General features: G+C 27.5%; 44 protein-coding genes across 45 annotated transcripts; 23 read left to right on the top strand and 21 right to left on the bottom strand.

The window, feature by feature from the left end:
- Positions 1-2,837: 2,837 nt before the first annotated feature.
- Positions 2,838-3,433, bottom strand: OCT59_003519 (uncharacterized protein; the record flags this gene model as incomplete). The annotated part of the gene is made up of 5 exons (XM_066145664.1): positions 2,838-2,911; positions 2,976-3,050; positions 3,127-3,195; positions 3,259-3,312; positions 3,382-3,433. 5 exons carry the CDS (start codon positions 3,431-3,433, stop codon positions 2,838-2,840), a joined length of 324 nt encoding a protein of 107 aa, XP_065996362.1.
- Positions 3,434-23,210: 19,777 nt separating this feature from the next.
- OCT59_003518 (uncharacterized protein) lies at positions 23,211-23,672 on the bottom strand (the record flags this gene model as incomplete). Its single annotated transcript, XM_025327361.2, has 1 exon — positions 23,211-23,672. One exon carries the CDS (start codon positions 23,670-23,672, stop codon positions 23,211-23,213), a length of 462 nt encoding a protein of 153 aa, XP_025171697.2.
- Positions 23,673-30,781: 7,109 nt separating this feature from the next.
- OCT59_003517 (uncharacterized protein) lies at positions 30,782-31,584 on the top strand (the record flags this gene model as incomplete). The annotated part of the gene is made up of 4 exons (XM_025332457.2): positions 30,782-30,844; positions 30,941-31,071; positions 31,165-31,190; positions 31,262-31,584. 4 exons carry the CDS (start codon positions 30,782-30,784, stop codon positions 31,582-31,584), a joined length of 543 nt encoding a protein of 180 aa, XP_025171696.1.
- A 1,329-nt stretch (positions 31,585-32,913) lies between these two features.
- OCT59_003516 (uncharacterized protein) lies at positions 32,914-33,709 on the bottom strand (the record flags this gene model as incomplete). Its single annotated transcript, XM_025320306.2, has 4 exons — positions 32,914-33,308; positions 33,390-33,415; positions 33,498-33,607; positions 33,677-33,709. The coding sequence occupies 4 exons, from the start codon at positions 33,707-33,709 to the stop codon at positions 32,914-32,916; spliced, it is 564 nt and encodes a 187-aa protein (XP_025171695.1).
- A 491-nt stretch (positions 33,710-34,200) lies between these two features.
- OCT59_003515 (uncharacterized protein) lies at positions 34,201-35,083 on the bottom strand (the record flags this gene model as incomplete). Its single annotated transcript, XM_066145663.1, has 4 exons — positions 34,201-34,568; positions 34,658-34,683; positions 34,807-34,931; positions 35,003-35,083. The coding sequence occupies 4 exons, from the start codon at positions 35,081-35,083 to the stop codon at positions 34,201-34,203; spliced, it is 600 nt and encodes a 199-aa protein (XP_065996361.1).
- A 3,249-nt stretch (positions 35,084-38,332) lies between these two features.
- OCT59_003514 (uncharacterized protein) lies at positions 38,333-39,893 on the top strand (the record flags this gene model as incomplete). Its single annotated transcript, XM_025320305.2, has 1 exon — positions 38,333-39,893. One exon carries the CDS (start codon positions 38,333-38,335, stop codon positions 39,812-39,814), a length of 1,482 nt encoding a protein of 493 aa, XP_025171694.1. The 3' UTR covers positions 39,815-39,893.
- A 1,190-nt stretch (positions 39,894-41,083) lies between these two features.
- On the bottom strand, positions 41,084-41,496 carry OCT59_003513 (uncharacterized protein; the record flags this gene model as incomplete). Its single annotated transcript, XM_025311426.1, has 2 exons — positions 41,084-41,355; positions 41,430-41,496. The coding sequence occupies 2 exons, from the start codon at positions 41,494-41,496 to the stop codon at positions 41,084-41,086; spliced, it is 339 nt and encodes a 112-aa protein (XP_025171693.1).
- Positions 41,497-44,240: 2,744 nt separating this feature from the next.
- OCT59_003512 (uncharacterized protein) lies at positions 44,241-45,808 on the top strand (the record flags this gene model as incomplete). Its single annotated transcript, XM_025320304.2, has 5 exons — positions 44,241-44,858; positions 44,935-44,985; positions 45,079-45,130; positions 45,208-45,405; positions 45,492-45,808. 5 exons carry the CDS (start codon positions 44,241-44,243, stop codon positions 45,806-45,808), a joined length of 1,236 nt encoding a protein of 411 aa, XP_025171692.1.
- A 954-nt stretch (positions 45,809-46,762) lies between these two features.
- OCT59_003511 (uncharacterized protein) lies at positions 46,763-48,922 on the top strand (the record flags this gene model as incomplete). Its single annotated transcript, XM_025320303.2, has 6 exons — positions 46,763-46,858; positions 46,948-47,057; positions 47,192-47,381; positions 47,515-48,282; positions 48,364-48,629; positions 48,733-48,922. 6 exons carry the CDS (start codon positions 46,763-46,765, stop codon positions 48,836-48,838), a joined length of 1,536 nt encoding a protein of 511 aa, XP_025171691.1. The 3' UTR covers positions 48,839-48,922.
- Positions 48,923-49,365: 443 nt separating this feature from the next.
- OCT59_003510 (uncharacterized protein) lies at positions 49,366-50,764 on the bottom strand (the record flags this gene model as incomplete). The annotated part of the gene is made up of 7 exons (XM_025330650.2): positions 49,366-49,673; positions 49,765-49,790; positions 49,860-49,969; positions 50,066-50,346; positions 50,417-50,442; positions 50,542-50,651; positions 50,729-50,764. The coding sequence occupies 7 exons, from the start codon at positions 50,762-50,764 to the stop codon at positions 49,366-49,368; spliced, it is 897 nt and encodes a 298-aa protein (XP_025171690.1).
- Positions 50,765-53,353: 2,589 nt separating this feature from the next.
- Positions 53,354-54,143, bottom strand: OCT59_003509 (uncharacterized protein; the record flags this gene model as incomplete). The annotated part of the gene is made up of 4 exons (XM_025327360.1): positions 53,354-53,712; positions 53,795-53,820; positions 53,914-54,014; positions 54,102-54,143. 4 exons carry the CDS (start codon positions 54,141-54,143, stop codon positions 53,354-53,356), a joined length of 528 nt encoding a protein of 175 aa, XP_025171689.1.
- A 1,567-nt stretch (positions 54,144-55,710) lies between these two features.
- Positions 55,711-56,605, bottom strand: OCT59_003508 (uncharacterized protein; the record flags this gene model as incomplete). Its single annotated transcript, XM_066145662.1, has 3 exons — positions 55,711-56,327; positions 56,396-56,421; positions 56,517-56,605. The coding sequence occupies 3 exons, from the start codon at positions 56,603-56,605 to the stop codon at positions 55,711-55,713; spliced, it is 732 nt and encodes a 243-aa protein (XP_065996360.1).
- Positions 56,606-73,911: 17,306 nt separating this feature from the next.
- OCT59_003507 (uncharacterized protein) lies at positions 73,912-75,458 on the top strand (the record flags this gene model as incomplete). Its single annotated transcript, XM_066145661.1, has 5 exons — positions 73,912-74,535; positions 74,617-74,667; positions 74,760-74,811; positions 74,889-75,080; positions 75,163-75,458. 5 exons carry the CDS (start codon positions 73,912-73,914, stop codon positions 75,456-75,458), a joined length of 1,215 nt encoding a protein of 404 aa, XP_065996359.1.
- Positions 75,459-78,277: 2,819 nt separating this feature from the next.
- On the top strand, positions 78,278-79,181 carry OCT59_003506 (uncharacterized protein; the record flags this gene model as incomplete). Its single annotated transcript, XM_066145660.1, has 6 exons — positions 78,278-78,425; positions 78,499-78,539; positions 78,849-78,855; positions 78,922-78,958; positions 79,033-79,066; positions 79,155-79,181. The coding sequence occupies 6 exons, from the start codon at positions 78,278-78,280 to the stop codon at positions 79,179-79,181; spliced, it is 294 nt and encodes a 97-aa protein (XP_065996358.1).
- A 1,623-nt stretch (positions 79,182-80,804) lies between these two features.
- Positions 80,805-82,193, top strand: OCT59_003505 (uncharacterized protein; the record flags this gene model as incomplete). Its single annotated transcript, XM_066145659.1, has 5 exons — positions 80,805-81,284; positions 81,367-81,417; positions 81,512-81,563; positions 81,642-81,833; positions 81,919-82,193. The coding sequence occupies 5 exons, from the start codon at positions 80,805-80,807 to the stop codon at positions 82,191-82,193; spliced, it is 1,050 nt and encodes a 349-aa protein (XP_065996357.1).
- A 2,870-nt stretch (positions 82,194-85,063) lies between these two features.
- OCT59_003504 (uncharacterized protein) lies at positions 85,064-85,750 on the bottom strand (the record flags this gene model as incomplete). Its single annotated transcript, XM_025311425.1, has 4 exons — positions 85,064-85,323; positions 85,402-85,427; positions 85,516-85,634; positions 85,706-85,750. The coding sequence occupies 4 exons, from the start codon at positions 85,748-85,750 to the stop codon at positions 85,064-85,066; spliced, it is 450 nt and encodes a 149-aa protein (XP_025171686.1).
- A 2,840-nt stretch (positions 85,751-88,590) lies between these two features.
- On the bottom strand, positions 88,591-89,948 carry OCT59_003503 (uncharacterized protein; the record flags this gene model as incomplete). The annotated part of the gene is made up of 5 exons (XM_066145658.1): positions 88,591-88,803; positions 88,901-88,918; positions 89,176-89,284; positions 89,829-89,843; positions 89,923-89,948. 5 exons carry the CDS (start codon positions 89,946-89,948, stop codon positions 88,591-88,593), a joined length of 381 nt encoding a protein of 126 aa, XP_065996356.1.
- A 2,937-nt stretch (positions 89,949-92,885) lies between these two features.
- Positions 92,886-94,358, bottom strand: OCT59_003502 (uncharacterized protein; the record flags this gene model as incomplete). Its single annotated transcript, XM_066145657.1, has 5 exons — positions 92,886-93,250; positions 93,333-93,524; positions 93,606-93,657; positions 93,732-93,782; positions 93,867-94,358. The coding sequence occupies 5 exons, from the start codon at positions 94,356-94,358 to the stop codon at positions 92,886-92,888; spliced, it is 1,152 nt and encodes a 383-aa protein (XP_065996355.1).
- Positions 94,359-98,899: 4,541 nt separating this feature from the next.
- On the top strand, positions 98,900-100,448 carry OCT59_003501 (uncharacterized protein; the record flags this gene model as incomplete). Its single annotated transcript, XM_066145655.1, has 3 exons — positions 98,900-99,038; positions 99,124-99,537; positions 99,622-100,448. 3 exons carry the CDS (start codon positions 98,900-98,902, stop codon positions 100,446-100,448), a joined length of 1,380 nt encoding a protein of 459 aa, XP_065996354.1.
- A 2,424-nt stretch (positions 100,449-102,872) lies between these two features.
- Positions 102,873-103,581, bottom strand: OCT59_003500 (uncharacterized protein; the record flags this gene model as incomplete). Its single annotated transcript, XM_025327358.1, has 4 exons — positions 102,873-103,138; positions 103,210-103,235; positions 103,327-103,448; positions 103,543-103,581. The coding sequence occupies 4 exons, from the start codon at positions 103,579-103,581 to the stop codon at positions 102,873-102,875; spliced, it is 453 nt and encodes a 150-aa protein (XP_025171683.1).
- Positions 103,582-106,235: 2,654 nt separating this feature from the next.
- On the bottom strand, positions 106,236-107,281 carry OCT59_003499 (uncharacterized protein; the record flags this gene model as incomplete). Its single annotated transcript, XM_066145654.1, has 4 exons — positions 106,236-106,807; positions 106,915-106,940; positions 107,069-107,175; positions 107,258-107,281. 4 exons carry the CDS (start codon positions 107,279-107,281, stop codon positions 106,236-106,238), a joined length of 729 nt encoding a protein of 242 aa, XP_065996353.1.
- A 3,379-nt stretch (positions 107,282-110,660) lies between these two features.
- On the top strand, positions 110,661-111,283 carry OCT59_003498 (uncharacterized protein; the record flags this gene model as incomplete). Its single annotated transcript, XM_066145653.1, has 3 exons — positions 110,661-110,929; positions 111,067-111,083; positions 111,276-111,283. 3 exons carry the CDS (start codon positions 110,661-110,663, stop codon positions 111,281-111,283), a joined length of 294 nt encoding a protein of 97 aa, XP_065996352.1.
- A 149-nt stretch (positions 111,284-111,432) lies between these two features.
- On the bottom strand, positions 111,433-113,340 carry OCT59_003497 (uncharacterized protein). The gene is made up of 4 exons (XM_066145652.1): positions 112,994-113,340; positions 112,734-112,919; positions 112,633-112,658; positions 111,433-112,518 (listed from the first exon to the last, which is right to left on the bottom strand). The coding sequence occupies exons 1-4, from the start codon at positions 113,140-113,142 to the stop codon at positions 111,638-111,640; spliced, it is 1,242 nt and encodes a 413-aa protein (XP_065996351.1). The 5' UTR covers positions 113,143-113,340; the 3' UTR covers positions 111,433-111,637.
- A 6,442-nt stretch (positions 113,341-119,782) lies between these two features.
- On the top strand, positions 119,783-120,472 carry OCT59_003496 (uncharacterized protein; the record flags this gene model as incomplete). Its single annotated transcript, XM_025311424.1, has 3 exons — positions 119,783-119,791; positions 119,885-119,964; positions 120,067-120,472. The coding sequence occupies 3 exons, from the start codon at positions 119,783-119,785 to the stop codon at positions 120,470-120,472; spliced, it is 495 nt and encodes a 164-aa protein (XP_025171680.1).
- Positions 120,473-123,845: 3,373 nt separating this feature from the next.
- On the top strand, positions 123,846-124,621 carry OCT59_003495 (uncharacterized protein; the record flags this gene model as incomplete). Of its 2 annotated transcripts, XM_025329361.2 has the most annotated exons (3): positions 123,846-123,854; positions 123,935-124,083; positions 124,270-124,621. In XM_025329361.2, the coding sequence occupies 3 exons, from the start codon at positions 123,846-123,848 to the stop codon at positions 124,619-124,621; spliced, it is 510 nt and encodes a 169-aa protein (XP_025171679.2). The 2 variants fall into 2 exon arrangements, with proteins under 2 accessions (XP_025171679.2, XP_065996350.1); XM_066145651.1 differs by lacking the exons at positions 123,846-123,854; positions 123,935-124,083 and having other exon boundaries at positions 124,241-124,621.
- A 6,300-nt stretch (positions 124,622-130,921) lies between these two features.
- On the bottom strand, positions 130,922-132,246 carry OCT59_003494 (uncharacterized protein; the record flags this gene model as incomplete). Its single annotated transcript, XM_066145650.1, has 2 exons — positions 130,922-132,165; positions 132,231-132,246. The coding sequence occupies 2 exons, from the start codon at positions 132,244-132,246 to the stop codon at positions 130,922-130,924; spliced, it is 1,260 nt and encodes a 419-aa protein (XP_065996349.1).
- Positions 132,247-132,334: 88 nt separating this feature from the next.
- On the bottom strand, positions 132,335-133,875 carry OCT59_003493 (uncharacterized protein). The gene has a single exon (XM_025320299.2). The coding sequence runs from the start codon at positions 133,839-133,841 to the stop codon at positions 132,507-132,509; it is 1,335 nt and encodes a 444-aa protein (XP_025171676.1). The 5' UTR covers positions 133,842-133,875; the 3' UTR covers positions 132,335-132,506.
- A 1,811-nt stretch (positions 133,876-135,686) lies between these two features.
- On the top strand, positions 135,687-136,525 carry OCT59_003492 (uncharacterized protein; the record flags this gene model as incomplete). Its single annotated transcript, XM_066145649.1, has 3 exons — positions 135,687-135,710; positions 135,826-135,977; positions 136,057-136,525. The coding sequence occupies 3 exons, from the start codon at positions 135,687-135,689 to the stop codon at positions 136,523-136,525; spliced, it is 645 nt and encodes a 214-aa protein (XP_065996348.1).
- Positions 136,526-141,329: 4,804 nt separating this feature from the next.
- Positions 141,330-141,922, bottom strand: OCT59_003491 (uncharacterized protein; the record flags this gene model as incomplete). Its single annotated transcript, XM_025333522.2, has 2 exons — positions 141,330-141,672; positions 141,771-141,922. 2 exons carry the CDS (start codon positions 141,920-141,922, stop codon positions 141,330-141,332), a joined length of 495 nt encoding a protein of 164 aa, XP_025171674.1.
- A 452-nt stretch (positions 141,923-142,374) lies between these two features.
- On the top strand, positions 142,375-143,074 carry OCT59_003490 (uncharacterized protein; the record flags this gene model as incomplete). Its single annotated transcript, XM_066145647.1, has 4 exons — positions 142,375-142,395; positions 142,457-142,566; positions 142,661-142,686; positions 142,758-143,074. 4 exons carry the CDS (start codon positions 142,375-142,377, stop codon positions 143,072-143,074), a joined length of 474 nt encoding a protein of 157 aa, XP_065996347.1.
- A 14,443-nt stretch (positions 143,075-157,517) lies between these two features.
- On the top strand, positions 157,518-158,140 carry OCT59_003489 (uncharacterized protein; the record flags this gene model as incomplete). Its single annotated transcript, XM_025327357.2, has 4 exons — positions 157,518-157,538; positions 157,611-157,720; positions 157,794-157,819; positions 157,902-158,140. The coding sequence occupies 4 exons, from the start codon at positions 157,518-157,520 to the stop codon at positions 158,138-158,140; spliced, it is 396 nt and encodes a 131-aa protein (XP_025171672.2).
- A 608-nt stretch (positions 158,141-158,748) lies between these two features.
- On the top strand, positions 158,749-160,239 carry OCT59_003488 (uncharacterized protein; the record flags this gene model as incomplete). Its single annotated transcript, XM_066145646.1, has 4 exons — positions 158,749-159,171; positions 159,246-159,300; positions 159,700-160,131; positions 160,202-160,239. 4 exons carry the CDS (start codon positions 158,749-158,751, stop codon positions 160,237-160,239), a joined length of 948 nt encoding a protein of 315 aa, XP_065996346.1.
- Positions 160,240-168,189: 7,950 nt separating this feature from the next.
- On the top strand, positions 168,190-168,822 carry OCT59_003487 (uncharacterized protein; the record flags this gene model as incomplete). Its single annotated transcript, XM_025311422.1, has 3 exons — positions 168,190-168,277; positions 168,345-168,386; positions 168,485-168,822. The coding sequence occupies 3 exons, from the start codon at positions 168,190-168,192 to the stop codon at positions 168,820-168,822; spliced, it is 468 nt and encodes a 155-aa protein (XP_025171671.1).
- Positions 168,823-181,170: 12,348 nt separating this feature from the next.
- OCT59_003486 (uncharacterized protein) lies at positions 181,171-182,083 on the top strand (the record flags this gene model as incomplete). The annotated part of the gene is made up of 4 exons (XM_066145645.1): positions 181,171-181,191; positions 181,257-181,366; positions 181,449-181,483; positions 181,566-182,083. The coding sequence occupies 4 exons, from the start codon at positions 181,171-181,173 to the stop codon at positions 182,081-182,083; spliced, it is 684 nt and encodes a 227-aa protein (XP_065996345.1).
- A 29-nt stretch (positions 182,084-182,112) lies between these two features.
- On the top strand, positions 182,113-182,808 carry OCT59_003485 (uncharacterized protein; the record flags this gene model as incomplete). The annotated part of the gene is made up of 1 exon (XM_066145644.1): positions 182,113-182,808. One exon carries the CDS (start codon positions 182,113-182,115, stop codon positions 182,806-182,808), a length of 696 nt encoding a protein of 231 aa, XP_065996344.1.
- A 4,111-nt stretch (positions 182,809-186,919) lies between these two features.
- On the bottom strand, positions 186,920-188,560 carry OCT59_003484 (uncharacterized protein; the record flags this gene model as incomplete). The annotated part of the gene is made up of 3 exons (XM_066145643.1): positions 186,920-187,002; positions 187,082-188,021; positions 188,117-188,560. 3 exons carry the CDS (start codon positions 188,558-188,560, stop codon positions 186,920-186,922), a joined length of 1,467 nt encoding a protein of 488 aa, XP_065996343.1.
- A 26,018-nt stretch (positions 188,561-214,578) lies between these two features.
- Positions 214,579-215,995, top strand: OCT59_003483 (uncharacterized protein; the record flags this gene model as incomplete). The annotated part of the gene is made up of 2 exons (XM_025308652.2): positions 214,579-215,007; positions 215,090-215,995. 2 exons carry the CDS (start codon positions 214,579-214,581, stop codon positions 215,993-215,995), a joined length of 1,335 nt encoding a protein of 444 aa, XP_025164356.2.
- A 3,034-nt stretch (positions 215,996-219,029) lies between these two features.
- Positions 219,030-219,653, top strand: OCT59_003482 (uncharacterized protein; the record flags this gene model as incomplete). Its single annotated transcript, XM_025332990.2, has 4 exons — positions 219,030-219,050; positions 219,124-219,233; positions 219,306-219,331; positions 219,415-219,653. 4 exons carry the CDS (start codon positions 219,030-219,032, stop codon positions 219,651-219,653), a joined length of 396 nt encoding a protein of 131 aa, XP_025164355.1.
- A 5,518-nt stretch (positions 219,654-225,171) lies between these two features.
- Positions 225,172-225,525, top strand: OCT59_003481 (uncharacterized protein; the record flags this gene model as incomplete). The annotated part of the gene is made up of 3 exons (XM_066145642.1): positions 225,172-225,192; positions 225,266-225,323; positions 225,404-225,525. 3 exons carry the CDS (start codon positions 225,172-225,174, stop codon positions 225,523-225,525), a joined length of 201 nt encoding a protein of 66 aa, XP_065996342.1.
- Positions 225,526-234,558: 9,033 nt separating this feature from the next.
- Positions 234,559-236,682, bottom strand: OCT59_003480 (uncharacterized protein; the record flags this gene model as incomplete). Its single annotated transcript, XM_025330515.2, has 1 exon — positions 234,559-236,682. One exon carries the CDS (start codon positions 236,680-236,682, stop codon positions 234,559-234,561), a length of 2,124 nt encoding a protein of 707 aa, XP_025174845.2.
- A 544-nt stretch (positions 236,683-237,226) lies between these two features.
- On the bottom strand, positions 237,227-238,099 carry OCT59_003479 (uncharacterized protein; the record flags this gene model as incomplete). The annotated part of the gene is made up of 7 exons (XM_066145641.1): positions 237,227-237,271; positions 237,336-237,361; positions 237,435-237,469; positions 237,665-237,696; positions 237,783-237,798; positions 237,878-237,915; positions 237,992-238,099. 7 exons carry the CDS (start codon positions 238,097-238,099, stop codon positions 237,227-237,229), a joined length of 300 nt encoding a protein of 99 aa, XP_065996341.1.
- A 4,990-nt stretch (positions 238,100-243,089) lies between these two features.
- On the top strand, positions 243,090-243,544 carry OCT59_003478 (uncharacterized protein; the record flags this gene model as incomplete). The annotated part of the gene is made up of 4 exons (XM_066145640.1): positions 243,090-243,110; positions 243,182-243,279; positions 243,349-243,374; positions 243,465-243,544. The coding sequence occupies 4 exons, from the start codon at positions 243,090-243,092 to the stop codon at positions 243,542-243,544; spliced, it is 225 nt and encodes a 74-aa protein (XP_065996340.1).
- Positions 243,545-244,725: 1,181 nt separating this feature from the next.
- OCT59_003477 (uncharacterized protein) lies at positions 244,726-247,687 on the bottom strand (the record flags this gene model as incomplete). The annotated part of the gene is made up of 9 exons (XM_066145639.1): positions 244,726-244,868; positions 244,944-245,121; positions 245,204-245,298; positions 245,368-245,478; positions 245,553-246,335; positions 246,413-246,965; positions 247,120-247,193; positions 247,290-247,316; positions 247,393-247,687. 9 exons carry the CDS (start codon positions 247,685-247,687, stop codon positions 244,726-244,728), a joined length of 2,259 nt encoding a protein of 752 aa, XP_065996339.1.
- A 3,236-nt stretch (positions 247,688-250,923) lies between these two features.
- Positions 250,924-252,496, top strand: OCT59_003476 (uncharacterized protein; the record flags this gene model as incomplete). Its single annotated transcript, XM_066145638.1, has 4 exons — positions 250,924-251,367; positions 251,447-251,501; positions 251,898-252,329; positions 252,414-252,496. The coding sequence occupies 4 exons, from the start codon at positions 250,924-250,926 to the stop codon at positions 252,494-252,496; spliced, it is 1,014 nt and encodes a 337-aa protein (XP_065996338.1).
- Between the last annotated feature and the right edge of the window lie 7,474 nt (positions 252,497-259,970).

Here is a 259,970-nt window from a genome sequence, read left to right as displayed (position 1 = left end):
CATCGACTCTATGTATATTAGATAGTAGTATATCATTATGTTAATTGATGCTTATGTTATCCGCATAAACTGTTGTCTTTTGATCATAAATTATTATTATTTTCTGTTATTAATATTTATTTAGCGTAATAGGTAGTAACACTATCAATAAAAAAGTATTTAAATTGTATAAGAAAAGGAGTAATTATTATATATTAATTATTAATGGTTCTTTGAAGTTTATATATCATTAATTTGTTTATATCATAGCAATTATAATTATAATTATTTTACCATGTGTTTTATACGATCAAATTTAAAATTTTTATTTATATTGATCGACAAATCACCTGACAAAAAAAATATATAATTCTTGTTCTCATTACAGAATTATGTCCCTCACTCCTAATAAATTTCTTTTCGTTCTTCCTTTATTTTTATACCACAAAAACTATCTATAGTATGAGAAATCAAAAAGGATAGAATTTTTTGAAAATTATAGCGTGATTCTTTATGTTAAACCTGGCAATAGAACTACTTAACCATCATTCAATCTGGATTCTGCATCATTGGATCTAGATAACTGAAATTGAGCTAGTTCTACCTTAAGATCAAAGATGTGGCGCAATTCTAACATATTTTTCCATTCACTTTAAATGGTTTCAATTAGCTAGTCACTCTTTCGTAAGTAACTTACTGCGCCCTTTTCATCTCGACGGACTCTATTAAAAGGATTTTATCTCAATAGATTCTTAAAAAAATCTCCTAACGGCTGCTGATGTTTTTTTGCTAACAATTAATTCTTACTGGAGTCGAATCGTAAATTCATTATGGGAGTTTCATGAACTAAAGTAACAGTACATAACATGTTGGGGTGCGCTGTCAACTAATTAAATCAAAGCTATGTATGATCTTATATGAAATTTTATTAATAAAGATTTTTATTGATCATCAATTAATATGATATCAAATTCGGGAATTTTCTTTGTCTTTTACTAGAAAAATCCCCAAGTTTTTAAAATTAGATAACTTTTGCATTTAATTAGGATTCAATAAATATTAAAAATTTAAAGAATACTCAAAGAATAACATAACATCTCGCTTTTACGAAAAAATACTAAAGAAAAAAAATTTTATCTTATGGAAATGTATTCAAGAGTAAATACTTATTATTGTCGAAACTTAAATAATTCTTTATTGGAAAAGCTTTCTATTACATGAAAGATGTAATTGTTTGGGATACTTTTGCTAAAAAAAATAGTGAAAAGGATTCAGTGTTATGAAGGTGGGGAATTACATCAATTTTAATAGGAAACTTCTTAGAAAAATTCATTTAATAGCCAATATGACGATCACGAGAAAAAACTATGCTGACCAATAACATGTCACAAAAATGACAAAATTGTCTATTTATATCAATCTACAGTAGGTGTGAAAAAGAAAATTCTGGAAGAAATTGATAGTACTGTATTCCATGATGGTAAAAAATGCGATCAATTACTAAAGATGATTTTTATAGCTCTAAGTTACTGTGATGCAATTGTAAAAGTAGCTTACGTTCTCCTATCAGTACGCTCATTTGCAATATATTGATAAACTTGATGAAATATCAGGATATCAATAGTCAGCTGACAAATCGTTTTTTGAAACGATTTGAGAAATTATTAAACTGGTATATATTTTTATAACTAATTTTAATGTTAAAAGTATTTATCTTTATTACATGTTAAATATTTTGATTTTTATTCAACATATAACTATATTATAATGCTTAATGTATTTATATTAAATAAAAAAAAAATAGTACTAGTAATTCATTCAAAGTAACTCCTAATTTTTCTTTGAAAGGCTCGCATCTGATATGTTCTCTATTAGGTTTCATGTGCAATTTGATATTGTATGTCACAATTCATTTCATACATTGTTAATTACTTTAACAACAAAGATTTATGTTATTTCATAAATATCTCACGTACAGTAACTTTATAATTTGCATTCGATACTTTCAAAATCGATAAATTTTGTAATTTAGTTAAAGATATAATATATATACTTCTTTCTTTGTTTATGATAGTTGTATTATTTATTTTATCTCCGTAAGGTAAAAGCGTAATTATGATTAAATTAATGTCCATTATTATAAATAATAACAGTTTCTTAAACAATTGTTGACTATCATGAAATATAAAAAAAAAATTATTTTGTCTGGTAAAATATTAAATAATTCCATTTCCAAGATTGATCTCATGCTTAATGCTTTATTGCTTTTTTTTTTAAAAAAAAAATTTTTGATGTTGAGTGTAACATTATTAAAATGCATTACTCGTTTAAATTTTTAGAAAAAATATAATAACGCATGTCAAATAGACTGAATGATAATCATAAAATATAAAAGAAACGCCATTTTCCAGGCGTTTGTAAAGAGCAATTAATATTCTATGTTTTAAGTTTGCAATATGGAAAGGCTTTATATAATAAATTTAAGGGCCCATTGTATAAATTTATATTAGTACATATCGTTGTGAATCATAAATTTTAGACATTGAAACTGTTCATCAAACAATTTATATTTATGTTAAAAGAACATATTATAGACTACTGAATTGACTTTGATTTTGAATTTTATAAGTACTGCATAAAGAAATAAATTTATTTAAAGTTAATAATTTATATGATAACTAAATTGAATGAATAATTTGAATTACAAACTAAGAAACATTGCAGAACATTTTATCTTGCTACTCTAATCTTAGTGTTTAAACTATTTTAAAAAAAAATATAAAAATATAAAATAAATTCAAAGAAACCAAACCTATAAAAATTTAGTAATTTAACATCATGTAAAAATTTAAATACTATCAGGATTCAGGAATTTCAGATTCATCTTGTTCTTCTGAATGAAGATTTGGATTATTATGTATTTCATTTTCGTCTGTAAGATAAATAAATTAGAAATTATGATATTATTGAATTGATATGATTTAATATGTAAATACCTTCGAGATTGATATTCTTAATCTGTTGTTGCATTGTTTCAATTTCATAATCATTTTGAGCATCTTTACTATTAGCTAAAAAAATTTAAGATATAATTTAATACTTATTTGTAATTTAAAAGATCTAATATTCAGTTAGTGAAATTAGTACCTTTAAAAATACTACTCATCTTTGATGTACTATTATTTTTCCAATTACTCGATTTATTAAAATCATCAACTATAAAGCAAAAATTCAATTAGTAAAATGATTAATGAATATCATATCATAATAGACACTTACTATTATCAGGAATTTGAAAGTCATCATATGATTTACTATATTTACTATAAAATGCTACAAAGAACTAAAATCATTAGGTATTATATAAGTAAATAACTTTCAAATAAAATGGTTCGTTCATACCTTCTTGTTCCTCTATTATTATAATTGAGAATTTTGAAAAAATATAATACATATCGGCTGATCAGAAAAGCCTCCCATAATTTTATATGCTAAATGACAATAAGCAACCCATCAGTTATATAATGAACCCATCAACTGAGCTTAAATATTAATTGGCTTGATTTTTCCAATCAGCCGATATGATATTTTAAATTTCATAAATAATGATAAGTATATGATAATTAATACCTTCTGTTGCATTTTTTAGTTCAGAAAAAAGTTCAAATTGATGAAGGTTACTTGCAAATAATCTGCTACTTGCGTAGTTTGTTTTAAAACTACTTGTTTTATTTATTTCAAAATTTTTATTTATTTCCAATTGAGTTGGTTCATTTGATTTTTTTTTGATAATATAAATTAATTTCATCCATTTTTTATACAGTGTATATAAGCATAGGTCTTTTTAATGGATCAGCATCCCAACATTGTTTCATTAAACTTTCATATTCTAAAGGAGTTCCTGATACTATTCTTGGTCTTATACCATTAATAATATTCAATATAAGATCATAATCATGTTTGCAATTAAGAAATGGTGGTTGACCAGATGAAATTTCCCACATAAGCATAGCAAAACTATAAATATCAGATGATTTTGTAGCCTGTTTTCCAGCGATAACCTCAGGTGCTATGTAAGGAAGATTTCCATATATACTTTTTAATGATTTATCTGCAGGGCCACAAAATCCAAAATCACTAATATACCAATTCTGTTCTCTTTTTTCATATAATATATTTCCAGAATGCAAATCTCTATGAATTGCACCCTCCACATGAATATCATCAAGTGCATAAATTATATTAAATGTAATTTGAATTCTTTCTTTCCATGTAAGTCGATTATGATTTTGCTGCAAATATTCTCTTAAATTTAAATCCATTTTTTTCAATACAAGCATGAAATTTCCATTTGATGGATCTTGTGTTAAACCATAACAGTTGACAATACGTGGCCATTTATTGCTTATAGTTAAGTGTGATTTAGCCTATAAAAAAAAAATTTATTAAAAAATTTTTATATCAAGGACTTCTACTTATACACTCTTAAAATACAAACCTCTTCAAACCAACTATTACTTGCATTTTCAACATTTTCTAATTTTTTAAGTATTACTTCTTGTTCTCCAAATCTTTTTAATTGTTGTTTTTTAGAATCCCATTCAATATAATATCCATCAATCCAAATTGCTGTATAAATTTTAGAGAATCCACCTTCTGTTAGGTATTCAATATTTTGTAAATTATTATATGGTATCCATTCAATTATTTTACTCGGAAGGAGTGTTTCTGATTGACATTTTTGTATTAAGTTATCAATATTATCATTTCCAGACATCCAATTTGAAAATTTTGCTTTTAAATAATTTCGAACACAATATTCACAAAATAATGTAGCCAAACATTCTTGATTACAATTCTCACAAATTCTTTTTGTTCCTGAATTATAATGAATTTTTCCTCTGTCATAAGTTTCAGTTATTGATTTTATTGCCTCAGTTTTTTCATCTTCTGTAAGAGATTTATCTGCAAGAAGTGTTTGTTTTTTAAATTCAAAATGTTTATGTATATTAGGCCGTTCCAAATTAATAATTAGTTTAACGTCCTTTCCGGCCAAAAATTTTGAGGGGGGGGAGGGGATAATTTAAACAAACATGAAAATTAAACATATTAAAAATTTCGGAAATTTTCGGTAAAATCGGAAATTCTCGGTACTATTAAATTTTAGTAAAGGAGGGGGTGTTTTTAAGCATATTTAAACATATCAAACATATATGTTTAAATCACCCTTGAATTTTTCAAAAATAGAGGGGGGGGGGGGGAGGACGTTAAACTAAAGATTAAATTGGAACGGCCTTATTATGAATAGTAGTATCTATTAATGCAAATGCTCTATTAAGTGCTGCATTAACTACTTCTTTTCGAATATTGGACATTATGCAATCTTATATTATCTTTTTATAAACTAAGAAATTTGTAGAAAAAGAAGGTTCAGTTTCGTGATCGACATTTGATTAACTTTTATTAAATTAACAGTTAGGTGTAACAAAATATTACGCCATAGCAGATCAACCACTATATCGAGATTTATTAAAAATGATTGTAAATTTATTAAGTTTTTTCAGTAGTTATATATTTTTCTCGATATTTTTCTTGAACATTACAAAAATTACACTCTTTCATTATAAATTTACGTTTTGTTCTTTAAAACATCATCATATAGGAAAGAAATATTGTCGATTAAAAATTTTTTTATATCAGTCACCAAAAATGTCATGCAGATCATTTTCATATTAACCAATTTTGTGCAACATTAATCGGAACATTTTGTTAAAAAATTTTTTTTTATATACTGTATACTGATTACTGAAAAATCGCTTTAAAAACTAGCTTTTTTTTCAAGATCTAAGTTGAGAAAGGAAGTAATATACAGTTTTAACAGTAGTAACATATGTAAAATTACGAGAAGAAAAGTTTTTCTAAAGCTTATAATAATGGTTATTCAGTCAGATTTTGCGCAAAATGCAAAAAAACTGTATTTACTATCGTAAGTGGCCTTGTTTTTTTTTTAAAAAAAAAATTAGTTTTAACAAAACTTATTTATTTTATTATATTTACTAATTTTTAACATATTCTTATTTTTATAGTTATTTTCTATAGTAATTTGGTGATTTCTTCATTTAATTTTTGGCTAAAGGTCAGCTACTACATGTACGCGGTAGTTTAAAATTTCTTATTTTTTATTTTGATTTTTATTTTATCTTGTTTTGTTTTATTTTTTTTAATTTATTAACTATTAAATAACTTTTTTCGTTTTATTCGTTTTATTATGGAATTTACCTCTAAATCTGTGTTGTTTTTCGAGATCTTTGGAAAAAATACCAATTTTTATAATGAAGCCGAAGAAAAACAGGATCTCCTTTAAAACTATCAAGAAGAAAATGTTTAATATGTAATAGTTAGAACTGTGGATATCAATGATTTCTCGGCTACGCCGTGAAGATCATGATATTCCAGTGACTCCGTGAAATAACTGACGGTATCCGTCCTTTAATATATTTATTTTGACTAATAATGATAGACTTTTTGTTCCAATATTGATAGGATTTTTACCCATCTTTTTAAATAGACACAACTCGTGAGAATGTCATCACAAATTTTAACTAGGATCCGTGGGATAAATTAACATATTTTGTACTTAGGGTTTATTATATTATAAAATCATATTGAGTAATTAATATTAACAAAAAATACAAAAAATAACCAATGATTCTTTTAATATAAAAAGGAATAAGCCTGTCAATGAAAATGATTATCTGTAAAATGACTGTCGGTAAGTTGATTGTCGATGAAACGATTTTCGGGAAATAATGCGTGTCGCCATCCATAGGGGTAATCATTAATAAAAAAAAAGCAGTTTTTTTTATATTAAAAATGAAATTTGAGTTTTCATCCGTCATTTCTAACTTTTGATTTGCAATTATATAAAAACATATTTTTTTTATTATCAATTATTACAGAAACTCCCATTAATTAAAAAAAAAAATCTGCAAAAAAGTAATAAAAGATCATTGACGATCACACATCTTGAATCAAATTCATGAAGATAATGACATATGTTCACATTATTATTACAAATATTTTACCGTGTCAATCCTTTTACCTGGCCCATTTCCATTCCTACACATCGACCATTTGCCTTAAATTTATTGGTGGTTTAATGAAGATGTCAAGATGTTTTGCAATTATTGTATAGTGACATATACGAGATTTATGGATTTATGGTAGTATACGATCTATAGTTTTATGTCGAAGAGAATATCTTAATGATTTTTTATCAAAAAATACGTATGGGATGAGATTTCGCAATTGCAAAGGAGCAGAAGAATTGGGATAACATTAAATAATGATTATAAGTCGTGGATGTTAAATACCGAAATTCATGTTAATATACTTGATGGAATTCATACTGGAACTTATAAAGTAAAATTTTTAGAGAAATTTTATGTTTAGATTTATATACAATTTTAACATTGAAATTTAATATAAATGTAATGTACTTTAACTTAAACATTATTCCAAATATAGACTGCGAATATGCTTTCACTTATTGTCTATTACATTGCACATAATCCAGATGTAAAGAGGAAAATGCTAAAAGAAATCGATAGTATATTCCAAGGTGATAAAATGCGACCAATTACTAAAGATAATTTTTATCGTTTAAGTTACTATGAAACAAGTAGCACGCATTCATCCAGTAATACACGCATTAACAAGATGTATTGATAAACCTAATGAAATAGCGGAATATCATTGGCCAGCTGACACATTATTCCTAGTAAGCTATTCTTATTGAGAAGAACCTAATCAATTTAACCCTGATAAGTGGATGGATGAAAATTTTGAGTCAAAGAAGAATTCTTTTTTATGTTTGGTGGGGGATTAAGATTATGTCCAGGAAGAAGGTTGACAACGATTGGATTAGTTTTGTTTGATGGCTTTATTGTTTAGAATATGAAATCGATTTAGAAGATATGAGTCCTATTAAAACTATGAAAGGAGGTATTGTGGTTAATGATTTTTTGTATAGATTTATTAGTTGAAATTAGACCAAGAAATCGATTTTTTATATTTAAAGGATGTAATATATATATATAGCGGACCGGCCACTCACCGGCCTATAGGACTGCGATCATATAAAAATTTTTTTTGTTTTACAGCAAAATTCGAAATATGATGGACACTTGAAAATTTTTAATGTCGGGATTGTCGAGTACTCAGGTTACTCGGCTAGTCGGGTTATTAGGAAAAGAAAATAACACGGGTATACTTTACAGCTGATTTCATAATGTACGGGACACTTAGCAAAATTTAAAGAATTCGGAAATATTCGGTAAAGCTCAAAATAAGATAAAATTATAACCATCATTCTCGGTTTTATATCAATATTTACTGAATATTTCCGAGTTCTTTACTGTAAAACTTGTTAAGTGTCCTGTACATTATGAAATCAGCTGTAATTAAATTTTAATATAACATAATTACATTATATAGTATATACAATTATACTTTATTATACTTTATACGCCATCATATGTATATATGTCACGTGTTATATCTTCTCTAATAACCCGAGTTACCCGACTAGCCGAGTAACCTGAATACCCGACAATCCCGACATTAAAGTGTCCACTTTATTTCTAATTTTGCTGTAATAAAAATTCTTTTAAGAACGTTCAATATTTTGTTTACTTTAAACAAAAGAAATTGTTTCTTGTTTATTTTCCTGCAAATAAAAATTTTTTTTTTTATCATAGATTTCGTTCTTAAGGTAAACAAAAAAAAAAATTATTTATTTACACAACCATTTTTATACAAATCAGTTAATAATCACGGTATATTATATTATGGTAACTTATCGCAGCAATTTGAAAAAATGTCACGGAAAATCACGTGGCTTTTTCATCACTGGTGTCAAGGACTTTAATAGCAAAATTTCTATTCGCCACATATTATCTGTCACAAATTTTAATTTAAGCCAAAATTTTGTAAAGCTGGAACGAAATTTTTTGTGATTACTCTGGGGTAGTCCTTATTAATCTATTTTTTAGGTTTTAACTTGCTTTTATTTTAATAAATAAAAGTGTCATTTAAGCCACTTTTTCTCTTATTTACATGTTCACTCCATTTTTTGATTTCTCATGGACAATGCAATTCACCCCCTTTTTCGTTATTAATTTCGTGAACAAATTTTTTGAGTTAATTCTGGTCAGAATTATTTAAGAAATTATCTTTAATCTTGGCCAGAATTGTGTTAGCCTTCAAGTAGCACAAACGTCAGTGTCACGTGATTATAACTTTGGTGAATGTGACCTGTGACTCACGTGCAGTATCATAGTAATTTGGTTTTTTATCCATTATTTCTCCGTGGCTTTCATATACATTCACGGATATCCACATTTGAGAGATGAAATTTCCATAATTTAAGGCTATAAACTCCACGAAAATGATACATTCACGGAAAACATGGAAATATAAAACGCGGATCAACATTTTTTACAGGAGTAATTCGGTATGTCACTTAATATACCCGTCAATAAATTGTTGATCAGCTTACTAATTTACCAAAATGAGAATTTTTTTGACCGGTCCTAAGGATAAAATTGGTCCTATAGCCGATTTTTTTATCTTAAAACATTTTTTTTTTTGGATTTATTTAAAGGGATTGGCTTTTGACTCTTGGGTAAATGAGTATTGACCAGGGGTGTGAGTTCTTTTTATTTTTTTTTTCATTTTAAGAATGTAACTAACATTCTTTTCAAATCGATAAGATTTTTCATTGAATATTTAATTCATATTTTTTAAAGAAAACTTATACATTTGTTATTACTTAATTATTTATAAGATTTTTTTTTAGAAAATTTCTAAGTTTACACGGGGTGTTTGTACACGGGTCATATAAATATAATTTTTAATAGACTAATTTTTTGTTTTTTAATTTGAAATTGAATGCTACCGACATTATACTCTTTTACTTTTTATTCTTATTATATTACAGATAAATATATGTATTTTCACCTGCTCTGCAAGTTTACTTAAGGCATTAAAAGAGGTTTTGAATGCCGTTTTTAATCTACTAATATGACCTGTGTTTAAACACCCCGTGTACAAATAGAAATTGCCTTTTTTTTATTTATTTAATATAAAGTAAATAATCATATTTCATTTGTAATACAGGACAATAGCATCTAATACGTATTGTTTTGGATGATACCTTTAACACCAGTATTTTTTTGATTTTTGGAAAATATTTTTTTATGTTTATGATAAATGAGAAATTGAAAGTACTTTCATATGAAAAATATACGTGTTATCTATTTATAATTAACGTCACACATTAATTTCATAAAAATTGATCTGCAAATCATATCAAATAAGATTTGACGCAATAAAGTGATTTTTTTGCGCGGTTTCTCTATTCATGCACGATGCCGATCCTAATGTAAACTGTATAAATAAACGTCACGTGATCATATAAACCCGCGCTGGTGCATTTTTTTAACGAATAATAAACAATTTATTTTTATCATAAACATTTTTTTTTTAATGTACATTTTTTTAAAACAATAATAAAATAATATTTTTTATTATTTTATAATATTATTTTAATTTTTAATTTTTTCTTTTTTTATTATAGAATTTCTTAAGTAAAATTTTTTTAAAAAAAATTAGCATTAACAACATAATAAATTTTTTATTTGATACTTTTTTTTAAACAACAATTTTTTTAATTTTTTAAAAAAATAAAATTCACAATTGTTTTGTGCAGTAATATTTTCAATCATCAATTTTAATTAAATAACGCACGCCTTAAATTAACGCTGCAAGCCCCTTTAAATTTTCCAAATAAAGTTTTTTTTAATTAATAAATACATCCTGTATAAACATGGCGAAATGCGCCCCAAAGCATCCCTAGTTATTAAAAAAAAAAAAGATCTGCAAAAGTAATAAAAAAATTAATTACCACATGCAAAAGATCATTGACGATCACACATCTTGAATCAAATTAGTTCTAGTCGTTAATTACTAAAAAATATAAATTTACCTGTTAGTTGAATAATAATAAAAATACTCAAAAAAAGTATACATACGGTTGGCAATATCATAGTTTTAAAAAAAAGTTATAATATGATGATTGAGGATTTTGTTTTATTGTTAATTACAATGTTAATGACGTATGTGACATATTATTATTACAAATATTTTACCCGTGTCAATCCTTTACCTTGTCTATTTCCATTCCCACTAATCAACTATTTTCCTTACGTTTATTGGTGGTTTAATGGAGATATCAATTCGTTTTTCAATTACTGTTACGAGAAATATAGTGACATATATGAGATATATGGTAATATACGATCTATAGTTTTATGTCGGAGAGAATATCTTGATGATTTTTTATCAAAAAATACGCCTGGGAAAAGATTTCGCAATTGCCAAGGAACAGAAGAATTGGGATTGCAAGGAAAAGGATTATCATTAAATAATGATTATAAATCGTGGACGTTCAACCATCATTTTTTTAATCAAGCTATTTTGTCACCAAAATTTACTAATGAAGCTATTGATCAGACAAACAAACTTTTCAATGAATTAGAAATTTATTGGAGTAAGTTATTTCTTAAAGAAGAAATTATTAAAGAAAATAAAAATAAATTGGATTTTTCTGAATGGTTTTGTCATTACACGAATGATATTATTTTTAAACTGTTAACTGGTAAAAGATCTTATTCAATGGCAGCTTATTTTGACACTCTCAGTGATGAAAAAACTGAGTATGAACCAGAAAGAGTCAAAGCTTCTGTAAAATTAACTCAAGCACTTCGTAAGCTTCTTATGGAGTATACACTATTTTTCGTAATTCCTCCTTTCATACGACATTATGTTCCATGTTTTAAAAATAAAGCAGATGAAGTGCTTAAAAGCATGGAATTTATTAATCAAAGACTGGATGCAATTATTAAGAGTCGTAGGGAAGAAATTAAAAAAACACCATTGGATGAACCATTACCGCATGATATGTTGACATCGATGATTATTAAAAATACACTTCGTGATGATAATTATATTCATACTGGTGTAACCATGAGTGAAGCTATGAGATCTATGAGTGACACCGAAATTCGCGTTAATATACTTGATGGAATTCATACTGGAACTTACAAAGTAAGTAAATTTTTTAGAGAAATTTTATGTTTATGTTTATATACAATTTTTAATCATTGAAATTTAACATAAACGCAATGTGCTTTAACTTAAAATTAATTTAAACATTATTTCAAATATAGACTGCGAATATGCTTTCACTCATTGTCTATTATATTGCACATAATCCAGATGTAAAGAGGAAAATGCTAAAAGAAATTGATAGTATATTCCAAGGTGATAAAATGCGACCAATTACTAAAGATGATTTTTATAATTTAGGATATTGTGAAGCAATTGTAAAGGAAGTAGCGCGCATTCATCCAGTAGTACACTTATTATCAAGATGCTTTGATAAACCTAGTAAAATAGCGAAATATCACTGGCCAGCTGATACAGTGTTTCTAGTTAATCTTAAAGCTATTCACAATAATGATGATGATTGGGAAGAACCTAATAAATTTAACCCTGATAGATGGATGGATGAAAATTTTGAACCAAAGAAGAATTCTTTTTTAATGTTTGGTGGAGGATTAAGACTATGCCCAGGAAGAAAATTGGCAACGATTGGATTAGTTTGTTTGATGGCTTTATTGTTTAGAAAATATGAAATCGATTTAGCAGATATGAATACTCCTATTAAAACTACGAGTGGCCGTGTTATGATTCTTAGTGTCGATTTATTAGTTGAAATTAGATTAAGAAATTGATTTTCTTACATTTTTAAAGGAAGTAATATATTTATTATTTATTTAGATAGATATCAGTCAAAGACTGATGGATATCTCATTCAATAAATGAAATCATTAAGGAAAAATACTGCAATATCCAGTAGGATTCAACATTGAATATCTCATTCGGAATATTTTATTACCTAATAAGTATATACCAAGATACTAAATTATATAAATTTTGGTGATTACTTATTTGTTATTAAAAGTATATTATTCATAAGTCAGAAATTATAAAACCAATAGAATCATAATACATTAATAAATATATCAAGATTTGTCTGTTTTACAGAAATAAACATTGTTTAATGCTTACTTTCTAAGTTTTTTAATGAATTTTAACTCTCTTTTTTATATCAAATTTCTTATTAAAAAAAATGATGATGATAAATAAGAGATTTTCTCTTGGTACGTATTGGATGCTGTGTATTCATTTTTATTACTTTAAAAAATTTCTCTGAATCTTCAAATTCGTGTTTTTTTATAAAATTAAAAGGTTATGCATTTACGGTGTCCGGTCCGATGACCTTTCTGAGTCCGGTAATGTCAATTTTTTAGCACAGTCATGTGAATTGACCGAATTAAACTTTGATCGGACTTCGCTATAACTGTGCTGAGCCCTGTGATGTTGACCGAACTAAATTTTACGTGACTGATCTACATTTTATTTTACAATTAGTAAAAAAAAATTAGTTTTAGATTTAATTTTATACAATAAAATGTTTAGAAACTCATAACAAAAATTTTAAAAGTAGCTCATGCAAGTAGTATTTTAATGGAATGCTTGTATTTTAATTTTATTGTAACTTTAAAACAAGCGATGTTGGTATACTATATCTATGAATACATTTTGCATTGGCTTATTGCAAAATCTACTACAACCATTGTCTCAGTCAAAAATTTTTTAATAACTCTCATTATAAAGCGAATAACAAAAAGATAATTTATAATTAGCATTAAAATTTTTTAAAAATTTCAATATTACGGTTAAAAAAACTGTTTAATAACTGAAAATATTAAAATAATTTTTTTTTATGCGTGGCTAGCTCAAAAAGATTGTGTAGATGTGCTAAAAATTGATTCAGATAGAAAGATAGGACTCACAGGGTAGGGTACACAGATGATCTTAATGGAATGAAATTTTGATTTGCGTACAATTTAACATAGTTAGGTCATCAATTTTATTAAAATTTTTATTAGTTTGCGTATTTTTGGCTTAAATTTGGCTAATCCTATATATTTACTGTACGTACTTATTTAGTTAACCGCATTGTAATGTTTAGTATTAATTGAAGGAAATTTCTAAGGGTTGAAAAGTGAAATTTTGACTACTTTGAAAAATATTATTGAAAAAATGGTAAAATAGGATAAAATTCATACGAAACTACGAAAGCTTTTCCAAAATCAAACAGAGCGTAAAAATTTTGTTACAGACATTCCATGTGATTAACACATTGTAGAGTCACATAGCACTTTTCTCGGAAGAATTTTTTCTCAGAAATGTAACGTAGCTTTAGTTTCACTTAAATATAATATATCCATGTATCTACCAAATTGATGTAAAACGGAAAAGCCTTAGAATGACTTTAATTTGACCCACTTGCATTGGTTTTATTTTTTTTTTAAAAAGAAAAAAATTTTTTTATCCGATAATATAAAATAATATGGAGGTTCATACATATGTAAAAAACAAAATTTAGCTTAAAATAATAAACATAATTAAAATAAATATAATTGTCTAGATAGTGACCGGAATATAATATAATAAAGTTTCAGGATTTAGAACTCAGGATTATGATGGATTTCTATGGCCCGTACTTTCCTTTTTGGATAATGTCACGGGATATTTTTTTAAATATATATACGTTATTTTAGTTTTAGGTTAAATTTATAGTTTATTATATATATATATATATAGTTGATTTTTATAGTTTATTTATTTATTGGGTATATCATAGACGGAAATCGGAGGCTTAGAGATGGGTGGCTAAGATAGAAGTGGCTTAACTGTCTGATCGGCGAATTTGACCGGAGGCAAAATTGACCGGATGGTGAATTTGTTCGATAAGCGAATTTGTGCCGAATTTTGAACGATATATAAGGACCGATTTGTGAAGGGTTTGGGAAGGTGTGTATACGAATATTACAGAGCGCCGAAAGAGGTAGTAATATTGTATTTTATTTGTTAATGAATAACCCTGCCAATTTGTTTCCGATTTTCCATAATAAATCTGTTTTATTTAAAATTAAGTAATGTTTAAATGTTATTATGTTTAATTTAATATTTATTATAGGATTAAAGTTATAAGAGTAAGAGAAACTCTCGTATGTTATTTGTAAAATTATTTGTTTAAGAATTAAAATTATTGTTAAAATCTAAACCAAGCGTTATAATTTAATTTGTTTAGTATTGTCGCACTGTTTATTGTCATTTGTTGACCTGTCGCTATATTCCGTTTGCTTATTGTTATACACTTTATTACTAATTGTTCACTATTTACACACCTATATTCCGATTTGTCTCACCACTTGCTATTTAACGTCATATTACCTTACTGATTGGTAATCGATCCTTATTTATCTTTCTGTTACTACCTAACCAATCGTCAAAAACCTGTGCAACAATAATAATCTCATATGAATAAATATTTGATGAATTTTTCAATAAAAAATGAGTCCTCTCCTTGAAATAAATAGATAATCTCACTTAATAAAAATGACATATTTGCATTTATGATAAGTGTCATAATAAAATAAAATTTTTTAAGGATTGATTATACTGTAGAAGTTAGATAGATTACTGATTAATTATCAGCCACGCGTAATATCTTAGAAAAACATGAAGTAAAATTTCATTCTTTTAAAACATGTCATACTTTTAAAATATGAAAAATGTTCATTTAACATTATTTGTAATTTTGCTAATAAAGTTAACAAAACAAATAATTAAAAACATAAGTATTAAATAAAACAAAGTGAAAAAATTTATTTGATTTTAATGTATTGAGACTATGATAGAGATTACACAAAAAAATCGAAACCGATACAGCAATACAGCATTTTGTAATTAATTTCATTTGATTATTAAGCATATCCCCTATAAAAACGACGGAAATATGTTAAATTTGTTTTATATTTGTGCTCACGTGTAATAAATATCATTTTGTTTAATTTTTGTTTTTTTTGTAATAAGACATAAATCGGACAAAATGGTGCTTTTTAGATTTTTCACAAATATAAACGAATTTAACACATTTTGTTTGAGTTTACCACAAATTCCCGACACCATAATATTGACAGTCTACAACTCCGACGCCAAAATCCCGATAAACCAAATCCCGATTGAAACTAAATCCCGATAAACCCAAATCCCGATTGAAACAAAATCTAGATAGTCACAAATCTCGACAGTTAAAATTCTTGACGGCCAAAAACCCAAAGTTTTTTTTAAAAAAAAAATTATATAAATTTTACAAATAATTTAAAAATACGGCGGCGTGAATTATTTGATTAGTATTAGCGTAAAATATTTGTAAATTTTACCAATACCAATGCAAAATATTTGTAAATTTTATCAATACCAATGCAAATTGGTTGCAAATTTTATTAATATTAATGCAAATTAACTAACGTTACTATATTATTAATGAAAAAATTAAAAAGAAAATTTTTTTATTTTAATTAAAAGGACTATTTACAGTATATTACTAGATTACTAATCTTCTGAAATTAGAAACAATTGCATTAAAACTTAACTAATCTAAAACTAATCCCAGTGTCAGGATTTGGCTGTCAAGATTTCAGATCATCGGGATTCTGTGATTTTAATTCAATCGGGATCTGCATTTATCGGACTGCTGTCGATATTATGGTTGTCAGGAATTTTAGAAGATCCCTTTCATTTTCATAGGGATGAAATATTTCTTGAGCACGGACCCATCATAGATCCACGATTTTATAAAAAAGATGATGCAGTATTTTATTGCAAACTTTTTTCAAAAATTTTAAAGTACAATATTTATTGATCAAATCAAATGATTATATTGATTTTCGATATTTGTCTTTCTTTTTTAGATTAGTCAAATATTTTTTTTACTAGGTTAAAATAAGAAAATGATTTCCTTTTAAGATTAAATCACTTTTTTTAAGAATGACAAATCAATTGTAAATAATGATCTGCAAATTCTTTTTTTAAAAAAGCAAAGATAAAGAAATTATTGAGGAAGGTCAAAATTCATTTTGATTCTATTTTAATTAAAAAATTAAATTATTTATAAAGTCAAAAATAAAAATCATTCCTTTTTTAAATTTTATGAATTTTTTTGAAAAAAGTTTAAAAAGTTTGGATATAGAGATAAAATAAATAAATAAATAAATATAAACTTTTTAACGAAAAGAGAAAAACTGAGGGCGGATCAAAAATGGAAAAATGTTTTTTATTTACATAATAAAGAGAAAAAGGTAAATTAAAAAATGGAAGGCATTTCCTTCTTTATTTTATAAATTTTTTTCTTGATTTATTCAACGAAAAAAAAAAGTTTTTTACGAAAGCATAATTTATTTCACAATAAACATTTTTTTTTAATTATACATGGTTTAAACAATAATAAATTAATATTTTTTATTATTTTATAATGGAAAATTTCTTAATTTATACGGGGGTGTTCATACACGTATCAGTCGTATCACGTGACTTTATTAAAAAGTTATGTAAAAAAAATTTTTTAATAAATATATTAAAAGGAACATGCAGTATATGTATTTTAAAGCGTCAAAGTTGATTTTGAATGCCAATTTTGATTATTTAACAAATTCTTTTTTTTTTCCCTGTTTTCGTTAAATTTAATTCTGCCCAACATTAAATGATCAGCATATGAAATTTACTTTTTTGGAAACCCGTGTTTGAACACCCCGTGTACACGCCTTTTTTAAAAAAAAATTAGCATTAGTAACATAATAAATTTCTATTTGACACTTTTTAAATATAAAAGATAATTTTTAAAAAATAATTTTACAATAGTGGAAATTTATTTTGATCATACCACGCAATTATATTTATAAAAAAATACAATACAGTATATTAAAATACTAAACAATTGACAATTGTTTTTGTTCAATATATTTTCAATCATCAATTTTAATTAAATAACGCACGCCTTGAATTACTAATACTGCAAGCCTCTTACAATTTTCCAAATAAAGTTTTTTTTTGATCAATGATACATCCTGTATAAACGTGGCAAAGTGCGCCCCAATCCCTAGTTATTAAAAAAAAAGAGAGATCTACAAAAGCAATAAAAAAAATTTTAATTACCACATGCAAAAGATCATTGACGATCACACATCTTGAATCAAATTAGTTCAGATATTGTTAGAATTTGCAGATTGCTAAAAAATATAAATTACCTGAAGATACTTTATTGATACAATGTACAGTACTTACTTACGTTAACATTGGAATTAATTACGTTTGTAATTATTCCAATACTAATAAAGTTATAAAAAAATAAAAATAAAATAAAATTTTACCTGAAGTTAATAACAAAAAAAAATACTCAAAAAAAGTACACAACAGCGCCTACAAAAAACCAATTAAATTTAAACACGAGCTAAGCCTAGCCTAAGCAAAATATCATAGCTTTAAAAAAAAAGTTATAATATGATGATTGAGTATTTTGTTTTGTTGTTAATTACAATATTAATGACGTATGTGACATATTATTATTACAAATATTTTACTCGCGTCAATCCTTTACCTTGTCTATTTCCATTCCCACTCATCGACATTTTTCCTTACGTTTATTTGTGGTTTAATGGAGATATTATTTCGTTTGTCGATTACTGTTACGAGAAATATGGTGACATATATGAGGTTTACGGTAGTGTACGATCTATAATTTTATGTCGAGGAGAATATCTTGATGATTTTTCATCAAACAATACGCATGAGATGAAATTTCGCAATTGCCAAGGAGCGGAAGAATTGGGATTGCAAGGAAAAGGATTATCATTAAATAATGATTATAAATCGTGGATGTTCAACCATCATTTTTTTAATCAAGCTATTTTGTCACCAAGATTTACTACTGAAGCTATTGATCAGACAAACAAACTTTTCAATGAATTAGAAATTTATTGGAGTAAGTTATTTCTTAAAGAAGAAATTATTAAAGAAAATAAAAATAAATTGGATTTTTCTGAATGGTTTTGTCATTACACGAATGATATTATTTTTAAACTGTTAACTGGTAAAAGATCTTATTCAATGGCAGCTTATTTTGACACTCTCAATGATGAAAAATACGAGGGTCAATCAGCAAGATTCAAAGATTCTGTGAAATTAACTCAAGGACTTCGTAAGCTTTTTGTGGAGTATACAATATTTTTCGTAATTCCTCCTTTTATACGACATTATGTTCCATTTTTTAAAAATAAAGCAGATGAAGTGCTTAAAAGCATGGAATTTATTAATCAAAGACTGAATGCAATTATTAAGAGTCGTAGAGAAGAAATCGAAAAAACACCATTGGATGAGCCATTACCGCATGATATGTTGACATCGATGATTATTAAAAATACACTTCGTGATGATAATTATATTCAAACTGGTGTAGAAGCCATGAGAACTATGAGTGATACCGAAATTCGTATTAATATACTTGATGGAATTCATACTGGAACTTATAAAGTAAGTAAATTTTTTAGAAAAATTTCATGTTTAGATTTATATAAAATTTAATATTGAAATTTAATATAAATGTAATGTACTTTAATTTAAAATTAATTTAAACATTATTTCAAATATAGACTGCGAATATGTTTTCACTCATTGTCTATTATATTGCACATAATCCAGATGTAAAGAGAAAAATGCTAAATGAAATTGAAAATATATTCCAAGGTGATAAAATGCGACCAATTACTAAAGATGATTTTTATAATTTAAGATACTGTGAAGCAATTGTAAAGGAAGTAGCGCGCATTCATCCAGTAGTAAGCTTATTGACAAGATATATTGATAAACCTAATAAAATAGCGAAATATCACTGGCCAGCTGATACAATGTTTCTAATTAACATTAAAGCTATTCATAATAATGATGATGATTGGGAAGAACCTAATAAATTTAACCCTGATAGATGGATGGATGAAAATTTTGAACCAAAGAAGAATTCTTTTTTTATGTTTGGTGGAGGATCAAGATTATGTCCAGGAAGAAAGTTGGCAACGATTGAATTAGTTTGTTTGATGGCTTTATTGTTTAGAAAATATGAAATCGATTTAGCAGATATGAATACTCCTATTAAAACTAGTGGTAGTCTTATGATTCTTAGTGTCGATTTATTAGTTGAAATTAGATTAAAAAATTGATTTCTTACATTTTTGAAGGATGGTAATATATTTATTATTTATTTGATGGGGATATGAGATATCAGTCAAAGTCCGAAGGATATTCCAATAATCAATACCCAATAGGAATTAATTTTACTATTAATACTGATTTTAATATAGGATATCTCATTCAGAATATTTTATATTAAATATTTTATATATTGTTTTCGAATTAATTTCCCAGTAAATAGTTTTTGTATGAATTTGTACCAAATGGGCTCATCCATATATAATTGACTCTAGATTAGATTATTTTTTGCATAAATTTGAGCTAATTTTGAGCCAATGAGCCCGTTTGGTATAAATTTATACAAAAACTATTTACTGGGTTTCTATAATAATAATAATTGACTCCCTGACCGATTATATATAGATTCCAAAATTTCTTAATAACTCCAACCAAATAACAGATAATACTTTTTCATTTTATTTTTATAATTTCTAACTATTTTTTTTTCGTTTATATCTATTTTTTCATTAGTGTAAATAAGCTGCATTTCTTGTTTTGGTATTTTTCTGTATTTTCAGTACTTTTTTTTTTATAAATAATATATATCCTGATCACAGTAAAAATTTAAAGTGATAATAAACGCTATACACAGTGAAATTCGATAAACCGGATCTATCGGTTCCACTAAAAATATCCGTTTTTCGGGATATCCGGTATATCGAAAAAACTGAAATTTTATTATACTGAATTTTCAAAAAAATTTCGTGCTAATAAAACTAATATATGCTATAATTTAATTTTTTCATCTTAGTTTTAAGTCATAGAGTTCATGAAAATGAATATAAAACATTTTTAATTGAAGATATAAGTAATACATAACTTCAGCCGGCCGGAATTAAGATTCTTATAATTCTGGCCAAAATTAAGATTTACCACATCACGTTACTTAAATTTTATTGGTTAATGATCACGTGATCCGGTTTATCGAATCATTTTTACTATAGCTGCTGGTTAGAAAATTGATCCGTTATAGCGAATATCGAGCTTTTACTAGTAAACTCCGGTATATCGAAACTATTTTAATATACGTGATTTGGTTCCAGCAAAAAAGTCCGGTTTAGGCCCAAATCCGGTTTATCGAAGATCCGGTTTATCGAATTTCACTGTGTATTATTAAAAGTATATTCATAAGCCAGAAATTATATAACCAATAAAATTATGATATATTAATTACAGGTCGAAGAGATATGGTTTACATGAGGTTTATACTATTAAAATTTGGTGGAAACCTGCCCAATTTCCATGGTTTACTCCATATTTCAATGAAGTTTCCTGTTTTTGTGGAAATGTTATGGAAATATTATGCAAATTAGACAAGTTTCAATCACGTACACCAAGATTTCCATAGTGGAAACCATACCACTTCGACCAGTGAATAAATTTATCAAGATTTGTTTGCTTTGCAGAAAATAAAACATTGTTTTAATGTTATTTTCTAAGTTTTTTAAGTCAAATTTATCCTCTTGTTAAAAAAAAAAAAAAATTGATGAACGGTCTTAATACGAATTGGGTACTAGATATTGTACTAGTCGTTTTTATTGCTTTAAATTACAAAAAGGTGGTTTTGGTAATATTTATTCAGCAAAATGGCCTGAAGGAAATATTTTATTTTAGTATTTTTATGTTACTATGTAAATTACTACTAGTATTTTTGTTTGAAATAAATATAATGGTTCTTCATGTTTAAATCTACAAATGTACTTGTTATTATCAGCTTTTTTTTACTATTTTAATTTAGAATTATCAACACTAAAACTTAGAGTAGTAAATTTCTTAGTTTGTAATTTAAATAATTCACTTTCTTTTAAATTGTCCTAGAAGTTATCAATTAATATATGTAAAATTTACAATAATACAAATGAAATAATAAATACGATAATAAAATTCACATAAACATGAAAGTAACAATATATATCCATATCAATCTAATTAAAATAATATGAATCACCATTGTCTATAAAAAAAAAAATAATAGAATTGTTTGTATGTAAAATTTTGATAATTGTATCTCAGCCATACATGGGATATGTTCGTCGGATAACATCTTTATATAGTCTGTTGAAAATCACGTTTGTACATTACATCAGCAACTCAGTGTTCGGCAAATGACTTGAAATGAACAAATGACTCAAATGACAAGTCATTTGTCATTTGTCATTTGCAACTCAAATGACAAGTCATTTGTCATTTGTCATTTGCAACTCAAATGACCTGTCATTTAAGTCATTTGAAAAATATTAAATATTCTGCGAATTTTTATTAATTATTTTGTTTATTTTAATTAAGAAACAAAAATATTAAAACAAAATTGGTTTAATATATATAATCAAAAAAGTTCCAATAGACTGTAAAGATTTTTTAATCACGTGATTTGTTATTATTTTTACAGGTTATTATTTGTTAATAATATTATTATAGACAGGATTATTTCACTTATAATTATTTCACTAATGATCATTTTATCCACACAGATAAAAGTTAATTAATTTTGCAATAAAATATTTAATTGTGACACATGTAGTGGATCCCATTTTTCACCATTTTTATATATAATTGTTGTCTTTATTTAATCATAAGATGGCCATAACATTTATTTATGCATATAATTATATAATAAAATTATATATAATAAATAACATATCAGATATTATTATCACTTTAATGATTATGGTTGTGTTATTTATTATTTTCAGATTACAGTAAAAAAATAAATAATTTGGTGAAATTGTGATTATTTTGATTACGTCCTTCCTTTTTTGTACATCACGTGATTATAAATTGTCCAATAATCTTTAAATATTTTAATGACAAATGACCAAATGACAAAGGACGCAAATGACAATCAAATGATACCCAATCATTTGGCATTTGTCATTTCGCGAATAATTTAAATGCCAAATGCCAAATGATGGGGTGTCATTTGACCAAATGACTCCTAATCCGAAAAATGGTCAAATGACCAGGTCATTTCCGAACACTGCAGCAACTCGGCATAAGATTTCCATTGCGTTCGAAGGAGGTGTATTCTCGTCATTTTCAAATAAAGTTTCTATCGAACCTGAGTTCAAGGGATGTGATGGAATGTTTTCATATTTAAAAGTAATATTAAGTTCACGACAAACTTTTTTTTGTTGTTGTTCATCTTTCGCTGTCGATTTAGGACTTCTTTTTCTTTTTCTTGAGTCCTCATCCTCTATTTTTGATTTAGTACTATCTTGAATTCTTTTTCGTAGGTTCCAAAAGTTTTTTACCATACTTTCAGAGCGCAATTTCTTGAATTCACTTTCCATTAATGGAATTAATGATTTCCAAGGTATTGCATTTCCTCGTGGTTCACTTTCAACCCATTGGATAATAAATAATTTTTCATCTATATCAAGAGGTTCAAGACAAACTATAAAAACAATGTTCATTGGAGATAGAGAAGAAGAATATTTATTTGAAAAAGAATTTCGTATAAAAATATAGCATTAAAAAAAATGTAAGATACTTACGGTTTGTATTGAGTTTACTTGTCCAACTAAATCATAAACATATAAATGAATAATAAATAAGTTATATAATTATATAATGTCTAATTGTATATAATAGTTTATCTTACCGTTGACGAATTTGTTTTGAAGTATAATTCGTATTATGTAGTTTATTAATTTTTTGACTAATCTTCACATAAGGGTTGGAAGACTGTCCAAACTCTTTCATAAACCCTTTAATAGAATTGTCAACCTGTATAGTGAAGGGCCGAGCTCTAATTTGTGGTACTTTTATTTGCAATTTGTCTTTCAAACTAGTAATTTAATAAAGTAAATAAATATATAAAATAAGGGTTTTGTTTTTTATCGCACCCGCGATATGTCGCAAGGGCATGCGCCTCCTAATTTTATTGGCGAAAAATTTTTTTGTGGCGCGTCAAATTTCAATTGTAACACGATCTTAAAAAATTTTTTTTTAAAAAATTCTTCGATCTGTTTTGGTTTCTTTGTCCCTACCCTTTAATAAAAACAAACCTTTACATTTCTTTTCTAATTACGTTTTCATTAAAAACATTGTTTATCATGTTTATATTCGATGGTTGGTTTCTTTTTTCTTCTTTTTTGTCTTGTTTTGAAAACTACACTAAAGGTTTTTTTTTCTTTTTTCAGGTCCTTTGCGTTGTGGATTTTGACGTTAATATCATTTGAAAAGAGACTTTTCGTTCTTTAAAGACTCGGTAGGTGAAGTTTAATACACCGTGTTTAATAACCTTAAAAACACTATTAACGATTTTTTTTTTTACTTTAGATTCTTTCACTTTAGATTCTTTTCACAACGGAAGTTTAATGTCAATTTCGTTACTCTTCCTTCTTCTCATTTGGAAAAAATATTGGTAAGTGTCGGTTATATAGACTATGAACTAATTTAAACGGCCTCTTCAAAGTTTTTGTATATGTATTAACCTCTTGTAAACAATATTAACCAATTTTCTTCTTTTTTTTAGGTTCTTTAATTTGATTTCCTTTCTAAAGAAGACCTCTTACTTTCCACTTTGGCGAAGTCTCGGTAGGTGTTATTCAGGTTGTTGGTGTACGCGAAGCTTTTAGAAACAACACTAACAGGTGTTTTTTCTTTTTTTTTAGGTTTTTTTTCGTTGTAAAAGCTAAGATTTACCGCCAATTGTGTTTTTTTTCATTTCGGTAGGTGTTATATAGGTTAATGGTGCATGTAATAACCTGTTATAAATGATATTAATGAGTTTTTTTCTTTTTTTAGGTTCTTTCACGTTGTTAAAGCCAAACTTTAAAGCTGATCTCATTTTTAAGGTACCTTTGTTACCTTTCACTTCGGTAGGTGTTATATGGGCTAATGGTGTATGTAATAACCTATTATAAATGATAATATTAATGAGTTTTTTTTTCTTTTTTTAGGTTTTTTTCACGTTGTTAAAGCCAAACTTTAAAACTGATCCCATTTCTAAGGTACCTTTGTTACCTTTCACTTCGGTAGGTGTTATATGGGCTAATGGTGTATGTACTATATAGTAGTCTTTAAAATGAATTAATGGTTTTTTTTCTTTTTTAGATTCATACGGATGTAATTCACCCGACAATGATGATACAGCAAGTGTAACAAGTACGACTAGTGAACATGAAAAATGCACATGGAAACTCTGATGTCTTCTATTTCGGAGATAATAAATAGATTAGTGGTGTATGTATATCTTTGGGAAGTATTAGTGAAGATTTAATTAGGAGGCTTAATAAACTTTATTGTCAAATTTAAAGATACTTTAGCATTTGATAACTATTTTAAAATATTACAATTTCGCTTATTATGACCCATATCACCACAATTTCCACATTTATATTGTTTACTATTTACTGAAGTCGTAGCCTTTTCTTTTTCATGGCTTGCTTTAATTCGTTTTGTACCCTTCGGGCGTCCTTTAGACCTGGTTTGTTTATTAGGATTATTGAGAATAAAAGGAAAATTTTCCTTATCAGATTCATCATCTTTTGTATCTTCTAATTCGATATTTTCATTTTGTTCTTCATCTTGTTCTTCATCAACATCTTTTAAGTAATTCTCCAAAATATGTATTATACGTATATCCCTTTTACTAACAGCTTTCATAGTAGCTTTATGTGATAAGCCAGCAATTTTACCATATAATTGTATGTCTGTAAGTTGTTCATGCCGAGTAATAAATTCTTGTGATGTTTTGCAAATTGCAGTTAAAAATGGAACATTATGTTGAGGAATAAGAGGTGTAATCTCATTTTCAAATTTGCTAGCAACTAAAAATTGCTCTTTACTAGGATCTTTATCTCTATAATACCATCGTGAAGGAATAAGTCTTAAATGGAATCTTGCTGCAGGACTACGAAGCATTATTTGAAAATAATGCCTGCAAATAATTCCTCGATTAATAAGAGATAGACAAGAGCAATAATGAGATCCATTTATTAATAAGATAATAAAATGTTTCTCAACAAGTTTGTTTTCAACATTTACAGCCCACATAGATGAAATTTGATCTTTATTAATGTTGGAAATCATACATGCTGCAGTTATTTGACGAGCATCAGATACATCTTCCAAATATTGACCTAATAAGAGATCATACTGCAAACACATGTAATAGCAATGTTAAATCAAGTAAAATACAAACATAATAAGTATACAATTATTATTGTAATATATACTTTATCAAATTCATCAATTACTTCTTGGGTAACTTGTACAGCATTATAAAAAACACACTGACGAATTTCATCTCTTTGAAGTTCTAATATGGCAGGAGGCAAATATTCTTCAAGTTTTTGGTTAATAGAAGTAAACATGAACGCAGCAGTGGAAATCTGAGTAGGCATACAGGGAATAGCAGCTTTCCATAACACAAGTTGATATTTTTTGTTTTCTGCCATTTGTCTTCTCTCTATTACATCCCAAGTTCACATAAAGAAATATTAGAGTTAAAAATATAACTTTTAATCCATGCATTAATGCTTTCTACAGGAGAAGATGCATGGAGTCCTGCAGTAAATTGGTGACATGTCCAAGGATGAGCCCATGATTCTTTAGTATTATAAAGAGTATTTATCAAATATTGCTGTATTTCAGGATATTGAGTAATTAATTTTCTCCATTCTGATTCAAAGGAAAGTGTGTTTAGTGTATTACGTACAGCATGAAATTTTGTAAAAAACTCTTGAAATTTATTTCCAATTAGTTTTTGAACCTTTTTAATCAAATTTTGGCTAATATGAAAAGTGCAATGCATCGGGTATGTGGTAGGAAATGTAGACCTAATCGCAGCATGTACAGCTGGATCTGCATCTGTCATTATTACTTGTGGATACACATTATTTGTTGCTAAATTGAGTTGTTCAAATGACCATTCATGTGATTCTTTTGTTTCATCAATTAATAATGCTTGTGCAACAAGTCTTACATTCCGATTTTCATCAAGAATAATAAATAAACTTAAAGCCATCTCATACCTATTGGTTTTACAAGTTACATCTTGTACCACAATATCTGAATACCGATACCATAATTCTAACTGAGATGGCGTCATCCAGAATAAATGTGTAAGAGTATTATTATTATCAAATTTGATCGCAACCTTCCACATTGGATTATTTTGTGATAATTCAAGTAATTTCGTATACAATTTAGCTGCATCATTACTATCATCTTTATTTTGTGGACGAAAATGTTGAATTGCTTTATACAAATCATTATCATAAATTATTTGTCCTGGGAACTTTGCTTCAAGATATTGTCTTTGTGTAGCAGCTCCCATTCTGCATTTAATAGTAAGAAATTCAATCTCCTTCATAATTTCAGGAGGTATGTATTTGTTATCTCCAAATTGAATGATATTAGGATTAAGATTATGTGAATGGATATCATGAAGTGTTGTAATATAAACATATTTAAAAGGATTTTTAGAGGTAGGTTCTGATAAATTAATATGCCAAGCACAGCCTAGACGTTTTGTTGTTGTCTCTTTATTGGATTTTGTAACATAATTACCATGATGTTCACATTGTGCAGTACGTCTACGAAAAGTTCCATCAGATTTTTTCTCAACACGACTATATATGATATTAAACCCTTGCTGCTTTGCCCGACTTTCAATAGTTTCAAATGCTTGCTTCCAAGTGGTGAAAGCCTTTCCTTGATACAAAACTGGTTCAGAGTTTTCTTGTTGCATTGTAGTAAACAAAGGTATAAGGTGTGTAAAAAGCAAAAAAAAATAAAGGGACGTACAAAAAAATTAGGTAAACAAATAGTAACTTTTGTGTTACAATCACAATTCATATATTTACTAGCCAATAAAATTAAGCATTGTCCGCACACTAATATTTTCGTTTATTCAGAACTAAAACCAAGTTAATGACATTTATAAAAGCAATAACATATACTATTAGTCCTATCAACACTTTACCGAAAATGAAAAGTCTTTTTTTAACAAGATTTAAAATTAAAATTAAGCTTCTGCAATAAAAGAAGTCTTTTAATATAATATTTACCAACTCTCTATCAAAATAAAAAGACAATACCATCAAGAAAGTAAGAAAAGTAAGGATTAATCATTAATTATTAGACCTTTTCTATATAAGAATTTTATGTGTATGTAATTAATTACTTTATTAAAAAAATTGTTAAGCATCCTGGTTCCTAATTTATATACTTTAATCATTTCCAAAGGCTGTTTCATACACCATTAGCCCATATAACACCTACCGAAGTAAAAAATAACAAAGGTACCAAAAAAATGGAGAAAAAAGGATTTATACCATTTATCCTGGTAGAGCGTTAGAATTTTTCCGCCAAACAATTTCTACTAGTCCTTTATTACCTGGTATGTTTCGTCCGACGGTATCAGCTTTAAAGTTTGGCTTTAACAACGTGAAAACCCCTAAAAAAGAAAAAAACTCATTAATATTATCATTTATAATAGGTTATTACATACACCATTAGCCCATATAACACCTACCGAAGTGAAAGGTAACAAAGGTACCTTAGAAATGGGATCAGTTTTAAAGTTTGGCTTTAACAACGTGAAAAAAACCTAAAAAAAGAAAAAAAACTCATTAATATTATCATTTATAATAGGTTATTACATACACCATTAGCCCATATAACACCTACCGAAGTGAAAGGTAACAAAGGTACCTTAAAAATGAGATCAGCTTTAAAGTTTGGCTTTAACAACGTGAAAGAACCTAAAAAAAGAAAAAAACTCATTAATATCATTTATAACAGGTTATTACATGCACCATTAACCTATATAACACCTACCGAAATGAAAAAAAACACAATTGGCGGTAAATCTTAGCTTTTACAACGAAAAAAAACCTAAAAAAAGAAAAAACACCTGTTAGTGTTGTTTCTAAAAGCTTCGCGTACACCAACAACCTGAATAACACCTACCGAGACTTCACCAAAGTGGAAAGTAAGAGGTCTTCTTTAGAAAGGAAATCAAATTAAAGAACCTAAAAAAAGAAGAAAATTGGTTAATATTGTTTACAAGAGGTTAATACATATACAAAAACTTTGAAGAGGCCGTTTAAATTAGTTCATAGTCTATATAACCGACACTTACCAATATTTTTTCCAAATGAGAAGAAGGAAGAGTAACGAAATTGACATTAAACTTCCGTTGTGAAAAGAATCTAAAGTGAAAGAATCTAAAGTAAAAAAAAATCGTTAATAGTGTTTTTAAGGTTATTAAACACGGTGTATTAAACTTCACCTACCGAGTCTTTAAAGAACGAAAAGTCTCTTTTCAAATGATATTAACGTCAAAATCCACAACGCAAAGGACCTGAAAAAAGAAAAAAAACCTTTAGTGTAGTTTTCAAAACAAGACAAAAAAGAAGAAAAAAGAAACCAACCATCGAATATAAACATGATAAACAATGTTTTTAATGAAAACGTAATTAGAAAAGAAATGTAAAGGTTTGTTTTTATTAAAGGGTAGGGACAAAGAAACCAAAACAGATCGAAGAATTTTTTAAAAAAAAATTTTTTAAGATCGTGTTACAATTGAAATTTGACGCGCCACAAAAAAATTTTTCGCCAATAAAATTAGGAGGCGCATGCCCTTGCGACATATCGCGGGTGCGATAAAAAACAAAACCCATAAAATAATATATAAAATAATTGATTAATTGATTAATTAATTAATTGATAAATAATGATATATCTTACTATTGACGGATTTGTTTTAAAGTAAAATTTGTAGCATATTGTTTATTAATTTTTTCGCTAATATTCTCACAAAGGTTGGGATGATTATCTAAGTCTTTTACAAGCTCTTTAATAGTATTGTCAATCTGTGAAGTGATAAGTGGTCTTTGTGACATTTTTATGAATAATATATGAATAATTTATGAATCATATACGAATAATATACGTATAATATATGAATAATATATGAATAATAAGAATAATGAACAAATTATATGGATTAGAAAAAAGTATTGCGATGAAAACTTCAGTTAAAACCAAATTACAGTTATTGAAATATAATGAATTGCGGTTATTTAAAATTTATTTTTTTTCAAATGTCATTGTAACAATATTTTTATTGTGCTAACTGCCAAACAATGACCAAGAAAACTGCCCAATGATCTACATTGTGTAGCATATAACTTCCTTATTTGATTGTTCGGAGTGTTCGTCCCAGTTGAACAAACCATTCATCAATTGTAACGTTGCATATTGATATACCTTGGAATTGAAGAATTCTTTCAAGAATTTCTATTTTTATTTTACTTTTCTTTAATTTATTTATATTCTTTTGTTATTTTTTAAAAACAAAAGTTACAATAAGTTTAAGTTCTTTTTTAAAACCAAAATAGTAATATATTATTTATTATTAATTTAACAATTATTTTATTATAATGATTAATTAAGTATAAATAGATAAAATATGTCTTTTATTAATCCTTAAAAAAATAACATAAAAAAAAATAAATTTCTTAAATATTGTTCGAATAAAAATTAAAATTTTCTTTAATAGTACAACATGGGAAAAGTCATTAAGAAAACGAGGAAAATTAACAAAATTGATAAAACAATAGATATAGCTGTATGTATTAAACTTTATTCTTACAAATGTTTTTTATTATTGATATAAAATAAAACTTATATATTAGTATCTTTTATCAATCATTTTTTTTTTTAGGGTAAAAAAACGATAATAGAGCATATGAATGAATGGGAAAAACGTGGAAAAGTTTCCAAAACACCTTTTGCAGACTTATCTAAAAAATTGAAAGTTCGGTTTAATTTTGCACCGAAAGCAATCTGTGATTAGTAAGTCATCTTCGTTGAATATATATTATATATATTTATGCTTTTGTTTTAAAAAAAAAATTTATAACTTACTTTTTATATTATAAAATTTAGTTGGTGGAATATACTTGACCCACGTAGTAAGTTTTTAAAATTTTTGTCTGTATCCAAATTTAAACCAAATTGACCTTTTTTTATTCTATTTGTTTAGTTGACCATTCACCTTTTTCTCAGGAAGAAAAAAATTATATTTATGAATGGATTGGAAGGTATAAAGAAATGAACGATGGTATTATTCCATGGACGAACTTACAATCTGAAATATCAAACCTTGGGAAATTTCGTTCACGAAATGACCTCAAAAACATTTGGAACGCTAAGAAAAGACAACTTGAGGTTAAAAACAGTGCTCTGGAAAACTTTGATAATGGAGATGAACTTAAATATGGTACAATCAACGTTGAAAACGTAATTGAGGATAAAGGCATTCAATCAATTTTCAATTCCTTTAGTACCATTTATAACGATGGTTAAAATAAAAGGATTTATTTGACATACTTATTTAAATATTCATTTGCTTATTTTATTCATTATAATCATTATTGTAATTATTTGTTAGTAAATTATAAATTATTTAATAAAAATATATTCTTCGAATAAAAATAAAATAAACACACATATTTCAAAATATCCACATATTATTCTTTCAATAAAAAATGTATAACCGGTCTTTGATAACTATTCTGTCTTTACAGCTATTTGCGAAAATAACGGACCACCTAATTCATTTTTCGACTGCGTATGAAATTTTCATACGCAGTCATACGCATGGTAATATCTGCAAACTCATTTTTTGAATTTTTCATATGCAGTCATCCGCAGTTATATCACATAATTCTAGCAGTTTACTATGCGTGTATGACTGCGTATGGCTGCGTATGAAAATTCATACGCAGTCGAAAATCGTATTAGGTGGTTTTTTTTTTGCAAATAGCTGTAACACAAAAAATGGCGTGCTCGCATGCTCATTGTAATTATAGTCTATATTCATAATGGTAAAATCATATCATGTGATTTGTCAAACATTTGATTTTTAGGTTTTAGTACAGTATGTTCTACAGTATGATTCTGTTACATTGCATATCACCTTTAAAATACATGATCGACATCAATTTCAACCATTTTGAAAACGGTAAAAACGGCAATACATAATTTCTTATTTTATTGTTTTCCTTTTTCAATAAATTTATGCGTCATTGTGCCTTGCTTTTATTCATAGAAAAGTAAAAAACTCTGAAAAACATTATTTTAAAATTTCGATAAAGTGTATAAAATATATACAAATAAATGATTTTCGTCAATTATGATGTCACTGGAATTAACGATTTGGGAAATGGTAAGCGAAGCTGATCCATTATTACATTAAAAAAAAAAAATTTTTAAATTTAAATCAGAAATATAATCAGAAATATTTTTGAAAATTACCATTTTCGACGAAACTTCCGCATGGGATTCGGTAAAGGTTACGGCGGCAAAAGACATGTTCTCATGGAAACGGACTTTCAGAAAAATGTCCATTCAGTAATATCTCTTTGGTAAAATATCTTCGGCAAAATGGTTTCGACAAATACCACCCCTCGGCGGATACCGAGGTTACACTTCGCAGTATTTTACATTCATATTTCTTTTATCATTAGTATATGGCAAACGCCTTTTTATGTAATAATTTATTGTGCAAAATAAACAGTTAATAATATTGATATTGAATTTATTTAAAAAATGTAATTCTATAATATTTATAACATTTGTTTGTCTATCTATATATATATATATAACTATATAACATGAAACCTCTGGGGTTAACTACTTAAAATATTTACTATATGGGAAATCACGTTTATGTTGTTCACTAGCCACCCAACATAAGATTTCTATTCGACTTGCATCAGAAGGAAGTGGAGAAATATTTTCTTCGTCTTTATTTTTAAAAAGTGACAAATTGTCATCTTTTATTAAATTTTCGTATTCAAAAGTAATATTAGGTTCATCATAATTAACTTCCTTAAATTGTTTTGAAAGACTTCTTCTTCTTAAGTGCCAAAAATTTTTAAGAGTATTTTCAGAACGTAATTTTCCAAATTTACTTTCAACTTCTTTAATTAAGTCTTTCCAATGAATTATACCGTCTGAAGTTCGATTATTTTCAACCCATTGAACGATGAACAATTTTTCGTTATCTTCAAGAGGCATTGTACAAACTAGAAAAAAATTTTAAATTAAATTACAATAAATTTCAAATTATAATAAAGAAAAAGAGAATTTTAACATTTTTTACTTACGATATGGATTGAGTTTACTTATCCAACTAAAATTATAATAAAATTCAAATGAATCTCATTATCTTTTTAAGAAAAAGAAAAAAACAATTATTATAATAATTATCTTACCGATAACGAATTTGCTTTGAACTATATTTTGGAATCTTTTCATGAATTTTCATATAGGGATTTGGAAGATGGCCCAAATTTTTCATATGTTCGCTAATAATATTATCAATCTAAAAAGAAAAGAATTTATTTTTTAAGTAATAAGAATAATTAAAATAATTATTTTAATTACAACATACTTCTTTGGTGAATCGATGGCCTTTTATTTTCATTTTTTTTTTTTTAAGAAATATTAATCGAGAAATAAAAAATAATGGGTAGCTAAACTTCTACTAAAGTTATATATATATCTTTTTTTTTCAAACGAACACCTACCGTTTTTTGGAGCTGCGTGTTACATGAAAATTAAAAATAGGGCAAATTTCATTCATTATTGTCAAGATTACAGTGTTTTTTTGTTTCCCTATTTAACGCCTTGACGTTAAAAAATGCGTATCACAAAACGTGTGACGGAATTTAAAATCCGTAATTGTTTAGCTGATCTTCATTCACATTGAATGTTATACTATTATGATTAAAGCACAATATCGGATGAACATTTCCTTATACTAACTACAATTAGCTATGTTTATGTATGTTTATGTTATACAGTTATTTTTATTATTTTAGTATGTAATAAATAAATACAAACGTATAGAGTGACGGTTAAATAAAAATAAATAATGGATAATGAAGTTATTAAATTGAATAGATTTACAAATTTTCAAATCATATTATCATTTAATAGAAATTGAATTGAATGCTTGGTAAAAGGCTTGGCTTCATTTTTATCTTCACATTCATCAAATTCTATTTCGTCTTCATTTTCACTTTTACATATTTTATAATCATCCTTATTTTCTTTATCAACTTCTTCAGAAATATTGATTTGCGCTTTGTCTTTAATAACCTGTTTTTTTCTGGTATTCCAAATATTTTTGAGACTATTTCGAGACCAAAATTTTCCAAATTCCGCTTCCATTTTAGGCTGTAAAAATCTCCATTGAATATTACCATCATTAGTTTCTTGATATTTTTCGCCCCATTTGTAAATATATTCTTTCTCTTCCTGAGAGAAAGGTTCATGATTAACTAAAAGGACAAACAAGAGTGAATAAAAGATATCATTTTATTATTTGTAAAAAAAAGGAAGAGAAACAATGGAATTTTTTAATGCATACGTCGAGGATCAAGTATATTCCAATAACTATATATTTAATGTATATATTTAATGTATATTTAATAATAACGAAATGTATATTTTAATATATAAGTTACTTTGTTGTATAAAAAAAAGCATTGGTATTAATAAAATGGATCGTTAACTTACTAATCACAGATTGCTTTTGAATTATACCGGTTTTTTAATTTTTTAGACAATTCTACAAAGGGATTTTTAGGAATCTTTCCCCTTTTTTTCCATTCTTCCATATAATCTAATATAATTTTCTTATTCTAATAAATTAAATAATATTAAATAAATTATAAGTCATTTTTTTATATGGATTAATTAAAAATTTACGTACATTTTCGTCTATCGTTTTAAATATTTTATTACTTTTTCTCTTTATCTTTTCTTTCAACGCCTTTTTTTGCCATTTTTCCATTTTTTGTTATCCCCTTTAATTTATTTTTCTTTCTAAATAAATAGTTTGATATAAACAGAAAACGATGTTTCAAATTAATTAAATGAATTATAATTATATAATATAAAATACTAAGAATTTTATTTTAATAATTTTCTTTTTTATGAGAATAAGAAAGTAAGAGAGGATTTCAATTTATATTTAAATTTATATTATAATTACTTTATTTATTCTGTTTTTTAATCATAGGTTTTCTTTTTTTAATACAAAGGAATATTACTTCCGTGGATGACTTTAAAAAAAAATAATTTTTAACCTTTATTTGATTGTTAGAAAATTTTTTTAATATTTTTAGAATTTTAATAATAAAAAATGTTTTGAAAAAAAAAGAACCAATAATAATCGGCATATAATGATAACCGCTTATAAAATTAGAAACAATAATCTTATTTTATTAAAAAATCCTGCATTTGTTTTTTTTCAATTTCCAAACTTAAATTTTGCCTTTTTCTTTAAAAGAAGAATTCTCATTAAAGAATTCCCATTAAAGAATTTTCATCAAAGAATTTCGTAATCTCATTAAAGAATTTCTATTTTTATTTTATATTTATGATATACATATATATATGTATATCTAATATTAGTAATCATTATTTTAACCAAATTTGACCGTTTCTTTATTTCCTATTACAAAGCTTTTTGGTAAAGTCAATATAAATCCATTTTTTCCTATTCTAAAAAAGGACCCTTTATTCAAGTAAAAAAACAAGTTGTTCTTATTCAGGTTTAGGATTCGCTATATATAATTCGAAATTTCTCTTAATTTTTAAAATGTTCTAAAATGTTCTAGAAAATATATTTCCAGTTCCTCTGATATCCATTAGAATTATCATGCATATCTGTTTGTGCTAATGATTGGCTATATTGCATGTTTGTACTTGCACAGCCTCTTATTGGCATTTTTAACAAAGCCCACATAATAATTAGTAATGATCAACATTGCATGATCGGGAATCTTACTCCGGTTTACAAATCCGACATTTATAATATTACTTATTTGGGAAAAAAAAACAATAATAAAAAAAAAATTTTTAACTCTTATGCATTACTTATTTTAGAGTAAAATAATCATCAGGCGAAAAGAAAATAATAAATAGAAAAAACATAAATAAAGTTAATCCAATCCAACTAATATTGTAATGTAGCAACTATATTCTTCGAAGTACTACTTAGAATGAATGTTTGAAATTTGGTCAAATATCCAAGAAAAATTTAATTAAAATTCAGCCCAAATTCAATCAATCACATGCGCTTGCTTATTACAAAGAAAAAACAATGATATACTGTCGTGCATGGAAATATGACTTTTTCCACTTTATTTTATTTGTAACACAAAACTAACAATTAGTTAAATTAACAAGTAACAACAATGAATATTGTATTGTTACATTTTAAGATAGATAATTATTTATAACAAATAAATTATTCAATTGTTAAAATAACTACCTGCTGAGATAATTATCTATTGATTGTTTGGTGTCCTAATTTTTGTATAACAAAAAAAAAAGGAAAAAACTCAAAAGGTAAATAACAGTCGTAAACAATATTTCGTGCGCCATAATTATCCTACAATGAACTTTGGCTTTGGTTTCAAATACAAAGAATGCCGATACCCTAACCCACATTAAATTTTCTAGAAATCTTTTTTTTTAAAACTTAGATGTATTTATTGTAGTATTATTTCAAGAAACGTTAGAAATTTTAAATGTATTTGCGTTGATAATATCTAATTGAAAATAAAGTCGAATGAAAACTTTAGTCTCTTTCACTTGTAAATAAAAAAAATTATTTTGCAAATATTATTGCACGTATATATATATAGTTTATTAATTTATTTTGATTTTAACAGATTATTATTTATTTAATGAAAAGTGTTAACATTGAAATTCTTTGCATAGGCTGGCCCTAGAACAACATGAAGCACTGGATTAGCATTTGTGAACCCTATAAAAACGAAATGTGTTAAATTTGTTTTATATTTGTGCAAATGTTTAATTTTTGTTTTTTTTGTAATAAGACATAAATCAGGCAAAATGGTGCTTTTTTGGACGCTTTTTACACACGAACACAAATATAAAACGAATTTAGCATATTTCATTTTTGTAGGGGAACTGTTCTGTTCCATTTCTCGCTTTCAGTTGAAAAAAGAGTCGGTAATTATAATGAGCAACACAGTGATACAACTACTGCCGGTAGGTAAATATTTGAAGGATTTAGCCAGGAAGTAACTGAAATCGCCACGAAAGCTGCTCGTAAATCGGCATATCTTTGTTGCATGTGCGATACGAAACGTGACTTTTTGCGATATTTTGATTGGCTATGGATTCCAGTCACATGATTTAATACGCCATCTCCATCAAAAATAATAGAGAGAGATAGATGTACACAGTCCAACTTACTAAGAGAGCATACTGTATTGTTGATCGAAGACTTGGTTCTATGGAACTTATGTTCTTACTCCTTGGACATTAAATTTGCAATTCTTCTGCTACTGTAAAATTCCTTCCTATTGAACCACATGCTATAGAAAGTAACAAATTATTTTTTTCATTATATATTCCTTTATTTAAGGTGTCATTTTACAAATAACATTTAATTTTTCCATGAAAATAAATAAATTGGTTACCAACTCAATTTTTCGTTTAACATAAAAACTCACCAGTTTTCAGAATAATGGAAGAAAAAAATACATATAATTTAGGCCAGATTGTCAGAATTACAAATTTTGGCGAGGATTATACTGTTATAAATCACATGACTTGATTGACCATATATCACATGCTGTAGATTTTTACTGTACTCATGACTCATGTACCTCAGGAAAAAACATTAAACTATAAAAAGTATAATAAATTATATCGCGCATATTCCTAATCGACCGAACAATTACAACATTTATTAATTGTTACATTCCATGTGAATTTACAGCTTCAAAGAATGAAAAAAATTAGATACACGGAATTATTTACGAGATAACGGGAATATTCGGTTATATGGTATTGATGTGGACCAATCTTTATTAAACACATATTTTCACTATGCATTATTATGAGGACATATGACAAATTGATTAGCTAAATATAGTAGTATTATTAATAATACTTGTTATTCGTAAAAAATTTTTTCCCTCCCTATAAAAAATTTATATCATATTTACGGAGTTTTTTACAGGAATTCCGAGTAAAATTTTTGCAGGGTTTACTCTTGTCAATGTTGAAGCTTAACAAAGACGTACTTTTCTTAATAGCAGAAAATTTGCAAGATGACATGATATCGCTTTGTTCATGTCTTTTGGTTAACAAATTTTGGTGTGAGGTAACTGTGCCAATATTATGGAAAATTCCTGGACGAATGGTTTTAACTGAAAAAGCAGAGGATAAATTATTTAATGTAATACTTTTACATTTATCAAAAGACTCAAAAGATATTTTGAAAAATCAAGGGATCAATCTTTATACAGAAACTTATCGACCAACTTCATTTAATTATATTAATTTCTGGAGACATTTAGATTTACAATTTTTGGAAGAAACATTTTCCAGAAATTTAAAAATTTTAGAAGTATCAACCAGTTCTATGATAAAAAACGAATTATTAAATTTATTTATCAATAAATATACAAAGTTTATTTCACTTCTTATCCCAGAAAATATTAATTATGATATATATTGTATTTCATGGAATGAACAATGCTTTTCAGATCTTAAAAATTTATGTTGTCATGAATTTCATCAAAACAGTTTGGAAGGATTAGCTACAATAAGCAAATCAATTAAAAAACTCTTTTGTTGTATTTCAAGGGATAATAATGATATTTCTAGAATTGTTAAATTAATTGAAGCTCAGAAAAACTTAAATGAAATCCATATGTCTTGTGATAATGATGAAGCATTGAAAACTATTGAGGAATTACTTATTAAAAAAGCAGATACCATCCAACATTTACGTTTAGACTGGGAACCTGTTACAGAAGTTCTTTCACATTTAGTAAATTTAAAAATTCTAGATATGGATACACCTTTCTTGTTTCGACGATCTAAAAACTATGCAAACCCAAATTTGAATCAATTAGAGGAAATATCATTACCTGCTTTAAAAATCTTAAAAGCTAATTTATCGTCACATAAAATCTTGATAAGATTAATTGAAACCGCAAACGTACAACTTACTACAATTGGTATTAGTCATGATTCGTTAAAAGAAATTGATGAAATTAGAAGACTTACACAAACAATATATCAAAATTGTCCAAATCTTAGGTATATTAAGCTACCAATTAAAGATTATACTCTTACTGAATTTGAAAGATTGTTAGCTAATTCTCAATATTTAGATGGATTAGTTATTGATTATGAAAGAGGCTTTGATTATAAGGATGTATTTGAAATATTAACTAGATCATCACCATTAAATTTGTCTAAATTTAAATTTATTTTTACACAAAAATTTAGACTAAATTTTAAATTATTAGAATCATTTCTTAATAAATGGAATGATAGACAACCTATGCTATTACAAATCTCCCTAGTTAATTTTATAGATGAACATCAATGGTATATGAAACGATTGAAATCACTAATTAAAAAATATGAAATGAAAGGAATAATTAAAAAATTTGATCTTAATTGGTATGATAAATTTGAAGAATTTGAATGGGTTCAAGATGTATCACAATTTTATTCTTTACCTTAGTATCTCTGAAGATCCAAGGATTTATTCTTTTTATATGTAATTATGGTTAAAGTAATAAAAAATTTATTGAATATAAATAAAACAACTACAGTCTAACCTCAATATACCGATATTCGATATACCGATATACTATTAAAAACTTGATATACCGATAAAATTTTATTTTCCCACTATATGTGAGGACATATAAATATCGGTATAACTTTGATATTTCATATATGTCCCGACATATCGTTATATAAAGGTTTGACTGTACACTTTTATTTCGAAAAAAAGTTTTCTTATTGTTGAAATATTATATGATTATACAGTAATCATTTAGTATTATTTTGTGGCAATTATCGTTATTAAAACACTACAATTACTTTTTTCGTAACCTTTTTAATGTACTGTAGAAACAAACATAATTTTACGATCTAATAATACAACTCGTTGATCTTATAAAGATTCTTTTAAAACAACAAAAAAGTTGAACATCTAATATTACGAATAATACAAGTTTAAGATTTGCTTTATATAAATTAGGACATGATCATAGATTGTAAAAACGTTAACAGTTGGCGATTCTTTATAACGAAGGTTTCGCAATATTTAACACGTGATTAAAGTCATGTAATCACGTTACAGTCGTTACATTTTACACCATGGAAAGAGTATTACCGTGTCATGTTCGAATCTTAACTACAGAAAATTAAGAGACTTTCATAGATAAAGTGTGAAAAAATTAAATCCTGAGATACCAGACCTCAGAGGTTACGATCAGTTCCCTGTTTCTATCATTAGAGTTTTTTTAAAAAAAAGATTTCTTTTTAAAGTCTGACATTTTTTTTTATCATTTTTAAAAATTTTTTATTAATAATTATTATCATCATTATGAACCATGTTATGAAAATTTTGTTACTTCTTCTTGGATATCCTGAAGTGGGGTTACTACCAAAGCTGGTTCAGAAAGTATATAGATTTATAAAAAAAATATTACCAGTAAGTCATGGTGCGCCATCATATGAAATTGTAGAAGTCACAATATATTGCGAGCATGCTTTTGAATTTCAAAAGTTATCTTTTTATTTCAAAGTTTTCTTATTATTGAACGTAAAAATCAAAACATTTTGAAAGATACTTGTGAAAAATAATTTGACTAATAATAATATAATTATGACTAATAATATAATTAATAGAAATAATATAAATATGATAAATAAGAATAGAATAGATATAATGGATTCACGTCTTTCAACTATATCGATGGGATAATAACTTAATAAACAATTAACAGTCAAATCCCCAACTATCAACTTCGCCATATAAACTACAGGAATGATTGCTATCGAAAGGACCTCGGACTTTTTCTTCCTTCGTACTACCTTCAACTTTCACAACAATATAGTACTGTTGATCGTTAAAATCAATGTGGTTAAAATTAACTGAACCACAACCACGGTAATGTCCTTTTCCATCACCAGCTATGCGAAAATGATTGGAATCTTCTATCCAAACTCTGCAAAAAGCAGACAAATTCTCCGATATTGTGGCCGTATATGCTATACATAAAACAAAAAAGTCGAATTATTAGAAAAGAGAATGGAGAAAATACTGAATATTATAAGAACTATACCTTGGCTTTTAAGAACAAATAAACCCATGAAAAAGACAGTAAGAAGGTAAAAGCTTTGAAGTTTCATATTGGTTTTAGATTAATGATATTACGTTTTGTTATGGCGATTCCGTAAAAAAAAAAATTTTGGTGGGCATGGCAAGATTATATATACTGTAATTCGGATAATCAAAGAATCAAAGGGGGGATTATCGTGAATTTTTTTTTAAACCCCATAAAAGCCATCCCTATAAAAACGAAATGTGTTAAATTTATTTTAAATTCGTGCTCATGTGTAATAAATATCTAAAAAAGCACCATTTTGTTTAATTTTTGTTTTCTTGTAATAAGACATAAATCGGATAAAATGGTGCTTTTTTAGACATTTATTACACATGAGCACAAATATAAAACAAATTCAACACATTTCGTTTTTATAGGGCATAAAAATGACAATTCTTACCTACTGTATCTTCTTTTAAAAAAAATAATCTAAATATGCGAAATCTCATTTATTAGAAATTTATAAGGTAATAAACCTCACAAACCATTGTAACGTATTGTAATTTATTAGTATAATAGATAAGATGGTAGCCTATAATGGTTACGGTACATTTGTTGTAATTATTAAGGCAGAAAAAAAAAGGAAAAAACGATAAATTATCTGCAGAAGTTCAAAATCATGAAACTTCGTTATCATGATACTCATATGTTAATAAATGTGAGCGAGATGACTATTGTAGATACTATCCTCTGGAATTCAATAGATACTACCCACTGGAATTCACCGTTTGATTTGAATATACCGAATTAACTTGCTTCGGCGATCTTATTACTAGATGAAAGCATTGCTTATATTGGCGAAAGAATAAATGATTTTTTGGTTAATGTACGACTATTTTGATTTATTTTTATCATTATTAGATACGTAATTATTTTAATTGACTGTATGTTTATTATATTAACACAGTTTCGGAATATTCAAATACAGTATATGATACCAATGATGGAACATGGACATATATAGTAAATAATGTTGTAAAGGAGAAGGGTAGTATCTATGCCAATTTTTTATTTTCTGCTACTTAATGCACAAAATTTGTTACAACACAATTATTCATAGAGTACAAGTGGAAATTGAACCATCACCTAGAACTTCACACACAGCGGTCTTAAGTATGTATCAATTTTAAAAAATACATATATTAGATTAAATAAAGTATTTTTAATAAATGGGTTAAATAATTTTCTAGCACAAGATGGCTTTATTATTATTTATGGAGGAATAAACGATATCTATTTGAATCTTGTTCCCGATCAAATATCAGTTTTAGACACCAAAGTAAACCATTTTACATGGTTCACTCCTAATATCGATTCTGCACCTAGCACTGCACCATTAAATGGACATACGGCTACTCTTGTTGGAAATTATATGATTATTGCATTTGGTATGAATGTTACATTGAATCCTGCTTTTACTTGAATTAAGTTTATTTAATTTTTCTTCAAATTATTATCATATTATTTAGGATTTTACCGTACTTACTACTCGTGATTTAGTCTGTAATAATCAAATTCATATGATTGACGTGAGCGAAAAAAATAATTACAAGTGGGTTAAAACTATAAGACAAAGAGATGCACAAACTTCTGGATTCAGAGATTTCTTGTTGGATCTATTGTAACCTCTGCGGTATCCGAACTTTTCGCGGAAGTTCATTTCACCGAAACCCATTTCGCCAAATATACTGTACCCAATAAAGCAGAGTCAGCTTCAAGCAAACAGTTAGCTCACCCTATAAAAAAAATTCTGGAAAAATCTCCGATTAATGATCATTTTTCTAGTTTTTATTCTGAAGAAACTCAGATATGTGATCATTTGTCAGAATTTTTATAGGGTCACCAGATTTAGTGATCATCAGAAATTTACTTTTTGGAAATTCGTGTATCGTCATGTGACACAACAGAATTAATGGACCCGTTCGCAAATGTCGTTTGAAAGTCTGCTTCAAATCGGAGTTAGGAACCGGTCCTATCGGTTAAGCTCACTCCGACTTGGTTTGGATCGCAGAACTGAAGCTGAACCAACAGAGTCGTTTCCATCTCTATAGGGAAGATAAAGAAGAGAGCGAGAGTGGAAAGTTTTCGTTTCTGTATTAGATGTTTTACCTTATATTTAGTAATTTTAAATGGGCAAAATTATACTAAAATTATAGTGTATAAGTAAAGTAATAACTGGATTACCTCCATATAATATGACTTAAACCATGATAAAAGAACTTAGCAATGAAAATTTGTAAAGATCTTAAACTAAAATTTAAATGCAAATAACAACAACATATGAAATTTACAGTATATTATTTTAACAAGAATGAATAGGCAGCATTTTATATACAAAAATAGACTTGAAACATATCATTGGGCATTGATTCACCCTGATTGCAGCTCATATCCAAATATGACATTATTATCTCTACTAAGGAAGCTAAGTGTGTAACAAAACCTAACTTACACAGGCTAAATAATTTACTTACTGTTTCGTATTCGTAATACAACACGAAGGTTTTTATTACATTTAGTTTCGCCATTTTGTCCATTTCACCTATTTCTCTATTTTCTTTATATCGTATATTGTATTTTGATTTTTCCTTTATTGGTGACTTATTTTAAGGTTTCTCGAAATCTTTTAGTATTGTTTGCGTCATTAGTCTATACTTTATCGCTCGCAATAAATTTATCACTGTTGCGGACTTGTGGTGTATTACCAAATGAACGTGTTTAATTTGTTATTTTAAACATATTAAATGTATTTGTGACATTTTTAATCAAATGCCTCAATATTTTATATTCTTATTTGTTTTTTTTTCACAATTAATTATTACTAGTCCTTATACACTTGTTGGACGTTTTGCTCATACCGCAAGTTATATGGACAATAAAATTTATTTTTTGGGTGGAATAACAAAAGATAATATTCGTGGTGCCAATGATTTTTTTTATTTAGACGTTTCAATGCCTTTTAATTTGGATTCTACTTTACCAATAGTTGATTTAAGTAACGATGCTCATCAAGTTTATCCTCATTTTTATGGGGTATCAACTGTTTGTGGTTCTAACAAAGATACAATCTTTCTAATTTTTGGAGTTTCTAAAGAAAGTTTTTCTAGTTTTTCTTATAGATTTATTAATAATAAAGAGTGGGTTCAGAATACATTCGGTGGTATTGTTAAATGGTCATCAGCCGTCTGTAATAACAATGGATCATATATATATATTTATGGTAGTTATGATGTTAATAAATATACGATGACTATTATAGATACTACCCGCTGGGATTCAGCATCGTCTGATTTGAATATACCGAATTATCTTGGTCCGCCGATCTTATTACCAAATGGAAGAATTGCTTATATCGGAGAAAGAAACATTCATGATTTATTGGTTAATGTACGACTTTTTTGATTAATTTTTATCATTATTAGATACGTAATTAATTGACTATATGTTTATTATATTAACACAGCTTCGGAATATTCATATGTATGATACCAATAATGGAACATGGGGAAATATGGTAAATAATTTTGTAAAGGAGAAGGATATTTATGCCAATTTTTTATTCTCTGCTACTAATGCGCAAAATTTGTTACAACACAATTATTCATAGAGTACAAGTGGAATTGAACCATCACCTAGAAATTATCACACAACGGTCTTAAGTATATATCAATTTGAAAAAGTATATATATTAATTAAATAAAGTATTTTTAATAAAATGGGTTAAATAATTTTCTAGCACAAAATGGCCTTATTATCATTTATGGGGGAGCGAACAATAAGGGAGCCCCTGTTGTCGATCTAATATCAGTTTTAGACATCAAAGTAAGCCCTTTTACATGGTCCATTCTTAATGATATCGACCCTGTACCTAGATCCGCACCATACGGTGGACATACGGCTACTATTGTTGGAAATTATATGATTATTGCATTTGGTATGAATGTTGTTATATTGATGAAATATTGCTTTTACTTGAAATTAAGTTTAATTAATTTTTCTTCAAATTATTATATTATTTAGGATTTTACCTTAATGCTACTTCTCAACTTGCTGTTCTTAATGATCAAATTCATATGATTGATGTGAGCGAAGATAATAATTACAAGTTTGTTAAAAGTTTTACTCCAAATATTACAAAAACAGCCTACCCAACTGAAACACTTGCAACTATTCCAAATATTACAAAAGCAGCCTATCCAACTAAATCAGCAATAATAGGTGGAACAACTGGTGGTATTGCAACTATACTAATTATTGTACCTGTTAGTTACTTATTATATCGTAAAAAAAGGACTGTTATATATGCTCCCCAAGCTAAACATGCAATTAACTGTTAAGTTTTATAGAATGTTAGATGGGCGATAAAATACATAAAATACACATATAACATGATTACATGAACATACTATATATGATTAGACATCTTAACCTTTTTTAATTTGCTTCTAATCTGTAATAATAATTTTTTATTTAAAAAAATTTATTATTTAATTAAAAATATATATATCGGGAAGTTTTCAGATTAAAATAAAAAAAAAAGCAATTATTCAAAGTTATGTTTTACATAAAACTTAAGAATTTAACCGATATCGTTATATTAATCCTAATGATATCATTTTGATATTTATTATTATATTATAATTAATATAATATCGGTGAAGATATTAAATAATATCGTTAATAATATCATTTTTTAATATCGTAAAGATATGATATTGTAAATGATAATATTAAAAAATATTTAAACCGATGTTATTTTGATATTAAACGATATTTAAATTACGTAGGCGGTTAGGAGTGAGTTAAAAAAGCAAAATAATAATGATAAAAATAATAAATGATGCAGACTATTAATATAGTGAGCGAATTAGATTCAGGTGAAAAAACGTATCCGGTATAATACATGGACGATTACGCATCCGTATAAACGTCGGTTACCGTATTAGAAAGTAATGGCTATAAATGTAACCATTTTATTTATTATTTGCAATAAAAAAGGAAACACTAAGTTTATTCCTTAAAATGCAAGGTAGACATTTTTGCAGATTATTTACTATTTTAAGAATCGCTTTGATCCGGCGCCTATCATGTTTAAGTAATGCAAGTGGCGTAACTAAACATGGTACAACATAGTATTGCCCGGAACATTCGATTAAAAAAAGGCTTTAGGCTTTTGATTTAGGCACGTGATTAATAAATAATAATAAACAATTATTAATCATGATCATTAGCTGATCAGCATCTCGGTATCTTTTTTTTTTCTTTTTTTCAAGTTTTTCAAAATTTAGAGAATGTCTGTTATACTAAAAGATCTTAACGATTATATTGCACCTTCACAGGCTTGTATTAAGCCTGTTGAAGTTAATAAAACTTCAGACAACAAAAATGTATTAAATTTTTTAGATAATTATTTTCTTGTGAAGTTTATGAATTAATACACAACTAATTTATTATTATTTTTTTTTTGTTTAAATAGAATGTCATTAAAATTGATGACTCGGGTGGATATTATGAGGTTTCTCTTGATGGTATTGAAACTAAATTACAAACAGCACAGATCACTCTTGACGATTGTTTAGCATGCAGGTACGTTGAATATAAATAGAATTCGAATTTATTTATTTATTTATTTATTTTTTTTATTATTCACCTTTATAACGTGAAATGAATTCTAACATGAAACGAATTCTATTATATATATTTTTATATTTTTATCAAAGTGGATGTATTACTTCAGCAGAAAGTGTTCTTATAACAATGCAATCTCAGGAAGAATTATACAATGTATTAAAATTAAATAAAGAAGCGATTGATGGGAATAAACTTGATGAAAAGAAAACTGTTGTTATTTCAATAGCTCCTCAATCTATTGCTTCTATTGCAGCAAAATATGATTTAACTCCGTTACAGGTAAAAATAACAACGACGACGACAATAATAATTAATTAATAAATTAATTGATTAATTAATTAATTTAAAATTTTTAATTTCCTAAATTTTCCTAAACCTTTTCTAACTTTTTTAAATAAATTTTCGAAAATAGGTAGCGAAAAGGTTGACATACTTCTTCAAATCACTTGGAGTCCATTATGTATTTGATACTTCATTTTCACGGGATTTTTCATTACTAGAAAGTGCTCGTGAATTCGTAGAGAGATTTCGATTTTATCAAGAAAAACAACAAAAAAAAGATCCAGTAAATAATGACGTAAAATCAACAAGAATAAAACGTAATGGAACATCAGGAGGTGGTGATGAAGCAATGAGTGAAGCCAAATTACCAATGTTAGCATCAGCATGTCCTGGATGGATTTGTTATGCTGAAAAAACTCATGGATTTATTTTACCATATGTTAGTCAAACTAAATCACCACAACAAATTATGGGATCCGTTGTAAAGGATTATTTGGCAAATAAATTAGGAATTAAACCTAATAATATTTATCATGTTGGCGTTATGATGTGTTATGATAAAAAATTGGAAGCATCAAGACCAGATTTTTTTAGTGAAGAATATCAGACAAGAGATGTTGATTGTGTTATAACGACAGGAGAAGTCGTTAAAATGTTTGAAGAAAGTGATTATGACATTAAAACAAGTGAAGAATCTTCATTAGATAATTTTACTAAAACTTCACAAGAAGAGGAATTATTAAGATCTTCTGGTAGTGCATCAGGAGGTTATTTAGAATTTATTCTTGAATATACTGCTCGGGAAATATTTAATATTACTGGTGTTGATGTTGATAAAGAACAAGGAGTTATAGTTAAAGCCGGTCGTAACAAAGATTTCAAAGAAATTACTCTTGAGGTAAAGTTAGATATTTAATTTAGAAAATAGAAAAATAGAAACATGTTCTCACATTTTAATATATTCTTTGTATTTATTTAGATTGATGGAAAACCTGTATTAAAATTTGCATCAGCGTATGGATTTAGAAATATACAAAATCTTGTTCGTAAGATTAAGAGTAATAATTCACCATATCATTACGTTGAAGTTATGGCTTGCCCTTCTGGTTGTATAAATGGAGGTGGACAATTAAAACCAGATGAAAAGATTCCTATAAAAGATTGGATTTTACACGTGAATGATATTTATCGTAACGTTAATTCTCTTTCACCCGAAAAAAATGACGTCGTTTTAAATTTGTATAGGTAAGTCAAGTGACTAAAAGGTTTTGGAAATTTGAATAGCGAATTAGTTGAACTGGTGAACTAAATATATATATATATATTTTTTCTTTATTAATTTTTTTAGCGAGTGGCTTGACGGTATTGAAAGTGAGAAATCTAAAAAATTGTTACGTACTCAATATCATGCCGTTGAAACTACTCTTGTAAATCCCTTGGCGGTTAAATGGTAGATATTATTTATACTGTACGTGAAGAAAGAAGTACTAGTTTGGTGAGGAGACATATACCTATTCAACTATCAAAAGCAATTCATTTAAAATATAGAGGGTTTTTATTAAATAGAATATTTCTTATTAAATATATATATATATACATATTTTTTTTATGAGAAATCCATCTCTAAATGCTCTATTGATGATTTATATTAGTTGTACCATAATTTATGTTTAATTATATATTAAGATGTTAAATTTTAATAATTTTAATGTATTATTTATAAATTTTTTTAGTTAGAAAAACTATTTAATTTGGAATAAATATTTTTACAAATTTAAAAATCTTTTTCATGAGCATTAACCAGAAAAAAAAAAATTTTTTGTACAATATTTATATAATTTACCATATAAAATTTACATAAACGATTTACGTCGTAATAAATAACTAACTATATAAGATAATAAATAACTATATAATAAATAACTATAATATATATAACAATAGACCTATATAATTAATAAATGTTGGATCATATCGGATATTAAAAATTATATTTAAGCGCCTCATGGCATAAGATTTCCATACGACTTGCATTCGGAGGAATATCATCATCATCTTGAGAAAGTAACATATTACGATCTTCAGATGATACACAATTTTTAGAAAGAACTTGACCTTTTCTCGAGTACCAATAATTTTTTAATTTATTTTCAGATCGTAATTTACCGAATTGTTCTTTCAATGCAGCAATTAATTTCTTCCAGTAAATTTTATCATAAGCTGTTTGATTATCTTTAATCCATTGGACGACAAATATTTCTTCTGCTTTATCAAGAGGTTCGTGACAAACTAAAGAAAAAAAACAAAGAATTTAAAGAATTTAAAATTATCAAACAAATTATCGCTCATTGTTTTTTTAAAAAAAAGAGTAAATACTTACGACTTTGATCGAGTTTGCTTACCCATCTAAATCATAACAAATTAAAAATAAATTATTTCTTTTTAAGAAATCAAAAATAAAATAAGTAACCTTACCGTTGACGGATCTGTTTTGAAGTATATTCAGGAAACTTTTTATGAATCTTCATATAACAATTTGAAAGATGACCCCATTTATTCATAAATACTGTAATATTTTTATCAATCTATACAAGGAAAAAAAAAATGAAAAATTATACAAATAAATAATTTATATAATATTATATATATATACATATATATATAAATTATTATAAACATACATAATCACTAAAGAGTGGTTCTTTTTGTTTTCTTTTTTTAAATTTTAAAGAACGAAAAACTTTTTCTTTTGTTGATTTATTAATATTATTTGTAGATTTCCTTTTTTTTGAATACCAATAATTCTTAACTTGATTCTCCGAACGTAATTTTCCAAATACATATTTAATTTCTTTAATTAATACTTTCCAACGGATTTTACCATTTGATGATAATTGATTATTTTCAACCCATTTAATAATGAATGATTTTTCCGATTCATTGAGTGGATCATGAACAATGACTAATTGAAGAACAAATAAATAAATTTGTAGATTTACAAAGTAAACATATATATATAAGAGGCAACTTACGATGAGGATCAAGATTATTTATCCAACTAAATTAATAAATAATTTTAATTATTATCGAGATTCGAGAATATTTTAATTAATAACAAATTAAAAAAAAAAAGTAAAAAAAAAGCGCAAATATCTACCGTTGACGAATTTTTTTGGCACTATATGGTATTAATTTACTCAATTCTGCAAAAGGGTTAGAAGATGATGATCCATTTTCTAACATATATTTTAAAATGATTTTTTCGCTCTAAAATATAATAATAATAGGCGAATTATTAAATTAACAATTTTTAGCGAAACAATAAAAAATAAAATAAAGCATACAGCTGGATCGATCCTATTTAATTTACTCTTATGCATTTTTTTATTAACCAATAATTTTTCGTTAAAAAAATATAAAATTTTTTGATTATTAAAAGTTATGAAAAAAAAGTAAGAAATATACAAAATATACAATATTAATTAAACAAAAACTTTTTTTTTTTAATAAAAGAAGAAATAATAAATAGAAAAGAAAAAAAGAATACATATATTGGATTTTTTTTTTATATATAAGAAACCTTTTATAACGTATGCGCATATTTCTTTACATTACATTCCTATCTTTGAACTAGGCATATTACCAGTGAACCAGTTTAAAATTTCATTTTATCTTTGTCGATATCTTATTATAATTTTCATTTTACTAGTAAATGCATTATCTTTTTTTGTTAAAAACCGTTTTTTTTTTGGTAGAAGTTGTAAGTAAAAAAGGTTGTAACAAGGAAAAAAATAAAATAAAATAAATAAATAAATAAATAAAAATAAAATAAATAAAATAAATAATAAAATGAAATAAGTCTTTACTGTTCTTGATTGTTTTTCACTTTTTTGAATGTTAATATTCTTGTGCAATTAAGTCTTGTCCTTTTTTGAAATTTGATTTTTTGTATTAAGTTGATTAATTTGTCTATTCTATAATATTATTACATAAGATATGTAATAAATGAACGACAATTAGAAGTAAAGAATTTCGATTCTATGTAGATATTTGTGTATATCAATGTTGTACAGTGAATCAGATTTTACTTTTGAACTTGAACAAAAAAGTTTACTTTATTTAATATTTATAATTCTAACGTTAAAAATTACTTGTAATAAATTAATAATTGGTCAAATAAAATTTATTTAAAAATATCGTTGCTGCTATAAACTCTGTTATTTGTACAATATGATTGCTATATATTACTTCATAGAGTGTTTATAGAATTTTACAAATATGAATAAAGGAACGTATGAACAAGTGAAGTTTTACTATTAATAACTTTGCAAAAATAAGGTATTTATTAATTAAAGTTTCAATATATAATATATAATAGGAATCAGGGAAAGTAGTAAACTATAGGAAACTATGAGGTAATAGTCTTCATGACTTGTATGACTTTTAGTTTCTATGGCTTTTTATTCTTGCTCTAACGGTCCAATATATATAATTTTGGAAAAAATTTATGAAAAAGGTTTCGTATCTGAAGTATTGTTGTTATCTTTCAAAATAACAAAATTTTACATTATTTTATTAGTCTTCCTGAAAAATGTTGTATACAACATACACAATCTTTGCTCGAAAAGTTTGAAGAATTAGATAAGTCGATATTTTAATTATGTATACATAGTACAACTATTTATGCAAAATCGATAAATTTGCGTTTTCAAATTTTATTGACCGTGTTTTTATTTATTTTTAATTTATATATATACATAGAACTTCCATCGTCATTTTATCGTTATGGGATAGTCTTCTTCTTTACATATTGTTTTGTAATATCGTATGATTTAACTGTACCCCATTTCTTAAATATGATTGGCTCAAATACGAAAAAATGTTTCGTGAGACATACGAAAAGTAAATCGAAACAAAAGATTATTGAATTGATGATACTCGAAAATGAAATGATAATGTTAAGATAGTTTTTGCTCTTTGTTTTTTGCATAATTTTAAAATTTTATAAAAGACATCGGATTATTAATCGAAAGATTAAGAAAAAAGAAAGTGGTGGTTAAATTCAATAATAAAGCTCCCACAATTCTGCACGAAACTTTTATCAGAATCTAGCCGCATTACAAAAAATGTATGGCAGAAATCAAGTCAAGTTCGGAAAGCAACTTATAATACATATAGTACAGTCCACTCGCTTTACAACGAATTTTGATTTAACGAATTTTTTAATATAGCGAACCTCCGGTGTTGTACCAATTTTAACATATGGAAAAAATCTCGTTATACCGAAGATTTAGACTAATAAAATCTGTATACCGTTTAACGAAGTCGCTATAAAGCGAGTAGACTGCAACGGTGAATGTTCCAAAATCAGAAGGGAAAACATAAAGAATATATTCACAATTAATATTTAGTAATAAATAAATAAGACCCAACAAACACACGAAATCTCAAAATCCTGAAATAAAAAATATAAAAAAGAAACATTTATAAAAGTAATGACCAAAATAAACGCTGCAAAAAATTTATCATACGTTTTAAAAAATGAAAAGAATAGCTTTAAAGTTTTTTTTTAAAAAATAATAACAAAAAGTTTTCATTTTATTTAAGAATGTCACGACATTTGATATCACAATATATTAAGAACAAATTGCTCACGTGATGAGGCTGAGCTGAGGCTGATAAAGGTAACATGCATTGTTAAAATTTTTTATTAAGCCGGGCAAGCCGGGGTTAAACTTAAAAATTATTCAATGGTTTATTGTCATAATTTTAAAAGAAAATCATATGTAAAAAAAAAGCTTAACTATTAAATATTACCATAATCCATAAAATCCATAATATCCATAAAAAAGCTTAACTGTTAACTGTTAACTTAAATAACATAGTTCCATAAAATCATAAAATCTAAATAATTATACCCACATACATAGAATTAAAATAATATTATTATACAAATTAAGGTATATAACTTATTGTAGAAAATCATATTTAAGCGCTTCTTGACATAAGATATCCAACCGAGAAAGTACACCATTATCATCTCGAGATGGTAACACATTATCGTCATCTCGAGCACCACCAGAAGCATCACCATCTTGAGAGAGTAACACATCATCATCTTGAGGAAATATATAATTTTTAGAGAGAACCTGCCCTCGTCTTGAATACCAAAAATTTTTTAGTTTATTTTCACTGCGTTTTTTACCGGTTTTGGCTTCTACCTCAGGAATTAAAGTTGTCCAACAAATTGTACCATTTGGTTTTCGATTTTTTTTGACCAATTTTATTATTAAAATTTCGTCATATTCATCAAGAGGGTCATGACAAACTATCAAAAAAGAAAAATTCGAAATTATTATTTTTTTTTAAAAAAAAAACAAAAAACAAAAAAGAATGAATAGATTATTTACGTTTAGGGTCGAGCTGATTTGTCCAGCTATAAAAATTTTAAAATTTTAATAAAAAGATTTTTTTTAAAAAAAAAAAATAATTAATTAAAGTCAATTAAATTATTGATGCGATATCTTACCGTTGACGGATTTGCTTTGTTGTATATTCTGGAATCTCTTTTTTAATTTTCGCATAGAAAATTGGAGGTTCTTTCATATGATTTATTATAATACTATCCGCCTGAGAGGTTTTAATATTAAAAAAAGAACAATAAATGAATTATAATTTTATTTTTAAAAAAAAAAAAATTTAAAATACAGTACATACTTTTTTAGTGAAGCGAATACTTTTTGATCTAACTTTTCCCATTTTATTTCAAAGAAGAGGCTTAACGAAAAGGACTATTTGACAAAGTGAAGAAATTTCAAAAAGGACGATTTGTCATGACCTGTTCAAAGCGAAGAAATTTGTCGCTACTTTATACAATTCGGATTATATGTTATCTTTTTATGGTAAAGAAATTTCGTCAATAGTCATTTAGAAATGAATCATATGGATTATACGAAATTATTGAGGAATTACGGAAATACTCTATTCGCTTTTCGGACTCATCTCCCAGATTTTCCCCATTAGTTAAAAAAAGTAATTTAAAGTGATACCACAAACAAATTTGTTTTAAATTAATCATCATGAGACATGAATTGAATCCTTAATACTACATAAAATGAAAAAAAAGATCAAAAAAAAAAAAATTCAATCACCCAATCGAATCGAATCCAAGTTCAGTAGATTAATGACATCATGAAATGTCAATGTCACACATGTCACACAATGTTTAATAATTCATTGTAAATGCTCGACCCATTTAGAGCAAAATAATAAATTAATTTTTTTTTTTTTTGCTACCATTTTCAAAATGGTTGAAATGGTTGATATGTTACGGGAAAAAAAATGTACCGAAAATGTACTGAAAATCTATTGTGCAAGACATGAAAAAATTCCACGAGTAAAAAAAATGTACCAAAAATGTAGTGAAAATCTATGCAAGATGTGCATAAATTATTAAATTCAATCATTTTCAATTAGTGTTGGATTTATCATATGTCCAAATAATTTCCAATTTATATATAATCTGACAATAGAAATGCATCTAATCAGACAATTGTTCATACGTCCAAATCCAATTAGGTAGATAATATCCACTTTGGACATATGTTGTTCAATCATTAATATAATACTCCGGGTATGATATAACTTTCGGAGGGTTGACTGCGCGAGTTTTTATTATTAATGGAGGGAATTTAAAACTTGAAGTCTTATACGGATATGGCCCGCAAAATACGGATTTGTTGTGGACAATGTTCGAATATTCAATTGAACAGATAGTTCATTAATAACATAAATAAGTTCTTAATTTTCATAAATATTGTTGGCATCATGAGACTTTTTCGGGGTCCTAAAATAAATATAAAAAAAAATTTCGGAAATATTGGGAAAATCCGGAAAATTTCAGAAAATCGTAACTTAAATTTGTTTATCAAATTTAGATTTTTTAAAAAAAATAGAAGGGGTGGGTACGTTAAACAAACAATCAAGTTGGGTCGACCTTTATTTCAATAATATTTATATGCTTTTATATGTAGTGAGAAATAAAGTTTTATCATTTAATATCCCGAGAATATCGGTATATCGGGGTGTTAAATAAAAAGCTTGCATCACGGACGGAAAGATCATATCAGGAAAAATAACAACAAAAATAAATCTTTACCATATAATAAATTTACAAATCATAATTGTTTATTATATTTCTTTATTCATACTTAAAAGATGTATTACATAAAATAAAATTTTTTCATATTTTAAGCAATAATAATTTTAATAAGTATTTTTATACTATACGATAATACAAACGTGATTGTTTTTTATATATATTTTACTAATTTAACAAATTTCTAATTTTCAACATGTCAGAAACTTGCCTTTCTTGAACGTTATTATTATAAAGAATAAATGATACGCTTTTTAGAACGTTATTATCTTGAGGGGAAGGCGATACGGTTGTTGAAACGTTGTTATCTTGAGGAGAAGTCGGTACACTGTTTAGAACGTCATTAACTTGAGGATAAATTGGTGCGCTTTTTGAGGCGTTATCATATTGAGAATAAGATAACACGATTTTTGAGACGTTGTTATCTTGAGGGGAAGATGGTACGCTTTTTGGAACATTATTATCTTTAGATGAAGGCGATACGGTTGTTGAAACGTTGCTGACTTGAGGGGAAGATGGTACACTTTTTGGAGAATTACTATCTTGAGGGGAAGATGATGCATCATCATCTTTCGAAGGTAGTTGTCCTCGTCGTTTTTCTTGTCTTCCTTTTAAGTAATAATGATTTTTCACCATATTTTCTGATCGCATTTTACCGGATTTAATTTTCAAATCTTTAATTAATTGTTTCCATTTAATATCATTAAATGGATGTTCATTTCTATATTTTTCAACCCATTCGATAATGTATAATTCTTCATCCTCACAAAGTTTCTCGTGACAAACTAAAAAGAAAAATTTAGATAATATTAAAATCAAATTAAGAACTTTAAATTAGGTAAAATTTACTTACGAAGTGGATCGAGTTTACTAATCCAACTATAAATAACATTAAAAAAAAAATTTTATCGTTATGAAAAAAAAAAATAGATTTTGAAAAATTAAGTAAATTTATATAATAAATATATATTTACCGCTGACGAATTTGTTTTGGGCTAAATCCTTTATTGATTTCTTTGCTAGCCTTTATATATGGGTTACGTTCATTTTTATTTTCATTCATAAATTTTATAATCTCATTATCAATCTAACAAGAAAAATTTTTTTTTTTTTTAAAAAAAAAAAGAATTTAGCAAAAAAAGATTTTTTTTTTTAAAAAAAAAATTAATACGCACTATTTTTATCTTTTTTGTCGATTTCTTTTTTATCGATTTCGTTTTTATCTGGTTTGTTTGTGTCTTTTTTGTTTGCTTAGGTTTTGGTATGCCCATTTTTTTTTTTTCTTAAAAAAAAAAAGAACTCTCCGAGAAGTTAATGTGAGAAGGTAGAAAATCACTTCTATTTATAAAATTTTTTGGTGGTAATTTTTATTGTTAAATCGTTTACATTTGCAATTCGGAATTATTATTTTGTTATCTTTATTTAGTTAAAGATAAAATAATTTATCTTTTTATAGTTAAATAATTATTAAGAAAAATCATATGGAATGATTGAGAATATATTCTCTATTTTGAAGGATCATGTATGCTACTCAAAAGTTAATTCGAGAAACGATTAAATTTCACAAATAAATAAGGAAATTAGATTATTATTTAAAATATGTCATGCGCCAATTTTTAATATGTATGAAATTGGTTTAAAAAAAAAATCCAATCGTACTTATTCGGATCGGATAGGATAGGATAGGATTAGATGCATGTAGATCAAAAAATGCCATTAGTACTTCATTGTGAATTAAACTTTTCAGCAAATAACAAAATTAGCTCAGGAATAAGGCTCAATAATCCTATCCAAACATTTAAAACAATGTATTTTCATTATTTCTTCTTTTGGATTACAATCGGAATTTTTTTTTTTTAGAAAAAAAACAAATAAAAATTAAATAAAGTGAAAAGATAAAAATAAAATTTCACCGATAATGGAAAAAAAAATAAAATTTTTTTTTTTATTATTATTTATTAAAGAAATGAGTAAAATTTAAAAATCATTATATACAACTATTTTAAAAAAAAGAAATGAAAAAATATTTTTTTTTTTAACGCTTTAACACTAATAAAGTTAATAACATGCTTTAATAATTCAAAGAAAGTAAGTATTTCAAGAGAGCTCAATAATAATTAAGAGTTATAAAGTTTTAAGAACTCAAAATAATTCTATATGTCAAATAGTGTAAAAAATTCTACTAAACTTGATTGTAACACAGATTAAAGCCACACAAATCCCATGAACAAAAAGAAATGATAATCACGAAGCTTTTTCTTTTACAATGAACAATGGATATTTTCTGAAGATCGATTATACTTAAATTTAAATAGGAAATAATTTGATTGTTCGGTAAACTCCGATTCGAGTACAACAAAGGCATAGACGAAAATACGTGTTCATTTCGATTTAAAATGAAGAAGCCACAAAAAGTATTTGATTTTTTTAACTAAAATGTGTGCGCATCTGTGATACCGTGGCGATATTTAGAATATTGTGTCTTATCGCAATATCAATCATTTTGCTTTATTTCACTGATTGCTAATTTGATTGCTAGTTATTTTATTAACATATTTTGAGAAAAATACTAATAAAATCGATTATTAATAATAAGCATTTTTCGTACACGTGAGCGTTATATTTGTAATATTGGAGTAATATACACCATTAAGAAGAATTAGGATTTCAGTGCAAAAATATCCAATGTTTCATATCATCATTGCAGCTGGGATGTATTCGATCGATTTGTAACATATTTAATTCACCTTGTTTGTTTCCTTAAATAAATTCTTCAATTTTTGTTTTTAGTTCGTCGGTCAACAATTCTACCAAAAAATGAAATGAGAGGGAAGGAATAAAATAAGCGGAAATTATTGATTTCTTTTTTAAAATTTTAAAACTTGAAAAATCTTCTTCATAGTTCATATTTATATTTTCAAAAGTATCAATTCGTCTTTCAGTTAACATGTAATACGATACAATTTTAGTTAACGCTTAAAGAATTTTAAATTCTTTATCTCAAATAAATGTATCATTTTTAATGACACATGACAAAGCTTTCATCCTTTCATAATTTACTTTTAATCTTTAAAATTGTTTACAATAAAGAAAAATAATATTAATTTGTCACCATTTTAACAATATATTTGACACATTCGGCAAAAATTTTACTGAGAGTGATGAGTCAAACCATAGAATATTCCATTTTAGTAGTCTATGTTTTATCATCGTTTCAGGCTGGCATTGTGAATGAAATTTTTTTGTGAATGCATGTACACTGCATTAGTATAATTACATCATGCATAAAAGAATTTACACAAAGGAATCAATTACGCAATTTGCAATGTAATTAATGTATGTGTTACTGCATATCTGATTCATCATACATAAATCCATTGCATTCTTTATTGAGTCGTCTTAATTTGGAAAGCTGATTTCAATTATTAATTTCATTGTCATTTACCCATCCTTGATATCGGCACATTTACCCCTTTTTTACTTCCTTTATGTGTAAGTTGTGTAACTTTTATGCTTTTAAAAAATATTCTTACTCGCTCCTTCATTTACTTTTAATGTAACTATAAAAAAATAATTTTATTGGCCTAGCGACTTTATATATTTATTTTAAGATTTGATAAGATAAAATATTATCTTTAACGTTAAATAGACGAAAAAATTGGCAAAATCTGTTTAAAAAAAAAAATCCAACTTCATTATCTTATAAAAAGAAAATGTTGTTCTCTTTCGCAAACTATGTACAAAAATAAAATACTCAATATTAATTATATAATAAAAAAAATCTTTTTTATCAAGAAAATCGGTTTCTCTTGCATTTTATACGAAAAAAGTATCTTAATAATTTATAACTATTCCAGCAGTTGTCAAAACCTTTAGATTAGTCTCCTTAATCATTGTTAGTAGCCGGCTAATACGTTAAATTAAATAATAATAATGACCTGATTTCAAATTTATAACTTCATACTGTATATTCATTCTTATTAATTATTGACTGAATTTTATAAGTTTGAGTTTTCGTTTCTTTTAATTATTAACATTTATAATTATTTACATTTATAATTATTTTTCAGTCACGCTTCTTTAAAAAAGTATTTTTTTCGCCAGGAATCGTGTAGGTCTTGTGGAAGCTGCTGAGTAGAATAGTAAAAATAGTTGTCACTCTGTGTCACTTCCTTCCACTATTTATGTGAAATCATATTTGTCAACCCCTTATCTGTCACATGCGTAATTTCTTAATGCCGTAATGCCGGCAAATCACCGCCTTAGACGACTCCCCTTTTAGATAATTCCGGCAGGAAACAAGAAAGTGTTGAATTATAATTTTAAATATAACTTAATTTTAGAATAGTTGTAATAAAAAATTAATTATACCTAGAATAACTTATATCGAAGTATGGACATAGGGGAATTCAAGGAAAAAGGTCTTAATTCAGAGTCTTTGTTTATTAAGAGTGACTCAATTAGTCGTTTGAACTTTGATATTTTAAAAAAATTAAAATTAACTGAAAGAAGATTAATTCTAACCAAATCAAATTCTTACATAAAAAATAATATAATTAAAATAAAAAATAAAATATGAATGTAAGAATTATCATCAGATTGTAATGTGTTTGATATCATCATATTTATTTGTAATTATTGGTTCATTGGACTAAATTTGCAGGAACCCCAATTATATATCATCCATAAAATATAATATTCTTTTATATTAACGTTGATGAAACAAAGTTTATCAAAATACGGACATACGGTTGTGAATCAGTTTTTTCATGTCAACATCATGAACTTGTTAATTTTTGGTAGAAGATGATGTGATTAATACGCAATATTGACTACATATTGAAGAAGTTGTCACTTGTCAGTATAATTCTGGAAAAGATAGTGATTCTCATTAATCTTATTATCGCCACTTTGTTCAGTTGTGTAAAGCTATAATATAATACCGAATTAAAAGCAATACCGAGCGAATATTAAGATACTAATCTTTTTACGTTTTTATATTGATAAATTAAATAAAGTCTCCATAAAACATGACATCAGAATAAACGCAGATACAATATTCAAAATAAAATATACCAAGTTGTAGTGTAATATATATATATATACTATATAATCTTTCTAAAGATATAAATATTTTAACCGTTATGCTATTAATTAAATAATCGGTTCAGTTCCGATTTTAAGGAGGTTAATAAAACCGGTTAGCAAAATAAACCGGTTCTAAACCTTAGTTTTTAACGAATTTCTTTTCAAAAATAAAATGTATGAAGTTACAGCTATTTGCAAAATAACGGACCACCCAATTCATTTTTTCTCCGAAGATTCATACGCACAAGAGCATAGTTTGATCGGTCAAATTATAAATTTGACCGGATTACAATTTCCATTTTAGGAAATTAAATGCTACACAAATTCTAAAAAGGAAATTTTCATTTTTTGGAAAAAACCAAAATTTGTGGAACGGCTATCACCAAAAAGGATATGATCTACGGTGTACCGTTTGAACGAAAAGTGCCAAAATTTCGAAAAATTGATTTTTCGATTTTTGAATTTTCAAAATCTCCTTATAAGGAGATTCTCCTTATAAGGAAAATCTCCTTTTATGGCAATGTAACGTTACACAAATGTCCAAATAAGGAAGTTTGTATTACCAAATTTCCTTTTTTGGACGTTTTGTGCAACGTAGATCTATCCTATAAAAGGAAAATTTCCTTATAAGGCGATTTTAAAAGTTCAAAATTTCGAAATTTCGAAATTTCAAAAAAAATTACCATAAAAGGAAATTTTTTTTAAGATTTTTGAAATTTTGAAATTTCGAAATTTTGAATTTGAAAATCGCCTTTTAAGGAAATTTTCCTTTTATGTAAGGGATCTACGTTGCACAATATTTAATTTATAGTGCCAGCCAGAATTATAATCTCCTTATATGGAAATTTTGTTTAAAAATATTTTTTTAACAAATCTGGTGGCTAAACTATTTACCCGAATTCCGAAATCATGTGTTAATATTTATTTTTACCAAAAATTGGAGTAATCCTGGCCGGATTTAAGAAAAATATTAATGTAACGTTACACAAATTTCCAAAAAAGGAAATTTTGCTTCTCGCAAAAAATTGGAAATTTGGTTTCACAAATACTCCAAAAAAGGAAATTTACATGGCGATCACTTAATTCCGGCCAGCATTATAAATTTTTTATATTCTTTATTAATTAAAAAAATTTAATTTTTTTAATAAACTTTTAATTTTTTTTTTTAATGATCTATATATACTTTATTAATATTAAGTTCATATACCATATAAACAAATTATCATAAGCTATATCCATCCAATAGAATGCAATCATCAAAATAATAAACTTTTAATAAACTTTAACTTTTTAATTTTTTTTAATAATAATAATTATTATTATTATTATTAGCATTATATTAATTTTTTAATTATGCAAAATAATTATCAATTTTACCAATGGCTGGTATCTTCTAATATTTGTATTTGAATAATACATATTTTTAATGAAGAAAAAGCAATATATGATAAAATTTATATTAATAAAATTTTTAATAATTTTTATTTTTTTTTGTTTTTTTATCAAATTTTCAATTATACAAAATAAATATTTATATTTAAGTGATGTATTAAATATGTTTTTAATGAAAAGAAAACAATATATAATGAATTTATTTAATATTCTTTTTAATAAATTTTTTTATAATTTTTATATTTTTATTTTTTAATTTTTCTTAAAAAACTTTTTAACTTTTAACTTTTCTTAATAAACTTTTTAATTTTTTTGTTTTCTTTTATCAAGTTATTTTCAATTATACAAAATAATTATCAATTTTACTAATGGCTAGCATTTTCCAATATCTGTATTTAAGCGATATATTAATATTTTTAATGAAGAGAAAGCAATATATGATAATATAAAACTTATATAATATTCTTTTTAATAAATTTTTAATAATTTTTATATTTTTTTTAATAAACTTTTTTTATAAACTTTTTAATTTTTCTTAATAAACATTTTAATTTTTTTTAATAAGCTTTTTAATTTTTTTTAATTTTTTTTGTTGATTTTTTTATCAAATTTTCAATTATACAAAATAATTATTACTGATTTTATTAATAACTCAATATTTGTATTTAAGTGATATATTAAACATATTTTTAATGAAAAGAAAACAATATATAATAAACTTATTTAATATTCTTTTTAATAAAATTTTTTATAATTTTTATAGGAATATGTTTTTTTTTCACCTGCAATATGTCACATCTTCCTTTTTTTTTGGTAATTTTTTATATTAATTATGTTGATCATTTTGATCATATGACTTTGTTAAGATTTCCCTTTTTTTTAAAAAAATCCTGGTGTGAAACCTTATGCACTTATTATGTACTATAAGAAACCTTATACTATATGTATTTTTAACTGCTCTGCAAGTTTTCTTAATATATCAAAAGAGATTTAAATTGTCATTTTGACTTTTATATGTAATATGTTATAGGAATCCCTATAAGAAATATGTATACGGAAAGGATACATTTTGTATACATTTTATGTACGTTTTTATAGATTCTGTATACAAATTCTGTATATTTAATAAGCAATTCATTTTTGAACATTTTTTAAAAAAACTAATGTATACAGAAAAAATTAATCATGCGGAATGTATACGGAATTTTTAAACTTAAGATAATTTTACCCATCATAACACGAGATCACATGATTGTTTATTGTTTTGTTATGATACATTTTTTGTTTTTTATATAAACTCTTACTTTGATAAGTTTGATCTTCCGATCTTCCTTTCTGTCTTTCCTTTCCTTTCTCTTTCTCTTATCTTATTTTTGTTATTTTTTCTAAATTTTTCTTCTTTCTTTGTCACCCCCTTTTAAAAATAATTTTTTTTTTCGTACCTCACTTTAAAAAAAATTTTTTTTCGTCACTCTCCTTTGAAAAAAAATTTTTTTTTGTCACTTCCTTAAAAAAAATTTTTTTCTTTTATTCCCACTCTTCTTTTTTTTGAAAAAAAATTTCTTCTTTCTATTTCTATTTCCTCTTTATAAAAAAATTTTTATTTTTCTAACTTTGACGTCCTTCCTTTAAAAAAAAATTTTTTTTTAACTTTCCTAACTTCGTTATCCCTCTTTTTTAAAAAATATTTTTTTTGGTTTATTCTTTATTTCCCTTTCTTCTTTATTTATATTTAATTTCATAGGCCAGCAGATTTTTTTTGTGAGAATATTCAGTTTCTTTTTTTTTTTTTGTAGATCAGTTTGGAAGTCCTTTTCTTTTTGTAGGATGATTCAGGATTTTTTTTTCTTTTTTTAAGTCAGTTCAAATTTTTTTGTTTTTTTGTATGTTGGGTTCAAATTCTTTTCTTTTTGTAGGTTGTTTCAGTTTTGTTGCTTTAGAGTCTTCTTTTTTTGTAGGTCAGTTTTGGATTTATTTTGTTGTTTTGGTTTCTTTTTCATCAGATACTTCATAATTCTTTTCATTTATGTAGGTCAGACATTCTGGAGTTCTCTTTTTTTTTTTGTAGGAATGCTGACCTTTGGTAACTTAGACGATTGCAGATACTATATGAAGGGGGTTTTGTTTCCAATTAAGTTAGACGTTCTTATGTTTCTTTTTTTTGTTCTTTTAGGTTGTTTGATCCAAATGAACCTGGACTTATAGATAATTTAGGTTGCAATAGGTGGTTTTAATAAAGAGGGAATTTTCATAATGTATTTGTACTTTGTTTATTTTTTATTTTTTATTTAATTTAATAAAGTGAAATTAGATTTATGTAAATACAATTATAGTAAACTGTAATACAAATAGTAAATTCAGTGACCAAATCGTATAAATTTCGTGATAAAATCAGTGATCAAATCATGTAAATTCCATATAAATTCCGTGCAAATTCCGTATCCAAACCATATTTTTGGTGATACGGAATTGTGCATTTTTCCATATCCTATTATAATACGTTATTTCTAAGGAAAAAAAATCGTATAAAAACTTTATAAAAAACGTATCCAGTTTTTTTATAGGGAATGCGACATAACACAGGTGTGATAAAAAATAAAACCCATTTTTATATTTTTATTTTTTAATTTTTCTTAAAAAACTTTTTTTTCTTTTAACTTTTCTTAATAAATTTTTTTCAATTATACAAAATGATTATCAATTTTACTAATGGCTAGCATTTTCCAATATTTGTATTTAAACGATATATTAATGTTTTTAATAAAGAGAAAGCAATATATGATAAAACTTATATAATATTCTTTTAAATAATTTTTTTATTTTTTTTAATAAATTATAATAAACTTTTTTTATAAACTTTTTAATTTTTCTTAATGAACATTTTAATTTTTTTTTTTATCAAATTTTCAATTACAATCAACCCTTGTTATAACAAACCCTAGATTCTAGACCTCAACTTCACTATAAGGCTATAGTGAAGATTTTAAGAGATTTAATTGGTTAATTTATTATAACAAGGGAAATTTATTATAGTTGTCTGAAAAATTCACTATATCGAGGGTTGACTGTATACAAAATAATTATCAATTTTACTATTAGCTAGCATTTTCCAATATCTGTATTTAAACGATATATTAATGTTTTTAATGAAAAAGAAAGCAATATATAATAAAACTTATATAATATTCTTTTTAAATAATTATTATATTTTTTTAATAAATTATAATAAACTTTTTTTATAAACTTTTTAATTTTTCTTAATAAACATTTTAATTTTTTTTAATAAGCTTTTTAATTTTTTTTAATTTTTTTTGTTAATTTTTTTATTAAATTTTCAATTATACAAAATAATTATTACTGATTTTATTAATAACTCAATATTTGTATTTAAGTGATATATTAAACATATTTTTAATGAAAAGAAAACAATATATAATAAACTTATTTAATATTCTTTTTAATAAAATTTTTTAATAAATATTCTTTTTAATAAATATTCTTTTCTTTTTAATAAATTGTTTTAATAAATATTCTTTTTTTTATAAATTAAAATTAATATAAATTTGAAAATCATAAAATAAGCATATCTTAATCTGTTTTATAAGTTTATTTAAAGAAAAAAAATAGTTTTTAAATACTATTTTTAACTTTATATTTAAACAAAGATTTTGCTAATTATATCCAAAAATAGAAAAACAAAAAATAAAAATTTAAATAAATTGAAAATGGCATTTAAAACCTCATTTTGTATTTTAAGTAAACTTATAGAGCAGATTAAAATAGTACATTTAATATATATGTTTAAGAGATTGTATTATTTTATATATATGGTGAAAATTTTATTTAGAAAAAAATGTTTTTTTGAAATTATATAATTTACTTCTACTTTAGACATTCTTCAAAAAGGAAAGTGTAATGCATTATATATGTAATGAATAAATTTACTTATAATAAAATAATATAAAAAGGATATTAAAGGCAAATATTGGAAAGACTTATTGGAAAAAATATAAAAAATTTATTAAAAAAAAAATTTTATTAATTTGCATTTTAGGTAAAATTATCTAAAATAAAATTTAGCAGTTAAACAATTGTTAAAATTTAGCCTACAACATTACTACTAGCTAATAATAAATAATAACAGATTAATTATTGAAAATAAAAAATAGAAAGTATAATGTCTGTAATAAATAGCTTTTTTAGTATTATTACAAAATTTTTCTTATATAATTATAGCAAAAATTTATCTCCTTATACTTTAAATACTCTTCACATTTCCATTTTTATAAGTATTCTAAAAACAGAATTTTTTCAGTAATTAAAATCTATTTATTATGATCTTATTTATCATATGGTTCATAATGCTAGCCAAAAAATCATGAAAAAAAAATTTTGTAGTAATACTACTAATAAATTAAATAAAAATTAAAGAATATAAAAGAATATTAAAAAGAATATTAAAAAAATTATCACACTATAATTAAGCTATAATGCTGGCCGGAATTAAGTGATCTCCATATAAATTTCCTTTTTTGGAGTATTTGTGAAACCAAATTTCCAATTTTTTGCGAGAAGTAAATTTCCTTTTTTGGAAATTTGTGTAACGTTACATTAATAATTTTCTTAAATCCGCCCAGGATTACTCCAATTTTTGGTAGAAATTAAATATTTCCTTTTTTGAAAATTTGATCACAAGTAACTGTAAAATTAATAAAATCAATTATAATTCCGGCCAGAATTACAATCACATGATTTCGGAATTCGGGTAAATAGTTTAGCCACCAGATTTGTTAAAAAAATATTTTTAAACAAAATTTCCGTATAAGGAGATTATAATTCTGGCTGGCACTATAAATTAAATATTGTGCGACGTAGATCCCTTACATAAAAGGAAAATTTCCTTAAAAGGCGATTTTCAAATTCAAAATTTCGAAATTTCGAAATTTCAAAAATCTTAAAAAAATTTCCTTTTATGGTAATTTTTTTTTGAAATTTCGAAATTTTGAAATTTTGAACTTTTAAAATCGCCTTATAAGGAAATTTTCCTTTTATAGGATAGATCTACGTTACACAAAACGTCCAAAAAAGGAAATTTGGTAATACAAACTTCCTTATTTGGACATTTGTGTAACGTTACATTGCCATAAAAGGAGATTTTCCTTATAAGGAGAATCTCCTTATAAGGAGATTTTAAAATTCAAAAATTCGAAAAATCAATTTTTCGAAATTTTGGCACTTTTCATCCAAACGGTACACCGTAATGATCGGCATAGCGGCTGTTATAGTTCTGGCTAAAATTATAATTTGGCCAGAATTACTGCCGATCAATTATAATCTTTGCGTATTACGTATGAGTGTATGACTGCGTATGAATCTTCGAAGAAAAAATGAATTGGGTGGTCCGTTATTTTTGCAAATAGCTATAAAATCAATTATTGCGCGTTGTATATTTATTTAGTACTGCGTCCGTCTTTCAAAATTTTATAATCGGCTAAATTTTTGCATATGATATAAAGCTTTATTAATCTTTTTTTCAGATTGCTTAAAAACGCCAAAAATCTGAATATTCTGGATATTCCGATATTTTCCATGGAAAAAAATAATACTTTTTGAATTGACTCGTTCTGCCTTTGAGAATTACAATTAAATTTAATTATGAATTATTTTATATTTTTTGTCTAGTGCTCCCGACTCTTACAAATCATCAGGGTTTACCATTTATTTAATGACGGACACGTAGGTTTAATCCAACTTATAATATTAAAATGAATAAGGCTAAACTTTTTTGAAGAAAGGAACAATATAATAAATTTACATTGATATATATAATATTATAGATATTACATAGACTCTACAAAAATACAACCCCTGATGTAGTAGTTTAAGACTTTAAGCGCTTAAGCAAGATCTAACCAGAAGCTAAAACCTGGTTCGAAAACTGAGTTGAAAACTAGTAACTTTTTAATAAAACTTATATCTGAAACTCAATATGGAACGAGTAAACTTTGATATTTTAAATATGATACAAAATTTTCATCAAATATACTAATATTTATAAATATTAAAGCCAAATAACTGAAGCTAAGAGTAATTTTATTGTTATAAATAATACTGTAATTAATTCAATTTATTTCAATATTTAATGAATAAACTTTATTATTTATTACATGCATTTTTTATTTTTTATAAGATAACCAAGTTATTATAAGACAAAGAAATGCACGAACTCTTTCTTCATTTAGAGATTTCTTTTCAGATCTATTGTAAACTCTGCTATACTAAACATTTGTTCACTTGGAACCTTGTAGATCTTTTGATTTTGCCTTCAAATGTGCAAGTATATCAAACTTTTCAATAGGCGAACTGAGATATTCTTCAAGCGAATTATCATCTGTAAATACACCAAACTGGATAACTTACACGACTCTTTTTATCTGCCGTTCATTAATAACTATAGAAGTGTTAGTTAGTGTTTCATTTGTATTTGAAAAGATACTTTGCGAACTTTAATTGGTATTAGAATTATTAGGAAATAAATTAAAGTAATTTCTGAAAATCAGACAAAAAATAAATCATATTGTGCCATTATAAACTTGAATATATTATAGAGTTATGGTGAAAATTGGCATAGAAATAAATATTGTAAAATTTATAAATGATTAAATGAAGTTTCAATTAAACCTAACTAAAGAATAGATTGATCAAACTCGGTTTGAAAACTAGTATAACGAACAAAGATTGATGAAGTTGGTTCTAGTGAACTAGCTAGTTTTAGACTAAACTATATTAGTTAAGCTCAAACTCGGATAAAACCAGTTTGGATCAAACTTCATAACATTATTAATAAAGATGATAAAATAGTTAATAATGCTTGGAGGAATGATATAGATCAGTTTATTGAGAAGGCTTTTAAATCATTTAGACTGAGAGCAAAATGAAAACTTCTTTCAGACGGCCATTAGTAATATATTTGATTTTTATATTTATTTATATACTGTTGGTTCCAAATCCCAGACTTTCAAACGACATTTGCTAATTCTGTTATGTCACATGACATTACACAGATTTCCAAAAAAGTAAATTGAACTGACGATCACTATTGTATTACATTCCAGCATTTAACATTATCTTACATATTTTAAAGACCAAAAGTGAAGAATGAATAAGTTCTTAGGATTGATATATTTTTTAGTTTGTTTAATCAATAATAGTGTGATCATGTATAAGAAAAATTGTTATGCACCACGAATTACTACTATACATAAACTTAATTCTTTGTTTATATTAACTATTTATAACTTTTATTTAATGATTAAACAAATTTTAAGATTGGCTTTTCACATAAAATGACTCATTATTATATTGATTATATGATTATGCATAAAAGTTTTGTTACAATAATCTAATAATATGAAAAAATACTGTGCATCAATGCTTCGACTCAATGTATTAACACTGTATTGGCTAAGCCAACAAATGAATCTTTATTGGGTGTCCTATCGGTTAGGCTCACTCTGACTTGGTTTGGCTTGCAGAACTGGAAGCTGAACCAACAGAGTCGTTTCCATCCCTACAAGGAAGATAAAGAAGAGAGTGAGAGAGGAAAGTTTTCGTTTCTGTATTAGATGTTTTATACCAAAATTTTAAGAGGGAAAAATTATACTAAAATAAATTATAGTTTTGGTATAATTACTGTATAAGTGAAGTGGATTACCTCCATATAATCATGATTTAAACCATGATAAAAGAACTTAGCAATGAAAATTGCAAAGGTCTCTTAAATGCAAACAACAACATATGAAATTTAGAGTATATTAATTTACATAAATGGACAATCAGAAGATACCAAAATAGACGTGTAAAATATCATTGGGCCATTCCAATGATTGATTGCAGATCATATACAAATATGACACTTCTTATTATCTGGGAGCTAAGTGTTGCCGTGTGAGAAAAGCTGCCACCTTTTCCACGACAAGTGACATTGAGTTAAAATTAAATAAGATAAGAACTTTATTAAATAAAATGCGTTGCTTGGTTTATTATTACATAAAATTATAAGATACGAATTTTGGGTTATAAAATATAAGATTTATGGGTTAAAATTATTACATTATGAAATAAATTCTAATATAAATTTTATTTTTAATTAATTATATATCTTACAATTGAATTAATTATCATTGTCATAAAAAAACGGCAGCAAGTCATGTGCCTTACTTACTACGTACTACGTAGTAAACGCGAATTTATAGTATGAGATTATGTCGTAACTTTTTGGAACTAAAATTTTTTTCACGCAATGACACATTATATCTCATCGGAGTTTTTACCAAATATGTCAAATGTTTAAAATTTTAAAGATTAATTAATGTCTGAACTTTCAATTTCTCCCAAAAGTATTCAAGGGTACTTATTTTAGGGTTATTATAAACTTATAATGTTTTAATGTTACATCATAATTAACCCTCTCATCAAATAAATAATTCGATAGATTTTTTTGTACCGAAATGTTGATCATATCATGGAATGCATTAGATCATTGACAATCATTTGTTAAAATGAAAATTTGTGAAAATTTGTGCATTTTTATGGATTAGATTTTGCATTTAATCTAACCATAAGTCCAAATTTGGATGAAAAACTCTCAACTAATTTTATATAATGTTAGTATAGCGAAGCTAACGTTTTTTGGATTTTTTTTTTGATTGAAAAGGAAATAACTTCCCATTTTTTTTTATCTTTTTCTCTTTTTGTAAAAAAAAAGACACTTTTTTTTCAAAAAAAAAATTTTATAAAAATAAAATGGAAATGTCTTGTCTTTCCATTTTTGATTTACCTTTTTCTCTTTTTCGTAAAAACATTTTTTTAAATCAAAAAAATTTACAAAAATAAAAGGTAATGCCTTTTCTTTCGTAAAAATATATAATTAAAAATTTAATTTTTTTATTAATAATATATATAATTAATATAAATTAATTTGAATTGGCTGATTCGTATTTTTTATAGTTAAGACCCGCTTGATTGGCAAGTCATGTTGTAATCAGAATTTTTTTTTTCAAATATTTATTTTTTTTCAATTTCTTTGGTTTTTTCTTTTTTTCAAATTTTGTCATTTCTCTTTCGAAACACCTTTTTCTTTTTCCTTTTTTTTTCTTTTTTAAAAATTTTTCGTTTTTTTTCATCTTTTTTTTCCATTTAGATTTGGTTTTTTTTCCAAAACCGAAAAATTATTATTATTTTTTTTTTATTAAATAACTTATTTTTTTTTGATCTTTTTTTTTTAGACCGATTTCTTTCTTTATTTTTTCACAAATTTTTTTTTTCTTTTTCTTTTCAAGTTTTTTTTTATTTTTTCTTTCCTTTTCCTTTTCGGTTCCTCACAAATTTTTTTTTCAGTTTTTTTCGAATTCTTTAAACCTTTTTCTTTTTTCAGGTTGGCTTTGGCTTTTTTTCCAATCTGAAAATTTTTTTTCACTTTTTCTTTTTTCGGGTTGGCTTTTTTTTCAAACCGAATTTTTCACCATTAGGTTTGGATCGGGTGATCAGATCGGTGCTGCAGGCAATGGTGTTTCTTTTTTTCTTATTATAAATTTGGGATTTTTTTTTTACTAATACTTTTTACCCTTAATATTTTTTTTTTTAACGAAGACTTTATTAGTACTGAACCAATTACATTGTAATCAAACCCATATTCACCATATATATAATATTAATTTTCAATTTAACTAATTTTATTTTTACTAAATAAAAAAATATATTTATCCTAACTAAACAATCATGCAAAACATGTTTTTTCAAATTAAAAAATCATTTATTTGATTATATTACTTGAAAGAACAAAAAAAATTTTAGCAAAAAAATACGGTAATTAGGAAAAATAATTATTATTAAAAATAAGAATCAGTAAAAAAGGTGATGGCCGTAACAGCGTAAAGCCATAGTGTTAATCCGATCACTGACCTAGATTTAAGTCTAAAAACTAAATAAACAATAATATACTTATATGACAATAATTTTTAAAAAATATATGAAAAATTATATAAAAAGAATATAGTTAGATTATAAAGGAAAATTAAAAATATTTGAAAAATAATTTTGGTTTTAGAAAAAACAACCCCAAAAAGGAAAGGGTGAGCCAGAAAACCTGAAAAATTTTGTTTTTTAAAAGAAAAAATTAAAAAATTAAAAAAAAATCAGTTTAAAAAAAAACTGAAAAAAAATATCAAAAAAAAAAATGGTTTAAAAAACAAATAAAAAAAATGGATTGAAAAAAAAAACAAATAAAAAAAAAATGGGTTGAAAAAAATTTTTTTTAAAGATCGGAATAAGACTGGAAATGAAATTTATATAAAGTAATTTTAGTAATTACAAGTTTCATATTAGCTAGATCTTATTTAGTGTAGGCTTCAATATAAATTTAATAGAAAATAGATACTTTGTTGACATACTGTATATATAATATACCCTACGAAAAAAATGCGTCCGGAAAATATTCTGAAATTGTCCGGAATATAATTGTACAAATTCCGGACAAAATGAGTGTCCTGAAAACATACGAAAACGCGCAAGATTTGGAACATTTTCCGGACATTGATTTTTGTCCGAAGTTTGTCCGGATTTGGAATTTGTCTGGAAAAAAAATTTTCTCTGAAATGATCGGCAAGTCATATCAATGATATATTCCTTTATACAAATACCCAACTGCTGATAACTGTTTACAGCAGTTTAAATTAACATCATAGATAGTATTTTTGCTTGCTCTTTAAGGTTACTTAGTATACACACAAAGGTTTTAAATACCAGTTTTTTGCTTTTTACATTTTTTGATTTTTTATTGTCCAGAATTTGCCTGGAATTTTTTCTCATCTAATTACCAGAATTTGTCCGGTTTTTTTTGTCCAGAGATTGTCCATAATGTGTCCAGGATTTTTTGTGTCCAGAATTTGTCCAGTTTTGTCTATCCGAAATTTGTCCTGAATTTTTCATGTCTGGACAAATTCCGGACTTCAAAAAATTCCGGACACCATATTTTTTCATAATTTCGGACATTTTCCAGACATTTTATAGGTATACTGGACAATTTCCGAACAGTTTTGGTGACAAATTCCGGACATTCTTTTTTCGTAGGGATTCAGTTAAAATTTATTAATTATTTCCAGGAGTAAATTATAATATTTTTTTAATATTGTTTATTTCTTTTATTAATAACAAGTTATACTACAATAAAAGCATTCAAGAAAAAATAAAAATTATTTTTATCCAAAAAAACCTTAACCAATTAATAATCGATTAACCAAGTGCCCTAATAAATACCTAATCACGAAAATTTTACATGAATTTATTAGTAAATAAAGCTTACTATTTGGTTTCCTCTTTTAAATAGTTCTTACTACAACGAAATAAAATCGAATGGCAGCTCCCCTGCTAATAAGTCAATTTCTTGTTACTATTATATTATTATTAATGTTTATCACCATGTGGGTCTATATTCGTTTCATAATAAAATGATCTACATCACGATCATCAATTATTTCAATACTGAACCGCATATTAGTGGGTTATTATCATTACCTAATTTACTATGGTAAAATTATGACACTACAGTGTGTAACAAAACTAGGCTAAATACTTCGCCATTAATCAAGCAACATATAAGGTTTTTATTACATTTAGTTTCGTCATTTTACCATTTTACATCTCACCTAATTTCCCTATTTTCGCCATATCGTATATTGTATTGTGATTTTTCCTTTATATCTAGTAGTGTGGTGACTTATTTTAAGGTTTCGCGAAACCTTTTAGCATTGATTGCGTTATTAATTTATACTTCATCGCTCGTAATTTGTTATTTTAAACATATTAAATGTATTTTGACATTTTAATCAAATGTCTCGATATTTTATGTTCTTTTATATTTTTTTTTCACAATTAATTATTACTAGTCCTTATACACTTGTTGGACGTAGTGGTCATACCGCAAGTTATATGGACGATAAAATTTATTTTCTTGGTGGATATACAGAAAAATATTTTAGCGGTACCAATGATTTTTTTTATTTAGACGTTTCAAAACCTTTTAATTTGGATTCTACTTTACCAATATCCGATTTAAGTAACGATTCTCGTTATGTTAATGCTCATGGTAATGGGGTATCAACTATTTGTGATCCTAACAAAGACACGATCTTTCTAATTTGTGGAGTTTCCGAAAAACAATTTTATTATAGATTTATCAATAACAAAGAGTGGGATATGATTCCATCAACCAATGATGGTATTCAATGGACATCAACCGTCTGTAATAAAAATGGAACATATATATATTTATATGGTAGTGGTAGTGTTAATAATGGTAAATATATGATGAATATTATAAATACTACAAAAACCCACTGGTATTTAGAATCGTATGATTCGAATATAGTACCGAAATACCTTGCTTCGGCAATCTTATTACCAGATGGAAGAATTGCTTATATCGGCGAAAGAATAAATGATTTTTTGGTTAATGTACGACTATTTTGATTTATTTTTATCATTATTAGATATGTAATGATTTTAATTTACTGTATGTTTATTATATTAACACAGTTTCGGAATATTTATATATATGATACCAATGATGGAATATGGATAAATATGGTAAATAATTCTGTAAAGGCGAAGGGTATTTATGCCAATTTTTTTTTCTGCTACTTAATGCACAAAATTTGTTACAACACAATTATTCATAGAGTACAAGTGGAATTGAACCATCACCTAGATATTCACACACAGCGGTCTTAAGTATATATCAATTTTAAAAATACATATATTAGATTAAATAAAGTATTTTTAATAAAATGGGTTAAATAATTTTCTAGCACAAGATGACCTTATTATTATTTATGGAGGAATAAACAAGGGATCCCCTGTTCCCGATCAAATATCAGTTTTAGATACCAAAGTAAACCCTTTTAATTGGTTCATTCCTAATATTGATCCTGCACCTAGCTCTGCACCAATCAGTGGACATACGGCTACTCTTGTTGGAAATTATATGATTATTGCATTTGGTATGAATGTTATATTGATGAAATCTTGCTTTTACTTGAATTAAGTTTATTTAATTTTTCTTCAAATTATTATATTATTTAGGAGTTACTACTTATAATAATGATCCTAGTGATCAAATTCATATGATTGACGTGAGCGAAGAAAATAATTACAAGTGGGTTAAAAGTTTTACTCCAAATAATACCTATACAATTGAATCAGCAAGTAAATCAGCAAATGCAACCAAATCACCTGGAGCAGCCCATGCAGCAATAATAGGTGAAACAACTTGTGTTATTGCAACTGTAATAATTATTATATCTGTTAGTTACTTATTATATCGTAGAAAGAGAACTGTTATATATGCTCCCCAAGCTAAACATGCAATTAACTGTTAAGTTTTATAGAGTGATAGATGGGCGATAAAATACACATATAACATGATTACCTGAACACTATATAGTATGACTAGACATTTTAACCTTTTTTAATTTGCTTCTAGTAATCTGTAATAGTAAATTTTTTTTACAATATATCAGAAGTTTTTAGATTTGAAATAAAAAAAAAGCAATTATTCAGAGTGATGTTCTACATAAACCCTAAAAATTTAACCGATATCGTTAAAATATCATTTTGGATATTTATAAAGATATTAAATAAGAATTTTTCTAAGTATCACCGGGGGTGATGATCACCGGTGACTGAAATTATGACGATCGACCAGCATTAAAAAAATATAGTGCCGGTAAAAATTGATAATTCCGGCTAACGGTAATGACCACCCCCGGTGATTTGAAGTTAATAATACTGTATCATTTTTTAGGATATCATATTGTAATGATAAAACATTAAAACGAGGGATGTTAAATAGTTTAACAAGTTCAATTTTGGTCCAAACTAGTAGTAGTTTAAGTAAGTGCTTAAGCAAGATCTAACCAGAAGCTAAAACCTGGTTCGAAAACTGGGTTGAAATCTAACTTTATAATGAAACTTATAACTGAAACTCAATGTGGAACGAGTAAACTTTGATATTTTAAATATGATAACACGTGATGCTGACGAATAACAAAATTTTAATATTTATAAATAATATTAAAGCCAAATAATAGCTAAGAGTCCCTATAAGAAATATGTATACGGAAAGGATACATTTTGTATACATTTTATGTACGTTTTTATAGATTCCGTATACAAATTCCGTAGATAATTTTGGTTGCAATAGGTGGCCTTAATAAGGAGTGAATTTTCATAATGTATTTGTATTTTGTTTATTTTTTATTTTTTATTTAATTTAATGAAGTAAAATTAGATTTATGTAAATATAATTATAGTAAACTGTAATACAAATAGTAAATTCAGTGACCAAATCGTATAAATTTCGTGATAAAATCAGTGATCAAATCATGTAAATTCCATATGAATTCCGTGCAAATTCCGTATCCAAACCATATTTTTAGTGATACGGAATTGTGCATTTTTCCGTATCCTATTATGATACGTTATTTCTAAGGAAAAAAAATCGTATAAAAACTTTATAAAAAACGTATCCAATTTTTTTATAGGGAGTAATTTTATTGTTATAAATAATACTGTAATTAATTCAATTTATTTCAATGATACTAATGAAGATTTAATGAATAACTCACTCTCAAGTGTTCCAAAGATGTCGACTGTCGAGTCAGGTCAAGTTTTGAGGTATATTCAAACTTGACCCGAGCGTAAAAGTAATGACCCGGATTCGACTTAACCCAATTATAGTCTGACTCAGATAACCCGAGTTCAACCTGTCAAGTTGTATTTAGTATAAAAAAATTTTAATTTTTAGTTAAAAATATAATAAAAGATTCAGGTCGCCGGGTGTATAACCCGATTCGACAAGTTCAGGTCATCAAATCGTGTGACCAACCTGACCCCTAAATACGAGTCGGGTCAATAACCTGGGTTTGACCCAATCCTTTCAGAATACTAGAATAAACTTTATTATTTATTGCAGTATGCATTTTTTATTTTTTTATAAGATCTTCTTCAATTAACCCTGCTGCGAACCAAGTTATAAGACAAAGAAATGCACGAACTCTTTCTTGATTCAGAGATTTCTTGTTGGATCTATTGTAAACTCTGCTATACTAAACATTTGTTCACTTGGAACATTGTAGATCTTTTGATTTTGCCTTCCAATGTGCAAGTATATCAACCTTTTCAATAGGCGAACTGAGATATTCTTCAAGAGAATTATTATCATCTGTAAATACACCAAATTCGATGACTTACACGACTCTTTTGTTAGTTATTGTATCATTTGTATTTGAAAAGCTAGTACAAAAAATAATTCATATTGTGCCATTATAAACTTGAGTATAAATTAAGAAAAATTCTAGAGTTATGGTGTAAATTGGTGTATAAATAAATATTGTAAATTTTATAAATTGAAATGAAAATAAAAAAGTTTCAACTAAACATAACTAACTAAAGAACAGATTGATCAAACTCGGTTTGAAAACTAGCATAACGAATAAAGATTGATTTTTATTTTTATTTTTATTTTTATTTCTCAAAGTGAACAAAAGTTAGTACAAAGATTGATAAAGTTGAATTAAGTAAATCACGTGCATCACGTGATTTAGTATAACTAAAAAAAAGGTCTAAAGTTTAAAAAATTTATTTTTTCGGCGAACTTTCCTTTCTCATTTTCCCTTTCCCTCTCTTTTGTAATTCTCTTCTCCTCTTTTCGTTTTCCCTTATCTCTCTCTCTCATACTTCTTTTTCCCTCACTTTTTTCATTTTCTTTAGACGGACATAAATTTGAACATTTTGGACAAGGATTTTGGTAAGGAGGAATGGGTTTAACCTATTTCTTTAACTAAACAATTATTAACATTTCGTTTCTTTTCTCCTTTTAGGTAGCTTTTTGGTTCTTTATTGGTGGATTGTTTTTTTAAAATTTCATCTTTTAAAAACAATTACTAATTTTTTTTTCTTTTTTTAGATGGCCTGGACACGTAGGATCTCGGTAAGAAACCAGCTTTGAAGTTTTGAAAACAGAAATTTGAAACTTTAAATAAAAATTCCATTTTTGTAGGGAAATTGGCTCTAAATTAGAAACTGACCGTCTCGCTTACAAGTTCATTCTTATGTTGTTGAGCAGCTTCTGCATTCTTTTCTTTAACTTTCTCAATGCAAACGCTCTCAATCTTCAGTTCACTTAAATAATAAATAAATGTTTAAACTAAATTTTACTGCTCGTCTTTCAATAGAAATCCCAGATAGATTTCGAACGAAGAATCTGAAACTCAAAAGAAGTTTTTTAACTCTATTTTTGTTTGATTTTATAGGAATCAGTTCCGACTTGGAAACTGGAATCCTAGGTAATGGAAAAAGAAATTCGGAACATTAACTGTTAGAGAAAAAAATTTTTACTATTTTCTTCCTGTTTTGTAGGGAAATTGGTCCCGATGTGGAAAACCAAAATCCCAAATACTGTAAGTTTCAAAAATAGGAATTCAAAGAAAAAAAAATTTTTTTACCCTTTTTTTCCTTTATTATAGGGAAATCGGTCCTAACGTGAACACCAGATTCGCCAAGTGAGTATCGAAAAAAAATTTTTTTGAAAATTCATTAAAAAAATTTTTATTAACCTGTTTTATTTTTTTTTGTAGGACTCCCGTCTTCAGAACCCTTGTAAAAAGATGTTAATTACAGTAACGTTTTCTTTCATTTTGTAGGTTTCCTTTGACTTAATTATTAGGATTCTCGGTATTATATAAACTGAGTGATTTTTATGTTGTTAGGTTGAAGGTAAGTTTTTTTGGGAAAAAAATTTTAAATGATAAAAAATTTTGATTAACGTTTTTCTTTTTTTAGACGGAATGGATCCGATTCATGTACTATGGATTGGATGGTGAGTTTCAAAATTTTTGAAACTAAATTTTTTTAAGGGAAATATTAATGTTTACTTTTTCTCTCCTTTTATAGGAAATGGATTTCTGATTTTTGGGTGGATTGGATGGTAAGTTTTGATTTTAGAAACTTAATTTTTTAGCTATTTTTTTTATTAATGAAATGCTACTAACATTTATTTTATTTTTATCTTACAGAAGCCTGAAGAATTACGGTGGTTTTAAGTAATACAATACTGACCATGATGAAGAAAATCGATGTTATATTTTAAATGAATTTTATTATAATGCGGTATAGAATGAGAATAGATCTAAACTTAGAATTAGATAATATTATTAAAAATTATATAGTATTTTAAATTTTTTGATAGATGACAAAAATATCTGTGCTTAATTTATTATATTTCCACATATTTTTGACATATAATGAAAGCATCCCTATTACATTTTTCGACATATTTTTGATTGCTGTTATCGAGTTACAAAGAAATACGTATGCAATATGATGATCATATTTTAAAAATGATTCTACTATACTATATGTTTCAAAATCGATAGGTTTCATTTATGGCAAGCCGAGTTGGACTAAACTATCAGGCATTGGCCGGATGAAAATCAAGCATGGATTGACAAAATGTTCTGACATTTTACCTGTTCATGCTTGATATTCAGATTGATATTCTATCTGATACCACCTATAAAAACGAAATGAGTTAAATTTGTTTAATATTTGTGCTCATGTGTAATAAATGTCTAAAAAAGCACCATTTTGTTTAATTTTTGCTTTTTTGTAATAAGACATAAATCGGACAAAATGGTGCTTTTTTGGACGTTTTTTACACATGAACACAAATTTAACACATTTCATTTTTATAGGGATATATATATATATATACTCATCTGTCATATTCTTGATATTTTTATCTATCCATCATGCTACATGCTTGATGTTTTATCTGATGTTTTATCTGTCCGTGCTTGATATTTTAGCTGTTCGTGCTTGATGTTTTATCTGTTCATGCCTGATGTTTTTACAGACGAACCAAATATCAAGTACGAACAGTTAAAATATCAATCACATGACAGATAAACATCAAACACGGACAGATGAACATCAAGTATGAACAGGTAAAATGTCAGACATAATGTGACATTTTGTCTATCCATGCCTGATAGTTTAGTCCAACTCGGCTTGCCATATTCGTGCTGTCCGTCTGTAAAAACTCAAGCATGTGATAGATAAACATCAAGCATGATGGATAGATAAAAATATCAATCCATGCTTGATTTTTCACCCTGATAGTTTAGTCCAACTCGGCTTGCCATATTTCATTCATCCTCTGCAGATCATACTATACAAATGTATCTATTAATAAGGAAGCTAAATGTGTAACAAAACCTAACTTACACAGTATCACAGGCAACACGATAAGGTTTTTATTACATTTAGTTTCGCCATTTTGTCCATTTCACATCTCACCTATTTCCCTATTTTCGTATATTGTATTTTGATTTTTCCTTTATACCTAGTAGTGTGGTGACTTATTTTAAGGTTTCGCGAAACCTTTTAGTATTGTTTGCGTCATTATTTTATACTTTATCGCTCGTAATAAATAAAAATTTTTTTTTCACTGTTGTGGACTTGTACCATATTACCAAATGAATGTGTTTAATTTGTTATTTTAAACATCATATTAAATGTATTTGTGACATTTTTAATCAAATGCCTCGATATTCTATATTCTTTTTTTTTTTTCACAATTAATTATTACTAGTCCTTATACACTTGTTGGACGTGTTAGTCACACCGCAAGTTATATGGACAATAAAATTTATTTTCTTGGTGGAATGACAAAAAAATATAGTGGTACCAATGATTTTTTTTATTTAGACGTTTCAATACCTTTTAATTTGGATTCTACTTTACCAATAGTTGATTTAAGTATCGATGCTCGTCAAATTTATTCTCATTCTAATGGGATATCAACTATTTGTGGTCCTAACAAAGATACGATCTTTCTAATTTTTAGAATTTCTGAAGAAGGTTTTTCTTACTACAATTTTATTATTAATGACCAAGAGTGGATTCCGAGTACACTAGAAACCAATGTTCGATGGTCATCAGCAGTTTGTAATAAAAATGGATCATATATATATGTATATGGTCGTTATGATGTTAATAAACATATGATGGCTATTATAGATACTACCAGCTGGGGTTCAGTATCGTCTGGTTTGAATATAACGTATCTTGCTCCGGCGATCTTATTACCAGATGGAAGAATTGCTTATATCGGCAAAAGTAACATTGGTGATATATCGTTTAATGTATGACTATTTTGATTTATTTTTATCATTATTAGATACGCAATGATTTTAATTGACTGTATGTTTATTATATTAACACAAGTTTCGGAATATTTATATATATAATACTAATGATGGAACATGGAGAAATATGGTAAATAATTTTGTAAAGGAGAAGTGTATTTATGCCAATTTTTTATTCTCTGCTACTTAATGCACAAAATTTGTTACAACACAACTATTCATAGAGTACAAGTGGAATTGAACCATCACCTAGATATTTTCACACAACGGTCTTAAGTATATATCAATTTTAAAAAATACATATATTAGATTAAATAAAGTATTTTTGATAAATTGGGTTAAATAATTTTCTAGCACAAGATGGCCTTATTATTATTTATGGAGGAGTAAACAATATAGGACCTGTTCCCGATCAAATATCAGTTTTAGACACCAAAGTAGACCCTTTTACATGGTCCATTCCTAATATCGATTATGCACCTAGCTCTGCACCATTCAGTGGACATACGGCTACTCTTGTTGGAAATTATATGATTATTGCATTTGGTATGAATTAACTTATATTGATGAAATCTTGCTTTTACTTGAATTAAGTTTATTCAATTTTTCTTCAAATTATTATATTATTTAGGATATTACCGTACTGCTACTACTAAAAGTACTGTTTTAAGTGATCAAATCCATATGATTGACGTGAGAGAAAAAAATAATTACAAGTGGGTTAAAAATTTTACTCCACTAGCCTATCCAACTAAATCACCTGGAGCAGCTCATGCAGCAATAATAGGTGGAACAACTGGTGGTATTGCAACTGTAATAATTATTATATCTGTTAGTTACTTATTATATCGTAAAAAGAGAACTATTATATATGCTCCCCAAGCTAAACATGCAATTAACTGTTAAGTTTTATAGAATGTTAGATAGGCAATAAAATACACATATAACATGATTGAACATACTATATGACCAGATATTTTAACCTTTTTAAATTTGCTTCCTTCTAATCTGTAATAGTAATTTTTTATTTTAAAAAAAATTATTATTTAATTAAAAAAATATATCGGGAAGTTTTCAGATTTAAAATAAAAAAAAAGCAATTATTCAGAGTGATGTTTTACATAAACCCTAAAAATTTAACCGATATCGTTAAAATAATCCTAACGATATCATTTTGGATATTATAATTAATATAATAAAGATATTAAATAATATCGTTAATAATATCATTTTTTAAGATATTTTTTTTTTTTTTTTTTAAACTGTAATGCATCTTTATTAGGATATGTTAAATAAAATCCATAATTGACAAGACACTTAGAGCCATCCGTGCAAATCACGAGACAACCCTATTACAGAGTATTTTTAAGAACAAAAGACACATTACAAATAAAGAAATAAAATAAATACTTTATCCTTCCCAGACTCTATTCTAGACCTAATTAATGTTAAAACCTATTTGGACAGAAAACTATCTAAGACATAAAATGTAACGACATCAGATTTGACTACATTATATACCTTACAATCTAGTGACTAAAACCTAATCATCCCTACTAAAATCTTAGAATTTAATATCTATCCTAAAAAATAAAAAGTTAAAAAGACAAATTTATAAACATTAAAGATATAAAAGAAACAAGTTATAAAATATTTATCTAAAATTTGATATCGGAAAAATTTTATTTATATCGTAAAAATTTTTTAAGATATCATTTTGATATCATTTTAATATCGTAAAGATATGATATTGTAATGATAAAACATATTAAAACGAGGGATGTTAAATGGTTTAATTGCCGATCCGCCTAAAATCGGCACTGCGTTACTAATAAAATTCGGGGTTAAATTTGCCGATTTTGTGCTAGAACACAAACTTCAAAAAAGGATATCTCATAGATGACATATTGACTATAAAAAAAAAATCATATGATATACTGAAAAAATACTTGAAAAAAACGAATTTGCAAAAAAAAGTTATACATTCGTATGCAAAATAATGAGTTTACTATGCGCGCGCGTCAGATTTACACCTTAAAATATACGAAATTTCAATATTTCATTTTACTATATTGCATTATTTACAATAAAAACCTATAATTTTTAGCTTCTAAAGTTGGTTTTAAAAGCTTTTTTAAAATATTTTTATTATTAAAAACAAGTGAAAGTTGAAGAAAACCAGTTACAGAAATATAATTATAAAATTTTTTGGCAAATATGACTTGTCATAAAATGAAAGAAAATATTGTTTTTATGATATTTCTGTTTGTAAAATGGGTGAAACTTATTTCGCGCGCGAGATGCAAAAAATGCTTTTTTTTATTATCGCTATTATCCCCGAATTTTATTAGTAACGCAGTGCCGTTTTTAGGCGGATCGGCAATTAACTAGTTCGGTTTTGGTCCAAACTAGTAGTAGTTTAAGTGTTTATACAAGATCTAACCAGAAGCTAAAACCTGGGTTCAAAAACTGGGTTGTAAAACTTTTTAATGAAACTTATATCTAAATCTCAATATGGAATGAGTAAACTTTTAAATATGATAACGCACGATGCTAACGAATAACAATATTTTCATCAAAATTGGTTTATATCCGGGGTATCATTTTAGTCAGTGCTATATATACGGTAACTCGAATTTGATTTTTTTACATTCGGGTCGAATTCGAATATATTCTCAAACCTTATTCGATTTGACCTTTTCGGAGCATTATTTATATTCTCATTAAAAGAAAATAGATAAAGACGTAATTTCTCATCGCTTTTTTCTTTTATTCAATTGATTCAATTTACATTTTATATTTCCATTTTATTCATTTACAGTCAAAGAAAATTTTTTGAAAGTAAAAGTTTACTAATAAAATGTATAAAACTAAGTTCAAATGTCATAAAAACAATTTAAATTTAAATGATACATAACTAGGATTAATTTTTGAACTTTTCAGAATAAGAATTATAAAATATAATCATATGAAAGAAATAAAAATCCTAGAGTTGGCTAAATTTAGGCTAGTCATTTATTATGTTGTACTATATTATATAAATGATAGTTGTCAATTGGTACTTTAGAAGATTAATGCGCTAACTACAAAAGGCCGGTCCGAAATGTGTGACAGGTTACGCCGAATATATTACCCAAACACTATTTATCTGAGGGACTTGTTGTCTAAAACTTATTTGTCACCTGTTATTTGTCACCGATCCGCCCTGCGCACAAAATCTATTTAAATTTTGCCGGATTTTCCGAAAGCTTTTTGATAAATCCGTAAAAATTTTTTAAACCCGGAATTTCTTCGGACATGGCACAGCAAATTTCCGGTAAATTTTATGAATGCCGGAATTTTATTAATATATAATAAAAACGTTAAAATATTAATTCTCATTTTCTTGAGTCAAGCTATTATTAATTCTTTAATGCTTAAATCCATATTGTAATAAAGACATAATGAAAATATTTGAGACTTTAGAATTTATGCCGAATTGCCAATTAAATAAAAAAAGTTTTTTTTTATTGGTTCCAGTCACATGTTCCGATGCAAAAAATGGAATTTTTTGATTTTTTCGGAAAATTTCCGGTATTTTTTCAAAAACTTTTTGTGCGCTGAATCCGCCCATATGACATATCATTTATATCAATTTAATACGGCAAACGTGAATTTAGTAACATCGTTCCACAGTCATCATTTCACTCATTTGACTGCATGCGGAACATACTTTTTAACTTACTTAATAAAGTCTTAAATTTTTTATTATCATAATTACATTAAATTTTTTTTTTTTAATCTGTCTTAAAAAAATCATATCTTAACGCTTCTTCAACTAAGATATCCAACGAACTTGCTTCTGGATGAATATCCCTTCTAGAAAGAAGCGATTTTTTGGTAGAAGTCCAAAAATTTTTTATTTTATTTTCGGAACGTAATTTACTGAATTGACCATTCATCTTAAGAGTTAATTTTTTCCAACTAACATTATTATTTAGTCTTATTTCCTGGATGATATACATTCTTTCATCATAACCAAGCGGGTCGTGACAAACTAATGTAAAACATAAATTCAAATTATTTTTTTATTTTTTTTTCTTTCTGAAAAAAAAATCAAAAAGATTTAACTTACGAGCTGGGTCGAGTATATTCGTGTACCTAAAACCAAAAACATTTTTTTTTTTAAAAAAAAAAAAGGTAAAAAAGTAATTTAAATTAATTTAATACATGATAAACGATAACTTACCTTTGTCTTATTTGCTTTGAAGTAAACTTTAAATACAATCCGGGCAATTTACTAATCATCAAATAGCGGTCTTTATGATTTCCCAATTTTTTTATATTCTCCAAGATAATTTTATCATACTACAAAGAAAAAAAAATTAAAATTATTTTAAAATGATTAAAAATAAAAAATTTTTTCAAAAAGCACGTACATGACTGGAGAATGGATGTCCTTTTGTTTTCTTTGCTTTTCCCATACTTATGATCTGAGACCCTTTTAGATCAAGGTACAGAGACAGAATGTCAACCTTCCTATTTATGTATTTTTTTCTTTGGTCAAAGTCTCAGCCCCTTTCAGGAGATCAATCAATAGTAGTACATTAAATCGTTCATTTGAATCAGATTATTTATTGTCTTTATTTAGTTGTTCAATAAAATAGAAATCACGTATGTATGATACGTATGATGATATATATTCTCGCTTTTTTACCCTAAATCTGAAACAAAATGAAATTATCCCATAATTAAGGAAATTACATTATTAAAAATGAAACGTATCACGATTATTTAACTTGTATTAAATTAAAATTTTTTTTTTAATTAAATTTTTCACGATTAGGTCAATAATGCAAATGTCGACAATGGTTGATATGGTTGATGTGGCCAATAATGGAGATCACCCGCATCACATGCATCGTGTTTATGTTTATTTATTGAATATTAAATATAGTACAATGCATTTTTTTTTTATTGTCAAACAATTATTATTTTTTTAGGTTAAAATAAAAGCTTATTAATTAGTCATTTATTTATTACAGTATTACTATTATTTTATTTTATTTTTTTTTAAAAAAAAGGGAAAATCAATAATTTATTTGTTCTCGTATATTTTGACGACACGAAAATTTTTCTTTTTATTAATGAACTTTTCGAATATGATTTATACATAATATATTCAAAAAATCATAATTTATAAAATCCTGAGTTAATAAAAAAAAAAATTGCTTGTAATAAATTTTTTAAAAAAAATGAACTTATTCAGCCATAAAATCATAAAATTAGAACAATTGAATATTGAACACTTGGAATAATTCACTCCGATGTTTGTAACAATAATAATTATTATTCAAAAAAAGTAAGTGGCTGGACTGAGATATTTCTAATGACGAATTAGTGAATGTTGGATACACAAATCAAAATCCCTTACGCAAATCCCTTACCTCTAGGGTTCTCATCATACCTCGCTTATTTCTTGCATTTGTGTTTATCCAATCACTATAAAAGGCAAAATTGCATCACTACTTTGATCATTTGATCTTATCTTCACAGTTCATTTCGGGGGAACATTGGCTCTAGCTTCGGGAGCTTTCCGACAAATTTCGAAAATGTGCAATTTATATGATGTCAGTATATAGAAAATAATTTGTGCGCTTTTCCAAGTCCCGCCAATGATAGTTTAATTAAACAGAGGAATGAATTTACAATTGTGTGTGTGAATATTTCACTACCCTAATGTACAATATTTTTAACACCTGCCATAAAGAATATTATAAATTTATATTGAACGTCTCTTACTTCCTTTTTTACTATCAAAAAGAATCATGTTTTGTAATTATTGCAAGTTTTTTATAAAGTAAAAAGAATTTGCCTCCTATTTATAATAAATTGTTTTGTGTATATTTTATATTTACAAATATTGAAAAAGTAAATAAAACGCACAATCAAACTGCTTTTAACATATAATGTAACGTTCTAATTTGGTTAATATGCGCTATCAAAGATTCTTCGATATCACGAACCTTCTTTTTTTTCTTTTTTTGTTTTTGTTTTAATAATAATTCTAAAATCATGTCGGCTGAATTTCATTGTTAATGTAGACAATATTATATAATCAGCTTTTTTTTTAGTAACACTATATTTGGCAATTTCTTTTTCCGGGAGCCAATGAATCAGAAAATTATTTCCTTTTTTTTTTTTTTTTTTGAGAAAATGGGATTTTTCTTACACCATATTTCTTATGCACATTATTCACAATGAAAATGATTTAATACAACCATATTTGCTTTCATTTTTTATTTTGAATAATTATTTATTATAATTAAAATTGTTAATATTGTACTCACAAGATGAGATTGAAACAAGGGTGTGATTATTGTTACATGCGGTCATATATGGTATTAATTGTGAGACGAGAGGTAAAAAACCCCGATTCGGTAATGGTGTGATATCACTATTATTGATGCCATTAAATGCAAGCAAGTAGCAACAACATCATGTGTAATTTATTGTTTTTTTTCATATTTTTTTTTGTTTCACGTGCTTTCGATCTCCATCATTTATTTTATCTTATTTTATCGTAAGTTGAAAGAATCTCAAAGAGGTCCCACTTATTCGAAGAATTTCCTTGTTCTGATCAATAAAACATAAATAAATTGATTGATTTTTAAAATAATAATAATGATTCATTTTAATTGACTCACTTTCGAATGTAAAAACCAACCCATTTTTTCTTTCTCAAGAAATTCATCATTCCCTCTTAAAATTTATTTTGGAGGAAATACAAGGAATTAAGGTATAGTCCAACTTTGGAAGTTCTTTGAATGGCATTATTTATCAGAATAAATGTTAATTGGAATGTTTATCTATAGTGATTGATTTTTCCACGTAAAAATCAGCCTTTTCATACAGTAGTGTATGAAAGTTCATTATTACCTTTATAAATGAGTAAAATGACGGGATAATAATGAAAGGAAAAATATGGACGAAGATCAAAAAATTCCCTGTTATCAAACATACATTATTAGATTTTTCGGTTCTTGTACGCAATGAAAAAAAAATTTTCATTCAGTTTTATACATCAATAAACTTAAATATGGAAATACCTTTTAAACCCTCCATGTAATTCTTATTTTATTGTGAATCAACTTCGAAATAATCAAGAATCTCATTTAAATTTAACGTATTTATCTTTCGTAAATTCGTCCCCTACACTTTTGCAAAAAAATTATGTCCTCATTAGTTTGGATCCTAAGTACAATAATTCAACAGAAAGAATTTCAAAATGCTTCACAACCTAAAGTAAATAAACATCGTACCTTTACTTTGTTCCACAATACTTGGTACTTCTATCTTGTTCTGTTATAACCGACTCGTTTTTTCGAAGCGGTAAATATCCAAAACTTATATAAATTCCAACAAAGGCCGCTACTTTCACTGCTTGATCGCAGTTGTTTGCAATAATTCCAAATGCTTCAGTTGTAAATATTAAGCCGAACAATATAAAACTAATTCTAAAACGGCGTAAACCATCCTATAATAGAACAATTGATTTTTACAGAATTAAACAAGAAACAGTACATTTTTCTTTTAGTTAGTAATGTTAAATGAACAATCCCTTTAGAACTTACATAGTTTAAGTTTTGTCTCTACAGTAGATAGGCCCATTTCTCATAAAAAGGAAAAAATAGTTAATTTATGTTTTCTCAAAAAAACACTTGATTCTCAAAATCTATCGATAAATAAAATATTACCTTTTAGTGCCATTTGAGAAACCAAAGTTAACCCCACAAAAAAAATGATAAAATGATAAAATGTTATTATTGTTCCTAAAGTTCAAATTCACATAGCAGAATACTTGCAAGTTCAGAATCAAAGATCAGTCACAGCTAATGTCTCTCCCCACAGATATCGTTCGAAACGTGGCTTGCCAATTGATATTTTCATATGTGGTGGCAGTTACAAAAGGGTCGTACTCATTCGAGAAGCTAAGTGTCGGCGTGCCAGCTAACGAACTATTGGATCATATAGAAGTTAAATGAACTTCTGAGCCAATTATAGGTAGTGCCAAAAATGAACTGGCAATGTTTAAATGAATTGCGGATTCGTCAACCATGAGATTCGTACGCAGTACGCTCGATGTCTAAACCATAAGTCTAACAAGTCACAAGTTCAATTTACAAGAGCCGAGAATTCCTAAAAAAAAAAAACTTTACGTATTAGATCAACTGAATCACAATTTGGTCTATATCAATGGTTAGTATAAGTGTGATCTTACTTCTTTTTCCATATTCATCTCCCTCATCCATCAATTACATCATTATCTACTCACCTTAACTCTTCTTTGATTCTAACAAATCTGCTCGTCTTAGTCGTCCAGTCGTTCAACTAATTTCCAAATAGATCTAGAGATTAAAACTTCGATCATTTATATACTAATAAACAAATACAAAAAGATGGAACAAAATAAACTGAAAATATCGCTTCACCTTTATCTCCTTGGCCAAAACCCACTTTGTTTCATCAATAATAATATTACTCTTACTCTACAATACCTACCGTAAACCTATTTCTCTAAACCATATTGAAACTTAAAGATTCATTAAACAGCCAATTCTCTCGAAAACATTAAAATATTTTAATTCACTATCACCTTTTGTAAATTGAAAGTTTCAACATTTCAAAGGTCAGAATTTTTGTTCATTGGATTGCAGATTGTGCCTTCGAACCATGGCTCATATGATTGTGATTGCCCTCTATTCATCTTCCGTAACAAAGTTAGACACAGTACAGCAAGCATTCTAGATATAATTTGATGTACGACACAGTTGATGCTTGTAAAAAGATTCGTACAAGAAATGCATATTGGTATGCCCTAAACTATTTCACCATTCAAAACTGTTCTACAAGCAATTATTATGGTTAAATTACCAATTGGATAAATAGGTTATCTTATTGAAAAAAATAAGAATTTTAAATCATACCCATAAATCGCACTTCCACATTAGATAAGTTGAACACATTTCTTATGAAAAATTAATTTGCCGCAATGGATAGCGTAATTAATATTGTTTGCAAATGTGTGAGGGTTTCCTTCGGTTTGATTCGAACCTGCGCTTTTAACTTGTCGATAATTTGACGTAATAGTATTTTCGGATTCAATCCATGGTTTTTCTGTTAAAAGTGAAATAGGAAAGTCTTGAGGAATTTTTTTTTTAAAATGAAAAATAGGATTTTAACTCATTAAATGGGCGTCAAATCACTAAATCACTTAACAAGATAGCTTAGCTTTTACCATTGACGAATTCTGGAATTTTGAAGACGATAATTCTTTTGATATATTTTGTACTTTCTCGTTCCAAAGAATAATTCCTCTTTTGTTTTCATTATAATAAAAATAAATTTTTTTCAATTAAATATATTTATTTTATTATGCATTTTGTATAACAATTTTTTTTTCATTTCTTTTTTTTTAAAAAAAAAGAAATAATGTTACTAAAAAAATCCGTAATGAGAGGAAATAGAATTTATATCATAATTTTTAATTTATTAATTAATAATTAACGTTAAAATCAAATTTAAAAAAAGGAAATTTTTATTAAGATTCTATAATCAAAAATGGTAAAGAAAAATATTTTTTCTTGTCACACTTTCCTTGTAAATCAAAAAAAGACGGGGTATTTTTTAATCGAAAATAAAATTTTTGTTTACACATTATGTATTGCTTTAAAACGATAAATAAAACGTGAATGCTAACCAGTTATATATTAATTTAAAGGAAGCGTACCAGAATTCAATTCAGAATTCAAGAATTAACTACGCCATTATGCGATATGCAATGTTTATATTACAGTAATTTTTCTTGTTTTCTGATAACGCGAAAAAATTGTAATTACAACAATTACAAATTAAATGTTATTGATGTGACATTATTATCAATTACGATACGATTGATGATTATCAAAGTTTCAGAAAATATTTATAAATTTAGATAGCAATTTTATAAAGTAAATTAATTTAAACCGGTCCATTAAAGACCAATAAAAAAATTTTTAATTTTATTATGTAATATATAATTGAAGGTCCGTTTATGAAATTATTATTTTAATCTAAGTCCAAAATAAATATATACGTGTGTTACATTTCTAATTCTTTCTAATTCTTTTGAATCGAAAAAATTGCCAATTGTCTCTTATAAGATAGTCAAATTTTTAGAGAGTTTTTACAATTTAAAATTTTAATAAATTAGTTTAAATAATCATAATAAATCTTACTCGAATTTTCGTTGTATTTACTAACTTCTTGTATACAAACTGCTTATTTAGTTTTAATTGGGCATCTTCTTTTTCTTTAATTATCAGCTGGACGCAGTTTGTTAATAGTTAGGTTTGTGTTATTTAAGTACGATCTTTATACGTTTGGTTCCGTATTATACCTGTAACACACGTTTGAAATAACTTTTTCAATAGATGGCGCCGACTGTTCTACGTGTTAAAATTATATTTTAACGAACAGAATTTCTCTTGAGGGTGACAAATATTAATTTTTTTTTAAAAAAAATATTCGTATCAATTGAACAATTTTGATTTCAAGTTGTTTTTGACTCGTCGCTTTCGCATAAAATGAATTATGCATAATAGTAGTTTTGTTACAATAATCTAATAATATGAAAAAATACTATGCATCAGCTAAATCAATTATTGGGTACAGTATATAAATATAAAATCAAATATATTACTAACGCTAATGGCCGTCTGAAAGAAGTTCTCTCAGTCTAAATGATTTTTAAAAGCCTTCTAATAAACTGGCACGTTATTCCTCCAAGCATTATTAACCATTTTATCATCTTTATTAATAATAACTACTAGAGCTTAACTGATATAGTTTAGTCTAAAACTAGCTAGTTTACTAGTTTGAACCAACTTAATCAATCTTTGTTCATTATACTAGTTTTAAAACCGAGTCGATATACATGAATGGGAATTTGTAAATTTTGCCTGTATTAGTTCTGTATCATTACTAATAAAATTGCATACGGTTTACCATAAAAAAAAAAGAAAGAAAATTGTTATTCGTCAGCATCACGTGTTATCATATTTAAAATATCAAAGTTTACTTGTTCCATAGATCTTGCTTAAGCACTTAAACAGTTAAACTATTACTAGTTTGAATCAAAACCGAACTAGTTGAACCATTTAACATCCCTAATTAAGATAGCATCGTTTTAATATTTTTTATCATTACAATATCATATATTTACGATATTAAAATGATATCAAATTGATATCCTAAAAAATGATATTATTATTTAATATCTTTACCGACATTATATTAATTATAATATCATAATAAATATCAAAATGATATCATTAGGATTATTTTAACGATATCGGTTAAATTTTTAGGGTTTATGTAAAATATTACTCTAAAATAATTGCTTTTTTTATTTCAAATCTGAAAACTTCTCGATAATAAATTTTTTTAAATAAAGAATTACTATTACAGATTAGAAGATTAGAAGCAAATTAAAAAAGGTTAAAATGTCTGGTCATATATAGTATGTTCATGTAATCATGTTATATGTGTATTTTATCGCCCATTAACACTCTATAAAACTTAACAGTTAATTGCATGTTTAGCTTGGGGAGCATATATAACAGTTCTCTTTCTACGATATAATAAGTAACTAACAGATATAATAATTATTACAGTTGCAATAACACAAGTTGTTCCACCTATTATTGCTGCATGAGCTGCTCCAGGTGATTTGGTTGCATTTGCTGATTTAGTTGCACTTGCTGATTCAGTTGTACTTGCTGATTCAGTTGTACTTTCTGATTCAGTTGTACTTGCTGATTCAATTGTATAGGTATTATTTGGAGTAAAACTTTTAACCCACTTGTAATTATTTTTTTCGCTCACGTCAATCATATGAATTTGATCACTATAAACTATATTTTGAGGAGTATGATTGTAATTTCCTAAATAATATAATAATTTGAAGAAAAATTAAATAAACTTAATTCAAGTAAAAGCAAGATTTCATCAATATAACATTCATACCAAATGCAATAATCATATAATTTCCAACAAGAGTAGCCGTATGTCCACTGGTTGGTGCAGAGCTAGGTGCAGGATCGATATTAGGAATGGACCATGTAAAAGGGTTTACTTTGGTATCTAAAACTAAGATTTGATCAGGAACAGGTCTCATTTCTTTTATTCCTCCATATATAATAATAAGACCATCTTGTGCTAGAAAATTATTTAACCCATTTTATTAAAAATACTTTATTTAATCTAATATATGTTTTTTTTAAAATTGATAGTACATACTTAAGACCGCTGTATGTAAATTTCTAGGTGATGGTATAGTTCCATTTGTACCCTATGAATAATTGTGTTGTAACAAATTTTGTGCAGAGAATAAAAAATTGGCATCTCCTTTATAAAATTATTTACCATATTTATCCATGTTCCATCATTGGTATCATATATATGAATATTCCGAAACTGTGTTAATATAATAAACATACAGTAAATTAAATCATTACGTATCTAATAACAATAAAAATTAATTAATCAAAATAGTCGTACATTAACCAATTCATTATCAATGTATCTATTGCCGATATAAACAATTCTTCCTTTTGGTAATAAGATCGCCAGAGAAAGATAATTCATTATATTATTATTATTCTTATCAAGAAATACTGAAATCCAGGAGGTAGTATATAAAATAGTCATAAAATATTCATTATCATCATATCCACTACCATATATATATATACGTGATCCATTTTCATTACAGACGGCTGATAACCATTGAATATCAGTAGCACCTGTACCCGGAACCCACTCTTCGCTATTAATAAATCTATAAGAAAAACTATCTTTAAAAGCTCTACACATTATAAAGATCATATCTTTGTTAGGACCACAAATAGATGATACCCCATAACTATGAGGATGAATATAACGAGCATCGTTACTTAAATCAAAGATTGGTAAAGTAGAATCCAAATTAAAAGGTTTTGAAACGTCTAAATAAAAAAAATCATTGGTATCATCAGAATATTTTTCTATCATTCCACCAAGAAAATAAATTTTATTGTCCATATAACTTGCGGTGTGACCAACACGTCCAACAAGTGTATAAGGACTAGTAATAATTAATTGTGAAAAAAAAAAAGAATATAGAATATCGAGACATTTGATTAAAAATGTCACAAATACATTTAATATGTTTGAAATAACAAATTAAACACATTTATTTAGTAATACGCCACAAGTTACGAGCGATAAAGTATAAATTAATGACGCAAACAATGCTAAAAGGTTTCGCGAAACCTTAAAATAAGTCACCACACTACTAGATATAAAGGAAAAATCAAAATACGATATACGGTATGGCGAAAATAGGGAAATAGGTGAGATGTAAAATGGAAAAATAGCAATAAAAACCTTATATGTTGTTTTATTAAATGGCGAATTATTTAGCCTGGTTTTGTTACACACTGTAGTGTCATAATTTTACCATAATTAAAAGTAGTAGATAGGTCAGTATATTAGGTAATGATAATAGCTCACTTCGTAATATGTGGTTCAGTATTGGTATTGAAATAATTAATGATTAATGATCGTGATGTAGATCATTTTATGAAAATCATAGACCTGCATAGTGATAAACATTAATAATAATAATAGTAATTATGATGTAACATTAAAGGATAGTGAAACATTATAAGTTAATAACGTACCTTTAAATACTTTTGGGAGAAATTGAAAGAGTTCTTACGTTCAGACATCAATTAATCTTTATATTAGAATTTATTTTCACAATGTCAGTAATCAATGTAATATTTTTAACCCATAAATCTTATATTTTATAACCCAAAATTCGTATCTTATAATTTTATGTAATAATAAACCAAGCAACGCATTTTATTTAATAAAGTTCTTATCTTATTTAATTTTAACTCAATGTCACTTGTCGTGGAAAAGGTGGCAGCTTTTCTCGCACGGCAACACTTAGCTCCCTTAGTACTATAAGTAATAAGAAGTGTCATATTTGTATATGATCTGCAATCAGGTGAATCAAATGCCCAATGATATGTTACAGTTGTTACAGTGTTACACGTCTATTTTGTGTCCATTTATGTTAAATGCAAATAACAAAAACATATGAAATTTACGATATATTATTTTAAGACCTTTGCAAATTTTCATTGCTAAGTTCTTTTATCATGGTTTAAATCATGATGATATGGAGGTAATCCAGCTATTATTTCACTTATACAGTAATTATACCAAAACTATCATAATTTTAGTATAATTTTGCCCTCTTAAAATTTTGGTAGTAAAACGTCTAATACAGAAACGAAAACTTTCCTCTCACTCTCTTTTATATCTTCCCTACAGGGATGGAAACGACTCTGTTGGTTCAGCTTCAGTTCTGCGAGCCAAACCAAGTCAGAGTGAGCCTAACCGGTTCCAAACCCCGGTTTGAAACAGCGAACGAGCAGTAGCATTAGGCTAGGACCCCTGAATACAGAGATATCACATTAGGTTTTGTACTAATTAACATATGTGATATGATCTTTCTATTATCACTGCGGAGGTTCCAAGGTTCTAATCAGTGTATTATTAGGCTATGGTAGATGGACATTTAGAAAAAAATTTAACTTTCGTTAATACTTACTGTAATAGCAAAATTAACGTTGTACATCAAGGAGGAACTAGTTACCTTTCTCGAAGATTATCAAGCACTTCTCTGAACACATTTATATCAACCTCTTGAAAGTTTCAATAGAGTAGTATAATTCGTAAATAAATAAACTTGAAATCTCAGCTTTGCACATGACAAACACGTCTCATAAATATGGTGATGGAAAGGACTCAATTGATTGAAGAGCTAGCATGTACATCTTCATGGATACAAATCATCGTCGTAGATACACGTATTGTAAATATTTTATTTAAATAGATTCATTCTAACGGGCTCACCTCCATGCAACGGCCATTTTCTCGTGGACTTTTCTTAATATAAAGGCCTTAACAGCTGGTAATTATATTGATCTTCCAAAACTTGGAAGAGAGTCTACTGATGTCGTCGAATACAAAAGATAGTATATCAGAGCGCGTTTTGAAATATATTGTAGTAACTAACGAGAAAGACAATACTAATGCAAATGAAGCAATTCAACGCGAATTTATTTTTCATTTGTTATGATGGAAACTTCAGGAATATGAACTTACTAGAAGTTGTAGGAAAGCCAGTGGATTCATCTTATTGCCTTATCAAGATCGGAGGTACGGCCATTGTTACTACTACGGGACAAGATATTGATCTATCTAGTTCGATCGAGGACTATGTTTATACCCTAGACAATATTCCGGTTAGATGATTTCCTGTTCGTTGGACTATTCCAGAAAGAAAAGAAAGAGAGAAATTCATGGCTGTTCTCGGATAGTATACGCATTTTTCAGCTATGGTCCCCTGATTCATTATCAAAATTCTGCATTCGTTTTAAGAGCAGAAAAAACCTAGTGCTTTTATTTCCTGCTTGTTTAATAATAGGTTGCAATCTTTTTAAATCTTGCGAATATTGCACTTTTTACTGTTTGAACGTCCCCCTTTCTATGTTTTTTCTTATACTGTATTAATAAAAAGTAACCTCTATAAAGATAACCAAAATATAATATCAAATTTTATACTTCTATATTTAATATTCACATTAAGGTGTCTGAAAAAATTGGTGTTGAAATAAAGACAGGTATTGATGTGGTAGAAGTTGAAGACTTGAAATTGGAGGTGTTAAAGCAAACGTTAGACTTAATATTGATACAAGTGCATCTATTAGCAGCGATGGTGTAGAAGCTAAGATTGTAGGTTTAGGTTTTAAAGTCGGAAAATTAACAGGATTCAGTACACCTTTAGGAGAGTTTGAAATTAATTTTGGAAAAATGTTTGGTTAATTGTCTATATTTTAAACTGATCAATGTACGATGAATTATTTCGACATATCTACATATTTTTTTTCCGTTATTATACATTGTGAAATTTTCAGTTATTTGATAACAACGTTAAATCTTTTTATAGTGTAAACTGAAAGTCTTAATTACGTCTTAGATCTATGTAAATTGTTTTAATTTTTCTTACGTATTTGGATTTTGTTTATGAATAAAGTTACTATTATATTATAAAATAAACATTTATGATTTATAAAAAGTCAGCAAATACTGCATGTTCTGCTGTTTTAATTAAGAATAATACAGATTTCTACTTCCACATAATTATAGGATAATAGTAATCATAATTTACTCTCACAATCTACAAAATATTGACCTGAACTTTTGAAATTTTGACAATGGAGAAGTTCATTTAATAATTGTTTATGAAGTAAAATCATTGTACAAGTATAACAAACCAATTCGTCCAAGCAATAGAGCGCCTTTTTTTCTTTTAGTCCGATTATCCCGTTATCGATATTGATCAAGACCTAATGCCACAATAGTAAAAACTTTATAGTTGTTTCTATTACATTTATCTTTTGGAATTATTTCCATATTTTTTTTTTTCTGAATATTTTGGACTTTACTTACATAATGATTCGTGATAAACACCCAAATTTGGTTATAACAATACATATATTTACAGTATATTTTTTTAGGCAGTTGAGCATATTAAATAAATGCAACTTGAATGGAACGAGCTCCTTCGAAAATTTCATGCGATGACTTAAACATTTCTTGCGATTTTTCAGATACAACATCTTACACAATTAACAATTCATCGTCCTACACATTTTTTTTTAAAAAAAAAGTAAATAAATAAACAAAATAATTACCGAAATACTGTATATACAATCATTTAATGTCAAGTTTCATCAACCGTTTTCAAAATGATGAATCCTATTAATAATCAATTTGTGCGACCGTACCTATCAAATATGAATTAACGATATCTGTAAACCAACATGATCCAATTGACTCATGGAATTATCATTCTAATAGATAAAAATTACCGAATGTTCCACCAATCAATAAAGGGCGCTATGACTTTATTGGTATCCAACCGGCGGTAAACAATAAATAAGAGGTTTAAACCAAATATTTTTATACGTCATATGACTTATTATAATGTATTTCCTTTTTTATATATTTGGGAATTTTATTCAATTTATGATGATGATAAATAAGGCTAATTACTCGAATAAATGACACAATGGTGAATAAAAAAAAAATGATCATCACACAAAAGTACATATGCAGTAATTAAAATTTTTGAATTGTGAAATTCTAACTTTAATTAAGTTAATCGATTGTTTTTTTGATAATCTTAATAATGAGAACTTTAACTTAAAATATGTTCATTACGATTTTGGGTAAAATTTAATTTCGGATAAATTTCGGATAAATTTTGATTTAAGTTTCGGTTAAATTTCGGATAAATTTTTGGTATATCAATTTCGTAGAGATCATTTTATTATAAATATTCCTAAAATTTCATGTTGGAATTCATCAAGTAAACATTAAATTTTTTTTTTTAAAAAAAAAATACATTCAAATAATTCTTACCAATAATTTACAAAAAAATTAAAAATTAAAATTATAATACTATTACAAAAATGCAACAAGAAAAAGTTCCAACTGTAATTATCATCGGTGCAGGTCCGGGAGGACTTTCTCTTTATCATTCTTTGATAAAAAACAAAGATAAAAAAGAATTCAATGTAAAAATCTTTGAACGAGAATCTGGTCCTAAAGGTAAATAATTTTATATGAATTTTGTAAATGCCTTTTATTAATACCACGTAACTAACTCAACTTCTGTTAAAACTTATAACATTAGATCGATGGCAAGGTTATCATGTAGGTTTTACATCTCAAGGATTTCGATCACTTATGAATTGTATTCCATCCTCAGTCGCTTTAAACCTACCAAAAGCAATTCCAAACCCAGTTCCTGATGTAGAATATCATGGAGTTTCAGCCAATGATCATGAGGGAAATCTTTTACTAAGACCTCCATTTAAACAATTTAAAGACATTTATGAAATCGCAGAAATTCCCGATCATTTTCTGTCAATGACTGTTGCTTATCGTGATAGGCTTAGAGAAGTTTTATTAGAAAATGTTCCAGTTCAATGGGGTAAAAAGCTTGTCAAATATGAAGAAACTGACGAAGGTGTTTGGGTAAATTTCGAGGACGGATCACAAGAATTTTGTGACATTTTAGTTGATGCAAGCGGAGTTAATTCTCCAGGTAAAAATTCAAGATTTAATAAATTAAAAAATAAAACATTATTTATTTTATTCTTTGACTAATAATTTTTTTTTCTTTCTTTAGTTCGAAAACAAAAAATACCAGAATTACAAATTAACGATATGGGAGCAAATTTTGTTGTTGCAAATATCATTGTACCTAAGCATCTAATGGACAGGCTAATTAAAGTTAATGGAAATAGTTTAGTTCAAAAAACACTTGGATTAAATGGGGATGCAACACTTATTGCATTACGTTTAATTCCAATTGAACAAGAACAAAATTACAATAATAAAAACAATTTCGATGAGCTTCATTATAGAACAACAATAGCATATTTTTATTCTAGCGAATTAGATAATGATGAAACAGAAAAATTTAAAGTTGATGATAATAATCCTGAATCAGTTGTTGAACATGTTAAAAATATGATTCGAAAATTAAGGCCAGAGTGTGAAATGACTGATATTTTATTAGAATTATGGGATTTAGCTCCTAAAGCAATTCCAAAAAAGTCAGAAGATTATCTATTTAAAACTTATAATCCAATACAACTAAGAAAAGTACGAGATATTAATCCATTAACTATTAATTCGTGGACGAGTAGCCGAGTTACATTAATTGGAGATGCAGTACATGCTATGAGTCCTTTATTAGGATTAGGAACAACACATGCTATTCAAGATGCTGAAGCTCTTTCTCAAGCACTACTTGAATATTCTCCAGAAAATTATATTTCTTGTATTAAAGAATATGAAAATAAAATGTTAAAACGAGCACCTGTTGATGTGTTAAAATCTAGAGACGCTACGATAAATCACGTTACACCTGTTGGATATTTTGGTCTTATCATTAGAAATAATATACTAAAGACTACAAACTTTTTAATGAAAGTTCATGATTTGTTATAAATTTTATTTAAACAATTTAGATATAGTTAGAATTTTTTATTGTGATAGAAAACTTTTATATATTATTTTTGATATAATTAAAATTTGTCATTATTGTACTAGAGGACTTTTATATATAAATATATAAATAAAGTTTACATATTATTTATTATACCTATTTATAAATTCAGGCTTAAAATTATTGTTTTTGATCACTTATTACGCGATGGTTGAACTTGTACTTTTTCTACTTGATTTTTAATTTTGTTCTTGCATACTTTATAATATTCTTTGAATTATCTTCGTTATCATTTATCCAATTGGTTAACATCAAATTTAAATAAATGTCTTTATCGTAAGAATCCATCTTTTCTTGCTTTTAGAGTAGATTTTAAATTTGTTTACAAGTGAGATCCCACTTTCCATCAATGAACTTTGCTTTAAGTATTGTACAAGATGATGAAAAATGATTAGATGAAGCGCCGAACTGTACAACGTAATTCCTTCAACAGTTGCGTAATATGTTTTAAAAAGTTCTAAGTAATCATTATTAAAGTTATCAAAAGAATGTTTTAGGATATTTTATTTTTTAAGTTACGAAATACTTTACTGCTGTATATACCTTTTAATTTTTCTTCCAGATTTTAAATCGAGTACATATGAAGGTCCTGTTATCATTATTTAAGTAGAAACATTCAAAATTGAGTGATAAAAAGTTCATAATTTTCTAAAAAAAAACATATGACATTATACGACATACGAATCTTTTACTAACATGTTCGCTACATTCTTTTATTAATGGCTTGTTATTTACTAATATCTTTAGAGAAAATCCTGAATATATCATTTTTTTTTTTATTAGTAATAATGGGTAAAATAGATCTATACTTTTTATATATGACGCATGTCAAAAAAGATTTTTGAAGGACAGTTGCCGTAGCCGCAGATTGTTATGAGAATTTATATTTTTTTTTTGAAAAAAAGCTCAAACTTTTTAGAACAAATAATATCGTGATGATATATTAAAATAAATTTAACACGTAATGAACAATATAAAACGCGTTTAAATCTTTATAAATCTGCATGGTAAACATACAGATTGTTAGATTTTTGATGAAAATTTAAAAAATTTAAATGAAATTTAAATATCGAAAACCTGTGATTTAACATCATGATAATCATGTATGATCACGCGTGTTAAATTAAAGAAAAAATTTTATACGGTTCGTGATTTATGTATAAAGATTTTTAATACAAACTCTTACCAATTACCATAACCCATATTTAAAGTATAAACAAAGTTTAAAATTTTCTATTTCTGATCATGTTAAGATAAAGCAGAGAAAGAAATTTCAAACCATCGACATCGAAATTGCAAAGAAATCAAACTTATGATAATAAATTAATAATAAATTTAGAACAATTAAATCAAAGACAATTAAAATGTTATATCTTTAATTGCCGATTCGTCTAAAATCGGCACTGCGTTACTAATAAAATTCGGAGATAATAGCGACAATAAAAAAAAGCGTTTTTCATATCTTACGCGCGGAATAGATTTCCACCCATTTCACAAACAAAAGTACCATGAACTTTCACCTGGTTCTAATAATAAAAATATTTCAAAAAAGTCTTTAAAAACAACTTTGAAGCTAATAATTATGTAAATAACGCAATATAGCAAAATAAATATTGAAATTTCCTATATTTAAGGTGTAAATCTGACGCGCGCACATAGTAAACTCATTATTTTGCATAATTTTTTTTTTGCAAATTCTTTTTTTTTTCAAGTATTTTTTCAGTATATCATATGATTTTTATTTATAATTAATATGTCGTCTATGAAAATGTTCTAGCACAAAATCGGCAAATTTAACCCGAATTTTATTAGTAACGCAGTGCCGTTCTTAGACGAATCGGCAATTAATGAAAGAAAAATGCAACTACTCATACGAATTTTATAATATCAAATGCCGCCGGGTTTAAGCACGGCAATATTTTTCTTTCCTTTGTACACTTTTTTTTGGCGTCGGGGACAAATAATTATGCGACGAATAGGTTTCACACCATACAAAAAAAAAAATGGTTACGCAAAAAGTACATTTTTTCACGGTAATGCAGAGGAAAATTTGAAGATATTGTTATTTTTATAATTTCCAATTCAATCCAAACGTTTTAAAGTTAAAAAGCTTATGCTTAAAATCTTTATTTTTTGTCTAACATATTTTACTTATATTCTTACAACATAATTTTGTATAACGTTATAACATTAATTCTAAAAATAATTGATATTAAAATACTATAGAAAATTAAGACAGAATTTTTTTTTTGTATATTTTGTATTTTTGTTTTTTTTTTGATTTTTAAATAATATTAATAATAAGATAATGATAATAATAGATAATAAAAATAAAAATATTTATCCAAAATTTGGATTATTTATGATTAACCAGTTAACTGGGGATTTGGAGATAACAAGCTTAAAATTTGCAAAGGGGTTAACTCTTCATTATGAGAGATCTTGGATAGAAGATTTCTTTTTAGCGCATACCAATAGTTTTTTGGTATATTATCAGGACGCAATGTATGGAATTCTTCTTCCATATCGGAGATTAAGACTTTCCATTTGATTTCGTCATTCGAGCCTAGGTTCTTTTTAATCCATTGAACGACAAATTCTTTTTCTTTCTTGTTAAGAGGGTCGCGATTAACTGAAGGGTTAAAATTATTATTATTATTATTATTATTTATTATTTAAAAGAAAATTTAAAATATTACTTACGTCCGGGCTTGAGTTTATCTACCCAGCTAAATAATAACAAAAAATCAATTAATTTTTTTTCAAAAAAATAATAAATAAATTAAAGTAAATTAAATTATTAAAAGTACAATAACTAACCGCTGCCTAATTCTTTTAGCTTTATATTTAGGAATTACTTTTTTAATCTCCGCGAAAGGGTTATTTGGATATAGGGTTTCATATTCTTGATCTATCATGCAATCTGTGATAATCTTATCGATCTACAGAAAGGATTTTTTTTTTGAGGTTAAATAAATAATAATTGAATAATAAAAAATATATATTTACAAATATTTTTGAAAAAAAAATACATACCTCTTCAGTAAAAAGAGGCTCTTTTGTTACTTTTGACATATTTGCTGCTGTGTTGATATATTTTATTTGTTGATATAAAAAAAAAAAATATTTTTTTATTGGTATAAAAAATATATTTTTTGTTGTTATATATATTTTTGTTGGTATAAATAATATATTTCAATATTTTCTAAAAAAATGATGATCCGAAATTATTCTTTATTTATAACAATTTTTTTTTCTGTTTTTTTTTTTTTTTGTTTATTAAATCATTTTATTGATCATTTTTTAATGTAAATATTATCAATTGTTTTCCTTTTTAATAATGAAATGGTATATTAATGATGCACCCAATCTCGAAGAAGCCATGCAAGATCTCGATCGATCTCATTCGCTTCCATAAATAATAATATTATTTTTAATGATGATCATGTACTTATATACACACAGTCACACAGTGTATTACATAATATTAGGATTGCCATTATATTTATTTAAACAATGGAGGAGTACAGTAATTCAAATGAACCTTATTTTTTTTTTTTGGATTGTAATAAGAGACCATTCAATATTTAAAATATGTAATATGTACTTAATTATGTCATAAAAAAATTTCTTTTTAAATGAAATTATATAAAAAAAAAATTTATTTAATTAGATATATATTACTGTAACAAGCATTTTATAAATAAATTCAGGCAAAAATACTGTAAATCAAATTCACAATAGCTCAAAATTATCATTTGTTCTCGCTCAAATAATTGCGAATGATGATGATCTTTACGAGTCAAATAAGATATATGATATATGTTCTCTAATAATGACGAATTGACGATTGATGCATAAGAGCTTGTGCCATCTTTATTTCGGGCGAACATTTTGAAACACAATATCTTTTATACTTGTATTACATTATTATAATATCGATAAATAATAAATATGGTAAGAATAATTCAATAATATTTAATTTTATTTTTAGATTTCTTTTTGAATGCCATCTTACACAATTTTTTTTAGGCATGTGATTAAATCATGCGTATTTATGCGCATGCGCATTACGCAATTGAAAATCATGAATTCTGCGTGAAATTTCCATTTCACGTGATTCGACGTATAATTTTTTTTTTTTTAAAAAAAATAATCTTTTATTAACATGTTTAATATGTTATTAAAAAAATTATATTAAATCTAATGTTAAAAAATTCATTATGAAGTTTCTATGAAAAATAAATAAAAAAAAAAGATTTTTTTTTTAAAAAAAATATTTATGACTTCACAAATAATCCAATTTTGTTAAAAATTATCATTACAAAATGTTCATAATTCATGATACCCATAAATATAATCTGCTGACAACCTTATCTCTTTAAATTCTGAAAATATAACAATCGTAATTAGATGACAAAAGGTTTATGGCTGAAATTTTCCGTAATTCTTCGCATTCTTACCTCATCACTTCATTTTAGCTTAGAATGTTAATGTATTGTAAAAAAGAAGTCTTGTCCTGAATGAATTTACATAGTACAAAATTTTTAATTGCAAATGACAAATATTATTTACCATTGTAACACCATAATTAAATTCTACCCCACGTGTCAGGTGACATTTAAAGGGAGACAAAAAAAAACCAAAGTCCCTCAGATACGGTGGGGTATGATGTCGGTGATGAATATTTTTAGGTCACATGGGATAATCATCACGGTTAGGTGATTGGAATGTTAGAAAATAAGCTCTCATTTTTATTGCACCACTGGCTCGCTAAGAAAATATCTGATCTCACACCGGTTTTAGTTTTATGGAGGATGTAGTGAAGACAATAGTTTTGTTCTCGTAACAGCTGCATACTAACAATTTGAATTTCTAACCATTATTACTCAAAAAAAAAAAAGTTATACTAAATATACCATTTTTTTTTTATTGCGTCTCTTGATTTGCCACTATCATTATATATAATAACAATTCTTTAGATCTGAAGAAAATTTTAAAGAATTGATTAAATTGATTTCTTTTCTTCTTTGTGTAAAAAAAAAAAATTTTTTGTTTTGGAAAAATTCTCATGTATTTATACTTGTAATAATTCGAAAGAAAAATTCGAAAAATTATGATCTTTGAAACGCACAATCAAACTGCTGCTTTTTTAACGAATTGATTTTAGTTTTAAATTTCGAATATTCTTTTTTTTTTTTTCTTTTTTTCATCTTTGCTATTTTAGAAAAACAAGGATGACTCATTATTAATACAATTTTTTGAATGATAACATGATAAAGCATTTAAACTCTTTTTGGTTAAATTAATGCTCCTTAAATTAATTCAAAAAAAATTTAATGTAGATATATGTATAAATTATTTTTAACTTTTTTTTTACGCTTTGTAAGATTACCTTTTTAATTTCATTTTATTTTAAATGCTTTCTTTCATGTCAATCAATTTCATTTCATTTTCATTCAAATTATTCTAAATAAAATTATTTGTTTGTTTTTCACTTTTTCAATTATTAATTTTATGACATAATGAAACTATCCATTTTAAGTAAAATTCTCATGCATTGTTTTCCGAATTATACTCTTTTTGTGATAGACCATTCTTACGTCATGATATTTCAATGAATTTATTGACATTTTTATCTTTATTAATTAATTGTAACAAAAATAATACAAATATTTATATATACAATAGAAAATGGTTACTCAAACACTTATCATCATCAATCTCATCTAAAATATAGGTTTCATCACTATAGTTGGGAGATAAGGTTGAAATTGAAATTTTGGTTGAATAGCGGGTATGTGTGTAAAACTATTACTATTATTATTATAATTATTATAGATACCAAATTCAGAAGAATTTGGTAATAATTGTGGGGCGTGGGGTTGAAAGAATTTTGGTTCAATAATGGTTGGTGAAGGTGTGACACCAATATTATCAATACCATTTAAAAGTGATTGAGCGAAATGACTAACATCATCTTTCACAGGAAATTGATGAGAGGTGGTTGTAACTTGAACAGAAAGTTTTTCAATTTCATTACTTTCACATACAATTCGGTTTCGGTTTCGTTTTTGTTTTTGTTTTTGTTTGCGTACGACTTTCTTTTGAGTTGATTTTTGTTTATTATGTTTAGAATTCCATGCGTTTTTGATTTTATTAGTGGAATGTAATTTATTAAAAGACATTTCCATGTCTCTTTGACAGGATGTCCAATTTATGGTACCACCTGCTTCTCGTTTGGTAGCAACCCAATTATCAATGTACTTTCTCTCATCATCAGTAAAAGGGTCATGGTTAACTAATCAAGAAGAAAAAAAAACTATAATTAAAAAAAAATTGTAATTACAAATATATATATATATATATATATATATATATATTCTTTTTAAAAGTAAAATTACGTACGTTTAGGATCAAGTACATTATTCCACCTAATATCAAAATTTTTAAGAGTAATAAAAAAAAAAATTTTTTATATATATATATTTTATTATTTTATATATTTTATTATTTTTTTTAAAAAAAAGAACTATATTGTTTTAAGAAAAAAAAAACTTACTGATGACGAATTTGTTTTGCAGTAAGAGGAACTAATTTACTTGTTGCAGCATAAGGATTTTTAAGGTGTCCCAATTCTTTCATAGAATGTATAATAGTTTCTTTGGTCTGATAAAATTATTAATTTTTTTTTTTAAAAAAAAAATGATAATAATCATAATAATAACAGCAAACAGTAGCAACAACTTACATCCGAATCCAATAACCAACCCATTTTTTTTAAAAGAAGGAAAAAAGATTATAGTAAAAAAACAATGAAAAAAAAATGAAAGGATTTTAAAGATAACTTTTGAATGTTATTCTCTTTTGAAGTTTTTCTTGGTGAAAGAAAAAAAAAAGAGTGAGGAAACAAAGCTTGGAAGTTTCTGAAAGGCATTTTATATCATTACAGAAGGTACAAGGTGTTGAAAGTATTGATAAACGTTAATCTAAGAATGAATGATTAACGTCATTTTTCCACGCAATCATCAGAGACAATTTAAAATGATTATCTGTTTTTCAATATTTATCTGCTTCTATTATTTGTTACTTACCATTTTCGTTATGTAATTGAAAGAAACAAAGCCAATAATTGCCGATCAATATTTTCCCGCGCCTGCGCAAAAAAAAAAAAAAAAACGAGATTTTTAGACCTGTAGATTTTTGTAGATTTTTGTGACGGATAAATAAAATTTGTTCGGAGATAAATTATTTCCTTATTAAAAATTCATTTTAATTCATTTTACGAATGACTATATGATCTCGCATTATAAATAAAAAAATTTAACAAATTTATTACATTCATTTGCTTTTATAGATTAAATGATACGGTCAATGATACACAAAATTTTTGATTGGAAGCTTTCTAAATGATTGTTAGAAAATCTATCTGCATTCTGAACTTCTATAAGTAATTCTAAAAGTACTTCTATCCTTCCAAGTGCTTATCATTTTATCCTATTTGAAATCGCTTTTAAAACTTGCCAAAAAAAAAAAACAATGTTTTTATAAGGACATATTAAACATTTATCCATCAAATCAAATTATTAATTTTAATTGTTAATTAACTACTTCCGGGGATGCGCAAAGAAACAATCAAACATTTCGTATATAAAGAAAGTTGATTCATTTAATCGTTTACACCATCAATTCCTATTTATACTCTCTCTCATAAGAAATAAATATCCATCCCATCATAGAAGAATGTCTTCATAAAAAGATTTAATTGTTTTAATTCAAAGTAATAAAGATCTAAAATTCCAAACATTATAGGTATTATTAATGTTATGATGTGAATACTATTTGTAGATCATCTATTGTGCTCTATGAACTAATTTGTTTTTTCTTTTTTAATGATATTAAAGTGATCTAAAAATTATTAATTAGCCAAAAATTCCATAAAATATTAAAAATATAAAATCAACCATCTTTAGGACGAGAATCTTTTTCTGAAAAGCCGTTGATTTTACTTCTTTAAGGTATTACGTGGTGAACATCTACTGATGTAATCCGGATCATTTGTAGATTACGCGCATAGATCGAATTACTTGTTCTTTCTGACAATAATTTTCTACTATGTTTTACTTTCCCCTCTTATTCCTTCTTTCTCTTCATATCTTCTTTCTTCAGAATATATTCCATCAATTACGTCGCCATCTCCATCATCTTCCAATATTCATCATCATCGATCTGATTTCAACAGCTTTATCTCGTCTTAAGTGATTATTCTTCTTTTTAATAAATGCCCAGACCGATCTTAACTACTTTAAAATATTGAAACAAACAAATTTCAATCAATCAATTATATTTTAACAATTAAACAAGCAATTACAACGATATAGATTACCAACCTTAAACCCGTTTCTCTTCATTAAATAATACTCTTGGCACGATACTCTAATTCAACTATATTATAAATTAGAAAGAATATCAAACGGTTAATATCCTTAAAAACATAAATCATAAATTATTATCATCATATCATATTTATATATTACCTTTGTAACCCAAAGGTTCTAATACATCAGCAAACCCGCGTTACCAAATAATGATAATTCATCACTAATTCATAATAATTGTATAGCGTTTCAGGTAATTTCATGTCTAATTTTTGATAAATAATTACCAAAGATAACCTTTTTAAAATCACTTGTTCTCAATTAATTCAATAATTAATTAATGATGATTCAATTTTACCTTAACAAGCAATTACAATGATATAGATTACCTATCTTAAACCATTTCTCTTCATTAAATAATACTCTTGTACAATACTCTAATTCGACTATATTATAATCTAGAAAGATTATTAAACGGTTAATATCCTTTAAAACATAAAAAAAAATTATCATCATATCATATCATATATTTATATATTACCTTTTGTAACCCACAAGTTCTATTACATCAGCAAGCCGTGTTTCCAAATAATGATAATTCATACTAATCCATAATTGTATAGCGTTTCAGGTGATTTCATTAATTTTTGTTAAAGAAAACCTTTTATTAATCACCCGCCCTCAATTTTTCTTTAAAGATTCAATTAATGATGATTCTTATCAGATATATATAATATTCGAATAATACTTAGATAAATCATCATCAATCGGTACGGTGTTCTTTTGGATCTGAATATGATATATTGACAATTTAAAAAACAATAGTATTAATATTTGTAAGAATGTTGGGATCGTGCCCATCACCAATTAACACAAAAATTTATGTATAAATGCTAATTACCATTGGTGCAACCTAGTGATCATTATTATGAGTGTTTTGTAAATAAGTTATTATCTTTTCTGTGAAGAAAAAGAAAAAAAAAGAGATATATATAAATTTTACCGTAATTTATTGATCCCGTTATTGCCTTTCAGTGATCACGCATCTACAATTATTTTGAACGCATTTCCTTGATAAGAAAATTATGTGACAATTGTGACATGCAAAGGTTTCTTAAATTAATTTGATTTGGACCAAGCTTTTAAGTAGAATTTAAACCCATTGATAAATCCAACACCAATGACTTGAGATCTTGTAGTGTCTAAGTATAGTAATTCTCATTTATATGTATTCCACATGGGGAACGTTGTCTTTACAACAAATGTAACTTAATTTTAACTCTCTGCCGACTACGTAACAGCTCGACGTATCTTTTTTTTTTTAAAAAAAAACAAAAAATAAATAAATAAAGACAAATAAATAAATAAATAAATAAATAATTCTTTATGGTAAAATTTAATAAATTTTTTAAATTTTCCTATAACAAGAATAAATAAGAATAAATATAAACTTACATAAAAGTTTACTCCGAAGCTTTTTGTTAGTTTAAAGGTTCTATTAACAAAAAAAAAGGAATATCTATGCGCAACATATTTAAACGATCATAATGCAGATCAAAACGTAATTTTCGAATTTCTTCTATACGATAACGTAAAACGTCAATGTTAACTTTACATGTAATTGTCATAACATTATTATACTACAAATAACTATCTAAAGGTCTTTATATTTGTTAATTTAACTTTAGGATTTTGTTTTGATTTTTTTCTTAATATTAACTTACTACTATTCAAAATAAATAGGTTAGAATACATTTTTTTAGCTCTAGTAAAGGAATGTTTCTCAGTTTCAGTCCAGTCCTTGGAAACTCATGGGATGTTTTCGTTTATTCTTTATTCCAAGAACGAGTCTATGGTTTATTTGAACAAGTTTGTGGTATGTTTATTTTATTTTGTTTTATGACGACATTAACGTTGTTTTTCGTTTTGAATATACGATTGTTGCGGCATGTTCGTTCAACATCTACACAAAATTGTATTTTAAGAATGACATTAGGGGTTTCGTCTATTCTCTTTTTCAGGAAGCTTCTTGGAATGGTCTTGAGGTAATATATTCGGTCTATTTTTTTTTTAAAAAGTAATTTTTTGTTTCAGTATGTCAACTCAACTAACAAACATGCTTTTTCTTTTTTCTTGGATCTTCTAAAAATGAAAGATGAAATGCTGTGAATTTTCTTTATAGATTTTATCTTTTATTGGGTAAGAAATCTGATTTTTATTTAACATACAGTTAGATCTCGACATGATGTCTATTTAAAAATTTATAAAGTAAAAATCTTAACGTTATACGCATAGTCGTTATATCGAGTTCTGGCTGTGATCTTTAATGTAAACTTTTTTTTTAACACGATTTAATCCGATTTAATACGATTAAATAATATTTTTTAATAGGTTTATGAATGTATGCGATCAAGTTTACTTTTGAATTGAATGATTTTCAAGATATTTCATTTGAGAGTAAGTCTCAATTCATTAACTTTCCTAATAATTTGTTTGAAGAACTCAAATCAATATATTTGATACCACATTGTAAAAAAAAAAGAAATTTTATCAAACAAAATTACTTTTTATTTAATAGAATAATAGTGAAAAAATTATAGACCATTAATAGCACGAAAAAAACAATCCAAAAAGGGAAAAAATTTTTAATAACAATTAAAATAATAGTAACACCCTAAATAAATAATAACTTGTAAATTAAAATTATATACATTTTAAAGGGAATAGATCGGCACAGCCGAACTATTTCATTATTACTTAGTGGGGTAATCACGTTTGTACGCCTCAGCAGCAGCCCAGCATAAGATTTCCATTCTGTTTGATGGAGGTGTGTTCTCTTCAGAAATCTCCATCGGTCTTGCTTTCAAGGGAGGTAAATGAATTCTCTCTTTACTTTGAAATGAAATTTCCATCGGGCTTGCGTTCAAGGGAGGTAAATGAATTCTCTCTTTACTTTCAAATGAAATTTCCATCGGGCTTGCGTTCAAGGGAGGTAAATGAATTCTCTCTTTACTTTGAAATGAAATTTCCATCGGGCTTGCGTTCAAGGGAGGTAAATGAATTCTCTCTTTACTTTCAAATGAAATTTCCATCGGGCTTGCGTTCAAGGGAGGTAAATGAATTCTCTCTTTACTTTCAAATGAAATTTCCATCGGTCTTGCGTTCAAAGAAGGTAAATGAATCCTCTCATCACTTTTGAAGGAAGTTTCCATCTGTCTTGCGTTTAAAGGAGGTGAATGAATGATATTCTCTTCACTTTTGGGTGAAGTATCCATCGGTCTTGCATTCGAATCTCCATTTGGTGGTGAAGATTTGATATACTTTTCATTTTCATATTCAAAAGTAGTAAGTTCATGACAAACTTTTTTTTGTTGTTTTTCACTTTTCTCTTTCAACTTAGGACTTCTTTTTCTTTTCCTTGAGTTATCGGTTTCCGATTTCGATTCAGTACTTGCTTGAGTTCTTTTTCGTAGGTTCCAGAAATTTTTTACCATATTTTCGGAGCGCAATTTCTCGAATTTTGTTTCCATCAAGGGAATTAATTCTTTCCAAGGTATTGTATCCCCTTGTGGTTTACTTTCAACCCATTGGACGATAAATGATTTTTCAACCTCACTAAGAGAATCATGACAAACTAGAAAAATAATGTTCAGTGGAGATAGAGAAGAAGAATATTCATTTGAAAAAAAATTTCGTCAAATCAAATTAAAAAGAATAACATTAAAAGAAAATGTGAAGTTATACTTACGATCTGTATTGAGTTTACTTATCCAACTAAATTACAATAGAATCAAAATACATGAATAAATGAATAAATAATAAATTAATTGTAAATAATAGTTTTCTTACCGTTGACGAATTTGTTTTGAGGTATAGTTCGTATCATATAGTTTATTAATATTATCGCTAACCTTCACATATGGGTTGGATGATTGAGCAAACTTTTCCATAGATTCTTTAATAGAATTGTCAATCTCCTTAGTGAAGGGTTCACCTCTATTTTGTGGTATTTTTACTTGTAACTCGTCTTTCAAACTAAATTACAAGTGAGCAAATAAAACAAATAAATAATTGATTAATTAATAAATTGTAAATAATGATCTACTTACTGTTGACGGACTTGGTTCAAAGTAAAATTTGTAGCATATTGTTCATTGACTTTTTCACAAATCATTTCACAAAAGTGGGAATTATGGCCCAACTCTTCTACAAGCTCCTTAATAGTATTATCAATTTGCGGGGTGATAAGTGATGACATTTTTATAAATAATTTTTTTTAAAAAAAAAATTTTTAATTTTTTTAAAAAAGAAAGATATTATTTCTTCGTTCTTGAGAAAAAAAAGGAGAAATAATATCTACATTTTCACGGAGGAAAAATGATCGTTTTTATATCCTTTTGTAATGCATTTGTGTAAGATTAAATTAAAGCATTTGTTTGTTTGTAAAGTTCGTATCAGATACTTTTACCGTTCCCTTTATTAGTTTAAAAGAATTTGTAAACATGTTTCGGAGAAAAATATCCAATCGGGCTTTTTTTTTTAATCAAAATGACAATCATAGTACCTGTAACTTTGTTATGATCACATTATCCATTATCTGTTATTCCAATTACCTTAAGTGCATCTGATTTTCATTGTAACGAAGGGCGCTACGGCAAATTACAAGTGTCGTACCGTTGTTATCACAGATCTTCAATGTATTATTGCGAACTCCTTTTTTTTTAAACGTGGAAATGGTAACAAAAAAATTCACCAAACTATCCCGCGAAAACAAAACTAAAAGTTTATTTATTGTCTCTATTGGATATAAGATTTTTTTTTCCCCCTCATTGCCCAGATGCATCTTATTTTTAAAAAATTATTAACCTTATCTGTTATACACTTTATTAACATTATTTTTTAAATGAAAAAACAAATATAATGGACAAATTTCTCACAAGGGGATCTTTCTAAATTTGGGTTGGGTTGGTTTAGTTTAATAATGATGTAATGATGTAATGATGAACCCCCATAAAATTTAAAGTTTTTGGGCTTAGCATTAATTTAAGTGCATTCAATGTATGCAAAAAAGGTAATATTCCATTGAAAATAAACAATCATATGAAAATTTAGTAAGCAAAGTATTGTTTTCTCAATATGTTTCAAGAAAATCTGATACTTTTCGTCAGATATCTGTACCATCATCAGATAAAGAAGCGGAAATCATAATAGTACTGTCGATTAGTCGATCAACATTCTTCAAATATATTAGCTTGTTGCACTAGACAAATGTTATTTTTAATTTTGTAATACATACAATCATTTTTTTAAAAAAAATAATCGACAGATATTTGAAATAAATAAATAATTTGTGGACTTTTTGAAGTTGTTCCGAGTTGCCAATTTGTAATCCCACGCTTTGATTACATGATCTTATGTAATTATGTTATTTCAAATTTAATCTTGTGTATCCATAAATAAAGAAGAAATCATGATGTTAAACCCAGTCAATCACATGTGATATGTACATATGCAAATATGTAGTGATTTAACTACATTTTGTAATCATCCCCTTATACGTTTCCAATCGTAAACAAAGATATACGTGCTTCTTATTACTATATAATGAACTAGATTGCCTCTTCACTATGTGCTCTTCTTCTCTCTTCAGATTTATAAGAATAAATCCACATCTTCTAATCGATTTAATTCAAATACGACTTGTTTCAATTGATTAAAATTAATTAATTCACTAAATGTTTGTAAGTAATAATCACGATAGAGTAATGTCAGAATTTACCACATTTATTATTGATATTGTATCTATTATTAAGTATATGTACAATACCACTTTTAGCTCAATATAAACAATCTTTGATTTTTCTCGTCAATCCAAAATTAATTGTCTCGGTATTATTTGTTGAGAATGATTCTAGTTGAATTAAAAGTAATTTCATAGAGAGTAAGATATATAAATTCACTCATACAGTTTATCAATATCAGTAGATTCATCATGATAATGTCCGATAAACTAGGATTATCATATTTGATAAAAAATTATAATAACATTGAATGTTATCTCCTGATGATTCTTCTACAAGTCGTTGATGTGCATAGTACAGTAAGATAGAGGTGTTCGTGGCACTTGTTCGCGTTGAATAAATTATAAGTGTGGTAATACAGCATCATTATTATCAACGGTTCCGATCTTCATTCTCCGAGATTTACCAGATAATAAACAGCCGGATTTTTTTGAATTGTTGAGATTAGGTGAAGCAATTGTAGCTGATCCTTGAGGTAGGCTTTTAGAATATACATTTAACTGAACATTTTAATAATTAATAATTATCTAATCTTTTCAGTTGATTGATTAAAATCTATATCTATTTAATATGATTAAACGATTTAAATGATTATTATTGCATATCATAAATTATTTTATGCATTATCCTCAACTCCTTTAGATGATGTCAAATGTTTCAATTACGTCAAAGATGTATGTTGATGTGGGTAATAAAGGTCGATGCCCAAGGCAACCTTACTCCCCTGAAGCTGCTGATACTATAGCTGGTTGGATTAAGTCGGTTATACAAATTTCATCTCCTACTTCAACTGCTAAGGATTGCGGGCTACATCAGAGCTGATTTGTCAATACCAATGCTTCGTTAAAATATGCGCGCAAGCTTAAAGATTCTTTAGTATGAGACTTTGACTTTTGATCTCTTTAATCTTCATATTCATCTCTTGGAATATTTCCATCATCATCTTCGATGTCTCCTCTTTAATTAACCCATCAATTGATCTATTTTTTTTTTACATAACTTCTCTTTCTTCTCCTGAAAATAAATTTTCCAATTTTTTCTTTCTCGGCCCATTCGCTGAAAAAAATGCCGAAACGAAAGCGTTGACAATACATTTGAATGATCATAAAACCTTTTAACGTTATGTTCTTCTCTAGAATGAATAATATCGCCGTATGTTATTTTTCCGTTTCAAACGAAAGTTTCTCTGAATAATATATCACAAATTAATAGACAAAGTAAAATGATAGACATAGCGGATTATATACTACTTTTTGCAAATATTATTGGAGAAAACTAGCGTGAGGACCAACAATTTAGTCTCTTATAATCTTATACATTTCCTTACTTATGCGAGCGTCAATTAATAACAATACTCAATGGCAGTGATGTTCATTGGGAGCTTCAATAATTTTATTGGAATTGGAAGTAATATTGGAATTGGAAGATTTGGAAGTCTAAATATGCTTTCAATTTCTAGTGTACTACTCAATGATATTAATCTCACTAATAATATCTTCTCATCCCGCTAATGATAATACTCTATTCACTAATGATAAGAATACTCTGTCCGCTAATAATGATAATGTGATAAAAATATAAGTAATTTATAAATAATTATCGGAGAAAATATTTTTAATTTATCACTTACTTGTCATTTTCCTCTAATTTTTTATTCCAACAATATGTTTACTCAAATCAATTATCATCAAACTTTACTAGTATGAATTAATTCTTATAGAATATACGATACGGTACCTTCATAAATGATTGAAAACGTGGTATGAAACTGAGGAAGTTTAAAAGTTGATAGTTTATAATTTTTCCAATTTTCTGTTTCTGAGATTTAGATTAGATAATCATTTGTACTACATGTACAAAAAACAAAAAAGTCGTTATCGAAAATACGTCTTTGTTTGTCTTTGTTTTTTAAACCGTCTCAGAATTGTATTATTCGTCGAAAATAAACTTTTGATGTTAACAAAATGCACTGTCCTTAACAATATTCAATATGTAAGGATAATATCAAACAAGATTACTTTTAACGATTTTTTTACTATTTGGGTAAGTGAAGTACTTTTTTATTTTAAAAATAAATTCTATTTTTAAACTTATTACATTATTATTGAAGTGAAAATGTTATTTTTCACAAGAAGAATTATTAATATAAAACATGTTAAAGGTTAAATAATTCCAATATATTGCTTCGCTCACTTTTTATAGCTATATCATTGAAGTAGAACCGTCGTTCAATTGTTGCGTTCTAAGAGACCTAAAGATGTACCGTACTTGGTAATAGTAGATATAACTTGACGTTGTTAAGGTTGGAAATATCATGAATTTTATCTGTCATAGGAATGTTGATGCTTTTATCATGCGCAAACTGAAACCTTCGAAGCTAATGTCGAGAAAAAAGAATCAAAGATAAAATTGTTTCTACTGAAGAAGATATTGTAAAAACTTCATGGAAAAGAAAAGGAACTTCAAGAACCGTTTGAAGAATATTTTCGAGGCGAATTAGATAATCAAAAATTTGCAGTGTCTAACACCCACAACATCACAATCATCCCACCACTGGTAATTTACCTCTCGAATAAGAGATATGTAGTCATTTCTCGTTTTTCATTCGTCGTTCATCCTTCTAGCCACCACATAATCGCTACTTCTCGACGACCAACCTCTCCTTATCAACAAGTTTTTAATCACGAGTTCTATGATTGTAAACAAGCTATGGATAAGATTGCAAAGATAATTATCTCAAATGCTTGAGTAGCAATCATCATTTCATTTTGATTCCTGGTGGATCAGGAATAGGAAAATCGCGAGCAGGAATTGAGCTACAACATTTAATCTCCTAAGCGGAAGAATTGGTATCGTCAAATTTAGTCAAAAGTGAATCAGTTAAGGATGCCCTCAATGATCCTGTTTATATTTTTTATTGATTTAATTAATGTAAGCAACTACAACGAATAAATTGATCAGTCAGTTGCAAAAGTACGAATAGGAGCGTGCGTCCGTGTCTGTCAGGTTTATTCCGAATAATTTTCTTACAGCATTGGTAATATGATATATGAAATCCTTTTTCGCTATTTCAGAGAAAAGAGTTGACCTCTTGAGGCCGTCATTATCCACATAGACTAGTATCAAAGATACATTGATAATGTTCAATAGTTTAAAAACACATCATGGGTGAATTCCCGAAATACTACAAGAGATTGGTTCTGTTTTGCGTAGTCAGGTACACACAAGCTAGAAGGGCTAGAAAGGCTTAATATTCCAGTATATACCAGTATTTCAGTTATTGATGTTCACTTTTTGTATACGGAATGTATTACCTTTAAATATAGTAATATTTTATTGTGAATCAATATTCCTATTATAGATTACAACGTATTAATGGAAGATAATCAAGAATTCGGTCGCGATAACAACCAACTTTACGCCAAGATTCAGCGACATCAGTCGCAGGAATCACGATTGTCACAGGAGTTACAGCATGACTATACCAAGAACCGATTATCGAGTACTATACTGTATATTATATGTATAAATCTCAGGGGAAATAATGTTACTACAAGTATATAGATGGGATGAGTAGATTTTCACCGTAAAGGGCATATTTGTGTTAATGACAACCAGTCTGATAGTGAAGTTATTTTGGTTGGAGCGATTTCTAATAATTACGTTACAAGTTGAATTAATTTTAACGATGTTATAATAATTACAAAGACAAAATGTTAAAATTCAGTAGTTTTATAGAAGGACAGGAAATCAGGAATGACAAGAAGAACTTTAAAACCTTATGGTGTATATAATGCTCGTATATAACTTATAGATGCCGATAAAAGAAAGTAAACATTATAATTCAGATTTCGCGGGTAACGTCAAATTAGATTTGTTTATGGCTCCCCCTTTTATACCTTTTATACACATAATTAAACCAATATTGCAAACATTGCTATCCGATTATCCTATCCTATTCTATGGACAATATTAATTGTTAATAATAAATTATTGTAGCTATTTTTGAATTAATTCCAATTGATTTTTTTTTTTAATATATAAAATACTTTTTAAGAAAGAATAATATATTTAAACCCTTTATACCGTGCGGAAATTAGGTGATTACATAGAGGTCTATACTTAATATATTTATAGAAATGATACAGTATTTATTAATGTAAATGATATATTAATGGAAATATACGGAAATTGATCTATAATATCATCACGTAAAGATCAGATAATACAATTTAATAATTTTAATAATTGAAAAAAAAAATTTTTTTTTTATATATAATAGTTTAAAAAAAACTAATCTAAATATATAAGGTTCAATAAGGTTCATTTAGATTTCAGCCAAAATCTGGCGTATTTTGTGGGTCATAAAACAATAAAGATTTGTTTGTTATAAACGTTCTAGCCGTTTTTAGTTAAAATAATAATTATGAAAAAAAAATTAGTGAGCCTGTATCTCACAAACACATGATTCATATCATTGTGTAAAGATCTTCCATTGTATACGAGATCACAAGGGATATGTTAATTGATAAAAACCTTATTTTTTATTAAGAACCACTTTTATCTGTTTAATGAAACTGTTGATCAGGCTGTTTATTTGTTTTATTTGATAAATTTACAAATAAAATATGTAATGAGTCATTCATTAGCTTAAAATTACGCGATTTAGAAGCGATTCTGCATTTTCCGTACAATGGTACTGTTGGTACTGTTGGATATTTCTTGCTCAATTAGGATTTGAAGAGGATTTGAAGTAGTCTTATAACTTGTTTATTTGTTTGTTATTAAAATAATGATGCAATTAATTAATAAATGTCCCACGAAAAAAAAATTTAAAGTTCATTGATCATTATTCTTTATTCTTACTTAAATCGACGATATATTACAAATATAAATAAAAAAAAAATAAGAATATTGCTTAAAATGAGCACAATATTTGTCGCGGATAAACAACTTTTTCAGATCCCCCATTTTTTTTTTTATCTATATAAATCGAAATTTTTAGACCTCATCTTTTTTTTCATTTTTTTATTTCTAAAAAAAATTGTTCAAAAAATTCATTCAAAAATTGCTCAAAAAATTATTCAAAATTTCAAAATGTCTAAGGTAATGATAAACATTTAAATTATTAATTTTACCTTTTTTTTTCTTTTTTCTTTTTCTTTTTTTTTTCTAACTCAGAATTTTTAATTTATACAGAAAGAAACAACTGAAGAATATAAAGTTTTCACAACTTCAGAATCCAAGGGACAATTTGGTGGCACATCTAGACAGTTTTAGTAAGATTTTTTTTTTTTTACAATTCTAAAAATAATTTTTTTTTCTTTTACAATTCTAATAATAATTTCTTTTCTTCTTTTTTTTTTTACGTAAATTTTAAGCAAAAGAAATGAAGAAAAATCAAAAGTCAAACCTTCTTTTTCCACGCCTTCTACATCTTCTGTAGAAGAAAAATCTTCTTCCGCATCTTCTACGTCCATTGAAGAGAGTTCGACAATTAAACCTCAATCAAATTATGAAAGCGAAGAACAGCCGAATAAAAGTGATGATGACGATCAGACCTCGATTACCACTTTCTCGAGTTACGCATCGCCGGCCTCGTCCAATACCGATTATGGTGAAGAATCTGCCTCCTCTAACAATATTATGAGGATTCAAAATATTTTAAATGATACTCTCGCACCCCTTTTTCAACCTCTTCAAACCAATACCCATAGATTACAAGTTATTGAGCCTCACTGTGAACCGAGAGGTCCAGAATCACCAAAATTCCCCTTTCTAAATTAAAAAAAAAAAATAGTATTGGTTGATCCATAGTATTAAAAAATATATGTTTCTTTTTTTTTATTTTCTTTTTTTTATCTTTAGTTTACCTGTTACTGTGAACCGAGAGGTCCAGAATCACCAAAATTCCCCTTCTAAATTAAAAAAAAAAAATAGTATTGGTTGATCCATAGTATTGAAAATATTATATTTCTTTTTGTCATTTTTTTTATTTTCTTTTTTTTATCTCAAGTAAAATATAAAATATTTTCTTAAAAAAATTTGTTTTTTATAATTTCCAAAAGTTTTAAAATAAAAAAAGTATAAACCAATCAAGTAAAAATAGTGTGCCTCTCACCTGTTGGATATAAAATACAGATGTTTTGTACAAAATTCAGACCGCAATAAAAGCTCTTTTCCAATATAATCACATGCGCATTAAATGGTATAGTTCTAAATAACAACGTGTTTTAACTCGCTACCACAAGTGATTACCTAATATAAACATAAGCTAAAACAATGATTAAGACTAAATATTACTTACTTTATAAAGTTTAGCATAATCATTAGTAGTATCTTATCTAACTTTTGTCAAATTGCCACACAACTTTTCACTTTTGAATTTGTAAGAGACATGATCTAGATAAAAACGTTATCGTTAACGAATATGTAAGTTTTATAGAAAGGGTAATTATTGCTTACCTTATTTAAATTTATTCATTTTTATTATTATTTACGCTTAAAATTATACATAGATAAACATATTTAGTTAACATTAGTACTTCTTGGCGAATTTAATTAAAAAAAAAATAAACTTGTATCAATTCTTATTGTAAAATGGCATTGATACAGTTATGCTTACATATAGTCTTTTTAAGCTAAATAACTACTCTTACATATAAGTATGGACTATAGACCTGCGAGAAAATTTGTAAACAGAGCTCTAAAGTAGTATATTACTTAATGCAGACTTATGCTCCTATAAAAAATAGTTCTTGGAACACTCATCAAAAGTAAACAGAGATAAGTAAAACGTAATTAGTTTTTTTCCCAAGTTCGAGAAGTTGTGGAAACTTTTTTTATTGTTCAACGTAGAGGTAAGACGAACTCGCTTTTTATTTAAATTTTGCCGCGAAAATGTATTTCCACGTTGTACAGCTTGAACGAAAGAAAAAAGGATTCACATTTAACTTTCTTTAATTGGATTTAAAACACGAAATAAATTCCCCAGAACACAATTTTTGAGTCTGCACCTTTTACAAATTCAATGTTCAAACTTACGCTAATTAAATATATTATACAGCAAGTTAAAAACAAATTTCAATAAGAAAAAGAATACAATATTGTTTTGATAGTTTTACCCAATTTTTCTGTCTTTATATTTTTTGCTGTTTTTTGCGCCTATTATGAACACAAGTCGCTTAGTGTGTCATATTATACTGTCGTCTAAGGAATATGAAAAGCTATGAAAGTATTTAAAATTCATAGACATTTGAGGATTTAGTTAACAGCATTTTTAAAGTGCGATACGAGTTACTACATCAAGTAAACCTCTTCGACCTTTAAGGACCAAGAGTTCTTCAAATACTATAAAGACTTCACATAGGAAAGTCAAATAAATGGTACTTATATGAAGGAAATGAAGGAAATGATATTGTTAATATTCCAAATAGTATAAAACATGTTTGTTTTCGAACACGAACATTGGTACATTATTAATAATTTTACTGGTTATTTATTTAGCAAAGCATGACAGGTCGCCATCAGTATCACCATTGGAAAATATTTTTCGGTTTTAATCGGGATATATCAAACCAGACAGCACGTGCACATTATTTTCACTGAAGAATTTGCGTGACTAATATGTACTTGACGAATCAAACGAAGTAAGGGTCTTATTTTCGATGATTTCATGTTTTCTATCACGGGATCTTTTAATGGTATCCAGTGAAATCTTTTAAAAAAGAAAGCGTTACGGTGGAAAATAATTACAGAACAATCCCACAGAGTTAATTTCAATAATTTCAATGATTTGTTCTTATCTATTGCTAAATATTCAATAAGTCAGCAACAATTATGAATAGATTTAAATGTTCCTCTTCCATAAATCCGGTTCAAGGTCGAGCTCCAAGAAACATAATACATTGCGAAACGATGATGAACATCATGATAGGAGACTAGACGAAAATTTAGCAGTTGCAGTAACTTGCCTTGGACACAACCGAAATTGTTCAAGCTGTAATTCAAGTGGAGTAAAATACAAATGGAATGTGATAATGTGATTAAAGATTGTATCTTACTCATCTAGTGATATGTTGCACACGTTGTAGGAAATGATACTCATTTGAATTAGATAAAAAAGAAATTTGACTTATTCTTGTTCGAGAACAGTTTAACTCTCGTTCGATTAAAGGAATGCAATAGAACAGTGGAATAATATATTACGACTTCATTATTATCGATTTACTCTTCACAACTTAAAAAAAATTTCAAAGAAAAGGAAGCCATTCTATAAGCGAAAAAAGCGTTCGGAATAGATCTTCGAGAGTAAGAATTAACAGAGTTTCTGATTAAATCTTTCATGGTTACTAGGGAAAGAAGCTTTTACATATTAATTGTTTATTAAAAAAAAATTTAATAGTCCATTTCATCTGTTACATGTTTAATAATTTGTTTATAGTCCACTCACTATACATCGTATAATCTATTAAAGATTAATATCTATTCAAAGTATTAATAAATCATTTATCGTTTTTTCTTTTCTTTGAGCAAAGGTATTTATCTAGATAATTTAACCATTTCAATAGTAACAACTTGTTCTTTTTAAGTGTAGATTAAATAATATTCGCCAAACGACACGTTTATACTATACTGATATACTGATAAGAACTGAGTTAAACACATTTAAGTGGAGAAATCAAGTTATCTGTTATACGTAATGTTAATGCGTAAAATATAGATCGAAACCCGCTTTGACCACTACCAGTAAGTACTACAATATAGCCATATAAGTCAAATCAATTAATAAAAAATAATGATTGATATTCACATGAGCATTAGATCTTCAGGGTCAACTCGGACAAACAACCATTGTAACAATATAACAATGGGGAGAAATGACATAATTCTATATCATTGATTGAACAATATCACCAATCAGAATTTTATCGTAATAAAAATTGATTTCGAATTAATTAATAATTTTTCTAAATCACAATGTCTATATTATTATTTATATTGAATTTTTTTAATAAATAAAGGAGGAGCTTTCATTTTTATCTTTCATTTTTATTTTTTTTCATTTTCTCCTTACTGTACTTTTTTTAAAAAAAAAGAAAAATAGAAATTTTTGATTTTGTTAATTTTTATCTTGTATTCTTTTAATTCATCTTTCATTATGTCAGATGTGAGTTAAATGAAAGATGTTCATTTTATTTATTTATCAACATTTTTTTTTTAATCGCTTTTTTTTAAAAAAATATATAGAAACATACAAATTGTACAATTGATCAATTAATCGATGAAGTTATTGAACAAGTAGACCTAAATCTATCTTATCCAGATAAATACAAGTGGGTTTTAGATAATACAAAACACTTGGATAATTTGATCACCCGCAAGAAAGTTAGTGTCCGGTAAGATAATATTTCTTTTTTTTTTATTTATACATGGGATTTTCCTATCACTTCGGGTATGATGTATCGTTAGTATGGTTATATTATTCACATGTACTTTAAATAAAGTTATTAAGCAGGTATAATACATAATATAAAAATCTAAAAAAGAAAGTATATGCTATTTCTCTTCATTTTTATCGTTAGTTTGAGGCGTTTTGAACAGAATGCTCAGAATGTTCAGAATGCTCAAGCTGCTCAAAATGCTCAGAATGTTCAGAATGTTCAAGCTGCTCAGAATGCTCAGAATGTTCAGAATGTTCAAGCTGCTCAGAACGCTCAGAATGTTCAGAATACTCAAGCTGCTCAAAATGCTCAGAATGTTCAGAATGTTCAAGCTGCTCAGAACGCTCAGAATGTTCAGAATGCTCAAGCTGCTCAAAATGCTCAGAATGTTCAGAATGTTCAAGCTGCTCAGAACGCTCAGAATGTTCAGAATGCTCAAGCTGCTCAAAATGCTCAGAATGTTCAGGCGGCTCAGAATGCTCAGGCTAGTTAGACTGTCCGGGCCGTTCAGACCGTTCAGACTGTTCATATTGTTCAGAATACGCATCGATGTGATTATGAATCAAGTATTCTTTTGCTTATACTACACAACAAAATCATAATCAAAGTTACTTAAAAAACCTTTGTTCCATCGTTTAATTTTATTCAAATCCTTTTATTTTGTTAATTATTATTATCTTTATTTTAATTTTTTAAAAAAAAAAAATTCAAAAAATTTATAAAAATAGTACCACTGGCTGGTATGAAACGACAAAGTTTGTGTATATATTTTAATTCTATATATTATAACAAAAAAATTTTTATTTTATTAAATTATAAAACAAAAAAAAACAATTTTATTTATTAATTCCTAATTTCCTATCATTTTTATATTAAAAACAAAAAAAAAATATTTTTATATTTGTTATTATTTATACATTTATACTAAAACAAAAAAAAAATATATTTTATTTTATATTTATTATTTATACTAAAAACAAACAAAAAAATATTTTTATTTTATTGATTTTATATTTATTATTTATACTAAATAAAAAAAGAATTTTTATTTTATTTGAAGAAAAAAGAAAAATTTTTTTTGATCAATCCTTTCATAATTTATCTCTCTTATTTATCGGTGTTTGTCCTATGATACACTGAAATAAAAGATAATTTAATAGCATTTATTATCAAATTTACATATAAATGCATGCGTATACTATGTATGTACAGTACTGTGTCTAAAGATCGCCACATCAAACCTGTACCTGAATGCCAAAATGTCGCATTACTTTGCACAAATCAAAAAAAAACATTTATCCATAAATATGTTACTCGATATCGTAATTTTACATTAAAATATTATAATATTAATTTACTTTCAATTTATACAGGTAATTGATTTTCTTTTTTTTTATTCTTTATTAGAATCGGGTAGCAAGAATCTAAAAACATTATTATGTTAAATCCTTTAAATGATTAAAGATTATTGTTTATTGAATTTAATAATAATCGAAATCACATTGGCGTATCAAAAATTGGAAATAGGGAAACTATTATTGTTTTCATCACAAATTTTTATCCACATTTTTTATTTCTGTTGACATATCTTTAATCTGTCTTATCACCACGAATAGAAATTTGAATGTATAACGATAGGTATTGCTTTTTAAGTTTGTTAGAGTTAACCCAATTCTAAGTCAAATTTAAATCCGAATTGGACTATATAGAATAAAATATATAATAATATAAAATTCTAATAATTTATAATTTATGATAAAAAATCTATAAGAAATAACAAAATAAGAAAGAATATTACGATAAAAATATAAAGAATAAAAGGATAAATCATAACGGGTAGATAATTTTTGAAGCTTTCTTTATGCATTTTAGATCCAGTTGTTTATAATATATAGATAAAGTAATGTTGAAAGCGAGGGAAAGATAGACTTTATAGTCGTCGTGGATTCTGAGCTACTCCATATCTCCTAATTCCCAAAGGCAAGGTAATATTACAAATGGCATAAGTGATGATGAGATCAGAAATTTCATCAAATGATCATATATGTTGAAATTCTTCTTTATCTCCAGATATTTAAACGATTATTCCTTTGCTGTATTTGCATATTCTAAAATAAAGAAGCCATAAATTAGTAAAAGTTGGATACAATAAAATATAATAATTGAACAGTTCCTGAATCTATTTTACGTACAGCAAGCTCCAAACCCTCGAGCATACCTAGCGAAAAATACGTACGTATAGGGAGAGATGGCGTAACTTCTTCAACATTATCCACTTTTTGATGATGATCATGAATGATTTTCCTGATATTCCTCCTACATATTTAAAAGAAAAACGTAACAATGTGAGTAAATAGGTTTACTCAGTAAGCTTTATACTGTAGAATGAAAAAGAATTGTGATAGGAAAATGAATTATGATAATAAAATCAAAAAAAAAAAGGGAAAGGAAATATGAAAAATAAATACATCAATTAAATGCTATTGCAGAATGAAAAAGAACTGTGATAGGAAAAAATTATGATAATAAAATCAAAAAAAAAGGAAAAAAAATATTAAGAAATACATCAATTAAATGCTATTGATAATAATCTAAGGAGAGATGAAAGAGTGATTAAAAAAGATAATAGGAGCTATCCAGAAAATTCCTACGCGTATAAAGGAAGGTACATAACCGACCCCTCCTCCAGGACCAGTAGACCTTTATACAGGAATCTCCAAATAAAACCTTAAAAATACATCGCATGATCACTTCAGTAACCGGGAGTATACAGATCTCCAAGCGACCGTATGTGCTCAATGAGATATATTAGTACAAGAAGAATCGAAATCAAACGAAATCAAAAAAGGAAAAAATAAAAGCAGTGGATCGTATACAACGTTTGCCAACAACAACAACCCCGTTCTTTTGATTGTACAAGTAACAAGTCCTCCTGGTACATATCTTAAAAATTATTAATCGCCAAGAAATGCCAAAATTGATTAAGTATTTGTACATTTACTCCTAATCCTAAATCCAAAATAATTGGTTTCCATAATCTCAAATTATATTTACAATGGGACTATATTCTGTTAGCAATAATGTTGTAGATAAATAAAAAAAAGACTGTCAACTTAGATATAATTGCCATTGCTCCTTCAATATAAGTTGTTAAACTTTTGTTTCTAGTAAGACGAGGTCATATTTACTTCTCAAATTAACAAACCAATAAATAATAACAGGCAAGTATCTATGTATGCGTTGTGTTTCCATTTATGAAAATAAAGATCTTATAATATACTTGCTACTTTGCTTCATATTCTGATTGTTTCGCCAGTATATCAAAAGTTATCAATATTCAATATAAGTTCGCAAAGCATCAGCAAGTTCAGAGTGAATAAAGTATCCCGATAGTAAATTGTTGTATACTTGACGCGCTTTTCTACATCAGATTATCGCTTATAATCAATTTGCAAAATGGGATGTGCTGTCTAACCGTCAACGACCATGAGATCACGTTATCAATACCGTATTTACCTATTTGTCACCCTGTAAGTATATGCGAACAGATTATCAGTCTATCGAATCTATCGATCTTTAGAGAAATAATCACGTGAAATTTACATGTTAAGGGCACCGAAATTTATCGATCAGATTTATAAAACCGCAGCAAACCAATTAATATATTTAAAATATTTCACCTCATCATTGAAACATGGATCAATTTTTTACAGCAAGTTTATAGATAGTTTAATTTCACATTTTAAGAATTTGGTTTTTTGAAAACCTCGTATATTTTAGACCATACTTTTTGATTTAAATGTGACTCACTTACTGTATAATTACATTTGTGTACCCAACTTAATAATAAATTTTTTTTACTGAGCCATGGGAATGACATAATGAAACATAATAAACCTAATATTTGTTTGTTTGTCGATCATATAATCATCACTCACAGACTATACTAAATCAGTACTAAATCTAAAAGCATAATAAAAATATGTAAATCATCACGATATTACGCAACATAGATATGCTTTCATTCAACTTCTACTTTTTATAGAAGCTTTAAGGGGAATATGTACAATATTTTCTCACATATTAGATTTTATGGCGTAGAAGGCGGGGAAGCTGACTCAATAATAGAATAAATTGAAAAGAGATTTAAAGTAAATACATATAAATTTACATATACTTATTTGTATTCATTAACAATGAAAATAATGTTTATTATTATAAATTTTTTTTTTAATACATTGTTAATGTTTATTCTTGTGTTTATCTTTAATATTAGATATGATAAAGTTTGATACACTGACGGATTACGTGCGCAAATCATAAATATTTAGATCCAGTAATTAGCAAAAAAGGAGAACCACATTATTATTTGAAAATGGATAATGAATAATGGATAATGGAAACCATTATTTTTTTTTTTGATGTACTACATTTTTAGAGTATTCAAATGTTTCATAAATATCATAGAACAAGAATTATTATTAGGATGGGGGATTATATCCTGTGTTCTTTCTTTTCCTTCTTAAAAGAATATTTTTTTCATCTACTTTTCTAAACATAAGGAAAAATGGTCAAAAAAGTAAGTTTAATAAAGAAAAAAAATAATAATAATAAATAAAATCAAAAATCAAAAATTTAATTGTTTCTATCACCATAAAATTCTTTTTTTAAAAAAATTTATATAGTTGAGGAGCCGATATGAAATAATAGACGAAATTCTTGGGCCAGCAGCTAGAAAAACAAAAGAAGCAGCCCTAAAGTTACAAGAATGCGGGATTTATTTGTTGACCGAAAAACAAGTTCATGATCGGTAAATAAAATATTTTTTGATTATTTTGCTTTATAAAAGAATATGTTTCATTTTTTTTTTAAAAAAAAAAATATACTCACAAATTTATCATAAATTCCAGTTTATTTGCGCGTCAAGGCCGTGTAGCCGCACCAAGACCTCCTCCTAATCAAAATGGTACTGCAAGTAATGAAATAGGAGACGGCGATGGAGATGTAAATAATGAGAAAGGAACGTACATAATTCAAAAGACTTACCCTATTAACACACTTGTCGCTCCTTTTAATCCCGAGGCGGTGCTTCCTCGACTTGATTACTCCATGACTAGACAAAATTATATTAAGTTTCCTATCATGGAGCCTAAACCAAATAATTCTTCAACCGCTTATGACAAAGAAGTAAAGTTGAGTTTTATCCCAAAGAAACTGGAACGGAAATCCATTCTGATCAAAACGGTTCATAGATACTTTCCATATTAAATTTCTATCCTGTATTGTTTTCTTTTCAAAAAAAAAATATATATTTATATAAATAGGAAACCAAAAAAAAAGTAGTTTAAAAAAAGTAGTTTAATTATTATTATTAATAAAAGCTTTTTCCTGATGTAAAAAAAAAGATTGATAAATGCTGTGCAACCTTGCACGTGATTAATTTTTTTTTTTTTCAACATAGCGATAGAACAGAACAATTTTAACTTGTTTTACAATAACTCAATTACGGGTAAAGCCAGTTAAAAAAAAATAATAAAAATAATTATAATTTATTTAATTTGATCATGATATTAAATAAATTAGTTCCTAGCTTTACTAGATAAAAAAAGCTAACCTATTTAAGTCGCTTGAGCTTATGATGCTCGGATTATTCGTTAGAAGGTGCTCGTGATTTTTGAAGTATAATACCGATATTGTCAAATGAAGTGAGCTTCCAAAGTTCTGGTAGATAATAATGTCAAATCATCAAAGAATAAAGCGCAATTAGAATGAAACAAATGAGCATCAATGTGTTCTTGGATTTACTATCGATCAAAATAAGTTGTCAACAAAATATTAATTAGAAACATTAGGAAACATTAGAAAAAGATGTTGATCATACAAATATGTCACCCTTTCTTGTTGAAAAAATGGAGGAAAAAGACGTGTGAAAAAATTAATATATTTTTGCTGAGACGAAAATGAAGTTCACGGAATGCAGTAGGTAAAGTTGAAGAATTTATATTATATTTAATAAATCGTCCTTATTCTAACAAAAAATCTGTTTGCTTATCCAGTTAAATACAGAATAGTTCGAATAAATTAATAGGAGAAAAATGGTTCTGTATCGTCTAACGATTCCTCCATTACGAGATAGCATTAATTGATTCATCAGATGGATGAAATCCATCAAATCAAAGAAATGAAACAATTAGAATGAAACGAATGAAGCTAAATTGCCAATATTAGTTTTGCGTATTCATGAGTTTATATTAGTCAAACTAAGTTGTCAAATCAAGTTATGTAAATTACTTTTTATTTTATTTTATTTTTTTTATGGAGATCAAAAGAGGGTTTTTGAGCGTGCTACAGTAGCAGTTAAAGTCGATTTCATATATATTTTGTTTTATACTTTAATAAAGTGTACCTATTTTGATAAAAATCATTTTATTATTTAAAAATTGCGGGATTAATATCAGATTAATTTTTTCAGATTTTATCTAATTTACCGACTAAACACAGAATAACAAGAATAGTTTGAGGGAACCAAAGCGTCTTTTATTGGCGATATGAGATAGCATTTATTGATTCATCAGATAGATTGATCGAAATTAAACAATCGTTCGAACAATTGAATTAGTTGAATTTACAATTTTTATTTAATATTTACAAACTAGTCCTGGACTATAGGAACAGATAGCAAAATATTCTTTATTGAAAAAAAGATGATATTTCACATATATATATTTATATATTACAAATAAAGTAAAAATACATAAGTTTCTAAAATCAGTAGGAATGTACTACAATTATACTATGGTATTCTATCGTATCCTTCTGATTCGTTTAAATATGTTTTCATAAAGTATGCAATAAAGGGTATAATTATAATAAACGCGATATAAAGCAAGAAAAAGTAGGAGGTATTCGAATTCGAAGGCTGGTCCTTCGGAGTCTGAGGGATAGGATATGTTTCAATTCTTGTATCAAATCCATAACCTTCTACTTCCAAAGTACCACTAGTATCAACAATAAGATAATCTCCTTCAACTGTTATATTTTTAGTTTCATAATTTTCCTTTCGAAGATAACATCTAAGTGCATTAATCTCAACATCGGTCATTGAAACAATTCTTCCATTCTCATCTAATCTGTCTGCTTTTCCATTAATTCGAATTTTTGCTTTAAATGGTACGTGAATACTAACCTTATCTATAGTGCTGTTAACTTTTACCGAATTAAGGGGTGGTACGATAATTTTTTGACCAATATGATATGAAACCGTTTCTGATACGGATTCCCTGTATACTTCATCATGATTTGAACGAAATGTACTTTTAATTCCACCAACAAATCTCGTATTTATCCCCAATATTTCGAGAATAGGCATACCAAGATGAAAATCCATACCAACATATTTTGTAGATTCAAATGATTCTGATTTTCTTATTTCCAAAGAATAAATATTTGATTTTGTTTCAATTCTATCGATAGTTTGTTCTATTGTTGCATTTGCATAATTTTCAAAAACAAAATTACCACTTAAAAGGTTAACGCGTGACTTATATTTATCCAAATTATCTTTTATATCTGGAGGATACGTAAAATCCATTACTGTTGCGCTTATATTATAATTACTAGGTTCAAATAACCAATATTGATAAGGATTTACTTTGGAATTATCTCCAGGACTACTGATATAAACATTTTTACCATTGCCGTCTAAATTTCGAGATTTTGGATGAATAATATTAAAAGCATCATCATCTATCTTTGTAAACATCCAATGTTGATACGGGTTAAAAATAGAATTATGTTTAGGAGCACTGATATACGCTGTTTGACCGTTACTGTCTAAATTCATACCAGATTTTAAGTTTACAATATTATAACGATTATCATCAGCAGCTTTCCTCAATGACCAATATTGATATGGATTAGATGCAGAACTAATATAGATACCATCACCATTGCTATCCAAGTTTGAACCTGACTTTGAATGAATTACTTTATACGTGATTCCTTCTATCAAATTAAAATCTTTTGTAGAATCGGAATCTGTGATAACCCTATTATTAGGGATTAAATTACTATGGGCAGAAATTATAAAAAAAGAAAAACACCATATTTTATTTTCATGGTTACAAAAATTTAAAATTTAAGTTTTTATGTGAACCAAAAAAAAAAAAATGAGAGTGCATTTTAAATAATGAAAATCGGTATCATGTTACACTTGTCAAAAGAAACTTTATTCTATTTGTATGTCCTAATGACGGAATCAAATTATCCGGTTGATCCAAGCCTTTTACCTATTTTTTGTATAACTGAACTAATCGCTTATATTATTAAAAGACAAAAGTTTATAAATTACATTATCAGTTATACAATAAATTATTATGCTAAGGTATTCTAACGTATTCATCATTTACTTTGTTTAAATATGATTTTATAAAATAATATGCAATAAAAGATGTAAATATGATAAGCGCGATGTAAAGTATGAAGTAGGAGAAGTAAGAGATATTCGGAGGAGGGGTCGGCTGGATCGGGGTCTGGGAGATAGGATATGTTTCAATTCTTGTATCAAATCCATAACCTTCTACTTCCAAAGTACCACTGGTATCAACAATAAGATAATTTCCTTCAACTGTTATATTTTTTGTTTCATATTTTTCCTTTCGAAGATAACATCTAAGTGCATTAATCTCAACATCGGTCATTGAAACAATTCTTCCATTCTCATCTAATCTGTCTGCTTTTCCATTAACTCTAATCTTTGCTTTAAATGGTACGCGAATACTAATCTTATCTATCGTGCTATTAACTTTTACCGAATTAAGGGGTGGTATGATTATTTTCTGATTAACATTATATGAAACCGTTTCTGATACAGTTTCCCTATATACTTTCTCATGTTTTGAAGAAAACGCAAATTTAATCCCACCAGTACCTTCTATAAACCCTGTGTTTATTCCCAAAGTTTGGAGAATATATATACCAAGATCAACCTTCACGTCAATATTTATTGTAAATTGAAATGAATCTGATTTTCTGATTTCCAAAGTAAAAATATTTGATTTTGTTTCAATTCTATCGATAGTTTGTTCTATTGTTGCATTTGCATAATTTTCAAAAACAAAATTACCGCTTAAAAGGTTAACGCGTGACTTATATTTATCCAAATTATCTTTTATATCTGGAGGATATGTAAAATCCATTACTGTTGCGGTTAAATTATAATTACTAGGTTCAAATAACCAATGTTGATAAGGATTTACTTTGGAATTATCTTCAGGACTACTGATATAAACTTCCTTACCATTGCCATCCAAATTCCGAGATACTGGATGAATAATATTATAAGTATCATTATCAATCTTTGTAAACATCCAATGTTGATATGGATTAAAAATAGAATTATGTTTCGGAACACTTATATATGCGGTTTGACCGTTACTATCTAAATTCATACCAGATTTTAAACTTATGATATTATACTTATTACCATCAGCCTTTTTTAATGACCAATATTGATACGGACTAGAAATAGAACTAGTATAAACTCCATTACCGTTACTATCCAAGCTTAAGCCTGAATTTGAATGAACTATTTTATATGTTATTCCTTCTATCAAATTAAAATCTTCGGAATCTGTGATAACCCTATTGTTAGGGATTAAATTACCGTATGTAGAAATTATAAAGAGTAGAAAAACACAGTACTTTATTTTCATAGTTATAAACAAATTTAAAAATTTATTGAATTTCGAAACAAAAAAAAAAATAAATGCACAATTTATATTTGGGAAACCGATGATCCTAACTTTTTTGTATAACTGATTACTCGAATTCTGGCTATGCATGTAAAGCCTGTTTTTAAAGTTTAACGGTATACCATAAAAAAAAAATTTAAATCGTGAAAAAGTTGCTTATCAAGTAATAGGTTTCGAGAATATGGATTCTTTTGTAAATTCATATAAATACTTCGTATCAATTCTGTTTATAAAGGAAATTTTTTTTTTACCAATTATAATTATAATTATAATTTTCATATTCTGAAATATTTATTATAACAGAAAAATGTGGTCTCGTTAAAGAGGTTGCGTTGTTAGGGATTTGATAACCTGCGTGATGTTTGTGGTATGACTTCCGTGCAAAGTTCTCTTGTAGTTTGGACTCGACGATTCACCTCTCAGAATTTTATAATATCCCAGAGGAAGAAGACAGAAATATAGGAGAGTTACTAATTTTAAAAATGTAAATGATGCGATATAAACTGATAATAGAACAACTGATTAGTAGGTGTGTATACTATTATTCATTAAGGGTGTGCAGGTTTTACTTGTAAGTTTGGGGCTTCTTGATAGGTTTAACATTAAAACCCGTTTGGGGAGTCTAATAATCTTCTGCAACGTGAAATTACACAAAACAAACAATTATCTTTAATTTTTATTAATAAAGGTGTACAAGACCACAAAGTACGAAAATACTTTCAGAAAAATGTAAAAATTATGTTGTATTAGATCAATTATATGATGAAAACTGTTATATTTAATCATATTTATTTTATGTCAAGCTCAAGATAAAAATGAAAGTGGCAATCCAAAAAAAAGCGCGATCAAATTAATCAAAATAAATACAATCAGCTCTGCAAGCCCACGACTCGGGATAGCTGAAATCTAAACCGAAAAGTATAATTGAGAGATATGAAGTCTTGAATCTTGATCAAGTCAATATAGAATAGATCGTGAAACCGTTAACTAACCCGAACGAGAAAAATATCTCGTATGATTAAAACTGACTTTGCTCAGTATTTTTGAAGACAAGAAATTTCAACTCGTGATGTTATTAGGACATTTTAACCTATTTGATAAAGAGAAATAATAAAAATTAAAAATTAAAATGACGACAAAGTAACGGCCCTACAAATAAATAATGGACAATTAATACGTAATCATAAACTCTAATTAATAATTAGCTTTTTTTATCTATTTCATTTTCGTGAGAAAACGCTTGTATTCCTTTTTTAGATAATTCATCACGTCATCCGATCAAATATTCAGATGGATGTTTACAGATCATCAGATATTCTCTTTCAAAAATTTCTAAATGGGTCAGCGAAAATGCCTTAATTTGAAGGCGTTTATTCCGTTACACATTGCATCGTAAATCTTCGAATTTTTAGCTTCCAACAAAACTTAATTTAAAGATATTAAAATCATATATGCATAGAATAAAGATCCCCTTCTTATGAGATTTAATATATTCAAGATCCATGATTGCTAAAATATCTTGCAAGAAAAGAAAAAATATATTTTAATTAATTGTCATCTGCAGAAATGCATAATGCCTTAATGCGTCATTGTGATCGGGATGTACAAACATTACAATATGTCAGATAGTAAATCCTTACACTTTATTTTTATGTTTGTATTTGTATTACAAATTTACAATTATTTTTATCAAAGAAACATTCAATATTTCCAAAAAAATTGTTCATTCACTCACATTTCCTTAAAAATGCGTATAAACGTATATTTCCAAATTCAAATCATCAGATTTCTTTTCTTCTTGACAAAATGTCCGATATGTCAGAAAATGTTGTAAGTTAATTAAAATCGATAAAAAAAAGAAAAAAGAAAAAAGAATAAATTAAAATTTTTTTGTCCATACTTAGTTTTTTTTTTATTTATATGGTTATATCTTTTTTTTTTAAAGACTTTGTTCAAAATCGGTGAAATAGTCGACGAAATTATCAAACAAACAGATCTTGGAAAAAGAAAAACATTTTCTTTGGATAAATTGGATAGTTTAGTCCAAGAGTTAAAAAAATATGGGATTTACTGGGATTTAAAACAAGTTTATGATCGGTAAACAAAAGTTCTATTTTATATTAATTTATTCAAAATATTATATACATAAAATAATTTGTCTAATCATAAATTCTAGTTTGATCAAACGTAAACGATCTGGAAGTGAAAGAAAAAGTGGAGCGCTAGGTCCTATGGCTTCCTTTAATGAGACCTTGATTAATAAGGACTATACCAGAATTTCGTCGATTTTAAATAACGACGATAATGAAGCAGGATCACAAAGAGCCGGAGCGACTATCACTGCAAATGTCACCACTACTACCACTGCTACTGCCAATGCAACTAATACTTCCACCTCAACTGCTGCTACTACTGCAACTGCTACGATCGCTGCAACTACAATTGCTACTATCATTGCAACTGCAACTGCAACAACTGCAGCTGCTACTGCAATTGCCACACAACATACCGCCCCTTTTGATCCTACTGCTGTGTTACCTCCACTCGATAATTCTATGCATCAGAATAATATCATTAAATTTCCTACTTTGCAACCTGATCACGTAATGAAGGAACAAACACACCAGTTTTGTTCCTTTCCATGAAACTATATTAATAAGTACGTTAATTCGTCCCAAAATTTGATCATTAACAGTTCTAAATTTTTCATAGACTACCATAGTATTTATTAATTTGCTATAGATCTATTCTCTTATCAGAACTTAGAAATGGTAAATTATTGATCAATAATAAATAATAGAAATATATATCTTTAATTTTTTTTTCCTCTTTAACAAAAATCATCTATCCTTTTTACGTAAATTATATATAGTTTTCATATATTTTGAATATAATAGTATTTAAATGGTCCTCTCTTTTAACTTCCAATCGGAATATAAAGTCTATCGTAATATAAGTTTATTTGTTTTTATGGTTTTCGTGAATATACTATATAATAAACTAGATTGTATTCTCATGATCTTTCTCCTTTCAGTATATTTGATCATCCTACTTTCTCTAGCGTAATTTTCAGAATATAATATGTATCATCTGATAATAGCTTGTTTCCATTGAAATATACTCATAAAGTGATCGATAACATGTCAAAAAATTTTGAATAGAGAACCATATATATTATTTTTCTGAATTATCATCTGACCTTGTATCTTTAATATTTTGGAACGTGCTGACAATTCATATATGAAACCACCTTTTCCGTAAAAGAAAATATGATACTATCTTAGTGTTAGAAATATGTATGGATTCAGACCAGAATTTCTCCTGAAATTTATAAGAAACTAGCTTATAAATGTTAATGATTCTGCTGGAAACTCCTAAAGACTGGGATACCTGTCTATAAAATGATAATGTTACTTTTTGATTTCATCTTCATCTCTTTTTCGTATTCTTTTCTTTGGCACCATCTTCTCTAACTCATCTTCTCTTCCGATTTCCAACAAATTATCGCTCATCAAAAAATTTTTATATATCTACTTTTTTTTTAACTTTCTTTCTAAGAGTAATATCTATAAAAGATAATCCATCTTAATTTAACTATACTTTTAAAAGTGACTAAGTTGTTAAAAAAATTTTTTTTATGCGACTTTTCCACTTGCTAACCTACAATATACTGTATGTTGAATCTTATTATTTGTTGATTGTGAATTGCGTTCCAAATCATTGATAGTTTTGTTCATCACTGGTAACAATATATCAATATATAACAATATTAGTCGAATAATTATCAATAAATAAATAAATAAATAAATATTTTCTTTAATTTGTTATCATCGTTCACTCACCATTTTCTTCCCACTATTCCATCGGCATTTTTTGTTGATTTTCCTTCTCCTAATGACGCGTAAAAAATAAAAATAAAGATTAAAAATTAATTTTCTTTCTTCCCTGTGTATAAAAATAACTTAATACAACGACCAATTACTCAACCTTGGCTGAATTTTTTTTTTTGAAATCCTTAGATTGGAGAAGGTATAAATTTGTAACTACACTCGTTATTACCAAGTGTTATTAATATTTCTACCACCTCTCCTTTTAAATATTGTTCGAGGATTAAGGGATCTCCATATTCAGAATAACGTCGTCCAACAATTACAGCTCAGAAGATAGATTTTTTAGCATGCTCTTTCAATTGTTCCATAGCATTATTATTATTAACCTTTTTAATCTTTGACTTCCTCTTCCACGTATAAGGTTTAACAGCAGCAGGTACTTTAAATGCTAATTATAACCAAGACTAAGGATAAGTAAGTATTTGTAGATAGCCACACTCACAAAAGAATAAAAAAAAATAAAATAAAATATTCTTACCATAAACTTAAATGTTCAGTTTCAACAGATTAAATTTTTCACATCTCTTTTTTTAAAGAGTCATAATGTTCATCCCTTTAAAATAATCAAAATTCATTTATGAGACATACCGGTATCATTAAGTATTAGAATCATTTCTTTTTTCGATTGTGATGAAAAAGTAGCATTTTATATTTAGCCGAAAAAAAAAAATCAGATTAATCAGCGATTCACATGACAAATTTACAATTTCGACCGGAATTAAATAGTTAAAAATGATTACCAGTATTACCGTAAATCGTAATTTAAAAAATTAAAAACTTTTTTTCCTCCTAAATAAATTCCTAATTCCTTTTGTTTTAAAATAATGAAAGTACAAGAAAATATATAGCGAAATATTCAATTTCATATTCTTCCTAACATGAAACAAAATCATCGAGATACTCATTAATATCATTAATCAAAAAATCTATTTCTTTTCCTAATTTTCAAATTATCGAGCTAAAGGAGTTGATAGTAAATCCACATTTCCTTTCATTCATATTTACAGTAATTATATCACGCTCTCCAAAGGGCGGACAATAACCAATTGTTCCTATAAAATCTGGAGAAGTCGCATCAGAGCTTGATCTTTGAAAATTTTAATTTATCAATTAATCTGCACCGAAAAGGGCACTAATACTATGGTTTTGGTGATATCCAGATGCCTCTAAAGACATATAGATAGATATTAGTGGCTGAAACTTCTAATAATTCATCACAGATACTTTTTTCTCCATAATAATAATGCTAAAAGATCTGTTCATTTCAATCACAAACAATTTAGCTCTAATTCCATTAATTACCATGAAATCTTAAAATAACAAATTGGGATATTTTTATGAGACATCTAATATTGAAATCGTTATTAGTGTATTAATTCCTATTGGTCACCACAGTATTTCTAATGACCGAACTATAACTCAGTTATTTGGTCTTTGACCGATATCTCCTTTTCCCATCCAATAACTATTTATTATATATAAAATTAGCAAAATAAAATGTTATTATAAAATATTATTGACTCCATTAATCTTTACCGAAGGACGTGATTTCATAACCAATTCAAAATCTTGTCTTATAGTCCCAGATTTAATTTTAAAATATATTATGGATTAATAGATAACATTTCAATATATACTTCAGTTGTTGAAATTCTTCAATATTATCCGTAAAAGAGCGATCAACCAATTCGCGTCTACAGTAAATACGACAATTATCCCAATCTCGCCTATCGTAAAACCTAGGTAATTTGAGAATAACAATCTGTTTAATTACTTTAAATTGACAAACATAAAACCCATTAAGTAGGCTACAAGGTGCAACCTATCTAACCTACGAATGGATATAAGGGTTAGGGAATAAAATATACTCAAAGTACCTTTGCTTTTACATGATTATAAATAGTTATAAAATGTAAGAAATACAATAATTCATTTGAAATTTCAGAATTTCTTGTCTGGAAAGATCTGAAATTAAAAAATTGACGAGTAAAAAATGTCAAATCCTAACTTTTGAAGTAAATTATAGGTTAATAATAAATTAAATTTGAAACAGGATCTCAAAAAATAATTTTCTCCTTTATATAAACTATTGGATATGTAAGACAATTACGTAATTTCTTTTTACATCGAAGTGATATGGTAGAACATTCGTATCGATTTGGTAACATAAAATATGAAGGGACCCCGTGTAGATCTCTCCATAAAATTATAAAATTATAGGATAAATTTGATTGTTGCCATTTTCAAAATGATTAATAATGGTTGAAATTTTATGGAGGGGATAGGATAAAAAAAAAAATTCTGAGAGACATTTGTAGTAAAAGACGCTTTATGAAATATTAAAAGCAATTGATTAGTAGGTTATTATGATTTTGAAGAATGCCGGGACACCAATAATAAAAGCGTTATTACATTGCACAAATTCTATAAGGTTCAAAAACAAGTCCAAAATAAGACCGACTAACTAAATATTACGCAATTAACTGCTTATTATATTCATAGATTACATAATTATTTTTTGGGAATGATCATTTTTTTAATATCAATCTTAGATTCGGGAATCCCGAATACAGTCCCGGCATAGCATAAGCACAAATAAAATTTGAATGAATCGTAACAATTACACAGTTTAAACGTAGACTAACTCGTGGACGATATAATAATACAATGTTGAAAGTAGAAATCATTCAATGATAAGAAACCAATCAGTAATAATAATCCTGATCTTCCTGACCTCTCGGACTTCGAGGACCTGACCCCCTACAAGAAAGATAATAATATACTGTATATTATATACTGTATACACTAAAATATTATATACTTAATTGAACTTCTTCCATGTAATATATCTTATTACTTTCTTGGTGGTTTCCACGGTTTGTCCTTATTTCCCTTGTCACGAGGTCCTTTATCATCATCATCAGGATTTTTTGGTAGTTTTGGCCTTTGCTTTGGTTTCGTCTGATTTGGCTTTCTTTTTTCTTTGCCTTTATTATCCATCGTGTATTTAATAAGATATGATGCGCCTGAGGAATTGTTAATTTCTTCAATGATTTTATTTTATTAATCAACAAAGAATACTATTTGCAAACTTACAAGTTAAACGTGTTTGAGTTAATTTGAAATAATTTGAAGAGAGATTAATCGAATGGTAGAGCAATGGTTTATATTTTTATTTATTCAGGGGTAAAATTAATTTGTTATTGTTGCAAATTTAGCGCTCGTTCCTATTTTAATTGTGTCGAAAATTCTTTGGGTGCACAATTTTCTATACACAAGAAATTCATATGACCCAAAAGTAATTGAATTTGTTTAGCCAATTTCCAGAATTTATGATTACACGTGAAAGTGTTAATATTTATTATTATTATTTGGTCACGTTCGCTCATTTTACCTGTATAACATCGTAAATAATTAAGTAAGTACACACTTAATATCATAAACTCGAATATTAAAAATTATTATTATGGTATTGAATATTCTTCCTATTTAACAATTCTATCAAATAAATACTAGTTCTTTTTTTTCGACTTTCTTTTAGGGGCAAGATTTTTATTTTTCAACGGGTGAGTGAAATTGGCGTATTGAAATCTGATCCAGCTATAACTGATAAACCCAACTTTACCGCTACATCATAAGAGGTTGAAGAATTATTCGGTTTAGGCTCCATGATAAGAAACTTAATATAATTTTGTTTAGTCATGGAGTAATCAAGTCGAGGGAGAACCGCCTCGGGATTAAAAGGAGCGACAAGTGTGTTAATAGGGTAAGTCTTTTGAATTATGTACGTTCCTATCTCATTATTTACACCTCCATCGCCGTCTCCTATTTCATTACTTGCAGTACCATTTTGATTAGGAGGAGGTCTTGGTGAGGCTACACGGTCTTGACGCGCAAATAATCTGGAATTTATGATAAATTTGTGAGTATATTTTTTTTTTAAAAAAAAATTAAACATCTTCTTTTATAAAACAAAATAATCAAAAAATATTTTATTTACCGATCATGAATTTTTTTTTCGGTCTCACAAATCTCGTATTTCTGTAACTTTAGGACTGCTTCTTTTGTTTTTCCAACTACTGACTCAAGAATTTCGTTTATTATTTCATCTCGGCTCTTCAATTTGTGTGCAGTAGAAGAGTTTGAAGACATAGAAAAGCAAATAAATTAAAAAGAAAATACTTTTTTATGGAATTTTCAGCGAATTATTAAATTAAGAATAGTAAAAAAAAAATTAAAATAAAAAAATAAATTTCTTTTACGCAAATTGTGTTTCATGTTTTTAAGATGCAAGATGCAGATCATAATACATAGAAGTTAACGGTTATGTAAATTTGGGATAGTTCATTTAAATTATTATGATTGTCAAAATTCTAACAATCAAATAAGTTAAATTTATAATCAAAAAATTCAAAACGATTGCGTAACGTTTAATTTCATTTTTCGGAATTAGGTATCCGCAAGTATTAAAAGCTTCCAATTACCATATTAGCCTCAGTTTTTTTTTAACATTGCAATTAAATGGTTAAACTTTTATTTGGGAATTGAATCTGATTATTTCTCACGAACTATAAAATAAAAAGTTCTTTCCATAAAAGAAGAATATGCCGTCATTTAGTAACAAAGTATAAATATCTTTAATTATTTATTTCTTTTGCGTTATATTAACAAAATGCTCTTCTACAGGACAACAAGTGTATAAAGTTTCTCATGAGGTTATGGGGACGCTATAATGATCGTTTTTTAAGGATTATTAGGCTAATGCCACAATATACGCCAAAACAACTTGCTAATCAGTATGAATTTTATTTAAAATATATATATATATATATATTTTTTTTACTTACGAACTTTTTAACATTTTATTTTTTTTTAAAAAAAATAATTTAGTTGGAGAAATTATCTCAATCCAAAATGTAAGTAAAACTTTTTGTCTATCAATTTATTTATTTATTTTTTTTCAATACATTGATTTAGTATATATTAGTATGTAATCAACCTCTAGGGGATCACGAAAAAGGTTACGTTATCGAACTAGCTCAAAAATATCGAACACCAAAATACATCAATTGGAAATACGTAATTCAAGACCTGTATGTACAATTTGGAAAACTCCGCGCCGAAAACCAAGTTAAGAATTATTGGAATTCGAAAAATAGAAGTAACTCGTATGACGTTAATGACACCTCTTTACGGCTTCCTCGACTCCACAATGATACAAAATATCGTTATGAATTTATTATGGAACATAATTATAAACTTAAACCTAAATTTAATGAACCTTATAGAATGAGGCCTTATTAGTAATTACCCTAATGTACAGTAATACTTTATTAACCTTTATATTATTTTTATAATAAAAAGAAAAAAATCTTAATATAAAATATCATTTATCACCCTCCTCCACCTCCTCTCAACCATCCACAAAATACGATATGGCTGCCGTTGGTATAGCTGCCCCCATATTTTATGGTCGGGAAGATGAAGATCTTAACGAAAATTAAAATGTATACATAATAAACAATTGAACAAAATCAACTAACAACTTCAATTTTAATGAGCTATTTTCCCATTCAATCCTCGAATTTTAGTATTTTTAATCCTAGATTTTTTTTTGACAAAGAAATTAGAATTTAGGCGCTGTTTCTTTGCAGTAAACCATGTGATTGGACGATTTAAAATCCGTTGTAGCTTAATAATTTTACCGCGAAACAGCGCACAATAAGTTTTTGAAAAAATACCGGAAATTTTCCGAAAAAATCAAAAAATTCCGGAAATTCATTTTTTGCATCGGAACATGTGACTGGAACCAATAAAAAAAAATTTTTTTTATTTAATTGGCAATTCGGCATAAATTCTAAAGTCTCAAATATTTTCATTATGTCTTTATTACAATATGGATTTAAGCATTAAAGAATTAATAATAGCTTGACTCAAGAAAATGAGAATTAATATTTTAACGTTTTTATTATATATTAATAAAATTCCGGCATTCATAAAATTTACCGGAAATTTGCTGTGCCATGTCCGAAGAAATTCCGGGTTTGAAAAATTTTTACGGATTTATCAAAAAGCTTTCGGAAAATCCGGCAAAATTTAAATAGATTTTGTGCGCTGCCGCGAAATATTCATTGTTAATATTTCTTATTTCTCTTTAATTGGCTGGAAATTGCGAGAATTACGTCCAGACTGATGATAAAGAGTATATTTTCTTACTCTTTGATCCACTAACTAACTCAAATCTAGAAGGATCTCTTCTCTTCTGGTTGAGATTATTATTATCTTTGTGGTATTTGCACCATTCTCTTATTTAATGCAAATTTGTCGCTAGCGTACACAAGCACATAGAAGTCACAAATTTATCTTAGATTTCAGATTCTAAATTTCTAGCACAAAATGGGGACTTATTATTATTTAGAGGAAATTCCCGATCCAATAATAGTTTTAGACACTACAGTAGACCCTTTTACGTGCAAATAATTAGTCCTATTATAATATTGGTGGTCAAAGTAATCAAATTCATATGATTGATATGAACAATAGAAAAAATTACAAGTAGATTAACAATTTTAATCAAAGTACAACAGCACCTTGATAGAAGCGGTATTGCAACTACAATAATTATCGTATCTATTAGTTGCTTATTATTATATCATAAGAAGAGAACTGTTATATATACTTTCCGAGCTGAACATGCAATTAACTGTTATTTTAGAGCAAATAGCCAAATACTAACTAGGAAAAAAAAAAATAAAAATTAAACAAATTCAATTAATATTCTTCAAAGTACTAGAAAATGTTTTGAATTGGTCAATTATCTAAGAAAATATCTGAGTATATATGGTAATTAAGGCAAAATAATTATGATCAATTTTCAACACAAATTTAATCATATGATGATATATGATGATGAGAATGTTTTCGAATATATATTCTAATTCTAACGTTTCATTTTATCTACATAATATCACAAATAGGTTGTTCTGTCTCGAACTAATATTAGATAAGAGAACTATTTAATCCAGTCTATCACACTTTATAAAAACGTCTTGAACAAACAGATATCATACTGCGTTTCGTCTTCTTGTTCACCATATTAAAAAATTTTATCCGTTATTTCTGTAAAAACTCCGTAAAAATGAGCCTTTTCACGGATCCATTCACGGAAAATGTAAATAATTCCCGTGATATAAGGTTATTAACTCCGGAAATATGAGCCTTTTACGGAAGAAAGATAGAATATAAAAAACGGATCGACTTTTTTTACAGGGTCATCTTGTTTTCTTAGTGTCCTTTCTGAATTTTATAAAAGCTTTTCGGTTTCATTCCAGCAGGTAGTGGCGTTCATCATTGTTTGAATTTAAAATTAGAAAATAATTTTAAAATTTGACAACAAAAATTATCATAAGAAAAATTCGTAAGAATGCTCAATTTGTCATCTAAAAAATTTTTAAACAAAAGTTTATTAAAGTTTGATAATTAGTGAGAAATGTAAATAGGAGATAGTATTTTAATCGTGAATTCATTGGTCACTTATTGTATTGACGCCAATCAAACCATTATTCTTTACATACCGACTGTACATTTTCAATAAACAAAACGAAATAATCGCACACTTATTCTGGGAATTATATAAATATATTTTGTGGATTCAATTGAAATCCCAAATGATTTTTGCCCTAAATTTGTTAAAGATCCTCTTCTTAATATTCGTTTTCAAAAAAAAAAAAATTAAAATATGATTGTCAAGATCTTAGACTAGAATCGAACTAGCCAAAGCATAGATATGCTCTCCACCAGGATAAGATTTAAAAAAATATCTGTTTGCTTAATCTTTTAAACACATAGGAGAAAGAAAAGAAACAGAAAAAGAAGAGAAACACCTTAAAGTATGGATGAACCTACAAGAGCTATGACCTCAAACACCAATCGGCAAACTCAGAGGGATGCTATGGCTGACCAGCCGGGAGACAGGGGCATATGCTATGGGTTTATCACGTTTCCAATAAACCAAGGTCGTCTACAGTCACATTATGTATATTATACTATACATATGGTCTAGAAGTTCAACCATCTTCATTACGCTGGTGACCAGATGTAAAACCTAGACATCACCAGAGATAATGGGCGTTTTTACTAATAAAACTGCAAAACAAACTCCTTTTGTACGAGAGAGATACCTCGTTACGCGTGACGACCAGATGTAAAACCTAGACATCGTCAGGAATATGGGCGTTTTTACTAATAAAACTGCAAAACAAACTCTTTTTGTACGAGAGAGATACCTCGGTATGCGTGACGACCAGATATATAAAACCTAGATATTGTCAGGAATATGGGCGTCAAGATCTTAGACTAGAATTGAACTAGCCAAAGCATAGACATGCTCTCCACCAGGATAAGATTTTTTTAAAAAAAACAGAGATATTATAAAAAAAAAATGGAGAGAGAGATATTATTAAAAAAAAACGAGGGAGATATTATAAAAAAAAGAGAGAATTATTATTAAAAGAGATATTATAAAAAAAAATGCGAGTTATAAAAAAAAAGACGAGAAAAAAAACGAGAGAGAGATATTATAGAGAGATATTATAAAAAAAATGAGTTATTAGAGAGATATTATTAGAGAGATATTATATCTCTCGTTATAAAAAAATGAGTTATTAGAGATATTATTAGAGAGATATTATATCTCTCGTTATAAAAAAAAATTCCAAAATGTGGTTTATTTATAGAAAAAAATAATCAGTGGGTATACACAAAATTACGCAACTATTAATTCAAAATATGAGTAACTCAGAGATATATCGCGTAATTTATCAATATCCGACTCTGTGACATCATGACTAATAATATATTGATCACTTTTAAACGGAGATGTCTCAATAAATAATTATAGGAGTAAGTCTAACTCATATTCGATATACCGATAAAACTTGAAATTTTATTTTCCCACTATATAACTATATTTCATATATATCCCGTATAAAGGTTTGACTGTCGGTATAAACTTTATTCCAGAAGTGTGTTAGAAATTAGTAAGTTATTTAACAAAATAACGTCTGAAAGTTAGATTTATGATTATTTAGTAATTCTCTAGAAACAATCTCCTAATGCTGGGCCAGAGTTTTATGCTTTCAAGTGATTAAAATTAAATCCACGATTATTAAAAATAGATCATATTATTCATATACTGTATGTATTATAACGATGAATTATATAATTTATGTGTATGAGACTCATACATAGGCGGTATTTAAAATTCCAAATAAATCAATAATTGTACGGACGGTATTGTGCTTTATTGCTTTTTAGATCGTACCTGATAATACTTTACTTATTATATTATATCGTACCATACTACTTTACTATATACTCATGTGGTTCACGCGTTCTCTATAATAAAATGTCACAGTTCCAAACAAATTATTATTATAGTTTTGATGAGGCGGCTGCGGTAGATACATACGCTTTTTTTGTTAACTAATTTTTTTAATGTACTGTTCTTATTTGCTTTTCTTTTATTATTATTATTATTTTTTTTACTTAGTAGAGGACTAGTAGCAAAGGGACTAGACATTAAGGAGAAACTGGCAGGTTAGCTTTATGTGCCCGATCTATCATAGAATAATAAATTATACTCTTAATTCCTATTTTAAAGTTTCTCCCTATGTTATTCTTTTATATTTCCGGTACAACTTTGGGTTTAATAAAAATAATAAATTTTATATTTTTACAATTTACAATTTTTTAGCGTGTATAGTATTTCTCAAAATGTGCTAAATGGCAAAAACCTTTTGACGTGCTATTTAATTTGGTGTAACTTTTTTGATAAGCCACGTCTTTATTTTTTCCACGCTTCAAATATCCTTTTACATTTTCTTGTCTCACGATTTTTTTTATGATGATTTGATTAAGGTAAATTCATTTTTTTTAAACAAAATATACGTTACGCTAATTTCTTTTCTTTTTTTTTCAAAGTTCATTAATATATTATAAAATAAAAATAGAAAATTCTACTTAATTTACAGAATCATAAAGTAATTGTTAAAAACATTTACACAAAAGAGAAGGCTTTAAGTATATTGTTTATTTTGACGTGATGCTTTTAAACTGTATTAGCGATAAAAGTTATTATTTATAATGCATCGATAGGATCTCAAGCCTTGGGTTAAGAAATCCCAAGAGGAATTGTTCAACGAGTTGTTCGACACTGAAATCTATTAGTGAAGATTTGATAGAATTTCCATCAAAAAAATCTTGTTTATAATAAATTCTGTGCCAATCTCAGTTAAAATTATAGTATATACAGATTTTTGATGGCGAACAGTTTAGTGTTTTGTTTTAGGAAATGTAAATCATGTATTTTTAGAATAACTTTTTGCAAGTAAAATTTCTTGAAAATCAAAATCTAAGGATTACGAATAAATTTATTTTTTTTATTTAAATCAAGTTTCATATATTTCATCTCAAAAATTATTCTTTAATGTTTTATTAGCAATTCTTTTTTTTTACGTATTCAGTTGGTATACTGTATATACAATGCAATCATAGATAACTCTCTACATGATTACGCTCCGGTGTTATTGAACAAAATATTAAAAATACTCCATTAGCGTTTTTCTTAGGTAAACGAAGCTACTTATTTGTACTGCTTTAAAACTTATTGCCGTGTTATGTAGCATTTCCAACCATTTATAACTTTACTTAGCCTCTGGAAATAACTGATCAAGGAACTTCTGCTAATGAATTTAAATAATTACTAAAATCATAATTTATTGTTGCAGTATCATGTAATATCTGATATGTATGAATTACTCTCAATAATTATTAAGTCTTATAGATACATAACTTTTACTTAACTAACGTTAATACGTTAATAACCTTATAAATGGATGAGTACCATATAACAGAAAATATATTCTACTAATACATATTTAATAATAAGTGGTTGGTTATCAAGGAAATTATTGCATATTATCGATTGATGTTGGATATCTTAAATGAACCTATAAATATATAAATTAGAAATAGAATTATAGGAAATGGGATCAAGAATTTAGTCCTTACCCTAAACGGGTTTGCATTCATCAGGATCATAATCATAAGTGGCAGAAATAGAATTATTCTCCCGCTTATTTTTTCTAAAAGATCTTAGGGATCTTAAATACTTATTATGCATAAAAATAACTTTTAAAAGATACAATTAATATATTTAATATAGTTAATATGAAAGCTTTTTTTTTTAAAAAAAAAATAAATATATAAAATTATATTTACACAGCAATCTGTTGTATATTTCCGATCGTCTATCACTGATCATCTCTCTCTCCTTTTGAAAAAATTATATATATATTTTTTTTAAACAAATAAATGATAAAGTAATTTAATTTAAATACCAGAGAAAACTTTTCTTCTATTTATATTAAAAAATTCCTCATAATACTATAAAATAAGAATAAATGTATATTAATTGAGATATTTCCATGGAAAAAAATTAGCAATACTAAAACAAAGTTCAATGTAATCTCTTCTTTTTTACTTTTAAAATTTGACGCAACATGACATAATTCATATTAATGATCGGAGTTAAGTTTTGACAGTTTTGACTGATTGTTCGCTAATTTACTATCATGATCAAATGCTTATCAGATCAGCATGTTTGTCAATCAGGCTTTGTTTGCTTAATTTAAACGTTAAATATTACTAATAGATAATCATGTAAATACATTTCTCTAACTTATTAGTTGTATATAATAGAATTCGAAATGTATCACTTCGTATATTTATAATATTTTTTGAATAAATTTATGACGAATCTTAGTAAGAAGATATTATTTCGATTTCTAATACAACTAAAAAAAAATAAAATTAATAGATCCATGTGAAGTATCGACCTTTTATTTGATTATTTTAGCGGTAAAGATTGATTAATGAGTTAGAATTAATGTTTCGATTTTATTTTAATATTAAAATTGACAAACTGCATCAAAAACTCCGACGGAATTTTTATAAGAAAAAACAAACATGAATGTTAAAAATTTTATTTTCTTTAAAGAAAAAAGAGCGGACTTTTTGATAAGGTTATCTCCTAATATTCTTTCCATTATCCGAAGGAATTTCTTGATTACAAAGTGATTTTGCATTACGCAGGTATGATACTAAGAATGTCGATCAAAATTTTTAATACAATTAAAGTCGATTGTTATTTATTAAACAAACATTTATGGATAAATTATTTGACATATTGCTTATGTGATCCGAGTGCAGAATTATAACATATGAAATTTAATTTTTCCTGTTCATTGTCAATGATTTTAGCCAGAATTATGAAATATCAAGAATCCATCATTGTATAAAAAAAAAACCTGTAAAATAGCCATTTTAATTCTGGCTAGAGGCCTACATTGGGTTGGACCTGGTCCGGGTTGAATTTTTGCAAAAACTTATAAGCCCGAACCTGGGTTTACATGTTCCAGCCCGGTGCAAGGTGGCTTATTTTCGGCCCATGCAGGCCTCTAATTTTGAGTAGTAATAATTAAATTTCATCCATTCTAACTGTTATTGATATGCCGTGAATAGGCGTTCCTTTGCCAGTACTAATTACATTATTTTATTTGGGTTCACAAATGCGTCAAGTTTTATTAAGAGTATTTTGATCAACGTGTATTAAAAAAATGTCTCGCATATATTTTTTCTTTAGAAACGATACATGTAACATAAATGACTAAAATTTAAATAAAAGTAACTACAGTATCTATAAGATTTGCACAAATTTAAATATTTAATAAATTAGTATAAGACTAATTATAACCCAGGGTGATTTAACCTATTAGTAAATTTTATATAATTATATAATTTCGCCCAAATTTCCAAAAAAAAACCCCAGGGGCAAGTTAGCAAAACTCATTTAATAAAATTATTACATTTACTGCAATTTGACTGTTAATAATTATCTTCTATATAGAAAATGTTTATGAACCTAAATTTGAACGCAAAAATAATGATATATATATATATATATCTCGTTATATTGCATACAACGCTTCATTCATTTGAAAGATTACAGTAATTGAGATTGAGCGAGAATTTGCATTAGAAATTGTAATTATGAAATCAATCTAATCTTTTGAGGAAATATATATCGAATAACATAATTTGTTTATACATATGATAAAAAAAAAATTTTTTTTTTTGGGAAAATTTTTCATTACTTCTTTTATTTTCCAGAAATAAAAAAACTAATTGCCAAAATGTACGATTACAAGGCTTCTTGTACACACACATTGCATATATATTTGTTTTAAAAATTCTATATAGAAGTTATGATCGGCGATAATTTGGGCAAAATTTATATTACAGAATTAAATCTGGCCATATTGCAGATCTTTTATTTTTGATGCAATGATTTGAATCAAATCGGTATTTCACGAATCGGTAGTTTTAGAATCGATTTTGTCGTCCTACACTCCTACAGCCTTCCCTTTGGCGATTCAATCATATAGCATTGAAATTATGATAAATATGTGCGCAACAATTTTTAAAATCAAATATAATATACACAATTTCTACAAGTATAATTTTTTCAAAATAATTCCGTTACGCCCGGATTCATATAAGCAACATAAACTAAGTGATACATATTTTTATTTATAATAAATAATGTACTTTTAATTAATACGTTCGTTATTAATGTATTTAAGTTAATACTACTGTTTAATTGACAAAAATACAATCAATGTCAATGGATCGGCATTTTACATATACTTTTTTATTTGTGTAATGAAAAAAAAACAAAATAATATGGAAGATTCACTTTGTAAAATAAGGTTCACTTTGTAAAAAAAAATGTCTTCGGTTAATGAATAAATCGTTTATTTATTTTTAGTAAGTGGCTCGGCTTGTTATTGTTATAAATGAGAGAGAGAAAAGGAAAATAAAAGAAATTATAAAAATATTATCGATCGGTCAAAAATTCCGCTCTTTTTTTCTTTAAAAATAATAAAGTTTTAACATTTTATGTTTATTTTTCATATATATATGAAATTCCGTCGGAGTTTGAGGTTTCAGTTGCCAATCACCGGTAAAAGCCGCATCAAAATTGAAAGCGAAACAAATTTAAACCCCTACTAATCAACCTTTTACCGCTAAAATAATCAAATAAAAGACCGATACTACTCACACACAGACACAATAATTCTATTCTTATTAGTTGTAATAGGAATTAAAATGTATCTTCTTACTAAGATTTATTATTATTATTACTAAGGCACGTCCTATATTTATCCAAGAAATAATACGGTTTAATAATAATTACAACTAGAATTATAACAAAGTCACTCTGATCTGATAAAATAAACGTTAATTATTGAAGAATGAACTTGTTGGTTTAAATTAGCTAACAATCTATCAAACCGTAATTACAATCAACGCCTTATTAGCGGAAGAAATTTATATCGTGTTGCTTTACAAAATGAAAAAAGTAAAAGATTGAATCATAACCGGAAAAGGCGTTGAACTTTGTTTCTAATTCATATAAATTTATTCTTTTATTTTTATAGTAATGTAGGGAAGTTTTTTATTATAAAAGGGAGAAGAAATTTTCTCTAAATTTCAATTTCAAAAAATCAGAAACCAATAGGTTTCATGTATGATAGAAACTATAAGAAATTTATATTATTTTATGCAATTGGTATATGCATATATATATTGTATTTAATTAATTATAACACAAATCAGCGGTTATATATTTTTTAATTATAAAAAAAATTCATTCAATTAATAATTGTGTACAGGATGGTAAATTGAACTATTAATTAATTATTTATTTATAAATTTTAATAATTATTTCTAATTTATTTTTCTATTTTTTCAAAAGCAACAATCAAGAATTTTGAGTAAATATAATATTATATATTTAGTTAATTTTTCAAAAAAAAAAGCTTTTATATTAATTATTTAAATCCTTTACAGATGCGATATATATCTATCTTAAAACGTTGCGGAGAAATCGAGGAAACTATTACCAAAATTCCTCTAATAGCGGCGGTTATAATCCCGATGAAATGAGACCGATTACAAAATAGATTTATTTATTTAAAATTTATTTATTTATTTTTCTTATTATGTTATAAATGAACTTTATTAGTTGGGATAGTGGTTTGATTAAGAATGACGTAATTTAAGATTAATATATGAGTATATGGTATTTATGCAATTGATTCAGTTTTTTGACTCAGTTTGTAAAAATATAATTAATAAAAAATAATTTTTATTCTTGAATAAATTTAAAGCATATCTTAAAGTGATGCCTTCAACATAGAGTACATTCTTAAGGAAACATAAATACTAGAAAAATTATAATAATAACAAATTATCAGATATAAAATAGGAAAGTCTGGTATACTGTAATACGGTAGGTACATAATGTCATGATCATTTTAAATAACCCGTAAATTATACATTAAGTATTAGTAATTTGCCAGCATCAAAGGAAGGGTATACAATACAGTATTTTAATGTACTATATATTATACCTGGTTCTTATAACATGGGTACACATACTTTAGGCAGTGATAATATAATATTTTCATGGGTCTAATATTAATTATTACTGAGTAACGGGAACCGTTGGAACGTCCGAAGCAATTGATAAAAAAATGTATAATCACTAAATTGCATAAAAAAGCGATAAATGTAAACAAAAAAGCGTGATTGGTAAATAGACGCGGCGTGACGGACATTCAGAAGAGTCCTACAGTACACTTACGCTTCGGATACAATTACTATTAAATTTATTGCGGATAATATGTAGGATAATAGCTGATCTTCAACTTCGAATGACGTCAATAAAGATCATACGTATTACCTGAAGGTAAATATTTATGATCTACAGTACCTTATAAATTTGCCAGAATGGAATTTTTAAAAGAGTCGGAAGCAAAATAAATTAATACGAAGTTCCTTTCATGATTTTAATATTCAATGAATAGCGGTAAAATATCTTATTTAAAGAATTAAAAAGAATTTATTAAAAAGATACTATATAATCACATATAATTACATAAAGAAAAATGATCACGTGTAAGAGTTTCATCGGAATAAAACTAGAAAAATGATCATTTATCGGGATGAAGATTATTTACATATTCATATTGCGTCAGCTGTATAATAACATTAAATAAATACTTTTTATCAATGAAGAAGAAGAACGTGATTTGTAATATTTGTACATTTTAAGTTTTTTTAAGTTTTTTTGATTTTTTTGAGCCCAGTCAAAAAGGATAAGCATTCAATTAACTTTTTACGTAGCTGCGCATGCATATTAATATTAAAGAAATTTAATAAGGCCTCATTCTATAAGGTTCATTAAATTTAGGTTTAAGTTTATAATTACGTTCCATAATAAATTCATAACGATATTTTGTATCATTGTGGAGTTGAGGAAGCCGTAAAGAGGTGTCGTTAACGTCATACGAGTTACTTCTATTTTTCGAATTCCAATAATTCTTAACTTGGTTTTCGGCGTAGAGTTTTCCAAATTGTACATACAGGTCTTGAATTACGTATTTCCATTTGATGTATTTTGGTGTTCGATATTTTTGAGCTAGTTCGATAACGTAACCTTTTTCGTGATCCCCTAGGGGTTGATTACATACTAATCGAAACACATGCATGCATACATACATATAATAAATCAATGTAATAAAAAAAAGAAATTGATAGACAAAAAGTTTTACTTACAGTTTGGATTGAGATAATTTCTCCAACTAAATTATTTTTTTTTTAAAAAAAAATAAAATGTTAAAAAGTTCGTAAGTAAAAAAAATAATATATTTTAAATAAAATCCATACTGGTTAGAAAGTTGTTTTGACGTATATCGTGGCATTAGTCTACTAATCCTTACAAAACGATCATTATAGCGTCCCCATAACCTCATGAGAAACTTGAAACACTTATTGTCCTGTAGAAGAACATTTTGTTAATATAACGAAAAAGAAATAAATAATTAAAGATATTTAATAGCATACTTTGTCACTGAATAGCGGCATATTCTTTTATGGAAAGAATTTTTCCACGATATTTTTTTTAACAATGAGAGGTGTGTGTTTAAATAAAAAATTTTTTGAAAAAAGAATTTTATCATTCTATTGATCTATCACTAGATTTTTTTTAAAAATTGAACATTTTTTTGCGTTCTAAAAAACGATATTTTTTATTTGTTTACACAATTCATCTAATATCTCTTTGTCTTAATTACCTTTTTTTGCATAAAATTACAAGTTTGCGTCATTTCATTAATATAGATTACTAAATTTGTTCAATATAATAATATTATTAAGATCAAATGTAAACAAAATGATGTTGAAATCACTCCAATAAAAATAAAACATCTGAATAATATAATTGATTGCAGAATTTTGAAACTTTGAAACGCTTTTTCCATATGGGTGAATGAAAAAGATTTTATAATTCATAATGATAATTTTCATCATTATTATTTTATAAAAAAACAATACTTGTTTTGAAACTATTTAGGAAATAAAACGTATATTGTACAAATTATAATCCTCAATACAATAGTCAATGATCACAGGTACAAATATTTGACCATTCATGATAAGAATCGATCCCCAAAATTAGTTGACTTCCGCGATACATTTAAATTAAAAATTAATAGAATTTTTTAAATTTTAAAAAATGATAAGATTTTAAATACGTACAATTGGATCTAAACATAATGATGTTATAGGAACACAATGTTTAATAAAGGCAAATTCATTTGAAATTCAGGAGACTGGATGTCGATCTTACGGAAGTCAAATGTTTACATCTTGTGCTATACGAACGTCATTATTTACGTTTGATCTTTAATTAATATTTTTAATATTCCCATTATTGGTTTGTTATATTTATATTATTATCTTAAATAATACCAAACTCGTGTTTTTACTTCTTTTTATTTGTATGCAATTGATCTCGAAAATCTCTTTGTCTTAATTACTTTTTTTGTAAAAAACATTTAAATTACAGGTTTACAACTATTTACGGTATATATAATAAGCATAAATAATACAAATTACCTAACTTGTTCCTTGATACTTAAAATATAAACATTTGATCACAAGATGAGATTTATTTGCCCCAATGAAACGAAACATCTGCGACTTTTCATATGAACAAATTAGGATAATTTAATCCTCCATACAATGGTTGAATCACAAATTACGGAATACGGATCCAATTTTTTTTTAGCATAGTCACATTAATAAACTATTAAAAATTTGTAATTTTTGTGTTCAGGAGAATTTAAACATTTTTTGTGTGGGGATGTCGATCCTTACAGAAGTCAATCGGGACTAAATATTTGCGTCTTGTGATTTACAAACATTATCATTTAACATTTGATTTATAATATATACAATTATTTGGATGGGGGATAAAAAACATTGGTCATCGACATCCAATAATAACATTTATTATCCTAAATAGTCCAAAACCCGTATTTTATTTGTATGCTACTAGTCATAGGGATCCACATATAATAACAGATAATAAATTCTCCTAACATCAATTGTATCCGATATAGCGTCATTGTTTATACATAAAATCTTCATTTGAAAAAAAAATCTTAATTGGAATGAATATTACCCTTCGGAAGTCACGGTCCGATTTATCCTAAATAGTGAGATAAATGTTACGTAATTTTTAGTATTTTCAGGACATATTATCTAATCCTTTTCATTTACTCAGTTGAATTACTTTATTCAGATGTTTTGTTTCTCATTGGAGCAAATAAATCTAAATTTTAATAACATCTTGTGATCAACACATTGTAGGAATGATTATAAATGTGCAAACCTGTTATAAACTTGTAAATGATTTACAAAAAAAGTAATTAAGACAAAGGGATCTTAGAGATCACCAAATATTTACGTTTTGTAATCATCGTTTACATTTGATCCTTAATAATATTGACATTCCCATTGTTAGTTCATTTATTATCCAAAATAGTTCAAAACCCTATTTACTTGAATTTTACTTATGAAAGACGTCGATCTCGATTTGGTAGTGAATGAATGTATGATCCATCTTGTGATTATCATGATGATTTAACGTTTATTATTTTTTTCTACATAAAATAACGAAGATTATCTATCGTTAATGTATTTTATACATCAGACATCAGTTCATTTGAAATATAGAAAATATTATGTTTTAAACTGATTTATAACTTATAATACATTATTATACACTTTTAACAAAAATATTAGTATATTGACTTACTAATTCCTAATCAAGTGTTACAAATAATGAAATTGAAATTTGAAGATGCCCTTCATCTCATTAGGCTTGATTTTATTGAAGACTTCTAAATTTAAAGGCTGCAAAATAAATATACAATTTTAAATCCTGAAACAAGTGTGCGACGTTGATCCCTTAATTCATTGCAGATAGTGATCATCTGAGAATTTAAGAATTCAAGAATTTAAGAATTCAGAATTTCATTAAAAATGATGTTTGTTTATATGATAATATTTCAAAAGAGGTAATAAATATTTATTAATGAAAAAAATTGAATGTGTAAAATTTGCAGATCGAAATAATTGATTTAAACCCCGTCAAAAAAATTCATTTTTTTTTTAAAGAAAAATATTTCAATTTTTATTTCTTCTTTAAACCCATTCTTTCTTTCTTGATCAATACATGCTCTTTTTATTAATCATTCTAATTATTATAATAAAAATGCCGCTATTTAATGATGAAGTACGTTATTACTTATTTCTTTAATTTTAAAATAATGAATTATTTTTTAAGATATTTTTTTTTCATTTATAGGAAAATAAGCGTATCAGGTACCATATGAAGATGTGGGGACATCTTGACGATCGGTTTGTAAGAATTAGTGAATTAATGCCGCAATTTACGCCAAAACAAATTTCACACCAGTAAGTTTAATATAATAAATAATATTTGGTTTTAAAAAAAATTTGATCTTTTTTTAATAATTTATTAATATAGTTGGAAGAATCATCTCGATCCACAATGTAAGTAAATTATTATTACATTTCAAAAAAAAAAATGATAATTGAATATCAATTTAATAATCTGTATTGCTTCTTTGATTAGTATACTGTCCCAAAAATAAATCAATAACTAATTTTTGGAACTTGAAAAGAAAATCTCCAGGAAAATATAAAATTGAAGAAAAGAAACAAGAATCCGGAACTGTGCAAAAGTATATTGTTGTTCTTACGTGTAACTTTTTTATCACTAGTAGCATAAATTATTATACTGTACCTATTACTGATTCACATAACACGAACTGTCATCTTATGATTAGTAATTTAGTAATGGGTAAGTGCTAGAATTAGCAAAATCAATGAAAAAACAAATTTTTAGTATAGTGACCAATCAATGTAAATTTGAGCATTTGATTCAGAACATTCATTATTTTTTAAAAAAAAAATTTTTACAATTTGGTCCCTTTTTCCGACACTCACCCCAGTTAGCCAACTTATATATTTTATAGGATTATATAATGAATTTTTGTAAATATCAAAAAAACAATGTATTTTTAAAAAGAAAAATTTATTTATTTATTTTTAAAAAAAGAATTTATTTTATTTATTTTTAAAAAATTATTTTATTTATTAATTATTTTATTTATTTTTAAAAAGAATTTATTTATTTATTTTTTTAAAAAAAGAATAGTTAGTTTGTTGATAATTCTAGCTATCAATAATAAATTTTATTAATTTGTGTAACATAATACGAAATGAATGAATTTCTATCAGGAATTATTACAATCAAATTACACAATCAAATCTCTATCTATGTAAAACACGTTTGTATTACAAATATATATTTAGTCAAATCAACGGAAATAAACTCCGATTTAAATAACTAGTTTTGGGGCTTATTCATAAAGTTTTCCTCCTTTGTCCGTCGTATCTTTTATAAAATTTTTATTATAATGGACGATCTTAAAACGAAGGATAAAATAAAAAAGATTTTTTCTAAGGATTTGAGAGAACAAATTGAAAACTTTGGCATATGTTCTGATTGTAAGGAGGCAAATACTGGATATGCGTGGTGTAAAAAATGTGATCCTGGTCGATTTTTAAGAGAAGGAAAAACAAGTGAAAATACTGAAATGGATGAATTTATCCGTGAAAGTCAAAGACAAACATTACATTATTATGATAATTTAGAATGGATACCGTTTAATAGGTTTGATAATATTAAACCTATTGGGGAAGGTGGGTTTTCTATAATTTACTCAGCTATATGGAGAGAAGGTGCGCCAAAATATGATAAAGAAAAGGCTCGTACTGGTCCTATTATCGTTGCACTTAAAAAACTTAAAAATTCAGATATGAAAGCTTTTATCAATGAGGTAGGTAACTTTATTTTTTCAAAATAATTTAAATTTGTAATAAATATTTATAATGAGCGAATTTTTTTATTTAGATAAGAATACATGATGAATGTAATTATGCTAATTTTCATATTACGCAACTTTATGGTATAACAAAAGATCCAGATACAGAAGAATTTATGATGGTTTTAGAATATGCAACTCATGGAAATTTGAGAGATTACTTTAAAAAAAATTATTCTAATTTACGATGGGAGGATAAATTAGTAATTTTACTTAATATTATACATAATCTTGACTTTATTCACGAGAGAAATTATGTTCATAAAGATTTACATAGTGGAAACATACTTCAATTTTATTACGACGGAATTGTTGATACAAAGATTACTGATTTAGGACTTGCACAACAATTAGGTGGTAATTCAAATTCTCCTAATTCTATAACTGTATGTGGCGTGCTTCCTTATATAGCACCTGAAGTATTATGTGGAAAAGCATATACTTTCGCAAGTGATATTTATAGTTTTGGTATTATTATGGTAGAGGTGTCAACTGGAAAACCACCTTATGGAAATGTACCACATGATGAAAAACTTGTATTAGCAATTTGCAGTGGTTTAAGACCAAATGTAGGTAAAGGAACACCACATTGTTATATTGATTTGGTAATTCAATGTCTTGATTCAAATCCGGATAAAAGACCTACATCAAAAGAAATACTTCAAAAAATTAGAAATTGGCGATTCTATGATGATCTATCGCATTCTAAGAATTCGAAGAAAACAAAGGATATAAAGATGTATAAGGAATTTATTGATACGAATTTCCAAAATTCAGATAAAAATTTTCCACAGCGAGAAACTACTTTAACACTTCATCCTGGAGCTATATATGTTAGTCGTATGATGAGTTTTAATAATAATAATGAACCAAAAAACTCCAAGGGTATTCAAATCGAAGATCCAGAAGCAGAAGGTAAAAAATATTTATTGTATTGATTTAAATATATTATGTCTTAAATACTAATTTTTATGCTTTATTTTAGTTCCAGATTCACAGTTAGTTGATCTATTTGTTGAATGAAGGTGTAAAGATAAAATATTTTTAATGACTAATTTTATTAATTTACTGACTTAAATAATTCACGTGATGTTCAAGAAATTAAAGAGAAGGGCTTTTGATTTAGATTTTAAGGGTTTTTAGTTTGAAAATGGTTTAAAAAATAGTCGTTAACATTGATGTAGGATAAATTTTTTAAGGCAGATTATATTTTTTAAAGAGGTTAAAGGCAATAATTTAACTTATATAATAGTTAGTTTTTATAGTTTACGTGGATTGAAAAAGGAAATAACTTATAGGTCTTTATTATGTGAATAATTGTGGTAATTGTGGTTTGAATTAAGAAATAGAATATGTAATGGAATATCTACGTTGGGTTATTTCCAAGGATGTTTTTGCTGGTTTGGATTTGATGATAATAATAAAAAAGCTACATTCGTAGAAAAAAACTGGACTAATAATAATTAATGCATGGTAAACCGGAATGAATAAATTTAATTATTAAGTAAAATTATTGTCATATGTAAATAAATTATATTTTTAACAAAAAAACATTTTGTTAAATTATTATACGTATAATACATGACTATCATAAAAATTATATTTAATCGTTCAAATAGCGTAAATAGCGTACCAATCAAACTAATTTAAAAGTTTTAGTCACATGATTAGCTTTTTTTTCCTTTTTTTATCAGAATGAAAAGGCCATCGTTTTCCCTATAAAAAATTTTTCAGAAAAATGATCACGTGCCTGAGTTTCTTCGGAAATAAAAACGAAAAATGATCATTTAATTTTTTGTAGGGTTTGGCGCAGATACTTGAAACCTCAATATAATAGTATAATATACGATGATTCAATTGATTCATTGATTCGAGACTTCACTGTATGTTGTGTATGAGTCACATTGATCGATCAAGGAACAACGGTAGGGTTACACAATAAAATACCCTTGGAAACGAATGAAACGTAGGTTTTGTTACGACTCCAATTTTATAGGTGCATATATCCTGAAAATTTCAAATAAGTATAAATCGTAGATCTCTCGTCACGTTGAGGACGTCTCCAAAAAGTAAAAACTCCATCAGCCACATTTATTTTGTAATTATGCAAAAGAAACAATATTTAAAGGCCTTAAAAAGTTTTTATTACAAACCGTTTTTATTATATTTTTTTATCAAAGTTACTAATTTTGAAATAAACAGGATTTATATTCTATAATTATTTTATTAGAAAACTTGTAAATCATACCACTACTGCTGAAACTATATATTTCTTAGCATTTTTTCCTTTATTTACCTTTATTGAAACAATATAATCATTAAAAGAAAAAAATCAACTTCACTAAATCACACCACTGGCGCTCAACGCCATAGTGTGCGTTTTCTCAAAAACTATGGTCTAAACTAAACAAGTTGTACTAATCAAAATTGCTCAGCACCCTCGAAAATGGTCAGAAAAAAGATTCAATTAGCAAATATTGTAAAATAAAAAAAAATTGAAAACCCTATAAGAATATATGTAAAGTATATGCTGCAGAATTAAATACTGCAAAGTAGAATATAATTATTATATGAATCAGTTTAGCTAATCTACTAATAATATAGGATAAAAGTTAAAGTACTGTAACAAATAAAAAATACATAAATCATATAACTATGGCGTCGAGCGCCATGGCGTGTTTTATAATTTTCGAAAAAAAATATGCAGTGGCGATATTTCCCAATATCTGTAATAAAAAGTTGTATGTCATTTCATTAATAAAAATACAAATGTAAATATATTCGTATTTAAATATAATCAATAAATTTTCAATAGAGTAAAATATTATATTTAGAAATTTTACCGTTAAAAAGGATTTTATTTAATTTTTTTAACCTTTATATTTATTACGACGTAACTGCCGTAAAAAGTTATGTAAATAACGTCACTGCAGATGTTCACATAAAAATTTTATAATAATTGATATAATATCGAGCTATGTCATAAGTTACAACCTTTCATCGACTTAATGAGTGACGTAGCTAAAAAAAGAAAAAGTCTGCAGCCCTAGTAAAGAAAACTAATAATACGCCAATAAACATGAAGCTTTAGCAAAATATTGCCTTCACTTACACTAGTCTATTTTCAAACATCGGCTTTAGAAACGTTGTTTCTGGATATAAAAAATATTTTAATATAGTTACACAAACACGTAAATAATAAATTGGTAGTTTATTTTTATTATTTTATCATAAGTATTAGTATGCTGAGAATCAAGGTGATGAATTTCTTTCTATAGTACATTTCTAATTGAAATTCTTATTAAAAAAGTCCGAATTACCTAATAATTTTCATATGAAATTTCCTGGAAAAGTCCGTTAAAGCAATGGGCGTTTTCATACCTAGAATGTTTATTTTTTTTCCTTTTTTAAAAAAATAAAAGCAATGTTAAAATATTCTATTTTAAAATGGATACCTGCATTTATCATAGTAAACAATGCGAAATCAACATGGCTGTCAATCATTTTAAGCATATTTAGAAGAGGCTTATTGTGCTTATCATGTAACTCCTTTTTTATATTTTCTTTTCCGTTTATATTTACGTTATTTATTTATTTCCTGCTTTAGTTATAGCATATTAAAAAAGGTGTGAGAACAAGATGACAACTAAAAAAGTGAATTTAAACAATTACAAAAGTATTACAAATCATAAAGTTTCCAAATGTTCTATATCCGTTATTTCTGTAAAAACTCCGTAAAAATGAGTTTTTCACGGATTCATTCACGGAAAACGTAAATAATTCGATAAATTCCGTGATATAAGGTTATTAATTCCGGAATATGAGCCTTTTACGGAAAAAAGGTGGAATTTAAAAAACGGATCGACTTATTTTTACAGGATGATGAAATATCGATCGGAAAAAAAATCGTTTAGAATAAGCTATTCTTAATTTTCTATTGGATATTCTATCTATATATATCACATTAGTTATTATGATTTTTTTTTTATTTCAATAAAAAAAAATTATTTGTTATGTTGATATTGAAAATTTTTATAATTATTTTTATTTCCAACCAATTATATCAATAAAACGATCAAGATAATTTTATTCTTTATTAGATGTAATAGTGCAGCTGGTATGATGTAACGGCCGTCATAACTTTGTGGTAAATTATTTTATTAAAGAATTTTGTTAATAGTAACAAAGCAGTGATAATGACATGCTGTATTGAATAGTAAACGTTAATCATGATAAGAATGTTGATCAAACTGTCATTGAAGCATGGCATAATTTTACAATTAAAAAAAAATAAAATAAAATAAGAAAATAAAAAAAGAAAGAAATTAAACAATCATAAAAGTTGTCTAATCCTACTGATTCATTTTTTTTCCAACGGAATAAATATAATTTATTATTTCATTTTGGATATAAAATGACACCGTGTTTCAGAAAATCGTACGATCAATTAAAATTTACAAAATTTACAGTGAGCTTTTTTTTTATTTTCGTAATATGATGAAGCTAAATTTAAACTCCGCTAGTCAATACGATTGCGAATATCAGCTTAAAAATGTCAACATGACGTTAAAGAAATTAATTATGGAAGTCTATCGTCTCATCATGGTATATTAATTATACTAGTAACTGTAAAAAATGTTTGTTTATTTATTATTATTATTTTTTTTAGAAAATTTTAAAAATGTCAAATCGATCATCCGTCGTCAAAAGTTACAGAAAATGGAAGATATCGACAAATAAAAGTAACTATAATTTTATGTAACTATAATTTTATGTATTTTCATATTCATAAGAAAGTCATTTAAATTGAATGTATCCTTGCAGTTCGAATGTTCGAATATCTTTACGCCAATTCCCTTATTGACACAAGGCCACCCGTGTTACTTGGGGAACAACTTGATTTTCCAGACGAAATGAAACCAATAATATGATTATATTGCTTGTATCACAATTATTCATATTTTAGACCTCATTTTATTTTCACTACTTTTGGCTCGATTCTCTTTCTCCCCTTTTATTCTCGTTATTTTTAATGCTTGGTGCTCAAAAAATCGAAAAGTTAACGAATCTTGAATAGCTTAGTAATTTTGAACGAACCATTTAAACGTTTAACGAAACAAACAAAATCAACATCTTGCAAGTTAAGTTCTATTTCCCCTTTATTCACCTTTATTTTTATATTCTTTTTTTTTCTCTTTTACTTTTTTTATGTCACCTGACCCTGTATTTCATCGCATCCAGTTCCAATTTTAAGATCATGATTAAGTTTTATTAAGCAACTCTACTAAATTTTTTCATGTATTATATACAATTATGTATTTTTAACTTTTATTCTATGATATGATTTGTATTTTTCACTTATAAATAAAATTTTTTTTTTAAAAAAAAAGAAAGAAAAAAAAGAGAGGGAAGAGTATAAAAACAACCATGCAAGTTATATATTTGGTGGATTGCTTGCCACAGCAGACATGAGACGAGCGGGTTTTTAAATCCGGCATGCTAATAAAAAAATTTTCCATTATATCTACATATTACATACTAATTTTTGTAGATTTGGCGAAATTTAAACTATCCGAATAATTTTCATGATTTTAATTCCATGACCAGAATATTAGACATTTTTTGTAGGGAAAAAAATAATAAAAATATTTATTAATAAGAAATGATACTTCCTCTTATTGTACACTCCCCGGTAAAAAGTATCCGACCACCCTAAAAATTAAAAAATCTTAAAAAATTCAGTGGGCCCAACAATAAATTTATATTTATTTTAAAAGTTTGAGACATGAGACACTTTTTAAAAGTGTTTTTTTAGCTTAATTATTAGTAAAAATTGGCGGACATTTTTAATTCTAAAAATGGCAAAATTCTTAACTTTTTAACTAGAGCAGTTACGGCCAAATGAATTCCAGAAATCAATTCTTTGACTAAAAAATAGCTTATGTTTAAAAAATCAGAAAGATTGGACTTGGTAGTTGCCGAAAAATCCACCACTGAAGATCATAATTTTTATATGTAAAAACGGTAAAATCACCATTTTTGCCAAATTTTAGTATAAAAACTAGAATATGCGATTTGCCAGGGGACTTCGTCCCCCAAACATAACATTTATAATTAAAAAAATTTTTTGATATAAATAAATTGAATTGTATGTAAAATATTACCAAATAATAAAATTTTATTATAATTAAACCTATAAAAAATCATGTTTTTAATAAGGTTTTATACAATTTTTTCTTAAAAATAATGTTTCTAATCTATATAGGGATACGGAAAAATGCACAATTCCATATCACAAAAATGTATCATTTTGCATGATTTGACCATAATTTATGCCGAATTTATATTGATTTGATCACAGAAATTACATAATTTAAGCATAGAATTTACACGATTTGGTTAATGAATTTACTGCTTAAATTACAATTATTAATATTAGTTGCATTTATATGAATTTGATTTTAATAATATTTTACTAAATTATTAAATCAAATATAAAAATAAAAAAAATCCTTAGTATCATGTGATTATAATTAGCCAATAATATAAATTAATTCTTATTATTTAAAATAATGACGTAAGTTGTAATAAGTGTTTTAAAGTTAATACAGCTACAAAAAATAAAATTTTATGAAAATTAATATTCAAGTGCTTTTAACCTGCCTGAACAACTTTCAATTAATAAATAAAGTTGATTTCATTTGTCCAAAGTGGAGATATTACGCTCTAAATTAAAGAAAAAGAAAAGAGAGTTAATATCATCAACAAAAATGCAATCTTCTATAAGCACTACACCTACATTCATGAAAATTAATATTCAAGTGGTTTCAACCTGCCTGAACAACTTTCAATTAATAAATAAAGTTGATTTCATTTGTCCAAAGTGGAGATATTACGCTCTAAATTAAAAAAAATAGAAAAGAGAGTTAATATCATCAAGAAAAATGCAATCTTCTTTAAGCACTACACCTACATTCATGAAAATTAATATTCAAGTGCTTTTAATCTGCCTGAACAACTTTCAATTAATAAATGAAGTTGATTTCATTTGTTCAAAGTGGAGATATTACGCTCTAAATTAAAAAAATAGAAAAGAGAGTTAATATCATTAACAAAAATGCAATCTTCTCTAAGCACTACACCTACATTCATGAAAATTAATATTCAGGTGGTTTCAACCTGCCTGAACAACTTTCAATTAATAAATAAAGTTGATTTCATTTGTCCAAAGTGGAGATATTACGCTCTAAATTAAAAAATAGAAAAGAGAGTTAATATCATCAACAAAAATGCAATTTTCTCTAAGAACTACACCTACATTCATGAAAATTAATATTCAAGTGGTTTCAACCTGCCTGAACAACTTTCAATTAATAAATGAAGTTGATTTCATTTGTCCAAAGTGGAGATATTACGCTCTAAATTAAAAAAAAATAGAAAAGAGAGTTAATATTATCAAGAAAAATGCAATCTTCTTTAAGCACTACACCTACATTCATGAAAATTAATATTCAAGTGGTTTCAACCTGCCTGAACAACTTTCAATTAATAAATGAAGTTGATTTCATTTGTCCAAAGTGGAGATATTATGTTCTAAATTAAAAAATAGAAAAGAGAGTTAATATCATCAACAAAAATGCAATCTTCTCTAAGCACTACACCTACATTCATGAAAATTAATATTCAAGTGGTTTTAACCTGCCTGAACAACTTTTAATTAATAAATAAAGTTAATTTCATTTGTCCAAAGTGAAGATTATAATGTATTTGGAAAAGAAGTTTAATTTAAAAAAATTTTATATAAAAAAAATGTAATATGAAAATTAAGAACTGAGTTGACAAAAATTTGAAATAACATGAATTTTAAATTAATTCTTTTATTAATTATAAATTCAAGTAGTTTAAAATAAAAATAGTAAGAAAAAATATTTTTTATGAAATATCACATTATTTTCTAAAAGAAAGTCTTATAAATTTAATTTGTAATTATGTAATATCCAAATATTTAATCTTACAAATAGAAAAAAATGTAAAAAAAATTTATGATGTTTTATAAAAAAAGAAAAAATTTTAAATTTTTGAAAAAAAATTTCGTCTAACACTTTTATCACAAGATCTGCATGATCATCTACACGTTTTAATTTTTTTAACGAAAAAAAGAAATATATTTGAATATTTTATTTCTTTGAAAATCAATAACGATCAACAAAATTAAATACAAATATAAAACTTATTGCTTGATGCCGCAAGTTAATATGTAGTAAAAGTGGCACAAAAATGAATATTTTGTAATTTTATTCTAATGATATCAAAGAAGCAATATTGCAATATTGCAATATTGCAATAACAACGTCTATAGCTATAGCTATAGCAATAGCAATAGCTATATAGCTATATAGCTATATAGCTATTTTATAAGATTCAACTACGAAGTTCACATGGTGCATTCCCAAAAAGATGAAAATCTGCATGAAGATCAGAGGACAAACTACAAATTAAGCGAAAAAGTGAATGAATAAGGAAGGTCATGCAGGATGATCACCACTTCAAAATCATACTATCGCAAATAAAATAGAAAAAAAAATATAATTGAACATATTCAATGAAACATCCGGTCCGATATCGGATTGTCATTCTTTAAAATGAATGCTGTCATATGGTTAAAAAAGACCGTACTTTAAGCCAAACTTGATAAAGTTTAGGAAATTTCCTATTGATTATCTTGAATAACCAAAATTTTTAATTTCGTATGATTCTGAATTACGTCTATCAATGGATAAAAAAAATACTTTCAGAAACTTAATTCCCCTGAAATGATCCAATAGCAAGTGTTCATCTTTCTTCTTATTCACAATCCATTTTTTTCTCATTCAATCTAACAACGTGATTATTCCAAATTTCTTATATAAATAAGAAAGAAAAGTGCTTATTAAAAATTATTAAAATTATTTTAAAAAACACATTAAACTTACTATGCGACGTCCTATTTCTTTCACTTATATTATCATCGTAACCATCTGTAGCTTAATGAATATCATAGCTTTGATGCCAGCCACTAAAGGTAAAAAGCTCTGAAATATTTATTAGTTCCAAATACAGTGATTTAATTTATTTAATAATATATATAGCATATGAGGTTCTACTTAGGAATTGGGGTGGTCAAGATACTGGTAATTTTATCTGATTTTATTGAGCTAAATTCCATGAGTGATTTGATATTATATATGTATATTCCTTTTGATTTTAATTTAATTTTATTTATGTACAGATACATGTTGTGTTTGGCAGGAAGATTATCTACACAACTTCATAACTTATATACCTCCAAATGCGGAACATAATAATTTATTTTATTGTTTCAGTTGTGGGACCTTCGATGGTATAGGTGAACACGGTGCGGATTTAAGAAATGGTATTCTTACTTATCATACGTTAGATAATACTACAACATACTGGGTTGATATGCACGTCATTAATGATGGTCCGAGTTCAAATAAAGGTGGTTATAACAAAGATACCTGTTTCCACGTATTTGGTGATCTAGGCGAAGCAACTCTTGATGAAGCACCTTACGATGAATGTGAAAAAATCAGAGATTCAAAATAAGACCGCATATCTTTACAAAAACAATGCATCAATCATTGGTCTTGTATAATGTACTTTGCAGATACTAATTATATCATGAAAAAAAATACTCTTCAATATCAATATTTATTAAAAAATAATATGTATCCTGGGCTACGTCCCAAACATTCCCAGTAAATAGTCATCGTTTATAATTTATATTGTATTCATTTGGAATTTATGTATATTGTTAATTTTATATACTAAATTTGAGCCACTTAATAAAATTTAAAAAAATTATTTTTTAATAATGTACTATCCGGCCTAAATTTACGATCATATGCCATCACTAGCGTGATAAATAGCAAATTTTTTAAAAAAAACTTTTCAAAACTTACTTTTCAAGCCGAGTTCTAAATACTTGTACTGAAGCCTAAAGGGCCTCCAAAAAATTAAATCAAAAAACAAAAAACTGAAAAAATAATTAAACTTATACAATTATCATTTTCTTTAAAAATGGCATATATTACTAATCCTTGAAATTGTCAAATTTGTCTATGAAAATGATCACATTAGTAACGTTCTTTTATAAATAAAAAATATATATAAAATTTCATTACGAAACTTACCATTTCGAAGTTTTGGAAATCTTGGAGTATACTGACGCTAAGAGCAGACTGCAATAGATACTATTTTCTATTCCTAAGTGTGCAAGAAACTGACTGCGACATATATGGAAGCATCTAGAATTTGATTCGTAAATCGGTTGTAACCAGTTTATGTGAAACTCAATTTAAAATGGCGGATTAAACTGGTTGGTATTTTATTGGGCTTTAAAAATCAAAACCTCTAGGGAAGCGCTATTATGATCAACATGTAAGTTCTTTCGCAATAGGATAAAATGAGTATTATCCTGGATATTTATAAATTGACTTTACTAAACCGCTTTTTTGTGTGTTATTACAATATCTGACTACCTAAAAATGCTCAGCGTCCAAAGCTGCACTTGTATTGTAATAATTTAATAATTTAGACTATCAAAATTGGAAAAAAATTAACATTCCTTTGTAACGCTTAGATCAACGAGAGATTACAAACAATACCGTATATTATTTCTAGTGATAATATGTTTGAATGTGAAAAAAGACTGCTTTCAACTACCAAGTGCTAATAAAATGTCCGATGCATGTTCAGAAATGGCGTTTTCATTACATATCCGAACATTTTCTAGAATATTTAACTTTCTAAGCGAGCTTTCTTTTTTTTTAAAAAAAAAGATATTGCCTTTTCTGTTTTAGCTAAATTTCATGGTTATTGGTTGATGTTCGGCGGCGGTATAATACAAAATGATTAACGGAGTTTATCAAATGATACACAAAAAGTTGACAATCATTTAGGGAAAAGGCTTATCATGTAAACCATGCAATTCAAAATTAGTTAAAAAATAAAAGTAACTTAAAAAAACCGAACGTTCCAGACAAGTGATCAATTTTCTAAAAATTTTATAGATAAAGACTAAAGTAATTCCCCATTTACTGTGCATTAATACTTTACAGAAACTCCAAGATCGTAACGATGGCTTAATGCGCAGTAACTGCGTTATAAATACAGTACATAATGACCACATTATGTAATCGTAAAGAAATTACATATATGCAGTTACTGCGCATTAAGCCATCGCTACGATCTTGAAGTTTCTGTAAAGTATACTGTATATCACGATTACCTGTTAAACCAATATTGACAGAGAAACTTCTATAATTATTTTTAATTCTTAACAAATAAAAACTATAAGAGTATTGCCGAAATGTAACAGCCAACATAATTTCTTGGTATTCTATTTGTACAAAGAATTTTTATAATAGTAGCAAAGAAAATTAATTGATATAACAGTAGTGATTACCAGGTTCGAAAGCATACAAACAAAAAAATAAAAAAAGAATGGAATAAATCAAAAAAACAATCAAATAGGGTATTAGACTTTGTATAATCTTAGTAATTGTAATGTAATGTAATTTTTAATATAAAAGAGAGAAGAATTAACAATTCTTCTCCTGAGAATTGCTGTTTAATATTTTTTATTCATAAAATGTTGAATAAATCCAATCCCGCGGTAATTAATAAATTATACGTTATTTAGTAGTACTATAAAGTATTGTTATATTTTATTAATCTTATATTACTTTTCTCTATAAATACTTAAGTCACAGAAGGTGGAAGTCGCCCAGTAAGCCATCTGATAAGTGGAATAAATGTAAATATAATGTTATTTTATTTTTGTTTCGTAAAAAGTGCTTTAAATTAACTAAATCTTCTTACAGTTCAGAAAATCATAGATTTTTAGTATTTGAATTCTCTCCAAACAAGGCCACCAGTACTGGTTGATACACAGCGTGTAGGCGCGATACTTGTCACAATCGTGATGAAATGAACTTTATTTTTTCCTCTTTTTTAATCTTTTCCTTGAAAGCTCAAAAAATCTAAATTTTGAACTTAATTTTCGTGGTTTTAAGTGATGTCGCATGAGTCATACGAAATGAAAGTTTGGTTATAAGCAGTTTTCAAAAGGAAATTTGTTTGCTGGTCAATGATTCGGGGGATTTGGAAATTTGGGATGGGATGGAATGGGCCATTTATTTGGGCGGAAAGTATAGGTAGCACGCACGGTAATTTTTTGATTATATGAAACCGTTTCTGATATGGATTCCCTGTATACTTTCTCATGATTTTAACGAAATATACTTTTAATTTTACCAACAAATATCTTCAATAATTCGAGAATAGGCAACTGATTTGTAAATTCAAATGATTCTGATGTTTTGATTTTGTTTCAATTCTACCGATAGTTTGTTCTATTGTTGTATTTGCATAATATTCAAAAGCAAATCTCCACTTAAAAGGTTAATGCGAGTCTTATATTTGCCCTATAAGAAATATGGATATGGAAAGAATACGTTTTGTATATATTTTATGTACGTTTCTATAGTTTTCGTATACAAATTCTGTATATTTAATAAGCAATTCATTTTTGAACATTTTTTAAAAAAACTAATGTATACGGAAAAAATTAATCATACGGAATGTATACGGAATTTTTAAACTTAATATTTTTAGAAAATAATTTTACAAAAATCTCGTATTATAACACGAGATCACGTGATTGTTTATTGTTTTGTTATGATACGTTTTTTGTTTTTTATATAAACCCTTACTTTGATGAGATTGATCTTCTGATCTTCCTTTTTGTCTTTCCTTTTCTCTTATCTTATTTTTGTTATTTTTTCTAAATTTTTCTTCTTCGTTACCCCATTTTAAAAAAAATTTTTTTTTTGTACCTCACTTTAAAAAATTTTTTTTTCGTTACTCTCCTTTAAAAAAAAATTTTTTTTTTCGTCACTCCCTTAAAAAAAAAAAATTTTTTGATTTATTCTTTTATTCCCACTCTTCTTTTTTTTTTAAAAAAAATTTCTTCTTTCTATTTCTATTTCCTCTTCATAAAAAATTTTTTATTTTTCTAACTTTGACGTCCTCCCTTTAAAAAAAAAAATTTTCAACTTTCCTAACTTCGTTACCCTCTTTTTAAAAAAATTTTTTTTTTGATTTATTCTTTATTCCCCTTTCTTTTTTATTTATATTTATCCCTTTTTTTATTTCATAGGCCAGCAGATTTTTTTTTATGAGAAAATTCAGTTTCTTTTTTCTTTTTTGTAGATCAGTTTGGGAAGTCTTTCCTTTTTCTTTCTTTTTTTTTTTTGCAAGTTGGGTTCAGATTCTTTTCTTTTTGTAGGTTGTTTCAGTTTTGTTGTTTCAGAGTCTTCTTTTTTTTGTAGGTCAGTTTTGGGATTTATTTTGTTGTTCTGGTTTCTTTTTCATCAGACGCTTCATAATTCTTTTCTTTTATGTAGGTCAGACATTCTGGAGTTCTCTTTCTTTTTTTGTAGGAATGCTGACCTTTAGTGACTTGGACGATTGGAGATACTATATGAAGGGGGGTTTTGTTTCCAATTAAGTTAGACGTTCTTATGTTTCTTTTTTTTGTTTTTTTAGGTTGTTTGACTCCAAATGAACCTGAACTTATAGATAATTTTGGTTGCAATAGATGGTTTTAATAAGGAGGGAATTTTCAAAATGTATTTGTATTTTGTTTATTTTTTATTTTTTATTTAATTTAATAAAGTAAAATTAGATTTATGTAAATACAATTATAGTAAACTGTAATACAAGTAGTAAATTCAGTAACCAAATCGTATAAATTTCGTGATAAAATCAGTGATCAAATCATGTAAATTCCATATATATGAATCCCGTGCAAATTCTGTATCCAAACCATATTTTTAGTGATACGGAATTGTGCATTTTTCCGTATCCTATTATGATACGTTATTTCTAAGGAAAAAAATCGTATAAAAACTTTATAAAAAACGTATCCAATTTTTTTATAGGGTTGGAGTATTACTATTCGCTTTATTATAATTTCAAATAGCCAATATTGATAAGAGTACTGATATAAATGCTTTTTAACTGTTACTGTTTAAACTCATTCCAGAATCTAAACTATCGATATTATTATAACTATTACCATCAGCTTACCTCAATGACCAATATTGAGATACAGAACTGCTGGTATAAACTCCATCATAATTGTTACCCAAGCTTGAAGCTGACTTTAAATGAACTATTTTATATTTGATTCCTTTTATCAAGTTAAAATCTTTTGTGGTTTGCGTCAGTTAACATTAATAAAAAGCTGTTTGGAGAGTCTATTAATCTTCCGTAACGTGAAATTACAACAAAAACAAACAATAATTTTTATTTTTTTTGTCAATGAATAATGTAAATTATTCGAACAAGATTACAAACTAAAGTAATGAAAATACTTTTAGAAAAAATATAAAAATTATGTCTGTATTAGATCAATCAAACTGTTGTTTTATTTAACAGTGCGTCCTTAATTTATTCGGGAACGAAGAATTAAAAATCAACATAAAGTCTGATCGTTAAGAGGCAATTAATATATTTGCTTTATTTAATAATACAATAATGGCATTATTAAAGAAAGTATTTATCATAATTTATTGTCAAGCTCAAGATAAAAATGAATTAAATGAGCAGCAGTGGCAATCCAAAAAAAGCGAGAAATTTAAACAATTATGAGGTCTGATTTTTCAAGTCAATATAAAGAATATAAATTGACTGTGAAACCATTAACTTGCCAGGAAAGTCAGTATTTTTGAAGACAACTTCATTATGATATTCATCAGGTTCATTCAGGTTATTGAGACATTTTAACCTACTTGGTAAAGAGAAATAATAAAAATACAATTAAAGGTTAACGGCTCACAGTTAAAATAATTGGTACATAATCATAATCACTATTAACATTAGCTTTTATGTTTCACCAAATTCGTGAGAAATGCTTGTATTCCTTTTTTGAATAAAGTTATAAACACAGCATCCAACTAATTAACGGAAATGCAAACATTATACATAGTATGTTAGTGAATCTTTTAAACACTTTATTTTTATAACTGTATTGCAATTATTTTTTATCAAAGAAACATTCAAGTATTTCCAAAAAGAGATTGTTCATTCGTTCACTTTTCCTTAAAATATGTCGATTCCTGATAATGTAAGTTCAAGAAAATCGATAAAAACAGATGTATAAAATTCTATTTTATAATAATTTTTATTCAAAAATTATATACATATAAAATAATTTTTTAGCCATAAATTCTAGTTTGATTAAACGTAAACGATCTGAATGATCTGAAAGCGAAAGAATGAGAATCTTGATTAATAAGGAATAATAATAACAGAATTTCGTCGATTTTAGCCCGGGCGCAAATGTCACCACTACTACCACAGTGGTAATACTGTTACTACCACTACAATTATATCTGAGCCTAAATCCCTATAAAAACGTAATACTATGTCTGAAACTAATACACCTGCTTCTACTTCCACTTCAAATATCGACCATCTTTTATGAGAGAATTAGAACTTGATGTTTTCTTCTGACATCATCGAATGGCATTAGAAGTAGGGGTACAACATCGGCTTCATAATACTAGTCGGTATAAAGATGTCAAAAACCCGAGGATATTGTTGATCATGATCGGAAAAAAGAATCCTATGTCAGCTTAATGGAATTTATCTTCTTGAAGTATGGTATGATGAGAATCTGAAAATCGCGATTCCTCAGAAGATATATAAATTTGAAGAGTGTATTGATGGCTTATACAATAATCATGTGGCTAGTACCTGAATTTGTAATTGCATGTGGCTATATGATAAAATAAATTATGTTTTCAAAAAGACTCGCTAAATAGATCACCTGAAATACGCAGTACTATATCAGAAAAATTCTTGCCGGCCTGTCCATTCACTCTGTTCAAATATATATTTGCAGATATGGTTACCTATACAGATATTTTTTTCCTAAAACTGAAGCGAACAAACAGTACATTGAATAATTCCCATTGTGCATAAAAACTTTAACGATTATATCGATCAGTGAAGCAAACTCATCTGAGCTTTAAATATTAAGACAACGCGTTTACTATAATCTTGAGGCTGAGTTGCTGAGAATGCAAAGTCGCTCATAGAAGAATATGCCGAAAATGAGGCAGATATGGTAAATTTAAAACTGGTTTGTAATATCCAATCCTTTTTGAGCGTATTGAGGCTATAATACATAAGCTTGAGGAACAACAAGACTAATTATAGAATAATACACAAAGAAATCAGAATCAAAGAAAAATCACAAATTCCAGACTAGATACATCCAGACAAATGCATCTTTTTGCCGATCGCGATTAACGATATCTCTGTATGGTACGACGAAAAACCTGAAATCGTTATTCCTAAAGGATAATACAAAATATTAAGGAGTATGTTTGTGTAGCTGCCAAAATAAAAGGTGATATTCCTTCCCTCCTTCAATTATTTTGCAAGACAATTTGGCTGTAAATCTGTAAAGTTTCGATCTCTTGTAATCAATAACCTTATTACACAATACACATTCAAAGAGATATTTAATTTTTTCGCATGTTCTATATGTTAGCGTTAACAGTCATCCGGAACACCTGAAAAAATTATGCAGTTCGATATCGGAAAACTTCTTGCTGAAAGTATAGGTAATTTTTTTATAAAAGTTTTTTATTTAGTAGATTTTTCATATTTCAAATTTTAATACAGCAAATTATTGAGAGGAAAAAAAATATATAGATTATTGTGAAAAAAAAAGTACAGCAAATTATTGCGGATGTTCACTTCCTGAATCTTGTCCACCATTTCTACTAATAAGTTGTTGCCCTTCTACCTGCCCACTCGAACTACTAAATACGTTTTCAAAGCTCTAATTAAAGCTCCGAACGGTTCGGGCTAAACCGGGGAACCGATCCGAAACCGGCTCAAAATTCGGTTCGGTTCGGTTCGGGTATTAGAACCGAAAAACCGGCGGTTCGGTTCGGTTTAATCCGATTTTTTATAAAAATGCGAAAAATCGAATAGCCAGCCATCTAGTGATCATATAAAGTCGAGCCATATATCATTGGATTCCTCTCGACGAGACGCGTCGAATGGTGGTAAGATCATGTCTCTAGCAGCGATAGATCACACGTTAACCCACGCTAAATGATTTATAAATAATTGGAATTAGAAAGCTATCTATCGGTGCTAGAGACATGATCTTAGCACCATTCGACGCGTCTCAGTGAGACGAATCCAATGAATATAAATTTGTTCGTCTACGACTACTGGATGGCGAATAATATCAAGTTTCGCATTTTTTTAAAATTTTCGAGCGTTAAAAATTAAAAATTCCGATACATGAATTTATTCGTCGTCCAATGGTCGTACAAATATGAATTAGGACTCATTGGATTCGTCTCGATGAGACGAGTCGAATGGTGGTAAGTTCACGTCTCTAGCATCGATAGATAGCTTGATAATGCCAATTTTTTATAAATTATTTAGCGTGAATTAACTTACGATCTATTAATGCTAGAGACATGATCTCACCACCATTCGACTCGTCTCATTGAGACGAATCCAATGAGTCCTAATTCATATTTGTACGACCATTGGACGACGAATAAATTCATGTATCGGAATTTTTAATTTTTAACGCTCGAAAATTTTAAAAAAATGCGAAACTTGATATTATTCGCCATCTAGTGGTCATACACGAACGAATTTATATTCATTGGATTCGTCTCACAGAGACGCGTCGAATGGCGCTAAGATCATGTCTCTAGCACCGATAGATAGCTTGCTAATTCAAATTATTGATAATTCATTGAGCGTGGGTTAACGTGTGTTCTATCGATGCTAGAGACATGATCTTACCACCATTCGACGCGTCTCGTCGAGACTAATCCAATGATATATGGCTCGACTTTATATGATCACTAGATGGCCGGCTATTCGATTTTTCGCATTTTTATAAAAATCGGATTAAACCGAACCGAACCGCCGGTTTTTCGGTTCGGTTCTTACGGATTTCGGCTCTAATCCGAACCGTCTATAATCCGGACCAAACCGACCCGTTCGGAGCTTTAGCTCTAATAAACAAATTTTTGCGGCCCGTTCACTCAAATCAAGCCTGCGCTCTTCGAGTGCTAAAATTAGTTCTTCATTTTCGATATTCTTTTCCTTACTTTCGTGCTCATTATTCCGTTTTAGTACAATTGGCATTTTCCACAGTTGATTCATCTTAACGGCCAGGAAAAACTCTCCTTCGCCCAGGGCAAGCCAGTAACGGCTAGGAATACTTCCTTTGCCCAGGTAAGCCAGAAATCCAGGACATGGCAAAAGAAAACCTTCTTCATCCAAGGTAAACCACAATGGCCAGGAAAAGATTTCCTTCACCCAGGATAATCTCCTGCTAAAATGTAAGTTCAATTAGGTACATAACCGATTCCTCCTTCAAAATCAGTAGACCCTAATTGAAAACTTGCACTTCAACAAAATTACTTACTTTTTTCGAACCGATCAATTGTCTTGCGATTTTTATTTTGCGTTTAGAAGTAGATTCCTGCAACACCATATTAAGATATCTATAGAAGACTCTATGAGTTAAACCTTGCTGACAGTGCTCTGCGACCAACTGTCAAAATCTTCTGCAACCAATATTGTGGCTTTTTTTTAAAATACTTTAAATACTTGCCCATAATGAAAAAAAAGATGAAGGACAGAGTATTTATATTATAATTTACGCATTTTACTAGACTTCGTTATATAAAAAACAAGGGAGACTTCATTATAAAAAAATATAAAAACGTCATTAATAAACTTTGTTATATAAAAAATGAGGGAGACCTCATTATAAAAATATAAAAAACGTTGTTAAACTTCGTTATATAAAAAATGAGGGAGACCTCGTTATAAAAAACATCGTTATACTTCGTTATATAAAAAACGAGAGAGATCTCATTATAAAAAAATATAAAAAATGTTGTTATAAAAAAAAGATATAAAAACGTTGTTATAAAAAAAACAAGAGATGTCTCGTTAAAAAAAACACGTTATAAAAAAAAAATCGTTTATTTATAGTCAGTTGGTATACACAAAATTACGTAACTATTAGTAATATACCAATATACTAATAAAAACTTGATATACCAATAAATCTAACTTTCAGACGTTATTTTGTTAATATATCGGCTGATCAGAAAAGCTCCATAATTTATATGCTAATGACAATAAGTAACTCATCAGTTATATAATGAACCCATCAACTGAGCTTAAATATTAATTAGCTTGATTTTTTCAATTAGCCGATATGAATACTAATTTACCAATTTCTAGCACACTTCGATTATTTGTTGGAATAAAGTTTATACAGTCAATCCTTAATATAACAATATACATGAAATTTTTAGGAAATATCGTTATACCAAAGTTATACTGATATTTATATGTCCTTACATATAGTTATGATTATTTAGTAATTCTCTAGAAACTGCTTCTAATTTTTTTTTGTACTTCGTATAATTCTTTACAATTTAATCAGTAAAAATTAATGAACTCCAGCCAATTTTTTGGCCTAACATTCTAAAATATCATACGAATTACTGCACGAAGAAAGGGATACGATGTGTACGTCGAAACAGTAAATTCGAACGGTAAGTTTCACGTTGCAAAACTTATTTTTTTCTATTTTTTTATAAGAAACGTTATTCTAACGTTTCTCTTCTTTTTTTTTGTAGATTCAAGTGGGGAACTTCAAAATGATGAAAATGTTATTTGTTTCTTTCTTTTTGTAGGTCCATTCAAAATGGTAAATTTCGAAATTTTGAAATGGACGCTTTGAAATTTTTTTATTATTTTTTTAAGAAATGCTCTAACGTTTCTTCTTTTTTTTGTAGGTTTCGTTGTTTAATTTCGATAAGTTTCATTACAAAACTTAAAAAACTTTATATTTTGGTTTTTTTATTAATAGAAATGTTTTTAACATTTCGTTTATTATTTTTTTTGTAGGTATCGATTATAAGCGTTGAAACGGGTAATTGCGAAACTTGCCTTTTTTTTGATTAAATTCTGAGAATATGTTACAGAAAAATAAAAAATTTTGTTATTGATTATGATAGATAATAGATAGATAATAATAACAAAATAAGCACGTATTCAAGATATAATGAGATATACGCACCATGTATGTATATAATTGGTCGCATTTTGCAGATGCAGTTCGACTTGATTTTTTAGCCTCGAGTCGGACTGAGACGGACTGATAGTCTGTTTAATCATCAATCAAATCAATTTTTAAAATATATAAAGATACTGTTGAATAGGAGGAATTCGTACAATTGGTATATTACGTACATATTTAGATGATACAATGTTTTCATAACTAACACATATTTAAAATCAAAAATATTCCAGTGATTAACGTGTTATTTTTAACATTCTATAAATAATGAACAGCGCATTGAAATTGTACTACTAGCCTAATTTCGAATGTCATGTGATTTGTGCAATTGAAACTTCGATTAATTTAATTTTTCCAAAACTATTAGTACGAACATTCTAATCTTTAATGCATTAATATTATGAACTCTCATAATGAAATTAAAGTTATCTTTATGTTTACAATAATGATTCATAATACAAAGCCCCCTTATTTTTTTTTTTACAATAATTAAGTCAATGAATGATGGATTTGGGATGATAAACATTCAAGATGCAGTCGAAGGGAGTAATAAAGTAACCCACAATGATCATTGCTGTCTTACCTAAAGATAAATATTTATGATTTATTTATTATTTACTGGATATACTATATGCTATATACATCATTTCATTATCGGCCATTTACTTTTTTAAGCTGTGAATATTTTATTAATTTATGGATATTATAATAAAGAAATAATTTGTTATATTACATAAACATAAACAGTCAAAAGAGGCAGCATTTTCCAGCATTTTCAATTAATGATTGACTAGGTAAGAAAAAAGGGTTGTCTTTATTGTAAAATGAAATAAATGAAATGCATTTTTTAAAGACATTTTTAAATTCCACGTTTCACTAATACGGGTCTAATACAGCTTAATATTATTTGTTATGCAATTGATCTATAAAATCTCTTTAATAAATTGCCTTTTTGAAAAATTTTAAAAATTTTATCATTTTATATAGTAAATGCGGGTTCTCAAATTTGTAGTCATTTAAGTAGTAATCAACAATGCTAATTATTTAAAGATTTATAAATGATCGACATCAAATGAAAAATTTGCTTCAATGAGATAAACGACTAATATCAATCATATCAGACGTTTTTAGGAATGGATTTTCAAAATAGATTTGTTTATTCATTTTTACCTTCATCGCCTAAAATCGATGTTCTAAATTTAGAACCTTTTTTTCGTAGATACTGGATACAGTATATCGTTGAACATTTTATGTAGGTAATGTGGAATTCTATTCTATCGCTACGTCTTAGTGAACTTGATAGGTGGGAAGATTTATAATAAAATAAAATAAATAAAAGCCAATTATTAATATACAATAGAATTTCTGACTAACCTTATTTCTTTGATGCTAATGAAGCCTTGTAGCACATGTTACATAATAGATGATCATGCGGGCAAATCATTTGTCCAAATATATACGGATAATCAAAATAAAATTTAGAATTTTAGATTAATAAAAAAATTTCTTTGTATCGTTTACTTTTTTATTAGATTTAAGGTTTAGTGCTAAAACCAAAATAGCTGTATTCAGAACATAAGATTTGCTTGAAAACAAACAATAAACTAAATTGTTTATCATTGAAATATAAATTTTTTTTATATAATGTTCTCTCATTTTTCCTCTTATTTCGGTCAATTTTCTGAAAAAAATATTTGCTATTATTTTGCGCACAGTAACTATTAATTGTAAACAAAATGCCATTATTTAATGATGAAGTAAGTTATTACTTTTTTAATTTTAAAGTAATGAATGTTTTTTTAAGATTTTTTTCTCTTTATAGAAAAATAAGTGTATCAGGTACTATATGAAAATGTGGGGACATCTTGATAATTGTTTTGTAAGAATTAGTAATGAAATGCCAAAATTTACACCAATACAAATTTATAATCAGTAAGTTTAATTTAATGTAATAAGTCTGATTTAAAAACTTTGCCTTTATAAATAAATTAATTAATAATAATTAACCTACTAGCTGGAAAAAATTTTTCGATCCACAATATCCACAAAGTAAGTATACCTTATAATATTTTTATTTTGTACATATACAATTTTTATGAAAAGGATTTTAATATATCTGTCTATTGATTAGTATACCATGGTAAAAAACGTCACGTTCATCAAGTAGGTAATAAAACCTTCTTCAGAAATAAATTCACAAATTTATTGAACTCGATAAGAAAATATTCAAGGAAAGTTATACCAGAAAAGAAACAAGAAAAGAAAATTGAACAAGAGGTTAAAGCCAAAAATTGCGAGAAAGTTCATCAAGTGGGTGATAAACCCTGCTTCAGAAATAAATTCACAAATTTCTTGAACTCGATAAGAAAGTATTCAGGGAAAACTATGCAAGAAAAGAAACAAGAAAAGAAAATTGAACAAGAGGTTAGAGCCAAGAATTGCGAGAAAGTACATCGAGTGGGTGATAAATCCTTTTTTAGAAATAAATTCATAAATTTCTTGAATTTGATAAGAAAATATTCAGGGAAAGTTATGCAAGAAAAGAAACAAGAAAAGAAAATTGAACAAGAGGTTAAAGCCAAGAATTCGAGAAAGTTCATCAAGTGGGTGATAAACTCTGCTTCAGAAATAAATTCACAAATTTCTTGAACTCGATAAGAAAGTATTCAGGGAAAACTATGCAAGAAAAGAAACAAGTAAAGAAAATTGAACAAGAGGTCAGAGTTGAAAACTGCGGAAAAGTTCATCAAATGGGTGATAAATCCTTCTTTAGAAATAAATTCATAAATTTATTAAACTTGATAAGAAAATATTCAGGGAAAGTTATACAAGAAAAGAAACAAGAAAAGAAAATTGAACAAGAGGTTAAAGCCAAGAATTGCGAGAAAGTTCATCAAGTGGGTGATAAACCCTGCTTCAGAAATAAATTCACAAATTTCTTGAACTCGATAAGAAAGTATTCAGGGAAAACTATGCAAGAAAAGAAACAAGTAAAGAAAATTGAACAAGAGGTCAGAGTTGAGAACTGCGGGAAAGTTCATCAAATGGGTGATAAATCCTTCTTTAGAAATAAATTCATAAATTTATTGAACTTGATAAGAAAATATTCAGGGAAAGTTATGCAAGAAAAGAAACAAGAAAAGAAAATTGAACAAGAGGTCAGAGTCAAGAACTGCGGGAAAGTTCAACAAATGGGTGATAAACCCTGCTTCAGAAATAAATTCACAACTTTATTGGACTCAATACTAAGAAAATATTCAGGGAAAGTTATGCAAGAAAAGGAACAAGAAAAGAAAGTTGAACAAGGAGTTAGAGCTGAAAGCGAAAAAGTTCACAATATGGATAATAAAACCTGCTTATTCACAACTCAATAAGAGAATACTCAGGGAAAGTTATGCCAGAAAAGAAACAAGAAAAGAAAATTGAACAAAGGAATTTACAGTACTTGTCTTCCTTTACGTACCTTTTGCATCATTTACTATTCAAGAAAATTTATATGAATATTATTAATATTTTGTATATTTTGTATATTTTGTATTCATTTTCCTGGTGAAAAAATACTAAGAGTTATTTGTGTGTTTATTTATGTATATTTGCCTTTATTAATAAAAAAAAATCAATATTCATATGATATTTAGTGTTTTCTGATTAAGGATAGCCTATCAGATGACAATACCATTAAAATATGCAAATTACTGTATGCTGCATCTTTTTTGACCGAAATTTATGTGATATATAAGGCCACACAAATTTAAAATCGCCAGGGTTTATTGTTTATTAATAAAAAAGTTTATATATAAAATCGTGATATCTGATTGGTTGACTTTTAAAGGGGAGGGTAATTAAAGAATTTATTTTCGCTTCAGAAGTTCTCAGCCACATGATAAACTTACCCGCCAATAAAATTACGTCCTGATCACGTGATAAAATTTTAACGAATTTTATATAACGAATTATTTGTTATAACGAATCTTTTAGTGTTGTACCAATTTTCATATAAAAAAAATTTGCTATAACGAATATTACTAATTAAATGCTGTATACCGTTTAATGAAGTAAGTCTATAAACTGTACATAATATGATAATAAAATGACTCTTTTTATACTGAATTTCTTTTATAACAAACATTTTAAAATACAACGATAATATTTTGTGTAACATACATTGTACATAACATAAGAAATCATAATATACCACAATATACCAAAGTTTTATATATATATTATACCAGATTTTTCCATTATATCAAAATTCACAATATTTTATTAACAAAATTAACGAATTTTCTTATGACGGAGGTCTGATTGGCTAAACCACCAACTTTGTTATATCAAGAGCTGACTATATAAACTTTTTTTTATTGAAATTTGAAAAGTGCCCAGCTGGGTGAAGTTAACCGAAAAATCGAATTTGTGTGGCCTAATAGGCGATAAGTGTCATAATCCCTATTTTGTCCATTATTATGTAAAAATTCTGTGAATATGATACATTTATAGAAAAATAACTAAAAATCTAAGCAACTAGGATAATTTTCATGTTTAGAGGTTATAAATTCTGTGAAACATGGAATAAATTTTTATAGGGTGGCTTTACTACAATTCTCTTACTAGAAATGTTAAAGAACTTGAAACCTACAAAAAAAAAGTAAAGAAGCATTAGAAAATATTTCTATCCAATAAAAGACTTATCAAAATAATCCATATGTACAAACTTAATAACTTATCTAAAAAACAAAAACATAAAACATAAGTAAAAGCTAAAAAAACCATTGAAAACTCATGGAATTCCATGTATTCCCTATAAAAAATTTTTCAGAAAAATGATCACATATCTGAGTTTCTTCGGAATAAAAACTAGAAAAATGATCATTTATCAGTTTTTTTCAGAATAGGGATTCAAAGAACTGAAAAACCAGCTGCCTAAAAAAAAGGGATGAGTAAAGTTATTAAAAGAAATAATTTAAAGAAACCCCATTAAAAACTTCAGTTAAAAATATAACCAAATTAGAAAATTAGTCAAAGAGGAAAATGGCAAACCGGCTTCTTGACTAGGAAAAGGATATTCTATCTGCATTAAAGATTTGAAAAGGCTGTAAAAAAAAAGAAGTATGAGAGAAGGGCCTAAAAATTCATCTCAAATTATTTGCTTAAAGCACCATAGGGATGCAATAATCTGATAAATGAAACAACATTTTCAATTCCATAAGTTAATTCCAACATCTAATAAGAAATTTATAACAGATCTAAGAGAAATCAGTTCAGTTTCGATTCTACAAATCAGACCGAACTGAACTGATTCTGATATTCATAATTCCGGCCAGATCATATTATGCACAAATTTTCCTTTTTTAGAAATTACATTTGAGCTGCTCGGTTCAGCTCCATCGTAAGTTTTCTCAACCAAGAATTAATTTACATTGCCATGATGTAATTATTAGCAAATAAAAAGAATTTAAAAGTGGAAGGTGAAAATTAGCATCAAAAACTATTAAAACTATTCTAAATTGGAAAAAATATATTATGGGTGGGTGATCCCGAATAAAATTACGATTTAAATTTGATTGGATGGCTGGATAAGATTATGATTTTTGCGGCAAAAATAATTCCGGCTAAAATTATGGCACCTACGGCTTTGGAAATTAGGCCAAAATTATGTTAATTTTGGCCAATCGCAAATTTGCGATAAAATTGTAAAATAATCACGCGCAATTTTTGGTCATATCTTCTATTTTAAAATATATTGTAAATAAAATTTGCAGATAGTATTTAATGTTGTAGCCTCTCATATAGGGTGTCCAGGATGGGTTGTCGTGACATATAAAAGATAATATATGTATTAAGTGCTGAAAACAAAATGATAACGTGTAAACGTGGTCTGATATTCGATAACTGAACAGCATTGATATATTTCTAGAGAATTAAAAATCAAGGAATTACCATTAATTCTGTGATTTAGATGAATTGACTGCCAACTGGTATTTTCAAAGGGTATTATTTCACGAAATTATTAAAGGGTTGGATAGTTTGTTATTAATTAAACGAAAGACAGATTAATTTAAGATAGATTAAGATATAAATCTATTTAATAAATTATTCAAGAAAAGCTAATTACACAATATGAGATAGTATCAAATTAAATATAAGGATAGAGTATGGATGACATAGTAATAACATATATATAGTGACATAGTCGACATAGGAAAAAAAAGTTCATATCTCAAGCCCATAATATAGATACTAGCTGATGGATTTATCAACTATTTGTATTGATACAAAGAAGGATTCCACGATAAAATATGATGGTAGTTATACTAAATAAAACTCTTCATATTTATCTCGATTTTTAATTCTATAAAATAAAAACAATTTAAATGATTTATCAGTAATCTTATATTAGAGATGAACCTTGATGTAACTAAGCAGACAATATACAATTGTTTATGATTGTATAATCCTTTTTTTTAAAAAATAAAAAAAATTGACAATAAATGAACAAAGAGGAAATACAGTAAACGAAATCTTTTGTTTCATTCTCTCTTTATACTACTAAAATTTAACGAGTAGCCGTCTCATCTTACTGTTAAAGAATGTCCCTTTATTAAATCACTCACTTTTTTCGTCAAAAAAAAAAAATATTACATTTATTATTTTCATCATTTGCTTTACTAACAACCAATAACAATCAAATTAAAAAGCTTATCAAGTTAAAAGTTGGATTAAGAATAAAGTTAACATATATACATTTCATTTTTACAATTACTTACTAGTCTTATAGTGACATACTATTCTGATAGTCCATACATATATATTAATAAGGCCGCTCCAATTTAATTATTTGTTTAACGTACCCTCCCCCTCTACCAGAGTAACATATGCTAGTCCTTGCCGCATGTTTCCCAGAGTAACATGCACTAGTCCTTGCTGCATGTTTCCCAGAGTAACATGCGCTAGTCCTTACCGCATCAAAAATGTGAATCCTATTAAACATATAGTAATAAATATGTTTAAATACCCCCTCTAAATTTGAATTACGATTTTCCAGAATTTCCCAAATTTTCCCAAAAGATATTATGTTTGTTTATTGAATACCCTCCTCCCCCCTCAAACTCTTCATAAATTCTGGACGCTTAACAAACAATCAAATTGGAGCAGCCTAAAATTAACATTCATTTATACCTGTAAATACTGTCAACGTAAACATCCCATAATAATTCAAATATATCTTAAAAAATTGTCTAACATCACCTTACTAAACTACCAACTAATATACTCGTGTTTACGCCCACCTTCAAACTTCAGTTACTATACCTTTGTAAAAAATATTTTGATACTATGCTTTTCAGAATTTGGTGGTTGAACAAAAATACGTAGGTAAGGTCGGTAGTTGCTAATTATGTATTTGACGAGGAGAAGTACTGTTTTTGGTGTGGCATCGTAAAATTACCTACAAACTATCAACTTTTAAGCTTAAGAAATATATTAATATTAGGTCAATAAAAAATGTTCATTTTTCGAATCATTGACCTTGGCCTCCAGAACATTTAAGTCAATTAATTGTAAATCTGAGACTAAGTCAAATAAAAAAGCTAGAAATTAAAAAGAACATCAAATAATTATAATTAGAATTATCGTCATAATTAATTTTACCTTCTGATTGAATTCCTACAGATCTTTTTGGTTCATAAGAATCACTATCTTCTGAATCTTCAACTTGAATTCCTACAGAGTTTTTTGGTTCACAAAGGCTATTAAAACTCATCACTTGACTAGTATAGATGGCTCCAGGATGAAGCATTGTTTTAGCAGAAGATTCTTGCGAGTTTATCATACAATCTTCATCAATAAATTCCTTAGCCAATTTTATATCTTTATTATTATGATACATTTTCTTCAAAAATAATTTCTTATAACATGCTTGATCTGAATCATGAAACCGCCAATTTCTAATTTTATGAAGTATTTCTTTTGATGAAGGTCTTTCTTCTGGATCTGCATCAAGACATCGATCTACTAAATCAATATAACATTTTGGTGTTCCTTTAGCTATTTTTGGTCTCCTACCATTGCATATTGCTATTGCAAGATATTCATCATGCGGTATATTTCCATAAGGTGGCTTTCCAGTTGACACCTCTACTATAATAATACCAAAACTATAAATATCACTTGCGAAAGTATATTGTTTTCCGTTTAATATCTCAGGAGCCATATAAGGAAAGACTCCACATACGGATATAGAATTAGAAGAATTTAAAATATCATGTAATTGTTGTGCACATCCTAAATCAGTAATTTTTGTATCAATCCAACCATTATAAAAAAATTGGAGAATGTTGCCACTATGTAAGTCTTTGTGGATATAATTTCTATCATGAATAAATTCGAGATCATATATGATATTAATTAAAATTTCTAATTTTTCCCCCCATTTTAAACATTTGCTTTTGTTTTTAAGATAATCCCTTAAACTTCCATTAGTTGCATATTCTAAAACCATCGTAAATTCTCCTGTGTTTAGATTTTTTGTTATACCATAAAGTTGTGTGATATGAAAATTAGTATAATTACATTCACCGTGTATTTTTATCTAAATTAAAAAATTCGCTCATTATAAACAATTATTATGTATTAAATATTTTTTTTTTTTTAGAATTGTAATGTAAAAATCATAAAAAAAAATACCTCATTTGTAAAAGCTGCTATATCTGAAGTTTTAAGTTTTTTAAGTGCAACTTTAATAGGTTCAGTATGAGATTTTTTATTATCATAAATTGGTGCACCTTCTAACCATTTAGCAGAATAAATTATAGAAAAACCCCCTTCCCCAATAGTTTCAACCTCACTAAATTTATCATAAGTTATCCACTCAAAATTATCATAAAAATGTAATGTTTGTTGTTGTCTTTCACAGATTAATTTATCTAATTCATCATTTCCACTTGTTATTCCTTCTTTTTTAAATCGACCGGGATCACATTTATTGCACCATGCATATCCAGTATTGGCCTCTTTACAATCAGAACATACACCACAATTTACCATGTCATCTCTCAAATCTCTTGAAAAAATAACCTTTAGCTTGTCTTTCGTTTTAACAAAATTAAGTAAATTAGTTATAATAAACATAATAAAAGGGGTTCAAAGAATGAAATGGTTTTTTAATACGAAAGAAAAAAACTATGAATTGAGTGTAACCTTTCTTAACTTATCATTATGCAGTTAAGTAATTACTGGCACGTGATCTATTTTGCCGATCATAACTAAAATAGCTAGAGCAATTTATTGAAAATTTGGGTTTTTTTTTAAATGAAACTTAATGCAATAACTATACAGCTTTTAAAATCATTGTTTATATAGGAATGCTTGCCTTCTCTTCAAGTTTGATTATAATTAAAAGAGAGACTATGAATACCATTCTTAACTTCTATATTTAATTTTGTAAAAGTTTACTTTATTAAGAAATTGGTATTCAAAATCTCCATTTTTCTCTAAGTAAACTTGCAGAAAAAGCAAAAATGCGTATAGAAATTGATTTTAAAAACTGCATAGGGCTTTTACTAAGTTTTATTTGAAGAACAAGAGCAAGATCATCTATTTTTGAAAACGATCTGCAAATTTTGATCACGTGACAGTTATATTTTGGAAATGGTATTGGCAGAATTTGATTATATAACACAAAAAATAATAGGACATTTATGTGATGTTAATGAATTAAAATTGGGTATAATATTTTCTACCCATTTTTTTCTTTGAAATAATTGGCGGATTTGCGGTCCAAATAATGAGTCTAAAATTGAATCGGATTTATTTTAACCTATAATATATTCTGGTTTCCTTTTCTGGATTATTCATGAACGAAGGAACTGAACCTTCAATTTTCAGATTTATTTATATCCAGTTCCTTCTGCCTATTACCGTACCATTCCGAAATTAAAAAACCATTTTTGAACTTAATTCTGGCTAAAGTAGTCATAATTCTGGTCAAAATCGGCCATGGTTGCTTATTTTCGGGGGAGAGGGTTTTTTAATTTTGGGATGGTACGGTATATCCAGTTCCTTCGCTTTATTCAAATTTTAATTTGAATCAAAGGAAACTGGATTCAAATTCTAAGGTTGAATATCGGTTTCTAAATCTAATAATAATATATTTAAAAGTATCTTACTAGTAACTTCGTTTAATAGATCAGAACTTATTAATTATCATAGATTCATATTCTTCATTATGACTTTGTCGATATTTAGTTTGTAATGAAGTTTTAGATTGGAATTACCATTACACGTTATCTTTACTAATAATGATAATAATATAACTGAATTAGAGTCAAAAAGTATGGATAAGAGCACATCCTGGACACCCTACTCTCATGCAATTTGTAGGTAGTATTTAATATTGTAGCTTCTTATGCCCTATAAAAAAATGTTTGTATGATAAATATTCGGAATGAGGTCAATTTTCTGGACACTCGCACGCTATTATACAATATTTGTTACAATTTAATACAAGATGCGGAGTTTGAGAATTTTTAACCACATAAATGTTCAGGACAGGGTCGATTTTCCAAAAAAAAAACTGAACAGTATTTGGACAATATTTTTTATAGGGATGTAATATGTAAATAGTATTTAATATTGTAGCCTCCCATGCAATTGCAATTGTCCTTTACATTTGTGCCTTTTTTTAAGAACATAACTGTTACATCAATATTTTTTCTGTATAATGTCTTTTTGGTATTAATTAATATCCGTATACAATTCCTAATAGATAATGGCTTTGTGAAATAAACTTGTGGATATTAAATAAAGACAAGAGCTAGGCCATGTTTGTGAAAGAGTTATCAATGGATTTAGTTTTCTTCAATTGACTCATATTTTTATACTATCCTATTATTGCTGCGATAGATATTTGCCAAGTATTTAGAAAAAGCATTATATTAAACCGCATTAATACAGATGTTAATAACTGAACTTTTGCTATACCATAAAAATTTCGAAATAACAAAGTGTTCATTAGATTTTTCAGAATAAGATGCGTCAAATAGTGATCATTTTCATGTCCATCCTTACTTAGGCATTGACTATTAGCATTTACATTTAGGAACTTTTGGACATTTAATGCGTGTTCAGTTGATCTGATGTATCCAAGCAACAAATTGTTTTTGTCTTCCTGTACTTTTTGACAGGTTGGTATACAAATCAGAAACAACTGAAATGCTTCTATTATTAATTAAATTATATAATCAGACATATTTGTATAGTAAAGAAGTTCTTAAAAGTGATTGTACAGACTATACGTGAGCTGAAGAAAGAGATGAGAGGAAGAATTGAAGAGTTGATTATCTTAATTAGTTTTTACTTCTTTCCATTCCTATTAAAGAATAATTCTGGAAAATAACGAGACAATTCCTAAATTTACGCCCAGTGTCCAGAAAATATTCTGAAACTTGTCAGCTCAATGCATTTGAAAATACATTCAGGTCATTTTTCGTATGTTAGATAATCTGAAACATCCTGAAAACTAGAGAGTCCCTTTTTCTATGGCTAATTTATATTATTTAACAATTCATGACACATACCTTACTAGTTAATAATCTTTGTATATACCGATGTAAACGGCCGAATATCAAGCACGAAAAGAAGATAAAATTCAACCGCCAAATGTAATTATCAAATATTAAGAACGAACAAATTAATCATGAATGGGCGTGGATGGATAAATAATTAGCCGAAGAGGATAAACATTTAAGAAGAGTAATGATCTACATGATGTAATATTTATCAAATGATTGACAAAGAACCAATAGGATAAATAGAGTCGATCAATTGCGGCTTGACGATCTTTAACAACAAGAACGATAAGAAAGAATAATTATAAGCCACAAAAGATAGATTATAAGCAAAACACATAAAGTGGATTAAAAGAACATATAAAATAATGTCGGAAAGATTAAAGAACACAAGATAATATAAAAGATAATATGAAAAGATAGTAAAAAGATGGAATATAAAAGACAACATATTAAAAAGAACATATATAAAAAGATAACACAGCCACAAAAGATGAATTATATCTTTACGACATAATATTTGAAAGATTATTTTAAAGAAAAGATAGCACAGCCATAAAAGATGGGTTATAAATTATTTCTTTACGATGTAATATTTGAATAATAGAAGAGATAACATATAAAATAATATATAAGATAGCATATTAAAAGATAGCGTATTTAAAATATAGATAGTATATTAGAAAGATAGTTCAAAGATAATATGTAAAGAACATAAAAGATAGTATATAGATAGAATAGAAAGTAGCATAAAAATTGTATATATAGAGAACGGAATTCAAAGTAATTCCACAGTTCGCATCCACAGAACTCAATAAAATATAAGTTTTATTTTTTAATTATTAATGAAGTTTAATATTAATTAAAGGTAATAGGTTCGCCCTAAACTTTAATTAATGTTTGATTAATTAATTTTAATTAATGAAAATTTAAGATGAATTAAATATATACCTTTGGAAGATAATAATTCGTAGCGAGAGCTATCGCAGTTTGAAATCGAAAGTGGATATAATTTGAGGAAAGAGAAGTACATTTTATTTTATATCGCTCAACGTTTTATATTACTAACGCTATTTATTTTGTGAACCAAGAATGTTGTTGTATATTGTTCGCTGATGTTGTTGTTCGTTAATTATGTTTTGATCACGTGTTTGTTCGTTTGATTGCTCGTTCGTTCGTTTGTTTGTTCGCTCATTCGTTCGTTCGACCATGAGAATGCCCGTTCGATGTGGCAACCTTGTAAATTGATGACAGGGGGAATTGGGGGATCTCATATGGTGCATGCTCCGAGAAAGGAAATGATCATCATCACATGATTATTATTATAATGAATATGAAAATTTAATTTCGTTAGTAAGTCACTGATAGGTATTATTAATCAATATTTTATTTTAGAATTTATTTTTAGATTTCAGGTTTTAACGAGTTCAAAAGGAACCAATAAATCAATAAGGATTTAATCGAGTTAAAAACTTGAAAAGGTGAAAGATTGGAGTTTGAAGTTGTGCAAGTAATCACTTAATCGATAGAAAGCACAAGAATGTTTCTTTCGGGAATAAAGTACCTGAGAAATTTCATAAGGAGATGTGGAAGTTAAAGATAAATTTTGGAATAAAGATTAATAATGGGAGAACACCAATGTATTGTCCGGGGTTCATCTGTGTGGTATGGGTTACCTCTGAGTTTGGATTTTGGATAAATGCTCGAGATTGGAAAATTCTTATTCTTCGATATTAAAGATTATAACGTATGGGTTACGTCAAATCTGGATACCCAGCTCAATAACGTACGAATTGCTTTGGGGACGGGGAATGAAAATTGTAAAGACACCTACTATCAAGAAACATTGGATGGATAAAATGGGACAAACCTGAAAACTGTCGTGCTTTTATTTCAATGTGAGGTATCTCCAACGGGTAAAAGATAAAGATAAGCTCAGTATAGGTCCACCAATTTAAGAAAGTTGGTTTAGATGAGTTTTATGGATAGCTGATGACTTTTGAAACTGGATTTTGGAAGGTTAGATTCACCCGTTAAGAGACAAGTCAGCCAACGAAGGAGGAAAAGACGGATATGTTGTATTGTTACAGGTCCTAGGCTACATTTCAGATGAGGGTTCCTGGTGTAGTGTCCTAGTTCACGCTTTCATTACAATGTTCCGTTAAAAGAAGAAAAAATAGAAGGATATTTACACATTAACGAGCCGTATAATGAACATTACGTGCAGTATTTAATAATAGAGTAAAATCCGAAAAGAAGGACATTTATTTAAAAGAAGAACATTTATTTGAAAAAGAATATTTATTTGAAAAAGAACATTTATTTGAAAAGAAAGACATTTATCTGAAAAGAACGACATTTTGTGTGTTATAGATTAATTTATATAATATAGAATATATAGTAAGAAGGATTTATGTGGACGATAAGAAAGATTGGAAATTCGCAAACCTTAAAACTCCAAAATTTTCATAAAGTTTGTGATATGTGAAATTATGGATCTTGGTGACAAAAAGATGTGACGAAAAGATGTGATAAGTGAAATTATGAATCACAGTGACGAAAAGATGTGACATGTGAAATTATGGAGATCGGTGATAAAAGATAAATTTGATGGCACAGTAAAAACCTCCGCAGCCTGAGGAGATTGTGGACTTAGAAAAATTTTTGAAATTTTAAGGCGCAGTAAAAATTAATAGTAAAATATGGCATAGTAAATATATAGAACCGAAAGATGGAATCGAAAGATTGGAAGAAGCGATCTATTTAAAGATAAAAGAATGCTTAGAAGATTGAAAATAGAAATGATAAGATGGATGAATGATATGTTTAGATTAGGAGGAACCGTATGCAAAGATTGTGAAGAAGAGGATATCGATGAAATTGATAATCGGGTAAAAAGATTACAGAAGATTTTTGGAGATATTGGAACGATAACAACTGAAGAAGAATTGTTAAGATTGACTAGTATGGGATATGATGTAGAAATAACGGAAATTGAAAGAACAAGAAAATTTGGAGTAACTGCAAAGATAATAACAACATATGAAATTATGAGGAAATATTTAACAATATGGAATCTTGAAGATGAAGTGGAAGAGGATATAAAAGGACCCGAAATTGGCTCGAGTAAAAATCAAAAAGCAAAAAGGAATGCAAGAGTGAATATGACAGGTGAATATGATGACCAAGAAAAGTGTGATTATAATGAAAATGGATATGAGGAACCACAATACGATGGAGTATATTATACACAAGGATATTACGATGATTATGAAGATGGAGAATTAAATTATCATAGTGAATTGTATGCAAAAGATAACGCAGTAAAAACAAGAAGACAAACAAGAAGGACGAATCCAACAGTGGGATATAAAAATAATAATGAAGAAGGAAATTTACAAGAAGAATTAAGAGGAGCAGGAAGTAGAATGGATGATAGAGAAATACCAAGTGGTACAACGACACCAAATTATATACCTGAACGAACTGAACAGAATTGGGATAAACCGATAGGACCACGAAAAATGAAATGGAGTAATAAAAGACAAGATTATTATGACCCAACAGAAGGACTAAGAAAATGGAGAGAAGCAGGAGGACCAACAAAACCCAGAGAGTATGGACCAAGATTAACTGATGAAATACGACCTTATGACATTGAGGGAGACGTGAAAAATTGTAGAGCGAATATAACATATGGACAATTAATAAATGAGAGTACAACTTGGTGCGAAAGATGCGAAATAAGATGGGTAATGGAATTACAGCAATATAATTTTGAAGTAATACATAGGTCGGGAAAAGAAAATACGAACGCCGACGCATTAAGTAGATTATTAAAGATAGTAGAGGATCAACCAGAAATAGTAATAATTGACGGGGTAGATGGATTGGGAAAAACAAGTATAGTACAAAATTTAATTAAAGAATGGGAAAAACAAGGATTAAAAGTAAGATTCAATACTTATAAAAGAAGAAGAAAAGATAAAGATGAATTTCACGAATCAAAGATGGATACAGAATGGAAATTTAGAAAAGAAGTAGTGGAACAAATAAATAGAAGAATGTTAGAATATGATGAAGATACAGATATAATAATTTTAGACAAATCACCATATTGTGAATATTATTATCAAAAGACGAAAAGTTTTGACAGAGGATTAATTACTCCACATGGAAATCATGAGATGGAAAAAGAAATATTCAGACTGAAAGAAACGATAGATAAATCAATAGTGATATTTTTAGAGAAAGATGGTGACGTATGTTGGAAAAATTACATTGGAAGAGAAACAAAGAAAACGGAAAAATCATCATATCCAACATTAAAGAAGGATGAATATTTGGACATGGTTAAAATGTTTGAAGAAAATCAAAGTGTGTATAAAGATACCAAAAGATACAGTCGAGTAAAAGTTAAAAATGACAATAGTAGTTGGAGAAAAGTATTTAAAGAGGTGGAAAAATGGAGAAGAGCACAGAACTAAAAATATAGAACACATAACGAAAATAACAAACTCAGAAGTAGAATCAATTAAAGAAATATTATGGAGGAAAATAATTATAAGAGAATAATTGACAATATCGAAAAAGAGAATAAATATGAATTGAAAGAAGGAATTTTATATAGAATAAAAGGACAAAACAGATTTAGAGTAATCAGGGATTATGAATACGAGGGATTGATATACATGATGCATGATAATGAATTATCAGGACATTTTGGGATAGAAGCGACATTAGATAGAATAAAAGAAAATTATTGGTGGAAAAATATGAAAGAAGATGTAGAAGAATATGTAAGAACGTGTTGGAATTGTCAAATGAGAGGAAAACCAAGAGGAAAGAATGAGCTGACGCCAATAAAGATAAATGAACCGTTCGAGATGATTGGAATAGATATAGTTGGACCATTAAAAGAGACAGAAAAGGGAAATAAGTATATTGTAGTAGCGATGGATTATTTTACAAAATGGCCCGAGGCCGCACCACTAAAAGAAGCTACAGCAAAAGAAGTAGTAGAATTTATTTGGCGAGACATAATTTGTAGACATAGATGTCCAAAGAAAATAATTAGCGATAGAGGGACTCACTTTAACAATAGAATGATGGAAGAATTAGTAGAAAGATGTGGAATAAATCATAGATTAAGTACACCATATAGGCCACAAACAAATGGTTTGGTCGAAAGATTCAATAAAACTTTATGTGAAGGATTGGCCAAATTAGGAGAAGAAAATTGGGATAAACATATACCATCTGTATTATTTGCATATAGGACAAAGAAGCAATCATCAACAAGAATTAAACCTTTTTACGCAACATACGGAAGGAGAGCGAGACTACCATTAGATAAAGATGAAAATAAGGTAACATTAGCTGATAGAGTAAAAGTATTAATCGAGGAGCTACCGGTAATAAGAAGAAAAATAAAAGAAAATGTGGAAGAAGCTCAAGAGAAACAAAAACAATAACACAACAAAAGGGGAATTAGAAAACCTAAATTTGAAATAGGAGAAAAAGTATTATTATATGAAGCATGGAGAGAGAAACAATGGTCTGGAAAATTGCAGAGCAAATGGAAAGGACCATATTTAATTCACGAAGAATTTGGAAACGGAGCATATAAACTCAAAGAATTAGATGGAAGAATATTGAAAACACCACAGAATGGAGAATGGTTAAAGAAATTTTATGATCGAGGGGGATTTACACCAAAAATAATAATTAAAGGAAAAGAGGTATTCGATAAGACCCGAGTTCGATTCAATTAGAATTATTATGAACGAGACCCGAGTTCGATTCTTTTAAAGTTATTTGTGAGGTCACAAATAGCGAAGAGGGGGATAATGTAAACGGCCGAATATCAAGCACGAAAAGAAGATAAAATTCAACCGCCAAATGTAATTATCAAATATTAAGAACGAACAAATTAATCATGAATGGGCGTGGATGGATAAATAATTAGCCGAAGAGGATAAACATTTAAGAAGAGTAATGATCTACATGATGTAATATTTATCAAATGATTGACAAAGAACCAATAGGATAAATAGAGTCGATCAATTGCGGCTTGACGATCTTTAACAACAAGAACGATAAGAAAGAATAATTATAAGCCACAAAAGATAGATTATAAGCAAAACACATAAAGTGGATTAAAAGAACACATAAAATAATGTCGGAAAGATTAAAGAACACAAGATAATATAAAAGATAATATGAAAAGATAGTAAAAAGATGGAATATAAAAGACAACATATTAAAAAGAACATATATAAAAAGATAACACAGCCACAAAAGATGAATTATATCTTTACGACATAATATTTGAAAGATTATTTTAAAGAAAAGATAGCACAGCCATAAAAGATGGGTTATAAATTATTTCTTTACGATGTAATATTTGAATAATAGAAGAGATAACATATAAAATAATATATAAGATAGCATATTAAAAGATAGCGTATTTAAAATATAGATAGTATATTAGAAAGATAGTTCAAAGATAATATGTAAAGAACATAAAAGATAGTATATAGATAGAATAGAAAGTAGCATAAAAATTGTATATATAGAGAACGGAATTCAAAGTAATTCCACAGTTCGCATCCACAGAACTCAATAAAATATAAGTTTTATTTTTTAATTATTAATGAAGTTTAATATTAATTAAAGGTAATAGGTTCGCCCTAAACTTTAATTAATGTTTGATTAATTAATTTTAATTAATGAAAATTTAAGATGAATTAAATATATACCTTTGGAAGATAATAATTCGTAGCGAGAGCTATCGCAGTTTGAAATCGAAAGTGGATATAATTTGAGGAAAGAGAAGTACATTTTATTTTATATCGCTCAACGTTTTATATTACTAACGCTATTTATTTTGTGAACCAAGAATGTTGTTGTATATTGTTCGCTGATGTTGTTGTTCGTTAATTATGTTTTGATCACGTGTTTGTTCGTTTGATTGCTCGTTCGTTCGTTTGTTTGTTCGCTCATTCGTTCGTTCGACCATGAGAATGCCCGTTCGATGTGGCAACCTTGTAAATTGATGACAGGGGGAATTGGGGGATCTCATATGGTGCATGCTCCGAGAAAGGAAATGATCATCATCACATGATTATTATTATAATGAATATGAAAATTTAATTTCGTTAGTAAGTCACTGATAGGTATTATTAATCAATATTTTATTTTAGAATTTATTTTTAGATTTCAGGTTTTAACGAGTTCAAAAGGAACCAATAAATCAATAAGGATTTAATCGAGTTAAAAACTTGAAAAGGTGAAAGATTGGAGTTTGAAGTTGTGCAAGTAATCACTTAATCGATAGAAAGCACAAGAATGTTTCTTTCGGGAATAAAGTACCTGAGAAATTTCATAAGGAGATGTGGAAGTTAAAGATAAATTTTGGAATAAAGATTAATAATGGGAGAACACCAATGTATTGTCCGGGGTTCATCTGTGTGGTATGGGTTACCTCTGAGTTTGGATTTTGGATAAATGCTCGAGATTGGAAAATTCTTATTCTTCGATATTAAAGATTATAACGTATGGGTTACGTCAAATCTGGATACCCAGCTCAATAACGTACGAATTGCTTTGGGGACGGGGAATGAAAATTGTAAAGACACCTACTATCAAGAAACATTGGATGGATAAAATGGGACAAACCTGAAAACTGTCGTGCTTTTATTTCAATGTGAGGTATCTCCAACGGGTAAAAGATAAAGATAAGCTCAGTATAGGTCCACCAATTTAAGAAAGTTGGTTTAGATGAGTTTTATGGATAGCTGATGACTTTTGAAACTGGATTTTGGAAGGTTAGATTCACCCGTTAAGAGACAAGTCAGCCAACGAAGGAGGAAAAGACGGATATGTTGTATTGTTACAGGTCCTAGGCTACATTTCAGATGAGGGTTCCTGGTGTAGTGTCCTAGTTCACGCTTTCATTACAATGTTCCGTTAAAAGAAGAAAAAATAGAAGGATATTTACACATTAACGAGCCGTATAATGAACATTACGTGCAGTATTTAATAATAGAGTAAAATCCGAAAAGAAGGACATTTATTTAAAAGAAGAACATTTATTTGAAAAAGAATATTTATTTGAAAAAGAACATTTATTTGAAAAGAAAGACATTTATCTGAAAAGAACGACATTTTGTGTGTTATAGATTAATTTATATAATATAGAATATATAGTAAGAAGGATTTATGTGGACGATAAGAAAGATTGGAAATTCGCAAACCTTAAAACTCCAAAATTTTCATAAAGTTTGTGATATGTGAAATTATGGATCTTGGTGACAAAAAGATGTGACGAAAAGATGTGATAAGTGAAATTATGAATCACAGTGACGAAAAGATGTGACATGTGAAATTATGGAGATCGGTGATAAAAGATAAATTTGATGGCACAGTAAAAACCTCCGCAGCCTGAGGAGATTGTGGACTTAGAAAAATTTTTGAAATTTTAAGGCGCAGTAAAAATTAATAGTAAAATATGGCATAGTAAATATATAGAACCGAAAGATGGAATCGAAAGATTGGAAGAAGCGATCTATTTAAAGATAAAAGAATGCTTAGAAGATTGAAAATAGAAATGATAAGATGGATGAATGATATGTTTAGATTAGGAGGAACCGTATGCAAAGATTGTGAAGAAGAGGATATCGATGAAATTGATAATCGGGTAAAAAGATTACAGAAGATTTTTGGAGATATTGGAACGATAACAACTGAAGAAGAATTGTTAAGATTGACTAGTATGGGATATGATGTAGAAATAACGGAAATTGAAAGAACAAGAAAATTTGGAGTAACTGCAAAGATAATAACAACATATGAAATTATGAGGAAATATTTAACAATATGGAATCTTGAAGATGAAGTGGAAGAGGATATAAAAGGACCCGAAATTGGCTCGAGTAAAAATCAAAAAGCAAAAAGGAATGCAAGAGTGAATATGACAGGTGAATATGATGACCAAGAAAAGTGTGATTATAATGAAAATGGATATGAGGAACCACAATACGATGGAGTATATTATACACAAGGATATTACGATGATTATGAAGATGGAGAATTAAATTATCATAGTGAATTGTATGCAAAAGATAACGCAGTAAAAACAAGAAGACAAACAAGAAGGACGAATCCAACAGTGGGATATAAAAATAATAATGAAGAAGGAAATTTACAAGAAGAATTAAGAGGAGCAGGAAGTAGAATGGATGATAGAGAAATACCAAGTGGTACAACGACACCAAATTATATACCTGAACGAACTGAACAGAATTGGGATAAACCGATAGGACCACGAAAAATGAAATGGAGTAATAAAAGACAAGATTATTATGACCCAACAGAAGGACTAAGAAAATGGAGAGAAGCAGGAGGACCAACAAAACCCAGAGAGTATGGACCAAGATTAACTGATGAAATACGACCTTATGACATTGAGGGAGACGTGAAAAATTGTAGAGCGAATATAACATATGGACAATTAATAAATGAGAGTACAACTTGGTGCGAAAGATGCGAAATAAGATGGGTAATGGAATTACAGCAATATAATTTTGAAGTAATACATAGGTCGGGAAAAGAAAATACGAACGCCGACGCATTAAGTAGATTATTAAAGATAGTAGAGGATCAACCAGAAATAGTAATAATTGACGGGGTAGATGGATTGGGAAAAACAAGTATAGTACAAAATTTAATTAAAGAATGGGAAAAACAAGGATTAAAAGTAAGATTCAATACTTATAAAAGAAGAAGAAAAGATAAAGATGAATTTCACGAATCAAAGATGGATACAGAATGGAAATTTAGAAAAGAAGTAGTGGAACAAATAAATAGAAGAATGTTAGAATATGATGAAGATACAGATATAATAATTTTAGACAAATCACCATATTGTGAATATTATTATCAAAAGACGAAAAGTTTTGACAGAGGATTAATTACTCCACATGGAAATCATGAGATGGAAAAAGAAATATTCAGACTGAAAGAAACGATAGATAAATCAATAGTGATATTTTTAGAGAAAGATGGTGACGTATGTTGGAAAAATTACATTGGAAGAGAAACAAAGAAAACGGAAAAATCATCATATCCAACATTAAAGAAGGATGAATATTTGGACATGGTTAAAATGTTTGAAGAAAATCAAAGTGTGTATAAAGATACCAAAAGATACAGTCGAGTAAAAGTTAAAAATGACAATAGTAGTTGGAGAAAAGTATTTAAAGAGGTGGAAAAATGGAGAAGAGCACAGAACTAAAAATATAGAACACATAACGAAAATAACAAACTCAGAAGTAGAATCAATTAAAGAAATATTATGGAGGAAAATAATTATAAGAGAATAATTGACAATATCGAAAAAGAGAATAAATATGAATTGAAAGAAGGAATTTTATATAGAATAAAAGGACAAAACAGATTTAGAGTAATCAGGGATTATGAATACGAGGGATTGATATACATGATGCATGATAATGAATTATCAGGACATTTTGGGATAGAAGCGACATTAGATAGAATAAAAGAAAATTATTGGTGGAAAAATATGAAAGAAGATGTAGAAGAATATGTAAGAACGTGTTGGAATTGTCAAATGAGAGGAAAACCAAGAGGAAAGAATGAGCTGACGCCAATAAAGATAAATGAACCGTTCGAGATGATTGGAATAGATATAGTTGGACCATTAAAAGAGACAGAAAAGGGAAATAAGTATATTGTAGTAGCGATGGATTATTTTACAAAATGGCCCGAGGCCGCACCACTAAAAGAAGCTACAGCAAAAGAAGTAGTAGAATTTATTTGGCGAGACATAATTTGTAGACATAGATGTCCAAAGAAAATAATTAGCGATAGAGGGACTCACTTTAACAATAGAATGATGGAAGAATTAGTAGAAAGATGTGGAATAAATCATAGATTAAGTACACCATATAGGCCACAAACAAATGGTTTGGTCGAAAGATTCAATAAAACTTTATGTGAAGGATTGGCCAAATTAGGAGAAGAAAATTGGGATAAACATATACCATCTGTATTATTTGCATATAGGACAAAGAAGCAATCATCAACAAGAATTAAACCTTTTTACGCAACATACGGAAGGAGAGCGAGACTACCATTAGATAAAGATGAAAATAAGGTAACATTAGCTGATAGAGTAAAAGTATTAATCGAGGAGCTACCGGTAATAAGAAGAAAAATAAAAGAAAATGTGGAAGAAGCTCAAGAGAAACAAAAACAATAACACAACAAAAGGGGAATTAGAAAACCTAAATTTGAAATAGGAGAAAAAGTATTATTATATGAAGCATGGAGAGAGAAACAATGGTCTGGAAAATTGCAGAGCAAATGGAAAGGACCATATTTAATTCACGAAGAATTTGGAAACGGAGCATATAAACTCAAAGAATTAGATGGAAGAATATTGAAAACACCACAGAATGGAGAATGGTTAAAGAAATTTTATGATCGAGGGGGATTTACACCAAAAATAATAATTAAAGGAAAAGAGGTATTCGATAAGACCCGAGTTCGATTCAATTAGAATTATTATGAACGAGACCCGAGTTCGATTCTTTTAAAGTTATTTGTGAGGTCACAAATAGCGAAGAGGGGGATAATGTAAACGGCCGAATATCAAGCACGAAAAGAAGATAAAATTCAACCGCCAAATGTAATTATCAAATATTAAGAACGAACAAATTAATCATGAATGGGCGTGGATGGATAAATAATTAGCCGAAGAGGATAAACATTTAAGAAGAGTAATGATCTACATGATGTAATATTTATCAAATGATTGACAAAGAACCAATAGGATAAATAGAGTCGATCAATTGCGGCTTGACGATCTTTAACAACAAGAACGATAAGAAAGAATAATTATAAGCCACAAAAGATAGATTATAAGCAAAACACATAAAGTGGATTAAAAGAACATATAAAATAATGTCGGAAAGATTAAAGAACACAAGATAATATAAAAGATAATATGAAAAGATAGTAAAAAGATGGAATATAAAAGACAACATATTAAAAAGAACATATATAAAAAGATAACACAGCCACAAAAGATGAATTATATCTTTACGACATAATATTTGAAAGATTATTTTAAAGAAAAGATAGCACAGCCATAAAAGATGGGTTATAAATTATTTCTTTACGATGTAATATTTGAATAATAGAAGAGATAACATATAAAATAATATATAAGATAGCATATTAAAAGATAGCGTATTTAAAATATAGATAGTATATTAGAAAGATAGTTCAAAGATAATATGTAAAGAACATAAAAGATAGTATATAGATAGAATAGAAAGTAGCATAAAAATTGTATATATAGAGAACGGAATTCAAAGTAATTCCACAGTTCGCATCCACAGAACTCAATAAAATATAAGTTTTATTTTTTAATTATTAATGAAGTTTAATATTAATTAAAGGTAATAGGTTCGCCCTAAACTTTAATTAATGTTTGATTAATTAATTTTAATTAATGAAAATTTAAGATGAATTAAATATATACCTTTGGAAGATAATAATTCGTAGCGAGAGCTATCGCAGTTTGAAATCGAAAGTGGATATAATTTGAGGAAAGAGAAGTACATTTTATTTTATATCGCTCAACGTTTTATATTACTAACGCTATTTATTTTGTGAACCAAGAATGTTGTTGTATATTGTTCGCTGATGTTGTTGTTCGTTAATTATGTTTTGATCACGTGTTTGTTCGTTTGATTGCTCGTTCGTTCGTTTGTTTGTTCGCTCATTCGTTCGTTCGACCATGAGAATGCCCGTTCGATGTGGCAACCTTGTAAATTGATGACAGGGGGAATTGGGGGATCTCACCGAGTACCGACATACGCACGCTATTTGTAGCATTAGTTGTAGGTGTTTACCTACTGACTCTTCTTTTTTATAAATTTAATTGGTTTAAACATATACTGTTAGACTCACATTGTAAGTTTATTTATTTTTATTTTTGTTCACAAGGAATCATGTGGTGCGTGTACTAGGTTACATTTAATATACTTGCCATCAGAATTAATTATGGCATATGAAGCTTATACCGTAATATATGAAGTCGCCGTAATGCCGTTGTAAACGGCCGAATATCAAGCATAAAAAGATGATAAAATTCAACCACCAAATGTAATTTCCAAATATTAAGAACGAACAAATTGATTGTGAATTGGCGTAGATGGATAAATAATTAGCCGAAAAGGATAAACATTTAGGAGGAGTAATGGGAATCCCATAATTTTTATGAACTCAATATTTTAGTAATATATAAACTAAGCGATATCTATAATGTTGATAAACATTTAGGAAGAGTAATGATCTACATAATGTAATATTTATCAAATGATTGACAAAGAACCAATAGGATAAATAGAGTCGATCAATTGGGGCTTAGCAATCTTTAACAATAAGAACGATTAGAAAGAATAATTATAAGCCACAAAAGATAGATTACAAGCAAAACGCATAAAGCGGATTGAAAGAACATATAAAATAATGTCAGAAAGATTAAAGAACATAAGATATTATAAAAGATAATATAAAAAGATTATACAAAGATATTATAAAAGATAATATAAAAAGATTATACAAAGATATTATAAGAGATAATATAAAAAGATAGCAAAAAGATGGAACATAAAAGATAATATATTAAAAAGAACATATATAAAAAGATAACATATATATAAAGATAGCATATTAAAAGATAGCGTATTTAAAATATAGATAGTATATTAGAAAGATAGTTCAAAGATAATATGTAAAGAACATGAAAGATAGTATATAGATAGAATAGAAAGTAGCATAAAAATTGTATATATAGAGAACGGAATTCAAAGTAATTCCACAGTTCTCATCCACAGAACTCAATAAAAATATAAGTTTTATTTTTTAATTATTTGTTAGTGAAGTTTAATGTTAATTAAAGGTAATAGGTTCGCCCTAAACTTTAATTAATGTTTGCTTAATTAATTTTAATTGAATAAATGGAAATTTTAAGGTGAATTAAATATACACTTTTGGAAAGTAATAATTCGTAGCGAGAGCTATCGAAGTTTAAAATTAAAGGTAAAAGTGGATATAATTTGGGGAAAATTTAGAGAAGTTAAATTTTATTTTATTTCATTCGACGTTTTATATTACTAACGCTATTTATTTCGTGAACCAAGAATGTTGTTGTATGTTGTTCGTTGTTTATGTTGTTTGATAATTATGCTGTTCGTTTATTTGTTCGTTCGTTCGTTTACTCGTTCGTTCGACCATGGGAATGCCCGTTCGATGTGGCAACTCTGTAAATTGATGACAGAGGGAATAGGGGGATCTCATATGGTGCATGCTCGCAAGAAAGGAAATGATCATCATCACATGATTATTATTATAATGAATATGAAAATTTAATTTCGTTAGTAAGTCACTGATAGGTATTATTGATCAATATTTTATTTTAGAATTTATTTTTAGATTTCAGGTTTTGACGAGTTCAGGAGGGACCAATAAATCAATAAGGATTTAATTGAGTTAAAAACTTGAAAAGGTGAAAGATTGAAGTTTGAAGTTGTGCAAGTAATCACTTAATCGATAGAAAGCACAAGAATATTTCTTTCGGGAATAAAGTACCTGAGAAATTTCATAAGGAGATGTGGAAATGAAAGATGAATTTTGGAATAAAGATTAATAATGGGAGAACACCAATGCATTATCTGGGGTTCATCTGTGTGGTATGGGTTACCTCTGAGTTTGAATTTTGGATAAATGCTCGAGATTGGAAAATTTTTATTCTTCGACATTAAAGATTATAACGTATGGGTTACGTCAAATCTGGATACCCAGCTCAATAATGCGCAAATTGCTTTGGGGACGGGGAATGAAAGTTGTAAAGACACCTACTATCAAGAAACATTGAATGGATAAAATGGGACAAACCTGTAAACTATCATGCTTTTACCCAATGGGAAAAAGATAGAGATAAGCCCAGTATAGGTCCACCAATTTGAGGAAAGATAAGTTGGTTTAGATGAGTTTTATGGATAGCTGATGACTTTTAAAACTGGATTTTGGAAGGTTAGATTCACCCGTTAAGGGACAAGTCGGCCAACGAAGAAGGAAAAATGGATACGTTGTATTGTTACAGGTCCTAGGCTACATTTCAGATGAAGGTTCCTGGTGTAGTGTCCTAGTTCACGCTCTCATTACAATGTTCCGTTAAAAGAAGATAAAATAGGAGGATATTTACACATTAACGAGCCGTATAATGAACATTACGTGCAGTATTTAATAATAGAGTAAAATCCGAAAAGAAGGACATTTATTTGAAAGAAGAACATTTATTTGAAAAGAAGGATATCTATTGGAAAAGAATGACATTTTGTGTATTATAGATTAATTTATATAATGTAGAATATATAGTAAGAAAGATTTATGTGGACGATGAGGAAGATTGAAGATTCACAAACTTTTAAAGTTATGAAAATTTTGGAGTTTGTGATATATGATATGTGAAATTATGAATCACGGTGATAGAAGATAAATTTTAGAATATGACACGTGAAATTATGAATCACGGTGATAGGAGATAAATTTTAGAATGTGATATGTGAAATTATGGATATCGGTGACAAAAGATAAACTTTGTGGCGCAGTAAAAACCTCCACAGTCTGAGGAGATCGTGGACTTAGAATAATTTTTGAAATTTTGAGGCGCAGCAAAAATTAATAATAGAATATGGAGTAGTAAATATATAAAACTGAAAGATGGAATTTAAAGATTGAAAGAAGCAATCTATCTAAAGATAAAAGAATGTTTAGAAGATTGAAAATAGAAACATAGAAGATTGAAAATAGAAACGATGAGAGTGAAATATATATATAAAAGGAGGTGAGATTTTAGTTAAGATTCTGGATGAACGATTACAACGATGGAATGGTATGAAACTTGGAGGGTTGATTACGAGAACCACAAATTAAGACATGACGAAAATATCGGAAATGTAGATATAGACGAATTGAGAGGAGAAAATATAACATGTGAAATATGTTATCCAATAAGAGATACACCAGAAGTTTTTAAGAAATTTTGGAGAATATTACAAAAATTTGAATATACGATAAGGGATTATAATGCAGAAACTATAAGGGCGTTAATAAATTTATTAAGTATAGATAGTGAAGAAAGAAATAATTATACGAAAGGAAAAACTAGAGATGCATTAGATATAATAGTTGAATCGATAAGATACTTGAAACAACCAATATTGAGAGAGAAAGGACTAAAGATAATAATAATAGTGGTTGCGAGAGATTGTATAGAAAACGATAAAGAAGACGAAACAATGGACAGATTAATAGGGAATGAAGAATTAATAAGATATGGTTATATTTTGGAAGATTGGGATGTGAATATAAGATTTAGGGAATTTTATGAATGGCATAAAGTGGCTATATCAGAGTTTATAGAATGGAAAGATAGCGTTATTAGAAAATACAAAGATATATTGTATGAGGAAGCGGAATTAAAAGAAGATGAGTCAACGGAAAAAATAGAAGCGTTCAAACAAAAGATTAGATCAATGTTGAATACAATGTACGTAAAAGGTCGTGGTGGAGGAATCTCGAAAGTAGTAATTGAAAGAGTTTATGATAAGATTAGGGGGTTTGAGCAATTAAATATAGATGAAACAGATAGTGATGACACACCAAGAAGTTATACTATAACAGAAACAGACGATGGGGAGGAAGAAAATTTACCAATTAGTAAAAATGAAGAAATGTCAGATGAGGAATCTGACGAATCTATTGAATCTAATAATGTTGAAGAAACAGAAACAACAAAGGTATTCGAAGAAATAATTAGAATGGATTTGAAAAGAATGGGATATGATGTAGAAATAACGGAAATTGAAAGAATAAGAAAATTTGGAGTAACCGCAAAGATAATAACAACATATGAATTTATGAAGAAATATTTAACAATATGGAATCTTGAAGATGAAAAATTAGATGAACAAATATTACAATGGAGAGTTGAAAACACAAAAGAATGCGGAAGATGTGAAATTGAAAGATTAAAGAAAGAATTTGAAATTGGAAAAGAAACCTGCATAGAATGTGAAAAAGATATTGAAAAAGAAAATCCAACAGATGATGAAGATGAAATGGAAGAGGATATAAAAGGACCCGAAATTGGCTCAAGTAAAAAACCAAAAAGTAAAGAGAAAAATAAAAAATCAAAGGAAGTACCTATAATACCAATAACACCAGTACCACCAATAAAACCAAAGATAACAATGGCAGCATCAAGAGATGAACTCAGAGCAGATCTAAGAGCATTAATGAATACTATGTATAATCATGATATTGGGGCAGATTGGAACAATTTAGCAGTACCACCGATAACATTGACAGGATTACAAGGAGAAGTTCAAGCGAATACCAATGCGATAGGAAATTTAAACGCAAATAGAGGAGCTATTGTAGAAATACCAGCATTTTATGGTACCAGTGGAGAAGATCCAGAAGAATGGGCAGATAAATTTGAGGAGACATTTACAGCAAATGGTTTAGGGAATGATGATGCACAGAGATTTAGATTAGCAAAAGCGAAATTAATGGGAGGAGCAGCAGATTGGTTAAAGACTGAAGGAGTAAATATCGTCGATTGGAATGTTAATGGAGATCATAATTTAAGATTAAGAGTAAGAATAATTGGAAAGTATGCAAGTGATGAAATTAAAGATAGATGGCTAGAACAATTAGAAAAGATTAGACAGGGAGACGAGAATGTAACTCAATACCTTACGAGATTTAAGTATATGTTAAAGAGAGCGGGAGGTGATGCAGCAGTAGCAGCAAATCAGCAAAAGAGAATTTTTATTAGAGGATTAAAACCGGACTTTACTAAAGATGTAGTAATGGGCAATCCAGCAGATCTAAACGCAACATTTCAGATAGCAAAAAACGTAGAAAGAGGTTTAGAAGCATTAACGGATAAAGTACAACCAAAAGGAATTAATGATGAACAAAGAAGACAAGAACCTATTGTTCAAGGGAATGTAAGGAATAATAAAGGGGTAGGTGTAGATGAATTAGCAGACAGTTTTGCGAAGTTACAAATTAAGATGTTAGAAGATGAGAATGAAAGATTAAGAAATTTAGCGAGTCAGAGCTATAGGCGATTGCCACAAAGAAATCAACTAATGCAAAGAAACCAATCAATGCAAAGAAATCAACCAATTCAAAGAAATCAGTCATTCCAAAAAAGAGTACCGACATGCTATACATGTGGTAGAGCTGGTCATTATTCAGGAGAGTGTCCAGAGAAAAGAAGGAATGTAGGAGTGAATATGATGGACGAGTATTATGATCAAGAAGAATATGATTATAATGGATATGAAGATGAGGAACCACAATACGGTGAAATGTATTATACACAAGGTTATTACGATGATTATGAAGATAGGGAATTAAATTATCATAATGAATTATACGCAAAAGATAACGCAGTAAAGACAAGAAGACAAACAAGAAGGACGAATCCAGTAGTGGGATATAAAAATAATGGTGAAGAAGGAAATTTACAAGAAGAATTAAGAGAAGCGGGAAATAGAATGGATGATAGAGAAATACCAAGTGGAACAACAACACCAAGATATACGCCCGAAAGGATAGAACAAAATAATGTATACAAAGATAGTCAAAATTGGGATAATCCAATAGGACCAGAAGATTATAATTATGGTCGGCGACCCATGACAAAAGATGGAAGATTTTATAAACCAATGTTCACAAAAGAAGGCAAAGCATTTTACCCTGGAATGCGGCAAGATGAATTTGGAAATTGGGTTAGAACAAAGCCATCAGGGACAGGAAAGCCCAGAGAATATGGACCGAGATTAACTGATGGAATACCACCTTACGATATTGTGGAAGACGTGAAAAATTGTAGAGCGAATATAACAATTGGACAAATGATAAATGAGAATACTAAGTATCATAAACAATTGAGAGAAGGAACATATAGACCAAGAAGCATAAACGAGAAAAATTGACTACACTCGGTGGGAACTATGAAAAATGAAGAGAAAAGAACTACAGCAATGAGAACAGAATTAGAAGTTGAAGATCAATTAGTGAATGTAATAATAGATACTGGAGCAGCAGTAAGTGTGATAACAGACAAATTAAGGAGGAGATTGAATATACCTATATTTGGAAAAAGTAAATTTAGATGTACAATAGCAAATGGGCAAAAGATAGCAGCGTTAGGAAAGGCAAATATAACTTTGAGATACAAAGATGAATTAGAAATACTAAAAGAAGTTGAAGTAATCGATTCAGAAGAAGAGGATCTAATTTTGGGAAATGATATATGGAAGCTGTATAATGCAAAAATAAATTTTGAAGATCATACCTTAAGAATAGAAAAACGAGGAGAAATAATAACGATTCCAGTAGGATATGAAAGGGAAGCAATATATGAAAGTGAAGAGAGCGAGGATGACGAAGAATATGAAAGCAACGATGAAGGAGAGGTATTCAAAATGCACCAGAATTTTAAATAGAAAGTCTTGGCTCTGAAGAGAGAGACGGAAAAGATGCTCGAACCAAGTGAAAAATTTATGCAAAAACTAAGTATAGGGGAAGTAGAAGAACCAATTTGGGAAAATATGGTAAAATTACTATTAGAATATCAAGATATTTTGGAATACGATGAGGAAATAGAAGGAAGAACAAAAGCAGCGCAACATGAGATAAAAATAAAAGATGGGGTAGAACCAATAAAGCAAAGAAGATATAAAGAAACAGATGAAAAGGCAAAATTTATAAGCGAAGAAGTAGACAAATTGTTAAGACAGGGAAGGATAAGGAAATCAAAAAGTCCATGGAGTTCACCTGTTACATTAGCAGGAAAGAAAACAGGAAAATATAGATTTTGCATTGATTACAGAAAGTTAAATAAGATAACTATAATGGATAGTTTTCCTTTACCAAGAATGGATGAATTATTAGACAAATACAGAAAAGCAAAATGGTTTTCAAGTATAGATTTAGCGGCAGGATTTAATCAGGTAGAAATGAAAGAAGAAGACAAAGAAAAAACAGCATTTGTATGTTCGAAAGGGTTGTTTGAATATAATGTAATGCCGTTTGGTTTAACGAACGCACCAGCAACATTTCAAAGATTAATGGATGAAATATTAGAAGAATACATAAATGATTTTGTAGTAGTATATATCGATGATATTATGATATATTCAGAAAATTTGAAAGACCATATGGAACATGTGGAAAAAGTATTGAAGAAGTTACAGGAGAATAATTTAATAATAAAATTAAAGAAATGCAGATTTTTGGAAAGAAACATAGAATTTTTAGGACATATAGTAGGAAATGATGGATTAAGGCCAGACGATAAAAAGATAGAAAAGATAAAAGAAATGAAGGCACCAACAACAGTGAAAGAAGTAAGATCATTTTTAGGACTTTGTTCATATTACAGAAAATTTGTGAAGAATTTTTCAAAGATAGCAAGACCAATAAGTGATTTGAGAAAGAAGGGAATACCTTTCATTTGGGGAAGAGAACAACAAGAAGCGTTTGAAAAATTGAAAGAAAAGTTAATACAATATCCAATATTGCGACATCCAGATTGGAAGAAAGAATTTTTATTAATAACAGATGCATCAGGAAAAGGATTAGGTGCAGTATTAAGTCAAAAAGATGAAAAAGGAAAAGAAGTAGTAATAGCATATGCAAGTAGAAGTTTATTACCAGCAGAAGAGAATTATCCAATAACAGAATTGGAATGTTTAGGAATAGTTTGGGGAGTTCAACATTTTCATAAATATTTGATCGATAGAAAATTTAAAGTAATAACAGATCACAGTGCATTAAAAGGATTAATGAATGCAAAGATACCGAAGGGAAAAAGAGCAAGATGGGTAATGGAATTACAGCAATATAATTTTGAAGTAATACATAGATCAGGAAAAGAAAATACGAACGCTGACGCATTAAGTAGGTTATTAAAGTTAGTAGAGGATCAACCAGAAATAGTAATAATCGACGGAGTAGACGGATTAGGAAAGACAAGTATAGTACAAAATTTAATTGAAGAATGGGAAAAGCAAGGATTAAAAGTAAGATTCAACACTTATAAGAGAAGAAGAAAAGATAAAGATGAATTTTATGAATCAAAGATGGATACAGAATGGAAATTTAGAAAAGAAGTAGTGGAACAAATAAATAGAAGAATGTTAGAATATGATGAAGATACAGATATAATAATTTTAGACAAATCACCATATTGTGAATATTATTACCAAAAGACGAAAAGTTTTGACAGAGGGTTAATTACTCCACATGGAAATCATGAGATGGAAAAAGAAATATTTAGATTGAAAGAAACAATAGATAAATCAATAGTGATATTTTTAGAAAAAGATGGCAATGTATGTTGGGAAAATTACATTGGGAGAGAAACAAAGAAAACGGAAAAATCATCATATCCAACATTAAAAAAGGATGAATATTTGGACATGGTTAAAATGTTTGAAGAAAATCAGAGCGTATACAAATATACCAAAAGATACAGTCGAGTAAAAGTTAAAAATGACAATAGTAGTTGGAGAAAAGTATTTAAAGAGGTGGAAAAATGGAGAATGGTTAAAGAAATTTTATGATCGAGGGGGATTTACACCAAGAATAGTAATTAAAGGAAAAGAGGTATTCGATAAGACCCGAGTTCGATTCAATTAGAATTATTATGAACGAGACCCGAGTTCGATTCTTTTAAAGTTATTTGTGAGGTCACAAATAGCGAAGAGGGGGATAATGTAAACGGCCGAATATCAAGCATAAAAAGATGATAAAATTCAACCACCAAATGTAATTTCCAAATATTAAGAACGAACAAATTGATTGTGAATTGGCGTAGATGGATAAATAATTAGCCGAAAAGGATAAACATTTAGGAGGAGTAATGGGAATCCCATAATTTTTATGAACTCAATATTTTAGTAATATATAAACTAAGCGATATCTATAATGTTGATAAACATTTAGGAAGAGTAATGATCTACATAATGTAATATTTATCAAATGATTGACAAAGAACCAATAGGATAAATAGAGTCGATCAATTGGGGCTTAGCAATCTTTAACAATAAGAACGATTAGAAAGAATAATTATAAGCCACAAAAGATAGATTACAAGCAAAACGCATAAAGCGGATTGAAAGAACATATAAAATAATGTCAGAAAGATTAAAGAACATAAGATATTATAAAAGATAATATAAAAAGATTATACAAAGATATTATAAAAGATAATATAAAAAGATTATACAAAGATATTATAAGAGATAATATAAAAAGATAGCAAAAAGATGGAACATAAAAGATAATATATTAAAAAGAACATATATAAAAAGATAACATATATATAAAGATAGCATATTAAAAGATAGCGTATTTAAAATATAGATAGTATATTAGAAAGATAGTTCAAAGATAATATGTAAAGAACATGAAAGATAGTATATAGATAGAATAGAAAGTAGCATAAAAATTGTATATATAGAGAACGGAATTCAAAGTAATTCCACAGTTCTCATCCACAGAACTCAATAAAAATATAAGTTTTATTTTTTAATTATTTGTTAGTGAAGTTTAATGTTAATTAAAGGTAATAGGTTCGCCCTAAACTTTAATTAATGTTTGCTTAATTAATTTTAATTGAATAAATGGAAATTTTAAGGTGAATTAAATATACACTTTTGGAAAGTAATAATTCGTAGCGAGAGCTATCGAAGTTTAAAATTAAAGGTAAAAGTGGATATAATTTGGGGAAAATTTAGAGAAGTTAAATTTTATTTTATTTCATTCGACGTTTTATATTACTAACGCTATTTATTTCGTGAACCAAGAATGTTGTTGTATGTTGTTCGTTGTTTATGTTGTTTGATAATTATGCTGTTCGTTTATTTGTTCGTTCGTTCGTTTACTCGTTCGTTCGACCATGGGAATGCCCGTTCGATGTGGCAACTCTGTAAATTGATGACAGAGGGAATAGGGGGATCTCACCGTAATTATTTAATGTCAAAAATATAAAAATTACACAAAGTAAATATTTTTTTCTGGTATGCCGTAGATAATTTGTAATCCGTAAATTTATAATGCTGGTCTCGATGATTTGTTAATATTTAAATGGTAAAATCCATATTGAGTGATGCCCGTGATTTCAATTTGGCAATTCTGGCGGTACCTATAGTTACATAGGTAAAAACTTTTGCTTAGATTTTTATATTTAATCATTTAACCATTATTAATCATATCACATGATTAAATATTACATTCTGTATTGACACGGCCATGCTACAAAAACTATCAAATTTAGCTAATTAACGGTCACACTCAAAGCAATATTCCGTTAAGGCAAACCCTATTTAGTTTAAACAAGTTGAGCCAAGTTGAGTCCTCCTTTGCTTTCAGTTTATCGTAGATTGCGTGAGTAAAATGAGTGGTAACAGCCTTAATATCAAAGATAAATTTAAAGCTATCTTTTCGAAAGATTTAAGAGAACAAATAGAAAACTTTGGCATATGTTCTGATTGTAAGGAGGCAAATACTGGATATGCGTGGTGTAAGAAATGTGATCCTGGTCGATTTTTAAGAGAAGGAAAAACAAGTGGAAATACTGCAATAGATGAATTTATCCATAAAAGTCAAAAACAAACATTACATTATTATGATAATTTAGAATGGATACCGTTTGATAAGTTTGTTAATATTAAACCTATTGGGGAAGGTGAGTTTTCTATAATTTACTCAGCTACATGGAGAGAAGGTGCGCCAAAATATGATAAAGAAATGGCTCGTATTGGTCCTATTAGCGTTGCGCTTAAAAAACTTAAAAATTCAGATATGAAAGCTTTCATCAATGAGGTCAGTAGGTAACTTTATTATTTTCAAAATAATTTAAATTTGTAAAAAATATTTATAATGAGCGAATTTTTTTTTTATTTAGATAAGAATACATAATGAATGTAATTATACCAATTTTCATATTACGCAACTTTATGGTATAACAAAAGATCCAGATACAAAAGAATTTATGATGGTTTTAGAATATGCAACTCATGGAAATCTAAGAGATTATCTTAAAAAAAATCATTGTAACTTAAAATGGACCGATAAATTAGAAATCTTAATTAATATTATAGCTAATCTCAAATTTATTCACGATAGAAATTATATTCATAAAAATATTCATAGTGGGAATATACTTCAATTTTATTATGACGATTTGATTGATACAAAAATTACCGATTTAGGACTTGCACAACATTTATCTGATAATTCAAGTTTCTCTAATTCTACATCTGTATGTGAAGTTCTTCCTTATATGGCACCTGAAATATTAAATGGAAAACCATACACTTTCGCAAGTGATATTTATAGTTTTGGTATTATTATGGTAGAGGTGTCAACCGGAAAACCACTTTATGGAAATATACCACATGATGAAAAGCTAGCATTAGAAATATGTAATGGGTTGAGACCAAAAGTAGCTAAAGGAACGCCAAAATGTTATATTGATTTGGTAACCCAATGTCTTGATGCAAATCCAGATAAAAGATCTACATCAAAAGAAATACTTAAAATAATTAGAAATTGGCAGTTCCATGATGATTACGAAAAACCATCTAAGAAATTGTTTTTGAAAAAAACAAATTTTATTAGTAATGAAGATATAAAAATAGATAAGGAATTTATTGATGCAGATAATGCAGATGTAGATATAATTATTCCTCAAGAATCTTTTTCAGAAACAAGACTTCATCCTGGAGCAATTTATTCTAGTCGTATGATGAGTTTTATCGATCTTTCCAAATCTTCCCAAATCAAAGAAATTCAAAGGAATATGAAATAGCGAAATGTCATTTAACATGCATAATTTTGTTTCTCTTGTTTCTACTAAGTATTCTGAGAACTTGTTTATTTGTTGAAGGAATCTTTCAATTTTTTTTATTACCAAAATTTATGCTTTACTTATTTTCAGTTTACAATTATAATAGACAAATGTTTTTATATTGAGTGAATTCAATATTTATACCATCATATATTATTTTCATTTCTTTATTGATACAAATCAATTAAAATTGGTTCTTGAATGAGTTAATGACACATATTTGCATTGAGATGGTTAGGTTGTTGAAGTTTTGACAAATTTTATGGTATTACGTCATAGAATTTTGAATGGAAATTAAAATATTACATTGATTGTTATATTCACAAATGATTTATGCATTAACTATCTTTTGGTATATTGTATTGAATTAAAAAGAAAGAATTACGTCTATTTTATTGACTCGGAAAGTTAATTTTCTTTTAATTCAATAATTTTTGTATGAATTCTTTTTTATGTAGTATTAATTACTAAATTAATACAGGTTCGGATGGATATGCCAAAACTTATAGCACGTTTGTAGTATGTAAATCATAAATTTTTTACATAATACGTATGTTAGAGAAATATGGTCAGGATTAGGTTAGGGTTAGGGTTAGGTTACGAAAAAATCTATTTTTTTTTTTTGAAAGGTTCCATACTAACTTATTATGACCACATAGTATATTAAAGTTACATATTACTACCAACTGTACATTTGGGAAAATTTTTAGTCTATCATAAATGAGTTAGCACCCTTTAAATAGTTATCGATAGACGGAACTAGTATTTTTCTTCTGTGATACCTATCGACGGTTACGGTACATTTCGCCAAGGTCCATTTCGTCGAAACCCATCTCACTGAATTCATCTTGCCAAAGGGAAGTTTTGCCAAAGAGATATTTCACCGAATGGGCATTTCATTGAAGAACATCTCACCGAATCTGAATCGACCATTTCGTCAAAGGACACCTCACCGAAAATGTTAGTGATTAACATATTTCCTTAATCATTAACAATTCGATACAAAGAAAATTAAATTTCGGAAATTGATGAGTACGACGAATTTGTTATCTTTTTTTGAACTTACTATAAGACCAAATAAAATTAACTTTTCTTTAATTAAAAAAAATAAATTAAATAAACGCGACCGACTTACAATGTGTAAATAATCCGTTTGTCTTCTGAAAAAGAAAAAGAATTCCATATCTTCGGCAAAATATCCCTTCGCCCAAATGGTTTCAGCGAAATATCCTTCGGCAAAATGGCCATTCGGGGAAATGGTATTTCAGCGAAATGGCACTTCGGTGAAACATTCTTCAGCGAAATTGCTTCGGCGAAATGGGTTTCGGTAAGATGGACTTCGATGACGAAAAAGTCCGGATATTCTATCAACAGTATCGACAATCTAATGATGAACGGCGAATAATAAGTGGCTTAGCTTAATCTTTAATTTCATTCTTTCTATATCTTTCAATTCTAACTACTTAATTGGTCATAGAATTAAATAAAATTAAAAAAAAAATTAAAACTAAATTAAACACAGCCACTCGGTCAAGCTATGATATAAAACTTAAAGTCAAATCAAAGTTAAGAGGGATTAAAATAGAATAAAATTTTTTTAAAAAATAATCTGAGTTATTGTACTAATAAAACTGCTCCTACAAGAAAAATTTTGTTTGTTGATCACGTAAATTTTGATTGTTTCAATTTTGACAATCAAAAAAGACAAAAGTGTAAACGTTGTTTATTGTATATCTATTTTTGGTTTTTCGTTGTAAGAATTCTCTGCACAATCTTTTTGCAATCAAGCAACTCATTTTAATAAGAAAGCATTAAAAACCTTCAACCGCTAGGTTAAACGAAAAACGTCCAAGAATAAAATAAATACGTTTTGTAGTCTTGAAAATTTTGCATACAACTCTAATAACAAAACGTTCATTTTGTCTTTTTACTAAATACTACAATAAATAACGCTATTTAATGATGAAGTACGTTACTTAGAACTATTAAAGAAAGAAGTTTTCGCTACGTGATTCATTTGCTGTGATGGTCAGAAGTATACAAAAATTTGAAAGGTTAATATTTAGAATATATAGATGAGGAAGAATACTCCGATATTATTGTGATATTTTTAATAAGCTCATTAAATTAAGCCTTCTTTATTATTAATACTTTAAATAAAAATTTTAATCGACAGAGCATGATAATTTACATCTTGTAATCCTAGAAAATCATATACTTTCGCGATATTTCTTCAGTTTATCATGAATGAGCTGCTGAGCTGATGAGCTAATATATTTGGATGGTTATTGATAGAATAATTGTTTTCGTCTGTAATGACTGATAATGTCATTGAGTGATGAGTGGTTTAACTTTTTTTAAAAAAAAGGTGTAAAAAGAGTAATACTAAAATAGAAATAAAAATAAATAAATAAAGTAATTTTTAAACAAATGAACAAACACATAAAACAGACCCTGTCTGGCTAACATACAATATAAAACATGTAAATAAAATAGTCCATGAGTTGTCGCACTAATAAACAGTTCTTACAAGAAAAATTTTTTAACAAAGTGATTTACAAAAAAAAGGGGGATTTTCGGAATTGAATCTGCGAAATTTTGCCGATCTGTCCATAGCAGTATAATCAAATAAGTAAATTTAAAATGAAAAGACAACTAGTTACTAAAAGGCAGTGATGTGCATTGGAACCTTTTCAATTCCACAATAAAAAAGTCATTGGAAGCTTCCAATGCACATCACTACTAGAAAGTATAAATAAAACTGTATGAAACGTTGTTTCAAATTTTATTTCAATGTAATAAAGAGGAAAACAGATACAAAACCCCTTGACTATTAACCTTTTAAATTAATGACGTTGTAATTAAACGGTTAAACGAAAAAAAACGTTCAAGAATAAATATTTTGAATAGAATTTTACATACATCATAAACAAAACCATTTGTTTTGCTTCCCACTGGCTGTTTTTAATTCCTTTTTCTAAATAATATAATAAAAATGCCGCTTTTTAATGATGAAGTACGTTATTACTTATTTCTTTAATTTTAAAATGATGAAATTATTTTTTAAGATATTTTTTTTTCATTTATAGGAAAATAAGCGTATCAGGTACCATATGAAGATGTGGGGACATCTTGACGATCGGTTTGTAAGAATTAGTGGATTAATGCCGCAATTTACGCCAAAACAAATTTCACACCAGTAAGTTTAATATAATAAATAATATTTGTTTTTAAAAAAATTTGATCTTTTTTTAATAATTTATTAATTCAGTTGGAAGAATCATCTCGATCCACAACGTAAGTAAATTATTATTACATTTCAAAAAAAAAAAAATGAATTTGAATATCAATTTAATAATCTGTATTACTTCTTTGATTAGTATACTGTCCCAAAAATAGACCAAATTTTTGGAACTTGAAAAGAAAATCTCCAGGAAAATATAGAATTGAAGAAGAACCCGGAACTGTGCAAAAGTATATTGTTCCTATGGGTAATTTTCTTTTCACCAGTGGCCAAACTTATTATACTGTATCTATTGCTGATTCATATCCATGCCATAGCACGAATCGTGATCTTATGATTCATAATTATAGTGGTCAGACAAATTCTTCGGAATAATTTTTTCTATCGATATTTAGCCGATAAAGATATATCTGCAAATTTTCATATATAAGATTATATAAATAATTTTTGCAAATAACTTTAAAATAATTTAATTTTTTTTTAAAAAAAAAAAGAATTTACGAGTTAATTTGTGCACTTTCCATGATTAAATTTTCGATAAATCAGTAATAAACTGTATGAATTTCTCTTAGAAATTTATATAATAAAAATTATACAATCAGATTTAATGTAAACATGTTTGTGTTACAAAATACTAACAATCAACGGAAATAAACTCCAGATTTAAATAAGTTTTGGATTTGTTCGTAAGTTTTCTTTTATCGTATCGTTGTCGCATCGTACGTATGTATAATATTATTTTTGACAGAATTATAAAATCAAGTTATATATGTTGTTATAATGGATGATCTTAAAGCGAAGGATAGAATAAAAAGATTATTTCTAAAGAATTGAGAGAACAAATTGAAAACTTTGGCATATTTCTGATTGTAAAGAGGCAAATACTGGATATGCATGATGTAAGAAATCTAATCCTGGTCGATTTATGAAAGAAGGCAATTCCGAAATAGATAAAATTATCTGTGAAAACAAAACAAACATTACATTATTGCGATAATTTAGAGTGAATACCGTAAATATGTTAATTTTCATATTATGCAACTTTATGGTATAACAAAAGATCCAGATACCTATAAAAAATTTTTCAGAAAAATGATCACGTGTCAGTTTTTTCCAGAATTTTTTTATAGGGATACAGAAGAATTTATGATGATTTTAAAATACGCGAATTTGAAAATTTGAGAGATTACTTTAAAAAAAATTATTCTAATTTAGATGAGAAATTTTACTTAATATAACCATTTTATTCATGGTAGGAATTATATTTATAAAGATTTGGTTATTATAATAAGGCAATTGAGACTTTTTAATTGAAAAAAAAAACATTAAAAATATTTTAAATAAGACTATTGAATATTTTTATATGGAGTAGATTTATTTATTTATTAATTTATTTTGAAATAAAATATTCATGCATTAAAAAACTTTCCGAATAGAAATATATTGACTGCCACGGACGCCATAATTTCTTGGATAAAATTTTTTTTTAAAGAAAGGACCTTAATAATTTAGATGAAAATGGAATGCATTATAACTGACAACCTTACCTTAATCGGAAAAATCTTTTTACCCATACTTAGCATCGTTAGGACCTTACCTATCTGAGAATTTTAACCTTACGTTAAACGTATTTAGTCACGTGAAATCGATTTTGATCTTATCACGTGATTTAAATAATCGAATGAGTAGTAAGTAGCCTTTTATAATAAAATAATATTCGTAAAGTTTTATCTTTTCAGACAAATCTTTATAAATACTTTATAATTTTAATATTTAAAAGGTTACCATTATCTTTATTTACACATTTTATCATTTTTAAAATATTATTTCAATTCTCTACCTGACCTGTAATGACCTATAAATTATTCTATTAAATGCCAATTTCTCTCCCTGTATAATAACTAATAGACTGGATATTATTATTCATCAATACCAAAGGGATTTGAGACAATTAAATAAAAATTTAAATTCTGTCAACATTTTTAGTATGACGTTAATATAATAACGTAATCGTAAAAGATATGATAAAAGATAAGGTCACAATGAAATAAATGTAAAAAGATTTTTTAAGAATAAGATCATCATCTAGTACCTTACAGAATTATTTGTTGATACATTAAAATTAATATTATAAATACAATATATGTACAGTATATAAATATGATTTACAGTCTACGTAACTCTTTCTTCCATGATCATGTAATAAATCTATTTCATACGTTAAAGTGGATAACTAAGTCATGTTATAATAAATTATTACTACGTACAAACGGTACAATCAAAAACAGAAAAATTAAAATGAATGATTCGTGTTATTATGCTTAGGATCAATGAAATTTCTTGCCGAAAATAAATAGTACAAAGTAACAATTGTTTAAATATAAAAAGAAAAAAAAAGAAGCCTAATAGGCTTTCAGTTATCGCTTAAATATTATCAAAAATGTCCGATGCATATTCCATTTTCTCTATCCGTCAACATTTTCTAGAATATTTATCTTTCTTTCAGACGAAATCCCATTTTAGCTAGTTTCAATTGTCATAGGATAACGTTAAGAAATTCCGATTTTAAATGGACATCTTTTTTTAACTTAATGAACAATGCGATAACGGAGTTGATGGACTGCATGATGTAAGAGCGCCAATCATTTTAATCATTAGGTAAGATCATTTTATCAATCATGCAAATCACTGACTCTTTTTCTTTTCCGTTAAAAAAAAACCTAAAGTTTATGCAAGGCAAGATGACAATTAAGAAACGAAAAATAAGGGAAGCTTAAATATTGTAAAATAGATACGGAACATAACACTTCTAAATAAGAAATAATAAGCTCTATGCAATATAAAGGGAAAAACTACCGGAAAAAAATTTATGCATAGCACATGCTCTTAGTTCTTACATAACATTCAATTTCGATTTTTTTTTCCACCTGTTATACAATTTTTTTTCCGCTAAAATAATCAAATAAAAACCATACATAGAAATGTACCGGCTGATATAATTTCTTGGATAAATATAGGACGGACTTTGGTAACCTAGTTAGTAAAAACATGTGCAAAAAGAATTTCGTTAATCATAATAAACAGAGTCACTCAAATTAAAATCAATCAAAGTTATCAAACTGTTATAAACGGTTAACGGTAGATATTTACCGAGATTAAAACTATAATCAAAGTGGAAGAAATCAAAGTTCAAAACACAATCAAAAGAGGTATCGGGCTTTGTTTATTTTTTTTTCCTAAAGGAAGCGTAATATAATTTATTCTTTTATTTATAGTATTATGAGGCAATTTAATATATAAGTAACGCTGTTCCCAGAAAGTTATGTAATCAATTTCTAAAATCTTACGATCAATTTTTCTCTCTCATAAAAATGTTGAAGAAATTACGTACTGTGGTAAATTATGTCAGATTTATTAAAAATTTTAATTTTATTGTTTCATTTATTTTAAGTTTATTTTTTACAGAGTGGTTCCGGAATAAAAAGGATGCTCAACGTGTCCAGTAAAAAATGTGATGAAAGTAAATATACAGTAGTTTTACTTAGTTTTGATTTTCATAAAAAAAAAAAGATTAAATTATTTACATCTTTTACAGTTTGCCAGTTTCTCAAAATTGTTTATCATTATTCCCTTTACAAAACAAGACATCAATTTACGTATAATATTTATAATATTTCAACTACTAATCTTGCTATCCCTGGATGTCTAAATGAGAAGTTGGATAATATTTCAGATGGAAATGAATATCTATATGAGTGGAATATCATTAATATCATTCCAGATGAAAGTGAATGTTTATACTGTAAGAGGAAAAGTATGTCGAAAAGTATGTCATTTATTCCAGATGAGAATAAACCAATAATTTGATTATGTTCTTTTTATTTCTCTACTGCTTTTACCAAAATTATTATGTAGTCCTTCGTTACATTTCAAAATAATTTCTTTATCCTACTACCTTAACTTTCTACTTCATTTCTCATTTCTCATTTCTCTCCTTACTGAATTAATTTTTAACCAAACGTTTAATTTTTTTTTTTGTAATTCAATAAAGAGTTTATACATTTAAAGAAAAAAATAATAAGTATTTAATTAAAATGATAAAAATTCTTCCTTATTGTGTGGTATATGTGTATATTATATAACCTAGTTCTTTTTATTATGATGAGAAATTATATGAAATAATGAAAATCGTTGTATAAAAATCATACAGGCATTTTCCGGTCACTCTTTTTATCTATTTTCAAAGTTTGTTGAATGTACCATGTAGCGTTAAAGAAACATATATTTGATATACTAAATTTTTTAGTCAGTCCATAACTGAGGTCGCCTCCTCGATGAATCATTTGTTAGGCAATAGCATCCAAATTTTATAACGTTAAAAATCTGATATATAATTAATTCTGTTAACTTAATAATTTTTTTACATTTATTTTTTTACAAACTTTTTAGAAAATATTAAATACAATAGACGCATATATCATGCGCAGTATTTTTTTCAATAATATAAATACATAATAGAACTTATCGTGATTAATTAATAGCATAACGTCTATTCAAGTAGATAAAAATCTTAATAGTAAATAAATAAATGATATATTGTAATAATTTAATAAAGAAAATTTTAATTGTTTAGGAACTAACTAAAATGGATACTCTTGAAAGAAATTCCGTACTATATTCTTTTTAGTAATACGTGACGGTAGTTTGAATATAACAGGGAAGAGAAAAAATCCCGGCTTTTAACTAATTTTATTCCAGAACATTTCTAGAATATTTATTTTTCTAGGAGGAGTTTCTTTTTTTTTTAGAAACTCCGGTTATAAGTTTGAATTAACAAAGCAAATATACACAATAGAACTTATCGTGATGAATTAATAGTATAACGTCTGGATTCTGGATTCAGTAGATAAAAATAAACAAATGATATATTGTAATAATTTAATAAAGAAAATTTTAATTGTTTAGGAACAAACTAAAATGGATACCCATGAAAGAAATTCCGTACTATACTCTTTTTAGTAATACGTGACGGTAGTTTGAATATAACAGGGAAGAGAAAAAATCCCGGCTTTTAACTAATTTTATTCCAGAACGTTTCTAGAATATTTATTTTCTAGAAGGAGTTTCTTTTTTTTTAGAAACTCCGGTTATAAGCTGAATTTAACAAAGCAAAATCAATAACCTGCATGCAGAGTTGTTGATCATTCAAATATTTGAAATATTTGGGGAAATTTTTCATGATGATCATAAAGTTGATTATTCCTCTTACTTTCTGTTTTATAAAATATTTATAAATTACGAAAACAGCCAGACGTTCTTAAATGAAGACATATGGTCCCTTTGCAATAGAAAGAGAAAATTTCCGGAAAAATAAATCATGTTTAGCGTACAAAATAGATTCTCACGATTTAAAAATATTGATATTGAGTTTGTATTTATCTTTAATTTAGCTAATTTATTGTTAAAATAATCAAATCAAAGCCAACATAAAGCAATTAACTTTATTCTTTATTAGTGATAATAATAACGTTATTGGAATGTACTAACGGCCGAAATAATTTCTTGGTAAATTAAAAACGTGTACAAGAAAGAATTTTGTCAACCATAGCAAAGTAAATTAATTAACATAACGGTTTTATAATTCTACAATCAAAAAAAATAAATAAAAAGGAAGAACTGAAATTAAAAACAATCAAAATAGGCTAGGGTGTCGGACTTTATTCTAATGTATTGATTATTTTCTAATATAATAAATAATTCTTTATTTATAATAAAATGATGCAGTTATTTTTATATAAAAGAGAGGAGAATTAACTTCAGTTGCTACCCTTGAGAAGCAAACTTTCTTATCCTTTATTTACAAACTCTAGTACTGATGCTAAACTATCATAAAATGTTGAATCCCGTGGTAACGGTAAATTAATTACTATTAAAAAAATGATATTTTATTTTATAATCTTTATTAATTTTTACTGTTATATTTTTAGAAATATAGTTACAGGAAATGGAAGTTATCCAATAAATTATCGGATAAGTTTGAGAAATGTAAATATATGATATAATGATAATGTTACCTATTTTTGTTTCGTAAAAGTGCTTTATATTAATCATTTTTTTTTTTACAGGGCAAGAAATCATAAACTTTTATGTTAATTCTATCAAAACGATCCCAGTTGATACAGTTGATACGAATAGTAAAGCTCCAACTATTAATCGGTGTCCGGACGAGATGAAACCGATTGTTTGATATTATGATGTTTTCCTTCTTTTATATCATAAGTTACACCGCAAATTATTCCCATTTTATTTATTATTTTTAAGCTCCTTTTATCTACTCTATCTACTATCTTTTCCTAATTTCCCAATCTTAATCCGCTTACTCTATCCTAACTTTAAATATTTATTAACACTAACTATTCCATAATGTTAATTACTTATTATTTGATTTCAATTTATTATATAAATTATTATACTTTTTATTTTTTCTTACACTCTTTTTTTCCTTTCCTTATTTTTTATTCAAAAAAAAATCCAAATTAACGAACTTGAAGAGTGGTTAGTAATATTAACAATATATACTATATTTTATTTTCACTTTTTATTTTTTAACTCTTCTTTTTAATCTATCATAATCATCGATTATATATCGATATGTTTCTAATTTTCAAAATTATTCATTCTCTTATTTCAAATTTGTTATACAAATTATTTCATTTTTATTTCATTTTTATTTTTTAATAATATTTTTAAAAAAATCCCTTATATACTAGTATACTACTAACCACCTTCCAATATATTTTCGTCGTTATCGAAAATTTATTTTAAAGTTTTTGATTTAAAGTAATCTAAATCTTTTAATATTCGTATTCGTAGATTTCCATGTATGATGTATTTTATATAACTCGTTCCTATTTTTATTCGATTTATAATATTTTATTTCATATGCTATTTGCATGGTATTATTTATAACCTACGCAAAAAAATGCATATTTTTCTTTTATTCATTTTATTATTTAATCTAAGCTAATTTTATTATAGAAATTATATCTATAATAATATGTAAATTAAAATTACAATAAATTAAATGCAAGTTTACGACACAAAAGAAAAAAAAAGCTTTCAATTTATTATATCTCATTTATCCTTTGAATGATAACTAGATTCATTGATAAAAATGATTGCAATTTTGCTATTTATTAACTAATTTTTATTTATAAAATATTTCACCAAAGTGATATAAAATTATAAAATGGTTGATTTATTATGTACATTATGAATCACGAACATTGAATTTTTAATTTTCAATATACTGTCCCTATAAAAAAACTGGATACGTTTTTTATAAAGTTTTTATAAGATTTTTTTTCCTTAGAAATAACGTATAATGAGAGGATACGGAAAAATGCACAATTCCGTATCACAAAAACGTATCATTTGCACGATTTTATCACGGAATTTACACTGATTTGGTTACTGAATTTACATGGTTTAGTCGCAAATTTATAATGATTTAGTCACTGAATTTACACTAGTACTTTATTAAATAAAATACAAATAAAGTAAAATACAAATATGAAAAGTCCATTCCCTCCCAAAAATCTTTATTAAAATAAAAATACCATGCATACCAACGTATCTATAAGATATTTGAAGTAGTCCTAAGAAAAAAGCTGTTCTTACAAAAATATACAAAAAAGAAATAATAATATATTTCTTTGATACAAATGAAAACCCAAATTTAAAAGCCTAACTTCCCTTATATTAATTAGATCTAAGTCCAGGTTCGTCCAAGTTTCCACTTTCCAAGAGTCTAACGACCTGAAAAACAAAATAAAAAAAATGTATTAAAAGAATATTAATTACTTTTACTCAAACTCCTTCCTATATAGTACCTACAGTATCCCAGGCTCGTCTAAGTCTCCAAAAGTCCGGAAACCTAAAAAAAAGAAGAAATGTTACTACATTTCTAATTAATATATTAACTCCCTCTATTTAATACATACAGAAAGTCTGGGTTTCCAAGAGGCAACGTTCCTATGAAAAAGAAGCTCAGTGTCATAAAAAAGGAAGAAGTCCTAGCGTCCTACACGTCGTCCTACAAGAAAAGAAATCAAACCACCCTAAAAAAAAAAGAGGGAAACCAAAAAATCCTACAAAAAAAAAAAATAAAAAAATAAAAATTATTATAAAAAAAATTTTTTTTAAAACACTTCTAAAAAGGGGGAAGACAAAAACAACGAGATGGAAATAAATGAGAAAAATTTTTTTTAAAAAAAAACCAAAGGGGACGAAGTGATATAAAAAAAATATTATAAAAAGAGGGAATGAAGTGGAATCTATAAGAAAAAAAAATATTTTTTTTTAAAACAAAAGCACGAAGTGGAATAAAAAGAAGTGGGATAAAAGATAATAAAAAAAAGATCGGTGATCTAAATAAATAAAAAACGTATCACAGATCATAACAATAAACAATCACGTGGTCACATGTTATGGTACGGAAAGTATACGGAATGGAAATACGGAATAATGATAATTATTAAGTTTAAAAATTCAGTATAAATTCCGTATACACAATTTTCATTCCGTATACATTAATTTTTTAAAAAATCTTCAAAAATAAATTACTTATGAAATATACGGAATTGTGATACGGAATTTAAAAAACCACGTATAAAATGTATACAAAACGTATCATTTCCGTACATAGATTTTTTATAGGGTGTATACTTTTTATTTTTATTTTTATTTTTATTTTTATTTTTAAGATATAGACTCGACTGGGGTCGAACGCTAAATAGGAATAAACATGGTCTAAAAGATCAATAAATTCTAAGCTAGTGATTTACCCAACCTCTCAGGAGAAGCCTGAAGGGGTCGTCTTGCCCATTATTCTATAGAACAATCAAGCATAACCTGGAGTCTAAAACGGACTATCAAATGCAAAAGAAGAACTAAAAAAATTAAAATTAAAATTACATGAAGAAGAAAAATTATCTATATCTAACTCAAAACTACTAGGGTGCCGGACAGAAGATAACCATCCACCAGAGTGTAAAAAATTACAAGTGCACAAAATCAACCACATCGGTACTTGCGGTAAGTGAGAAGGGCGAGTAGACGGGGCCGAGGAAATCCAAGGATGAAGTGATCGGCGAGAAATACCATCCGGGGGTAAAAAGTTCGTCCTAACTCTGGGTTGAGAAAGATTTTGTGATCTGTTATGAGAAGTAGAGGCAACTCTAGAGCGAGTAATAGGTTGTGATGTTTTATGATCACGTGACTTCAAAGGTTTTTTCTTACGAAAATCGCGTTTGCGTTTGGGCGTAATTCCATTACGCAGTTCCCACAATTTCAACAGAGAACAATGTTTAGGCCATATTTGTTGGTAGATTCGTTCGTGAAATGAGGTTAAGAATTCCCATATAATTAAACGAGTAAGTTTGTCATTAAAGGTGAAAGATCGTACTAAATTATAAAAGTCTTGTGAAACAAGTTGGTGTATAATTAAATATATTGGATGAGTGAAAGAATTTGACTCCGAGATCGGTAATAGGAGATCAAATCGATCGATGGATTGTTTAATAAAGATAGGATTAGAGGAAGTATGCTTCTCAAGAAGATGTTGTAATATGACTTTATGTTCTAATAGGGTAGTATTGATTATAGGTAAAAGTTTCGAACAAATTCCCAAATGTTCATTAGTATCTTGATGGTTGTTACAAACCGGACAAGGTATATGATTGTCAGGATAAAAATCAGGATAATGTTTGGTAAGGACGTCACCACAAGGAAGAATATGATTAAGTGCTTTAATTTTAAAAGCGTTGTGTGATGATTTGGTAGAACTACATACATCGGACGTGGGATTAAATTGTAACCACGCTCTAGTTAGAGGCCAATGTATTGAGGACAAGGGAAATCTATCGAAAATGGGTGAAAGTGAAGAATTACCCAAAAATTGACTAAAAGTGTAAGTATCTGTAAGATTATGACAGAATTTTCTAATGTCGCGGTCAATTGGTGCAATAGAGGCCCAAATAGGGGTCATTAAAGAACCCGGTAAAGTTGCAGGATTAATCTCGTAAGGTGCAAGTTGACGTGCACAATTAGCTAAGCTATCGGCCATATCATTCCAAAAATCATTGGAGTGAGCTTTGACTTTGTGTAGGTGGACGATCAAGGATTTTTTCATAATTAACGTGTCAATCAAACGCCACGCTAAATGGTTATTGCATTTCAGTTTTCTTCTAATGGAAGTTAATTTGTTTGTAACAGCATGGAAGGTATGAATGACGTTCAACGAGTCTGTGAAAATATCCAATTCACTCTCATCTGGAACAGCAATAATAGCTGTTAAAAGTGCGTACACTTCCGCTTTAGTAGAAGACGGATTAAAAGATAAAGCGCCTTTGTAAGATGGTGGAGGAGGTCCAGAATCAGGAGTTGCATCAGTAATCTCGATCCAAGCAAAACCCATTTGAGTTTGAGTAGAAGAATTAACATCTATAGGGGAAAAAGAACCATCAGTGTAAAAAATAAATTTTTTTTGAAATAAAAATTGTTTAGCTATTTCTAAAAGTTGAATAATTAAATCTCTATTTCCTACAAAAATATTTTTAATAAAGAGGGAGGAAGAGATATTTAAATTTAAATTGATTGAATTATTAGTAAATAACAAGAAATTCTCCTCTAAGTATGAGTCCAAAGAGGATAGAATAGGAATCGTTGGGGGTAAAACGTTAGGTACAATTAATCTATGTTTGTTATATGTAAAAGCTTGAGTACGAAGGGTGTGTAAAGATGTAGTTGGGAAAATAAAAGATTTATCTAATTTTATAAAAGGTCTATTAGGTATAAAAGATTTTGCGTGAACATTAAAAAGAATTAAATGTGATGTTAAAGAAACAATAACACATTTTGGGCGTAAATCGCCACTAAAAGGTACACTATGACCACAGTGACCTGTACAAGGTCGTAGAATAGGGGTTACTTTTTTGGGTGTCAAGTTGACTCTAGTATCAGCGTTAACCTCAGGAAGGTAATGTGTTCGATAAGTGAGGCTGGTACCGTATAAGTCATTTTGTTGTTCAATCGTCTTGCCATACAGTTCACACTGGTGTACTGCGTCCCAGGAAATAGTCCATTCATTTTTGGGACGATATTTACATGCTTTTCGTATAGAAGGAGACATAGAATCAAATCTGGCCGGGGGTGAAACCATTAAATCTCGTAAGAGGCGACGTGAACTATCGTTCACCAAAATGTTAAATTTTTCAAGATTTTGAAACCACTTGGGCGTAGGACCTTTGAAATTGGCCTTAGGGTTTTGTTTTTTAACGTCTTTCCAAGTACTTAGAAAATAGCCATCAAGGGATGTTAATTGATCCATAAACATTATACGTTTTTTCCGTAAACTTTGAAGGTCTTTAGTGGATAAAGAATCAAGAGAATTAAATAAATTAAAATATGAAACTATAGAATTACCACCACCAGTGATACTCGTATTACAGTGTGGTAAAAAAGTTATATGAAACGTGTTGAATAAACGTAATTGTCGAGTCAAAAGGGATTGATAATTTGACGAAATAGGGTTGACTAAGTCCTTAGACGTCGGGAAATTGGGAATCCAAAATTCATATTGTGTATTCAAAATTTTTTGTAAACCAATAGTGGAGAACATAGGGGTGTTAAAAATAACATTAACAATTGATATATGTGAATAAAATTGGTTATAAAAAAAACTATTAATAGAAGGAAATAATTTGTTATGAATAATATTATTATGTGTAGAAATTGGTAATTTTAAATGTTGTTTAAAAAGTTTTTTAACAGGGGCTAATAAAAGGTCACATTGTGACCTTGTAAAAATAGTAAATTGATTAATATACTCTAATTTGGGTAATAATACTTTGTTAATGATATAAATAAGGTGGTCATGAGTTATCTTTTTGAAGCGCATTGTATACGCGAAATGACTAATTATTTTTTTGATCTTTTTTAGCGTCGGTGTATGTGAATTAAATGCATTAATATAAATTCCAAGAATTCGATTAGATGAGGCCCGTGACGCTGTTTTAATCATTATTGATTTGTCAGGGGTGACTTGAAATTGTAATTCCTTGTTACAAAATTTAGGAATGTTGGTAAGGATGGTGTATTTGTCATGGTTAATGGTAATATTTGCCATGTCATAGAAAGAATTCGCAATTTGGAGATTGGATTCCAACTGCGATTTGGAAGATGCAAACCAGCTGGTATCATCAAGATAACCCACCACAGATGCTGAGTAATTAATCTGAAGGTCGGAATCAGGTTGGTAAATATTAGTAATTTTGTTGACGCTGGTAATATGAAGGTTATTGGTTAATTGTGAAAGATGTGTAAACATGGGATCATAATAAATAATCCATAATAGCGGACTGATGACTTCTCCTTGGTCAATGCCCTGAAGTACATCAAAATCGGCGGATAAGCCAAAGGGTAAAATAACATTATTTTTCCGATTACTAAATAAAGAAATTAAAAGAGTGGTAATCGTATCGGGAAAATGGAGGCGTTGTAATGCTAGTCGTAGTAGAGATTTATTAACTCTATCGTAAGCCTTGCTGAGGTCTTGTAAACCAATCCATAATGGTTTCTTATCTTTGTAAGCAGATTCAATTATATGTTGAATAACTTGTAGCGGTTGTAACGTTGATTGTCCCGTTAGGCCGGCCCGATTATTTTCATTAATCAGGTTGTACGTTGTAAGTTTGATATTAATTCTTTGTGTCAAAATTTTAACGAATAATTTTCTAAATGTTTCCAATAAGACTATAGGTCTAGTATTTTCAATTTTGCAGTCCCAAGCCTTAGGTTTGGGTATGGGGAAAAGGAAAGCATGTAACCAGTCCCGTGGGTAAATTTGGACCTGCAATATATAATTGAAAAATTTGTTAATATATTCTCTAAAGTCTTGGTGTGTATGTTTAATGTCTTCGTATGTGATGCCGGAAATGCCTGCGGCTTTGTTGTTTGGGAGTGATGAGATGACTTGGGATAATTCTTCGATTGAGAATTCGTCCTCTAACGAAGTCATATGTTTGTAATCACGATTGTTGATGGGTTCGTAAGTTGATCTCCAATATAACGGGAGGTCTTGAATTGTCATATATTCTTTGACGTTATTAATATCATTAAGGTCTTTTCCTAACCGTTGAAAATGTAAATTTGATTGTTCTGCTATAATATGAGGATTGTTAGTAAATTGAAATTGATTGGTTTCATGATCGTAATAATGTAAACGATCTAATGTTATCTTTTGAGGTTTTCGATTAAGGATACTATTAATCATTCTTTTTTGGTTATGAATTAAATTATTATTCCTGTCATTAACGTATTTGTTAATATTTTTTAGAGTCCATGAATCTTCTTCTTGTTTATGCAAAACAATAGATATACGTAGAAGACTTTGTAAATCTTTTTTGACATTGGATATATTATCCGGCGTCAAAGTATACGGTAGCCAAATAGTACGTTTGGCGTTAAAATGGACGTCGATAACAAAAATTTGTTTACGCGAATTATTCCAGGTGTTCCAATAATCTTTCCATTTATCCATATCACCTTGTACTCTATTAAGTTTGATATTAGAAAATTTTCGTAAAATCATACGAAGTAAAAGTATCTTGTTATTATTTTGTCGTAATGATAACGGTCGCTCCTGTTTCGTATATTTTTTATATGAGGAATAAGGGATACATTTCTCTTTTGTTTGTATAATAATATCTTTGATATTTGACCAATATAATTCTATTTGTTGTTCTGGTGTTGTATTTGGTAAAATTAATTTGTTAATGTGTTGTCGATAAATAATACCATTGGTAACTTTATAATTAGACCAAGATTCGGTGGTCATTAAATGGTATTTAAAATGAATTTTCGGGTCTGTGTTAGGTTTGTACGTAGGTGATTTTTCTAGGCTTTTCCTAGAGCTATTGAATTTTTTTTTAAAATAATCCTGCGTCAAATAACAACTAAGAGCCTGATGGTCTGTAGTAAAAAAATCTGCTGAAATTTGGTGAGTATAAGCATAAAAGCTATGGTGAAAGATATGAGGTGAGGTAAAAATATAATCTATACGAGACTGTATATCTGGACCTTCATTTCTCTTGGTAGTATGAGTCGGGCTCGGGTGATCGTGAAAGGATTTAAGTAAATCTTTAAGGTCAAAATTTTTTAAAATTGTTTTGATTTCACGTCTCCAAATAGGATAGTGATTGGCTTTTTTAAATTTGTCGAAACTAATATTAAAGTCGCCTAAAACTATACATTCAAAATGATCGTGTTTAGCCTTGATCAAAATGTTTTCAATTTCTTTGTAACATTTGATAATTAAATCTTTGTCATCAACAGCATTAGCAGGTAAATAACAACATATAAATTTGATATAATGGTTGCCTTTAAAACATAGATCGACCGTTAAAATACGGCCATAAAAAGTGTTGGTTCTGATAATGTGTTTTTGTAATTGATCTGTGATTATCATAGAGACGCCACTGCCTTTGGTGTTGCCTTTGTCATCTGTATAAAGATGAATATTATGAATGGTATTATCATCATTCAGTGTTGGGAGTGGAAACGTGGAGTATGTTGTTTTATTATGTTCTCTATCTATATTAATATGTTGGTGAAGACCTGTTTCGGTTAAAATTAAAATATCATAGTTATGAAGTGTAAAAAAGTGGAGAATATCATTCAATTTATTATTGAATCCTCCTTGGATATTGATTGTACCAAATTTATAGTAATCAATAAATTGTGTTCGCAATTGAGAAGATGTTGATATGGGGGCGTCGTGTGTTTGAGAGGTAGACGACGTTGACCCTCTTGTATCCTGGTCATCAAATAAATTGTGTTCAATGTGGTTTAACATATTTTCGTCTTCATCATTACGAGGTTCGCGAATATAATTTCGTGAACTCATTGTTGGTATATCATTATTATCTGGGGTATGGAGGTATTGATTATTATTTTTGTGGTTTTGGGGATTTTTATGATTTTTTTGTGTTTTTGTGTTTTTATTATATTTGTTATAAGAATATTGTAGAACTGGTTCTGAAGGCTGATTTTCGAGGTCAGCCGGGGGTTGTAAATTGGTGTATTCCATAAAAAAAAGTATATAAAAAGAAACAATGTGTATAAAAAAGAATAATAAACCGTTAAAATCAAAATGGGAAAATCCAAAAAGTATGTCCAAAATAAAAGGGGGATATATTTGATTTAATGGTAAACACGTATATTAACGTGTCGCATTAAACTGCGGGAGGAGGTTGAGGGGATTGTAGGATTTAACTGAAAATTTAGGCTCAGATGATGAAGCATTTGACACTTCGTCAATGATTCCTTCGAAGACGGCACCGTCTGACATCGCGGCGTCGTCAGGGGCATCGGTATCGTCATCAGTTGCCAAATGATGTTGTTCGCTGTCTTCCGCTGATATGTTTCCCTGTTTATTGCCTCTTAGGTTATATCTATTTTTAGTTGCCTTATACGAAGTTTGCTCGTATGGTGCCGGTCGTTTTGGTGGTTTGGCATTACGTTCTCTATGTTGTGTAATCTTTTCTTGACTAAGTAGACTAATATTAGTCGAGAGCTGTTGTAGAATTGTGTCGTATTTGTCAAGTCTGATTGTGATGTCATTGAGTGAAGAACTCATTAAATTATGATTGTGATGGATATCGGCGATAGTATTATCGACTTTAGATTTTCCTTCTTGGAGTGTTTTAACACTATTTAAGAGGGATTCAACTTGGCGTTCCAATTGTGTAATTCGTTGTTCATAACGATTGGTGTCTGACCTTTGGGGATTGTCTAGGTGGGGGGCAATATAGGAATTATCATGTTTGAAATCCTTGTTACTTTTGTCGTAATTGTAATGGTTATTGGTTGGTTGTTTGGTTTGTCTTGGATATAATGAGCTACCTGCTTGTTGGTATTTTTTGTTATTGTAGTTATGCGGTGGTGTATGGTTGGTTTTCGGGTCGTGTGACATTGAGGGAGATCTTTTGTTTGCGTTTAAAGTGATGACGTGATTAAACCGGGTTCTGTGGTTATCGTTGATTGTAATTTTTTCTTCGTTACGTTTAATAAATCGTTTTTTGAAGATTTTCCGATTATTATGATCTGTATCGAAGTTTTTGTCGTCACAGTTAATTGTCTCATGAAGTGGTGAACCACAAATATTACATGTTTTTAGTGAAAGGTGTCCTGGTAGAACGTGGAGGTTGTATCCTTCGAAAAGTGAGGAGGCTCCATTGGACGCGTCCACTGGATAATTGTTAGGTGAGACGTAAATATAAGCATTTTTCATGGTTGAATATTTGGTAGTTTGTGTAAATGTACAAGTTCGTCCGTAGACGTGTTTGATAAGAGGTTCTATGTCCTTGGCTGTGGTGTTAAGGGGAAGTCCGGTGATCTTAAAATAATTACTGGTGCGTATTTTATATTCAGGGTCTTCAGTGTTACCAGGTAAGATCCTTACTACGAAATTTTCTATTTCGAGGCTCCAATAGTTTTCTTTCATGAAATAATCATATGCTGCTTGTTTGTCAAATTGGACAATAAGTTGCTTATAAGCTGGTTTTATGAAAATAGGACGACCGCGGTTATTGCGGTTAGGAATTTTTCTTGGAGGTTTTTTAATTTCTTTGTGTTCTATGATATTGCTGCCTGTTTTTGCAGCGAGATGCTTAATAAGCATGGAGGTATCATAATTATATGGTATATCCATAATTTTTATAACAGCCTGGTCTAGGTTGGAGAATTTTTGTTCTATTAACGTATTAATAGCCTCATTGGTGAGTTCGTAAATTTTTATGTTTTTGAGGCTGTCAGGACTATTTGCTATGTATTGGTCGAGCGAGTCACGTGTTCTGAAATGGATGGTAAAGTATCTATAAGTGGACGTTGTGTTGACGTCAAATCTGAAAGCATTACTATCTTTAATGAATGACGTTTTGATTAGATTGATAATATCGTTGTTAGAAAGTTTTGACTGAAAACTATCTCTAGGGATAAATCCTTTGTGGACTTTGTTTGAAACTTGTGGTGTATGTGTAAATATATCTGTTAGCACCGTAATATGTAACGGATTAGGGGTGTTTGTTTGTGTGGCTGATTGTGTTTCCGGTGATTTTCCTTTATCCGGGTTAGCATCTATGGGATCTACATCCATATTAGTCAATTTGTCAGTGATTGGTGTTTGTGTGTGAACATCTTGTTCATGTGAGTCACGTGATGTAAGTTCAATTTCGTTGTGCGAAAGAGCATGAGTGGGAGAAGAAGTCATTGCTTCTTCCATAGTTGTATCTGTTGAAGTGTTGTTAGCAGTTTGAGAAGGCGCTGCAGGTTGACTAGAAGTCATATTGAATTTGTTTTTGTTGGAAGACGAGTAGGTGAGATATATATCCTCGTCGTTAGAAATAGGACGATAGTTTTTTTCCAAATTTTTAAGGAATTTATTTGAAAATTTTTTTCCTATAGCAAAACTCATATGAGAATGTTCCGAGGAGTGCGTAGAGACCAAAATTTTAAGAAAAAATGACACTTGTCTATAGAGAAATGTATTTTTATGGTGAAAATTTCTTCTGTGAATATTTGGTATTTAACGATCGTCCTTTTATAGGGTGTATACTGTAGTAGATGTGGGGATATATTATCGATGAAAATGTCACGTGATATATATCGGACTCGTCAATGTGGATAAATTAGATTAAATTGACAATAATTATAATTATCTTAATAGTCAAAAAATCGTTAAATTATTTATTGTTAAATAGTGTGCTATGTAATTATGTTACTTCATTGTTAGATAACGTTAAATTATTCATTTGTTAAATATTGTTGGATTAATTGGTTGTTTTATTTAATAATAATTAATAAATACATTATTTAAATCTATACTAAAATTAATTACTCCAAAGATGTTTTTCCATTTCCGAAACTCCAGAATCCTACAAATTAAGAGAAAGTAAACAATTCCTAATGAAATAAAAGAAAATTAGTTTAAGTTATTACATCTTCCGAACTCAAACATCCGAAGCCTACAAAAAAAAAAATAAAAAAACGTTAAATAACGTTTTAAATAAAAAACGTAAGTTTCACAATGAAACTTACTCATCTTTAGTACCCAAACCCTAAAATCATGGAGCCTACAAAATAACGTTTATATTAAAAAAAAGAAAAAAAAAGAAACGGTAAATTTCGCAAAGAAACTTACCGTTTCTACTCAAGTGCCCCCTGATCGAACCCTCTGGGACCTACAAAAAAATTATAAAAAAAAAGAAACGTAAGTAAACGTTTCATTTAAAAAACAAAAAAAAAAGGTGTTTCGTAACGAAACTTACCCGTTTAAAACTCTAACGCTTATAATCGATACCTACAAAAAAAATAATAAACGAAATATTAAAAACGTTTCTTATAAAAAAAAAATAATAATAAAAAGTTTCGCAACGCGAAACTTACCATTCGAGATTTATCACTTCAAAGAGAAATGTTAAAATAACGTTTCTTATAAAAAAAAAAATAGAAAAAAATTAGTTTCGCAACACGAAACTAACCATTCGAAATTCACCGTTTCGAAGTACCCCACTTGAATCTACAAAAAAAAGAAGAGAAACGTTAGAATAACGTTTCTTATAAAAAAAATAGAAAAAATAAGTTATGCAACGTACCATTCGACGTATACGTATCCCTTTCTTACAAAAAGAGATAAGAAACGTGCAGTAATTCGTACGATATTTTAGAATGGTTGGCCATAGACTAGGAGAATTTGCTCCCATTCGAAAAATTGGCTGGAGTTCATAATTTTTACTTGATTAAATTGTAAAATTATACGAAGTGCAAAAAAAAAATAGAAGCGGTTAACTTTCAGTTAAATAACTTACTAATTTCTAACACACTTCGATTATTGGTTGGAATAAAGTTCTACAGCCAAACCTCGGAATGTCGGGATATGAAATTTTTATATATCAAAGTTATACAAGTTATACCGATATTTATACAGTATGTCCTCACATATAGTGGGAAAATAAAACTTTATCTTATATCAAGTTTTTAATAGTATATCAGTATATCGAATATCGGTATATTGTGGTTAGACTGTACTGATTTTACTCTTATTGAGAAATCTTTGATCAATTATTAAGTAATTATTAGTCATATTAGTCATGATGTCACAGAGTCGCAACTGATATCGCGATACATCTCTGAGTTACTCATATTTTGAATAACTTTTTGTAATAGTTACGTAATTTTGTGTATACCCACTGATTATTTTTTTCTATAAATAAACCACATTTTGGAATTTTTTTTTCATAATATACCTCTCTCGTAATATCTCATAATATCTCCCTCGTTTTTTTTATAATATCTCTCTAATTTTTTTAATAATATCTCCCTCTTTTTTTTTTATAATATCTCATAATATCTCCCTCGTTTTTTTTTTATAATATCTCTCTCATTTTTTTTATAATATCTCTCTCGTTTCTTTTTTAATAATACCTCACTCATTTTTTTTTATAATACCTCACTCATTTTTTTTATATCTCTCCCTTTTTTTATATCTCTCTCGTTTTTTTTAATAATATATCCCTCGTTTTTTTTTATAATATCTCCCTCATTTTTTTTTATATCTCTCGTTTTTTTTATAATATCTCCCTCGTTTTTTTTATAATATCTCTCTAATTTTTTTAATAATATCTCCCTCTTTTTTTTTTTATAATATCTCATAATATCTCCCTCGTTTTTTTTTTATAATATCTCTCTCATTTTTTTTATAATATCTCTCTCGTTTCTTTTTTAATAATACCTCACTCATTTTTTTTTATAATACCTCACTCATTTTTTTTATATCTCTCCCTTTTTTTATATCTCTCTCGTTTTTTTAAATAATATATCCCTCGTTTTTTTTTATATCTCTCTCGTTCTTTTTTTGGTAATATCTCTGTTTTTTTAAATCTTATCCTGGTGGAGAGCATGTCTATGCTTTGGCTAGTTCGATTCTAGTCTAAGATCTTGATGCCCATATTCCTGACAATGTCCAGGTTTTACATCTGGTCGTCACGGCGTCACGCATACCGAGGTATCTCTCTCGTACAAAAAGAGTTTGTTTTGCAGTTTTATTAGTAAAAACGCCCACATTCCTGACGATGTCTAGGTTTTACATCTGGTCGTCACGCGTACCGAGGTATCTCTCTCGTACAAAAGGAGTTTGTTTTGCAGTTTTATTAGTAAAAACGCCCATTATCTCTGGTGATGTCTAGGTTTTACATCTGGTCACCAGTGTAATGAAGATGTTTGAACTTCTAGACCATATGTATAGTATAATATACATAATGTGACTGTAGACGACCTTGGTTTATTGGAAACGTGATAAACCCATAGCATATGCCCCTGTCTCCCGGCTGGTCAGCCATAGCATCCCTCTGAGTTTGCCGATTGGTGTTTGAGGTCATAGCTCTAGTTAGGTTCTTCCATACTTTAAGGTGTTTCTCTTCTTTTTCTGTTTCTTTTCTTTCTCCTATGTGTTTAAAAGATTAAGCAAACAGATATTTTTTTTTAAATCTATCCTGGTGGAGAGCATATCTATGCTTTGGCTAGTTCAATTCTAGTCTAAGATCTTATCATATTTTAATTTTTTTTTTTGAAAATATCAGGATTTTTTAAATAATTATAATTTTATTGAAATTTATCACATTTTATCACTAAATAAATCAATTATATGTGGTTAAATGCAGACAATTTACGATATTGATAATTATCATAATTAATCATCATGATAGTTTGCAATAATAAGTAGTTATTGGATGGGGGAGTAGCTATATCGGTTCGGTCACAGCCCCACATCCAATAAGTGTGTTATCGTTCTGACGTTTTTAATCATGCATTAATTAATAACATCATAAATAAGTTTTATTTAACTTTCTATAAATTTCATTTTTATGCTATTTTTAAAACTTTTCCTACAAAATATTTATTTACATCATATTTTTTTACTCCACTTTATTATATCAATCATGTGTTATTGCTATGCCTAATAAAAATATCAGTCTATGAAAATCTGCATGATCCTATTGGTAATTATAATTATTGTTAAAAGTAAATAAGCAGGATAGTTTGCACGAATTTCCTTAATTTTATATTAATATTTAGCAATAATTGTATTATAAAATTATGTATAAAAAAATAACTATCATGATTAATTATCAACAATTATCATGATAATTAATTATGATTATTATCAATATCGTTAATTAACATGATAATTAATTACGGTAATTATCAATATTGCAAATTGTCTGCATTTAACTTATTTAACTTTGAGATTATTATTGATGATTATAAATTGTCTGCATTTAACCACAGATAATCGTAATTCGTTGATCATCGATTTAAGTGATAATTATTGATATTTATCCCCTAAAAAAAATTCCCGATGATACCGATCTATTTTAAAAACTCAATACTGTATAATGATAAAAATTTACCTTCCCACTACTATATATGAAAGAATATATAACTGTTGTTATAATTTTGATATGATGATATTTTTCAAAGATTTTCATGATATGGATCCCGAGCCCCGACATATATCAGAGTTTGACTGTACAGTAAATGCAGTTAATTTTTATATGCTTATTACTGTGGATGATTCACCATCAAAATTCAACCCGACAACTCGGAGGAAAATTATCGGATACAAATTTTACGGTAAGTAAAAGTACCGTAATCTCTATATTATATTGCTTGTTGCGTGATACTCTAGATTTAGTTATAAGAGTGAATACTCCACTTAAGATTAAATATAATCTTGAAGTTTGGAAGATCTCTGTCCAATATGAATCAACTTTTGCTCTTAACAGAGATTTAGATGTAAAAAAAAAATTGTTGGACTCAGGATTGTAGGTATTATTGATTAGGAATTTTCACGCACGTTATAATAATAATGCATTTAATAATAAATAAAATTAATAACAAAATAACAATGTAATATCTAATAATAAGTTATTATTGATTTGTAGGTCCGATTAGGTTTGGTTTTGGTTTGACTTGCACGGTGTGTTCAAGTCGATTCAGTACGCTACAGTTCAACTTTATATTCAGACCGAACCGAAACATTAACACACTAATCCAGCCAATCATGAAATGTAAAATTACTTTTTAAGATATTAAAATGTCAGATTATACTAATACTTGGATTTTAATTTTGAAAACTTTTATTGCAAGCATTTTAATCTTAGATGTATTAATATTACGAACCCTGATAATACGTTCTTTACTCTTATATGTATTATTTGTGATACAAAATCCTTATTTTTTTTTTACAATAAAATAAAATCAATGATATTGGATTTGGATCATTTGGATCGATTAACATTTGAACGCAAGGATTTTAAATGGAAGCGAAGACTTTTCAAATCATTTTAAAATGATAGTACCAATCACCGCCAAATTAATTATAATTTTTTTTTATATTACGTTATATGATTACAATATGCATTAATTTATAACCAATCAAAAAAAAAGGAGCATTTGCCAGTATTCTCAATTAATGATTGGTAAAAAAAAGGGGGTCGTCTTTTCAATAAAATGAGAACATTGTTCTCACACTCGTATTTCACTTAATAAAGCTAAGAGTAAATGTTTGTTACGCAATTGATCTTAAAATTATTGTCTTTCATAAATTTCCAAATTTGGAATCATTTTTTTAATTATTTTTTAAAGATGATCATCATATAATGGATGGACATATTTTCAAAATGTAATGAATGATTGATTGAATGATGACCCATATATAGGTCAAGGAGATCAGCACACATTTACTATAAGCTCTACGCATTTCTTCAGGGCCGGCACTATGTAATGCTGGTCAGTATTATCCACAAATGGAAGCGATCTACATGATTTGGCTTTATTCTAAGCGGACCTGACGAGTGTGAAATATTGACGGATGTAAGGTGACTTTCAAATTTTTTATTAATATAAGTTTAGTACGCAAATTGCCTCCTTACTTGAGAAAATCATAATGCACAAATTAATCTGATCATGATGTTATTTGCCCATTTGCCCATTTGCCCATTGTTCCATTGTTTTATTTGTTTTATTGATCGCCCATAATAAATTAAATATTATCTGTTATAGTAATTTGAACTTTGTAAAATTTTATACGTAAAAATGTACATATTAAAATATTTCATACAATGAATATATAAAAAAATATTATCATTTTTCAATTTCATCCTTCTGGCCAAAGTAATCATAATAATATTGCTTTTTGTTCCTAATAAATCAATTGATCCCCCTATTTAAAAAAAAAAGCCTGTTAAAAACACGCATTTTAATAATCTGACTATGGCTAAAATTGTACGCAAATCAATATCTAACCTGTAAAATTTTTCCACCTTACCTTCGGGGCCCTCTGATCCTCTTATTAACCTTATTGCTTTGATATTATTGCCAAAAATGAAAAACGTCATTAGGATGATCGAAATAAAATTTAGAATTTTAAATTGTAAAAATTTCTTTGTATGTTTAACAAAAATGGCATATTCAGAACTTGAAATTATCTTGAAACAAATAAATTAAATTAAATTAAATTAACTAAATTCGGATATAAATGTTTATTTATTTATACCATGTTTCCTCATTTTTTCCCATTTTTTTTTTCATTTTTTTTTTAAAAAAAAAATTTGCTTTTTTTTTTATTTCAATCAATTTTCTAAAGATTGCATGTTATTTCCTTGTGTACAGTAACTATATATTGTTAATAAAATGCCATTATTTGATGATGAAGTATGTTGTCATTATCGTTATTTTTAGAAAGAAATACTTCATTATTAACGAAATAATTTTTTTTCTTGCAGAGTAATAAGCGTATCAGATATCATATGAAGATGCGGGGACATCCTAATTATATTAGTAATGAAATGTCGCGATTTACACCAGAACAAATTTCTTATCAGTAAGTAAAAAACTACCTCCTTTTAAATAATAAATTAATTCCTTTTTAATAATAAATTAATTAATTTAGTTGGGAGACTTTTCTTAATCCACAATGTAAGTAAATTTTTTTATGTACAGTATGTACGTATTTTTTTTTTGCGAAAATTATTATATACTAATTTTAATGTCTATTTTATTGATCAGTATATCATGTTCAAATGGACGATAGAACCTATAAAGTCAAAAGTTTATTGAGAAGAAAACTTTCAAGAAAAGTAGACTAGAATGAAGGACTAGAGCTGAAGAGCCGAAACGAAAGAAACTTATTCATCATTCGTATTGTTCTCCTCTCGAAACTTTCGCATTTTTCGTTATAATTACTTTTCATAAATACACTATATATAGTTTATTTAATTTTTAAATATTTAATATAATTTATTTTAATTTTCCTGGAGAAAAAGATGTATTTTTAATAAAATAAGTTACACTTACCCATAACATGAAAGGATACGTAAAAATTCAAAAGAAATCCCTCTAAAAGTAATAGATAATATTACAAAGATTCCGCTATACATATAATAGAATACTGTATGCCAGCCATAACTTTTGGTATTCAATGAATACGCTCAGAACCCATTTTTAAAAATATTATCATTTTCGGATTATATCCATTTTTTTGGAAGTGTATTTTTAGTACAAAGAACAAACAGCAATTGGGCAGTACGTATATTATCTCAAGGCATTAATTGTGGACTCGTTGGTTGTCTCTGATTGTTTCACATATGTTTCTGTCATAAATGATTTAAATGATGGACACTAGTATTTGTTACTGGCTTAGTGAAACCAAAACAATGTCTGTGATACGCTGAAACAATGAATTAGAGTGATATATTGATAGTAACTTACCAGGAGTATCATGGCCTCATGGGATTTTGTGCCAAGTAAGAAACAGTGCATTTTATTTTTTTCGAGTTTCGAGATTCTGGACAGGATTCTCTTAGACATCAACTACTACCATCACATGCTGTAACAAATAAATACTACTTTTTAAGAGTTTCGAAAGTGCAAAATGCATACTACATAATTATGAATTTATTAACGTTTTGTTTTAAGAAATAGAAACTATTAAATTTCTAATTTTTTTCATTAAACAACAATAGAGTGTAACAAATACATTTGTTTATTACTTGAAAAGGCTCGAGATGTTTCTTCCTTTAAACGTCTGCTACTCCGTTATTTTTTATTAAATTAATTTAGCTAGAGTCAGCTTCAATTTTATATTAGCAATAATTAAGTTTCAGAAAATTTAAACCGGTATTGCAGTCATTATTCATATAAGTTTAATTTTCTCTAAATTACAGTACATCAGAAAAGGGAATACTGTTAAATATAGATGATTTTCGAGATTATTTAATTAAATTCAACTCTATCAAGCTTTAACTTCTTAAATTTATCTTCTTCAATGTCAAGCCTTTTTTTTTATATCATTTAGACTAGTGAAGGGGCGTTTTTTGCGTTCAATACGTATATTAACGTTCTCGTTATCGCTAAATCCAATAAGTTTGAGTGATTCAACAGGTGCTGAATTAAAGTATATTTTATCGTTTGCTAAGTAAAAGAATAGAGAGTGCAGTTTCAGATATTATGATAAAAGAAAAGGAATTCTGAATTTTGCAAACATACCAGACGCAAATTGTGCTCGACTTGCATATGTATATCCATAAAATTCTTGTATTTTTTCTATGGATACTAATGCGCTATTCGGACTATCACTTACAGAGAGGTTGTCTTTCTGGTCTGCGTTTGTTAAGAATAACAAAACCCAATTTTTCGTGTCAACTTCCTTCATATTTTTAATAACCTTTTGCATAAGAAAGATATTTGTTAGCCTAACAATTTTGACGATTCGTATGTGTACTTAATATAGAAAGCAATGTTGTTACCTTTTTATACTCATTTTCAAATAACTTTTGATCGATGATAACATTTGAAGTAGTAGTTAGTTTCAATTGCTGAGCTACGCAACAAATTTCAGACTCTGAAGTTCCACATTTAAGAAGCCCAAAGACATCTCAAGGTGCTCCAGCAGCATTAAGAAAGACACAACCAGTGTATTTCTTGATATCATCATTTTGCAGTAAATCAAGGTCGATATAACCATTTCTCATTTTTGTCAAGTTTACATATTTCGCTTCTTGATTCTTGTAAGTTTTAGCGACTAAATTATATTAGATTTGGGTTTGAATTTGATGTGACTTTTTATGTTATACGAAAATCAGCAAAACTTAATACCTGGATATCGATGTAATAATTTGTACAATTTGATATTTCTAGTTTCAGGTAAGGCAACTTCAACATCCGGAAAACTATGCGAGAAATCTGCACCCTTTAAAAATTTCTTCAAATTAATTTTCTCATATCCTAGTAAACGAAAAAGACCGAGGTGCAATGCCAAGAATTTGGCATTAAAATCCTCAAAATTCTGCCAATTAATCGGATCATCATATTGTAACATGGATTTCCAATTCGACAAATCAGGGTCAGTGGAATATTCAGCGATTGCACATACCCATAGGTAAGGTAAACGAATAAGGTAGAGTGTCCCTGCCGGAACCAGGTTAATAAGTCCCATTGAAACAAGTTCCTCATAGGTTTGAAGTTTTCCTTCGTGGTCTTTCACATTCTCTTTTTTAACAGCATCCAATTTACCAACCGGAAGGCCCAATATGGCCTTTGCGAGAGGTACTGACAAATAACTTGTATATCTATTAATTTGATATTTATTTACAATCTTATGTTTGACGTATTCCATGACTTTTCCAATATTCACATCATAAAGACCTGTCTCTCCTGTTTCTGTCCCTAGTTTCATCTTGTCATCTTTTTGTTTCGCAAAATTACTGTAGTAATACTCCAATGTTCTTACATGTCCTCCAACATCACTAATGCTGATTCGAAAATATGGATGCCGACAGACATAATCATCATCAAACAGATTCATCCTCTTACCAATGCTAATTGCATCATCATTATTAAGTAAGCGTAGTGGGAGGAGAATTGGTTCGTGCTTAGAACCTGAAATATAATCAGTTATGGCCCCTTCAATCGTTCCAGCTAGGATGGGAATGAAAAAATGTTTGCAGGTGAATTACACATAACTCCTCCAATAGTTTTTATAAGTTCTTTACAGGCATTTTTTTGTAAATCGTGCAAATTGTTGAACTCATCGATTCCAAGGACCAGGACTAGTGGAGGACAAGAACTTGTTTCTTGCTTCCTTTGTTTAATAAAATCAGCGTATATAACTCGGAGAGCAGTGTCTAGAGTAAAGTCAACAGCTTTTAACTTATTACATAGTGTGTTAAATTGCGAAAAAGTGAGTTCGCTAATTTCGTATTGCGGTCGGAAGTACTCAAATAGAATACGCAACGCAAGAGATTTCTGGCCGTTAATTATTTCTGTTGACCTGTTACTAATAATTCTTATATCAAAACTATTAGCAGGGGATCCATTCCCATAAGTGGTGTTTAATACGACCATGTTTGCAAAACCATTACGGATTTTCTCATCAGATTTATTGATGCAACGCCTAAGCAATCTTTTGATTTCATCAAGAAATCTGCTCTTTCCAGTTCCAGGTCCACCGGCTAAGACGGGGATTGAATGATGACCTTTGTCTTTATAATTACGATTTGGATATCGTTTCTTGATCAGGTTCCATAGGGTTTCGATTGTGTCTTCTCATTGATAAAGTTCAAAGTTTATACCATAGGTTTTGACGAGCTGATAAAGTCAATATGATTTTAGCCAGAGGAGCTAAAAAACACATAATTGAAAAGATAAAGCTAGTAAGACATACTCGACTATTACCACGGTTCAGTGTGAATTGTTGTATCCACTCGTAGATAGAAGAAGCATCGTGCCAGTCAGGTCCTAGAATCAATAATATGTAAGGGATTTGTTAGAAAGTTTTTTGACATTGTTCCAAACCAATAGATACTCAAAGTTATTTAACGAGAAATACAGTACCTTGCATGATGCCTCGTGAAGGACCTGCTTTAGCGTGAGAAAAAAATGATGTCAGATCAAAATTGATATTTCGTTCTTCTTCGAGTGGTAAAAATTATCTTACCGGTAGTTGCAATGACAGCAACGATGTTGATGTTTTCTTCCTCCTTAGGTTTATATCCATCTTGAAAATATTTTATAAATTTGCTTTTCATAATCTCACCTCCAAGGTTTTTAATATCCTCTTCAGTAGAATTAGAGTTAAGCTTACTATCATCGACATCAACTTTCCAAAGATTCAGTACGTCAGAATCTCTAAACTTTCCTACGTGAGAGATAAGCCTTGCAAGCTGTCCAACTTCTATTTCTTCAAGTGAAATTTTTTTATCAATAATTTCGAAAAATTTCGTCGTTTTCATTTTTGCAAACTTCCACCTGGAAAACATAATCATTATCTAGACGTAAACAATTGTACGATTCAACCATTTCGATTATATTTCTGTAATGATAAAAATATTCGAGAGAAAGTATTTTTAATAGAAAGTATTTTTTAGAAAATAGAACGTATATATATCTCTTATATACCTTTCTGAATACATCGTGACTATAGACTCTTGATAAACTTTTGGTAGCTTATAGTCAAAATTTAATTGTTATATTAAGTTAAACTCATCAACTGGAGTGAACAGGTTATAGTTAGTAAATAACCAAGAATTTTTCCAAAACAATAATAAGCCATCGTCTTACCTTACGAGGTGGTCATACAATTTGACTAATCAGTGGTTTTATTTTACTTACACAGATAAAGCGCAGTAACTCTTCGTGACGTAAGATTTTCATACTATTTTCTACGTGAAAATGAAACTGACCTAAAAAAAGAAACTGAGAAGTCACACTCGTACGACTTAAAAATTACTACTTGCAATAACAAAACAGATAAAGTGTAATATCAGTTCCACCTAGCTATAGGTTCGTATTTTCTATTGTTTTCAGTCGTTGAAGATTCTTTTTCTTTGTATAATTGACTACCTTCCACTTCAAAATGAATACTACTCGCCTTGTCTATTGATAGCGGATATTTCCGAGTTGTGGAATGTCGTCATATAATATAATAGAATGTAGAAGCTAGTTAAGTTTAGCTGCACAGTATGAGTGAAAGATGTTAATAACGAATTGCTCATGTTTCTCTATATAACTATACCTTCAAAAAAAAAAAAATCTTAAATTCACAGAATTCTACGTATTCTAAGAATCAGGGAATTTTTCATATTCGCTAATGTTCTAAAAAAACGTGTTTAATAATCTAATTGGATTTTTTACTTTATTGATTAATTATGAGAATTCAGAATGTTGGAATTCGTGGAATTCGTGGAAAAAATATTTAACCATAACATTGGAATTTATTGAAAAGCGTTTGCGTCAGTTAATAGACCTCTAAGTATCTTTCGTGATGATATTTTTATATTAGTATTTAAATAAAAAAAAATCGCGTGCGTAAAGAAAGTTTTATTTATTTTTTCAAGTAATTGGATAACTAATAAAAAATGAAAATGAGTAGTAGACGTTTAAAGGGAGGAATAAAAGTATGAAGAGAAATTCATACTACTGCCGGCCTCTAGACTTCTCGCTAAGCGAGAATAGCAGTTCCTTTCCTCTACTCATTCCCACACACTAATCTTATCTAATGAGAATTATTCTTATGATAAAAATTTTTTACGGTTTGCATACAAATCTTTCCCGTACCGTAATCACTTATTTCATTTGCTATCCTATTATATACTGTACTTCAACTAAAGTTAAATTTTTTTCGGTCATAATTCCATCGGTAATGCGTTTAAAACAAGTCCAAATGGACGAAGAGTTGACGGATGAAGTAATTGATTCCGTCTCATTTTGATTAATTATCCGCACTTCTTCACACCGTCTTTTTCCTTCATAGAGATTGCTCAGTGTTATTAATCCGATCGAGAATTCCCTGCGCCTCTGCGACAAAAATTCTGATCAATGCGATCTCCGCAGTATAATGCGAATTAATTTTGTTCATCTCCGCAATCAATCTTTTATTAAATTTGTGTCACGTACTTTAATTTCACTGTCAATTTTTTTTTGTTTATCGTCATTGTCTCATTGAGTTTGAGATTCTTCAACTGATCGTCAAGGTGATCTTCGCATTCCATAACTTTAATGTCTTTGGTTGGGAACGCTATCGAAAGACGGCTTTTGACTCTCTTTTGTAGCCTCCTTGAGGTGGCTAACCAACTTTTCCCTATCAATATCTACGGCAAAAGCGTTCGCAGTTGTATTTCCTTTAACGAGACAGAGAACGTGATAGATATAACGGCTTTTATAGTAATTTTTGTGAAATTTTATTGGTGGAAACTGACGTACGTGAGGACAAGAGTAAAAAAAATTTATTTGCGAAAAAATACTGAAGGTATATGTGAAAAATTCATCAGGGATGATTTTATCACACCACCCTCGGAAAGGTGTGATATTTACCTGTCACTGATCATGTGCGTTGTTTATATTTATCTCAGCGACTTGTTCTGATTCCTATTTGTCACCTCACCTCAGGTGTCACCATGAATAATTATTAAAATCAAAGAGGTCTGCATTTTTTATCATATCATCATAAATATTCTCAGTTTCTACGAACGAATCAGTGTCCATATAACAAATATAACAAAGGAAAGCCTTTTCATCATAAACCGCTTTTACGTAGTCATACCAGAATTGGTACATATGGAGCTTGCTTAAACCTGGGACTGCCGCACCAACTAGTAATACAACATTAAAATAATTGACTTTTTTAATTTACATTTTTAATTTTTATTAATAAAATAAGTATTACAACATTAAAAGTGAACATCAATTTTTCTTAATTTGTTTTTATCCATAATTCTGGCCTACCTAAATTTGACCAATATTTTAAATGACATGACACAAAATTGCACGTCTGAAATGTGTGTCAGGTTGACGGCGCAGTGTGGCGCAGTAATTCAAAAAAATCTAAGTTGAAGATTTTCTTTTTAATGTAATGCTTTCAAATTTACACATTAGATGTATTTTCATCTGTTTTACAAAATTCACTTATAAACGGAAGGAGGTTTTGGACGTAGATTTTGACTTTAGTATATAACAACTGATTTTATCGTCTTTGCCGATCATTTCCAAAATTGGATTTGTCAAAAAAATGGTTTTTATTAAATAACTCGAAAATGGCCTTCTAAACCGCCCGTATATACTCTAAGTAAATTTACAGAGCGGACGAAAATACATCTATTGCAGTAATTTAAAGGTTTTATTTTAAATAAAAAAAATTGCAATTTAATTTTTTTTTTGGAAAAATCGCTGCGCCACACTGCGCCGTCAACCTGACACACATTTCAGATGTGCCACAAAATTGTCAAATGACCTCATTCAGATGATGTAACCATTGTAACCATGTGGTGATCATATGAAAAGTACGTAATAAGGTTAAGATTTTTTTTTAAAGCTAAAAAATGAACTTTTTAAATTATAAGAATTTTTATTTTTCAGTACAAATTATAATTTTTATATGGAATATAAGATTCGCTATAGGAAGGGTGAACTGTATTTTTCCTAAAGTTTTTAATTTCGTTTAAAAAAAATTCATTTCTTTGACCATTTTGTTATGTATGGGTTAACTAATTTTCTCAAATTTCTTAAAACGAAGGATAAGCTAAAAGTTATTTTATCGAGAAATTTGAGAGAACATATAATAAATTGTGGCGTATGTCCTGATTGTAAAAGACCAAATACCGGATATGCATGGTGTAATAAATGTGACCCTGGCCGATTTATAAGAGAAGGAAAATCAACTGGGAATGAGGAAATGGATAACTTTATTCTTGAAAGTCAAAAACAAACATTACATTGTTATGATAATTTAGAGTGGATACCTTATGATAAGTTTAATAATATTAAACCTATTGGAGAAGGAGGGTTTTCAAAAATTTATTCTGCTACGTGGTTGGAAGGTCCACCAAAATATGATAAAAAAAAGGCTCGTGCTGGTTCTATTGAAGTTGCATTTAAAAAACTTAAAAATCCAGATATTAGAGCTTTTATCAATGAAGTAATGTATTATTATTATTATTCTAATTAATTATCAAATAATTTTAATTTATTATAATGAACGATTTTTTTTTATTTAGATAAGAATACATGATAAATGTAATTATGCTAATTTTCATATTACGCAACTTTATGGTATAACAAAAGATCCGGATACAAAAGAATTTATGATGGTTTTAGAATATGCAAATTATGGAAATTTAAGAGATTATCTTAAACAAAATTATTCTACTTTAAAATGGAAGGATAAATTAGATATCTTGGTTAATATAATAGTGGAACTTGAATTTATTCATGATAGAAATTATATCCATAAGGATTTACATAGTGGAAATGTACTTCAGTTCTATTATAACGGACGAATTGAAACAAAAATTACTGATTTAGGACTCGCACAATTATTTAATAATTCAGATTCTTCTAATTTTACATCTATATGCGGAGTTCTTCCTTATGTAGCACCTGAAATATTAAATGGAAAACCATATAGTTTTAAAAGTGATATTTATAGTTTTGGTATTATTATGATAGAAGTATCAACTGGAAAGCCACCTCACGGAAAGATACCACATGATGAAAATCTTGCGTTAGCAATATGCGATGGTTTGAGACCAACAGTAGCTAAAGGAACACCAAAATGTTATACTGATTTAGTAAATCGATGTCTTAGTGCAAATCCGGACGAAAGACCTTCGTCAAAAGAGATCCTCAAAGTGATTAGAAACTGGCGATTCCATAGTGATCACGAAAAAGTTTTACATTCTAAGAGAAAATCAGTTTGTAAAGATGTAGCAATGTCTAAAGAATTTATTGAGACAGTTAAAGATAAAGATGAAAGTGAACTTTCTTCTACTGAAACAATACTTCATCCTAAAGCGATTTATATTAGTCGACCGATGAAATATAATAGTCTTTATTGTGAGCCAAAAAACTCTTCAGGAACTCAAATTGAAAATTCAATATGTAAGATATTTAAGTTTTATCGTAGCTGAATTATTATTTTATATCCGTTCTTAGTTATTAATTTTTACATTTATATTTATGTAGTTTCAGATTTACAATTAAATGAATTAAATGAACTAGTGGCCAGGTTGGATGATTCAAAAATGAACATTATATTGACTGGATAGTTATATATATATATTAGTATTGAAAGTATAAAATACAATATATAGTTGAAGTATAATAAGAGATTAAAAGACAGCATGAGCATTAAATACTTAGGGTTAAAACGTGCAGGTAAATATTTAATTTGACTATTGTAATATGATAAACAGGATACTATTTCAAGTTTCCATGGTATATGCTAATAATTAATCTCAAGGTACATTAATTAGTTCTAATAGACCTATTGTTACGTTCGTTAAATTTTATTGGTACATACAGTAATATATCAAGTGTAAATCTCCAAAATTTAGTTACTGAAATATTTAATTAACAGTAAATAGTATATAATTACATTCATTCAACACAACTTTTAGTTCGGATACAAATGCGTGCAGGTGCTAATAGCTGCATTCTCAATTGCCGGCCGGCTCAGTCATAGATTGGCACGAAATTCTATCATCAGTTTTGGCCAATCACGATTGACATTGAGTTTATTTAATTCGTCAAATTTTAAATTCATAAAATTCCATTTTAAATTTATTTTCGATATTTTGCATATTCTATTCACATATGAGCAAATAAATATATTCCTCAATTTCAATAATTTTGAAACCGCTTTATTTCTTTTAATGATTTCCATTTAAAATTCACTCTCCTCATAATCTCTAAGGAATATAATTGGTTAAAATACTAATTAAGACTATCTAGAAAAGGAAACGTAAAAAGAGCGAAATTATAAATAAGTTAGATCGTCAATACTGTCAATCATAGGTAGATGAAAAAAAACCATAGTTTATCTCACAAGCTAACCCATTTATAATTTACTATTAAAATACTCCAAAAAGTAAAATTCTTGGTATATATTACAGTAATTCAGTTATTATAATAGTAAAATTTTCAACGTATAACTGAATATATTCTATTCATTTTGTTAAGTACTGTAGTACTACTGTAGTATTTGAAATCTTCTATATTAAATTTTGACAAATCGTAAGGTGTTAAATCACTACAACATATAATGATATAAATAGCCCATTGCCCATTCGTCTGCAAATGGTAGATGTGCATCAAATCAAGTACTTTAAACCCAGAAGATCACGTCTGCGAACACGACATTAATTCTTGCAAAAGAGCTTTTCGAGGAGACCCAATTTACATATTCCCGCGGGAAGGTTGCAAGAAAAATTAGTGTGATATTTCGTGACGTAAATCAATATAAATACAACACCGTACAATATCTATAATATCGTACGGCTAATCACTGGCTAATCACGCTCAAATAAATAATCGATATTTGATATATTCAAAATTGTACGCAAATAAACTATTGATATCAATATTGTATGCAAATGATAAATATATTGCGTATTGATAAAAATCTTCTTGAATCACTGAAAGTTTATGCCAAATAAGAACCTCGAAATTCCAAGCTCAGAGTCAAATGCATACCTCATTTGCGTACATATCCAAATTCCACAAAAATGGAACGGTGATGAAAAGGTACAATGGGAGTCGAAAATGAGATGAAGAGAGAGCATTATACTATGTTTCGTTTCTATGTTTCGTTTACTATATTTCATTACAAGTTACTTGGGAAATATTGGACTTGATATGATATATTCAAAAAAACATTAAAACGATTTCGGTAAGTTTAATTTCTTATCTTTGGTAATTGCGTTTGAAACAATATTCAATAATGATGATGTATTTTTAGATGCGACTTCGATCCATTGACTTAGTACTATAATTTAGAACGGGTGGTTTGATGATGTTTATTTGTTTGAAATGACACTAATATCATTTTTTCATTTTTAGGGATGTGAATAGAATACGAAGCATGAAGTAAATTTGATTATTTAAATTACCATAAATTTTTTTTTTCTAGAAATGGTTTATTTATAATGCTTCACCGCCGCTGTCTATATTTATCTGAAGGACTTAGTTTTTTTTTTGCCTCGTCCGAAAAACCGGACTGGATGTCAAGTTCAAAATTTTACTTTGTCCCGAATAATATGAAAACAGCTGTAAAAATAAAATCCCGGGCGACGGCTGGGTCAAAAAAAAAGACAAATTGTGATATGTGTGATATGAAAACCGAATTTATAACTTTGCGCCGCCTTATTAATACATTGATTTAATGGACGAAACTATCATTAAAATATATCGCCTTAAATATTTTAAGTAGTTCAAATGAATATTTAAAGGTGTTTATTAATATAACAAATTATTGGATAAAAATAAATTTAAAAAAAATAACAAAAATTTGCTAATAATTCTGTTTTCCGCAAGTACTTATATTAAAATTTAGAGAAATTTTAAGTAAATTCGAGAATAATCAAAATTCTATTTGGTAACCAGCTCTATCACTGCGTATAATGGATCGTAAAAAAAATCAAAGGGAAGAAATATAAGATTTTCAAAGTTTGAGTTGGAAACTTAGAGATAATGGCATCACAGCTCTTTTTTTTTTATTTTTTTTAAAAAAAAGTTATTAATATATAGTTTTTAAGATGTAGATATTACTAAAAAAGAAAATTATAAATTGTTTAATAAATATTTAACAAGAAGCATTAATATTGTTTTAAAAATTGTTATTAAAGAAGTGAAATACGAATTATACTTTACAGACATATGAATCTAATTATGTTCCAAGCTAGCATTTGTTCAACACAATTATTGCTAATGACAAAAAAGTTGCTTTTAGATTACACATTCCTGGTAGAAGATCTGAATTTTTGGGCCACGAGAAACCATCGAAGCTGCATATCGGGTGATTTTTTTGAAGATGTCACTAAGAATTTGGAGACAATATAACGAAACCTGTAAATTATAAGATTTATAAACCTCACATTCATATTATTATACAATTGCCTGTCATTACTTCTCGTTTTAACTAAAAAAGATTTTGTATATTTTAAAAATATTTTTCAAATTCAGCCTCCAGACTTTCCCCAATGCTTTGCCGCCAAGATATATATTTGACTCCAAGATTACTAATTACTACAGATGTTGCATTAATAGCAAGTTGGATTGATAAGAAAAAGGAACACCTTATCATTTTAAAGATTTACCTTTTAAATTTAATCTTATCTGTTATTTGTCGTTGGTTTTGGGATTGATAAATTCCATAAACATTGCGATAATAAGGGACCAACTGTTCTTATAATTACACCCAAGAGATTGTGGATATAATCCATTAGAATGGTGTCGTACAAAAATGGTAGCAGATGAAAGATCTCGTAACCACAAAAAATTATCAATGTAAAACGTCAAATAGTTTTTATTTTCATTAACAAATCGATTTAATCCTATATTAAATCGAGTCAATTTTGAAAAGGAAGCAATCATTTGGAGTAAAAATGAGGGACCACATTTTTGGTTACAAGATTTGTATATCAAATCATCAGGATCTTTTATTAATAATATTGTTGGTAAAAGCAAGCAACGTTCATATGAAAAGAAAATCATTAATAGAGAAACTTTTGAAATAGAGAAATATGAAGTATTTCAAGTTATTGATAGTAGATTATCTACCTTTATATTTAGTTAGGTTTCAAAAGATTTTTAAGAAAATTTTTATTTATTATACTTATAATTCTGTGTTTATATTGGCTTTATTCTAGAGGTACTAGGAGTTTTAGACATCGATTGTACATCACTAATATTTTTGAAAATATACTGTAATAAGTTACGCAGTAATGGGTTGTTCGGTTAGTGATGTAATGATTGATATACGCCCACAGAAATAGTATATAAAATTTGACGTCATATACAAGATTACGTGAGAAATTATTGCAAACACATGTCTATTTTCTATACTATCCTATCGGAGTTTACATGTTTGTAACATGACCCATCATGGTTAAGTAAAATATAGTATAAAATTACCACTTTTTTCTCTTTATTCTCTTCAACTCCTCTCTCCTTTTTTATTCCTTCTCGCTTTTCTTTTTTTTTATTTATTTTTTTCTTGTTAAGTATGGTAATAGGTAAGGTGCAACCAACTCCACATCTCATTTTAAACAGTAGGTACGACCAACTTCACGTTAAAACTTTAAAAAAGTTAAAGCCATACTTAAACAAATTTTTCTAATAAAATTGAGTCGAGAAACCTGTGTTTATTGCTCGTTCGACTTTCCCACATTACGTATATATACGTACGTATTTTATGTATGTATGTACATAGTACGTATTGTGTATATATGTAAACCAAATAATTAGATGGGGGGATGAGAAAGCTTATTTTTGATTTTACAAAAATAATTTTTTTCTTGTTCTGATGCACATGTGCATTTTTTTTTTTTGTTTTGATTTTTATGTAAATAATTTTCTTTTATAATTTTCTTTCTTGATTTGATGCACATGTGCATAAGTAGTCGTATCTGGGGCCAGAACATAACTAAAAAAACACAGTTTACATATAGAATTGGTCAAGTTGTGAATGTTGTTATATTATATATATATCTATATGTCCGAACGTCTCTGCTCAATTTTTGTTCTTAACAACCCAAATATTATTATTATTTTTTTTTTAATCCTATTAATTATAAACTGGTTGTATAAGATTATGATAGGTAAGTGATTTCTTTTTTACCCTGAACGAAGCTTGCCACCTCTACGTGGTGTTCAGGAGAAACAGTTGTAAGTTAATAACTGGCCAAGAGCAAGCAATATTTGCAATATTTCATTTTACATATTTTTGGAATTATTGCGCCATTTTGTATTGAATGTCACGTAAATATGTTTATTCATAATATTAGCATCATGTTACAAAAGTTAAGGATTCTTGTTGGTCGAATGTCTTATGATCACTGATCATTTGATCGACATCGATTTAAAAAAAAAAATTAAAAATTTACATTTCTATTGGTCAAAGTGACTAAAATTAGTTAAAAAAAAATTTTTTTTTGTCAATTTCATATCAATACAATGTTAGTATAAGAGAATTTAAGTGTTTCCCAGCCGTTCTCCTTTTTTAGTAATAAAAAGGGTCGTAAAATCTGTTTACGTTATGAAAGCAAACACTTGATCCTGATTACCAATTATGATAAATAAACGTTACCTAGAGTAACTGGGTACCACGGTGTGGATTATGAAAAAATCACATAAACAAAAGGGATCATAGTCTGCAAACTTTCGAATTTCGAGGACACCCCTTATGTTATTTAGTTGAAATAAGAAAGAGTTTTTAGTTTTTTTTCATTTTGTTTAAAAAAGTTTACTAATATTTCCTAAATTTTTTTTATAGGCGCCGGTTTTGAATGTTGGAATGTTGGAAGGGAGGTGGTAAGTATATAAGAGTGTGAAGATCTTAAGAACATTGTTTTAATGTTCTTTTCCTTCTTAGAATTTCTCTTTACTTACAAAGTGGATCTCTTAGACCTTAGACTTTGAAGTTTTTCACTATTTATAAATTTATTCTAAATGTTTAATAATTGGATAAATACGTTTTTATATTATTAAATATTATTAATTAAATAAATATGCTTTTTTATAAATACGCTATTTTTTATAAAAAAAAAATATAAATGCACTCGTATAGTCGTATACCGTAGATTTATGTAATTTTTCACACGTACAGTATTTATTTTGCAAAGCTAAAAAATGTAAAGGATCTTTTTTTAGAAGAATAGGTGAAACTTTATTAGAAGATATCATCTTACATGTTTATAGAGAAGTTTAAAATGTAAAAACTAAACACTTAAAAGGTATAATGAAATAAACAAACAAAACAATAAAATTACAGAATTTAATGTTTCCTTAGTTTAAACATTAAATTTTAATCTAAAATCATTTTTATTTTAGATCTATTTTCAATAATTTTTTTTTTTAAAAAAAATTGATTTGATTTCAGAAAACGTGGAATATCTGGAATTTTTGTAATATGACGTTAAAAAATGATTTTAGACGAATTATGCATATCAATATTTTTTACACTCACATATTCTTTTTATTTAGTCAGTCATTAATTCCATATTCTATTCGTGGCTGTTCTTTCTAGACTTCTAGTAGATCGCTAATATGATCCATTCAATATTAGTCCATCATTTAACTACGGAATAAAAATGTGACATTTATGTCGTTAGTGATACACCAATTCTCGTTAATTGTATAGTACAGTAGTATGATAAAATAAAAAAAAACTAACGTCCAGATACAACTCATTTAACTCATTCTGGTTAGCTATAATCATAACAATAGGATGATAAAAACTACAGAAAAATATATGTTAATATCATATTAAAATCAATACTATTCAAGTTCTAATATTTACATTTAGAAAGTTATGCGTTGTTAATTTACGTTTACAAATAAATGCTCGAAACAAAAAATTTTATAATTAATATTCTTTGCAAAATAATATAGGTGTAAATCCGAATAGGAAATATATAAATTTAACAAATAAAATTCGTAGTATTAGCTTAACTAAACTAAGACATATATTTAAATAAATCAGTATCACTTTTTTAATAAAATAAAATTTTAAATTCAACTGGCGCTATAAATTTTGTCCAAATTATCATTATAACATAAAAACAAAATTAAAAAATCATAATAGTGAATAGTGAAAGTACTATCAGATATTATTATCAAAATTGAATGATTCTGTCTGGATATTTTTTAAGGATAAAAACTACGACCCATATATCCGGAAAAATAAAATTAATTACGCCACCACGCCATTTAATAATGACAATACCAAATTTATCAACAATTTGGCCTTTCGAGTTGTTCTTTCCCTGTAGTTAAATTTTACGAACATTTGTTATAAAAATAATTTGACTAAAAGAGAGAAATATAAGACTCACTAGCTATTATTTAACGCCTAGTGTTACAATGAAACTCTTATTTATTCACTTTCATTTCATATAAGATAGTGTTAAAAAAAAAATATATGCTTTATTTCTTCATTCTATGAACACTTTTTATTTTGGCTTTAGAAAATTATACCACGAATCCCTTTTATTTTATAATACTTTCATCTCTTACCAAAGCGTTTCTTTGGACTTTCTAGCGTTCTACATTTACTTGGAGCTGCGCCACAAATTCTGCTGCGCCACAAATTCCAAATAAAAGGATATTTATATCAAAATGGTTTTTTTTTATATTACACAGGAGGCTAACATTTGTTTATATATTGGTACAATGCAAATATGCGCGCCAAATACGCACATCAATACGTAAAATACTTTATATAGGAGGATTATTTAGCGATAGGCTGAATAGATTATTGGGGGACAATATTGATTCCAGGATTTATGCTCTGGAGGATCTGCTCTGTTCTGAAGAATACGTCAACAATATGTGCAATTACAAAACAAAGAGGTGTGTTCTCAACAACATTTTTTTATCTTATTTATAAATTATTTATAGATTATTTTCTTTCTAGGGTTATTTAACGATAGGGCTAATTCTCATGAAAATATAATTCAATTTCGTGGTTACAAAATTAGAAGGTAGAGTAACAATTACGTATGCCTATATTTAAGTATTTCG

This window comes from Rhizophagus irregularis, chromosome 11, assembly GCF_026210795.1.
Source record: "Rhizophagus irregularis chromosome 11, complete sequence".
In the NCBI taxonomy this organism is placed as follows: domain Eukaryota; kingdom Fungi; phylum Glomeromycota; class Glomeromycetes; order Glomerales; family Glomeraceae; genus Rhizophagus; species Rhizophagus irregularis.
This window is presented reverse-complemented; position numbering and strand designations above follow the sequence as displayed.

Coding starts and splice junctions, on each gene's coding strand:
- OCT59_003493 (XM_025320299.2), bottom strand. CDS start 133,841: ATGAAAATAAAGTACTGTGTTTTTCTACTCTTTATAATTTCTACATAC.
- OCT59_003497 (XM_066145652.1), bottom strand. CDS start 113,142: ATGTCATCACTTATCACCCCGCAAATTGATAATACTATTAAGGAGCTT. Junction 112,659..112,733: donor TCAAAACAAATTCGTCAACG/GTAAGAAAACTA, acceptor ATTGTAATTTAG/TTGGATAAGTAAACTCAATA. Junction 112,519..112,632: donor AAGTAAACTCAATACAGATC/GTAAGTATAACT, acceptor TTATTTTTCTAG/TTTGTCATGATTCTCTTAGT.